At 40.8% G+C, this 288,358-nt stretch overlaps 3 protein-coding genes and 1 long non-coding RNA gene across 7 annotated transcripts; 3 read left to right on the forward strand and 1 right to left on the reverse strand.

Moving 5' to 3' along the window:
- The first annotated feature begins 380 nt into the window (after positions 1-380).
- FOXN2 (forkhead box N2) lies at positions 381-47,617 on the forward strand. Of its 3 annotated transcripts, XM_081941185.1 has the most exons (7): positions 381-594; positions 6,898-7,065; positions 14,849-15,399; positions 26,276-26,400; positions 36,234-36,298; positions 37,323-37,391; positions 40,038-47,617. In XM_081941185.1, exons 3-7 carry the CDS (start codon positions 14,863-14,865, stop codon positions 40,562-40,564), a joined length of 1,323 nt encoding a protein of 440 aa, XP_081797311.1. In that variant the 5' UTR covers positions 381-594; positions 6,898-7,065; positions 14,849-14,862; the 3' UTR covers positions 40,565-47,617. The 3 variants fall into 3 exon arrangements, with proteins under 3 accessions (XP_081797311.1, XP_081797310.1, XP_081797312.1); XM_081941184.1 differs by lacking the exon at positions 6,898-7,065; XM_081941186.1 differs by lacking the exons at positions 381-594; positions 6,898-7,065 and adding an exon at positions 1,603-1,629.
- Positions 47,618-51,972: 4,355 nt separating this feature from the next.
- On the reverse strand, positions 51,973-78,281 carry LOC309386135. Its single transcript, XR_014174352.1, has 2 exons — positions 77,662-78,281; positions 51,973-52,426 (listed from the first exon to the last, which is right to left on the reverse strand). It is a non-coding gene; the product is annotated as an uncharacterized lncRNA (long non-coding RNA).
- Positions 78,282-78,460: 179 nt separating this feature from the next.
- PPP1R21 (protein phosphatase 1 regulatory subunit 21) lies at positions 78,461-109,255 on the forward strand. 2 transcript variants are annotated; one of them, XM_081944285.1, is made up of 22 exons: positions 78,461-78,670; positions 79,865-79,933; positions 80,826-80,966; positions 81,137-81,238; positions 82,545-82,709; positions 83,150-83,208; positions 85,601-85,695; positions 85,976-86,028; positions 87,195-87,344; positions 88,383-88,484; positions 88,571-88,659; positions 90,142-90,278; positions 90,941-91,033; positions 91,511-91,638; positions 92,799-92,951; positions 94,191-94,283; positions 96,272-96,520; positions 97,433-97,468; positions 98,000-98,116; positions 105,383-105,481; positions 106,047-106,175; positions 107,733-109,255. In XM_081944285.1, exons 1-22 carry the CDS (start codon positions 78,611-78,613, stop codon positions 107,760-107,762), a joined length of 2,349 nt encoding a protein of 782 aa, XP_081800411.1. In that variant the 5' UTR covers positions 78,461-78,610; the 3' UTR covers positions 107,763-109,255. The 2 variants fall into 2 exon arrangements, with proteins under 2 accessions (XP_081800411.1, XP_081800412.1); XM_081944286.1 differs by lacking the exon at positions 78,461-78,670 and adding an exon at positions 79,013-79,089.
- A 6,040-nt stretch (positions 109,256-115,295) lies between these two features.
- LOC309387452 (stonin-1-like) lies at positions 115,296-176,968 on the forward strand. The gene is made up of 13 exons (XM_081943933.1): positions 115,296-115,700; positions 133,095-135,039; positions 136,150-136,352; positions 137,391-137,461; positions 157,788-158,049; positions 161,237-161,338; positions 163,064-163,181; positions 164,443-164,510; positions 167,683-167,779; positions 170,962-171,518; positions 172,131-172,418; positions 175,173-175,262; positions 176,719-176,968. The coding sequence occupies exons 2-13, from the start codon at positions 133,146-133,148 to the stop codon at positions 176,824-176,826; spliced, it is 3,858 nt and encodes a 1,285-aa protein (XP_081800059.1). The 5' UTR covers positions 115,296-115,700; positions 133,095-133,145; the 3' UTR covers positions 176,827-176,968.
- Positions 176,969-288,358: the final 111,390 nt, after the last annotated feature.

The following is a 288,358-nucleotide window of genomic DNA, read 5'->3' on the forward strand; positions in this document are numbered from 1 at the left end:
TTCCACCTCCTTCTCCAATAATATAGTCCATTCCAATAATAGATTAATTCCACTTTTATAATAGACAAACTTTAAGAATGTTCCCTGAATGAACTGATTCAAGGTCAAGGTGTGGAAGGAACTACTAACTAGAGGAATTCCATGCCTTTTTCTTCGGAGGACCGCGGGGTGCCAGTTGTATATGCATACTTATAGGAATTATCATTAACTAAACACTCTCTAAGCCGAGAAAAAATACCAGCCCGCCCTTTTCCTTTCGAATGGATTCGGCTCTTCGGTGACTGTCCCAGGAGAAGCGAGGAAAGGAGCCGGGCGGCCCATTTACAATAAAGGGAGGCGAAAGTTGGCGGTGAGCAAGGAAGGTTAGCATGCGGGAAGAGGAGAAGGAGGAGGAGTTAATGGCTCGGACGCCTTGTTGCTATGGGGAGACAGAGGGAGGAGGTGGCTCCGCCGCTGCTGTTGCTGCTTCGCAGGGCAGGGAAAGCCAGAGGCGGCGACGCTGCTGTTCTGTGACACATTTCCCATATTGCTGCTACTGCTGCCATATTGTGCCCCCATCCTCTCTCCCCCCCATGCGCCTGCTTCATGAGTACAGTGAGTTGGAATATTTCCTTTATTAACTATTTCTGGGAAAAGTGGGCGGGAATCAAATATAATTTCTTCCATTTCTCTCCCTCCCCCCAAAACCTGGGATTTTCTGTTCTTTCCGTTTATTTTTAACTTCCAAATCTTTAAATGCTAAGTTCCAGCTAGTCTCTCTCTCTCTCTCTTTCCTTTTCCCTCCCTTTAAAAAAAAAAATCCAGATGTGGGGCTAAGATGTATCTGAGGAAGACGCTGCCTGAGCTTTTCTTCCCTCGGTTGCACAATGTGAGCTGGGTAACGCGGAGGCTTAAATTGCGCCGCTGGCGTGCTTGCGTGTCTCCGCGCGCTCCGGCTAAAGATTTAATTCGGGCGAGGGGTGGAATCGAGCAAAGGCTGCAAATGGAGGAGGGGGGGAGGGAAAGGTGATCGGGTCGAGCGTATGTCGAAGATCAGGGTAAATTGGAGTTTGTACCTCCAGAGGCTCTTATTTGCTCATCTGGGAGGAAAAACATTTGCATGGCCAAGCCAGAGCTTTGTGGCCTCTTCGCTGGGGGGGGGGGGGGTAGGAGGAGGGGACGAAGAAGAAGGTTAAGAATTTCAGAGGAGCGACTTGAAGAAAGAGGGGTCGCTTTCCGCCAGCCGCGAAGTAGGGCTTCTTCCAGCCAGTTTTTGCAGAGGCCAGAGGTTGGGGGAAAAGAAAGACTTTGGGTTGATTGGCAGTTAGCATTTTGCATGGGGAGAGATCGGCTCTGTCCGACGGTTCAAATGGGACGCGGGGGAGAAGTGAAATTAAAGGCTTGTGAACAGCCTTAGAAAAGCTTCTTTTCTGGATGAAGGAGAACTGCTGGAGACGATTTGTGCCTGTTGATCGAAGAACGCGGAGACCAAAAGGGGGAATATCTTCCGATAGCCTCGAAATAACTGCTAATGTCTGGGCATTGATAGGACCTGCTGCGAGTTGTACTCCGGAGGCGTTGCGGCGTCTATTCGAGGGAAGAGTTTTACGGCTTTCGAGAGTAGGCGGGTGGTGTTGAGTTTCCGTGACGGTGAGGAAGGACTCGAGTCTTTCCCGTGATCAGGGAATTGGGCTTTAAGACTCTGGGGACTCCTTGGGGCTGCTCAGCTGTCGCAAATGCCTCCTTTCTTCCTTGCTCTCGTGGGAGACCCGCTACCATGTGGCTGCTGATCCTTCTCTCTACGGACGGTCGTAATAAAGAGGGGGGAAGATAAACGCTTGAGCGACCGCTTAAATGTTATAAGGCTCAAAACAACCAGGGTCCCTCTGACAAGCTTGTCAGTTTTCTTCCGTGTCAAATGATGCGGCTAAAATCTCTCCAGCAGATTGCAGAAAACTTAGCTCTTGGAAGTTACATTTCTTCCAGTTTAAAGTAGGCTCCCCCCCTTTCCCTTCCCCCTTGTCACCGGCTGCGATTTGTTTAGTTCCGCCAGTTTTGCTTCCCCCATTTTGGTTTGGGCTGTGACAGCCACGTGGCCGGCAAAGCCTTGCGCAGGGAGAGGCGGCCATGGGGTCACACGGGCGACTGTGGGAGCGTGTGGCTCTGTGTAAGCAGCTCAACACAAAGCCAGGCACACAGAGTAAAGCTCCTCCTCCTCCAGGGGAGCTTAAGAACAGGAACCCCCCTCCATGCAATCTCTGCAATATTGCATCAACCCCTCCTCCTCCCCCTGTACCGCTTTTCTTCGCTTCCGGCTGCTAAAAAATAATGCAAACTCTTTATTGATAAAACTGAACGGAAGTGCGGGAAACAAACTTGCACCCATTTCGTTTTGATTGGGCAAAAGGATAGCAATCTCCCCTTGAAAATCGTTAACTGCACAATTGCAAACATATCTGAAATGTTTATAAAATATATCCTCAGTTTTAAGCACACTTTTAAGCCCCATCTCTCTCAATATGAAACAGAGAACTTTAGTGAAACAATGGTCCACTATTGTTCTGAACATGAATGGAGAAAACAATCTACTGTAAGCCATCTGAAGCCATTTCTTGCAAATTGGGGGTTGTTGCATTGTTATCTAGAAGATGCTAGTATTTTCCCTCTTCCACTAAGATTTTATTTTGCAGATAAACGGCATGTATGTGTATCTACTCTTTTAAAATACATGTTATGTTAAAGTACATTATTCCTTTTAATTTATCAGCACAATTTATGTGTTGTTCACAACCCAAATAAGGTTCTAAGCAGTTTACCGTTTACTTACTTATGTTTATTTTATTTTTTTGCATTTGCGATGAAAACAATTGCAGCATTTTCTAGAGATCAGTTATTTAGAATTAGAAAATACAGTTGAGAATACTTAGTGACATATTTTAATGTGCCCCCTCTTAGTCATTGATTACCATATTAAACCATTAAGTTCAGTCTCTCATGTGTTGAAATACAGTAATCTCAAAAAGTTGTGCCTGAGAATTACAGCACTATATTTGCACAAGTACAAAGGGCATCAAATGGGAGAAGGCTGAAAAAGTCTACACCCTAAATGCACAGCACTAATTTTCTTTACTGGGTAGTGAGAAGCTGGGAATATGATTTGCCAGTATTGAAATATGGAATGTACTTCTAAAGCAATGTACTTGGTGCCACTGTTTAAAAGATAGGAAAAACTTCTTTCACTAACCTTTGAACACCTGTTCATAATGATAGGCTTAATTTTGGCTTTAATGGCATTTTGCTATGATGTTCACTATTATTACTGAAAGCCATATTAAACTTAGGAATAAACAACATTTGCCAATTCAGTTACTATAAGTTACTTACTTTTGCGAGAATACTGTTACTTACTAAGCTTTTGAAGCCTTCTCAACTTCCAGCATAGCTCACCAGAAGGAAAAAGGGTTATGTAATTCATAAATTCTCTATGTTCACTTACAGCCTTTCTGAAGGAACTGCAGTTGTGGTGGTTCAACAACATATAGAAAATCATAAGTTTCTGCATATGCTGTTGAGCATAGAATGTATATTGCTGTGCAAAGTTAATGTAGGCCAAAACACACACACACACACACACACTTTTTCACTAGAAAATTCAAATCTTCCAGGTGATATGGAGTAGATTTTATCAAGGTCTTTTGCTACACTGAAATGAAGACTAATGAAACCATTATCCTCTCCAAGTCTTGTATTTTAATGAGGTATGAGATGGATAGGTGGGGTAGGGCCAACACATACTTAGCCCCATATTCTCCAATCATAGTTTGCATGTCCTGTTTGAATCTTAGTGCTTCATCAGTGCTAATATGGAAAAAGTTCCCTGAAGATAAAAAGTTTTAAAATCACATGGACAAATGACTTAAGTAACAGTAATTGTGTAGATAATATCCAAAAAGCTTTTTGCGCAGTGCTGTATGTATCCATTCAAGTGTGTTCTATTGAATTCAGAGAAGCAATTAAGTATGCATAGGACTCCACATCCAAACTGTTTTGAATCGTAAAAATCTATATTCTTCAAAGGGAACAAAAATCCCTGTTGTAACTAGGGAAATGAACAATTGTGCAGCACAGGCAATGGTTTTTTAATAAGTACTAGAATTTGGAGCATGGAAAATGCCAGAAGAATAATCACGACCTTGTATTGGAGTTTTTCTTACCTTTATATATTACATTGTCCAATATTTCAACTCCATCTAGACCAGTGTTTCTCAACCTTGGCAACTTGAAGATGCCTGGACTTCAACTCCCAGAATTCCCCAGCCAGCTGGCTGGGGAATTCTGGGAGTTGAAGTCCGGACATCTTCAAGTTGCCAAGGTTGAGAAAAACTGATCTAGACCCAAATGGAATCTGGCATGTAGTTTCCTCATATTGTCTTGACATGTTTGATTCATATGAGCCTGCAATTCGGAACTACTTAGATTACTGTTCCTAGTACCTTGACAAGATCTTTTGCATTTTCACAGTCAGCTTGATCTTTCCCTAAAAGAGAGTGAATATTTTATTAGGCAAAATGACATTGTTTTCCTTCTAAACCTCAGGAAGAAAATGTGAATAAAGTTATGTAATATCAGAACTGTACATGGGGTTAAATAGCCTAGGCCCTACTATCTATTCTGCTTTCTCATTGTGGAATATAGGCAGAAATTATGTTTCATTCCATTTTGAAACTGAGGGAATCCAGCATCTGGTTGGCTATAGTACAGTAGGTAGTTGTAAACCAGTTTTAACTTATTCCATGTTATGTTGTAATATGAGATCTTGAATCAAAGTCCATGCCTGCTGCATAAAGTTAAATTAATTACCATGTGTAATTGTCCCTTTTTTTTTTGCTCTGAAACGAAATATGGCATAGTCCGCCTTCAGAGCTATTTGGCCTTGCTTGTAGGGCTTGTGGGACCTCAAAGAGTGGCAGTGATTTGCTCTGTAGCAAATTAAATGGACATAAGGCTTTTGGAATTGTTCTTATCTAGTTAGATAAGAGGTTGGAAAATGAGAAAAACTTGCTCACAGTCACTATTCTTGCTTTCCTCTTTGCATTTTAGGACTATTATAGTATAGGTGCACACTACAAAGTTCACTGTTTATTAGGTTTGATATTATACAGGGAGCTCCCATGGAAGTAGAAGTCATGGATTATAAAGGGGGGGGGGAATGTTTTCCTCTTTATGTGCAGAACTATAACCACACAGTGACCATGTAGTGACCATCACTGAGGATGAGGGATGATTTTCTAATTTGTCTGGCATGTTGCTGATCAAAACACCATACTAACTTTTTGCTATGGAGAAATATTTTTTCATTTGTTAAATTTATTTGCCGCCAATCTCACTTTAGGGCTACTATGTCTATAAGATCTCAGATACCAAAACCAGAATAATCAGCACCACAATATCAAAGCGTTGGAAGGGACTGTTGGCCATTGGATTCAGTCCTCTGACTTGTGGGCATTTTGAGACATAGGTTCTCTTATACATCTTTTGGACATCTTGCATCTACCGTGTTTCCCCAGAAATAAGACAGGATCTTATTTTGTTTTGACCCCTGAGATAAGGACTTGGCCTTATTTTTGAGATGATCTTATTATTTTTGAGGTGCAGGAGGAGGTAAGCGTGGTCACCTCACGGCTGCTGCTGTGTTGCAATATTTTCAGGGAGGGCTTATTTTCGGGGGAGGGCTTATTTTAGCGCATGTGCTCAAAAGCCCAATTGGGCTTATCATCAGGGAAGGTCTTATTTTCGGGGAACAGAGTATTTATTCTGTAAATCTTGTACATTTGCATCCCAGAAAAGATTCACCAAACCAACAATCATGTTAATTTATATATCATATTTGCATGCTGTCAATTCCCAACCTCTCTGGTTGGTTGCCTTTGTATTGTCTTCTGAAAAATGGGTGCATTGTGACAAAACAGCCATTTTGTGGGAGCATTTACAGCATAATCGTAAAATTACAGATATACATACCAATCCAAAAGCACTATCCCTGCTCTGTGCTCAGCCACTACTGAGATGGGATGGTTATAGGCATTCTTGGAACCCTAGAGTTTTTACAAATAGAGCTATGGCTTTGCAAATCAAGTTGTATGTGTATTTTGGTTCTTTGTGCTCATGCATTTGCCCTATCCATTCCAGTAGATGTGTATATATACAGCAAAGCCAAGCCATCACAAATTACTGCCTGCCTGGTTATACATTTTATCAAACAAATGATGCTATGTATGTTGGCAGAAGGCCACATTTATAGTCAGGCTCAATAGTTGTCCAAAAATAGAATATACTATTTTCTTCCAAGTTTTGCTAGAATCTGAGCCTGATATCCTGAAAAGTTACAGCTGGTGGGATGAATATAAATGTTCAGTTGCACATATACAAAAACAGACTTATGCTATTGAAAGATATTTAATTTAACATTTTAATTGGCAATGTAATTAGTTTGGCCCATGATTTATGTTAGTGTTTCAGGAACTAGAAATGTTTAGGTGTTGATTCACTTGAGCCTCTAAAATCAAGAATCTTTTTTTCCTTGTTATTTCCCCCTTGAAAATCACTTAATGAAAAAAATTCACATATTGTGCATACCAGTGGCTTATTGAAAAATTTGTTTAACTAATTCTTAGCTTAGTGGGACTACTTTTAAAGCCTAGCTGTTAATGTTGACATTGAAACATTTAATTCTGATGCAGCTTTTTCCAAATTTCTACTCAGAGCTCTCCCCTTATACTCCAGAGCAGGGGTCGCCAACCTTTCGGACCTCAGGGATCACTAAATTCGTAATTTTAGATCCCGCGGACCACTAATGATTTTTTTAAAAAGATAAATGCTATTTAGTGCAATATAAAAATACAAATCATCTTTCTGCAGGCTACCAAACTTTTCTCACGGACCACCAGTCATCCACGGACCACTGGTTGGTGACCTCTGCTGTAGAGTGTTATCTGCCCATTCTTGAATTGGCAGGAAAGAAAAACTGATTGCCACTTCAGCTCTGCCCACATCACTTGCCTCCAACATAATGCAAAGCAAAGCATTGTAAGTTTTATATAACTTGGAATTATCTTTACATGGTGTGGGGGGAAGAAGAAGGAAAACTTTATTTTAACACTGATGAAGTTAAGAAGAAATTAAGCCTATCTTACTCATAGTCTGGGCGTAAAAGGAAAGGAACAACATCAAGACACTATAAAAATAGGTATTATCAGGGCATGATTGTATCATCATTAGGTACAAATTGAGGAGAAGCGTTCAAAGTGAAAAACAGATATTCACATTGAAAACCTTGCTGTGCTCCATACAGATATATACAGATAGACTTCGACCACAATGGATCACAAAATTTCTGCTGTTAAGTGAGGCTATTGAAGTGAATGTTTGCCCCATTTTACGACCCTTCTTGTCGTGTTTGTTAAGTGAATCCCTTCTGTTAATTTAGGGACGGGTTCATTAAGTGAATTTACCTTCCCCATTGACTAGGCTTATAAAAGGTCGCAAAAGCTGATCACATGACCCCGAGACACTGCAATCCTCATCAATATAAATCAGTTGCCAAACCTCTGCATTTTCATCACATGACAACGGGGATACCGCAGTGGTCGTAAGTGTGAAAAATAGCCGTAAGTCATTTTTTTCATGCCATTGTAACTTCTAAAGGTTACTAAATGAACTGTTACAAGTTGAGGACTACCCGTAATCCTCCCCCCCCACCCTTTTCTTAAATCAAACTTCTGCTTTTTTCAATGTTGAGCATATGAAGGCATGGACTGTTTGAACCCAGGAGAAGCAATTGTGGAAAGTCCCAGTTAGCTGGATTCTTTGCTGACAGCATTATACTTCCACGGCTATTTTTCATAGCTGGTTTTGCAACAGGCCTTTCTTTTAATTGCTAAATAAGGTTTACAATAAAGGATGGGTACATATAAACATATATGAGCCATTTTTAAAAAATGGGCCAGCCACCTGATGCTTCTGGGAAAAAGGCTGACTGTTGACATGTCTCTTTAATAATGCAAATGGCTGAGTTAGAATTAAAGCTGAGTGCACATCCTGGATGTGCTTAAAATCTTAAGACTGATTTAACTATCAGAAGGTCTTGCCATCAGGCAACAGAGAAACAACAATAACTTGGATCTTTCGATGCTGAGCAATATTCCAGTATGCACAGTTTCATCTGGTCAACTGATGTGCTAGCTTGCCTAAACCTGTGACTGAGAGGTAGGTTTTTATCCCCAAGGAGAACATAATGTTTCAGTTGTCTTGGATACATAGTGGTGTAAGTAGGATTGTAATCAAGTACAGGCTCTCTGCAGTGCATTTTGGGATTTAAATCTGACCTCTGATCCCAGTAGCAGCTCCAGTAAGATGGGTGGTATATACTAGCACGTATGTGGTAAATTCTGAGAACAAAGGGAAAAAGAAATGGATATAATTCTTTGCCTTAGATACCTTGCATTTTTCTTGAATGCATCCCACTTTGTGCAAATGATTGTTCTTGCTCTTGATGGCTAAGCAAAATGAAACTTAAATTGCTTTTTTAGGTTTTTCTCTGTTCACATGCTGTGTTCCACTAGAACATTAAGGTATCAGAACGAAATAGGCATTGATTTCAAAGAAGCTGCATGTACTTTGAAAGTTGGAAGGTAACATACTCTAATGAGCTGTCAAGATGCTAAATATCAGGATAGATGCAGTCTCCATGATCAAGCTAACATTCTGCGTTTCAGGCTCAAATATACTTGACCCCGTATAACTCATTGTCAAACACACATACAGCAAGCAGAGATGCTGGCTGAATTCACATGTCAAGCTAAAACATCATGTGCTTGTTTGATTTTGGCTTAGTTTGTTGGATGAATCCAGTCATTCTAAATTATGATTTAGGTTATTGTAAAATTCTATCAATCAGTAAACCATAGCTGAAAGTGATATGTGACCTTCGCCATATTCTTTGTTTATGCTATAATGCTAAACAGTGTTCAAAGTTCCACGCTTGGTTTTTGGGTTTTGATTGCTCTGTATAGGAAAATCCTCGCTTCCTTATGGTGCTATTTCAACTGTCTCTGTTTATCACATGGAATCCTTCCCTTATTTTGTTAAACCAGTTCAGCCTGTAACAAAAACAAGTTTTATGTGATGTCACTTAATAATTACAGGTTTGGTAACAATCCTCCTCTTCCTTCCCTGCCTCCACTTGCACTCTTCTGCACACACACGCCCTAAAAGCATCGTAACATAATGCACTCTAGCATTACATGCCAAAGGTTTAAGTGTTGGTAATGAGGGCACAGTCCATTTGTTCAGAGGCTGATTGGAACGTGCAATGCTGAGCAAGCAGGAAGTTATGGAAGCTGAACATAACACTGTTTGGAATACAGCACACTTGCTAGCTTCAGCCTTCCCAGGCTGCCTGATGTTATTTATTTTATTTTATTTTATTTATACTTGTTATTTCTAAACTGCCCAACTCTCTGATGCCCCAACTATGGGCAAGGAGGTGAGAGGAAAGAAAAATTCCCACCCAAGACATAACAGAGGCAAAATATACAGTACTTTTTTGGGCAAAGCTTTGTAATTTGGATTAAAAAAAAATATATATAGAATGTCTGCTTAATGAAAATAATTAGGAATTCGATAATTTACCCATGGTACTAGTTCAGCTCAGCAATTCCAAAACTGTAATTGGCTTTTCAAGAAAAAAAAAGTTATAGTATCCCTCACATAATATCCCTCACAAACAAGGAGAGAGAGAGAGAGAGAAATACTCAGTTGCTTGGAGGCACTGAAAAGTATTTCCAGTTCAAGAACATTTGCTTGAACTGGAATAGCTAGACCTTCCCTATGTGATGCTCTCCCAATTGGATCTTCTAATTCTGCTCTGTGTGGTCATATTAGCTGGGAATTATGTGAAATGTCACATAATAGTTGGAGGATTCTTAATTGGAGAAAACTGGACTAGGCTGGACAGATATTCTGACCTGATCAAATGTCTTTTTGTGTTCTCTGATCAGATGGGCAGTGTATCCTAGCTCAGACTCTCCTAACCTTCCTCTAGCAATCTGTTTCTCTTTGTTTGGTTTGCTTGTTTTCTAATTTGGCATCATGAATAAACTTGTTGGGGATAACTTGGATTACTTTGAAACTAGGTTTGATATCATAGCATAGTACAAAGATGTGCCACTTTGATTTGGCAGGAGCTTTGAACTTCTGTGTGTTGGGCTGAAATTCTACAGAAGGGGAAAGGATATAGACCAAATAAGTGAGCAGGACACAACCTGCATTTTATTTTGTTTAGTTTTATATCTGTTGCACTATATTAATGTATCATATTAAAAGCTAAAATTGAAGATATTTTTGAGCAAGTTCTCAGACTTGTTCTTTTGGTCTTTCAACTTTTTGCATACCTGGCTCAAAAGTTAACACTGAATAGGTTTGCCAGTCCACTCACAGTATGGTCTACTGTTACTTGCTTAGTACAGACATCATGACTAATAAAGAAAGCTAAGGGCTTGAAAAACAGGAATGCACAATAACTATTGGGAAATTTGAAATCAAATACTTTATCATAAATCTGTTGTGTAGGTGGAAATCTTTCTGAAACGTATGTAAAATCAGTACTTTGTAAAATTATGTATAAAATAATACTGTAAAACAGCAACAGCTGGATTTATATTATATGGCAATTTTTAGGTATTTGAGAGAGTAAATAGAAGTTGTGAAAAGGAACGGTCTTTGGCTAAGATTATTCCTTCCAAGCTATTTGGAGGTAGGTGGCTTTATCAGCTCTGTGTGGCAAAGAATAACATTGCAGGTGGAGAGCAACACTGCTAGGTAGCTAGAATTAAAATCCCTTCATTATTGTGAATTGTGAGAAAATCAGCCCTCTATCAGCTCAGTACGTGGGAGAGAGACAGAGTGGTAAAAACGGCAACCTCCCAGAATGCTTTTTCTTCTGTGGATGTTCACATATGTAAAGCATGGTGTATTTTGCCACAAATCAGCTGCCAGTTAGGTTTGAAGAAATCACAGTGCCATTGCTATAGAAACCTGCACTTGATTAGATGTCATAACTCTGTTTGATTCACACTGATGTGCTCCAGGTTCCTACTGTGAAATGAAGACAGTATTTCTTTTATGTAGAGAAAGAATATAAATTCCACTGCTTTACAGCTTACCAAATGACTTTGATGCAGAATTCAATCAAGGTGGGTTACAGCAAACCAGCAAGCATAATGTTGCTGCTCTGTTGAAAGCTACAAGTTTAATACATTTGTGGTAAAGATTTAAAGGTGTTTTAATTTAGAGAAAAACTCAGTATTACAGAGTTTATCCTTCCCATTGGGAAATGTGTTCTTATATACAAAAAATAATTCCTTACATTCAAATGGAGGCCTCTTTGACTGGGTCCAAACAATACTGAGCTCGTTCAGCAAAAATCTTGATGCTTATTAGACCTTTTTGGTTCACAATTTAATGTCACTAAATGCATGGTGCATTAAATGTACTTATGATCCAACCATCTTTCTGGAAGGGCTTCTATTTTTTAAAGAGCTTGGTGCATCCAATAGTCAAGAATATATCTAACTCAGGATTGAACTGTGGAATCCTTGGTGATCTCTTGAATTTGGTTGTTTGCTTGTAGAAATTTCATTACTATGTAGGTAATATTTATGCAATTATCAGTGCAACAGGCACTAGTGATTGAATAATGACTATTTGAATAATGAAATGTGCAAGTAAATAACCAAGCTCAGAGAACAGCAAGGACTCCCAATATACACTTAGTGTATATTGGTTGTAGATGATGTTTCCTTTCACTCTTGGCAAGTCAGACAGCAAAGCATACCTAAACTGCAGACATCAAAGTGGTGAGCACTGAATGCAGTGAAATTGTGTAAACATGGTGTGTAAATTGTGACTAGCCATCGTCTCGGTTATGCAACATTTAGTTACTGATAGATCTACTACTTTTATTATTGTTTCTTGTTAGTTTAATATGCTTAAAGATTATAGGCATTATCTTTAAGTCCTTTATTTTGAAATAGAAGAAGATATACTGCCAAACCACAGTGCAGGTGTATAGTAGCAATATCATGTACCTTTAGTCCATTAGTATTTTCACGCGTAAGCCAGTTAACACTTTCCATGGCCAATTTTTTTTCCACTTCATACCCTGCACTTCAAGTATTTTTTTCTTCAGAATGTATTGTGATGGTACATTTCCATCAAGCCAACCTATAGTTCTTTAAATGACCCCCTGTTGTATTACAGATGATGTGGATCTGTCTTCACTCTTCAGTGCTCTACATGGAAGCATGTTGCCAGTGAAAGCTGAACATTAACTGAGATGAAAATGATAGGCCATCGCTGTATTTCTCTCAAAATCAGAGGAGTGCATAATAGGTTTTTGTCATGTCACCACCTGTGCCTTTTGGGAAATCGCAACTGACTCCAAAGGGTTAGCTTTGGAGATTCCCCCAGTTTTAATATTATTAGACTAATAGCTTGTAATTGTTGTAAGAATTATTAACAGATGGAAAGATAGGGGGAGTTTCCTTTGATCTGCAGCTATAAAAGGTTTAAGTAAACTAGCATCCTAAATACATTACGGAGTTTAATACATAAACTGTATACAGGTAGGTGTCAACTAATACTGATAATGAATCCATGGAGTGCTCATTATTTGAATTTGCACAACTCACAAATTTTTGCACAAAAATTTTAAGCATATTTTTATATGCTTATGAATGAAATATAACAGTAAAAAAATTTAAAAAAAACATATTTACATCTTAAATATATTTTGACAAAGTCACAGAGCAGTTATAGGAAACAAAATAACCCCCCCTTCTAAATAGAAGCCTAAATCTTCTAAAGCCTTATCTTCTAAAGATAAGCCTACACTGACAAAAACATCTTTAACATATAACGCGGGAAGTCAGAGCAACATTGTTACTAATACCACCTTTCAGTCATTTTTTGTGTGGTTTTAGCATTTTTATTGCTTTTGAATGGATTATAGTTGTCATAAATATTTTTAAAAAACACATCAAGCAAACAAAGGATATGCTGGAAGATAAACCAATATCTCTAGTATTCTGTTGTAGTTCTTCAAAATAAGTCTCATTTTTTCTGAGCTTTCTCCAACAGAATCTTCCTTTTCTCCATTTTGCTCAATCAATAATTAGCCTCTAAAACAGCGGCCCCCAAACTTTCTGGCCCTGTGGGTTGGGGAACTATTCAATGGAGCTTTGCATGCTCACCCACTGCTTGCGCGGCCCAGTTCCCATAGACCAGGGTTGGAGACTTCTGCACTGACGGGTCTGGGATAACTCGCTGTGGCTAATTCATCACATCCAACTCCTTGCGGGACAATTCAAACAATTTAATTGTTTCATTCAGTTACTTTTATTATTGGTGACCATGTTTTCGTTGAAATTACTGCAACCCTTGTATTTCTGGATTGACTTAATTTTTGTATTGTTGGCCAAGGTTCCGTGAAAATTAATTTAGCTTTTGTATTTGTTAAATTGTCTGACGGCAAGTTGTCTCACAGCAAGTTGGCCATGGCAAGTTGTGCCAGTCTGGCTTCTAAAAACTTCAATGACAATAGCAGATGTGCTAGCCTCAATTGTGGATTTGCTAGCCTTGCATTAACTGGATTCTGGTTGGCATTATACTGTAGGGTTTTTTTCCTATCTTGCCTAAGATAAAGTTTCTGGAAACTTAAAATGTTTTGTAAATATTGTTGACTAAATAAAAGAATTGCCTGTGTGGATTTTGGACTAGATTATGGATGTTTTAATGTTTTAATAATCCTGATCTACCTTACAAGTTCATACTAGTTGCTGAAGTAGTTAGCTTGTCTGCTTTGAATGTTCAAGCTGTTAGGATAGTAAATGTTATAATCATAATCACCAGAATAAGCATATTTTGCCATTGGAACTTCTGCTTTGAGGGTGCTATAATCTCTTGTTTTTCTTTTTGTAACATCCTCTGAGCACTGAGGAATGGAAAACTTTGTAGAGATATTTCCTTTGCTGTCTTTTCTAGAATGGCCAAGTGAAGAATCAATATTGGTCGTATTATCGCTTTGTTAGAAAGATTGGCGGCATATAAATTTAATAAATAAATAATATAAATATTTATGTGGTTGCATGGTGTTTCCAGAAGTACTGTAGAGAAGAAGCAACTGCACTCTTGTGAAAATGTGGGGTTATTTTTGCTATGAAATTTATTTTTTGAAAACCAAGAATCCTGACTATCACTTATGGATTCAAAACCAAATAAACCACTACTTCACCATTAATAAGACTACACATAGTCTTCATTTAGTAACCACAATTGGGATTGGCAACTCAGACATTAAACAAAGTGATCACGAAGTGAAACTGTGACGCGGTGTGCTCATGATCGTATTTAAACTTGGATGGTTATTGTTTTATTCTTATTTTTTTATGCTGTGGTTTTATTGTTTGTAAGCCACTAGAGTTGCTATGAGCAAGTAGGCAGCTATATACATTTTATAAATAAATAAATAAAATTTCGTTTGCTTTAAGACTTACAAAAGTTGTAAATGCAGGGTTTGTCATAAAGTTACCTTTTCATCATTGTTATAACTGCAAAAAATTGCTAAGCCAAACAATCAGTAAACAAGGAATGTCTATCACATTTTTGTCAGGTATTTTGTAAAAATATAGATGAAGATTTGTTAAAATAAAAAATCTAGATAATACTGAACTAGATGATCCAATGATCAAACTAAATATAGGGCCACTAACAACCCACCTTTTAATGCTTAGGGTTTTATTTTTATGTCTAGGCCTACAAGATTAAATGGGTCCAGTAACAGGAATGACTCCGGATAAGAAAGCTGAAACACCAGGAGTAGAGAAAGCTGCAGGTCTAAGGCATATCCAAAGAATGGGAAGCTTGCCGGAGGCAGGTGATGCTGCTCGACCAAAAGCCACAGCTGTGGATAGTGAAGTTGCGGACGATGAGCTCACCAACTTGAACTGGCTGCATGAGAACAGTAATCTTCTAACGAACTTTAGCCTGGGAAGTGAAGGTCTTCCAGTTGTTAGTCCTCTGTATGATATTGAGGGGGATAATGTGCCAACCTATCCATCCTCCTGCTATTCTAATCCGAAGAAGAAATCTGCTACATCTAAGCCCCCGTATTCTTTCAGCCTTCTTATATACATGGCAATTGAACATTCTCCTAATAAAAGCCTGCCAGTGAAAGAAATTTACAGCTGGATTCTGGAACGCTTCCCATACTTTGCTACGGCTCCCACTGGCTGGAAGAACTCCGTCCGGCATAATCTTTCTCTAAATAAGTGTTTCCGAAAGGTGGAGAGAAGCCATGGCAAGGTGAGATTAGAGCTGTTTACATGTGTCTTTTTAATTACTGTAAACCCATTTTCCTTATTGTGGAACCCTTGATTCAGATGTTTAGTAGAACATAAATAAATATGGAATGTTCGGGGTCTTCGTTACCTTATAATGGCTTTATTAAACCAGGTGCCTTCCAGATATGTTGGGACTTCAGATTATGTTGATTAGACAGCCTAATCGTTACAGTGTCGATGCATCAGAGAGACCTAGTTGAGGAAACTGTGCTCCTTATAAACATAAGGCTGTTACATTCTGTTTTGACAGCCTGACATCTTTTAATCATCACGTACAACTCATGTGGTTCAGAAGTTAGTGTGTTGGTCAGTTCTAAGGTGTAAAAGCTCAGTGGGTGAGTATATATTTACCGATGGTTTTCATACTGCCCCAATTTGAAAAATGGTATTTAGTAAAAGAACAACTTTAGAGCAATTTCTGTCTCTCAGTTCAGTCTACATCATAAGGTGATTGTTGGGGGAAGGGAATGGAAGGATGGAATGCTGTGTATTTTCCCTTGAGTTCCTGGTAAAATTCAAATGATAAATATGTGTACCCAGAAAAGTGGTGATAACAAATACCATTTGCATGCATTGAACAGTTGGAAATGAGTTTATGCCTTCCAGTTCCATTCTCGGCTTTACTATGAGATCCTTTCCCACTTCTATACCTAGGAAGCTGCCTTCTCCCAGGCAGCCATTGTTCCACCCAACTCAGCACTGTTAATGCTTAATGTTAGAAGTTGTCCAGGATTTGTTCTACAGGTTTTACCCAATCTATGACCTGAAACTGGTATGGCAGGGATTACTGATTCTCAGGCTAGACAGAACTGTTGTGTAAGCATTGATCAGGTGCCTCCAAGCCTCAGAATGGCCAGATTTCCACTGATTGAAAATCTCTAAGCAAAAGCCTTAAAATTTAAATCCTGGATCATATATTTACATAGACAGCTTGATATCTGCCATTAGCAGATCTTTTCCATATTTATAGTTTCTATCTTTGTGGCAAGATAGCAGATTGAACAGTGTTAACATTTATGATGTGATTGCTTACCGGTTTGCTCTTGGATCCAAGTCAAGATACTGGTGGCCAACTTTTAAGTTCTACGTGGCTTAGTTGCTGGTATCTGTAAGACTATCTTTCCTATCCTTACTCGACTGAACCCATACTGTAAACCGCCTGTGAAAATCTGTCACAAACATTCAGTGTGTTGTGATAAATGTTTTTGACTATTAAAGATTTAGAATAGAAAGGCAGAGCCATAATTGGACAGGCTGTTGCATTTATTTATTTATGATGGACATACATTTTGTATTGTTCAGATTAAAAGGAATAATTTTAAATATGCACCATCATTTTGGATGATTTGTTTTCCTTCTGATGTTAATATCATGAAGAAATATTGAAAGGTTGTCATCAATGTGAAGGCTGCAAACAACATAAAATCTAGTACGTTACCTATAATTTATAAAGTGATACTGCCTTTGTATTGAGGTAATGTGTTGATTGGCATTGCAGGTTCAAATCCAGCCTTAGCAAAGGAAATTCACAAGGTGACTAGGTTTGAGGAAGAAGCACCATGTATCTCACATTGAGCTCTAAAAAGAAAGGTATATGAATCCATACAGTTTTCTGGGCAACAGTAATTAGTTGTGGAGACTACCTGCATTAGGAACCAGCAAGTTTGGGGTGACATTGCTGAATATACCTTCCTTTGTAGTAAGCAGAATGGGATTCTGTCTCTTAGAATGAAAATTAAGGACAAGCCTGAATACTTCTGCTGCCCCTCTCCAGCTTGGATGCAGTCAAGAGCATTGAAGACATAAAGGCTGAGTTCACATAACATGCTAGATTTGTTCACACAATGGGCTATCCTATTGTTTGGTAATTCACAGTTTACTGTTTTGGGAATTCAGTCATTGCCTTAATACATTGTGGGAGCCAGCTCATCATGTTAAGTTGCTAGTTTAGCAGCAGTGTGTTGAATGAATCCAACTTCTGTTTTGTTTTGGTTATATCAAATGGACTATTTCCAAGTTTTCCAAACAGCTTTCTTCCTTCACACAACCCACTAAGCTAAAACCAACCACATCACAACAATGTGAGTTGTGAATCCAGGGTGTTCGTAGTACTTGAATTACATTACCAGCTCGGAATCAAAGTGTTTCACTTGTACAAAGCAAAGGTATAATTAACGAAAAAGTATTCTGGTGTTTAGTCATCTTTGGGGTTGAGGAATTGTACCCACCCTTCCACATTTGCAATTTGAGTGTTGGGAGGAAGGCTTAGGCATCTTTCATTCAGCATAATGGTGGTGAAATTAGCTAAGTCAAGCTTTGTGACAATAATTGCAAATTATTGATATCAATAAGCAGGGTATGGCAGGCCAGGGTGTGGCAGATTTCAGATAAGACTTAAAAATGTAGGGGTGGTGGTGTAGAAAACTGTTCCTGGGAATGTATAGCTAACCTCTTAAGGTCTGACAGTAAATGCTTAAAAATCATGCTGGGAAAATAATTTACAAGAAGATTTTATATTTTTTCTGAGAACAGGAAAGCAGTCATTGTTTTGCTTACTTCTTAATCCCCAAATTACAATAATAGGGCTGGAAATAAGCCAAGTATCCAATGACCGGTACAGTATAATATAAATGCTTACATTTCCAACAGTACTTCTTTGAGTAACATGCTAAGGTGGTTTTCCAAAAAGTAAGGAATGAAGCCAGTTGAAAAACAAAAATTGATTTTCTGTACCTTACACTTCAGTTTAATTAAAATAAAATCAAGTTAATAAGATTAATATCCAGTCATAAATGTAGTGTTTTCCCTAGTGTATTGAAAATGACAATTTAATAGTAACTTCTCAAATTCTCTTTAAACTATATCCAAGGAATTCAAGAGTTGCATGTAATATGGATCTTACACTGCACACATTTGAGCTAAACTCTAACAGTGTAGTTAAATCTATTTTTATTCTCTCATAACCTAATTTTTCTAATACTTTAGTTGATGAAGAAATTTCAAAAACTATTGAAAGCTTGCCCGCTTTTGAGATTTTTAAGTTAACTAGATGTGTTGGATTTGTTCTTATAACTATTTTGGTATATTTTACAACACTTGTAATAACTAATAAGAAATGTGGATTAATTTTGATAAAGAGGGATTTCTGAAGTGTATGCTAGGTGGCATCATTGGCTGAGCTACAAGAATCAAGCAGTATAGTGGGTTGCCATTACATGTTTTTGCTATTGCTTAACACTTCATTTAATGATTCATAAATTATATCTGACTAAACTAGGGACGACGTGTACATTTACAAAAATGTGCGTTCTTTAAACCAAAGCCCAAAACAAAGTATACTAAGCTGACAATCTCGAAACACACATTGTGATGTTATTTATGAACATATTTGTGGGAAATATGGAGAAATATTTATATATTGATGGAAGTGGCATGTAATCATGAAATTACAAAGGGAAAATTGTACAGTTTCATATTTTAGAAAAAGCAAGTACAGAAATACATTTAGGAGAAATGAAGATGCACAGAGATTGCAAATCAGAGCAGCAATCAGATCCCACACACTTGGTTGAAAAAAAATGAAGGATTGGAGCCCTGCAAAGTAGACCAGACTCTGAAACCAATACCACATGGACTTGGACTATTTTTATTGTCTATGGAGATTCTCAGTCATCCAGGTCATGGTTGTCCCAAAGGTACTTTTTCAAAAGGCATTGGACTTCTTCAAAACTGAAGAAGCTTCTTGGATGAGAAGATAACTGTCTTCAAGAGAAAACTAAGTCCAATTGCCTTTTGAAAAAGTCCCCTTGGGACTACTTTTATTGTAACATCTATAATGACAGGCCTCCAAATTTTCCTCCCTCGCTTTATCTTGTGAACTAGGAAAGAGTTTGCTTGATACATTCTCTCTTATTACTCAGTTACAGATTCAAGATCTTCTTATCTTGCTGTTGCTGTGCTAGTAACTCTTCCTCCTGTGCTTCAAGACCATTCCTTATGTCCTCTATAGACATTCAGTGGAAAGTCTGCAAGGCTTCAAAGTAGAGATGAGGTAGAGATGAAAATCTCCCGATTCTCTATGGGTTCAGCTGTAAGATTTAAAAGGGGCCCATACATAGCTAGAACATAAATATAACTGCATAGTCTTGGACAACTTTTATTATAGAGCTGAATTTACATTCTAGCAAACATGAGTTGAGTGCAACTCTGCTTTAGACTTCCAAACTGAATGTGTAGAAAATGGGGAGGGAAAAGATGGGATGTATGTGTAGATTTGTTCTTTGCCTAGTTAATAATTTTCGTGCATTCAGCTGAACAGAAATGAATATGAAGAATTTATTCAATTGTATCCATTGTAAACCAACCTGTCAGAATGAATGCCAGTGTATTTCTTCACACTTGGTTTTCCTTTGCTACCTATCCAGGTAACTTAAATTTTGCCAACTTTGAGATGTACCTTACAGAGTTTTCATGGTAGGAGGATGGTGGTTGTTCTAGAAAACCTGGAAATTGTATGTTGCGTTAGTTCTGTTGCCTAAAGTAGGAGAAATGGGTTATTTGAAAGTTACGCTGTTTGTGGCAGGAAGAGCTTAGTGTGTAAAGTACCAGCTCTTTAAGCAGCCTGGTTTGTGTTGCCATGGTAGCATTTCCTCTTGCTTGGCTGGCTTATGAGTGACTGGTAGCGCAAGGCAGAAGCTGTGCTGATCGGGTGTGCTGCTGGCTGGAGGTGGGAGATGTCATCTCTCTTCTCTGTCTTTTTAAACTCAGGTGTAAGGGTGGATCCCAAGTGCACATGTGTTTGTATGTTTTAATGTAACATAAACTCAAGAGCATCTGAGGGCACCTAGCTAGCTTTTTTAGTTATTCTGCAGAACTGGTTTTGTAGAAAATAAAGAGGAACTGCTTATGCAATGGAAACAAGATATGCAAGCCAAATTATATTGAATGTTGCTTTGTTACATTGCAAGTATCTCTCTCTGGTATGATGGTGGTAATAAGGCTTTTCATCTAATTTAATGTTGCAGCTTACATAGAGGCCAGTTTTCATGGAGAGGTTTAAAGTCACACACATTTGTCCCTATTAAGTTCTCGCAGATACGACCGTCGCCGCCTCAAAATATAAAAGTCCTTTTCCTTTATTACACCATCAGAATTGACTATTTAAATAAATAAGGAACTCAGGTGATAGAAAACCCATCCGGAATCAAATGGACTCTTTCCCCGGTAGAGTATGTCTCCACAATAAATTGTTTCATAATATTAAAATGTACATAAAATTGCCAATTGTTGTTTGCATTATTTGGCATAACAAACGTCTGGTAAACTGCTCACTTTTTAAATAGTTGGTTTACTGTGTTGGTATACTAAAGGTTAATTGTGAAGCTTTCTCTCTACTGGTACCCTTCCTATATGCTCAGATTAAAGTTTCCAGAATACTCAGCCAGTATGTTCTCAGAGTATTTTATTTCCTAATCCATTGAGACAAAAGAAACATAAATCCTGAACAAGAGTATGAGTAGTTCTTGGCTTATGAGAGCAATTGGGGCCAGAATTTCCATCACTGAGTGACATGGTTGTAAAGTGAAACTGCATAGTTTCATAACTGCAATCCCTGTAGTCCAGGGGTGTCCAAACTTGGGAACTTTAAGACTTGTGGACTTCAACTCCCAGAATTCCCCAGCCAGCAGCTGGCTGGGGAATTCTGGGAGTTGAAGTCCACAAGTCTTAAAGTTCCCAAGTTTGGACACCCCTGCTGTAGTCAGTGGTGGAATTCAACTGGTGTAACAACTGGTTTGCTCAGTGTGTGCTTTGCGCACACGCCAAACATGTGCTCTGTGTGCGCACAGTGTGCTTGAAAACAGCTCTAAAGCTTACCTTTTACTGCAACTCCAGTGAGTAAAACAGCTGAGGTGCGGCAATCTGCTCTGCCGCACCCTGGGCTTCAAACCAAGGAAATATAGGACAGACCTGCACACAGGCTGGTGGGTGGGGCCAACTGATCATCGGAACTACCAGTTCGCGTGAACCAGGCTGAACTGGCTGACTCCCATGGTTATTAGATGAGGCAGCTTCATGCCAGCTTCCAACAACCAAGTCACTGAGGAAGCTGGTGGGAAGTTGCTTAGCCTCGCAAAGTGACTTGCAAGCAGGCTGGCAGGCAGGTAAAATGGCTGTTGCCTGGTGAAAGAGTATGTGAAGTCACTTCCGGTTTGCTCGGAGGGTGGTTTTAAGCGTTCCGAAGGCTTCAGGGAGCGTCCGGAGGCTTCCCTGACGCCTTCGGAGCGCTTAAAACCACCCTCCGAGCAACCCGGAAGTCACTTCCGGTTTGCTCGGAGGGTGGTTTTAAGCGTTCTGAAGGCTTCAGGGAAGCCTCTGGACGGTCCCTGAAGCCTCCGGAGGGCCTCCAGGGGGGGCGGGGGAGGCTCTTTTCGCCCTCCCCAGGCTCCTATACAGCCTCTGGAGCCTGGGGAGGGCGAAAAAAGCATGGAAAAATGGGGAGGGGGTCGCGCGTTATGCACGCATGCGCACTGTGGGGGTCACACATTGCATTAAGGGTGCGGCACGCCTGCACACAACCCCCCTGTGCTCCCCCCACTTTTGGCACGCGAACCAAAAAAGGTTCGCCATCGCTGATATAGAGAGTGTTAGGAAAGATATTTTTGCAATGCTTGATCTCCCAAATGTACCACAGATGTTAAACTTCGCTGTATCGATGAAATGATTTTTTTGTAATATTTATCCAAATGTTAAAAGGGATCAGATCATTAAAAAAAGTTACTAACAGGAAGTATTCTGAACAAAGCAGGGTAGGGTCCACAATGCTTAGATAAATGAGATTTGCTAAACAAATATGCATCCCTTGGGGAATCTGTAATTGAGTACTATCACAGCCTTCTCTAAATTGAGAGGTTGTACATCAAATTTCTTAGTTTTTCTACTGAATTTCAGCAGTTCAATTTGGAAAAAACAGTCTGGGGCTATATATGATGTAGAAATGATGGTTGCCCATAGGAACTGGCATAGAAATTAGCACAGACTTCCTCTAAATGAATTCTTTTCATCCAGAAAAGACTTGCAATATTCCAAAAATGGTATGATGTTTGCAAATTTCTGCTAAAACTATGGACACATGAGCATAAATCACACATGGACATGCTAAATTCCAAATCATCCGGATAGAATCAAGTTGGAGATTTTTTTTTCTTGATAAACAATAGCTTAACTTTTGATTACTGAAATACATTCTATTTGGGATTGCTCTTGAAGACTGCCTGGAATTACAGATGATCCAGAGTTTAGTGTCATGAAGATCAGCCATGTTACACCTGTGTTGTGTGAGTTGCATTGGCTCCCAATATTATTCTGTGTGAAATTCAAGATGATGATTATTACAGTTAAAGCCCTATATGATATAAAACTGGGTTATTGGTATGATTGCCTCTCAGATTGGATAAAATGGGCATGCCTAATCCCTTCCGTTAAATGTTATCTTAGAAAACATGCCATTTCTATGGAAGCACCTGTCATATGGAACACACTTCCGCCAGAGGACCGGCAGCCCCCACTTAACCTTCTGAAAAATACTTAAGATCTGTCTTTTTCTCCAAACATTGGGCTAGGTTGAGATTGGGGAAATGAACTTATGGGTTACATGGGAAAGTTTAGTTGTGATGCCAAATCTTTTTGTTTTGATGTTTTAATATTGTAGATAGATTTTGTTTTATTTTGAGGTTATGAGACATACAGAGTTTGGTTCAAGAAGGGCAGCTATATAAATGTTTTAAATAAATTCAGTTTTGAGGATTCCCCCCCCCCCTCCATATGGTAAGTGATTTTTCCCCAATTTGTTAATTAAGATATTCAAAGGATTATCTCAGAAATAGTTGAACCTAGGACTTTGTGTGTGGAAATTTTATTATTTGAAAAATAACGTATTCTCTTATTTTATCCAAGAGGAATAAAATTATTCAAAAGAATAAATAATTCAAATCTACCCAACATACCACCCGTTCATGTCAAAAATATGACAAACCCAATGACTTGTAACAATATCCTGCATATTGTAACATATTGGGACCATTGAGGTTATTCTTACTTTTTCCGCGTCTTATGTATAGGACTTAAAATTAAAAGTGCATTAGGTTCAGTAATTGAAATGAGATTACTTACCACCCAGTGATCTCTTTGCATGCACTAGAACGTGGCTTTAAAATAGATAATGAGGTGCCCAGTGAGCCATCTTGATGCATCATTGTTTGAAGTTGAAGCAGGAAGAGCTTTGATTTCCCTGGATGAAGAATTGCTTGCAGTCCTATGAAAAAAGGAGGATAATAAGTATACATTTAAAAAATATAAAGTCCAATTATATAGCTGTACTCCAGTGGAATCCAATTCTTAAATGCTTTTGGCAGTATCTCTTGGCCAGATGTACCTCATTTGAGATATGTTGTTAAGAGTAACAAAAAGACAGCCCAGTTGATTCACCTTGAACACTTGGAAAGGAAGATTGGGAACCGATAGGAAAAGTCATAGCTATTTTGGAATAGTGCCTGTTTATTCATTGTCTGAAGAGAAAGAGATGGCTGAGGATGAATGCATGCATTATGTCCTAAACACCCTTTTACAAAAGGCCTCTCCAAATAAAAGCCAATTAGAAATACAAGCAGGGCTGCTATTAAGAAATTACTCTATTAATCCTATCTATTGATGTTTTCAACTTCAGTTTTAATGCTTCCAAGCAGGCATTTGAAGACAAAATATTAATATAACATGCACGCAAACCCAAATGAAAAAGACACTAAATAACCAAATTGCCTAGAACAAGATAAATATATTTAAACCAGCAGAAGGAAGTGGTTTGGCCCTGGGTATCAGAAATAGGATTCAAATCTGATTCAGCATTTATCAGCCTGCTGAATCTTTTGCCTGGTACAGTATATTTTCTTCCATTCCAGGATGTTAAAAGGGTAACACAAAATATGGATGGTCTGCAAAAACAAAACTAGATTGCTAGGGCCTGGGGTGAGATTGAGGGAAAGAGCACAGCTTGAAATCTACAGGAAGCATTCCTGATGAGGAAAGGAGTAGGTGCCAAAATCCAATTTTAGTCAATCATTTTATAATGCATTTTTGCGGAATTTATTCCAGACTTTGCCTCAATTTTTTGTCAGTTTTACTAATGCTTTACTAATTGATTTACTAATTACTAATTACTAATGTACTAATTGCTTTTGTTTTTATTTAAAAAATAGCTTTTTCAGAATACATATGGGCAGTCCTTGATTTACAGCAGTTCATTTAGTAACCGTTTGAAATTACAATGGCACTGAAAGAAGTGACTTATGACTGTTTTTCACACTTACGACCACCGCATCATCCCCATGATCATGTAATCAAAATTCAGATGCTTGGTAACTGACTCATATTTATGACGGTTGCAGTGTCCCAGGGTCATGTGATCACCTTGTGCAACCTTCTGTCATTGGGGGAAGCCAGATCCATTTAACAACTGCAATGATTCACTTAACAACCATGACAAGAAAAACTGTAAAATGGGGCAAAATTCACCTCACAACTGCCTCACTTAGCAGCAGAAATTTTGGGCTCAATTGAAGTCCTAAATTGAGGACTACTTGTATAAGGAACACTGTAGAGCAACCAGCTACAGAATTCTCCTTTCTTTAATAAAAGTGTATTTCTCATAGTTTGAGTAAGACTTATGAATGGTGGTTCTAAGAAAACAAAGGTAGTTTTCAAACTTTGTTGTCACAGCAGTTGTTAAATATGAAGTTTGATTTTTTAAAAATAAATGGTGTCAGTTGGTCTTTTTTATGAAAAGAAAGGGATATTTTAGAGGAACTATTTACTTCAATAAATCAATACAAGCAATTTGACATGTTTCAAATATCAAGTATTGAAAAGCAAATTGCTAAACCTGTCAATCAATCAGTCAGTCAGATGACCTTGCAGGAAGTATTGCCAAATCAAAAGGGGATGAAGTCCAGAACAAAGAGATAATATTAGTTTGGAAGCAGCTCGGACAGAAACCTGCCTAATTCACTGAAGATGGAGGAAGGGGAGGTGCAGCACAATCAAACTTTCAGAATTTCATTACTATAGCCAATCTAAATGAAATCAATTTTAGCCTTCATGTGGAGTTGAATTCCTGGTCTGGTCTGCCTAGTGGGGCTGACAATATGTTATCTTGGTCTCCAGAATGAAAAGCAGGACAAAAATCTGATACATAAGTAATGCTACATTTTTAATGTCTTATGAAAGTGTAGTTACAGGTTGGAGAAGCTTGGCACGCAAGATGCCCATTGTTTTTAAGAAAAGAAGGCTGTTTCTTTTTAAAGTTTGATAGTGGCAAAAAAAAAATATATCCAAACTTTGCCAAGTGGGTGAACATTAGATTTAAAAGGTTTTCACTGTATATTTGTCCATAAATATGATCCCAGTGCTGCCATGAGGAAAAGAAAAGCACTCGGTGAGGAAAGTTGCAAGCCCCTTCTTTTCCCATCCCATTTCTGAGGTCAGTCCTGGGGAGGCACAGGGCTGTAGGGATGGCAGTTCCCTCATGAGGTCTACCGCTGTTACCAGTGATGAATACAGTGCCAAAGTGATGGGATTGAAGTAACGGTGCTGTAATGATCCGTTGACCATGCTTATTCAGAGAGGTGTGCCTCCAGCTGTGTTTACATTCATCTTAAGGTCTTTAGACATAAAAATAGTGATACATTGTGTTTTATTCAAGCACCTGTGGGGTGTAACGCACTTTTAGATCTGATGTTCCTATTGAAACTGCCTGTAATCACTGCTAATGCCTGGTTGTTTCCTAGGTGAACGGAAAAGGTTCACTGTGGTGTGTGGATCCAGAATATAAACCAAACCTTGTACAGGCTCTGAAGAAGCAACCATTCCCCTCTGCGTTTGCATTTTATACCCCACCAGCATCACCACTAAGGTAGGATTTCTTTTTTCAAGCAATACAACTGTGGAATAAAAGGTTTTCCAGATGTTATTACTAAAGAAGACGGGGCAGTTTGTATTTTGACAATGCTGTGGTGGAAAGCTGTTTTTCTATATCCTTTTTTTTTCCTTTATGAAAGTTGGAGAACAGCTCGTATTCAATGGCAGATCCCATGTTTTGTAGGCAGAAACGCCTTCCATGTCCAGAGTCCCTGCATTCCCCAAATGCATTGAGTGTGCTCCCCCAGCCAAAAAAAATCAGCCATCCTCAGTCACAGAATACAGGAGACCAGCACTGAACAAGGCAGTTTTATTTTTTTCATCTTGATAGCCTGCCTCTTCTCATAGTTATTGGGATCGTGATACTAGGATTAAAAAAAAGGAATTTAATTGTTTGTGATATCTGAAAGATGTACAGGAGTACCTGTGTAAGCCAGGTAATGAAGCTTCTTGCTTAATATGTTGAGACCATTAATGGCCCAGGTTTGCATACTATGAACTAATTCCACGTTTCTCATATATTTTCTAGGTAGGCCTGTTTAGGAGTATAATTATTCAGAAAAAAATAATTCTTTGATAGAACGTTTGTGTTACATAGTTCATTTTGGAAGAGGTAATATCAGGAGTGAGATTTGGGGCATGACCCAAATCCCAATGCACCATCTGAGCCTGAAAGACCACAGACGGCCTTGTGGAGAAGAGGACAGAGCTACTTTTCCAGTGGAAGAGAGGGAGTGGTCACGTGTGGGTATTCTCAAAGCCTGATTGGTCCAAAGACTGAGAGTAAACTTCTTAAATACTCCTGCCTTCCTTTCCTGCCCAGTTTCCTCTCAATCTCTTGGTCCAGGCACTGTTGAGAATTGAGTTAGGTAGGAAATAATTTAAAATTACTTGCTTTTTATTCAATCTGGTTTTCGATTTGGCTAATTGAGCATTTTAAATTATAAACAATTCTAAACTTGCAGCTGTGGCCCAAGGGGCAGTTCTTCTGCCTCGGGGCGGTTGGGGAGGGCCCTGTGGGGCATCCATCCGTGGGCGCGGAGCCTTAGCCCGATCCCCGGGATCGCGGGGGTGCCAGCTCTCAGGCAGCTGCAGACGCGACGATCGCTCCTGGAGGCTAGGAGAGGCAGCATCAGCACCATGAGTTGCCGGAGAAGCCGCCGCTTGATTTGGGCGGCGGCTGCTCGCTTTGTATTTAATTTTTAGAGTGCGAAAGCGAGCGAGCTAAGGGGGGAGTGCACGCAGGACTGCCACGAGGCCCCAGCGCGCCGGGCCATCTCCGCTGCCGCAAGAGGCCAGGAGAGCCGGGACACACGATTTCGGCCTCCTTTGGACTCGCACGAGTCCCGGTGGCCATTTTGAATAGCACCACGTGCGCGCAGCTTCTATCGGTTTGCAGGGCCACTTGGGAGGCCTAGGCTGAGATGTGCGGCCTAGTCGACCGGCTCCAGTTCCAGCCCAGGCCCAGGTTACGAAAGGGCCTACAGTGGCCTATGTTCTTCTGCCTCCACATGTCGGGACACGTGAGTGGGGCTATGAAGGAGGGCTCGGAAATTCCCCAGGGCCAGGCAGAGGGCCCGGTGAGGGGGCAAGAAGTCCGGGGGCAGGGGTCTCGACCCGGGGATCCCCCAGTAAGGCCATTGGCGGCTCAGTGTCCCTCTAGAACCTCCACCAGAGAGGAGGACAGGAGGCATAGGGCCCTGGAAAATACTTTTGCCAGAGCCGAGAGGCAGGCCAGGTCTGCAGGGCCTGATTCTGCCAGCAGGTCACAATCTCCCATCAGGCCTCCGTCTGAGCAATCCTCGCCTCAGGGCTTCAGCTCTTCCTCCCCCTCTTATTTCTCCTGCCAGGTCCCACAGGTATTCCAGGCGGAGGGGGTTTCCCTCCCCTTCCCCTTTGGTCTCTCCAGGTTTGGCGAGGGGGGATCAGGTGGACCCTTTGGAAGGGACATCCAGGGGACATTATACCTCACACAGGTTGGAGCCCCAGGGTTCTGGCAACGCTTATAGGGATAGGGAGGATTTGGAACATCTCTCTGAAGGCATTAAAAGACTTATTTCTGCAGCCATTTCTAGGGGTATTGCCCAACAGGACAGGAGCTCACACTCAGCTAGGTCTCAGCATAGGGCATCATCTCCTTTCATGGTTAGCGAGACTTCTGCCATGGGGGAAGAGAATCTCCAGGATATGGGCTTCTCGGAAGATGAGGATGCAACCCAGCCCGATCCGTCTTTTTCCTCCAGCCATGTTCAAAGTTCTCCTGAACAAGGTGAGGAAGACCACCAAGGTGGGGACAGGGGATCCCACGGTTCCCCCACCTAGGGATCCAGATATGGCCATGTTTTCGAACACGGCCACATACTAGGAGATTCCAGACCCTCCCTTGTTCATGGAGGTCCTGACCAACCAGTGGTCCCGCCCCTCAAATTTTTCTAACCCTGGGAGTAATGACCGCCGCTTCTACAATGTGGAGCAAACTTTTGCTCAGGCCATTCAACTGCCCTCCATTGACACCCCGGTGGCTACTTTAGTCTCATCTTTCCCAGTGGTGTCCAGGGATGCGGCGGATAAGTTGAAGCCCGAAGATAAGCGGGCGGAGCTTACCTTGCAGAAGAATTTTAATGCCACGGCTTGGGCCATAAAGTCTGCAGCCGCGGCCTTGTATTTCAACCGCGCTACGGTCATGTGGCTAAGCCTACTCCAGGATCGGATCCCGATCCAGGACGAGTGATTACATCAAGACCTGGCAAAAATTATTGTGGCTTCCCAATTTTCCGCTGATGCTACTTTAGACACGGTGAAATTTGCGTCCAGCGCCTTGGCCACCTCTGTTACTTCCCTTCTGCATAGGGATAGTTCTGTGGGCCAGACTTCACCTCCGGTCTCTGCAGTGGGAGCTCATTCCGTTCCAGAGGGGACAGATGAGCAACTCACTCCGAACCCTACGCCTCCCCACAGGGGTCCAGGCTTCCCTCAGGTGGTGGACCTCACCGGCCATTCAGCAGGGCTGCTCCTTCTGGGAGCCGGACAGGGTGACCGTCACCACAGACGCGAGCTTGTTCGGTTGGGGGGCCCTGGTGGGCTCTCGCTTGGCTCAGGGCAGATGGACAAATGCGGATCTCCGGCACAATATCAATTGGTTGGAGCTGAAGGCTGCCGGCCTCGCTCTCCAGCACTTCCGGACCTCGGTGGTGGACCGGCACGTGCTTCTTCTGATGGACAATGTGGCCACCAAGGCTCATATCAATCGTCAGGGGGGGACTCACTCTCGAGCCCTCTGGCTAGAGGCTCTGAGACTGGGCGCCTGGGCGGAGAGGCACCTGTTGTCCTTGGTGTCGGAACACATCTCCGGCCTCTCCAACCACCAGTTGAACTGGTTGAGTCGGGTGACCCTGGCAACTCCATCCGACCATTTTCTGGAGGATCTGTCAGAGGTTCGGCACCCCCCTGGTAGACCTCTTCGCGTCTCCGGCGAATGTGCAACTGCTCTGATTCTTCACACATTTTCAGTCACGGATGGCAGAGGGCACAGATGCCCTCAGGAGCGGGTGGCCGGCGGGCCTGCTCTACGCGTTTCCTCCAATTCCCCTCATCCCAGGGACACTCAGGAAGGTGGTAGTGGAGAAGGCACTAGTCATAGTCGTGGCCCCTTTTTGGCCCAGGAGGCCTTAGTTCGCAGATCTTGTTCAGCTGTCGGTAGCCCCCCCCCCCATGGAGGATTCCGTGGGAGGAAGTGGTCTTACGCCAGGGGATCCTGGTTCACCCGGAGCCCCAGTGGCTTCCTCTGACGGCCTGGCTTTTGAATGGAGATTACTGAGGGCGGCCAATCTGTCCTCTGGAGTCATCCGTACCATCGAGGCTTCCAGGCGGCCTTCGACAAACCGGGTCTACAACTCAACCTGGGATACGTTCGTGAGGTGGTGCGCCCCACATCAGATTTCCCCAGCTAGGGCCACTATTCCCAATGTCTTAGACTTTTTGCAGAAAGGACTAGACGATGGTCTGTCACATAACACCTTGCGTCGTCAGGTGGCAGCTCTGTCTTCGATTCTGGGGGGTGTAGAGTCTTCCTCCCTTTCTCAAGTTCTCCTGATCAAGTGGTTTCTTAAGGGGGCGGCTAATCTCCGGCCTCCCCCTATCCATAAGTTCCATACGTGGGATCTGCCCCTGGTCCTCAGGGCCTTGACGTGGGCCCCATTCAAGCCTCTCCGATCGGTTCATCTAAGATTCTTGTCCCTTAAGGTGGTATTTCTAGTGGCAATTACCTCGCCCCGGCGTATCTCGGAGCTGGGCGCTCTGTCATCCAAGGATGATCTTTGCCATTTTCATCAGGATAGGGTGGTTCTTCGACTCGACCCTACCTTCCTCCCAAAGGTGAACACTCCCTTTCACAGGGCACAGGAAGTTGTCCTGCCCGATTTTTGTCCGGGGCCATCTAATGATAGGGAGAGGCTCTGGCACCGGTTGGATGTTCATCGGGCTTTGCGTATTTATCTCCGATAGACGTCGGAGATTCGTCAATCGGAGGCCTTGTTTGTCTCCTTTCAACCTAGGACTTTGGAAGCTAGGGTGTCCTCGGCTACCATTGGCCGTTGGCTATGGCAGGCCATCAGGGAGGCCTATGGGACGGCGGGGCGCCCCGTTCCGTCGGGAATAACGGCTCATTCTACTAGGAGTGCCGCGACCACGGCGGCATGGGCCACTAGGGCTCCTTTTGAAGACATTTGCCGGGCCGTCACTTGGGTGTCTCCGACCCCATACATCAGACATTATCGTCTGGACTTGTTCGCTTCGGCGGATGCTTCCTTTGGTCGGAGGTCCTACAGAGGGTGGTAGCAGATACTCCTCTTGGGCCATAGCTGGTGGTTGCGTTTTTGTTCCCTCCCTTGGGACTGGGCTTTGGTATGTCCCACATGTGACCACTCCCTCTCTTCCACTGGAAAAAGAACGTTGGTCTTACCTGAATGTGTCTTTTCTGGGGAAGAGAGGGAGTGGTCACGACCCGCCCTGTTTTTGGGTTATAGGGGCCAAGGGGAGGCCGGGTGGTTCCCGGGGTTTGTGTTGTGTTGTTTGTTTTTTTGTTCCAGTTCTGTTGTTCGCCTTCGAGAAAACTGGGCAGGAAAGGAAGGCAGGAGTATTTAAGAAGTTTACTCTCAGTCTTTGGACCAATCAGGCTTTGAGAATACCCACACGTGACCACTCCCTCTCTTCCCCAGAAAAGACATGTTCAGGTAAGACCAACGTTCTTTTTGCTCCTGGGTCTCTGCCCCATCTACCCCTGGGATGTACCAAGCATCTACAAGCACAAAGAGACTTTGCAGCTCCTCTCAAGGCCATGATGTCTTATAGTCTGGCAATACCCTGAGAGAGAAAAGCTCATTTTCACATGAAATTACAACTGAATGAAAGAATTAAAAGAAAATACATTTTAAAAATAGATACTAGTGCATAAGACCTTTTAAAGAAAAAAAATCTAAAAACTGACATTTCTAAGGAAGTATTAAGGATGAGATGATTTTTTTTGAAGCACAGGCCTGTGAAATTGAAATTCAGACTTATATTCATGCCTAGCAATAATTGGAAAAAAAAAGATGCATGAATTTTGTTTTCTGTTCTTAGGAGCATTGTACATTAAGGTAGGCACAAAAATAAAATCTCTAGTACATCACTTTTACCAGTTTTTTTACCAGTTGCAATGTATGGCTGTGAAAGTTGGACCATAAGAAAGGCTGACCACCAAAGAATTGAGGCCTTTGAACTATGGTGCTGGAGAAGACTTCTGCGAGTCCCTTGGGCTGCAAGGCGATCAAACTGGTCAGTCCTAGAGGAGATCAACCCTGACTGCTCTTTAGATGGCCAGATCCTGAAGATGAAACTCAAATACTTTGGCCACCTAATGAGAAGGAAGGACTCACTGGAGAAGAGCCTAATGCTGGGAAAAATTGAGGGCAAAAGAAGAAGGGGATGACAGAGAATGAGGTGGCTGAATGGAGTCACCAAAGCAGTAAGCGTGAGCTTAAATGGAATCCAGAGGATGGTAGAGGACAGAAAGGCCTGGAGGAACGTTGTCCATGGGGTCGCGATGGGTCAAACACGACTTCGCAACTAACAACAACAATATCACTTTGTTGTTTAGAGTTTTTTTCTGCTTTCCAACTTGAATATCACAATAAGCGCATGTTTATTACAATATTAGATTGCCATATCTTGCATTCTTTGTTTTGTGCCATATCTAGCCTTGAAAACAGGGCCCTCAGCCTTTAAATATAGAATGTTGCTTAAAAATTAATACCATACTTGATACTTTTATTTTGCTGTCAATGTAATTTTTAAGGTGGCTGCAAGAATATTGAAACACAGTAACAGACTTAGTATAGTAAAATATATGAAAGCAATAGATTAAAAAAAATAAGCTGGTATAAATAATTAGGGAGTGAAATGAGTAATTCAAAAAGCAGTTTAGAAAAACTTGCAGAAGACCATTTGCAAGAGTCGTAGGTCCATTAAAAGAATAGCAATAGTACTTAGACTTATATACTGCTTCACAGTGCTTTGCAGCCGTTTCTAAGCAGTTTACAAAGTCAACATATTGCCCCCAACAATTTGGGTCTTCATTTTACCAACCTCGGAAGGATGGAAGGCTGAGTCAGCCTTGAGCCTCTTAGAATCGAACTCCTTGAGTGAGCAACGAGTTAGCCTGGTCAGTATAGATTTGAAGGGCTCAGATGAACCCTGCCCTAACTTTCCAAAGATAAAAAAAGAGGTCTATGGAAAGTTGTCCATAACATAGGCTTTCTACAAAAAAATGTTTCAGTGATAATTGTCCACTAGCCATTAAATTCTGAAGAAGATATTTGAAGTGTTGTAAAACAGAGCTATTAAATTAAATTAAAGTACATAAGGGCCGAAGCTGGAGAGTTAACTTTTTACAAACCCATCACTTGGCTTGTTTCCTCATTGCTCAAGAGCAGGAGAGGGCAATTAATTTTTCCAAGGGGCCACATGAAAAACTGGGACTGTTGTGAAGAGTGGAACTAATACAGCTGTGATGTTGTGTAGGCCCGCAGACATATTCTTACAGTAAATTGAAAAAAAAAAAATCAGTTGTCTTCAAAATAAAAGCAATGCAGTTGTATTGCATACATGGCATACATTTACTTACATTTGATTTCTAATTTCCAATTGACCTTGTGTGGGCCAGGCAGGGACAACCAAAGGGCCGCATGTGGCCCATGGACCATAAAATGTCCAGGTTTGCTCTAGTCGTATCTACGTATTTAATTATTTAACTGTTTTATGTATGTATTTTATAACGCATTTTAGTGACTGTACACCGCCCCGATTCCCTTTCGGGAGAGGGGGCGGTCTATAAATACGAATAATAAAATAAAATAAATAATAAATAGTCTAGGGAGTATATTATACTATATTATAGTGCAGGTATACTCCCTTCTTAGTCTTCAGGAGCTGATGTCAACATAAATTAGCATGTAAATAACTTGTAGATGTAGGCCCAGGTTTCTTAGTGATATCACAATGTTTCTGGTGATACAGGTTTTTTTTACAATACAAGCGAATTGAATATCAAACCAAGAGCTTTCCCATTGATTAGATGTAAGTATGCTTTATAGATGAGAAATCCTTTGAAAATCACACCGGCATCTTAAAGTATGGCCTGTCCTGAGATAAGTGCATCACTGCAGGAAGGACAAGCTGTTCCTAGACCCTCTTCCCAAAATAGTCTTGATGAAGAGGAGGTAATCCTCGATTTACAACAGTTCATTTAGTAACCATTTGAAGTTACAACAGCACTGAGAAACATTATTTATAACTGTTTTTCACACTGCAGCATCCCCACGGTCATGTGATCAAAATTCAGATGCTTGGCAACTGACTTGGATTTATGATGGTTGCAGTGTCCTGGGGGGTCATGTGATCACCTTTTGTGACCTTCTGACAAGCAAAGTCAATGGGGAAGCCAGATTCACTTAACAACCCTGTTACTAACTCCACAGTTGCAGTGTTTCACTTAACAGCTGTTGCAGGAAAGGTTGTAAAATGCACAATCACTTAACTGTCTCAGAAACAGGAAATTTCAGCTCAATTGTAGTAGTAAATTGAGGGCACCCTGTAGTAGAAATTTATTTAGGAAAATTGTTTCGGAATACAATAATGTCCTCCCCCTTTAAATGTACGAAAAGATTTTTGGCAATTGATGCATATTTATGATGGTTGCAGTGTCCCGGGTCAAGTGATCACATTTTGCAACCTTCCGACATGCAAAATGAATGGGGAAACTAGATTCACTCAACAACTGTGTTACTAATTTAATACCTGCACTGATTCACTTAACAATTGTGGCAAGAAAACAGGGTAGATAAAAATCAATGTTTTTTAAAAAAAATGAATAAAAAAATTAATACAATAATATTTTACAGTATATTAATATATTATGTATAATATTCAATACAATACAATAGCAGAGTTGGAAGGGACCTTGGAGGTCTTCTAGTCCAACCCCCTGCCTAGGCAGGAAACTCTATACCGTTTCAGACAGATGGCTATCCAACATCTTCTTAAAGACTTCCAGTGTTGGGGCATTCACAACTTCTGGAGGCAAGTTGTTCCACTGGTTAATTGTTCTAACTGTCAGGAAGTTTCTCCTCAGTTCTAAGTTGCTTCTCTCCTTGATTAGTTTCCACCCATTGCTTCTTGTTCTTCCCTCAGGTGCCTTGGAAAATAGTTTGACTCCCTCTTCTTTGTGGCAACCCCTGAGATATTGGAACACTGCTATCATGTCTCCCCTAGTCCTTCTTTCTCTTAAGCTAGACATACCCAGTTCCTGCAACCGTTCTTCATATGTTTTAGTCTCCAGTCCCCTAATCACCTTTGTTGCTCTTCTCTGCACTCTTTCTAGAGTCTCCACATCTTTTTTACATCGTGGCGACCAGAATTGAATGCAGTATTCCAAGTGTGGCCTCACCAAGGCATTATAAAGTGGTATTAACACTTAACAATTAAATTGGATTTATTTTTTATTTTTATCAAATTTATTTTAATAAAATGCTTTTTGAGTAAAAGTCTATCTAAAGATAGTTTTCTATTTAAGATACATTCATAATTTAGTTTATTCAGCATGAAACGGAGCTTATTAAGTGTAGCATGAGGCTGTATATCAGGGGTGTCCAAATTTGGCAACTTTAATACTTGTGGATTTCAACTCCTAGAATTCCCCAGCCAGCAGAGCTTCAGAGCAGAGCTGGCTGGGGAATTCTTGGAGTTGAAGTCCACAAGTATTAAAGTTGCCAAGTTTGGACACCCCTGCTGTATATTCTCCAATATTGGGACGGTCAAAGGAGTCAACAGCAAGTCAGAGGAAGAGCTGCTGCAGGACAGAGATGACAGTTGCTGTTTAAAAATTATGATTTAAATCAAGTTGATTTAAATCAAGCCTTTTTACAAGTGATTTAAATCATGATTTAAATCAGATCCACCCTGCAAGAAAAGTTATAAAATGGAAGAAAACTCACTGAACAATTTTTGGCTCAATTGTGGTTGTAAGTGGAGGACAATCTGTACTCTCCTTTCAGCATTAGAAAACCTCATTTACTTCTGGACAACAGTTTCGAGCTTTGTGTCATACAGTAATGTGTGATGTGGAATAAAGCCTGAGACAAGATGCATCAAAAGGCTGGAGTTTGTTATGTACATTTAATTATGTGTATTGAAATCATAATAGCTAATGCATAAAAGAAAATATGATTGGCTCATGTTAATGTTGTTGTAGCATAGACACTGAATTTTGAGAATCTTTTTCCTCTCTTCCAGTGGTTCATCATCTCCTTGCTATTTAACCTCAGTTCGGAAACAGTGTCAGGGACGATCTATCAAAGGTAAGCATTTTTTTTTCCTGTTGCTCCTTTGCCTATCCTTTGTCAAAAAGTCGGAATCGGTCAGTCCTTCAAGGCAGGCAGATAGGACACAGATTCCATAAATCTGACTAGAACTGCACTTTATTGATATAAGGGAAATTTGATCACATGAGGAGAAGGAAGAATTTGAACTCAAAACATGTTCGTAATTGCAGAGCAAGATTTTGGTCACAGCATTTGTACAGATAGCAAATGGGAAAACTAAGAGGAAACTTTCGTTTGAAGTTTCAATAGTGGTTTGAACTACCTGGGTTGCTTTAGAAGTATGGCTAGTTTTTGCTGCCTTAGATCACTGTGTGAGAATAACATCCTGCAGTGAGAAGATGTCTGGACGCAGTTAAAAAAAACAATCAACAGATGGAAACCTTGATATGAAATCGGCCTTTGCAGTGAAAAAGCATGGGGAAAAAACTTATAACGGCCATTTTAAATGTTCTATATAGGGCCATGATGGTGAAGCTATGGCACATGTGCCACAGGTTGCACATGGAGCCCTCTCTGTGGACACGTGAACCATCGCCCCAGCTCAGCTCCAATTTGCATGCGTGCAGGCTTCCTGCTAACCAGCTGATTTTGGGGTCTCTGCCACGCATGCGCGGGGGTGGGGCGCATGCAGGAGGTGCATGCGCAGGGGAGGTGTCGTGTGCGCATGCACGGGGTCGGGAACGCGGGGGGAGTGTTGCGCGTGCATGGGTAGGGGCGTGCACAGGGGTGTGGAGGCGCATGCGCTTTCGACATGTGAGGACAAAAAGGTTAGCCAATTTTGATATAGGGATTTCTCATTTGACAGCAGATTAATTGCTGAGGTTTTGGTTATATTAATCATTTTTGAGCTCTAAGAGTCTTGTTCTTTGGATAGTTGTTTCCGATCGAAATTTCTAGGAATGAATTCCGACTGGTTATTCTGTGATAATCATACTGTTCCAGGTCAAACTTAATTGAGGTTAATTGACATGAGGTCCTTTTTTCTTTTTCTGATTTTTAGATTCAGATATCGATGCTGCTACTGCCATGATGCTCTTGAATACTTCCATTGAACAAGACATTTTAGATTGTAAGTAAGATAAATCTGTCTTCTTTTCAAAGAATATTGTTTTTTAAATTTTATTTTAATTATACATTTTTAAAACTATGTCTGAGCTTAAGCAAATGACAGTTTAATAGATAAAGCCATGTTTTAGAGTTGCTATGGGCCCGGAAAAGTTTAAAGATGAAAAGTTTCCCTCAAGTTTTCTTTAACTCCTAGTATAGACATATCCATGAAGCTTTCTTGGCAACTATATGGAAGTTTTTTCCAAAAACACATTGTCATGTTTTTTTCAACTTCTCAGATTAATTAGAGCACTAGTAATTTCGCCCATGTGTGACCCTGACATTGAAATCAACCAAAATCATTTGAAAAGGACAACTAAAACAATTCTGGGATTGTTTAAAGGAACAGGGTGGAAGTCATGTAGCATTTTCTAAACAAGGGAATGGAGAAAGATTTAAATCACCTTTTGTTACACCAGTTACAGCTTGGATGTTTTCCTGGTAGCGGAAGAAGTGTTTTCTTTCCCCTCCTTTCCTTCTTTCATAACTCAGAACTCAGGATCATCTACTGAAAGTAATAGGCAGGAGATTCCTGGAAACGGAAAGCCCTTCTCACATAGTTGTATTACTTTATGGAATTAGGAGCCACAAGGTATGCAAAGTCCATTACCTTTGATAATTTCAGAGGGGTGTTAGAAACATTCATGGAGAGCTGTTATGTTAACAGCATGCTTGTGGAGGTAGTAGGTCTCCAAGTTTCAGTTGAAGACACTATTGCCCTTATTGTTAGTAACCCCAAGGCACCGGGTTGCTCTCTGGGAATTGGGATGCTGGATTAGATGCCTCTGTTGCAGGTGTGGGCAACGTGGCCTATGGTATAATTTCATGTGCTCTTTAGTTTTATAGGTAGTCCTCAACTTACCATTGTTTAACAGTGGTTCAAAGTTACAACGGCCTTGGGGAAAAAATGAGTTACAATCTGTACTCACACTTATGGCTATTGCACCACCCTATGATCATATAAATGCAATTCAGGTGCTTGGCAACTGGCTCACGTTTACAAATGGTTGCACTTTCCTATGGCCATGGTTTGCAAAATGTTGCCAATTTCTGGCAATGAAACACCTATTGGGGAAACTGGTTTGCTTAATGACCACCATAAAAATTGTCATAAAGTCAGATCCAACTTGATGTATGACTGCAATGACTTAACGACAGAAATTCCAGTGTCTAGTTGTGGTTGTAAGTTGACAATTACCTATATTTAAGAATATCTGCAAGAGATTCATTTACATTGCCAATACATTGTACAGTATTTCCATGCAATCTATTAATTGGAAGAGTGATGTAAAATTTCTGTTGGGGCCTCCAGCAACTGAATCAGAGGAGGAGAAGGAGTCAGGTCAGCATCAAGGCTACCTGGGAGCTCCGAGGGGGAAGAGGAAATGGAGCTGGCAGAGAGAGAGAGAGACAGAGACAGAGAGACAGAGACAGAGAGAGACACAGAGAGAGACACAGAGAGAGAGAGACGGAGCCTGGGGTGTCTGTCAACCCTCAGATGGAGAGTCAACAGCCCCCAGGTCTGGAGGTGCCTGAGGAGGAAGAGGAGGAACAGCTAGGTCCAGTACCTGATGTGCAGAAAGCAGAGGAGAGGAGAGCAGTGGAAATCCATGGGCTGATCTTTGGGAAGGAAGAGCCACTGCTGCTAGCGAAGCCCCACCCTAGCTCTGGGGATAAAAGGCAGAGGGTGGAGATGAATAGTTGTGGCAGACAACTATTCATCTCCTGGCTGGATGGACTTGATAGCCTGCGGTAGGAGAGGAACTTTTTCCCAGGGCTGCTGGTGCTCTTAAAAAAGGAATCTTTGACTTAACTTCGGAGGGTTTATTGTGTTTGGGGAGCTAGGTTGGAACAATTTTAAGAGGAAAGGATTGAGATCCTTATCCACTTACAGTTAAAGCTTTGGTCTCAATCAGCACATTCCTCCCCAAATATTGTCCTGGATAAGCTGTTGCTAGCGAGAGAAATATGGTTGCCCAGCCCTTTGTTAGTTAGATCCACTGAGTCTGTTCTTTAAGATTACATGCATGTCTAGTAAATCACTTGCTTCCAGACTGAGCAGAATTATTAATACTATGATTAGGTTCAATTTTCAACTATAGTGGTAGTGGAACTTGTGAAAATTCATTGAGCACTGAGGAAGGGGATGGGGCAGTTGGGATGGTAAAGTATTCAGCCAGTGCCCTGGAAACCAGAAAAAAGAGGAGCAGAAAATGAAAGGGAGAAAGAAGAGGTTGTGTGTGATGAAGGAGAGAAGGAGATCAATCAAATAACACAGCAATATATTCCCTACCTGACGCTGTACATAAATTGAACTTCAATTTTCATAATCCTTCAGGCGGCAGAATTATTATACACGCTGTCTGGGGAAGTAGAAGTCCAACACCCTTGAATACTTTGTTGATTTACATAATGAAAAATATTCCAGAAATGAATTATCTTAAATTTCAGCTAAGAAATAAACACAAGGAAAGAAAAGATCTCATTCCTATTCTTGAGCTGGGTTTTAATTTAATCCCTTCCTGATGCTTTAAACGTGGAAACATGTTTATTGGACTCATTGTCTGCCTTGAGTTTTCAGAAGATTTTCCTTTTTTTTTTCCCTTAGGTGAAAAGCCACCATCCCTCAAGCTCTCCAAGAAAAGGAAATATGGTAGCACATTCCATAACCACACCCAGGAAGAGAGTGATCCAGCAGTCCCTAACATTGATCCCAAGGAGGACCACAATTACAGTGCCAGCAGTGTGGCTGCACAGCGTTGCGCATCGCTCTCTAGCATGTCTTCCCTGTCCTCTGTCGATGATGTATACAAATTTGTCTCAGAGGCCACCCGGACAGGGAGTGACGGCAGTGAAGGCTTTCAGAGTGAAGTGGACACAGATGACAACGAAGATGATGATGATTCGCTGGCAGACAGTGGTTACACCTCACAGCCATGTGTCAGTATCACAGATGAGGCCCAGCCTCATCAGAAGGTCCTGGAGGAACTCTGCCAAGAAATTGATGACGAACTCAAAGAGGCGGCTGGGTCACTTCTTCATCTTGCTGGGATCAGCACTTGTCTCGGCTCATTAATAAGTACTGCAAAGAGCCACGCCCAGAAGAGAAGGAAAAAAAATGACAACACAGTTTGAAGATAATTGATCTATCTATATCTATATACATGTTTTATTTTTTAGGCTGGCAATATTCCTCCTTTTACCCTTTGCAAGGGAGATCAAAGCCATAAAAGGACTTTTTGTTTGTTCTTAATTTTTGCAGATTATAATTTTGCCATTGATACAATTTTGATTTTATTTTTTATTTTAATTATAAGAGCAATTAATGTGTGCGTTGAAGGGCCAATGGAAATTGTGTGAAACAGATGAGGAAGTCTCAATAATTGTAAGGAAATGGAATATTCATTGTTATCATTGGAATGATTGATTCACATGGATATCATTGGCTGGGTCATTTTGTGCTGAAGATGTGACATGTAGGGTCTAATAGATAATTGGAGGAATGAATTGTCCTTTACACAAGGGATTGTTTAAAATGTATATTGTGGAGAAGGCAATCGCTTGCCATTTCCCAATATGCCTCTTCAGTTTCTAGGCCTACCAGATTTTTGTATGTTGTACTTTAGAATAAGAGGCTAGATGCAAAGAGTTTGATCACACTAAAGAAAAATCTCTGTCGTTCTAGTTCTGAGGATTATATACTATATATATTTCATTTATGCAAAATAGGCGTAAATTATATGATTCTTAGCCCTCAGAATGGTTGATAAAAATTAAGCAAACAACACATATATATGTCTAATTCCCAGTTGGTGCTCAGTATGTATGAATCTGGTAGTCCTAAAGGTGTAGAGGCCCATCTGAAATTGGGCAACTAAGCAGGTAATGTCCCCATTTTTCACTGCTTATGGGGTCCACAGTGTCTTCATTTTTTAAGCGTTACAGAATGCAGAGCAACACACATAAAGACATGTTTTTATAGCCTTCAACTTTAGCTTCCATTGTTAACTGATTTCCTCAACTTAAAGCCAAGGGTCTGTGATTACATGAATGGTATAAAACTGCCATGATAATCAGTTGCAGGTTGACTGGTGTTTGCAATTATAAAATTGATGGGTAAGGGGAGAGATACAACATGTGAATCTTCCTATTTTTGAGAGTGGGATCTTGAAGGGTAATTAGAATTTTCTTCCTATTTTTAACACAAGGTAAGGAGCTGGTTCTTTCTCTTGTGTTTGTGTTAATTGTAATTATTATATATTGGATCAATGGTGTATACATCTGTTTGCAAATCCGAGGCCCTTCTTTCTGTCTTGATATCTAAATTATGTGCAAAAGAGTAACTGCTCAATTGCAAATGACCATTGCACAGAGATCTTTGATTTTCTTTAGGTTAAGGTAGTTGATACTTGACTAGTTCTTCATAAGCTAAGAGTTGTTTGGGGGGCTCTAGCACATCACCTCGCAGACCATAATGGAATGATATTCCATATGCAACAGAAATAAGTGCACTGAAAAGTCACTGTTGGCTGAACAATTCTAGACTAATCTTCTCCCTTATTTTTTATGAGTAAAGCTTTTAAAAATTATAATGGGATGATCATGAGATATTCTTCTTTTTTGCAGCAGTATAGTTCAGCTGTGTATCACCTGTGTGAGAACAAGGGCTTTCAGTGTCAGCTTTCTAACAGACTACTTCCTAGCCTACCCTGCAGCTTTCAGTTTTGCTTTGATTTAACCCAGCATTTCTGGAAACAACAGAGGAAGCTTAGAGATAGATACTGTCCACTTCTGGCAGCCTCCATTTTTCTTGGAGATGGGATGGATTTTGTTTATGTTTTATATCTTATTATTTCAGCAATAATATAATCTCCCTTGTTGAACTCTTAGATAAGTCCAGATATAGCGTGACAGTTGCACAGAACATAATATATACAATGCGTGGGCCATGTAATATGAGAATTACCTGTTTCTGTGCACTGTACTGGGGAATTCAAAATCTGGAAATGTATCCAGATGTGGACTTCTAAAATTGTGGATTTCTGTCTCTCCTAGGCATTTATTCAGAAACAGTTGTGCATCTTCTCAATTCTGGGGGCCATAAGAGAAGACATTTGCATGTAGGATAGTTAGTCTGAAGTACAGGGCCAAACTATCATCCAGATATCTTTTTGTTGTTACCATCAGCCCTATTGATGAGTTTGGAGTCATGTGGCAAGCGTCTCTGGTTGGAACAAACAACACTGGAAAGAATGAGCTTAACTCAGAAAAATAGGAATCTCCAAGCTGGCACAGCCATCTTTGGCTGCAGTCTATTAATGCAATTCCATTACTTTTCAATGGTCACTTGTGGAAGAATTGTTTGCATGCTACAGGCTGGGGCCGTTGTGTCCTGTGCATGTTGCATAACGATCAAAGCATAACTTGTTTGGAGAGCAGCTTGACAAATGGCATTTCATCTGCACATTTTCCATGCTTTTGAGAATGAAGGGAAGAGAGTCCACTAGTGGCCCTTTAAGCAAATCTGCCTGTTACCTCTCTGCATTTTGCATTCTTGTGAGTTGTACATTACATTTCTACTGATGACATAGAGCTGCTTTGACAAAAGTGTCAAAGATGTAAATGTCTGGGACTTAACTTCACTGCCTTTTCTTGCATACTGTCTCTTTATATCTGCTAAAAACTCTTGTCACTGTAATTTTTGTTAAATGTTCTGTAGGAGTTCAATGCCTTAGCCAGGTTCCAGTGAGCCTAACTGGACTGATTATAACAACTCCAGAACTAAAAGGAGCGACACCCTCTCCCCCCCCCCCCCTTGAGGTTTATTGTAGGCTTGTGTAGGGTTTTAGATTCAAAGGCAAAATGGTCCTTTGGAGCTTAAGGGGAGAATCACATAGCACCTATCTACAATCCCTTAAATCACATTTATCATTTCCTGAGATTTCCCAGCCACAAATACCAGGCAGGTATCTTGAGCTAGCAAAAAAAGCAGAGAGATGTAGTGTTCGCACCCCATATGCTCCAATGTGCTTTTTTGCCTTAGAATGCAAAGCACCGCACAGCCCTACTTTGTTGAATGCTGCTACTGTTACAGCTTCCCTTAATTTGGCAACATCCCGCTGTAGTGTAACTGTCAGTCACAGAATTCCCAGGCACCATGAACAATGGGAATTTTGAGATTTGCAGTCCCAGCACACCCAGGACAGTGCTATTAGAATAATATCAGCAGAGATTCTCCTGGTGTAGGGCTTATGTTTGTGAAAATTATGTAGCTTTTAGTATTTCAGAATATTTTTTTTTGTTAAAATGATAGCAACCTATAAGTGAGTCAACCTTGTAAATCACATTGTTATTTTATAGACAAACAAAAATCTAATGCATGGATGTTTGCACGCTCACCTGTTTGTAGACAACTTTCTTTGATGTCAAGTTTAAACACAAATGGTGCTCATTCTGTATATTGCCTGCTTCAGCTCTTCAATCCAGAAAGTCTCATGGATTGGTGAAAAACTGCCTGCTTGCCAGAATCACTTTTGAAATACCTGCTGATTAGGTTTTGCTAAGGAAGGAGTAATGTAGGGGTCTACTTCCAAGTCTGATAGATCTTGTACAACCTCCTGGTTTTTTTTTAAATTTCATTAATCAATATTGCAAGTTCCACCCAGCATGGTGATTGAGAATTGATTGGAAAAAGACTTACGGATTAAAAGTTCCTTTCAATATATTGTTTTTATTTGCTGTCAAATAATATTTGCCCCTCTTTGAATAGGGTCTTCCATTTGTATGACTACTATAAAAAATAACTCACAGTGTTACTAGGTTTTACATTTGTAAAATAGAGCATGTGGAAGCCTAGAATGCCCTGCAAACATGCCAAGTCAGGGTTATTTAAGCTCTTTGTATGCTTGAGAGGTATGGTACTTTCTTCCAAAAGATACCTACGTTAAATAAAAGAAGCAGTCAATAAATAGAAAATAAAATACTGTATAATTGTGCAGTGATCAGGTTGTTACTGGGCAGAATTGAGTCACAAAAATCTCACCTTAGAAATCACGGAAGGGTTGAAGACTTTTACATCAATTCATAGAAAGCAAAATTATCATCTGACCTTTTGAATGGTTCTAATCATATATCCTTCCTATGAAATAGGGTTTTCTATGTGGTAACATGTGGATAAGTGAAGAATATTGTACTATATACATGATCCAGAGAGCACCTACAGCATGGGGATTTAATATAAAATCACCACTCACAAATTTATAAGCAAGCCTGTATATTAAGTGCCGAGGCACATTTTAAGTCCTGTATGTTGTGCAGAGATGTCCCATTTAACATTTGTCCAAAATGTGTGTTTAATAACTTGCGTGATGTGAAATTTGTTTCCATAGCAATGCAGGTAATATGGTTATAAAGAAATGTGTTTCTTTGGGTCTTATCTCTTGAAAGTTGAGAAAAGTTGACTTCAATTCTCAATACATATTGGCCAGATTTTCATGCTTGAGGCTACTTTCCCTAAGAGCTCCTTTGCTCAGGTTTGTCGTCTTACATTTGACCTGTTAAAAGTCTTGTTTGCAGTCTCTTTTCTCCAGACAAAAGTTGATGTGTGCACAGTTGTTATTCAGTGTCCTCCCATTGCGAAAAAGTCTAGTGCAGTGTTTCTCAAACTTGGCGACTTTAAGTCCTGTGGACTTCAACTCCCAGAATTCCCCAGCCAGCTATGCTGGCTGGGGGATTCTGGGAGTTGAAGTCCACAGGACTTAAAGTCGCCAAGTTTGAGAAACACTGGTCTAGTGTCACCTCTATGATAGAAAAATGTATAGTGATCATTAACATTGGTAGCACTTTCCCTATTGGTCTTCAAGTCCAAAGGCAGAGCAATAAAAGCATTTGGTGAGAACAGATGCTTCCAGATTTAAAGAGCTACGATTGTAGATGCTTGCAATCTTAGTTACCTTACATAGCATGACTTTGGGAAGTCCTCTGATTGTACAATTTCTGCCTATAAGTGGGAAGCGATATATATGCAGGTAGCAAATAGCATATTGGAGAGAGGTTTAGGTTTTTCCTCCTTATATGCTTGTTTACTATATGCATGGTGCTTTTTGAGTTGCAAAAATATGACATCTTGCCCCACCTCCTCCCATTTTGAAGAGATCCCAAGCAGGGATTTACACATGTACTTTCTCTGGAATGGGTAGAACAACATGTTGTAATGTGTTAGATTTAATTCATCTCTAAATTCATTGTGGAAATTTCATGAAGAAGGGAACTGCCATATCCCAAGTTCTTGTGGATATGGGGAAAAGCTGCATTATTATTATTATTATTATTATTTTGCCTTTACTAGCCGTATTCACAAAATATATGTGTCTTCCTACGGCCAAAATCCACGCTGAACTTACTGTTCTAATTTTCAAAGAGAAATAAGTGTTTTCATATCTTCGCAGGGAAGTTCTCATTTTCTTTGCTTAAGGTTACCTAGCTCTGGTATGTCTAAAACACATCCAGATGGTGCTAGGATATTTGATTAGTAAATTGGGATGCTTTTATTACAATTATGCATCTCTCTCCATTCTAAAATGTGTGCGCTCTAGGGTCAGCCCAGAACAAATGGGAATGGTCAGGGTTCTGATCAGCAAGGTTAGAGATCTATTATTGTGAAGTAGCTGTGATGTGGATGGAGCATGTATCTGCACCCTCTGGATGTTCAATAGAGAAGAGCAATAGAGTTACCTAAGTTTGGCTTCATGAGAGAATAATTCTTGCACATAGAAAACTAGGAACCTAGAATCCTTCCTGATGCATTAGCTTCTAAAAACAAGGAACCAACGTTGGGAATTTGGGACGGCTACAGATATATTAATGGCTTTGTACATTTCAGAAGAAAGGGAAATAGGATAATTTAGCACCATTGCATGCGTCTCAGGATGTGCTAGATTAGCTGTGCTGGTCCTACAAACTTGTAGCAGTCCTTGTCAGCATAGCTATATCTCTTGGGAGGAAACAAAAGGCTAAGGATGGTTGCAATGATTTAATAGTGTGGAACTGATATGTGTGACATATGCTTGCTGCACAGAGAACATCTCTAGGCCAGCCAGTCTGTGCCCTATTAACGTATGGAATCATTTGCTCTTGGTCAGGCTGCATTGATGCATTCTATAATGTTGCCTACTACTTGTGAGGAAGCGTATGCAGATTGTGGCCCTTGGCCAGTGATTGTGTACATCATAGTCAAGGAGAAGTAGATATGATGGACATGCTTTGTTTTAGATGCAATGTGTAATCTTACCTTTAATTTCTTTTTTTTTAAAAACGGTAAATTCCTTTCAGAAAATTAGTTTAGCTTCAGGGGAAAAAGAGGTGATAGTGGAATATTATCTGATCCTCTTCAGCTCCTAAAAATTAGCCTGGAGGGCTTTCTGCGGGAGACCCACCTGTTCTTGAGGTAGAAGCTGATGTCAGTATTGTGCAAATTTTCTCCATTTCATATTCTGGAGCTAAATTATAGCTTCCGTGAGAAGTGCAGGCAGCCTTCCTTAGAAAAGCCCAACTTTGAATTGGAACAGTTTGCAGCTTCTTTATTTGGCTAAAGCAAATACGACAGTAAAAGCAAAGCACACCCTGCAATGCTAATGAAGGGGTAGTCAAAATATTTATTGAAAAAAAGGAATAGAGTATTTTTAAAAAATCTTGTACCTGCCATTTATTTGAAAAAGCACATTCTCCACAGTTTAACTGCCAGTGCCAAGAAAAGATTTGTTTTTAGAAGTGTATTTTTTTTCAGACTTAAAGTGTATAATTTAAAAGTATTACATTGCCATCTTGTAGTGATAGATCTTTTACAATTGCCAATTCACTGTAACTATTATTTATTAAAAATGGAAATTGTAAGAATGCTTTCAGATCAAAGTAAGCAAAATTCTTTTTTTTTAAAAAAAACATCTACATTAGCTGTTTCTCCCCACTACCTGCCCCTGCAACTTCTTGGATTGACTGAGACTAACTCTGCCAGTAGATTAACCCCTTTCTAACCTGAAATTCCTTGAGCCCCATTTAGTAGTTGACCTGGTTTAAAAATGTTTTTGTATGCTAACCTCTATTAATTAAAATGTTGATGGAGTTTATTTTTACCAAAGAGATGCAATTCATTATGATAAAGTATTTCAAAATAAACTTTGTTTTATAACACCTTGTAGTAATGGATTTCTTTTCCTTTTGGATAATAGAGCAAAACTTATAATTTATATTTTCCATAGAAAGGGAACACCATTTGGTCTGTTGATTAAGGTACTAGGCTAGGAACCAGGAGACTGTGAACTCCTTGTGGGGGGACCGAGCTGGGTGACTTTGGGCCAGTCATTCTCTCTCTCCTAAGAAAAAGCCAATGGCAAACCACTTCTGAAATCTTGCCAAGAAAATGGCAGGAACTTTTCAAAGCAGTTGCCAGGAGTCAACAATGACTCAAAGCCAGCCTCCCACAACCCATTATCAAAAATTTAGGATGGGTGAAGTGGACTGGACTTTCCAAATTTTGCATATTAGCCACCGTGTGACACCCATATGGGAGGTAAATCTTGGTTGCATGCTTCTTGACCCTTTTCTTTGTCATTTGCTGTTCTTGAAGTTACTAAAAAGCCACTATTCACTTGCATGCAGGCACAAAAAGTTATGGTTTTAATTTCATGCGTATAGGAAATGTGTTTGCCTCTAAAACTTGTTTCAATAATATAAAAGGCAGTTTAGAGGTGACAGATGCTGGAAGAACATCTGGTGATTTCTTGATGGTTTCAATTGTCATTCAAGGGATCACTTCACTTTTTCTTGCAATATGCTGAAATTCCATTCCATTAGAGTCAAAGTTTTGTGCTGCTTCTTGCTTTTGTTACTCGTGGAGGAACACAGGATTGTCAGAAGAAGTAAAATGATGAAACCTTGGAAAGTTAGATTAATACTAAAAGCCTTCAGTGTTTTATTACATTTGTTGACATGGTTAATTCAGCTGGCTGTTTCAGATTACGGTATGCAGTCACAGGAAGCAGTGAGCAATGATTAGAGTATTGGTCTAGAACTGGGAAATAAGTTCAATTCAACCCACCTTGCAAAGTGATTTGGGGTCAGTAATTTACACTTAGCTTATCCTATTGTACAAGTTTGCTGCTAAGATAATTAGAATGGGTGGACTAAGATCTATATTTAGCACTTCAAATTTCTGAAGGAAAGATGAGTAAGATAAATACATGTTTAAAGGCAATGATGGTCACCCAAAGTTTTTAGTAATGCAGTGGTAATGTCCCTGTTCTTAAGCCATATGCTTTCCTAGTTCCTTTCCTTTGAGATCTTTATAAATGGAGATATTGGTGATCAACACTGCAACATCCACACAAAAGGAAAGTGCCAAGCTATAACTTGTGATGGACACTAGAGAAATCCAGAGTTAAGCAGCCTCATTGCACGTTGCCAAATCCACAATTTAAAAAGTAGTTGGGAATTTGCAAACTTCGGTCATCTCTGAATGCTGGAGAAGGCTTTAACATCCATTCCAATTACTTGACTACATGAACATTTTATGAAAATTAAGTTGTATACACTAGCTTCTCACCATCAACTTGCCACCAATGTCTGTTAATTTAAGTGAAGTCGCATTCACTTAAGAAAGAAGAGAAGATAGTTTATAGGTAGGTTCATGGATATCCTAAACAATATGGAAGCTTGTAGAAGAGCCTTCCTCAATCTGGTGCCTTGCAGTTTTGTTGTACTTTAGCTCCCATAATTCAGCAGCATTTTTCTGTAGGAAATAAAAGTTAATCACATCTGGAAAATTCCAGACTGGAAAAAAGATGTTTTAGAAGTTGCGGGGGGGGGGGATTTATATTCTGCAAGAGGAGTCTGTCTATGTTTCACATAATTTTAATCCATAATCATGAGAGACACAACTTGGTTTAAGGAGTAAAAGTATGGCTTTGTCTACATATACATTGCCCCCTTTAGCATACATTTGTACAGGATTTGTATCATTCAAAAATGTCCTGAAAGGTGGAAACAAATTGGATGTCTGAAAAACATTCTTTCACTATGTGTACTTCTCTTATGTAACCAATAATAGTTGTGTCACAATTATTCACTCACCTTTCTTTTTACAGATTCTCTTGCTAAGATTAGCTAAACTAAAGAAGGCTCTCAAGGATGGAATGATAACCTTTATAGAAATTTTGCTTTATGAATCCAGAAGCTTTTCTTCAACCCTGAGGCAACTGTAGTCCAAAACTTCAAGAGAACATTGCATTACGGAAAGCTATTTAAAACAAAAAGATTTCTTATTGAATGAGTTTGAAAGTCATTGCATTCAGAGATGCCTTTGGAACAATTTGTATCTCTTGTCAGATAGTGTGATGTCATCTCTACCCAATCATAACCTGCTTTGTATGAGCAGAAGGTTGACTCTCCAGGGAAGTATCCAGTGAATGACAGTAGCATCCCATGCAGTGGTTGCTAGGAAACCAAGCCAGCTTTCTTTCAGCAAGACCTAATTTTAAAGATTTAACTCTAGAAGAACCAGGATTCATTTCACCTAGAGTACGATAGATAGATAGATAGATAGATAGATAGATAGATAGATAGATAGATAGATAGATAGATAGATAGATAGATAGATGATAGATAGATAGATAGATGATAGATAGATAGATAGATAGATAGATAGATAGATAGATAGATAGATAGATAGATAGATAGATAGATAGATAGAATTTAGATACATGGGTTGGGAGGAAGAATATTAGAAATACTACTAAGAAATGCTAGCAATTAAGCTGATGAAAAGGCAAATGTAAGAGATGGCTGCATAGACCCACTCCATCTTATGTATCCTTGCATACAAAATTCTTTGCCTTCTAAAGCAGCTGGGCACTCTCTAGATGTATTGAGACTGAAATACACAGAATTTTCAACTAGTGATGATGATTCATAGTGGTTTGACATTAAGTACGGTTACTGCCAGAGGATATTGGAATAAGTTCTCAGGAAATTTGCTTCTGGCTCAATGTGAAGCTATCTGCCACTAATGTTTGTTAATGAAACTAATTTTCTTGGTTTCTTCCATTTTGTAATCAACATAACAAGATCATAACACTTTTAATTCTTTTTCCCCTTTGTTTCCTAGACAAACAGCATATTATTTTCCTCTTTCATTTCTTTTAAGTTGTGCTCTTTAGCTATCATATTACAAGTTGCCACCTTCTATCTGACATGGTCAGATGTACCCATAGATATTAACCTTGCTGCCCATCCTGATGCTGGTGAATCAAAGCTTTCAATTAATGTTTTTTAATAATCCAAAAAAGGTGCAAGCTAAATTAAGAGCTTTGGTTGTACGCGTGATACATGCAGCATTCATAACTAATAGTAAAGACAGTATCAATCAGTTTCGATAATCTGATATAAGTACAACCAAAGCCCAGCATGCTCTGAGCATTTTATTCCAAGCATGCACATGATATTCTATGCAACATAGAATCTAGAGCGTTTCAGGCAAGTCAACATGCTGTTATTCACTTAACCATTTTGGATGAGCATGCAGTAAACAGACATTCTTGAGATGATCAGAAATAATTAAGTAGGGTTAAAATCATTTCTATTTTATAGACTCTTATGTGTACTACTAAATGATGCATTCACAGAATTATAATGTTGACAGTTGATGGCAAATTGTGGAAAAATGTATTTAGTAACATTAATTTGTATGTAGAATGCCCTGCATTGAGATGGGAACATTTTCTACCTTGTATTAGATTTTATTGATTGATTGAATTTATATAGCTGTCCGTCTCAGATATCAGCAAGGCATCTCTTTCTAAAATAATATTTTACTTCCTAATGTTTATTAAAATTATTGTTGGTTCTTTGTATTACAGTTTTTGGTATTTCTTCAATTTTCTTCTTCTTATCAATTATGTCTGATTCTCAGATTCCCTGGACAAGTCTCTGCAGTTTCCATGGCAAGGTTTTTCAAAAGTGGTTTGCCATTGTCTCTTTCCTAGGGCTGAGAGAAAGTGACCGGCTCAAGATCACCCAGCTGGTTTCATGCCCAAGGCAGGATTAGAACTCAGTCTCTTGGTTTCTGGCCTGACATTTTAGCTACTACACCAAACTGATTCTCTGTTGCCAAAAGCCTAATACACATTTCTTAAATTCAATAATCTTTGTGTCTCTTTCATTTTCTCTTCTCCCACCTAAAGTATTCTGCCTCATTTTATAAAATAACAATAGACAGGTCAGAAGAGCTCTAAAAAGTATTGCCTCATTAGATAGATTTGTGAGAATTTCAACAGGGAAAGCACATATTTCTGTGATCCAGTCCTACAGTTGCTATGATAAGAGAAACAAAGCAGCAATTCAGAGCCTGGTGTCATCAGCATCCAGAGGTCTGATTCCAGCTTTGGCTGATGGCCTCTGATGATTCATAATGACTCTTTCTCCAAAAATGGTTGTACCCAACCCCAGCCTGATAAAGACTGCCACTTGTGAAATTCTTATAAACCTATAAGAACAGTAGAAAGAAACGTTTTTTATTGATGCATAAGTTGTACAGTTTGCACATGGTGTAGGATTTTAGCTCAGATGGCAGGCCGGTCCTATCCATAAATAATCTGGACCATGCAGGATTTTATAGGTAATAACCAACACCTTGAATTGCACCAGGTAGCAAACCAGCAGCCAGTGTTGCTCACTGAACAGCAGTATAATGTGGGCCATTCTACGGGATCCAAAGATTGTCTGTGCCACCGCACTCTGCACCAGTTGTAGCTTCTGAATGCTCTTCAAGGGTAGCCCCATGTATAATGCATTGCAGTAGTCCAGACATGAGATGATCCAGGCTTGAATGACTTGAGCACAGGTCCTCCTGATCCAGGAGAGCCTGCAACTTGTGCACAAAATGAGGTTGTGCAAAGGCTCTTCTAGCCATGACTGCCATCTGTTCGTTGAGCAGGAGTTGCAAGTCTAGGAAAACATAAAAACACAGATGCAAAAAAAGGAGTTAAATCATACATTTGGGATAGTTTGGAGTTTTGTTTATTTAATATTTTTCAAACCACTTCTCAGAGGTGGTATTCAGCCAGTTCTCTCCGGTTCGGGTGAACCGGTAGGGATGGCTGCAGGAGGCTCTGCCCACCTACCCTGACGTAATGCACGAGCACTGCACATGCACACAAGGCGGTGTGCATGCGCAGACACGGCGTGTGCGAGCAAAGCGATCTTGAGTGCGTGCTCACATTTGCAAACCGCTAGGGAAGGTAAGTGAATCCCTCCCACGGCTGCCACTTCTGCTTTACAAACTGGTTCAGCCCACTAACCAACCAACTCAATTTTATTTCACGTGAAAGTATTTCAATACAGGCTCTCTTTGCACATTTGGGCAGAGTGAGCGAAGAGATCTTAACATGCTGTAACTGAATGTAAGCAGTGTTTGAAACAAAACTTGTGTGTTAATAATCGAACAAGCTAATCTTTCTATGTTGTAAAAAAATTAATAAGCTTGCATCAGTATACAAAGCCGAGTCCAAGTTGCCTACTAGATTGCCTCCTCTGTAATCTGTCTTCTGTTTCCAGATTTTTTTCCCAAGGCTCTTCTTACAGGTTCTTCCTGACCCAATATGATGCATCTAATATCAACAGTTATTTCTGTGGCTTCCACGATAAGGGCCAATGGTGTGGAACAATCTATTGTATTACTGAATTTCACTCCTGTCCTGAAATTGTTTGTAGACTGTTATAAAATGTCTTGTTGTTTCAGCTCGCAAGACAAAGAAAAGGGAAGTGAAAGAGGAAGTGATAACTTCCTAGCTTCCTTTGCCATGGCTGAGAAGACTGCTAAAATGATTTTCACAATATAGATCAACCATCATGCGCTGCAGGCACAAACTGGAAGCCTAGTGACTGAGAGAGATTAGGGTTTTTATGTTGCGATAAAATGACCAATATACTTACTATCCATTGATATCAAGGAGATATACATACTTTCCTTTGAAGAGGGCAAAACAGAAAACTCTGCAGATATTCAAAGTAAATAAACACCCAAGATATTGGTTTACTTTATATATAAATTCTGATTCTGAGGAAGGTAATTGTCCCTTGAAGTAAATTGTCCCTTGAAGTATTTATTTGTTTGAATACCTATTTGTTTGAAACCTGCTTTTCAATCTGCAATTCTGATCCAATTGAACAGAGAAGTTCAGATGTGAATTCTGTAATTTTTTTCACTTTAGGAAAAAATATTCTGGGTGTTTGATTCTTCTTTTGTTTGATTCCATGGTTAAAAATGGCCTGTCTATATTTTTCTACATAATTACTTCTGTTCCTAATATAAATTTTCCTTCTTTTTGGTCATTCATTTTTAATTCAGAAACCTTCAAGTCTAAATCAACTGTGGCATTTAAATAAAGAAATATGAGTGAATTTAAAAGTAGTAGTAGTTGAATGACTTTAAAAGGAAGAATTTCAGATATAATATGAACTAAAACATACAAAAGAAAATTGTTTTTGTGAGTAATGCAATGATGAATGTCCAGGATTTTCACATTCCACCTGTTACTGTCTCACGTCTTCTAAACTTTTATTTATGCCCGAAAAACTGGAAAAAATGTTTTCACCTTTTATTTACCTCTATTTCTCATTAATTCAGGATGAGTTATCATTCTCTCTCCTGAATATCTGGAACATGTTGATTTTGTCTCTTCATAAAATATTCTGATTTTTATTCTATTCAATTAAATACGTATATTTAGGTTTCTGTAGAAAATAATATATTCTGGAAAACAATATGGCTGAATGTGGATAAACTGTGGCATGGCAGAGACACAGGGCAGAAGTTTAGCCCCATCTGGCACTGGACGTAACAATAATACTTTGTCCTTTTTTTCATAAGAAACGATATCATAACTCTCTGATAACACTGGGCAGCAAAGATTTTGCTTCCTAAACACTTTTGGGTATCTTACAGATTTTTGGCTGTAATCATGAAAGTAATCAGTAGTTTAAACTATCATTTACTCTTTGATAGAAATCTGTTTTTGTAATTTCATTTTATACAGGTAATCCTCGATTTATGGGTCACAATTAAGCCCAACATTTTCACTGCTAAGCCAGACAGTGGTTAAGTGAATGTTGCCTCATTTTTTAACCTTTCTTGTCACGTTTGAAATGAATCACTACTGTTTTTAAATTAGTAACATAGTTGTTAAGTGGATCTGGCTTCCCCATTGATTTTGCTTGTCAGAAGAATGCATATGACCACATGACCCCCTGGGATACTGTAACCCAGGGGTGTCCAAACTTGGGAACTTTAAGACTTGTGGACTGGGGAAGTCCCCATGCTGGCTGGGGAATTCTGGGAGTTGACGTCCACAAGTCTTAAAGTTCCCAAGTTTGGACACCCCTGCTGTAACCATCATAAATACATGTCAATTGCCAAGTATACAAATTCTGGTCACGTGATCACAGGATGCTGCAACGGTTGTAAGCGTGAAAAATGATCGTAAGTCACTTTATTCCAGTGCCACAGCAACTTGAAACAATCATCAAACGAATGGTTACAAGTTGAGGGCTACACACACACACACACACACACACACACACACACACACAAAGTTTACCAGTTTTTGCCTGTGTTGTGCTTTATGTAGTTCATGCATGTCCAGCCATGCACTCCGGACCCAACGTTTATAGAACTGGATGGTACTTGGAAAGGCTACAAAGCAGTTTGCATGCACAGATGCTACTCATTTCATTAATATCAGTTTCCATGTATTTTGATGCTAGTGTTTCAAAATTTGTCTATGTACAGTACATGTAATTTACACAACAAGTTAAGTCAAGTATCGACTTTCTATAGGATGATTAATGACAGCAGAAATGTCTCACCAATATTGGAACAGCCGTGATACATTCTGCTACATTTGTGAAGAGTTACCAAAGTTTGTTTAAGAAAGCCCAAAACATACTTTTATAACAAGAAGACTTATGTTTTGCTTTTTGTTCTGTTTATATTTTAAAATTATATGAAGCCTTAAGCAAAAAAATCCAGTATTTCTCTCCTATTCAAATAAATCAGAAATTACAAACCAAATGTAGTAGAAAAGCTCCCCCTAGTGTATCAAAAATAAACAACAAAATTATATTATGCATCCAAAAGGATACAATAAATCTTAACTACTTTTAATCAGGAAGATTTAAATATGCAGCAGCAGTTTAACCCCACTCCTCATGCATTTCCGGAAAGCCCTCAAAATGTATTTTTTTCAATTTCAATCTTTTCAATCTTGGGGATGCCCTGGTAATAGGCAGCCATGTAGCCATGTTGGCTACATTTTATGCAATATTTTCCTCCTTGTGATATTGTTTTACCTTTTTTATTTTTTAAAATTGCTATAAACTGGTTTTGATATATATATATATCAGGATTAAGAAAAAGTTTAGCACTTGCCCCTCATTTAACTCCCAATAGCAAATCATGGTTTGTGCTTGACTAATATTTGCTATCTTGTCATTTTCCCATAATCCTCTTCTTAGACATTTTCAACATGCATCCAAGAATTGGATGTGCTATCATATCTACTACTAGCAAGCTTTTAAAAACTTTTGAAGAACTAACTAACATATTGTATTAAAATGCTTAAGCATTCTTGAGCTATAACTTACTTCCTAAACTCTTAACTCCAATGCTATTCTGCACCCAGGAGCTAGATTGCAACATAACGTATACTACTTTATTAATAGACTTTGCTTGATAAGGAACATTTGCTAGGACAATTAATCTAAACTTTTTAAAATATTCAATTTTAAAACTTCAGGAAAATCTGTCTCTGGAAACCTGGAAATGAAAAATGTTTTATTTATGTTTTAATCAAAGGAGATAAGTGATAATACAAACATGTTGTTAAATAGATTAATAACAATTCAATGAAAGGCTGACATATATATGAATTGAATAATTTAGAATATTTTGTTTTAAAATGAAGGATAAGGATAATAATGAATCTATGTATATTTGATAGATGATTGGTGATATTATGCATGACTCTAAGTAGTGATGTATATTATAAAGATATCTTGTTGTTTATAAATAGCTTAATAAGGAAGTAATGAAAGATTGGTATATGTATGAAGTGAGTACTTAGAATACTCTGTTTAAAAATGAAGGAATAACATTTTTGCTTGAATGTACAAGGACAACAATGAACATAGGCATACTTGATGGATGATTGGCGGGATTATGCATAATCGAAAGTAGTGATGTATAAACATAAACAGTTGGTAAATTCTTTTACATTGTAAAAATAATCGGAATGAGATAAGTGATTACATAAAAGTATAGTTATTAAATAGACAATTAAGAATGCAAGGGAATTAGGTTCACTGAAAAGAAATAGTAACCGTAATTGAACATATGATGTACAATAAAAGTGAGGTACTTAAGTTATATTAGATGGAAACTTTATGATTGTATACGTAATTGAAAATATGGATGCACAAACGCTTGTAACCAAACAACATGCTGTATGTAATGGATGAGAATTTTTTATGTTAAAAAAAAAAATTTTAAAAAGAAAATCTGTCTCAGAATTTTGGGAGGCCAAGCAAACAATTCATGCCTGAATTATGTAAGTCTGAACTAATTAATATTTTTATAATGGATAAATACATATATCATGTTGAGTCTTAATGTTCTGACATTATTTAGATACATATAACCATCTAGTGATTATTTTATTTTGAACGCATCTTTATGGGATTTAAATTTACATTAATGTTTTTGAGTTCTTTAGCACAAAATTCCTGTTTCCAGTTAACCAATAGAACATCTCACTATATATATTAAATAAATGTATTACAAAATCACAACACTGAAGGCAAAGGTTTCATGGATTGTAATGTAAGGAGGTGAAAGGTTTTTCTGAATACCATCTGAGAAACTGTGACTGTTAGGCAATAATTTCAGTGACCACCCTTTAGAAGCAGCATTCAATTTTAAGTATCACTAAATTACAGTGTATTTGTGAGCTATAGCACAGCATATTTCTATGCTTGTGAAATACAATAATTATGTAGTACTTACGGGCTTCCATATTTCTACATGAAATAATTCTCCCTAATGAATCAATCTAGGATTGGGATTATTGATGTGTTAGATTTTAGAATCACTGAAGATAAATTGAAAAACGAAAACTTAATTCACTATCAAGCATTTATAGTTCACCAGAACTTTAGATGCTTTAATCCTATATATTACTGTTTGAAATAAACTGTTATTTATGTTACTGTATTTCATGGGCAGACTGTAATTTTCTGCCTTTTAATACTATCTATAAACATTATCTATATAATGTTTGATCAAGTTTTTATATTAATTTCCTACTTCGTATATAAGATGTAGCAAGTTATAGACATGTCTTCCATTTGTCACAATCTTATATTCTCCCTACTATTTTTTTCCTTATCACAAAAAAATTCATCTATAAGGGAACCACACAGTATTTTTAACAATAGTTTCTATATGGAACGTGAGCGAACAAGTGCTTTCTGAATATTTAAAATTAGTATGCTTATATGCTGACTTAAAAATAAGGAAAATTATAGCAGTATTGATTTGGACTGTGCAATGCTCTGAATGTGCCAAGAACAGGAACAGGTACTTGCCTACAACTTATTTAAATCACTAGGAGTCAAATTTGATTTGAACATTTTGTCTTTTATATTCTGCCTAATAATTCTTTAACATCTTCTCAGACAGATGTTATGAAGAAGGAAGGCAAGAAGAAAATAATAACCAACGCATTCTTACTGTATCACATTTTTCATCAGACTGCAATTTTGTATTGCATAACATTTCCTAGCAATTCATTTTAGAATTTTGAATTTCTGATTAAAAATAGTTTACAAATGGATCTAAAAACATTCCCTGGGTTTATTTTTTTATAGATATTACCAATTCCATATGAACTCCAGAGGGTTTGTCTAATAGTTACATAGATTTGCGCTTTAGTCTGGCAAGATTCCTGTCTATAGGCAAGCAACAACAAACTGCTCTGGAGTCACTACTTGTGTCACTCTTGGTTTCTTTCACCAGACATTAATCGTTTGGGTATGTGTTATCTGGATCCCAGCAAGTTGTTGGTCTTCTCTTACAGGAGGACCTATTCCCTGTTCAGAGTTATTACTGGGTTGGCAGAATGCCAAATGGTTTCAGGACAAACAACACTTTCACCCTGAAGGTTTTAAAAGACATCTTGCCGCTTCACATCTAGGCATCATGTCAAGACTAATACTATATGCCTAGTTTGCTAATAGATAACAGTGGGCCACCACTTAAGAGAATTTTTAAATAAAATTAATTATTGTGTTAAATTTGGTATATGACACCAGAGAAATTATCAAAAATGTAAAACGTATTTCAAAACCGAGTTGGAAATGTGAAACGCTTGAGGGAAATTTTTTTCCAATAAATATTTTATTTTGTTCACAAAGGTAAAATAGAAACTCCAGAAAATAGCGCGCAAAAATGCAAGAACATAGCAAAATAAAACAAGACATTAAAAAGTGCTTAAAAAAACATACACAGGGTTTGCTGCCCCTTGTTGAATACTCAAAGATAATTAATTCCAAGTAGCTGGCCTGGCTCAACCATAGTTTTATCATATCGCTCCTGACGGGTTTTTTTAACTGTGTATTTTGTATTGTAATTGAGGGGATTTTAAATCGAAATTTTAATGCTATTTTATTCATTTGTTTACCTCCTCCATGCACATGCATATGTATATGTTTATGTATTGTTTATATTTGTATTTTTATGTGTTTTAATTGTACGCCGCCCCGAGTCCTTCTGGAGAGGGTGCGGCTAATCAAATAAAATTTGATTTGATTTGATAAATATATTTCAAGGATAACAGTTCCACGTCCCCTTGCAAAACAGGCCCATAATGAACTTTTACAGTTGTTTATCCAATCAATTTGACCTAGCATCAATCTACTATATATAAAAAAATAGTTAACAGGAAAAACAACAAACTTCAAAGCCCTCGCTTAACAATCTATTATTGTAATTAACACATAGAGATAATTTAGAGATTATTGTAATTAACTCAAAGATAATTAATTCAGAGATAATAATTGCGGTGGTTTATGGTAGATCAGAAGTCAATAGCTTCTGATCTACCATAAACTGCTACAATCGTTATCTCTGATCAAATATCCTCGATTGATTCTTAATGATAAAACTTTTCCTTAAAAAAATTATTGGGATCTTTTCCAACAATTGCATCTCATCCCCTAAACTCATAAATCTGTTGTAAATATTTCTCCAGCGTTTGTTGTTCAAATAATTTTCCTACAAGTTGAAATGTAGCATCTCTTGATAATTGTTTTTTGATTCAATATAATAAGTCCATTCTCCATCAATCTTAAGAAAGTCCAATCACTCATCAATTCTATCATCTCCAAATCTTTTGAATCTATGTCCCTTTCAGTCTGTTCCAATAAGCCTGCAATTCTCAAACCAAGATCCCCCTCCTTCAAATTTGCCAGCTACAAATTGGATTCCAATCCATCCAATTGTAAGCCTGATTTAGCTATTGTTACTTGTATCTGAATGCCATTTTTGGGTTCATTTAAAATCATTTTTAATTTAAACATTTTATCTCCATTTTCAATTTAAATTTGTAAGTTGAAAAACATTTTTTCAAAGGCTCCCCAAAGGGCTTTAACATTAAGCTGATCAGGCTCTTGCCTTAATTTTATCTCTTTTTATAGACATTGTAAGGAATATATGATGTATATTTGGAATCCTTAATTTATTGTTATTTGCATTTTTAATATAGTCCAAACCGCTCTTGTAGCTGAGCTTTCACAACAAAACATAAATAGTTGCTGTCAAGAACTGGAGTAGATATACTAATTAAGTATGGCAGAACAGAAAAAATTGAGATAATGTTTCCCACAATAGAAAATGAATAGTAAAAGGGGGAAGTTCCCATTAGAGATTAAAAGAGGTAAGACCAGAGCTTTTAAAAACTATTAGAATACAAAATCCTTGTAGCAAAAATCCAGTGTAAATGTAAATCAAATCAGGTCACTTTCACTACACAGGGGAGAGTCCCACTGACTTCCATATGGCGAAAACGAAAGTGATTCATAATTCCAAAATAGAGCAGTAAAAAGATGCAAAAAATACACAGATTAAAATCCAGCAAGGATAGGTATGTAACCTTCACATAACAGATCATCCTATCTATTCCTTGGATTCAAAAAGCTGAAATGAACCCTGGTAAAAAACCACACCAATCAGTCTTCTGAACCCACCCACATGATGACCAGCCAGAACAAATCTGAGCAATTTTAGCTGCAAAATTTCAAGAGTCCTGCACAAAAATCCTATTGCTTTTTGCCTCCCAAAGAGAGGGTGAAACTCCTAAAATGCCGATGGGGCATTCTGCTGATGCAATAATTGTGATGGAGAAGATATAATTACATGATCACATAGCATATTATTATTTCTGATGGCAAAGCTTTGTAATTATGGTTGAAGTTTCTGAGGAAATCGTTGAACAATCTTTTTTCCCCCTGCAGATTTTGATACAATATTCCTTTGATTCCTATTTAATATCTATATCAGCCCTACTCATACACTTGAACCCCATCAAGCAGCCATTTGTGACCCACTGGTGTTTTTAAAGAAATCAATAAATTCCACTGCAGACACAGTCCTTAAAAATGAGCTGCCAAGCATCTCTAACACCTCCAAGTCTCACCACCATTGCCTGCTCCAGTGCTGCTGACACTTGTTAGCAGCCAAACAGCTGATTGGCCACCAAAGGTCAGCAATGATTTTAAATTATCAACGTGGTCCTTTCCCCTTTACAAACCATGCAGACCTGAACTATATGAAACTTATGGGCAAGGACATTCCTTAGCATTGGGTAAAATGTCATCATCAATATGCTGATACGTAGCTTTGTATTTCCATCCCTGGCTGCATTAGTTCTTCTGGACAGGGGAATAACTGGTTATAGTTCAACCTTGGGAAGACCAAGTGGCTTTGGGTTTAACTCTACATGGGATAGCACTGTACTAGAGCAAGTTGGTGTACAATCTGGGGTCCTCTTAAACTCACTGCTGAAAGAGCAGTTCACAGCTGCAGCATAGATTCATCTTGTGCATCGGTTGTGTTAATCTTGGACCCAGCCATAGTCATTTCTCAGTTGGCTTACTGCAACATGCTCTACACGTAGCTGCCCTTGAAGAGCACTCAAGAGACTTCAGCTGGTGCAGAAAGCAGCAGCACCATAATATCATTTTGGGTGCTCCAAAGTGTGCTGACGCAACACCACTGCTGTGCACAAGTTGCACTGGCTTCCTATATATTTTCTGCTTCAACCTACTATACTAGTTATTACTCTCACATCCTTACATGGGACACCAATTTACTTGTGAGACCATTGTTCTGCCTCGGGCGTTGTGGACTTGCTCGGGGCATGCAGTTAATTCCATGCTTAGGAATCTCTTTCAGATCAAGTTTATTATCAGGCATTCTTAATAGCAAAACTTACAGTTCAGTGTTAAGATACTCCTGACTTTCCATAATCTGTCCCATCACGTGGTGTAAAAAGATGATGATTTTACTCCCATGCTGAGCGGAGATACACACTACTATTCCGGTTCACAAAGGCATTCAAATTGACCGGCTATATACTTTACACACGGGCAAAATGTCCCAGTGGCCAATCAGAAACATAGATGTGATCACACATTATGGAACTACATTTCCCATAAGGCAGTCTCTGCCTACATTTCCCATGAGGTAGTTTCTTAAAGGAGACAGTTCTTAATTCCTACACTATATACTGCTGGGGCAGCACAACCATCAAACAGTTTGGTCAGTTTTTGCCTATTTTACCAGATTTTTTGATTTGGGGGAGGGGGAGGCATGCTCCAAGATCCCTCTTTCAAATATTGCCATCTTGAAGGGAGAAGTATATATCTATATCTTTCCTGTCAAAGCAACTTCCCTATGGAACTGCCTCTGCCCCCGAGATTCGGGTGGTGCCAATCTTCTTGAAGGCTACTAAAACCTGGAATCCCCTCTCCCCCAGGCATTAGAGCTAGGATGTCAGCAGAGCCGCAATATACATTGCCATGCAATGCTTCCGTTTCCTTTCCCTGCATTGCTTTAATCTAATTAGTTACGTTCATTACCCAGATTTATACATTTTAAAACGAGTGGCTTTTAACCATTTTTAATTTTTTTCTGTTAAGTCCTCGAAGCTATGATGCCATTGACTATCATTGCCGGCCCCTGATTGGTTGAGATGCGAGCAGCCAGCTGGCGGGAGAATGCAGCCATTCTATTGGTTCAGCGTCTGACAGCTCTAGTATAAAAAGGGCTGTCAGCTGTCAAATGCTGCTGTTTTCTTGGTCGAGATTTGCCTTACATTTTGCCGTGTTATCCTGTTAATAAAGGTTGTGTTAGCTTCAATCTGCCTTGCCTCAGTTCCTGTCTGACTCGTTCTCCCTACAGAACACTGGAGACAAGGATGGGATCAGGACTGAGGTAAAGGAAAAGCGAAGTCACTAATAAGAGCTGCCTCAAGTCACAGGCGATGAGAAGTCGCTCCACAGCTAATTCCTCAAGTTCCGTCCTTCTAAGGATGGCTAATCTACCGGCATTCACGGCATTCAGCCCGGCCACTGAAACATGGGACACCTATCTTGAGCAGTTCGAGTGCTTCCTGGAGGCAAACGACTTCACCGGTTTGTCCAGTGGCCGTAAAAGAGGATATTTTCTCAGTGCATGTGGCCACGAGATGTTTGGAACAGCCAGGGCTTTAGCAGCCCCTCAATCCGTCCATTCGATGCCTTGAAAGACTTTTGGAGAAACTTAAAAATCATTACTCTCCAACTCCCTCGCGCATAGCCAGGCAGAGGACCCAGAGAGAAGGGGAATCTGTGAGTGATTACATGGCTTCCCTCAGAACAGCGGCCTGCACTGTGACTTTCCTGTGCTGGATGATGCCCTGTTAGAACAGCTGGTCTGTGGTATCAAAGACCTCAGACTTCAGCGACACTTGCTAGCATGAAAAGAGCTGAGCCTTCAGGCAGCTGTGGATGAAGCCACGGCATATGAAATGTCAGACAAATCCACTGCAGCAATTCAGCGATTTCTGCCACCGGCCACCCATGCCAGCAGGGGCCATGCTGTCCACCAAGAAGAAGACGATGAAGAAGCCTTCTCGTACGAAGAAGAAGAGATTAGCCGCCTCAAACTGGCACCAGGAAAAAAAAGACTCAGGCTGTTTTCTTACCTCAGGCGGGTTGCCTGAGTTGTGGCGGGAACCATACAAGGTCAGTCTGCAGGTTCAAAGCCGCAATATGCCGCCGGTGTGACAGGAAAGGACATTTAGCCAAGGTCTGCAGAGCAGCCATGCCAATCGCTGACCCACCTCCGGAGCACGCCTTGTCTAGACAATTCGTAAAAAGATTTCCCAAACACCGCAAAGACTGCTTTGCCATTGCAGGTGACCAGCAGCACCCTGATTGGGCTATCAGCCATGCGTCCCTGACTAAGCCTACCTGTTCTGACCCCCCCTTCGTCCACACCAAAACACTCTGAGCCAAAGATACTTTACAAGATTTATTGACAGACAGACAGGTCCTTGGCAGTAAACCAACACAGATAAGACTTAATAACAACCCGGCACTGATAAGCATTAGCAGCAATCCAGCCTGCCTACAGTCACAAGACTGTACTCCCACATTAGTTCATGCGTTGACTTCTGCAAAAGGGCGTGTGCACAAGCAGTCCCTTTATAGTCTGAAGAGGAGTCTAATTACCATCAGCCGAGTGCAATTACCTCCTGTAACTGCGCAACTGTTCCTGACACCTATTAGCTCTACGGTGACGAGCATCCAACAACAACTCACTGCTGACATCCAACTCACTGTCCCTTGTCTCCTCCCCACTGCTCCAAGGCATGACATCAGGAGCACACTCCCTTTGGCTTTCACCACTGCTCCATGCCTCAGGCGCCTCCTGGTGGCTAACCAGCCTCTCTGATCCCTGCTCAGAGTTGGAACCCTGTCCAGAGTCCTCCACATCCTCCAGAGCCAACTCATAGGGACCCTCGCTGTCGGAGTCTGGTGGCAGTTCCAACAGCTCCTGCTGGGCCACAACACCTACCCATAAGATATACCTGACTGTGCGCATAGAGGGAGAGCCCTGCAAGATGGAGGTGGACACTGGCTCTTCCAAATCCCTGGTCTCTTGCGCTACTATCAAAGAGATAGTGCCCAGCCTGACCAAGCTCAACTCAGGCAATGCCCACTTCGCCTCAAAGACTATCAAGGACTGCCAATGCCCATTGTGGGTTGCGGCACATTCACCATAGCCAGCAATAACTTCCAGAGGCCTCTTCCCCTCATCATTATAGATGGCCATCTGCCCAGCCTCCTGGGGCCTGACTGGTTCTCCGCATTGGTGCTCAACGTCTCTGGCATCCACTCCGTTGTTCCAGATTCCTTCGCTGTGCTGGCCAGCGAGTTTGCGGACGTATTTGACAACAAGCTGGGTAAATATAATGGGACTCCCATTTCTTTTAACTTGGACCCCCAGGTGGCGCCAATATGTCTAAAACCCAGGAGAGTGCCTTTTGCTCTTCGGCCCAAAGTAGATTTTGAGCTAGATAAATTAATAGCACAAGGAGTGCTCGAAGCAGTAGACCACTCCCCCTGGGAGACCCCCATAGTAATACCTATTAAGCAGGATGATAGTATTAGAATTTGCGGGGATTTTAAATGCACGATTAATAAAGGGTTGCAAGCCAACCCTTACCCAGTGCCAGTGGTTCAACATCTGCTCCATTCCTTGGGCCAGGGAAACATTTTTGCCAAGTTAGACTTGGCACAAGCGTACCAGCAGCTCCTGGTGGACGAAGCCACTGCCATGGCTCAAACCATCGTAACGCACCGGGGAGCTTTCAAATGTAAACATTTGCAATTTGGGGTCAGTGTAGCCCCGGGTATTTACCAAAGCCTAATGGAGCAGATGCTCCAGGGACTGCCAGGGGTGGTACCCTATTTCAACGACGTGCTTATATCCACTTTGGATCAAGCTGAGCTCGTCGATAAATTAAGAGCAGTCCTGACCCATTTCCTCCAAGCGGGGCTGAAACTCAAACAAGAAAAGTGTAGGATAGGGGTCCCCAGTGTAGAATTTTTGGAGTATCTAGTTGATTCCAAAGGCATCCACCCTACTCCGTCCAAGGTAGAGGCAATTAAGAAAGCCCCCACACCCTCTTCTAAGGCTGAACTGCCTTTCTGGGGTTACTTAATTTTTACTCCATTTTTTTACCCCATAAGGCATCTTTGCAGAGCCTCTTCATAGGCTCCTGGACTCCAAGACGCCCTGGCATTGGGGGTCTAAGGAAGCCCAAGTCTTTAGGGCAGTTAAGGATGTCCTTACATCCAAATCTTTATTAGTGCAATATAGTAAAAGGAGGAGGAGCTTCCTGGAGGATGGCGGTCAGCCTCTGAGCTCCGGGCTCTTTTTGACCGGGCTGGGTTGCTGCTGGTCCTCTAAACGAACTGGAGGACCACGAACCTACCCAATGACCACCCTGGCTTATCTCAGGACCCTAGTGGTCCCCCAGGGTGGCCGGTCGGCACAGGAGAGGGGAAGAAAGAAAAGTGGCGTTTTGGAAAACTTGTAGTGAACCGGGAAATGGCGGTCAGCGGGCGCGCGTGCCGGCTTACTCCGAGAGACTGCAGGCGTCGACGGCTGTTGGAGCTGGCATTTTGGCGGTTATGAACTATTCAAGATCTGTTTGCGGGCGTTCTTGTAAGCCACGACAGCTATGACAGCCTGAGGTGAGAGCAGCGACGCCCTGAGCGGCTAGCGACGGGGTGCGATGGCGTCCCACACGAGGAAAAGCGGAGGGAGACAATGGAGGCGGTGGCGGCCCAGAAGATTATCGGGGGCTCTAAACATCAGTTCCCCGACCCGTTGGACCCGCTGGGAGCCCCGAGCCTACCAGAAGCCCAGTGGAGGTTGTGCGAGGTTTAAGCTGGGCTTGAAACATCGGAGATCACCGGAGTCGTTGGAGGACGCCGGAGGCCGGCGGAAGGTGTGGAGTGAAGAACAGAGGCCGTCTGAAACGGCGCGGAAGCGACGGAGGCGATGCTGGGGCTTGGGAAGGTTTGCGGGGAGCCGTCCTCCCCCCGCCCATTTTGCATAGATTTGGAGATCGGTTTAACCCCTTACCACCTGGGGCTTGGAAGGACTGCAGGGAGCTGTTGCCACCACCCCCTTCCCATTTTGCATAGAATTTGAGATCGGTTTAACCCCTTACCACCTGGGGCTTGGAAGGACTGCAGGGAGCTGTTGAACCCCCCCCTGCCCGCTATGGATCATCCGCTAACCTCTCTCGAATTTTTAAGAACTGCCTAACCCCCTACTATTAAGAACTGTAGATTATAGGCTCTACTTATTTTTTAGCCACCTCCACCTATTTCTTTAGTCACCTCTCTCATCTTGTAATCTTGGTTGCCGCTCTGTCATGATTTTTTAAACGGGTAGATTCATTTAACACTTCTAGCACTCAGAATCGATCTTTAGCCCGGTGTATTTATTTTCATGTATTCGAGGTTCGACCTTATTTTACTGCGGGAGTCCCCCCTCTCGCAGGCATGGCCCTCCGCCCTTACAAGGGCCCACCTCGAGGACGGATGCATTAATCCAGAGAGGTGGAGGAAGAGGAGGTTCAGGGGGTTTTTGTTTAAATGTTTGTTAAGTGTTTTAGGGGGATCCAGGGTGGGGGGAGGGGGCAGCCAGACCAGGAATGGGGGCAGGGCCAGGCGAACAGGTGGGACTAGGGGGGAAGAGAGCGGCGTGGGGGAGGGGAATGAGAACGTCGTTCCGTTAGAGGGTTCCTACATTCCAACGGTCGTAGGAAGGGGTGGATGCGAGGACAGAAGAAGATCTTGTAGTCGGTTGGGAGACCGTGGGCGCTGGATACGCCCGGTCGTTTGTACCAACCCTCGCATTCTAGGTGGTCAGGGTTTACAGAACCAGGGCATGAGGCTGATGTTGTGTAACGCAAGGTCCGTGGTTAATAAGGCCCCCCTCATTTACGATCTGGTTTCTGAGAGGGAGCCGGACCTTGCAGGGATCACGGAAATCTGGTTGGGCCACGAGGGGGGCTTACCCCTCGTGGAAATGTGCCCACCAGGATACCGTGTATTCCATCAGCCTCGTGCCGGTGGTAAGAGTGGCGGGGTAGCGGTAATTATATGGGAAGGCCTGGCATTGAGAGAATTCACCGTACCTCAGATATCTGGGTGTGAGACTCTAGGTGTGAGATGGGGCCCAGGGAGTCAGTCGGGCCTGCTGATTGCATACTTGGCTCCTCGCTATGCATCAGCGGCCCTGCCAGAGCTCCTCGAGATCTCTCAGCGGCTTTCGATACCATCGACCATGGTATCTTATTGCGCCGGCTGGAGGGGATGGGGATGGGGGGCAACGTGTTGCGGTGGTTCTCCTCCTTCCTCTCCGGTCGGACGCAATGTGTGTTGACGGGGGAGCAGAGGTCGACCCTGAGGCCGCTCACGTGTGGGGTGCCACAGGGGTCGGTCCTCTCACCTCTCCTGTTTCAACACATACATGAAACCGCTGGGCGAGATCATTCGAGGATTTGGGGTTGAGTGCCATCTGTATGCAGATGACACTCAGTTATACATCTCTACCCCGAACCACCCCAACGAAGCCGTCGAGGTGATGTCCCGGTGTCTGGAAGCCGTGCAGATCTGGATGGGGTACAACAGACTCAGGCTCAACCCTTCCAAGACGGAGTGGCTGTGGCTACCGGCGCCCCGCTTTAGCCAGTTTGCTCCATCTCTGGCCATCGGGGGGGAACAACTACCCCCGGTGGATAGGGCACGCAATTTGGGCGTCCTCCTAGACTCCCGGCTGTCGCTGGATGATCATGTGACGGCCGTGGCTGGGAGGGCGTTCCACCAGGTGCGCATGGTGCGCCAATTGCGCCCCTTACTTGAGCGGGACGCCCTTCGCACAGTCACTCAGGCCCTGGTGACTTCCCGTCTTGATTACTGTAATGCTCTCTACATGGGGCTCCCCTTGAGATGCACCCGAAGGCTCGAGTTGGTTCAGAATGCAGCCGCGTGGACAATCTTGGGGAGTACCAGGTACTCCCATGTAACACCACTTCTGCGCGAGCTGCACTGGCTACCTGTGGCTTTTCGAGTGCGTTTCAAGGTGTTGATTTTCATCTTCAAAGCGCTTCATGGCTCGGGACCTAGTTATTTGCGAGATCGCATTCTACCCCATACATCCCTATGACCAATCCGCTCACACAGGGAGGGTCTCCTCCAGGTACCCTCCGCTAGACAATGCGGGCGGGCGGTGCCCAGGAGTAGGGCCTTTTCTGTGATGGGCCCAACCCTCTGGAACGAACTCCCCTTTGACATTAGAACTACTGTTGATCTCCGCTCCTTCTGTAAGAAACTCAAGACCCACCTGTTCCGGCTAGCAGGCCTAGCCTAATCAGAATCTTAAGTACAATCTATTACTGCCCTTCCTGGATGGCTTTTTAATATTGTAAATTTTGGGGTTTTAATTTGGTTTTAGACTGTTTTTAACTTGAAATGAGTTTGGGTATGTCACAGACCGTATGTTTATGTCGGTTGTCTAATGTATTGTTGTTTTTGCTTTGTTGTTTTATTTGTACTGTCTGTACACCACCCCGAGTCCCTGTGGGGAGAGTGGGGCGGTATATAAATTTAATAAAACTCAAAACTCAAACTCAAACTCATAGTGATCGCCTCCCATTAACTTTGGCGTGTGATGCATCGCCTTATGGCACTGGGGCCGTTCTGAGTCACATCCTACCTAATGGCTCAGAAGCCCCAATTGCCTATTATTCGCGCACGCTCTCAGCAGCTGAAAGAAATTACAGTCAGCTGGATAAGCAGGCCCTAGCTGCTGTAGCAGGGGTAAAGTGGTTTCATGATTACGTTTATGATCATTTTTTTCACTTAGTGACCAACCATAAACCCCTCTTGGCGGAGGATTGCCAGACTCCTCAGATTTTGTCTCCAAGAATGTCCAGATGGACAGTCTTTTTAGTGGTGTATACTTATCAGCTACAATATAGGCCAGGAAAAAACTTGGGGCACGCTGATGCCCTCAGTCACTGCCCTCTGCCAGCGCCTATTTTGGACCCTGCTCCTACAGTTTCGGTCCTCTTAATTGAAGAGTTGGCCATGCCAGTATCCCCCTGGGATATTGCCAGGCTCTCTGCCACAGACCACATTTTGGCCCAAGTTTTGGACTGGGTGCACAGGGGGTGGCCACAGGGGCCAGTAGATCCTGAGTTTCACCCCTATTATATATGGCAGCATGAGTTGTCTGTCCTTAACGGGTGCCTGTTACGGGTGGTAGCTCCCCCAAAGCTTAAGTTGCCAATTTTAAGTTCCCTGCACACTGCTCACCCGGGCACTGTGCTCATGAAGGCTTTGGGCTGAAGCTATGTGTGGTGGCCCAAGATTGACCAGGAAATAGAAAACTGGGTAGCCACCTGCCAGCAGTGCCAGGAATCTAGACTGGCTCCCCCTTCTGTGCCCATCAGGGAATGGGACATGCCCTGGGTTCCATGGGCACGAGTCCATTTGGATTTCACCGGCCCGTTCTTAGGGCAGAACTTCTTTTTTTTTTAAACAAAGTTTTATTGATTTTTTGGTGTTTTACAAAAGGAAAAGGTATGGGGAAAGTTACAAATTGTGGCAGCCGCAAACTGTGGTAGGTATACCCCCCCTCCAGACTCATGGTATACATTTGCATCGCATTCAAATATTACATAATAACATATAGTCAGTGTGGTAAATTCATTAATAATTTCAGTCAATTTATGTCATTTGGATTTTCTTACTTATTTGTGTGATCTGAGCTTTCTTGATGTCGCCCCATCTCCCCCCGTTGGCAGTGCTCCGGCCCCTCCCGTGTCTTGTACGTCTACTGGGATATCTTCTGGTTTTTCTAGGAGTAATTTATTTTTTTCCATAAAGGCTTGCGCCTCTATGGGTGTATTAATTCTGACTCTTGTCTCCTCCCAGAATATTAACATACCTTCAGGCAGCAACCAACGAAACCACACCCCCTTCTGGTATAATTTATTCGCCAATTGCGAATAATATTTTCTTTTCTCCCTCACTTTCTTGGGGATCTGTTTCAGTATGGTTATCTCCTTATCTTTGTATGTCAGGGCTTGTCCCCTTTGTGTATTCAGAATTTCATCTCTTGTGCTTTTCCTAAGAAATTTAATGTGTACCTCCCTGGGGACATTGTGTGTACTAGCATATGCGGAGTTCACTCTATACACCAGGTCTATTTCCCACACCATCTGTTGTTTTTCTTTCTGAATATACTCAGCCAAGATAGTTGTCATGATGTCCCTTATGTTTTCATCATCTGTCTCCATCACATTTTGAAACCTAAGATAAAAAGACATTCTCTCAAACTCTATTTTCATTTGTTGGGTGTCAAGCTCTTTGTTTCCCTTCTGCATGCCCTCTACCCCCACCTCATCTCAGCCGCCCCCCGCTCCAAGAGATCCAGTCTCTGTGAGTTCTTATTAATTTTTTCCTGGTTCCCTCTAATTTCTTCTTTCATCTCCTTCAGTTGTTTCTTTATTTCCTCTTGTCCCTGTAGAATTTGCTGAAACATTTGATGAAACTCCAAGTCCATAGTTTTAGCTTGTTTAAAGGCTGTCAGTGTTGATTGTGTGCTCGGACTTGAGGTTGCAGATGTCGGGGCAGAGGCAGCAAAGCCAGCCTTTCCAGGAGGTGGTCTTTTAGATGTCATTGTTAGTAATAAAGGGTCCAGTCAGTATAGAGAGGAATCAGTCAGAGTGGTAGAGCAGCCAAGGGAGTCCGGGGGGTAGAGAGACCAGGCACAAGGGAACTCTCTAATCACCCTGGCAGGGAACAGACGTTTTTCACTCCAGAGAGTTCAAAAACAAACAATCCACAAGAGAGTTATCCAAATAACACGGAGACAAAGACGGGAAGCCTGAAGGTAAGAGGTGGAGTCAAGTTCACCTTTCATGAAGACAACGGAAGTGTGCCATCTTGCCCTGCCAACTTCGGGTACTGAGGCAACAAATAAAATTTTCAAAATTCAAAGTTCCCAAGGCTTCCAGATCACATTGTCTTAAAACCTAAAGGTTTAAATCTGAAGATCCATTTAGTTGGAGTGTGACCTCTTTGGTTTGGCTCTCCCCCTCCTCCTTCCCTTGGGGCTACGAGCACGTTTGTTTCTAGCCACTTGTCCAAGGGGGGGGGAAATCCCCCTCCCCTCCAGCCGCACTTCTCCAAGTTAGTCAAAAGTTCCAATTAACACAACTGACAAGTTTTAGAGTTGGTGATAGGTATGAAGGGAGTCTACACCTCACCGCACTGCCGCCGCATCCTTCAGCTTTCTTTTTTTTTCTGGACAGCCTCACAACGAAGACGCTTCAGCGCGCCTCCCCTTCGCGCTCCTCGGTGCCTGGAGCGAAGTGAGAGCCCCCCGATGGCCACCGCCGATGCAGGGGTCCTCCTGCCGTGCCGCTCCTCCAGCAGAACGCCTCTCCGTTGAGTTTGAGTCTGTTGTCCCCCATCCAGACCCGAACGGCTTCCAAGCACCGGGACATCATTTCGACGGCCTCGTTGGGGTGGTTTGGGGTGGAAATGTACAGCTGTGTATCATCAGCGTACAGGTGGTACCCAACCCCAAAACCACGGATGATCTCACCTAGCGGCTTCACATAAGTGTTGAATAGGAGGGGCGAGAGGACCGACCCCTGCGGCACCCCACAAGTGAGCGACCTCAGGGTCGACCTCTGCTCCCCTGCCAACACACATTGCGTCCGGTCGGAGAGGTAGGAGCAGAACCACCGTAAAACGATGCCCCCTACTCCCATCCCCTCCAGCCGGTGCAATAGGATACCATGGTCGATGGTATCAAAAGCCGCTGATAGGTCTAATAGGACCAGGATAGAGGAACAACCCCTATCTCTGGCCCGCCAGAGATCATCTACCAACGCGACCAAGGCCGTCTCCGTGCTGTGACCAGGCCGGAAACTGGACTGACGCAGGTCTAGATAATCGGCTTCCTCAAGGTGACGTGGGAACTGTTGTGCCACCACATTCTCTACAACCTTCGCTAAGAAGGGAAGGTTGGAGACGGGACGATAATTAGCTAGCTCCACCGGGTCCAGGGAAGGCTTCTTGAGTAAGGGCCTCACCACCGCCTCTTTCAAGGCGGCCGGTAAGGACCCCTCGCCCAATGAAGCGTTCACTAGACCCAGGAGCCAGCCTCGTGTAACCTTCCAGGATGCCAGTACAAGCCAGGAGGGACAAGGGTCCAATAAACATGTAGTGGCTCGCAGCCGCCCACGTAACCTGTCTAAATCCTTGGGGGCAACAGAGTCAAACTCCTCCCAGCATGGTCCCGGCACCCTTCCAGATGTTTTTAGGCCAGCATGGCATACGACACGCCCTGACAGCCCCGTTCCACCCAGCCGGAAATGGCCTGGCAGAACGAACTGTCCGGTCGGGTAAGGAGGCATTGGGCCACCTGGGGTCGGGGAATTGGCATGACAAACTGTCCCAATACCTCCTGGCATAGCATACAACTCCATGCCCAATCATTAAAGCAAAGTCCCGCAGAACGGCTTATGGGTCGTCACAGGCAACTCCACACGGGCTTTTAATGTGGGAGACCCAGTCTACGCCCAAAACTATGGGGCCAAACCAAGGTGGCTTCCTGGACAAATCACACAACTAACTGGACCCTACTCTTATAAGGTCCAGCTGAGTGACGGGTGAATGCGGCGCCGACACATCAACCAGCTCAGACAGCGAGCCATCAGCGCAGCAGACCAACACCTGGTGCAGGCCCAATCCTGCCCCGGGGAACTAATATCAACAGAGGCTGCTCCAGCGCAGACAGAGCCGCCCGCAACACCCCCCCAGTGATGCGTTCTCTTTTTTTAAAAAAATATTTTTTTTATTTTAATTGAACAAAAACATAAAAAATAATCCTTCAATACATCTTGTAGAAAGCGTGTCGATTGGTTACAAATAACTTTCATGCATTTCTTCCATAGTCATTATTTGTAGTTCATAATAGATTATACACTTTAAATCAAAAATCTTTATATATCTTACCATCAATATATCACAATTCTCATTTGACTACGATTATTTGAACGTGCTTCTGCTTGAACTTATTCATACTTAAAATCACAACCACATAATGGCACTTGTTAGCTATTTCAAAAATTGCCCAATAACATTATGCTTTTATGACATATTCTGAGTAAAAATCAATTAATAAAGTTTCTAAGCTTCCTCCCCGCTGTTTAGAATATTATATCCAGGTTGCTTTTACCAATACCAGAGCATGTATATATTATTAAACAATATCCATTAACATTTCCTTGTTGTTATTATAATTAGCTAAAAGTCATTTACTATTTATATCCCAACTCCTCACATCAACCCCCCCCCCCAAAAAAACATTACACCTTTATGACAAAATCTACCGTATTTTTCGCCCTATAAGACGCACTTTTTTACTCCCAAAAAGAGGGTGAAAATCTGGGTGCGTCTTATAGGCCAAATGTAGCCACCTGGGCAATGGTGGGTTTCTGCGGTTGGTCAATGAACACGGAAGCTCTGCCCCTGTCACTCACTCGCAAGTCCTTGGTGTTTTTTTGCATCGGGGCTTGCTGCAAGAGAGGGAGCAAAGACCTTTTCTCTCTCTCCAACGTTCTTTCTTTCTCTTTCTATCTTTGTCTCTCTCTCTCCCTTCCTTCATTTCTCTCTTACTCTTTCTTTCTCACTCTCTCCCCCCCTCCTCTCACACACACATACGTACCTTCCAGTTGGCAAAGAAGCCTCGTTTTCCATGCCGCCCGTGGCAGTTCACTTGCTGCAACTCGGACAATGGGGAGGTGGGAATAGCGCTGTCCGGGTTGCAGCAAGAAGACGGATCGGCTGCGGGAGTCCGGCAGAGCAGCGTGCGGAGCCGCGCGGAGCCCCGGGGAGACGGGCTCTGCGCGCTGCTCTGCCGGTCTGCCGATCATCTGCTGACCCCTAAAGAAGAAGGATCGGCTGCGGGAATCCAGCAGAGCAGCGTGCGGAGCCGCGCAGAGCCCCGGGGAGACGGGCTCTGCACGCTGCTCTGCCGGTCTGCCGATCATCTGCTGACCCCTAAAGAAGAAGGATCGGCTGCGGGAATCCAGCAGAGCAGCGTGCGGAGCCGCGCAGAGCCCCGGGGAGACGGGCTCTGCGCGCTGCTCTGCCGGTCTGCCGATCATCCGCTGACCCCTAAAGAAGAAGGATCGGCTGCGGGAATCCGGCAGAGCAGCGTGCGGAGCCGCGCGGAGCCCCGGGGAGACGGGCTCTGCGCGCTGCTCTGCCAGTCTGCCGATCATCCGCTGACCCCTAAAGAAGAAGGATCAGCTGCGGGAATCCGGCAGAGCAGCGTGCGGAGCCGCGCAGAACCCCGGGGAGACGGGCTCTATGCGCTGCTCTGCCAGACTCCCGCAGCCGATCCTTCTTCTTTAGGGGTCAGCGGATGATCGCCAGACCGGCAGAGCAGCGGGCAGAGCCCGTCTCCCCGGGGCTCCGTGCGGTTCCGCACGCTGCTCTGCCGGACTCCCGCAGCCGATCCTTCTTCTTGCTGCAACCCGGACAGCGCTACACCCACCTCCCCATTGTCCGAGTTGCAGCAAGTGAAGTGCCACGGGCGGCATGGAAAACGAGGCTTCTTTGCCAGCCTCCCAGCTGGCAAAACAGAAATTTTTGCCAACTGGAAGGTACGTATGTGTGTGTGAGAGGAGGGGGAGAGAGTGAGAAAGAAAGAGTAAGAGAGAAAGGAAGGAAGGGAGAGAGAGAGACAAAGATAGAAAGAGAAAGAAAGAACGTTGGAGAGAGAGAGAGACACAAGAAAGGAAGGAAGGAAAGGAAGGAAAGAAAGAGGGAGAGAGAGACACAAGAAAGAAAGGAAGAAGGAAGGAAGGAAGAAAAAGAAAGAAAGAAAGAAAGAAAGAAAGAAAGAAAGAAAGAAAGAAAAAGGAAGAGAACTTATGATCACAATTGAGCCCAAAGTTTTGGTTGCTAAGCAAGAGCATTGTTAAATGAGTTTCATTCATGAGTTTTTACAATCTCCTTTCCAGCAGCATTCACTCAAACCAGATGCATATGAGGGGGTTAGAGACCACCAGATGAAATATGGGGGTTAGAGAGCACCAGATGAGATATGAGGGGTTATGAGACCACTAGATGAAATATGGCTGGATAAGAGAGCACCAGATGAAATATAAGTGGGGAGGGGAAATGAAGAACATATTGGTAATATTGACAGTTCTTTCATTTCTGGATTTCTTGCTGTTTCTTGCTCTGACTGTTAATGAGAGTAAAGATAGTTCTTAATATGTTACATGGTTGACATAAAATTGTTCTTAAACTGCTGTTAACTTTATACAGTTGATATAAAATATTTTACTATAGTATTTGGTTCATAATCTTTTTTGTCTAGATTTTCCTCCTTTAAAATTGGGTGCGTCTTGTATTCCGGAGCGTCCTATAGGGCGAAAAATACGGTAAAAAGAAGTTTGTTGGTAAAATTTATAGGACTTTTTCCCAGGTCACAATTTGCAATCTATGTCCAGATTTCTTTCACTAGTTTAACAGTACATAGTATATCATTAAGTTGTATCCATTATCATTCCATTATTGTTAATTATAGATATTTAATTGTTAACAAATAAACATATAATAACAATCTAAAAATTACTAAATTCCTACTTATTGCTCAACCGATTAACTAATATTTTATTAACAACTTTAATTGTCAACCTGTATCTATCCAATAACAAAAGAGTCTTATCTCTCTTGCCAATTGTGGTGTCAGTCTTCTTTTTATCTCCTTTATAAGGTTTTTATAGATTTCTCTCCCCACTTTGTTGCTTGAAGGATCTCTCAGGTAGTCTCGTTGCCCTCCAATTATTTTTAAAGTTAGCTTGTTTTTGGTAATCAATCGTGCTTTTGAAAGAGTTTCTCTTCTTAAACCATCATCGTTACCTTTTTTTCCTCTTCTGTATCTTGAAATCTGGGGTAGAGCTCCAATTCGTCGAAATTCCTCTTCCATGTTCCCTTCATTCCACTTTCACCCACATTTGCTCCATTAATAAATTCATCTATTGTCTTGTCTTTATCTTCTATATCTTCATTCTCCCCTTTAATTTTTGGGGCTCCAACCCCTTCATCTTTTGATGTGAGGAATACTAGTTTTTCCAACTTCTTCTCAATTCTCCAGTATCCTTCCAATAAATTTTGAATTCCAGCCAAAATGTTTTGAAATTTTAAGGTTTCCTCCTCTGAATATTGATCCATGTTTCCAAAAAAGAAGAAAGAAAAGGAAAAAAAACTAATAGCCACTGCCCCTCTAGTCTTCCAAGCCTCTTTTATTTTTAAATTTTAGGTTGATTTAAGCACAAGGGTTTTTTTTTTTTGGTGCTCTTCAAAAGAGAAGGGTTTTATTTTATTTTGTTTTTTTCCCCTTTCTCTCCCCTGCCAAAATAGTTCTCACAGGCACCTGTAAAAACAATTCATGCCCTTGGCTCTTTATCAGTTTGTATAAACAATTTACAAATCCTTCAGCTACAAAGTTGATGAAAACAAAGAGAGAGAGAAAAAAGAGATACATTGTTTCAAAAACTCCAGCTTCTGACTTCCGAGTGGCTATGTTGCTACTTTGCACTTTCACTATCTCAGGCTTAAATGAAATAACGTTCTTTAATAAAAATTTAATAACAAGTAATAGGAAGAATTGTTAAAAACAAAAAGGAAGGTTTTAGTCCAAAAATCAAAAAATAAAGTAACAAGGAGCAGAAGAAAAAAAAAAGGTTGATCCATTCACTTTAAGAGGAGAAACAAACAACGTTACGAGCACTTCAATCTGCAAAATATGGTTACAAAGAAAAAAAGCTTTCCAATGCAATCCAGTATTAATTAATTTCGCAGATTAATTCTTGCTTGAGGATCTAATTTGGTTTTTTTTAAAAAAAGGTTTCTTTAGGCAGTCTTTCCCAAAATAGAAAAAAATATGTTCTTGTCACCAGGCTTACCTGAGAATCCGGTCAGTCCCGCGGCAGTCAAGTTTCCTGCCGACTCAGCTGCGCAGTCTCCTGATGTTCCACAGGACTCTCCACCAGCGGCTCCTCCTTTGGCCACCGCCCCTGAATTAAGGCGATCTGGGCGGAGCTGACACCGGCCGGCGTATTTGTCTGACTACGCATGTGCTAAATGGGAGGAGAGGGGTGTTAAGTCCTCGAGGCTACGACGCCATTGATTATCATTGCTGGCCCCTGATTGGTTGAGCAGCCAGCTGGCAGGAGAATGCAGCCATTCTATTGGTTCAGCGTCTGACAGCTCTAGTATAAAAAGGGCTGCCAGCTGTCAAATGCTGCTGTTTGGGGGGAGTGGGTGGAGGTTTGCCTTACATTTTGCTGTGTTATACTGTTAATAAAGGTTGTGTGCCTTCCCTCAGTTCCTATCTGTCGTCCTCCCTACAGAACATTTTCTAAGTAATGTGTCCATCTATATTAATTAAAGCTCCTGGGCATAATCCGTTTTTTGTTGTTTGGGGAAAAATAAAACGGTGGCTACGACAAAAATGCTAAACTGAAGTGCAAGGAACCGCCGCGAAACTGCCCAAAACAGAAAAAAAAAAAACAGGAAAACCCCCACTCCTTTTACCGCCATTGTAACGAGCAGCTAGCCCGCATTCCCACATTTCACGCCCCCCTTCCCCGCCTTCCGTCCGTCGCGCCGTTTTCCTTGCCAGAGAAAGCGGGGCGGGGCCACGCTCAGTCCCCGCCCCTTCGAGCTAAGTCAGATCGGTTCCTGAGCGAAGAGCTGCTCAAGATGGTGGACAGCCGAGCTGCGCTAGGCGGGGTCGAGATGGGCGATGCTTGACGTTCGCTCCGCCCACACCCGGAAGTACGTCTGCCACAATGGTTGGAGCAGGCGAAGGGGCGCTTTCCGGATAGCGGCTTCTCGTACACAGGGGCAGTCATGGCGGCAGCTACCGAGCTGCAAGGGAAGTACCAGAAACTAGCGCAGGAATATTCCAAGGTACTGGCACGTGCTAACTTCTCTAAGTACCGAGACCCTGAAAAGTGCCGGCTCGCCTCCAGTGGTTTCAGCCCCCCATAATGTGTCCCTTCCTATCGTTTCTAGGTATCAAGAAAGACTTGGTGCCATTCTCCTTCTGTTTGAAATGTTGAGCCGGCATATCTTTTGTCTCCTCTGTCTCTTGTTTCAATGGAGAAAGGAAACGCAGCTCTTTACCCGATTCGTTTGCATGCATTCAACGCCCTGATGTTTAAATCAATTGAGGGAGCAACTGGTGTGAAAGATTCTAGCCTGAGGATTTCCTTTTATCTGATTCAGCCTTCCTGTCCTCCGCTCCATCATCCCACCTTCATTCCCGTTTAGGGAAGGCTGGGATTGTATAAATAACCTGTTCACATGATAGGAATTGGGAAAGAAAGGTTTGAAGAGCGTTAATACTGTATTGTAAAAAAGAGTCAACAACTAGCTTGGGTTAAAATGACAAATGTAGCATTTTATTGAGGGCACAACACTGATATAAAATGTTAATATGTGATTTTTTAAAATTAGGATTTTTATCCAGTCTCTTATATTGTGACTTCACTTGGTGTAGTGATTAAGGTACTGGACCAGAGGTTGGTGAAACTGTAAGTTCTGGTCCTCTCTGGAAAACTGGTTGGTGATTCTGTGCCAGTCTCTCTCAGCCCAACCTACCTCATATGGTGATTTTTTTTCGGGGGGGGGGGAATAGAAGGTAAGAGCTTTATACTTTAACCACCTTAAGTTGTAAAAAAATAAAGGTGAGCTATAAATGTAATAAATAATATTAAAAGAATGCACATGCTCATTGATTAAGCATTGCACTTTGGGTTATATTTCAAGAACTCTGGTTGGAATCCTTTTACTTCAACACTGCTTGTTTACTGAGACCTTCTTTGGACCAATGCTGTTCAATTATATAGATAATTTTCAAATATTTTTTAGCTATAGGTATACAGGTTTATGGGCCCAAATTATGTTTGTGCAGAAGTGCTGTTTCACCTTGGCTGTGAAACATATTGTTAATTGAAGTTTCCAAAGCTTAAATTTGTTTTGGAATATTTCTTTCTTTCTTGGGTATCTGTATTTTGCTAAAAGTGCTTAATATTTTCCTAAAGGATATCAAAGACCACATTGCTTCATAACTGAGTTAATAATTTCTCTCTGTGTTTGCAGCTTCGAGCTCAAAATCAAGTATTGAAAAAGGGTGTAATGGATGAGCAGGCAAACTCAGCAGCTCTAAAGGTATAGCTTAAAAATACTGAATAATAATTTAATTAAAAATAACATTTCTCAATAGGGCTGTCATTGTCTACTAGTCTATTATGATTCTGAGTTAGCTGATGTGTAATGTGTGAAATATTCTTTCATCTTAAAAATAAATAGTATCACAGAGCGTTTTAGTTTAATCTTTGTGAAATCTGTCACCACTTCTTTTGTTAAGACCTCTTGACTGCTTGTGGCAGAATTGGGTTTATAGTGAAAGCTAATCCATGTGGGAGAATTGCTAACTGTCATTCACTTTGGGATGGACAAAAATCATATTTTGATTTTTTGAAGGTCTATCACAGAATTGACAACAGTCAAAACAATCTTCTCTTAAATTTCCATATGGAAGCATCATTTTCATTTGTTGATCTTAAGCTTGTTTTGAATTGATACATGGAACCTATTGAAAGTCTGTTTTTTAAAACTCCCACCAAAGTATCAATAGTAAAAGTGTCAGTGTAGTGTAGTATTAGCCTTAAACAAGAAGTCCCAGATTCACATCCATATTTGATGGAAAAGTTTACAGAATAACCTTTGGCCAGTCAAGATCTTTTATTCCAATCTGCCTCATAGAATTATTGTTATGGAGACATTAGACAGATACACCCATATAATTTACATTGAGCTTTTAAAAAAGAAAAGCAACATGTCAATGCAATAAATATATTTTATATCTATCAAATAAACATTATTTTGATACTTTACTTCCATACAGAAATGATGAATACATCACTTAACTAGCTTTAGTAATCTTAGATAAAACACCATGATTCTCTATGGTGTTTTGAAGACATTGGATATGACAAGGAATTGTTAAAATCAATCCATGCTAGAACTCAGTGTGATGAAACATTTTATCTTAATACAGGAACAAATGAAAATGAAAGACCAATCACTCAGGAAGCTACAACAGGAAATGGATAGTTTGACTTTTCGAAATCAGCAGTTGGCCAAGAGGGTAGAGCTCCTTCAAGAAGAACTTGCATTAAATAAAGGCAAGAAGAACAAGGTAGGTAGTAAGCAGGTTTTCTAGCATATTCCATAAATGTAGTAATGTAAATAGTTAAGAATTCTCCCATATTAGAATTCTTAGCTAACTAATTATTTTATTGTAAAAATCCATGGAAATAATGATATGAAAAGTGCCTTCAGCAAACAAGCATATTTTGTTTTGATTAGAAAAGTGGTGACTCTGTATCTCAGTTGAGTCAAGAACAGAAAAACGTCTTTGGTGAAGATCTTCAAAAAAAGATAGAAGAAAATGAGAGGTTACATATTCAGGTAGGTAGCTCTGTTTAATGCACCATCCAAACATTACATTCTTGACAGAAATTAGTAAGGAAAGAGTGGGGCACTGTTGAGTAAAAAAGTTGTATCCCTTCCCAGTCACTCTCACTTGGTCTGAGTAATGTTATTGCAAGTTTATCTTCTTGTTGATTTTAATAAGCTGACAGAAATATTTTTTCCAGGCCCAACAAATACATCTGGGGGTCATCTTTCTGAAATAAATGGATTTGAATGAAAAAAAAAGGATCTCAATTGAGTTACATGTCAGCAAGATGGGCTGTGTATAAATTAAATAAATAAAAACTTTAACTCATAAGCTGGACAAATGGTCTTGAAAGCTTGATTAGGCTTGTGAGTTAAGTGTTTCTCCATTCTTAAAATAAAGCAGCTAGAACATGAAAGTGAATACAACATCAGGACAGCTTAGGCAAAAATGATTCAATTCTACAACCATGCTGTGAAATGAGTTGGCTTGTGTCAGTACAGTGATTTTCACTTAACAACCATTTGCTCAGCAACCTATTCTAGTTATGAAGGCGCTGAATGAATGGTACTTATGACCAGTCCTTGATGTTTCAATCGTTTCAGTGTCCCTGCAGTCATGAGATTGTGATTTGGGTGCCTGGCAAAATGGCTTGCAGTTATGATGGTCATAGTCACATGATCACAATCTGTAACTAGCTTACAATTCCAATATTACAGCATCTAATGGGTACATGATCATCATTAGCAGCAACCTTCACTGTTGGCTTCTGACAAGCAAAATCAATGGGAATACCGACAGGAGGCTGCAGATGGTGCCCACATGCCATTGGGCTTAATAATGTTGCAGTATTTGTTTAACAACGCCAACCAGAAGTGCCAGAACTGCTGTTTCTAAGCAGCATGGTCACATGATGTTGCACTTTACAACCGTGTTACTTAGCAATGGAAGTTCTGGACCCAGTTGTTCTGGTTAACTGAGAACTACCTGTATAAGTAGCAGGGCATCTTAGAAACACATGCCGGTAATTTATGAGATAAATAGGCAAATTACCATTTCTCTTAACATGTTTTGGAATTATGCCTAGTAAGAACAATTGTGGTTTCATTTCAGATTTGATTTCTAAATTTCTCTGAATGATGCTGCATATTTCTTTCCAATACTTTAAAGAGTTTAAAAAAATATGTACCATATATACTAAACTATTCCTTCTGTTTCATGGCATTTCCAACATTTATTATTATGCAATTTGCCTATCTTGGCAGCTATTGATGGAGTTTAATATGTGTGATAACTTTTCTGCCCTTCTCATTTCAGTTCTTTGAGGCAGATGAGCAACATAAGCGCTTAGAAGATGAGCTGAGAAGCAGACTTGAATTTTTAGAGATGGAGACTGCACAGCATCAAGCTGTGGTGGATGGCCTTACTAGGAAGTATATGGATACAATAGAAAAGCTGCAAAATGATAAAGCCAAGTTAGAAGTAAGTTTAAAGCTGTAACTTCCCTGTTGTAGAACTCTGCTCTTTTGATTCAATTAGTGGCAGTTTTAGAATTGTATGTTTTAAATTTAAGATGAGACTAGAATGAACCTTGTATCCTTGCATACAGCTTTGGCGACAGAAAGGGCATCCGGCCATTAAACACTCTGCTTGCTCCATTCATTTGCCCAGACTCCACCACGCAAAGGATTATAGGGTGGTTAAAAGATGATGATGATCCTTGCATACAGCTTTTTTGTTCCTTCTTTTTCTCATTCTATAACATTTTCAGTTGTATAGTTTCCTAAAAATATATATTTGTTGATAGTTTAGATTTTTTTTAGTATACAGTGCTCTTTAATGCTAATTTCTGATCTTGGAATAGAATTGATTGTGCAAATATATACTGCTAGTTCTGATCTTTCTTCTGCCTTTTCTTTTAGATCAAATCTCAAAGCCTAGAGAAGGAAGCCAAGGACTGCAGAGGTCGAACAGAAGAGTGGTATGCTTTTGATATTAAGATTAAATACTATTAATGTCTACTTAGAGAAAGTTGTTTTTAATTAAATGAGTACTTTTTATTATCACCTTCATCATCAAGCACCAGCATTAAACTTAAATGCATACCTAATTACATATAGGGGTTAGTTTTAAAACTTTGTATATATACCTTTTACTGTTACTACCTTTTAGTCCTGTAAGATTTTTGGGGTGGGTGATCATTGACTTCATGAAGCACATCAAAAATCTACTGCCAAATCAGAGTATGTAAAAATAATATACTAGCATATGAGCTAGTGATAGATAAAATCCTGCTTTTTGCTTTCAGGTGAGTGCTCAAGTTACTGTTGAATCTTTTTTGTCATTGTAATTTAGATCAGGCTGTAATATTTAAAAACAAAACAAAACAAACCGTTAAATTGGTCAAAAGTCACTCCGATTTAAGGTCTTGCATTATTTTTACAGTAATATACAGTGACTGAAAAGTACTGCTGTAATGTACTTGAATATATAATTGCTAGGGAGATGCGAATATTTGTATTGTGGAACTGTACTGTTGCACTGCAAGTATTGTTGCACTGCTAATACAGGTAATCCTCAACTTATAACCACAGTTGAGCCCAAAATTTAGGTTGCTAAGTGAGAGAGTTAAATGAGTTTTGCCCCATATTGCAATCTTTCTGGCCACAGTCGTTAAGTGAATCACTGCAGTTAAGTTGGTAACACCATTATTAAATGAAACTGGTTTCCCCATTGACTTTGCTTGTCAGAAGACTGCAAAAGGTGATCACATGACCATGGGACACTAACCATCATAACTATGAGTCAGTTGCTAAGCATCTGATCATGAGACCAAGGAGATGTTACAGTGGTTGAAAGTGTGACAAACGATCATAAGTCACTTTTTTCAGGGCTGTTGTAACTTTGAACAGTCATTAAATGAACTGTTGTAAATCGAGGATGACCTGTATCGATAATGTCATACTACCATATTTTTTTGGAGAATAAGACGCGCCTTTTTTCCTCAATAAAGAGGCTGAAAATCTGGGTGCGTCTTATACACTGAATACAGGGGTTTTTTGCCTCCTGAAATCCCGCCCCTTCACCAAAATGCATAGTTTATAGGAGGCTTTCAAAGAGCTCCTGGGGGCTGGGGAAGGCAGAAATGAGCAAAAAAATGGGCCATTTTTTGCTCAAATTTGCCCCCCAGCCGTAGGAGCACTCTATAAGCTTCCTAATGCCCTTTTTTGATGAAAAACGGGCCGTCTTTTGCTCATTGTTGCCCCCCCCCGGAACATTCTACAAGCCGCCTAAGGGCTATTCATGCCCTTTTTAAAAAAAAAAACCCAGGCCCATTTTCGTGAAAAATGGGCCATTTTTGGGAGGTTTGCAGAATGCAAAAAATATTTTTTTTTAAAAAAATTCCCCCTTCAAAACCTTGGTGCGTCTTATACTCCGGAAAATACGGTACGTTATGACCTAGGCGGTCAAAGCAAGGCAGACCTCTAGAAAGTCCTTTATTGCTCTCAGTAAGTGTTCTAACAAACAGTCCTCGAATGGCCGGTAAGGCTCTTCCCCACGCGACCTGAAAGGCAGTCCCCCTCAGTCCCCCAAACAACAGTCCGTATATTACAAAGAAAGTCCATAGAGTAGAAGCACTCTTACAGGGCAAGGTCCAGGGTTCCAAGTCCAGACCACCCGGCTAAGCTAGTCTACAAGGCAAAGTCAAGGCACACTACAAATGGCAGTCCTCAGGACAAAGTCAAGGCACAGGGCAAAAGGCAGTTCTCAAGGCAAAGCAAAGGACAAAAAGCAATCCTAGAACAAAGGCGAGGACAAGACAAAAGGCAGAAGGCAGAAGGCAGTTCTCAAGGAAAATCAGAACAGTGGGGCAGGGGGAGTCTAAGCCAAAACAATCAATTGGCAAAGACTAACTCCCCATGGCTTCCCCTCAAGTCAATCCACTCCAGGTGTTCCCTGTGGGGCAGTCTTCTCCTGAGTAGCCTTCATCAGGGGGGATCTGCTACCTATCAGCACCACTGCCTGGCAGCAGTCGATTCTCTCCGTCTGGTCAACTACCTTTCCCAATGCCAGAGGTGCCTGGGACAGCATGATCCTCAGCCCCTGGTTTCTCCAAACATGCCATGGGAAATGTGCCATCCCTGTTGGCCAGTCTTGGTTCCAACTCCCCCTCTTCCTCCTCCTCCAAACTGGGCTCCATGGGGCCATGACGTACTAATAGCATAGTACTAATTAGAACTATGTTAATAAAACGTTTTGTTTTCTTAATGAATTGTAATATTGGGAGTATACTTTTTTTGTTTTGTTTATCAACCTTTTAAGAAAATGAACAAAGAATAAAACGTTGATGTTGTTCTATTTTTGTCTCCTAGCCAGCAGCAGCTACAGCATCTTCATAGAGACCTGGGTAGCAGATTGGATGAGTCTTTACAAATTATAAGTGAAAAAGTACCTTTCAATGATACAAGTAGGTATTGAATTGAATTGATTGCATTTGCAGTTGAATAAAGGGGAAAAAATCGTAGAAAATTGAAAAGCTGAGATTGTTTCCTTATTCCAATTTAATAAATGCTTAATTACACATATTTATATATTTATTTTACTTTCAGTTTTAAATGTGGTTACTGGTACAGGTTGTAAAGATACTATCCACTCTTGAATGATTTATGAACTAACAATTTTTTTTAAAAAAAAGGTGGTCAGAGGAAATATACTTGATCTAATACTGTGAATTGATTATTTTGTAGGATCTAGCCAGTATAATGCTCTGAATGTGCCATTACATAATCGACGCAGGCAAGTGAGTAATACAATTAAGGATGCTTAAATTAAGAAATGTGCATTTCTTTGGCATTTGTGAATCACTGCCTATGTGATGTAGATTCTCCATTAAGTATGTTTAAATGATTTCAGATTCTGAGTAATATCTAGTACAGTAGAAATGTTTTTTTTAAAAGAAGAGAGACCGGAAACTCTGCTTGATTCCTTTTAAATGAGAAGTGAAGTGAAGCAAGACAGCTGCAGGGCAGGAGGACTTAATGCCAGAATTTGTTTCCCCATTTTGAACTGCAGTTTATGGGATTGATCTATTTTCATGAAAAGATAGAAAGTTCTTGAGCTGAACTCAATTTCTGGTGAGCACATTGATATGTCTATTTGCATTACTCTTGTCTGTTATGTTTTTTCAACTTTCCAGTCTACCCTACATCTCTGGGTTTTTCTCATGATCTCTTAACAAAGTATTAATCAAGTCCATGCTACTTATATTTTCGAGATCAAGGTTAGCTAGATGCTGTATTTAACTGAAGAATAAATAAATACTGTATCTTGCAGATACGATATTGAGTGTAGTGTTGTAGGACTATCATCTCAAATCAATGGCAAAGTTCTTGTGTCATCTCCCATTCCACCTCATTTGGGAACAACTCCAGTGAAATCTTATGTAACACAATCTACTCTAACATGGAAAGTATCTTCAGAAGAGATGCTAGGGAAGGGTGGAAGAGCAAAGTTACTTATACCGTGTTTCCCGAAAAATAAGACAGGGTCTTATTTTCTTTTGATCCCCGAAATAAACATTTGGCCTTATTTTCGGGGAAGTCTTATTATTTTTTAGGTGCAGGAGGCAGCGGGTGTGGTCACCTGATGACTGCTGCTGCGTTGCAATATTTTGGGAGAGGGCTTATTTTAGGGGGAGGGCTTATTTTAGCGCATGTGCTCAAAAGCCCGATTAAACTTGTTATCCGGGGAGGTCTTGTTTTCGGAGAAACAGAGTATGATCTACTTTTTGTTTGTGTGCCTCTTACATTTAACTCTATGTCTAATTTGACATTCCAATTTTCAATGCTGCTGAGCTTTTGCATATCTGGTCTTTTAAATATTATCCTGGCATTTCTATTTTTCAGTTGGGAGCACTGTTGATAAAAGCTCTTATAAAGTTGTATCTTGGTTTTCTATATTTTACAGTTGAAACTTCGTGATCTTGCTGGTCAAGCTCTGACCTTTATCCAGGATTTAGTGACAGCTCTCCTTAATTTCCACACCTACACTGAGCAGCGAATTCAGATTTTCCCCATTGATTCGGCCACAGATACTATTTCACCATTAAATCAGAAGGTAAGATTATTAGGGGAATTTTATACCATTAAATATAATGAACAGATAATAACATGCTATTTCTAAGCTTTCTATAGCTTGACAAGCACAGTAGAACTATATTTTGGTATAGGATTTTTTTGATTTAGGGCTTCTGTTTTTTGAATTTTATTTCTGAGTTTTCCCTGCACTTGTAGTTTTAAATATGCATACTCTGTTATTATTTTGTTTTAAATTTACTGCAACAGGCCCTTGACACAGTTTATTGGCCTTTTGAGTTAAAAATAAATATAACCCTGGGAAGTATTTGCCCTAAAATAATCAATTTGGTGGGTGATAACTGAGGATACTGTTGCTGATGGAATGCTAAAAGATGCTCACTTAAGGATGTGACTACCCAGAAAGTGACTAGAGGTCCAGAAAAGGACATTTATTAATATTCCAGATGTTGTTGTTTTTACTTTCTTACTGAATCATTTGGAGCTTGCTTCATTTAGAAAAGTGTTATTTAAAAGGGAACTTAATAAAAATTTATAAAAAGGGAAAGAAAAGTGCCTTCCGAATACCCTTCGACTAGAAACAATGTTGAATTTGATGAAACAGTGATCAAACTATGCAAAGCTTTTTTTTCTGTATCAGGAAAGGGTATTGTGTGTAGAGCAAGTTGTTTATTTGTGGTTAGGAATTATTGAAACTGTGTAATTGATGAAAAATTAAACTCTGTCCTTCAGTAGTTTGACGAAATTCATCTGTGAACCATTAAACCATTTGGCCACAATGAGTCTCTGAAATATTTAAAGGACTGTAATTATTTTCTTTCAACATAAGTCTTTTCTAAAATATCTCTGTTGTATAAATAACTTCAATTTTTAAATTGCTTCTGAGCAGGTTAGCTGTTCACATACCTTTAAAAGTTCGTTTTCTTCTCCTTTCTCCCTGTTCCAAGTGGCAGTACAAAATCAACTGCAAAATCTTTCTCAGTGATGTACCTTAACCCTTGAAGGTTAATATAACTAAGATGTTGCAATAGTGCCAGCTAATAGATCTCATTGCATTCAGTTCTCACAGTACCTTCATGAAAATGCATCCTACATTCGCCCACTGGAGGAAGGAATTCTGCGCTTGTTTGAGAGCATCACAGAAGACACCATCACAGTGCTGGTAATATTGTTATTTTGTTGCTATACCTGCTTGTTTAAAGCTTCTTGGTACTAAATATCTAAAACTTCTTTTTTTTTCCTTGCAAGGAAACAACTACGGAATTAAAAACTTTTTCTGACTACTTAACATCTTATGTCTACTTTCTCAGGAAGATTCTTCCTTATCAGTTGAAAAGGTACTATCAGAATTTTTTCCCCCCCAAAGCAATTTAGATAAAACAGATACATAGAAAACAAGCCCCTTTTCAGATCTTTTTTCCACCAGTTCGGGAGAAGGGCAAGAGGAAACAAGCAAACTTGATTGCGCTTCCTCTTTACAGTGATGTCAATGGTCATAAGGAAGATTAAGAAGGAAATGTGATGCTTGAATACCCATCAAAATCTAATGTGTCAGAGCATGCCCCGTCAAAGTTGCTTTATAATGTCAAATTGGATTTTAAAAAAAGAAATGCATTAACTTGTTTTCTCCAGATGTAATGGTATCTCTACTGGTTGGGAATTCTGATAGTCATAGTTCCATTTGGAGACTGTCAGGTTGGTGAAGGCTGCAATAATGAGCAATTGGGAGCCATCGTGCACCCTAATGCACTCTTGCTTTCTTTGGACTGGTGCATTTCAGATGCATTGACATCAATGATTTGGATTTATAGGAGATGACCAGGCTGAACCCAAAATGTCACAAGTCCCTGTGCACTTGCAAGAGATCTAAGTGCAGCCCACCTTGAATTCTTTTCTTAACTCCTGCACATTGTACAGTTGCTATTTAAAAAAAGAAAGAAGGCAAATTCCATGTTTGGAATTCGTAAGAAACAGTTATGTTTAGCCATTACCTTTGATTACTATTCTTTTGCAATCTGTGATGGAACTATCTTTTTAGTATTGTGTACAGTTGCTACCACCACATCTTGAAAACAATATTATTGAACTAAAAATCTGTACAGAGGAGGCACCAAAATTATTAGGAGGAGGCTGGAGTACGAAGAAAGACTATAAAAACTCTTTATCTTAAATGAAAGTGGGAAAGGGGAGACAAGAAAGATAGAATTGTATAAAATCATTCATGGCTTAGACAATGTAGCATTTTTAGTTATTAATTGAACCTAAAACAGAAAGATTCAGGGCTCAAGTAGGTAATACATTTTCACATCACACATAATTAAATCATTTATTTATAATTAATCATGATTAGTCATAGATTTAATGATAAATTAACTGGAAGAGGAAGGCGTATTAGATATCTTTGCCACCTTGAGTTATTTATGAAAATAATAATGGGATTAAATTATTTTTAAATATCGAATCGAAATTGCTGCTTAGACTTCTGATAATGGCAGACAATATGAGTGGCTTTGAATGAAGGCTGAAAAAGTTGATGGAGGATCAAGCTTTCAATGACTACTGATTTTGAAGATTGTTTACTCAGGAGAAGCATGCTTAGTTGGAAAGTGATAGTGGAAAGGAGTTATTACTCTTTCAGGCTTTATGCTGTCCAGATCTATGCAATTGTCACCGTGTAATGCAGAATGCAGGACTAGATTGGTTTTATAGCCTGACCCAGCAGGCTCTTCTTATGTTCTTTTTTTTCTACTTTTTTTTAAAAAGTATCAAAGCACCATCATAATACTCACTCTCAAAAACATAAATTCATATGTTCCTAGTTTGGAAGAAGAGTGTGAATCTTCTCTTTGCACAGCTGCATTAAGAGCCATGAATATGAACCTGCAAAATGATATGAAGAAGCTGACGGCAATCTTTGAGAAGCTGCATACATACATTAGTCTTCTAGCCTTACCCAGTAAGTGTGGGCTTTGGGCAACAACAATTCAGGATTCAGTGTGATGTATGAAATGTGACTTCTTCAAGAAAGAAGACAGATTCTGAATTCATTCTCTTAATTGACCGAAAGAAGTTGGCCTATACAACATTTGTATCTTACACTGTAATAACTCACGTAATAGATGGAAAATAATTGAAATCAATCCCATGAAATGATTTGAATTATTTAAAGTAAGATTGATCTAAAACTTCGCTAATTTGGATTCTCACTCAGATGGGTGATTCTAATTTTGTTTAAATTGCTAATCTGCATGGTAGTGATTTAATTGTGTGCTGACAATTATTAGACAATTAAAAAACTGCAATTCATTTGAATATTTTATAATATAATTCCACATATTTTTCAGATGGTTTTTCTGTGCCATCTTAATTCTGCTTAAAAGAAGAAATTTAAACTTGGTACAAATGTAATAAATAAGCAGAAAAAACCTATAATTGGATGTTGCTGCCTTTTGGGCTCATTGATTACACAGTTTAACCAAGTTAGGTCTGTGGTTTATTTCAAAAGAGATGTTTGATTTGTTTACTCAATACTATTCTGTGTTTCTCTTCCCATTTCATGCTTTTTTAAATATTGTATTTGTCACCAAATTTCAATATATTGCTGTTTATACAATCTAGGCACAAAAGCAGATCACCTGGTTCGAACGAACTTCAACTCTGTGTTTACATGCATTGCTTCAGCTCTTAATGGATTTCATGAAGTTATGAAAGGTGAGACCATTTGAACTTGCTATGTAGTTCACCTTGATTCAAGAACTTGAGGGAAGCAATTACATTAGAAGCTTTTTTTCTGGCAAGAAAGCCTGTTTAAAAAAACAAAACAAAATTGATTACTGAGCAGCAACATATGGGAACTACTGGTCTCCATAATGGTGAGCAGGAAGTAAGATGTATTTTCTTATAAAAATACTCTTGGGTAGAAAAAAGTAAAAGAAATAGCAAGATTTTCAAATTGGATTAGAATGAGAGGTTCAAAGGAAAGGAGGCCTCATGTGATGTAACAGTTAAGATTGAGAGTTTGAAGATTTCCATTTCACTTTCAATCATGAGTGTTGACGGGATTTTTGTGGGAATACAATGAAGGAAAATCTCCATGTGAACTCTATTGAGATGGAATATAAATCTTATAGGTAACGGTGCTGTGACTTATGTGCATAACCGATACATACTAATTTCTTTTGATTTTAGACATTTCCAAGCACTTTAGTCAAAAAGCTACCTTGGAACATGAGCTCCCTATAGCCACTCAGAAACTCATCACTACCAATGATTGTATCTTATCCTCTCTGGTGGCATTAACTAATGTAACAAGCAAGGTAAAGTTTGTTTTCAACTCAAGCAGTGACTTATTTGGAGAGCCAGTGGTGGTGAAAGCTTCAGTTTAGACCTAGAGTTGTAGTCTCACCTTAGGCCCAAAAACGGCTGGGTGACCATGGGCCAGTCACTTCCTCTGAACTCTAAGAAGCAGGTAATGTTAACCCACTTCCAAAATCTCGCCAAGAAAACTGCAGTAACTTCACCTGTAGTGTAACCAGGAGTTGGCACTAACTTGAAGGCACCAAGGGAAAAAAACAAGTTAAAAAAGAGGTGTATCCATCATCTTGGAGATATATTTAGAACACAATATTGTATTGTGACTAGGGCTAATTTTTTGAGAAATACTATTCATGTAGTAAATCCTTAAAAAAAAGCCAGGTAGAATATAAGTTCAATATATCTAGACTGGAACTTCTACACATTTACCTAACCCTAACCCCCCTATTGTTATTACTAGTTTTGTTTTTTTAATTAAATGGGATGCTGATGTTGCAAAATGTCAACCTCTAACATATTTCACAATAGGGACAAGTTGGCTCAGTGGCTAAGATGCTGAGCTTGTCGATCAGAAAGGTCAGCAGTTTGGCGGTTTGAATCCCTAGCACCGCGTAACAGAGTGAGCTCCCATTACTTGTTTCTGCCAACTTAGCACTTCAAAAGCATGTAAAAATGCAAGTAGAAAAATAGGGACCACCTTTGGTGGGAAGGTAACAGCGTTCTGTGCGCCCTCGCTATTTAGTCATGCCGGTCCCATGACCACAAAGATGTCTTCAGACAGTGCTGGCTCTTCAACTTTGAAACGGAGATGAGCACCACCCCCTAGAGTCGGGAATGACTAGCACATATGTGCGAGGAGAACCTTTACCGTTAACATATTTCACAGAAAGTTCAAGGCCCTATAGAGTTTAAAGATAAAAAATGATTGGTAGGTAACCCAGTGCTGTTTTTGTGTGTCCATGCAACGTTATCTTAAAGGAGACAATGGCCATCTCATCTATTGGCCTTCTGGGATTTGGATGTTTTGTGACTGGTCACCATCATCTTTTTTGAATTGACAAGCTATCATCTGATTATTTATTTCACTTAGATTAAACTGTGGTTTAATTTTGTATCCAAAGCAGACCAGTATATATCATCCTTTTTTTTTTGGTATGTCTAGATTGCTTCATTCTTCTGCAATAATTTAAATAGTTTCACTCTATCATTGAGTTATGGACCTAAAGGAGGAATGGCATTTATCAACCCCCTCTCAGCTGAGTGCATGCTTCAGTATAAGAAGAAAGCAGCTGCCTACATAAAACTTCTGAAGAAGGTTTGTGCTTGTTCACATACAATAGATACACCAACAGCAACTTGGATTCCTTGGGTGGGCTCAAAAAGTCCTTTCATGTGGGACTGAAATATTTTCCTCTTATGAAGAGGTTCTTTGTTAGAGATGGAACCATTTTTGTTACACAGTGGTGTATTAGCTAGTTTGAAGCCGCTTCAGAGATTGCAGAGGCTGAAAATTGATGGATGAGCGTGAGAGTTGTAATAGGCTTCCTGCTGTTAGCCTGTGAGGGAAACTGAAAGGAATTCAGGATTATGCTTAAATTTATAATTGGTAAATTTATATCTGTTATTAGAGTATAAAATGCTGGATACTTAAACAGATATTCAATTTTTTTATTTAAAAAGTTTTTTTTAAAAAATGTCTTTGTTCATAGTCTACTATTTCAGCTGAAAAGATTCTCAGCTGCTTAAAACAAGACTGTCCCGCCCCATGGGTTTACAATATGAAGATCATGATAAAAAGGATAAGGAAAACAGAAATAACATATCACAGGGGAGATTGATGGAAAGAGAAATTTTCACACATGCAAAATATATAAGCACCAGGAAGGATTCAGACCCCTAATCATGTATCTCCTCAGCCTGTTAGTTTGAATTGGTTATAGTACATTCACAGAGAAGATAAAATGGGTTGATTAAAAATATTTCTACTTGAATTCTCATGTGTTTTTGTCTTATGAAGTGCTACAAGGGACATGAAGTCTCACTTGCTATAAATACTAATTTAATGAACGGTGTTTTTATGTTTTGCGTTTAGCTGGATGGAGAAAACTGGCAAAAGTAACACTCTCATTTGTGTTTGTTAGTAGCAAGGAGCTGGAAAAAAAACATTTCTCATCTGTGACTTTTATCACCTTGGCCAGCTGTCATTGCATGTTTTCCCCCATACAACCATAATCTCCCCCCTGCTCCCAACATTTCCTGCAGTCTTTGCTATCTTTGTACCGTGTGTAGTTTAATACAATTTCTTTCAGAATAACACCCCTGATTTAATTCATTGCGCTGAGGTGCGATTTTATATAGAGGAGAAGCACAAGGAAGGTTTGCCATTTTTGCCAAGTTCCCCTGTGGGATGCTAAGAATAATAGCACAGACCTCTGCCCTAGAGGATGGGAAACCATCTGGAATGTCTTTTTTGTTAACTAGGGGAAAGAATGATGAAAACACAAGATATTCTTGCCTAGCCTGGTTCACTAAAATGTATTTTTTTTAATTCCAGACTTGTCCTGATTCAGTGCCTTATGAAGAGGCTTTGGCCAATCGCAGGATTCTTCTGAGTTCCACCGAGAGCAGAGAAGGCCTCGCACAGCAGGTACTTGTGATCTGATATGCAGCCCCTTCAAAATACAGTATATGCACCCATATTTGGGAATTGCACTGGGGAGACATCTTCATTTATCACATGTGCTATTAGATATCTAAATGCAGACATCCATAATAAAGGGAGAGTGAAACTTGGTTTCTGAACTTTTCCTGCAGTATAAATTCAATCCAAATGCAGAATAGCAAACAGGTTGTTTTATAACCTTTTCCTCCCCAAACTAGTTTTCTCTGCAAAAGCCCAGTAACACTGTTTTATAATACTTAGACCTGCACTTTGCTTATCTGCTGTTGTACATTACCCTATCTGTATAAAATGTAAGAGAGAGAGAGACTTCAAGAAAGGCCTTAAAAACATAGCTATGCCATTGAAGCTGATATAAACCATCAGAATCGCCCAAACCACAAGATCGGCAGCAAATAAATTGGATGGAAGAATAGATTAGATAGATTAGATAGATAGATAGATAGATAGATAGATGATAGATAGATGATAGATAGATGATAGATAGATAGATAGATAGATAGATGATAGATAGATAGATAGATAGATAGATAGATAGATAGATAGATAGATGATAGATAGATAGATAGATACATAGATGTGAATATAGACTGATTCTCCTTCTCTGCCATCCCCCTATGCCCAGAGCAGTGGTGGGTTCCGGGCGGTATGATCCAGTATGGCCGTACCGGTAGTAGCTGGGAGAAGCGGCCATTATACCGGTACGGTGGCTCGTTTGGCCCACCCACCTGCCCACGTTCCATGGCTGTTTACAATGTGACCAACCCACTGTGCATGCGCACATAGCGTGTGGCGCCCGTGCAACCTCTGCCGAGCATCGGTGTCACAGGGTGGTGGCGTGCGCATGTGTGCACAGTGCACATGCCCGTCTAGGACACCTGGCCCCGTGCGCAACATACCAGCTGTGGAACCCACCACTGGCCCAGAGCTCAGCAAATGGAAATACGGTACTTCAATGAAAAAAATTTGTTTTTACTGTTTGTATTTGATTTATCTAATACCTTATTTGGGGTATTTGGGTAGCTGAAATCAGGCCGTAGTATGAATGTGTACTAGTAGATCATAGCACTATTATGTATATGAGGTACATAAATTGCCTGTTAAATTCGTTTCAAAGTAAAAGTGTTGGGTTCACTTGTAAACAGCAGTTAAAAGACTTAACATTATTTATGAAATCCTGCTCTAGTTTTCAAGTATAATTCAGTTTGCAGTAATCAGAAGGATTGATTTAAAAAAGGAAATTAGTAAACAGATGGGAATGTACAGTCCAAAATGTACTTCCTGTTGCGGCTTTTGGAGAATAACTTCACACTCTCTTTTTCCCAGCTGCAAAACATTATCTAGAGTGAACAATCCATTAACCAAAACTTGTTAGAGTTGGGGAAAGAGATCACGCTAATGTACTTGTATCTTAATTAAATCATACTGTTCAAGGTTTTTAAAACAAATAATGTCTTTTTGGTTGTGATTTATAAAATGTTATCTAATCAGCTATTACAAGCATCTGTTTCTTCTGCCGTTGAATTGCTGTGGCTTGCGTACACAGCTGTGCAACTTGTTACTATCTTATGCTTACATTTTAAAATTAAGGGAACATTACAGCTTCATAAAAATCTGGCTGTCTTGTCAATGACTGGCTATGATTTATCTAAAATGTTTTCTATACCCTTCCCTTTTAAGGAGGGAATAGAAAGGCACACACTACTTGGAATCAAAGCCTTGTTCTTTAATCTTGAGGTTATGATTGCTAGCTACTTCTCAGTGCATACCACTTGGAAATGCACAGACCACCTGACAGCACATTGTTGGTATCTTCTGTTCCTCCAACCTCCTCTTGCAATTTACAGTTCCATGTGAATTATTTTTCAAACTGTCCACTGCAGATCCCCACCACCACCACCGTAGCTCAAATAGGCATCAGTTTGCTTCATGGTGATAATTTTCCTTATTCCCAGGTCCAGCAGAGTTTGGAAAAAATTGCAAAATTGGAACAAGAAAAAGAGCATTGGATGCTGGAGGCCCAGTTGGCTAAAATTAAGCTAGAGAAAGAGAATAAAAAAGTATCTGAAAAGGCCAGAACTTCTATAGGCAACCAGCTGATTGAAGCAACCACAGAAAATTCCTTTGTGTTAAATGCAGTGGAACAAGAGAAGGATGATCATGCAGAAAAAACACTGAGAGAGCCAGTTCAAAGTACAAGTTTGGTAAGTGTATTACATGCCACTGAGGTGGTGAAATATCATATTTTTTTCATGGATGTTTATCATGAAACAATGGATTTATTAATTAGCACTTTGGGGAAATTAGCATTTGGATGCCACAATGATATTTTAAAGAGGATCAGTCAAAAGTCCAGGGGGAGAATTGGATTGGCAGTGGAAAATGTTTGGCAACTGAAATGGAATAGGTAGCAAGATTGTTGAAGATGGTTGTTTTTAGTAAAGAGCAGTTCCTGAATTAGATTAGGCATGTTTGTACTTCTGAAGAGTTTGGGTGCACAATCTGAAGAATGTTGAAGACCAGAAGAGAAGGAAGAGCACAATGGGACAATAGCTAACAAATGTAAATATCCCAGTGGGTAGTATGGTAGTGTGCCAATATTTTTCTGATAGAAGTACAATGCTCTATCATCAGTTTGGATTTTGTTACTGCTAATCCATTTTTACCGTAAGCAAATTTTATGCGGCTTAAAATCTCTGTGATAAATAACAGGAGATTATTTAATTGTATATATTAGACACTTGGTAACCTGATGCTTTATGTCAATTAGTGCTTCAGAGTTTCTTTTTTTTTAGCATTTGTTGGTGATAATACATTTGCAATTCTGATGTAATGTTTTTAACGCACAGTATTAAGGAAAACAATTCATGTATCTTGGGTTGTAATGTTTTATAACCTCATTGAGCCCCATTGATTCTAGTGGGACGGAATTAGGCATATTGTATAACCAATATATCCTTTGAAATGGATGAAAGCACAGTTGCACTTTTAAAATTTAGAACATATTCTAGTTAAGATTCTACTGAAGTAAGAAAAAGTAAATTCTACTGTATATAAATGATTTTAAAACAATAAATTACTACTTTGAATTAACCTTGTCCTGATTTCTTTTAAAGATTGGAATGTTAACAGTGAAAACTGGAGATGAAGAGGTACAGCATTAATATTTATGTTATATTTAGAATATCAAATAATGCAAATTATTTGAGCCATTATGATTATGAAAACAGTTCAATATAGTTGAATGGCAGTTATTTTTGTTGCTCTAGTTTTATTAATACTATTTCTGCAACCATTTCTTTTAGCTTCTATTGTTATTTAACTTTAAAGATACGATAAATTAAATTCCATATTTTAACTATGTGCAATGTGAAGAAATGTTTTGTTTTCCTTTCACCAGTCAGTTAATTTGAGGCTCTGCTTTCTGTATATTGCATATTTTATAAATCTCAGTGAGTGCTCTTCTCATTCAATCTTGCCTTTTTTAGCCCAGAAAAACATTCCTCATAAATGAGCTGTTGCCATCGCTTCATAATTTCGTTTGGACTTTTTCAACTCCACAATTTGTTTGTTTGAATTATGGTTTTCACGGGCACCTAATGCAATGGAAGACATGTTTGATTTGTGATGTTTTTCATACTTGAACAAACATTTACATTTTTTTCCACATATTTGCTTGGAAGATTCCAGAAGCTGATACCAGGGAAGATTTGATAAAGAACCACTATATGGCAAGAATAATAGAGCTTACATCTCAGCTGCAGCTTGCTGATAGCAAGTCTGTACATTTTCATGCGGAGGTAAATGAGCAATAAGTTGCTTACTCTGAAAATCAGACTTTAGTGTTATAATAAATGTTCTGTTTCTTATAGAGGTCTTTTCATTGGCTAATTCCTTGCCATTTATTTCTGGTAAGAAGGAGAATAAGATGTGATTGTGCTATAATTTGCTTTAGCTATAAAGAAATATTAGAACAAGGATGACAAGTAAAAGATTACCTAGAAAAGATGGATTTTCAGGACATAAAAAAGGAAGTTGCTATAAGGGCGTTCCAACTATAAACAGCAGCAAAAACAAGTAAAAGAAAATGTTTTAGATGTTTGAAAGAATGGAGCTGTAGAGTCATATAAAGAAATGTATTGGGCTATGAAGTTCTTACAAGGTGAAAACACGATGGGGTCCTTGGTGCTCTCTGAGCTTTGGGGTTTTCTTCAGGGTGTTTCATTAGCAAACTAGCTAACATCATCAGTGTTAGAAGGGAGTGGGATTATACCAATGGCTTGCCCTGTCAGCATTGGTGAGAGTGTTCTTTCTTTGTAGTTCCTTGATTAGCTGTTGCTTACCATGCTTCTTTCTATGCTGATAATTCCTAGATTGGGGTTTGTTTACTTGATTTTGGTCTAGTGTTAATCTTGGTGTTAATATGAGTGATGTGGTGGCCAAGTGGTGAAGACACTCCCTTCCTACTCGGAGGATTCAGAATTCAATCCTAAGTAGCAGCAGATATTTCTCTCCTAGGGCAGAAAGAAAATAAGAAGTTTTCATCATGTCTTCTGATTGCTAGTTGGTCTTCACTCTGCTAGTCTTCTGCCTGTTGGCTATTATATAGTGGCTATTATACTCCTTAAACTGAATGTTGTAGATGACTCCCATTTTGAAGTCAGGAAGCTTATGCAATTAGGAATAGCTAGAAAACCAGTAACGGGGATAAAGGAAAGGTTTTGCATTGTCAAAATGATGAGGCAGATGAGTACCGTATTTTTCGCCCTATAAGACGCTCCAGAATATAGGACGCAGCCAATTTTAAAGGAGGAAAATCTAGAAAAAAAAAGATTCTGAACCAAATACTGTAGTAAAATATTTTATATCAACTGTATAAAGTTAACAGCAGTTTAAGAACAATTTTATGTCAACCATGTAACATATTAAGAACTATCTTTACTCTCATTAACAGTTAGTAAAGTCAGTAAACAGTGAATCTAGTGGTCTCATACCCCCTCATATCTCATCTGGTGCTCTCTAACCCAATATTTCATCTGGTGGTCTCTAACCCCCTCATATGCATCTGGTTTGAGTGAATGCTGCTGGAAAGGAGATTGTAAAAAGGAGATCGTTCCTCTTCCCTTCCTCCCCCACCCCCCCACCCCCAATCTCTCCGGATTCTCAGGAAGCAAAGCCTTTGAATCAAGCTTGATCGTGTCCCTTTCTAGGTTTTTAATTTCCCAATCCAGCGTTCTGAGAAAAGCTTTTGTAAAAAGGAGATCGTTCCTCTTCCCTTCCCTTCCTCCCCCACCCCCCCACCCCCAATCTCTCCGGATTCTCAGGAAGCAAAGCCTTTGAATCAAGCTTGATCGTGTCCCTTTCTAGGTTTTTAACTTCCCAATCCAGCGTTCTGAGAAAAGCTTTTGTAAAAAGGAGATCGTTCCTCTTCCCTTGCCTTCCTCCCCCCACCTACAATCTCTCTGGATTCTCAGGAGCCTTAAAGCAGCGCCTCCTTAAACCAAAGCCTCTGAGTAACTGGGAAAGAAAGGCGTGCTTTTTGGGCGGCAGTTTTCGGCAGGTTCCAAGCGCGGCTTTCTTTCCCAGTTACTCAGAGGCTTTGGTATACTCGGAGCTCACCCTCCTCCTCCTGCAAGCGTAAGGTGCCTCAGAGATTCAGGGGGGGGGAGCTCAGGGGAGACAATGGCCATAACAACTTCACTCCCCAGCAATGTGAGGAGCCGCTGCCCCCGCCTAAGCCCTCCCAGCCGAGCGGGAGCTCTGAAAGCGAAACCTCTCTCCTTTCCAGCCATCACGATCTCTGCAACGCCCGCTTTGCCTGCCCCATTTTTAGATGACCCAGGTGGCTACATTCGGCTTACAAGACGCACTCAGATTTTTACCCTCTTTTTTGGAGTAAAAAAGTGCGTCTTATAGGGCGAAAAATACGGTAATTGCCGTGTTTCCCCGAAAATAAGACAGGGTCTTATTTTCTTTTGCCCCACGAAATATGGTCTTGGGCTTATTATAGGGGGAGGGCTTATTGTTTTGAGGTTGCCGGGCAGCTGCTCACTTGCAAGCAGGCTCCCGAAGAGCCAGGCACAGCCTCAGGGGCGAAATAGCCATGAGGTGACCACACGTACGAGCAGCCGCCCGGCAAACCCCCTCTCCAGATGGGCAGAGCACCATTCACTGACCTAGGGGGTATCCCTAAGACCCCAAGCCACGTGGCGCTCGGCCCACTCCCCAGCTCCCACTGCTTGGCACATTAGGGATATCCCTTAGGTCAGTGCATGGAACTCTGCCCGGCCAGGTTGCTGCCACCACCGCGCTCCGAGCATAACTTCTTCTCCAGCTTCCAAACTCCAAAACTTGGCTGCCGAGTCATCCAGCAGCGGCTGCTCTAGGAGTGTGCTCTATGGTTGTGGGCCGGCTGCCGGACAGAGAGTCTTCTGGACAGAGTCTTCCAGCAGCCAGCCCACAACCATAGAGCGCACTCCTAGAGCGGCTGCTGCAGGAAGACTCGGCAGCCGAATTTTGGAGTTTGGAAGCCAGAGAAGAAGTTATGCTTGGAGCGTGGCGGTGGCGCTCTGCAGGGAGAGCTGGGCCAGGGCATGGTGAGGCTGGAAGGCATGCTTGCTGAGGGCGGAACAGGCGCTCGCGCAACCCCCCTCTCCAGCTGGGCAGAACTCCATGCATTGACTTAGGGGGTATCCCTAATGTGCCAAGCCGTGGGAGCTGGGGGGCGGGCAGAGCACCATGTGGCTTGGTGCCTTAGGGATACCCCTAGGTCAGTGAATGGCCCTTTGTCTGGCTGGAGAGGGGGTTTGCCGGGTGGCTGCTCGTGAGCGTGGTCACCTCATGGCTGCTTCTCCCCTGAGGCTGTGCCCGGCTCTTCGGGAGGCCGCTCGCAAGGGAGCAGCCATCTGGCAACTCCCCCCTCCGGTCAGGCAGAAAGTCACTCCCCAACCTAGCGGTATCCTGAAGGCGCCAAGCAACGTGAGTGCCTTCCCCCCGGCTCCTGCGGCTTGGCGCCTTCTGGATACCGCTAGGTCGGTGAGCAGTGCTCTGCCTGGCCGGTTGGGGGGGTTGTCAAGGGGACTTATTTTCGGGGGTGGGCTTATATTTTTTCCCATGCGAAAAATGTGGCAAAGTGTTAGTTTCAGGACAGGTCGTATTTTCGGGGAAACACAATATTATTGAAGTGAAGTATGCATGTGAATGTTATGAAGCTAAAACACGTACAAGAAGTACAAGTTGGGGAGAAAATAGCAGATGAGAAATAATCCAGGCCTGGTTATAAAATGGTCCAGAGGATGGAACTGAGGCTCTAAGTTTTTAGTTTCTGTTTTATGGTTTTGTACTTTTAATATTGTGGTGAGATGCCCAGAGCTGTGTTCTAACATGGGTGGACATACAAATCTTATAAATAAATAAATACAAAAATAATAAAATGGGCAGTGAGAAAAGGTTGAATGTTGTAATGATGTAAAGGAAGAAACGGTGTGATACATTGTTTTTGAAAATAGGAAATAGAAAGAGGGCTGTGTCTGAATGCAGAACAGAAAGAGCTGGTGAGGGTAAAGGATAATACTGAACATATGGATAATAAAAAGTGGCAAGATCAAAGAAGTATTTGTGTGATTGATCAAGGTAACAGTGGTAGTTGATATCTAAAGAGAGAAAACAAAAAAGTGTAAAGGTGGATTCACTTTTGGCTTTAGAGGCAAATTCTTCAACAGAATAGAAAGCAGGGTATCAAAACACTTGTCATTTTTAGGGTTGAATGGGATGAACCGGCATTGTTTACACAGACTGATGGTACAGGAAAAGAGCAAAGAATGAACTTAACATGAATGAAGTTGCACAGCTCCTCCTCCTATTCCAACGCAGTGTTCAGCTGTATGAGGAAACGACTGAAAAACAACCCAAAATTAGGGCAGGAAGCCAAGAGTTTATTGAGAAAAAGCAGCAAATGTGCCAAGAGCTGATAATAAGGAAAAACTAAAGGTTCCAAAAGAAAAAAAAAAACCTTTTTGAAGAAAATCAGTTGTTTGATAGGCTAAGGTTACAGAAGGAAAAGGAGGTACAACATAAGATATTCAGCAAATTGGTGATAGAAAGAATTGCAGAGTTTTTGCTTTAAAAAAGTTGATTTACAACTGTTTGTTTAATAACTGTTCAAAGTTACAAGGACACTGAACAGTGATTTATGACCATTTAACTTACAACTGTTGTAGCATCCCCATGGTCATGTTATAAAAATTTGGGTGCTTGGCAACTGATTCATGTTTTTATTTTTATAAAGATTTTTTTTAATTTTTGAATAAACACAAACAGACAAAACACACACACAAAACCATCTTCCATTACAAATTGTAGAAAGTGTGTCGATTGGTTACAAAAACTTCTGTGCATCCCTTTCACATTCATCACCTACAATTCATATCAAATCATATATTTTAAATCAAATATATTTATATATATTACTATCATCATACCTCAACCTTCATTTGACTATAATTGCTTTTACGTCCTTTTATATAAAATATTCCAGATTTAAAGCAAAACCACATAATGGCATTCCATTATCTCTTCCCAATATCATCCAGTAACATTACATCTTTATAACATGTTCTAAATAAAAATCGGTTATATTTAATAGCAGAGTTTCTAAACCTCCTTTCGTAGTCACCATTTGCAATTTATATCAAATTTCCTCTTATCAAACCAATACATATATTTGCATTATTATCATTATCAATCGATTATTTAACTGTATCCATTATCACTTCATTTTATACATAATGCATTTTATACAAATTTAACTAAATTTGACTTAATTTTTTATTATAAGCTTTCATTACATCAACCTGTGTCTTTCCAGTAATAGTGCAGTCTTATGTCTCTTGCTATTTGTGGCATTAGTATTCTGGTTATTTCCTTAGTAAGTTTTGTATGGACTTCTCTTGGCAACTTATTGCTTATTGCATATCTTGTATAAGCTCGAAACCTCCCATCTGCTTCTTCGATCAGCTTATCTTTGGTTACTAGTGCTTCTGAAAAAATTTCTCTCCTTAGTTCCATCAATTCTTCTCTCTTTTCTTCTTCTATACTTGAAATCTGGGGTAGAACTCCAGTCCATCTATCTCCCCTTTCCATATTCCACTCTTTCAATTTCCAACCACGCTCAGTTCACTGTCAGTCTCAACAATTTTCTTGTCTCTTTGTTTATTTTTCCTTCAGTTTTTAGAACTCTGACCTCCACTTTCTTCATTTGATGAACATCCTCAATTTTTCCATCAAATTTTACTGTTGTACGATCTATGTTCTCCAATCTCTTCTCAATTTTCTCTGTAACTTCTAATAATTTTTGAATTTCAAACATAATCTTTTGCAATGTTAAGGTTTCTTTTTCATGTTGCGCCATTCTTCCAACTTGTAAACACTGCCACTCTGGCATTCAAAGCTTTTTATTAAATTTAAAGCAAGTTCATTTATAATCTTTCAAGACAAGGCTTTGTTTTCACTCCACCTGCCAATAAAGCTCCCGAAGAGCACCTGTATAAACAACCCATGCTCTTCTCACTATCACTCTCTGTAAACAAGCTGAGGAACCTTGAAATGCAAAGTCAAATGATCAAAGAGAAAAAAAAGAAAAGACAATATTTCCAAGCCTCCAGCCTCCAAGTGGCTCCAAGTTACTTCCTTTCCTCTGTTATTATAGCCCTCTTTGTATTCCTTTTTTATCTTCTTTATATTCCAGGCTTAAAGAAAACAAAATTCTTAAATGGAGCAAAAAAACCCATGCAAGCCAGCATTATAAAAATAAGGAAATAGATTTTAATCCATAAGTATAAAAAAAAAAGAATATAAAAAATAGAAGAAGAAAAACTAATTCATTCAATTTAAAGAATAGGAAATATTTGCAAAACTTCCATCCGTAAAAGATTTTTTTTAAAAAAAGATAACACACTGTCTAGTGTAGCTTAATTTCGCCGCTTGTTCTCTTCTGTTTTCAAATTTAATTAGCTTTTATTTTTTGAGGTAGTCTCTTTTATAATAATAAGATTTCCTCACCAGATGGACACACTTTCTCTTTCCATTTTCCTTCCATTCCGGAGTTGTCCCAACTTCAGCAGCTTCAATGGCTGCGCTTCTGTCGCCGGCAAAAAGAGATTCTCTTGGATCAATCAGAGACTTTGCGGTGTCCCTGAGATCAGCAGGACGTACTCTTCCCTGTTTCCTCTTCGGGATGGTTTAGGTCCAAAAGGACCATCCAGCAGCAAAAGTATCGACTGCGATCTTGGAGTTCCAAGATGCACGTCATGTCGTTGCGACATCAGCTCCTCCTTCCAACTGATTCATGTTTATGATGGCTGCAGTGTCCCAGGGTCATGTGATTCCCTTCTGACAAACAAAGTGAAAGGGCAAAACAGATTTACTTAACAATCATGTTACTAACTTAACAACTGCAATGATTTACTTAACCACCGTGGCAAGAAAGGTCATAAAATGGGCAAAATTTATTTAATCAATGTCTTGATTAGCAACAGAAATTTTGGGGTCAATTGTCATAAATTGAGGACTGCCAGCATAGATCAAAACTTTTTGTTATTGAATTATAACAAAAAAAGAGAGACAAAAGGTAACCTAAAGTAGTGGACTTGGGTGGGGGCAGAAGCGGAGGTAGGTTCCTACTGGTTCGGACTGGTTTGGCCGAATAGGTAGTAACTTGGCCTTCCACATCCCCGAACCGGTTCTCTTTACTTTTCTAGTACTGTGCATGCGCGCACAGCACGTTCCTGAGCGAACCAGCAGTAGCAGCAGCCGGAACCCACCCTTGGGCAGAAGAGTATTGGGCTGTATCCAAAGCTAGAAATTGAGGAAGGCGGTTAAGGAAAAATGACAGGAGGCAATAGGATCAGATGCAATATCAACATGAACATTAACATAATTGTGGGGAAACGGAGGAAGAATAAGAGGCATTATTAGGAGATCAAGTAGTCAGCATTTCTGGGGCATATGTACTATGCTCTAGCTACAGTTGTTGGAAACTTAACTTATTGTGGTTTTTTTTTTAATAGTGCCGAGCACTTGTAAAACGGCTTACTCTAGCAGAGAACGCAAAAGAATCATCATTGGAAAAAATGAAATCAACAAGACTTAACATCAGCAAGTTACAGGCAAGTTTTTTTTTAAAAAAAACTTTGATAATGATGTAACCCATTTTTTTAAAAAAGTTTTGCAGTTTTAATCATGGTTTTAAGAATTGTCCAATTGGTGAAAGTTTAATTATTTTATCATAATTTTTAATAGCTGCCCAGCTCCAATGGACAATCCAGTTCTGTGGGTTGGATTTTTTAAAAATCTGCTTGTCCGCACTGAATTTCTCATCACTGGGTATGTGTGTGTTGCAGGGTAAATTGATGATGTTAGAGTCTCTTTTCCAAGCCTGTTGTTATGTGTTGTTCAGATAAAAATATTCTTTGAGTTCCAGTTGTAAAGTGGTTGGTCTTCAGTGCCGTTTGCCATCTCTCTAGTAGTAAGCGTAATTCCAATGTAATTCTTTAAAACAGGAATTGATCAACATCTTAAAGGAAATGCAAAATCACAATAAGCGTTAGAATATGAAGCTGGTTTTTTTCTCTGTGTGTCCCCTGTTTTATAGGCTACTTACTGATTGCAGCAATATATCATTGTTTTGTAATGTTGGACAGAACCTAAAGCTGTCCTTCTCTGGATTTTTAGGATGAACTGACAACAACCAAGAGAAGCTATGAAGATCAGTTAAGCATGATGAGTGATCACCTTTGCAGTATGAATGAAACCTTAACCAAACAACGGGAAGAGATAGATACATTAAAACTGGCTAACAAAGTAAGTAATCTCAATGCCATGAGTGATATTTGGTTTCTTGTGCAATTTATTGGAATGTTGTATTGTTCTGTGCATTTCTGGATATTTACCTTAATGATCTGTGGAAATGCCTTAGGCCTCATAAGGAAGATACACAGATGAGTACGCTATAGATTCTGTGAATTATGCAAAATTAATTTGAGAGTTTTGATTTGGCAATAAAGATTGTCTGTGGTTTAATGTTTAATTATGTCCAAGGTGCAAGTTTCATTCAGAAAAATATATTCTACATTAAGTATTTAGATGTGATCAGGAAAGAGATACCATTTTTGGAATAAAGGGTAACAGGATGGATAGCGCAAAACAAACCACTAAGTTAAGATGAGATGAAGAAAAATTTAAAGATACATGTTTTGAGAAGACGAATAAGTGAAGAAATTGATTTATACCTAGCAGTAGCAAGTGCAAAGCACTGAAATAAGAGAAATAGAGAAAGGGACTATTTTGAATGAGTGACAAAGACTTTATTGAGCTTTAAAATTGTGAGTCATAGGACAGATGATTTTAGGCTCACTCCTTGACCTCTCCATTTAGAAGGAATTCTGATAACAAAGTCTCTATCTTAAACCTTGAACTGTTGACAATCAATGCCATTTTTCGGGGCTGAAATGAATCAATTGTCTGCTCAGGCATGGAGATATTGTGAGTTAATTTGATGAGACATGAATGAGAAAACATGCATGCAGTTCTGTTATAGAAAGGCTAATTATAACCCTTCAGGTCTGAATAAAATCTCTGCCTTCTAATTTTAAAATTACTGGTTACTTACTACTTTTATTAATAGAATGCTTCCTGACAATTTACATAGCATTAGACCAGTTTGAGTCTTACATTAAGATTCATATGAATTCAAACTCAGTATGACATGAAATCAAGCCAGCAACCATACAATGATTTGTTAGAAATCAGTACTGTGAAATTCTTGAAGAAAGTAATCAATTAAGCCCCCAAATCATAATGTTATTTCTCACTAAAGAGACTTCCCTTTCTTCTAAGTAGCCAGAGTGTCTTGTGAGCAAAGCTTCATTTCTGAAATGTATTAAATAATAGCCTTCATATTTATTTACATGTTTGTTTATGATATGTTTTTGTGGTAAACAATTTTTTAAATAAAATTGCAAACATTTATTAAAGTGACTTAAAAAATCATCATTTGACTAGCTGGAAGATGCACTAGCAAATTTGTTGTATGAATCCAATCTAGCTGGCATATCAGTTGTCTTCTCAGCAGTCTTCTTCATGTATGGAATCTAGTACTTCCTTGCTGCTTTCCCAAGTTCCAAAATCTGGCTTGTAACTAAAACTTCAAACCTGTGACTTTTGTAAGTGGTGAATTTTTCCCCTAAAGGCAGTTTCTTGGTAAAATTAATTTAAAAAATTATTTAAAAACTTGAAAAGAAGCCATGCATAATTGTTGCCATCTAAAAAATTGAGCTGGAAGTACAGAATCCAATGCAGTTATACAGCAGCATTCTGTCATTTTTAAAATTATCATCTCTTGTTTTTTCTTTGATCTAGGGAAATTCCAAGAAGAACAAAAGCCGATAGTATTGGTTGGCTAGCTATTTTTACAATTATGCTGCTGCAAGGAAAACATCGATGCTGGGACTGGATTTCAGTTGGTCAAATCACCTGTTGTCTGGATATGGCTGTAATTCAGCTTAGGCTCTGATGTTGTGCATAAAATTGAAACCACACTGGCTTTGTTAGCCAGCGAAATCTAAACTGAACTTGGTGTGGTCAGAAACACGGGCTGGAAAATGAATATTGTACAGATAGCATGCATAGAACTTAACCATAATTTTTTATCATACACTTCAGATAAGTTTTAATTTCCATCTCCAAAGTTGTGTACTCAGTTGTGTATGTTTTGATGCATACTAGATGAACATATTGGGCATCAATGCAGTAGTTGTCTTTTCCTTCAGTCCTGCTCATCCATTCTTGTCTACAAGAAATAACCAACAAAACCAGATACATCAAGACTTTTTTGGCATTGTCCAACTGTACAATTAGTGTAGTATGTCTTCTAATAACTTTAGATTTTCTAAGAGAGGCAGCCTCAAAATGCTTATACTGAAACATTCAATACAATGTGACTAATACAAATTCCTATTAATTGTAATGAACAACTGAACATGTACAATAGTTGTCTTTTGAAATGAAGGAGAGAAAGAGGGCCAGAGAAGAAATTAATGTAAAATTGTCATGGACCTTTCTCTTATTTTTGTTTGTCTTACTTATTTTTCACACAAAAGTGATCACTAAGAAATCGCCCTCGCAGCTGGAATAAGATGCAGAGAGGAAAAACACTGAAAAGGACATCAGATAAACGCTGGTATACAAGATAAGATATAATAAGTTACTGAATTAGTAAAGCTGTGTACAGAAGGACTGCTGTGGAATTTGATGAACCAAGAATACACCCTAAGAGGTGCAATGCAGAGATTTGGGGATTTGTTTGCATCTCTGCCTATGTTTTTACATCATAGTTTGTTATTTTCTCTATCCTGTTCAAGTCCTCTTGAGAATGCTGGCTTGAATCTTGAGATCCACACTACTACTTTATAGAGATATTTGTTTTCAAATTCTAGCACACTTCTAAAAGTCTTAACTGGCCCTATTAGAGGCTGAATCAATCCTTGGTTGATTGCTGCATGGAATTTGAAATTGCCATCTAAATATACTGATATTTCCATTCACTTTTCTTTTGCAAGGGTTCCCTCAAACCAGGAATTCACAGAATTATTCACTACTGTATTAATTCTACTAACCTATAAGAGATAGCTGTTGTACCATCAGGTTACTCCACTGTATTAACTACGTCAATGTGCTTTTTGAATGTAGAATAAATACACTGCCAGTTAAATATTTCCTTTAGAGGTTTTTTGGAGGGTGGTAGTGGTCCACAATTTCACAATCGATGTAATATTGAACAACACTGTCTTGAGTAAGTTTATATCTCATGTTTTATGTTTTTTTAACAATATATCTGTACTACAGTGTCTGGAACAAATATTAAAAATCTTGACTAATGGAAACACGGAAGGATTTTATGCATTGAAGAAAATAATGCTTTTTCCGCCAAAAACAAATGTTAAACTGATAATTGTAAAAAGGGAATTACCCCAAACTGTCTAGAAAATTCATAATATTTATTTAGTTTGAAATAAGAACTAAGAGAGAATATATTTTAAAATGACTGGCTGATTTGACCTTGGCTATTTTCATATTATGTTGCTGATTCCTGAAATCCTTTTGTTATCTCTTTCTCAGCCTTTAAGACAGTAAGGCAGCTGTTAAAGGGGGCTGGGTAAAAAGAAAACATCTGGTAGAGGAAGATTAATGAAAAGCTCGTGTATATAGAGAAAAATGCATGCAATTTTATAGTATGCTGATTTATATTTGCAGGAGTTTTTTAATACAATGAACCACATGCACTGTGGTTTTGAAGGGCAAAAGGACACATTGCAGCAATTTCTGAATTGGCTCTTTCCCTACTTACCTTTTTAATATCTTTTGTCCTACATTAAGGCATACAATTTCCACATCTGCAATTTGGGAACTATTTTATTTATTGCCAGCTGACATGTTTTATTTCTTGTTCATTTCTATATAGGAATTGAACATGGGAAGCTTTGGTTTAGAATTGTAGTCAAATGGTTTAGTACAATACAGTGGAAGAATTCATGAAATATGTAAAGTCTGAAACACTGTACTACATACCTCCAAAGGTATTTGGGGGGGCATGTCTGTTGCTACTTCGTTGATTTCTTTCTTGATTTTTGCCTTTCTGAATTCATTTAGAATGATATAAAATAGGTTAGATAAAACTAGCATAACAACCCCATAATGAAATTTATATTAAACTCACAAAGCAGTAATATTGTTAGCCCTTTTCATGTTGTAGCATATATTTGCTTAATCCTTTCTTATGCATATTTATGCAGGGAGACCATTCTCTTATTTGCTCATGTCATAGAAAAAGTAGAATTTTTTTTTAGCTGGGATGCACTTTTATGCCTAGTTTTGTGGCTAAACACAAACATAGCCGTATTAGTGCAAGTGATCTTTCATCTGCTTCAGTTAGTTTCTGGGGGCATTATTGGTCAAGAGGGTACAGACACAGTGATAAGAGCTCAGTTAACCTCCCAACTGGCCAATTATTTATTCATCATGGTCAGCCATAGTTTGTTTTATCCCTCATTTATTTTCTACAATAACTGGGTCACAGTTCTTATGAGGTCGCAAGTCAAGTTTGTGGACCACAAGCACCCTTTAAAAGTTTCTGGAATAGCAACTTTATTTTTTTTAAGATTTGAGGGAGAAAATTTGAGGGGAGGCTAAGAGAATACATGAAAATGTATTTATTTATTTGATTTTTATCCCACCTTAATATATAATACCTAGTCCTCCTGTTTTCTCCACAACAACAATCCTATGAAGTGGGTTGGAATGAGTGAAAGTGACTGGCCGAAAGTCACCCAGCATATTTTCATGCATAATGTGGTACTAGAACTCACTCTCCTAGTTTCTAGTCCATATCTTAATCATCACACCACACTGGCTCTTCAAGGATATGTTTTGCTCTTCAAAAGTAAAAGCCCTTGAATGCTTTTGAAACAAAATGGTTGCCTACTGTACTGCTTGGCAATAGATAGCATATCTGAAAGTGGAGGACATTGTCTTCAGTCATTTTTCATCCAGATCACTTCCTGGTCAACCTATGGCTTAGTGAGACATGTGAATTCTCCAAATGATGGGGCCAATTAGCAAAGTCTGCCTGAGATGCCTAATGGATCTGGTTGGTTGCTTGAGGATTTTCCAATCAGTTTGGCAGAAAGTCCTCCATATGCTTTGTTCAACTTTGGAATTTAGAGATGACAAAGGCATCAACTGATCTCATTGCCTGTTGATTGTATCAAATTTCTGAATTTACCAATGAATCCAGAGAGATCAAGTAGTAGAAGTGATGCTTGAAGTCGCAGTGATATAAAACAAGGGATTAGAATATGAATTGAGTATAGATGTCAATCCAGATTTAGTGTGGCGAAGTTCTGTTACTTGTCTGGGCTTATTTCAGTGACAAAATTGTGTTGTTTAAGATGACTCTGTTAATGAAGGACAGAAGGAAAAACCTTCCTGCAGCAAACACAGCATATCTGTTGTGTATTTTGTCAATAAAAGTTACATTCAGTCAGGTCTAGACTGCTCATGAGCATAATTCTATGAAGAGATTTGGAGAAGGTCTTGCATGGCTATCTGTGATTTGTTTGGTCTTGTGAATTCTCAAGAAGTGGTAAGATCCTTTGCATCAAGAACTCTGCCACCTGAGGGCTAGATCCATGCCCCACCTGGTTCCTTTGAGCAACTATATGTCTGCATTTGGATTCAACAGATGACTAATGCTTCTTTGGGGGAGAAGGGATGGTATCTGCCATCTTAGGGGAGGTAGTGGTATACCTGCTCCTGAAGAAGTATATTTGGGGGAGAAATCGTTGAAGACAAAGTGGGGTGACAATTGCAGGGAAAATGTGTAATAGAGCAGATGTTCCAGTATTGGTTCAGATTAGATATATAACCAAAATAACATTACTGTAATCATTACAGTGGATATTCTTTCCTGGGACCTAAATGGAGGGAGTGAGGCCCTCCACATCCTATTTGCTGTCAGCAGCAGTCAGTATGACTGATTCTAGTATCCTTAAGCACTTTGAGAGGAGGAGTACTGTTTTATACTGTGCTCCTTCCTGAGCACAGTATAAAACTGTTCATAGTTTGGGACAGACAAACAGGTGAAGAGTCCCATCAGTCCCTTCTCTGTGGGATGCCACGGGTCTTGCTTATTTTTCCCATACATTTAATATTTGTATGAAACACTATTGGAGCCATTTAACATTCATTCACATAATATCAGTGTACCGTCTAGATCCAACTGTTACCGTAGCACAGTCCAATAAACCTAGCACTGTATCAAATCCTGAAATTACTTAAGCCACTATTAATGCACTTAAAGCTATTGTGCTATTAAGAATTAAGATAAAAAATTAAGTTCACTGGAGCAGCACCCATATTCTCCATGTATTTATTCAGGAAGAAAATATGAACCTTACATATTTTAAAGTGCACAATGCTTATTTCATAATGCTGAATCTCTTGTTAATCTGAGTGTCCTGCAACTGCTCAAAAGTGTCTGCTTTTCTTATCTGGACAAAGAAGCAGAAGCTGAGAATTCCTATGATTTAGTGGAAATCCATTTTGCTTCTATTTCAGTTTGGAATTTGAGATTGCAAATGAGAACGGAAGTGCCACTGTGTCTGGATATGAAAGGAATTCTTGATCACTAGTATAGAGATTCAGTTAAATTATTTTTGCAACATTTAAGGACTAGCTTAATTAGCCAAAATATGTTGACATTTGACAAGCTAGTGGAGTATTCTCAAACTGTTGGGATAAGAACACAATTAAAAAAATATTTTTGTAATTTGTTACTGTATTGGGATGAAAAAAACTAAAAATTGAAAATGACTAAATGTTAATGATAATTTTCTAGGACTTTGGTTAGCAGATAATTGTTTTTTTAATAATCTGTTGCCCTAATTTAATATTAGACAATACTTCAGTAAACTGGTTTTCCTTAATAGAGAGATTGGAGAAAAGATTACTTTTTGTTGAAATATGGTCTATCAATTATTTAAATGGATTTAAAGAATATACTGTTAAGTTCAGTTAACCAAAATGTAAGTGTTATATGTGCAATAGCAGTCTCAATTGTTTTACATGGTGGGCAGAGCTATTATATTCCACACATAATTAGGGTAGAAATACATAAATTCAGGAGAACCCCAGATTTTAGAGACACAAAAAGAAATAGTAGTGCCTAAAATTCCCAAGAACAAACCAATTAAACTCTAAATGTGATCAATGGTCTCAAAATCCTGGCTAATAGGCTATGATAATCATCATTAGAAGGTAGCAAAAAGTTTCTCTTAACTGCAATATAGCACTCAATTGATTTGTGCAGCAGATGCTGCCACTGTATAGGTGTCAGAGTTCAGATTAGGTGTCTGGTGTGTGAGAGATGCATTCAACTGTGAAGTGCATCCACATAATTTTTCAAAACAATGACTGATCTATCAACCAGTCAGCAAATTGGGGTGAGAGGAAAGAGTCTCTTTTGGCTGTCATTTACTGGTGATCCAGATTTTACAACCCAGATGCCACCACTAGATAAGTCTAATGAATTGCTAAGAGGTCTAAAAAACAATGTCAATAATTCTTGTGCCAAATCAAAGCATGCAAATTAAAGCATTCCCCATAGCTCTGTCAACCAAAAGGATAGAAGAGGAAAAATGTGCCTGCATATTTAAGTCACATCTGCACTGATTACATCCAGTGGTAGAATGACCTTTTCAGAAGAGCATCCCACAGGAGAGGGATTGAGGAAGGCTAAAATTGTACTTTCAGTTATACGCATGTAACTGAACAAGCTGGACACAATTTTCAGGGCTTAGATTCTTCTAGGTTAACCAGGTTTGAAAAGGAGAAAAAGATAAGGAAAGAAAAAAGTGCCTATGGAAACTGAGTTCCTAGTTTGCCTAAAGGGTAAACATTGCAAAACAGGCACTGAATACAGGGATGAAAGGAAGCAGTTCCTTAGCAGCTCTCTTGGGTCAATTGTGATCAAGCAGATCTCCACCTACCTCCATTTTACCTCTTTCTCCATGCATCATAGATTGGCTTGCATTTTTCAATGAAAATACTCACTTCATGCCAGAACACCTTGGATTGGATTGGCTTCAGCCTGGCTCAGCCTGGTGGGATGGGAGTGTTAACAGTGAGATGGAAAATCCATTATGAGGGAACGGTGTGTGTATCCCCTTTCTGAAATAAGGAAAGTTGGAAGCTGAAGAGGCTATTAAATGGAAGAAAAAACTCCTGTAAACTTGATCTCCTTGTAAGAAGCTAAATTGTTAAGACTTATAACCGGCCATCACTCTGATCTGTCAATTAACCTTTGAAGTTTAACAGAAGATATCTTTATCAAGGAAAGTTTACTGTAAACCAGTGCTTCTCAAATAGTGGGGCGGGCCCCCCAGGGGGGGTGCGAGGCTCCGTAAAGGGGGGCTCAGCTCAAATTATTTTATATATTTTTGTTTTGCAGGTTAAAGTTTTTTTAATATTGTGTTCCTTTAAATCCTGTGCTCCTTTAAATCTTTTCTGCTACAGTTAATAAAGCTATTCTTTGTTGTAAATTGATCCACATTTCTTTCTTTTTTTATTCTCTTATACGTTAATAAGGATACAGTGTTATGCAGAGGTGTACTTATAACAATTTTATAGACAAATGATACTATTTACAGTCGCGCGGGGGGGGGGGCACGAAATGTTTTCTTCTTCCTAGGGGGGGCATGACAGAAAATAATTGAGAAGCACTGCTGTAAACTAAGAAAAAATGGGAGAAAACACGTGTTTGTGTATGTCAGTCAGATAGACAATGTTGCTACTTTGTTTCGTCCCCCCCCCCCCCAACTTTGTTTTACTGTTGTGGTATTCCCTAGCAATTTTTTTCAGTATGGAGGCTTTGTAAGAGTTGTGTGCATATAGTTTTTTAAAAATAAATTCTGGTTCTTTTAAAGGACACAACATAGTTAGAACCTCAATGAGTTTTCAAGGTGGCTAGTGCAGCAGACTAAATTAGTTGTCTAACTGTTTATCAGTTTCAATAAATAATTTGGACTGCACTCTTATGCCTGCCTATTCATCTGGAAATAAAGGTCATTTGAGTTAAATGGGGCTTTCTGGACATTAAAATTTTGATAAGGGAAGAGAAGGGGCTGGTGTTTGGATTTAAGAATGCGTCTTTCCCTGCACAGTCGACGAGCCCATTTGATGAAAAACAAGGCTGAACGTTCTCCCTTGAGTGCTACCTTTCTACACGAACAGGCCGCATCCCCCTCTCCTATTTCGAGCAATCCTGAACGCCCTGCTGTATGATTTGGTCCAGGGAGATTTGTTTGCCTGCTTATCCCAAGGCTTGTTATGCTTTCCACGCGGCTGAAAGTTATAGCGCCTGCGCAGGGAATGGAGACCCAAACACGCCAGGCGGGGTTTAGCTGGTACCCTCCTCTTCGCCCAGGCTGGCCTCCCTCCACGTCGATTAAAGATGCCCCGCGGGAGTTAGCGGGACGCGCTCGGCTCGCCTTTGCCGGGGAGCAGCGAGGCTCGCTCGCCCGCTAGTTGCGAAACGCGGAGCGGGAGGCGAAGGCAGGTTTGCCGGAGAGTAGGTCGGCGGCCGCGGGACCCCTTGTGGTGCCCGAGGGTTGCCGGAGCTTGGGACCGGGCCAGCTGGCGAGGAAGTGGAGGCGGCAGCCTCTGATTTCTCCCTCCCCTTCCTTTTCCTTCGCCTCTTCGCCGGCAGAAACTCTCCCAATTTCCCGTCCGGCATCCAATTTGCGGACCTCAGAGCGTTCAACAGTGAGGCCGGTAAGAAGTGGGCGCAGGACGCCCCGTTTGTGCGTCTGTCTATATGGGCGAGCTGATATAAAAAGAGAAAGGGGCAACTAACTAGGCAAACTCGCGGCCGGGGTTAATGTCTCTCCTTCAAAGTGGGAGGGGGGCAGTTTTGTTGAAAATTAGGGAAAACCTTGTTTTGACCCCAGGACCTTGTTTTTCCCCTTTTCATCATCTGTATCGTGCGTTAACATCCCCGGAGTTCGCTAGCCTTGGGAAACAGGCTTTGGTGGCCTCTTGATGAAAGCCACGTTCGTGCTGAAGGACCGCGGGACCAGCTCAGCAAAGCCCGTTTAAAAGAGTACGCGGGGACAGGACTGAAGCCCTCCCGGCTAACTTCGTAGAAACCGCTCTGCTGCTACAAAGTAGCCTTTTCTCTCTGGGCTTGGTCGCATCGAATTCCTTTGAAAAAATGCCTGTTAACTTTCCAGCATGCTTGCAAGGGAATTCTGGGAGTTGAAGTCCGCACATCTTAAAGCTGCGAAGTTTGAAAATACTGACTTAAATCCTTCTTGATTCAGGATGTACATCTTATTCTCTCTGTTAACCAGAATGGTCATATTTGTAACGGGGGGGGGGATGGGGGATAAATGCAGCTTTAACTAAATAATTATTTCTCTGTAAATGACCAGTTTGTTGACTTCTTGCGTTTCTAACTTCTTGTTCCTGAACATTCTTATTTTCAGTTAAATCTAGAACAGCTGGCATTACTAGTTCTTATTATTCACCAACTCTGCTATGGCCCTAATATTGGCAGAATTTCATCCTAAGAGCTAAAAGATAATACTGTTAACTGAAGCAGTTTGCGCAATCTGATTTCCTTTGTGTGTTTTGAAGAACAGTTCGATAAGACTGACATTCTGGTCAGTTGGGGTTTGAAACTTGTTGTCCAGAACATCTGGAGACCTCTTTCTGCCTTCTGGATTTTTGTTTCTATGCTTCAGTCCAGAAAGATAAAATTGCTGTAGTCCAAAAGTAATATTTATCGATGTCACTGTAACATGAAAAATTATACCCCGATCCCACTTATTAAAAATGGAAAATTCTGAAAAAGTTTCAGTGGCACTAACATAAAATAACTGCCATAAAGGCATGGCTTTCACAAAATGGCTGCCATGGGAATGTAGCTATTCACAAAAAGGAACTGGACCAGTCTATAATTTATAAAGTCCTGTAAAATCCATTCAGCATTCCTGGTCTTTATATTTTGTTCTTTCAATAGAGAAATGCTTGTACATCAAATACTGCATGTTTACAATGAGTGTCTTTTGTTTTCTATTTTTTTTGTTTGTTTAAAAAGATGCTACTTTGAAGAATTTAAACAGAATTTGATCTGGTGCCTAGGAATTTTTTAAAATATTAGTAAAATGTATTTCTAATCCAAGAATGTCTTCAAAAATCAAATTGTTTTCTCTTTCTTTGAGATTTGCTTAGGATCTGTTCACTGAGTCACATTTCTGTTATAGGTAACTGTAGCTACTTACTCCATTTGCAGAATATACCATTTTGAAAAGGCTAAAAAAAAAAAAAACCCAATATCCTTCTGTGACAAACAGCTTTAAAAATATTTCTGATTCCTAACCTCATCAACTACCATAGAAACACCCAGATGTCATCCCTGCAGAGAATTACTGAATCAGTGCTATATGGTGATAATATCCAGTTATATATCTATACCCTGGGCTGGGAAGTTGATATTGTTGCAGTGTGGACCCTGGAAGTTGTGAAGGTGTGGATGGGGAAGGATTGACTCTGGCTCAACCCTGGCAAGATGTAATAGCCTGTTTTTGACTTTCCATGGCCTCCTGATTTGTCATTTTATACTCCGGATGGGAGAAATGATACTGGACTGAGGGGTTGGACAATTTGGGAGATCTCCTATACACATGACTACTCGTCAAGGAGCAGGTGGCAACCATGGCTAGCGTAGTCTTTGCATAGATTCATCTTGTCTGCCAATTGTCCCCTTTTCTGGACCAGGAGGTCTTGCTCATGGTCACTCATGCCTTGGCCACTTGGCTGACTGCTGTAGCTTGCTGCCCATGGGGCTGCCCTTGAAGACCACCTTGAAGTTAGCAACTGGTTTGGAGTTGCAGCGTTGTTGGTTATCATCTTTAAAGCTCTATGTGGCATGGTGCCAGGTTATTTGAAAAACTCCCTGAGGGTATCTGCTTGTTTCACCAGTTCAAATAGAGTAGTCGTGTTCCAGGTCCCATTCAATTTTTGCCATTTAGTGGGACCCATGAAGCATGCTTTTTCCATGGCAACCTTTGCTCTGTGGCATTCTTCCCCTTATGATCTGCCGGCCACTCACATACTTGACCTTCTAGAAAGCAATAAAGTCCTGGTTCTTCCCCCAACTACAAAAACAGGATGAGTTGGAGTCCGAAGATGCTGGGGCTGGCTGTATTGATGGGAATTGGTTGTGATGCCAGGTTTCTATTCTTATTGTTTTCTGCTTTTATCTTTTGTTTGATGCTTGTGCGTGTGCATGTATAGTTTCTAAGAAAGTTGTCTTTTAAATAAAATAAATATATATTCCGTTAGGTATGGATAGATTCACAGGTCGACAGGATATTTGAAATACTGATGGAATGGGAAAACCTCATTCTCAGTTTATCTCTTAACTTTACATTTGTATTTTTGATCTAGAATCAGGGGTGGGGAACTATGCTGGCTTAGGAATTCTGGAAGCTGAAATCCACAAGTCATAAAGGGGCCATAGTTCCCCACCTCTAGTCTAGATGAAAGGGGAATAATCTGGGCAATTAAAAATTAAACATGCATTAGGTTGCAAAGAGCTGACTACTGGTAATTCATAAGAAACAATTATTTTGTGGGGAGGGGAAAGGGGACCCAATAATACAGTAGTAGAAAACAACATAAAATCTATTGGGAAATAAAATTTTGCAAAAATATATTTACAGCCTGCCTCAAATGTAAGAGGTACAATCTGTTCCCTCCAATAGTTAGAAATATGGTACTGTACATTCCATTTATCAAACATAATTCTTTTGAAGAATTCTGGGCTGGTGGAACAAGGTAAGAAATTTGAAGGAGTAGTTTTTGTTGCAACATTACCATGAATAATCATCTAGTGAAGCAAAGGCAGATCCAATTAGAGTAAATCAATTCAATTTAATTGAAATCTTGCACTGTTCTTGATTACATTATGAATTGAATGAGGTCCTAGATTTATTTATTCTAAATGTTATTTTTATAAATTGTAGTATGCAAACTTTTAGACTTAGTTTTATTCTGTCTCATAGACAATGGTAACACGGTGTTGGGCTGGGCTGGTGAAGAAACAATTTTGTGGCTACACAAAGCCAATTTCTGATGATCAAGTTACAAATCTTGGGCCTAAATTTTCAACTGGCATAAATAACCAAACCACAATGTAGTTGATGCCATTGCAAAGTTTTGCAGGAACACAGCGGCTATGAAAAATACTGCAGAAAAGAGACGTTCTGGAAATTTCATGTTCTTCAAATGTCTTAATGATAGGCTTGATTGCTTAAATATTAGTTAATTCTTGATACAATAATAATGGAGAATGTTTGTTTTGCTGATGAGAGGACAAAGGCTTGGGTTAAAGGTTGTTTTATTTTGTTTTTGCCAATTGCTGAAATTGAAAGTGTCAGCATTTTCTATTGTCAGACATGATTTCTTGTGGTTAAAACAGTCAGAAGGGATGGAAAAAATGACTGTATTTTGCTTGCTGTTCAGCATTCCTACTCAGTTGCCAATTTCCTTGTTTTTAAATCAGCTTTATTATTAGGTACTGCTTGGAGTTTTGAACTGAGTACTGATATTTATTTCTGCTTTTCAGTGTTTGTGGTAGCCTTTCCGCAAAGGTTTATGGTAGCTTTGCTATCTGACAAATACATGATGTTTTTTTAACCCACCATGCCTTGAAGTGGTACTTGGCAAAACATCGGGATGGCTGGCAACTTATATTTTCTTCCCAGTACTTATTATGCAAGAATCTGGGCAAAAACCACAAAAGAGCCTAGAAAAGCAAATTCATGTAACTTTTGCCAATATAAACTGTAAGACATTTAATATCTAAGAAAGAGTTTTAGGCTACCCTTGAGATTCATTAACAACAATAATAAAATGAAATATAAACTATTGTGAAGGTAGAAGTTTTATAATACAATATATAATACAATAGTTGGAAGGGACCTTGGAGGTCTTCTAGTCCAACCCCCTGCCTAGGCAGGAAACCCTATACCGTTTCAGACAAATGGCTATCCAACATCTTCTTAAAGACTTCCAGTGTTGGGGCATTCACAACTTCTGGAGGCAAGCTGTTCCACTGATTAATTGTTCTAACTGTCAGGAAATTTCTCCTCAGTTCTAAGTTGCTTCTCTCCTTGATTAGTTTCCACCCATTGCTTCTTGTTCTACCCTCAGGTGCCTTGGAGAATAGTTTGACTCCCTCTTCTTTGTGGCAACCCCTGAGATATTGGAACACTGCTATCATGTCTCCCCTAGTCCTTCTTTCTCTTAAGCTAAACATACCCAGTTCCTGCAACCATTTGATAGGTTGGACTGTTTTATCCCTTTATGTAAAGACAGATGCAAAACATGAATTAAATAGTTCTGCTTTCTCCCTGTTCCTCATCACCTTCTTGCCACTTTCTCCTAGCAATGGACCAATTGTTTCCTTAACTTTTTTTTCTTGTTTTTAACATGATGGAAGAAGCTTTTTTTGTTAATTTTTACTTTTGTGGCAAGCCTTAGAGAAATTTTAGAGAAATAGGTATAGGAAATATCTTTTAAATTGTAATTTTGAAAAAGGGAAGTGTCCAGTTTCTGAATAAGATTAGATGGTAAATGCAGGCAGAGTTTCTTTAAATGTCTATGGAGATTCTCAGTTATCCATGTCATGGTTGTCCCAAATGACTGGACTTTCTGGTTTTTCTTTGAAGATGTTTCATTTCTCATCCAAGAAGCTTCTTCAGCTTCTTGGCAGGCACAGTTAGTTTGTCCTTGTCAGAAGCTCAATGTCACATGATTGCAGGATACTGTAAATGGCCATAAATATGATTGTGTTGCCAAGCACCTGAAGTTTAAACACGTGACTGTAGGGGTGAGTGACCATTAGAACTTTAAATCTGTGTTGGAAGTAGCCCCAAGGTAAGTCCATAACTTCAAACAGTTGCTAAGTGACCAGTCATAAATTGATGACTATCTGTATATAGCTCTCACAAGTTGTGGATGAGGCAAGAACTAGGCAGATATATTTTCATAAATAATCCTCAAGAATGTTTATAGATTATGATGATGATGCTATCTGTTCAGTTGTATCTGATTATCAGTGATTTTATGGACCAACTCTTTCCACATTTTCTGAATTTGTACAGGTGTTTAAAGTTGTTTTCTGCAGTAACTTGTGTTGGCTTTGATGATATCTAATCACCATGTTTTTTGATAGTCTTACTTACTTTTACTGCTGACCATTGTGAGCATAACTGCCTTTTCCAGTGACTTTCAGCATATGACATGGCCAAAATAAGAAAGGCGGGATTTTGTGATTCTGGCTTCCAGCAATGTCTGGTTTTATATGCTCCAGTACTTGGTTGTTTGTCATTTTTGCTGTTCAAGGAATGCATAGGGATCTTCTTCAACACCATAACTCAAACAAATCAATATTTCTCTTGTCCAGTTTTTTCATAGTCCTGCTTTTGCAACCATAGAGACTAATGGAGAATACAATAGTGTGGACTAATCTCCATTTAGTTGCCAGGCTCATGTCCTTGATTTTTGCCACTAAATCTATGCTTATTGCTGTGTGACCCAGCATGATTCAATGATTTATTTCTGGACTGCATTCATTGCTTTGATCAATGTGTGATCCTAGGAAATGAATTGGCACATTTGATCTCTTCCATCATTAATTTTTATTTTGACATTTCCATTCCTTGGAGTGGTCATGAATTTGATCTTCTTGATGTTCAAAAAGAGGCAAGTTTTCTTGCTTTTTTTAAAATAATCAGATGTTTCAGACCAAATTTGTTTTCTGAGAAGAAAGTTGTGTCATCAGCATGTCAACTATGTCAATCCAATTTTTGATTCTTCAGTTTTGTCTTGATCACAGAATATAGGTTGAAGAAGAAATATATATACATATATGAGCCGAAGGACAGAAAGAGGGAGGAGTTAGCTCCCTCCCATATTTGGGCATACCAGGGGTTGTAACACAAATACATACACACACACACACACACACACACACATGTTGTATTTGTGCTGATAAATAAATAAAGGGAGACTAGTATAGATCCATTTCAAGCTATTTAGCTCTCATCAGCTAGCCATACCCTTACTGGGATTCGAACCTGGGCTGTATTACATATTAGGCAGGAGTCTTAGCCACTAAGCCACAGGATCTCCTCCTTTTATCAGCTGAGCCAGGGAAATAGGTATGCATTTGTGTTACAACCCCTGGTATGCCCAAATATGGGAGGAAGCTCACTACTCCCTCTTTCTGTCCTTCGGCTCATCACAGAAAACCATCCAGGCAGAAAACCATATTTTTATTTTTAATGTTGCCTTTTTATATTTGTGTTGTATTTGTGCTGATAAATAAATAAAGAGAGACTAGTATAGATCTATTTCAAGCTATTTAGCTCTCATCAGCTAGCCATACCCTTACTGGGATTCGAACCTGGGCTGTATTACATATTACATATTTGGGCATACCAGGGGTTGTAACACAAATACATACATACATACATACATACATACATACATACATACACACACACACACACACACACACACACACACACACACACAAACAAACAAACACACAGTATCCGGGTCTTTTCCCGTGTAAGATTGAGATTGTCTTGGCAACGTTTCGGCAAGGTTTCACTCGCCATCTTCAGCCTGGTGTTTTCGGCTTAATGTGTGATCAGCCGAAAACACCAGCCTGAGGATGGCGAGTGAGACCTTGCCGAAACGTTGCCAAGACAATCTGAATCTTACACAGGAAAAGACCAGAATACAACAAGACCAGCGTGTGTATGTGTGTATGTGTGTGTGTAAAATGCAACCTTGCCGTACTCCTTTATCTTGAGCCAGTCAGGGTCACCATATGGTGTTTACACAGTGGCTTCCTGATTTTTGCACTGCGCCTGCATCAGCCTGACCAGATGTGTTGGCACTCTCAGCTCTTCTAATGCTCTCCACAGCTTGTCATGATTGACAAAATCGAAGGCTGTCTTGTAGCCAATAGACAGCAATAGATGTAGATATTCTTTTAACATGTATATTTACTGTCTAACTATTTTAATATGACTGTACACCGCCCCGAGTCTCTTTTGAGAGAGGGGCGGTCTAGAAATCCAATAAAGTTAAGTTAAGTTAAGTTAATATTCTTGAGATTTTTTTCCATGATCTAGTGTAGATTTGCAATATGATCACAAGTGCTACAATCTCTTCTGAAGCCAGCTTGAACATGTTTATAAAATGTTTCCTTATATTTTTATGCTGTATTACACTAATGTAATTATTATATAATTATATATAATCACACACATACATAATTATACAAATATAATTAAAATAATATAGTATACAGTATTAAAGAAAATGTTTTTGGAAAGGAGGATAAAGCCTAAGGCAAGTTCTCTGGATTTATGGACCCTGTCTTTTTCCCAGTTCAGTGTTTGAATTAGGCATCAAAAAACCTGCAAGCTATTTGCTAGTATTGTGCAATTTAAGCAGTTATGCAGCTATACAGGTAGTCCTCAACTTACAACAGTTCATTTAATGACTGTTCAAAATTACAACAGCACTGAAAAAGTGACTTATGTCCATTTTCACACTTGTGACTGATGCAGGTCATGTAATTTACATTTGGGGGCTTGACAACTGATAAAGATATATATGACGGTTGCAGCATCCCAGAGTCCTTTTGCGCCCTTTTGACAAGCAGAGTCAATGTGGAAACCACTTAACAACTGTGTTATAAGTTTAAGAACTGCAGTGATTCATTTAACAAATGTGATGAGAAAAGTTGTAAAATGGAACAAACCCACTTAACAAATTTCTTACTTAACAACATAAATTTTGGGATCAATTGTGGTCATAAGTTGAGGACTAGCTGTATTTATTTTGTCTAATACGTTCTATATTTCTTACTATCGACTAAATTCTATATCTCTTGGTGGCTATTTGTATTTAATTTCTTTTTGTATATGTTTTAATTGCTTTTATAATTGTTGGCTGCCCAAAGTCACTGTTTTGAAATGTGTTGCTATATAACATGAATAAAGAAATAAAAATAAACATCATAAATAGAGGGAGAAATTGTAAACTGAGGCCCCTGCTCAAGAAGCCTTCCCTGGACCCATTGGACCTAGTCAATTATCGTCCAGTCTCCAACCTTCCTTTTTTAGCGAAGGTTGTAGAGAGTGTGGTAGCACAACAGTTCCCACGTCACCTGGAGGAGAATGATTATCTAGACCCGCGCCAGTCCGGCTTCCGACCCGGGCACAGCACGGAGACGGCCTTGGTCGCATTGGTTGATGATCTCTGGAGGGCCAGAGATAGGGGCTGTTCCTCTATCCTGGTCCTATTAGATCTCTCGGCGGCGTTCGATACCATCGACCATGGTATCCTGTTGCACCGGCTAGAGGGGCTGGGAGTCAGGGGCACCGTTCTACGGTGGTTTGGCTCCTACCTCTCTGACTGGACGCAACGTGTGTTGGCAGGGGAGCAGAGATCGACCCGGAGGCCACTCACATGTGGGGTGCCTCAGGGGTCGGTGCTCTCGCCTCTCCTGTTCAACACCTACATGAAACCGCTGGGCGAGATCATCCGTGGTTTTGGGGTGGGATATCATCTGTATGCTGATGATACTCAGCTATACATCTCCACCCCGAACCACCCCAATGAGGCCGTCGAAATGATGTCCCGGTGTTTGGAGGCCGTACGGGTCTGGATGGATGACAACCGACTAAAACTCAACCCTTCCAAGATGGAGTGGCTGTGGCTTCCGGCCTCCCGGTTCAACCAGTTGCTTCCATCTCTGGCCATTGGGGGCGTGCAACTGGCCCCCATGGAACAGGTGCGCAATTTGGGCGTCCTCCTAGATGCCCGGCTGTCCATGGATGACCATGTAACAGCCGTGGCAAGGGGGGCGTTCCATCAGGTTCGCCTGATGCGCCAATTGCGCCCCTTATTGGACCGGGATGCCCTACGCACAGTCACCCATGCGCTAGTGACGTCTCGCCTGGACTACTGCAATGCTCTCTACATGGGGCTTCCCTTGAGATGCACTCGGAGACTGCAGTTGGTCCAGAACGCGGCCGCGCGGGTGATTATGGGGAGGACTAGGTACTCCCCTGTAACACCTCTCCTGCGCGAGCTGCACTGGCTTCCTGTAGTCTTCCGAGTGCGTTTCAAGGTTTTGATCATGATCTTTAAAGCGCTTCATGGCACAGGACCTAGTTACATGCAGGATCGCATCCTGGCCCATACATCCCTACGACCAATCCGCTCACACAGAGAGGGACTTCTTCGGGTGCCGTCCGCCAAACAGTGTCGGGGGGCGACACCCAGGAGCAGAGCCTTCTCTGTGATGGGCCCAGCCCTATGGAATGACCTCCCACGTGACATCAGGACTACTTCCGATCTCCGCTCCTTCCGTGTACAGTTGAAGACCCACCTCTTTCAATTATCTGGCCTGGCTCAACCGTAAATTTTTCTTACTCCTCCTGACAGTTCTTTTAAATTTTTTAAATTTTAAATTGCGTTTTTACAATTGGGGTATTTTAATGGTGACTTTTAATTGTCCAATGTGATGTAATTTGTTACCTCCTCCGTGCATGTATGTCCTGTATATATGTATGTTTATGTGTTTGTATACATGTTTTATGTTTTATATACTCCATTGTATGCCGCCCCGAGTCCTGTCTGGAAAGGGAGCGGCTAATAAATTTAAATTTATTATTATTATTTATTATTAACTTTTGTTGGGTTTTGAAATTCTTCTCCTTAAACTATTAACTTGGTTTTTAATATATGCAAACTTTATTTTAAATATCTCAGACATTATTCATTTAGCTGCAGTACCATCATTAAACTAGTATTGTTAAAACTAAGGTTGGGTCCTCGTTTGTATTTAAACAACACTGGAGTAATATGGCTACATCTTTTTTCCTAACTTAAATTGTATATTATATCTCCATGTTATACTTGTCCAAAACATAACATTATGCATGTATAATACTTACATACTGTACAAATTTTCAAGAAAATTACTTTAAATTAGGGATTTATTAACTTTATAGGCTGGCCAATCTCCAGCAACTCTGGGTAGTTTATGGATTGAATTAGTCAGTTGAAAAAGTTAAATCACATCTGCCAATACCTTAGACATTTTGGATCTCAGGATCTCTGTGACTGTTTTCAGCTAATTATGTATTCAATTTCTACAAACATATTTAAAAATGGTGGAGAGAAAATTCTGTAACACATTTTGTTTGGTTTCTGTGGTCCTGAATTTTTTTACCTATTTCTAGTCTTCAGAAGGATTTATAAATATATCTGTTGTTATAAAAATAACAAATCATGTGTATGGATAGATTTTTTTAAAAGTTAAAAACACTGTTATTTGTAATCAAGACACTCTAATGATGGTAATAAGATACTTGAGGATAACAACATTTATAAAGTGAGAAAAAATGGAAATATGTGTAATGTTTGGGAAATTGAGTCAAAAGAGATCCCTGGTTATGTTTCTACTTTAAGAAATGTTTTTATCCTTTTAATTTTTTTATGAAAAATATGGCATTAGTTCTCTTTATAAATAGTTATGGTAAGGAAAAATAATAAAAATACTTTGTCTGTCTGCCATTGCATAGTGCAGTCAGAAATTGAACTTCAGTAATATTTGGAATGTAAATCAGACTAACAGGAAATTCCAAGCTGACTGGCATTTCATTCTTACTTAATACATGCATATAAAGGTCTAATCCTTTTTCAGATCATAACATAAAAGAATTCTGTTCCTCTGAATCTTGAGCATTTGGAACAAAGCAAACTATTGCTAAAAAAATACTCTTAACAGATTTGCATGTACAATTGGCTAACTTCAATCCTCAGTACAGGTAAAGGTTCCCTTCACACATATGTGCTAGTCATTCCCGACTCTAGGGGGCAGTGCTCATTTCCGTTTCAAAGTCAAAGAGCCAGCGCTGTTTGAAGACATCTCCGTGGTCAGAAACTGGGACAAGTAATGGGAGCTCACTCTGTTATGCGGCGCTAGGGATTTGAACCGCCGAATTGCCGACCTTTCTGATCAACAAGCTCAGTGTCTTAGCCATTGAGCCACCGTGTCCCTTTCAATCCCCAGTGCTATATTGCTAATTGGAAGATAGGTAATACAGTTTAGATAGCCACTGTACAGATAGTCCTTAACTTATGACTACAATTGAGCCCAAAATGTATGTTGCTGAAATATTTATTAAGTGACTTTTACCACATTTTACAATTTTTCTTACCATGTTTGTTAAGTGAATCATTGCAGTTGTTAAGTTAATAATATGATTAAGTGAACATGGATTTTCCCATTGACTTTGCTTGTCAGAAGGTTGCAAAAGGTGACCACATGATCCCAGGTTCATCCCAAGTATGAACCAAGCAGCCGAACCTGAGGATATTGCAACAGTTGTAAGTATGAAAAATGGTCAAAGTAACTCTTTGTAGTATGACTGTTCAAATGGTCACTAAATGAATGGTTGTAAGTTGAGGACTACCTATAGTAGATAAAAATTGTGAAATAGTGATATAATAAACTTTTGTGATCACTTTTTGCAACCTTCTGACAAGCAAAGTCAATAAAAAAGCCAGATTCACTCAAGTGGGCTCAACTGTGGTCATACATCGAGGACTACTAGTACTGGGACATAAATATTTACTTTAAGATTTTGGGAAGTATCAGTCTTATTTCCAACTTTTTATCTCAGTAACATTGGTTCTCTTCATATATTAAAAGTATATCTCATGGCCTTTTTATGCATTTTAAATTAAAGAATGAGTGGCTAGTTTGAAATGACTATCAACACTGTTTTGTTGTCTGTAGAACTACCAACAATTCATAGGAAGATGTCCTAACATTTAGTCATAAAAGAAAATATGCTATGAAGCTGACATAGATTTAAAAGCAATCAGCAGTGCATGAAGTGATTCTACAAGTCTCAACATTAAATTGTGAGGATGTATCTGGTATGTTCCAGAGGAAACCAAATGAAATATGACTGCATGTGAACAATAACTATGAAGTGCAGACCACCTGGATCAAGATTTTGTGGACTTAACACCACCAAAACTCATTCTCATATTGCTACATTTATCTTAAATTAAGAAAACATTAACCAACATACAATACAATACAATACAATACAATACAATAATACAATACAATACAATACAATACAATACAATAGTAGAGTTGGAAGGGACCTTGAAGGTCTTCTAGTCCAACCCCCTGCCTAGGCAGGAAACCCTATACCGTTTCAGACAGATGGCTATCCAACATCTTCTTAAAGACTTCCAGTGTTGGGGCATTCACAACTTCTGGAGGCAAGCTGTTCCACTGATGAATTGCTCTCACTGTCAGGAAGTTTCTCCTCAGTTCTGAGTTGCTTCTCTCCTTGATTAGTTTCCACCCATTGCTTCTTGTTCTACCCTCAGGTGCCTTGGAGAATAGTTTGACTCCCTCTTCTTTGTGGCAACCCCTGAGATATTGGACTGCTATCATGTCTCCCCTAGTCCTTCTTTCTCTTAAGCTAGACATACCTAGTTCCTGCAACCGTTCTTCATATGTTTTAGTCTCCAGTCCCCTAATCATCTTTGTTGCTCTTCTCTGCACTCTTTCTAGAGTCTCCACATCTTTTTTACATCGTGGCGACCAGAACTGAATGCAGTATTCAAAGTGTGGCCTTACCAAGGCATTATAAAGTGGTATTAACACTTCACGTGATCTTGATTCTATCCCTCTGTTGATGTAGCCTAGAATGCTAGGTAAACCTATTTTATCACTTATCATGCTGTGTAATCAGTATTCTGTATATAATAAAATTTAGTATCATAACTATTTGAAAGAATAGGACTACTTCCGGAGTACGTGCATTTTTGCTTTTGTAGAGAATTTATTTTCTACCTACCTGGTTTGCTCAGATATGCTCTGCTAAATTTCCAAACCACTAGATTATTTTTTGAAAAGGAAAGAGAATCCATTCTCTTAGCAGATTCCACTCTTCTGATGGATGGATTATATTGGGCACTATTGATAACTGAGCTTCCCTGATAGTAGTTGAGAGGGTCCATGACAATTTGCTGTGGCCAACTCCTGGCTAACTCACTACAGTTAACTCACCATAGCCAACTTGTCGAACAATTTACTGTGGGACAACTTGCCATGACCAACACGCCATGGGACAACTCTCTGCGGGATAAGAGTTACACTAATATCGAGACTTCCGGTTCCGGCGGCTGACGGCGACGGGCAACTCGTTTGCTCGCTCCGGCTCCCCGGTGGGCTTCCCCACTCCTTGGGGGGCACAGGACGCCCCGAAGAGGCGTCCTGCCGGAGGAGCGGCATCGCGAGGGATCCCTGCATCGGCGGCGGCTGGTGGGGAGCCCCCCGCCTCGCTCTAGGCACCGGGGAGCAGTATCGGAGGGCGCGTAAAGCGTCTTCGCAACAGGCTGATCGGAGAATGAAAAAGCAGAAGGAAGCAGCGGCGGTGTGGTGAGGTGCTACCCCCCTTCACTCCCTTTCTTGATTTGAAGAACTTTTCAGCACTTCAAAACTTTTACTTTCGGCTAACTTTGGAGGCGCGGCTGGAGGGAGGGGGATTTTCCCCCCCTCGGACAAGTAGCTTGGAACAATTCTGCTCTCAGCCCCAGGGGAAGGAGGAGGGGGGAGAGCCAACCAATGATGCCACACCCTTGCTTAAAGTGACTTTCATTGAACCTAGCTCCATAATTTACTGATGATCTGAGGACTTTGGGAACTTTGAAAACTTTGTTATGCCTCTGAGCCCGAAGCTGGCAGGGCAAGATGGCACACTTCCGTTGTCTTTATGAACTGTGAAACCTGACTCCACCTTTAAAAATTCAGACTTCCGGTCTTTGTCCCCGTGCTACCCAGAAGAATCTCTTGTGGATTGTTATTCTTTGAACTCTCTGGGGTGGAAAATTTTACTCTATTGCCAGGCTGACTAGAGAAATTCTCTTCTGCTTGGACCTTCTGCCTCCTGGACTCATCTGGCTGCTCTGCTGCTCCAGCTGTCCATTCTCTACACTGACTGAACTCTTTATTCTATAAACTATGTCTCCTAAAAGACCACCTCCTGGAAAGCCTGGCTTTGCTACCTCTGCCCCGACATCAGCAACATCCAGTCCTGCTACACAATCAAAGATTACAGACCTGATGCAACCTAAAAGTACAGAGATGGATTTGCAACAAATGCTCCAGCAACTCTTACAGGGACAAGAGGAAATTAAGAAACAATTAGCGGAAATGAAAGAAGAAATTAAAGAGAACCAAGCCCAAATTTATAAGAACTCACAGAGACTGGACCTTGTGGAGGGTGGGGTGGCGGAGGTGAGGGGGGGTAGAGGCGGTGCAGAAGGGAAACAAAGAACTTGATACCCAACAAATGAAAACAGAATTTGAGAGAATGTCCTTTTATCTTAGATTTCAAAATGTGATGGAAGCAGATGATGAAAACATAAGGGACATCATGATAAACATCTTGGCTGACTATATACACAAAGAAAAACAACAGATGGAATGGGAGATAAATCTGGTTTATAGAGTGAATTCAGCCTATGCCAGAACACACAATGTACCCAGGGAGGTACATATTAAATTTCTTAGAAAAAGCACAAGAGACGAAATACTGGGTGTACAAAGGGGGCAAGCCCTGACATACCATGATAGGGAAATAACTATCTTGAAGCAGATCCCCAAGAAAATTAGGGAAAAAAGGAAAAATTATTCGCAATTAGCGAATAAATTATACCAGAAGGGGGTGTGGTTTAGATGGTTGATGCCTGAAGGTATGTTGATATTCTGGGAGGAGACAAGAATTAGAATTAACACACCCATAGAGGCACAGGCCTTTATGGAAAAAAACAAAATACACCTAGAAAAAACAGAAGATCCTACAACGGATATGCAGGACACGGGAGGGGCCGGAGCTCTGCCAGCGGGGGGAGAAGGGGCAATACCAAGAAAGCTCAGATCACAAAAATGAATAAGAAAATCTCATTGATATAAATTGACCGAAAGTAGTAATGGAATTAACATGTGGATCATATATTACTATGTACTAAATTGATTGAAAGTACTAATAGAACTAAAATGCTGATTATATATGACTATGTATTAATGATTTATACTCAGATGTATACTATGAGTTTGGAGGGAGGGAGCGTCTACCACACTTTGCAACTGCCAAAATTTGTACACCTTTCCACTACCCTTTTCCTTGTAAATTTAAAAAAAAAAACCAATAAAACTTTGTTTTAAAAAAAAAAAGAGTTACACTAATATCAAAGAAATGGTGGAATAGTATAGTTAAAGAAAGGATGCAAAAGGAGGGACAGTATGACAAAAATTAACATGTTTATTTATTTTAAATAATTACATTGAATTGTTAAATTGTCCTGCAAGTTGGCCCATGGTGAGTTGGCCATGGCCATGGTTATCCCATTCCGGTTGAGGATGTATTTTCAATCTGTTTCTCAGAGGACCTTTTGTCATTGAGGAGCTTTGTGAAACCCAAGAGATTACAAGATAGAGATGTACATAATATTTTGGTCTCAAAGAAGCTGTTTTGAAAAATAAGAGTTATGAAGACGGAATAAAATAAATTGCCATTTTAAAACAAGAAACACTTATCTGGTTTGAGCAGTAGTGTTTCCAAAATCCTGAATGGATTGTTGTTTATGATTGAACTGCTTTCGAGCATGTTCCTCTTGCTATTAGATTAGACTACTTAGAGAAATATGGGAATAACATGAAAAGAAAAGAAACAGTTAAGCACATTAAAGTATGCCTTATATTTGTGATGAAATCATCCTCTCAAATATACTTTTGCTTTGCTAATGGCTGAAATAAAATGAAAATTCAGATTACCAATTTCATAGTAAAGAAAGCAAAATATTTTATTACAATGTACATAAAGAAGAAACTTATTTACAGCAAACCAGCAAACAAACAAATAAGCATGTACTGTAATTAAAAATAGCAGGAAACTGGTATACTGCTATGTTTAATAGAATATTCAACCATTTAAAAGTAAGATTACACTTACATGTGCATAATTATAGTGAATTTTTAAAGTAATGGTATGCAGAGGAGTAGGACTCAAATATTCACAATAAACATGAGTATGAGTTATCCGGCATCCTTTTCTATTCTATTTATAACCTGTTTCAAATATTCAGTAATATTTTCACTACTTATTTGTTATATAATCCATGTCTATAAGCAACTTTAATAAGTGGGAAATAACATATCTTCAATCCTTTGAATAATTGGGCCATACATTGTTGAAAGACTTTTCTTTTAGCAGTAAGAAGACCTGGAAGAAGCCAATTCTGTTGTCTAACTCTCAGTTTTCATGTTTTTTTAAAAAAGTACCTTAAATCAAATTAATCGATATTCTTATTTTTCCCAGAACATAACAACTTTAGGATAATTGAAAAATGCAACTTTTAATGTAGCACTATTCATCTCCAAAACCATTATGATTTACTGATTCTTTTTCTATACAAATGCAATAGGATAAGTGTGATTCTGTTGTTCCTTTTGAATAAGCCATAATTAAAAATCTATTGAAAATACTGATTTAACATTTTTAAATGTTTAAAAATACTGATGTTTAAGGGAATTTAGACAAAATGGGAATCTCCAGTTCCTTTATCCATCCAGTCTTTATCCCAAAGGTGCTTTTTTTCCCCAAGAGGCAACTGGACTTTCTGGTTTTTCTTTGAAGACCTTTTGCTTTTCATCCAAGAAGCTTCTTGGATGTGAAGCAAAATGTCTTAAAAGGAAAACCAGAAAGACCAGTTGCCTCTTGAAAAAAAGCACCTTTGGGACAACAATGTCTTGGATGACTGAGAATCCCCTTAGACATCCAATCTTTAGCAATTGCACATCAAATGTATTTATTGATAACAGGTATTTTTAAACACAAAATATGTTTTTTGTCTAATGGCATTAAGAGTTCACTTCTAATAATTCATGTCTCTGAAACTGAAATTACACTGATTGAAATAAATATATCAATACATGTATTTTTCTTACTTGCTTTTTTTCCTTCTTTTTAACAGATGAATTACAAATGAAACTTTGTCTCAGCTTTTCCAGATTTCTGCAGCAAGATGTTTACTGCAAATACCACAAACTGGGTTACTTTTGAAGATGAATCCCAGTCTCCTCAGAGAGCAAGAGAAAATGATAATGTTTGCAGACCAAATGGACTTAAACTCACACTGCCTAAAATGCAAGATTTTTCAAACCAATTGTCCTCCATCACCTGTAATTCTCTCTCATCTCCTATAAGTGACTACTACTATAGCCCTGATCCTCCCAGTAATTCTCCACTCTGTACACCCACCAGAGACTATCCTATCAGTCCTTGCTTTCCCAAATCAGGAACTCATTTTCTTAGTCCTATTCCAGAATTGTCATCCAACGTTGATCATCTCCCACTGATTGAACCACCTTCTCAAAAATTGATTGGAATATCTCAGCCTGTGCAGAGTTCAGAATTTTCTATTCTGAAACCAATACATGGTGCACAAATTATGCATCCGGAAAACCCAAAGAAATTGGAAAATTCCTTAGTTTCACAAGCCTTTTTTCAGAGTGTTTCAAGTGAGTCTGCTTTCTCCAATCCATTTTGGTCAGAAGATTCATCTACTGTGTCTTTGTCCAGCTTACATGGACATGGAAAAGAGTCAGATTTTGAAAGAGATTTTTCTTTTAAAGGGAAGAAAAGCTGGCCAGATCAGAAAAGCTTAAACCAGGGTTCATTCAATTATATATGTGAGAGGCTTGAACACTTGAAAACAGAAACTTCAAACACTGAAAGAGCTTTGAGACCAGTTCCATGTATGTGCACTACAGATGGCCTTTCTTCATTTATTCCAAGCAGTCTCTTTATCAGCCAGAGAAAGGATGGCTGGCCTTTCATGCTGAGGATTCCTGAAAAGAAAAATATGATGTCATCAAGGCAGTGGGGTCCTATTTACCTTAGAGTTTTACCAGGAGGAATCCTAGAAATGTATTATGAAAAAGGTCTTGAAAAGCCTTTCAAAGTATTCCATCTGCAACCATTTTGCAGGCTTTCAGAACCAAAGTTAGAGAACTGCAACATCTCTGGGAAAATCCATACCGTGAAAATTGAATATGTGACATATACAGAGAAAAAGAAGTACCCTAAAACTGAAGTCGTTCATGAAGCAGAAATCGAACAGATGCTGAAATTAGGAACAACTGATTACAGTGACTTCACCGACTTCCTAATGATAGTTGAGGAAGAGTTAATGAAGCTTCCTGCTATTTCAAAACCAAAGAGACATTATGAAGAACAAGAAATGATCTTGGAAATAGTGGATAATTTTTGGGGGACAATTAGTAAAGCAGAAGACAGGTTAACTGAAACAGCTGTCATAACTCATATTTATTCATTAAACTTTTTGAATGGTAATTCTGAGTGCTTTATGACACTAAATGACTTGGAGCTTCAAAAGAGGGATGAACATTATTTTGAGTCAGACAATAAGGAAAAATGGATCAAAATTAACGACTATCACTTTCATCAATGTGTGAAGAAACAAGAATTTGAGCAATCAAGAATAATTAAATTTACACCATCAGATGGCTGTAGAGTAGAACTAATGCGTTATAGGACACAATATAATGGATCAGGTCTTCCATTTTCTGTGAAAGCCTTGTTAGTCGTTCAAGGAGCTTATGTCGAATTGCAAGCTTTCATAAACATGTCTTCAGCATATTCATACCCTACAAAACACTGTGAGAATGTAATGGTTCACTTTCCTGTTCCCTCGCAATGGAACAAAACTCTTTGGACTATGAACCTCCAAAGACAGAGATCCCTGAAAGCAAAAATGAACAGAAGAACTTGCCTTGGCTCTTTAAATGAACTTGAATCTGACTCCATTATTCATGTCTCAGTTGGAACAGCCAAGTATGAAAGTGCCTATAGAGCTATTGTGTGGAAAATTGACAGACTACCAGATAAAAACTCAAGTAAATGATTTTTATATAATTAGTTTATATAAATGCTGAAAGAGAATTGAATTGAATTATTTCAGTAGTTCATTAATATGACAGAAATAAGATATTAGTGGCAGAATGAATGGTCAAGTAAATAAAATAGATGATATAAGACCATGCCTATTTCATTCTGGTTAGCATTTTTCCATTACTATTAGTGAGTATGACAATATATAGCAGGTGCCATTTTAGTGTAAATAGGGCTATGTTTTGAATGTACTGCTTGATTAATCTCAAATTCTGAATTATTCTATTCACTTATGCAAAATGTAAAGCTTGCCAAATCACAACCTTGTACATTTTATAAAAGCTATGTTGATTGACAAACTTGTTTTATACATTTCTTCTTAAAGGCCCTAGAGTTACGTTGCAATGTGTCCTTTGGGGAAATCTTTTATTGTATTTATATTTTAAGAGTTGGATCCAAGCACACTTCTCCCCATAGTGGTTACAAGTATATTTTTTAAATACAATGGCTAAAATATGCATTAGCCTTGAAAAACAAAAATATGGATAGAATACAATAACAGATTCCTCTAGAAACTGTTCTCTCCTGTTGAGGTAGCTATATAAATTTGAAATCTTATCAGATGATAGCTGCATTTACTATACGTCTTCAAATATATGCAAAAGAATGAAGAGTTTTAGGTTTAGCTTAATGTAAGATGGAAAGAGGTAAATCTGTATCTTGAAGTGGAAATGCAGCAAAGATATTTTCCAAGTGATATTTTGAACTATTTTTGAACAGAGAGTATATTGAATATACTGTATTGCCAGAATTAATACTTTGCTATCAAATATTTGGTATGATGGGCTCTTCTTTTATGATTGCCCAACAAACTTGAATTCTATCTGCTAGTGTTATATTATGCTTTGGTTAAAAAATGGTACAGATCAAAATTTAAGACTGGAGCAAATATTCCAGAGGACTCCCATTTAATTGTTGTTTCCTGCCAAACTACTTAACTATCCCATAGAATTGCATTACCCAGTCCTTCCAAAAATCTTAATGGCTTGATAGTTCTTTCAGCCAGCTGTTTTTGTAGAGCATTGCTATAATATTTTCCCCTCTTTCTTTCCAAGATCCAGATCATCTGCACAGTTTGTCTTTCAAACTAGAACTTGGCTCAGATCAAGACATCCCTTCTGATTGGTGCCCTTTTGCTGTGGTGCAGTTTGTTGTGTTGAATGCATGTGCCTCAGGAACTGAAGTGAAATCATGGGGAATTGATAGGGATGTACAGCCTCAGAAACATGTGATTCAGAAAGCATGTTATAATTGTCAGGTAATGTCTTTCTGTTCCTGCTTAATCAAATGCCAACCCACAATTACCACAATCATATTTAAATGTATTTCATTGTATGTCTTTTGCTAGGCATGCATCTGATAATGTAACTACTATCCTGTGAAACCTTATCCAGCACCCACAAAATGCTTGTGTTTAGATAACATATAAAATGTTTAGTTGTCAGTGCACCCTGTTGTATCAACTGCCTTGATTCTCCAGTTGCACAAACCTTTCCAGTGGTTGTCTCTGTCTTACAACTTCCCATATTACCTACCAGAGCAACTGGCTTATCACATGACCTGCCGACAACTTTTTATTATGCCAGCCAGAAAAAATAAACGTGAAACTAGTCATGATTTAAGACTTGCCTCTCTGCTTACTGAGGGTCATGACTGAGACAAGGCAATATGTATTAAGTTAGTGGTAACCATTGTAGATTCATATAGAATGGCAGGAAACAGCCAGTTGGCCTGATTATGCACATAGACTAATATAAGCTTTGCTTTATGCAGGCCTTTAGTTTTTAAATTATAGCAAGCAAAGATGTCTATTCTTCTGAACAAGCCTCAAAATCCTTGTTCTCTTTCTATTATGGTACAAAAGATTGCATCAGTGAGCTTATTCAACTATTTTTATTTTTCTGTAATTTTTGATTTAATAATATTGTTCTGTGATTGCTTTCAAAATTCATTACATTTTTATCCTAAATATTTACCGTAAGCAGGGTTTATTTATAATATAGGCAATCTATTGATCGGGTAAAACAGGTGAAGTGGACCATGCACATTTCTGCTGGTGTTATATTGGTTGGATAGTATTATTTTTATTTTACTGCTATTTATATTTTTAATGAGATGGGATGGTCTTAAGTCAGTATCACAGCAACAAGCTTTCTTGCATTCTGTATATTTATTTCCCGTGTTCTCTTAATATTCCATTTACATTTTATTTCAAGAAAAATGTTGTTATTAGATAGGAATGCCACTAATAATATAAGCATTTCTTAATCTCATTTCTTTTGCTTTCATACTACAGGTTGAAATTGAGAAGAAATGGATTAGACTTGAGGGAGAAGATCCCAATAAGGGTGGAGGTTGTGACATACAGTAGAAGAGAGAAGTAATCTGGATTTTGAGGTTGTGAGAAATATTTTAATGTAAGCAGGAAAATTTAAATGCAGTAAAGCAATGGATTTCAGTACATAATTTTCAAATTGTCATGTAAAAAGTTTAGGTACATAATTGTCAATTTGCTTTCTAAACATTTAATATATTAACTATAACATTATAAAGGTAAATACTATAAGTTGGTTCTGTTTCAGAGTTTGTGGGGAAACAAACTGAACACAGTTATAATTTGCAACTCCTTAAGGCAGACTTTATGTTTTCCTGAGGTAATACAACTATTCACTGCAAATGCCATGTAATTGCTGGGACTGCAGTAAATTCTATTTGTACTTTTATATAATCCTAAACAACCTTCTGTCTTTCAACCCAAAGGACATACTATGTTGAAAACAGACATATTTTATATAACTTCAAAGTCAGTTGATCACAAATCTTTTTTCTGTTAGCATCCAAATGTTTCAACTTTTGATTTTGTCTAGAATTATAAGACCTAGATAAAATCTGTCTGTATAATCCTGTTTATTCTTCCAACTTTCATTAAAAAAAAGTAGGCCCAGCTATATTAATTGTGGATTCAGTGGTGAGCTTAGAGTTTTTAATGTAAATTGAACCTTTTACATTGTAAGTACTTCAATATGTTCTTTTGCTACCTAAAAGTACATGTGGGGGAAATGTTTTACTAGAATGTAACATAGATGTTTTTCAGGGTAGTGCTGTTGGAAAAAATAGAGAGCTAATCGTTGCTTCCTTCCAAAGTTGTTAATATAGGGGAAGCACTGCAATAATTTGAACTGTCCCTTCCTTTGGGTTATTGGTGAAAATGGTTTTGCTTTATAATATTTTGCCATTGGTTAAAAATTATTTTGAATCTCCAACAAGAACGTATGTTAGATTGTAAAAAAAAAGTCTTCCTTTGTTCTTCATAAAAGCTGAAGAACAAGGTCTCTCATACGAACATATGAAAAGCAAAATGTTATTTTGTACTGCCAGGTGAGCTAGAGTTTACTTAAGAAGTGTGGAGTGGATTGCACCTGACTCTAAGGGAAAACAGCTATACCTAATATGATCAGCTTACCCTTTGGGCTATTTTGAATGTATCTTTAAAATTTATTATTTAGATATACTTGACATTTGGGAAAAGGACTCATCACTGTTTTCAATCTTGAGGTATATATACTGAATATTTGGGAAGCTAAGAAGTGTCAGTTTTAATTTATATTGCTTGCATTCTGATTAATTTTAACTGCTCCCACATGTTATTTTTGTTCATGTAACTCTTTTTGGAATAAAACTGTAACAGCACATTTCATTTCACATAACATGCTTGTTCTTGCTGCAGATGCTAAATATGGGGAATATTATTTAAAATTAAATTAAGTTCAATTAATCTGGGAAACCATATCTTATATTGTATTTCCAGTTCAACATGTCATGGAATTTAATATTAAGATGCTTACCGTAATAAATAAGATTCAAATTTTACAAGACTCAAAAAGAGGAGGTGGATTTGAATTATCAAGTGAGCTATTCATTGTCGATAACAGAATAGATAAAATCCCTAAACAGCAGAATATCAATTGTTGTAGGAACTGATTTAGTCAATAGGTTTCATAGATATTCATGGTGTGAAGAAACAAGAAAAGTACGTGAAGGAGCATATGGTAAGGCAAAATTTATTAAAACCATGGAATCATCTAAAAACAAGGATATGTCTGATAATTTCACCATTAGCATTATTGTTAGATTTTTTTACTTCAAAGAATAAGTACAGTAAGAAGGATTTAATAACATATGCTAATATGTTGTACTCAGACTTGGAAAACAGACTAAAGCCACAGTAAGAACTGTTCTGTAAAGGTAAGCATTCACCATGGTTGATGGTTGGAAGAAAAAAAACTGATCTCAAGAAAGGATGGACTTTGAGAAAAAGGGCAGAATTTAGAATACTTTAACATAATCAAGACAATCTATTAGGGCACATATTCTTATTGAAATATGGAGACAAAACAAATTAAAAATTGTATGATAAAGTGGATGCAAACTTCAAAGAAGTAATCACACTAGAATAATGGGCTTATGGCCAAAAAAAATCAATAACATTTACTTTAAGCTATGATTTGGAGGAAAATTGGCATGGTGTACAACAAAGAAGGAACATTTTATCTATGCATTTAGTCATGCTAATTCAAAAGTATTGGAAGGAAATGCACCAAAATATTCAGGGTGTGTGTGTGTGTGTGTGCGTACATGCACAGTTTTCTGTAGGAACAATCCATTTATGCCAGTATGGGTTTTTTTGCTGTGGAAGGAATAATACTTTTAAAATGTATATATTATTTATGTGATAAACTACATAAAATTAGTATGTACGCAGTGTAAATATACATAGAGTATTTCTGACACTGAATAGGAGTGGATAGAGCAGAGAAATGTCTTTTAGGTCTAAAACTTGTTCCATTTAGATTTTTTGGTGAAAGAGAATTATGTTGTATTTTTTAAAGTAAGAACACACTGTTAATCACAAAAGCAACGCTTTTATGTAAATGAGTATGCACAGATATAATTCTGTTTTCCCACAGTGTAGAAAAGTATTCTTGGGATTGTCCTTCCCATCTATTCTGATAAAAGCATTAATTGTACCTAATACACTTATTGAAGGAGGAAGCCTTTTGTTCCTCTTCTGCCTAACCGTGGTGGCCATACTAAGAGCAACTCTACTATCTAGTACTTTATGTAGATATCAAGATGAGGAGACCAGAATGAAAGGAATTTAGTCTATCTTGATTCTTGGATGCCTCAGAAGGGTCTGTGAAACTTGTACAATATAAGCCCCAAGGAGAAGGTCCTTCCATATGGGCGCTCCCCTCCATTTCTGAGGGAGTAATTACTGCAGAATCAATGGATTACACCAAAGGAACATGTAATTCATACATTGATCTTGTTTCCACATATTATTTCAGGGAACTGAGCCATTAGTGAAGACAGGGCCTTATTTGGGCAGTCAGTCATCACATCAAATTTTGCAGTTGAATTACATGAATAAGGCTACCTGGGCTTGATTCCAGCTCTTTGCAGCTCTCTGTAAGAGGGGAAGTTTCCTCAATCATGGATTCTCCCTGTTGCCTTCACTTCTTTGCTCCCTTCACTGTCACTGGCTGTCTATCATTGATAAAAACACAAGGGCTGAAAAAACAATCTTGGTTGATGATCATTCAAATAAGAGAGCAAGGCTCAAGGAGAACCCTTTCTACATTGATTTCTTTGCTGAAGGTCTCTTTAGCAGTCCCCAGGCTGCTCTGAGATCTCATTGTCACCTTGATCCTCAGCGAAGGATAAAAGAAAACTTAGTCAGTGAGATTGGCTCTCCCCCAACCATCTTATACTTGCACAGTATATAGAAACTTCTGGCTGAAATAATATTGATTCCAGATTTAAAGGTGCAGTACATTTGAGGTCATTCAACAAGACAAGTTATTCTATGATACACTATTTGAGGAAACATAAGTGGAAACCAAAGATAAGGAAAAGGCCTTATCAGTTGTCCTGGGATTTCAAATGCTTCAAGAACTTCTTCTCATGTATCTGTTCAGCTGTTAAACCTGTTCCCAGATCTCAAGGGAACAAAATCATTTTGGGATGAATCAACCAAGACATCAGCCTCAGGCCAAATCTTTCCATAGCTTTTTCCACCAAGGAGGTAAAAATATTAAACGATTCTAAATTATTCATGTGGGAGATGACTTACACTGTAGATACCCATCAGATTCTGGAGTCAAATAATGCATGTGTTCTCAGAGGTGCATAGATTATGTTCAAATTCCTCATTATTTTGTATCAACTCTCAGGCCTTGCTGCTCACAGAAGAATGGTTTGATGTTGAAAGGCATATCAACATTTGAGCTATAGATCTGATGCGGTTTGATACTTACTGAATATTCTTTATAGTTAAAAGAGGAATTACTGGAGAACTGTTCTACACGTGAAAAGGTAAAACTAGTATATACTACTGCAAGTTCTGTAGGGAATTAGTCATGCATCAACTTCCCTGAATGGGTGAGAATATCTGCGTATTCCACAACTAATTACCATAGGAAATTACTCAATTTATTGTATGATGGCTCACTTCCAACACAGTCCTCCCTTTCAATCTTCCAGCTTCTTCAGGAAACCTAATGAGTTCCTCCTGAGCCTAATGGTGAGAAAGAATGGTCTCTGATATCATTGGTCTACAAATTTTGGGAAATTATCGACCTCCGAGATAAAATGTGTTAATTTTACATATTTCGATTAGATGAATTAGAAAACAGGTGACAAAGGTGCTGGTTGGCTAAAGTTTTCGAGATATTTCAAGATTTTTATACACAGGCAAGTATATTTGCCTGCAACGGAGGGAGGTGTCTAATGGTCATGATGCCTTGTAACTTCTGAACAAAGTACAGTAGAACAATGAAAATGGTACCACATAGAAGTATATAATTTTTTTCTTTTTATCTCCCCAGGGATGATCCTGCTGCAGTTCACAAGAGAAAAGCCAAAAAGTGTAGTTTAGATACCGCATAAAGCTGAATCTTGTTTAATCTGATTTTAAGCTTGTCAGTTTTTCATGCAAAAACTGACTTTATAATGATTGGTGTGGCACCATTCTCGTTGCTATATCACATTTTGCAAAAAAAAAAAAAAAAAGCATAATCACACATCCCCCCTCGTAATTTTGAATTATTTTGGCCTGAAGCTGTATCTTCCAAATTTCAAACATTTTCTTCTCTGGAGACTTCTACCAATATTCAAGGAAGGCAAACCAAAGTGGTATTCTTATATTCTAGAGACAACAGATGGAAGGAATGTCAGGATCTGGAAAGCAGATTGCAATAACAAGATGACTCAGAGCCTCTTATCTTTCTGGGAGTTCAAATCCAGTGCATATTTTGCAGGACAGTGATTGGTCAAGAGGATCTTCCAACGTTCCTTCTTAACTTGGAGGGACTTGTTCAGCTGAAAGAGAGCTGCTGGGCTGCTGTCTACCAATGCAATAAGGATAGAGAAGGAATTGCACTTTATTACTCTTCTTTCCTTAAGGTTAATCCTAGTATATGCTTTTATATATGCTTGATCGGCTTCACACTTTGCCTTCTGACAATGATGTCCTAGGCATCTTGTGTCACTTCATCTTGAGATCCATGTACACAGAAAGTCTGTCCAGGTGCAATTTAGTTCAACACCGCCACCACTTCCTCATTCCAAGCAGCAAAGAAACATCCCAAGAGGTATCTGCTGAAAGCTTCAGGAAAAACCCTAAGATTCCTCTGAAACTTCATAGGGTCCATAAAGTGCCTGGGCCAAGTCATTCTACTAGGCCCCAACTTGCTTTGGTGAGGGGCAACTGCTAAGAACTTGAGGGCCAGCAGGGAGTGGTCCATTTATGGCATGGGACTGATGTTAACATCCCCCCAAATCAGATCATAATGCCACTGCCCCAAGACAAACACCAGTTCCAATGTGTGATCCTGGTGAGTAGGGCCATGGATGAGTTGAACCAGGTTTTTGGCTCCCATGATGGTCATGACCTGTGTAGTTTCAGATCCTTGTTACAAAGGTAGCAAGTTGAAATCCCCCAGAATTATAAACCTGGAGAATACCATCTCCATCTTAGACACAGAATCCAGGAGCACAGGCAGGGATGGGATTACTCAATAGGAAGGAAAGTAAGTGAGCAGCAATCCCTAATGATCCTTATGGCCCAACCTTACAAAGATGGTTTGATATTCTGTAATGTCTGGGGCAGACCTGGAGGTCACCAGAGACTCATGAATAATAACACACACACACACACACACACCTGCCTGGTGTTGCAGGTGATGCAACAATTAAAACCTGGGAGAGCACATTTTACAGAGGGGATATTCCTTTTTAGTGCCTGATCAAGTCTTGGTAATACAAGCCAGGTAGGCCTCATTTGGGTTTCTTTTCAGCTTGCTACTTCTGAGAAAGTGGATACGGTGCTCTCTAGAATGTCATTAACGTATGGATCCTTGTGTCTCCTGGTTTCTTTGAGCCACTTGGAGGGATAATAGTTCTCTGGAACTGGAAGGTTATGAAAAACTTATAGGAAGTATCAATGCCAGCAGCTCTAAAAGGCATTCGTTTACCTTTTTGAAAGGTCTTCTCTGAATGTGAGAAAATTTCCAGCTCATCTCCATCCTTCCTTTTTGTAGAAAAGGTTGTTGAGACTGTGGTTCAGAACCAACTACAGAGTGTCCTCAAAGAGGTGGATTATTTGGACCTGTATCAAGGTGGACAGAGGCAAAGCAGCCCCCTCCGGGCTCTGGAGGCCAGAAATGGGCCTGCTTCTGGACTTCCGGGGAGGCCCATTTTTCACCTTCCCAGAGCCTTTGCGTGGGCCCTGAAGTTACCTGGCATGATGAACAGGCTACATGGAGACTCCTGGGAGGGCGGGGTGGGGTGGGCGAGGCCAGTCAGCCTTGCAGCAACCAGTTCGGTAAACCGGATGCAAAATTAACATCCAGTTCGCCTGAACCGGTGCGAACCGTCTGAATCCCACCCCTACTTTTCCTGAATTATTCAGCACTGATAAGAAGTTGAAGTCTCGGTTTTCATCCTTTTCACTTATTCTTTACATTGCCTTCTGGTGTATTAGAAAGTAAATTTGCTCCTTGGATGCATTACTGTTGTTATGTTATACTTAGAATTTTTTGGGGGTGATTTTACATACTTCATGTAATTCTAATTTAACTTCTTTAAACCTTTTATATTTAAGGTAGTCTTTGGGTTACAACAGCAATTTGGACTGGAATTTATGTCACTATAAATTCTATAAACACTATAAACACTATAAATGAGGTGATCATAAAGCATGATATCATGCAACCGCCTCACTTAGTGAGGACAATTCCAGCAGTCCTAGTTGCTGTCCTTAAGCAAGGACCATGTGGGTTATTAAACAAGGACTTCATTCAACTTTTGATCGGCTTCACCACTGACTTGGCTTGTGAGAAGCCAGCAAGGAACATGAGGATGCTGTGATTGGTGAAACTCCAAGGACCAATTATAAGTACAATTCATTTAGCACTGTTATAATTTTGAATGGTTGCTGAACAACTGGCTTGCAAGAAGCAAAATTAATGGAGAATGTGGAAGTAAAATTGCAAGTTGCAATCATGATGTTTCATTTAATATTATGGTGACTCACTTAACAACCAACTGGAAAGTGACATAGTAAGTTCATCATAGGCATGTGATTTTCTGCTTAGTGACTGGGGCTTAGCAATGGAGTTACTGGTGCTAATTGTTGCTAAACAAGGAATACCTAAATGTATTGACAATTAAATAATGTGATGATTGGGGAACATATTATATTCATAGCAGAAAGACAGTATATAAACATTTCAAATAGCTGGTAAATAGATTATCTGTTGTCTCCCATAGATTTTAATATCCGGTTTTCAAAAATGAAACTCTATCATTTGGAGCTCAGGAGCAAAATAAACCAAGTCTTATATTTACATTTTGAATCACATGAGGAATTATCAGCAATTTTCCTCCTCCTCTAATTCTTTATTGAGACATGGTTTTCATCTGGCAGAAGTTGGCTTTCCTGCAGTGTGTTTATCAAAACCTAATCTGCCATTATTTGTTGATACCATGATTGTGGAATGCATATTATGTGCTGATTGACAGACCTGGCACAAGAAATGCCTATTGACATCTGCAACTGTAAGATTGCATGTTTACATTCAATCCTGCATAAAGACTATAATTTTTCTATTCTGGTTTCTTGCTGCATTGCATACTGTGTCATTCTGACAGGATTCAGCATGCAAAAACTAAAGAATATGAGAAGAAAATTTAAATTAATTGATACAAATGAAGTCAAGCTAGGGCAACCTTCCCTCTTGAGAACTGAATGATCACCAGTCAATGCTGGAGAAACATGCCCAAAGCTTGGACATCTCACATGTATAATGGTAATCACTGAGTTGATTGCTGCTGATTGAACTAGCTAGTGGAACTTAATACCCAGTTTGCTAAAATCTAGATTGAATTGCCATTAACTTTTTTCCCCCTAAATCCAAAAGTGGTGTTCCCTTTCTATTTCTCCAGTTTTCAATCACAGTATTGGCAGTCCTTGACTTACGACCACAATTAAGCCCAAAATTTATGTTGCTAAGCGAGACATTTGTTAAGTGAGTTTTGCCCCATTTTATGACTCAGTGGTTAAGTGAATCACTGTGGTTGATAAGTTAGTAATCTGGTCATTAAGTGAATCTGGCTTTCCCATTGGCTTTGCTTGTCAGAAGGTCGCAAAAGGTGATCACATGACCTTGGGACACAGTAAGAGTCATAAATATGAACCAGCTGCCAAGTATCTGAATTTTGATCACATGATCATGGACATACCGCAAAGGCCGTAATTCTGAAAAATGGTTATGTCATTTTTTTCAGTGCTGTTGTAACTTTGAACCGTCACTGAATGAACTGCTGTAAGTTGAGGACTACCTGTACATGCAGGTTTTACATATATCAAGTAAATGTAGGTGGTATGTAGACCTATCCATTTTTTTTTGCAATCCTCACAGCCCCAGATTGTACCTCAGAAATTTGGCTGCAAATGATATTTATTCTGCTGTTGTTATGGAAATACTTATTTCTGTGAAATAAGAGGCCGTGCTTCAATACCAAATACCAAGTTGAAAATGTTGGACCTACTCTTTCAGCTGATGTCACCCCATCACCAGCAGACTCTCCTCTGATCAATGGAACAAACAAAATAGCCTTAGGAATATTCCCGGGGAGTCAGATTCAAGTTCATTCTCAGTCACAGAAACCTACTGGAGATATATGAGAGATGATTTACTACCTTTGCTTATAATGCTACCCAACTCAAACAATGTGTCTGTGGATGAGACACAACAAAAATGGCCCCCCAAAATTATACTCATAATCTTTACAAAAATAACCCAATATATAAAATGTAAAATGATAAACATTATAAACAACTAAAAGAAGACTCCACTCAATTGGACCCAAACATCTGGGGGGAAATGCTATGTCATAATAGGAACACAAGTGTGTTTCTAATTGGCTATTTAAGTCTTGGCATTAAAGTACAACTTGGCAACAGTAAAAATTGTGACTAGTCAGGGAGTCCATTGCCTTAGATCAGTGTTTTTCAAACATAGCATGTGTGGATTTCAATTCCCAGATTCCCCAGGGAGAGACTTTAATTTAGTCCTTTCAACCTTCTGAGAGTTAAAGTCCACACATCTTAAAGTTGCCTAGTTTGAAAAAAAAAACTGCTGCAGTTTGTAAAGTAGTTATACTGTATGAGTGATATGCAATCTTTTTGTGGTTTGAGGCTACATTTAAACATTGTTGGAAGCAGGCCACAACTGGAGGGACAACAGGCTGAGATCATACCATGTTTCCCCTTGATTTAAGTGTTTAGATATTATTTTAGGGCTGTGCAAATTACTCAGAATGAATTGTTTTGAATTTGCAACATAAGGCATGGCTTTTTTTTAATAATCAACTGCTTCGTTTAACTTTATAGCAGTACTTCTTTAAACCAGACGATGGCATCAGCTATCTATCAGAATAGCATTTTTTAAATGGATCACAGCTCTCAAAACCAGCAATATTTATCTTTTTAAAAATAAAAGCTGACATTAAATATAAATCATCTTTAGCTCTCAAGCACAGTGTAAACAAGAAATAATTAAAAATGAACAGCCCCTGGATATGACCAATGGGGAAAGCTTCTCACTCTGAATCCCATTCTTACTTTCAACCTTTTAACTTCAGCCTCAGACAGTAGTTAAGTAAGGAACAATTTATTCTTGCATATAATTAACTGTTAACCAAACTAATAAGAAACAGCCTGCTCTCTTGCTTATACTGTCTCTCAGTGCTGTGTGTCTAGTCAAAAATAAACCCCCTTAAGTTTAATAAAGTTTATCCGCAAGTAAATAACACCAGATTGCAAACTAAATATTTGACTTAAAACCATATTGAACAGAGGCAACATGTTGTTTGGCTTTCTGAAGATTGGTCTACTTGATCCAGTGTGGAATTTGCATAATAACCTGAACCATAAGCTAACAACAAGGGTTGGGTCTACATGAAACCTAGGTTAAAAATGGCTTTTTTGTGGTTTAGTATGTTGTGCAAATATAGTTCTATTTGCTGGTCTCTAAAGATTGAACAAAGAATTAACAATTTGTATGTTCATTGCAAAGAGATTGCTAGAATTTAGAACTTGAAACTTAAAAGGATTTATCCCTATGGTGGGAGAGATCCTTGCAAGATATTCTCACTTCAGAGCTCTGGTCTCAACAATGAGATAGCAGCTTCCTGATAGCATTTTTTTTTCCTGTGCAGTCTATCATTAAATTATTTTAACCAGATACCTGAATTGACCTTGTAGGAAGTTAGCACCCACCCATCTACTAGAAAAATGAAATACTTTAGGAAATATTAAAAGGGCAGACTATTTCCCCTAAAAGGGGAGGCAGAAAGTCAGCTTCCCCCACCTTTGTCAATTGGCTATTAAGTCTTGGGCCAATCTATTCTACATAACAAAGATCTATCTCCTTCAGGCAGAGCCATAATAGGAATCCCAAAGCCATTTCATTACATCATCGCCCAGCAAGAGTCAACCAAGCCTGGGATTCAGGACAGCCTACAGAGTTGCCCCTGCATGGCCCCATGGGAGTCTGACAACCAATCAGAATACAAGCTCAAATTCAAAAGCCCAGAGAGGGCATAAAACTGAATATCTCTTCCTTTTTTCTTCTTCGCCCAAGATCTTGAAGCATGTGACCCTGCCCACCATTAACACCATCTTTCCAAGCAGCCATCATGTTTCTAGTGTCTCTTCCCCACTTGGAACTGAACCCAGATGGACATTTCTTCCAACAACCCAATATCTGTATTTGCATGGTAAGTTAACCCATAAACTAGTCAAATGGACTGGATTAGTATATGCTACATCACTCCTTTGAATTACAATTACAAAATCTACTACCAAAAGCAAACCTACCCGTTGTGGCCCATCAGCGGCCAGCTGAGCTGTTGGTGGACTCTGATAGCAATGACCATTATGGGACTGCTCAGGAGGATGAAGAAGACTCTGGAGGGTGTTTGGAGTCAGAGCAGGGACTAGAGAGGCCTGTTGGCCACCAGGTGGCATCTGTGTCAGGGAGCAGTGAGGAGGAACAGAGGGAGGTTGTCCCTGATATGTGTGTGCGTAGAGCTAAGAGAAGGGAGCAGCTGTGGAGAAGACGTCATAGAAGGAAATAGGGACAGGTGGCTATTGTTGTGGCCCCTCCCAAAAAGCTTATAGGTGGAGCGACGGGAGGAGAATCTTTGCAGGAAACAACAGTCCACTTTACTAGCTGTTGAGAAAGCATTCCGTAAGTCTAATCTTGGTTTCTTGAAGATAGCGTTCTAGGCTCCTAGCCAAGGGGTGGCTTTATCTCCGTCATTAGTTGTGGCAGACAGCCAAGCCTGTGTCTGCATATTCATTAGAATCACGGGACAGAACACTACCCAGATTAGTATATTGTAGAAATAAGCCAGTTATAACTTCCGTGGCTCTGTATATTGGAAGAATCTCTTTTTTCATATTTAACAAATGCAAGCTTGGCAAATAACTGTCTTATTATTATTAAACAAGGTTGCCCCCAAAATATCATCTGGAAACTTGAACTCTAGGCTCTCCTAATATGGTAGTTTCTGATCTTTTATTTAACCAGGTACCTGCTATATTGAAGGAACCTCTAAGCTGAAGACAGTTGGAGTTTGTCAATCAAAAAAAGCAGGGGAAGAATCTGAAAAATGCCATAGAAGGCATATTTGCTCAACATGTTTGCACAGTTTCGTGCTCTGTTGTTGAACTTAGAAGTTATGCTTGAGATGGATGCTTTTCATGCAGCATGCAAAAAAAATAAATAAGACAAGAATATTCCCTTGAGGTCCTAAGTATTATACTTTACAGTGTTCATAATAGTAGCTGGTAAATCTTTTAGTTAGTACGTTTTGTGATCAAATCCTTGCTACCAGATTTATACTAAATTATATAGTATTGTTTCATTGTGGCTTAAAATATTAGATGAAACTGTCCATTGTATTTTGTAAATGTTGTAAATTTATGGTGAATTGTGTGAAATCAACCACTATAATTAATTCAATATACCATGATTAAACAAACCCGCAGCTTGGTCCAATGTGTATTCTCAGCTATGAAGATCAATAGCAACAGCACTTAGACTTATATACTGCTTTGCAGTGCTTTACAGTATCCTCCAATTACTTTACAGAGTTGGCATATTACCCCCAACAATCTGGGTCCACATTTTACTAACTCGGAAGGATGGAAGGCTGAGTCAACCTTGAGCCAGTTAAGATCGATCTCCCGGCGGTGAGCAAAGTCAACCTGCAATACTTCCTTCTAACCACAGTGGCACTGTGGCTCATGGTTATGGCTACTGATGTAAAGTAACCCGCTTTACCAGAATTAACCAGCAGCACCACCCAATTTGATTCTGGACAGTATCATTTAGAAAATGTGATTACAATGCAGAACTGCTTGACAGGAAGACAGTCCCACTCGTTCAATTTGTTGCACTGTTCTTATTACTGTTGCCTCAGGGTACAGGGCAGCTATGTAATTACATGATTTATTTTTTAAAACAAATAAAAACCTATTTTTCAGATTCAGTTAGCTGAAATCAACAATTAAATTGAGGCTTCTGCTTTGCACAGAAAATATACATCATTCTCTTTGGCTGGCAGATGGCAGCATTGCACCTCCAATTATGAGGAAATGGCAGATGTGGCAGGAAACACCTATGCCAAGTAAAGAAATGACTGCCTTAAAAAAAAAGACACTTGATTGCTTCTTGCTAATGAGCCCTGACAATGCAGGAGTATTGTGCGGGCATATTTCACTTCTTAACAGGAAAACAGGAGTTTTGCTGCTGATAAAGGTCGATAAATCGAACATCTGTTCCTCTCATTAGTCCAACATGATGATTTTGAGAATCTCACAACCAGTCAGGGTCTACACGAAGGGTGATGGATTAAGAGTCTTCTTGCTTATGCCCCCCCCCCCCCCAAAATATCTTGAAAAGAGAGAGCTTATGAAGGTTTAAGCAGTGTTTCTCAACCTTGGCCACTTGAAGATGTCCGGACTTCAACTCCCAGAATTCCCCAGCCATCACTGGCTGGGGAATTCTGGGAGTTGAAGTCCGGACATCTTCAAGTGGCCAAGGTTGAGAAACACCGGTTTAAGGAAACCTAAAATGTTGCACAATTTTACAGAATGTGTGGGGGAACTTATAAAGAATTCCACAAAGAGTCCACAGTTAAACAGCTTAGCGGTTCACAAGGTGCTGACTGATTCTTGGGGGGGGGGGGACCCAGAAAGCTGATGTTATGTTCTGACCCTTGAGTATAAAATGCTTCCAGAGTGAGTAACAAGACATTTAAAAACCCATGCAGTTGGTCAGTTCAAAACGAGACTGAATAATAGATGGGTAATAGTGAGTTAACTAATACCCACAAAATAAGAGAGAACTAAACACAGTAGCTTAAAAAGTCTAAAAAAAATTACAGAAGTTAAAAGAAATTTGAGGTTTAGATAACAGAGAAGAATGAAGCCAGCAAACAAGCAACAACAAAAAGCAAACAAACCCAGGTCAATTGCAGGAAACCTGACTATTATTAAAGTAGCTGAAGCTGCTCCTTGCAATCTGTTTGATCCATGTATTTCACATGGTATTTGTCATTGGCTAGGAATCAAGGTTGCTGAAGTGCAATGTATCTGGAGGGTGATGTGTTAAATAGCTACACAAGCTGTTTCAAGGCAACTCTCAAATGAGTGTGGCATCCAAATTCTTGCAATCACCATCTGCTTTCACAAAATTAGATTAGTTATTACATTTATATTGTGCCTTTCCTTTGAGGGGGGGTGTCTTGCAGTGCTTTCTCCAAGTTTATCACCATACCAATGTAGTCCTCTGAAGTTTGTTAAGTAAGTAAGCTCTCCGTTAGGAGAGCAAGTGTGCAGAGAAGCGTAATGAGAGTGGTATGGAAGAACACGCACAAACCAGCATACAGGGACACTGAATACTATAAAATATAGTAGTTTACTATGTGGAAATAGAGAGTTATTCAGAGTCCAATTTACAGTCTAAATCATACACGGTTCAGTCAGTCAGTTATCAGATAGTCAGTTTAACACACAAAAGAGCTAACAGTAGCAAGACTCAGTAACTCACGAGCAGTATCAAACAGTATCCACGATCAGCATCTAACAAACAGAGAGCTAACAGTCATTCTGGCTCCCTCTTATGGCTGCTTGAGGTAACAGCAACCAATTACATCTCTCTAGCATTTAAAGTAACACATACATTTGTTACAATCATGGCTTATACACATTGCCAAGCCAAGACTAGGGTTACATCCCTAACAAAGTTAATCTTGGGGTGAGAGATGCAGGTAGTCCTCGACTTATGACTAAGATTGAGGCCAAAATTTATGTTGCTAAGTGAGAAATTTGTTGAGTTTTGCCCCATTTTATGACCTTTCCTGTCATATTTGTTAAGTGAATCCTGCAGTTGTTAAATTAGTAACATTGTTGTTACAGTATTTTTTGGAGTATAAGACGCACCAAGGTTTTGAACAGGCAAATTAAAAAAAAAAGTAGGTAGGTAGATAGAGGGATAGAGAGGGAGAGAAAGAGAGGGAAATACAGTAGGTAGGTAAGAAAAGAGAGAGAGTAGTTAGGTAAGTAGTTAGGTAGATAAAGGGTTAGAGAGAGAGAGAGAAATAGAGATAGATAGAGAGATAGATACAGTAGGGAGGTAGGGAGGGAGAGAGTATAGGTAGGTAGGTAGGTAGGTAGGTAGAGGGATAGAGAGAGAGAAATACAGTAGATAGGTAGGGAGAGAGAGAGTAGGTAGGTTGGTAGATAGAGGGATATAGAGAGAGAAATAGAGAGAGAGAGGGGGAGAGAAATACAGTAGATAGGGAGAGAGAGAGAGTACTTAGGTAGGTAGGTAAAGGGATAGAGAAAGAGAGAGATATACAGTAGATAAATAGGGAGAGTGAGTGAGTAGGTAGGTAGGTAGGTAGGTAGAGGGAGAGAGAGAGAGAAAAGAGAGAAATACAGTAGATAGGTAGGGAGAGAGAGTAGGTAGGTAGGTAGATGTTTATCCATGTGCTGGAGAAGGAAATTGCTGACATCTGCAGCACCTAAGCCTTTGTTTCTGCTGGCACAGCAGTTGATCAATGTAATTCTCATCAATCAGTTAAAGAACTTTCCAAAAGGAAAAAAAAAGTTTTTGCATTCTGCAAATCTCCCTAAAACGGCTCGTTTTTCGCAAAAACAGGCCCATTTTTCACGAAAACAGGCCTGTTTCTCTCCCCCCAAAGGGCAGGAATAGCCTTGGGGGGGCTTGCAGAGTATTCCTGGGGGTGTGTCAAAAACGAGCAAAAACCAGCCCATTTTTTGCAAAAAGGGCCCAGTTTTTGTAAAAAAAAATTGCATGCATAGCCTTATGGAGGCTTATAGAGTGCTGCTGGGGGCTGGGGGGGGGAATGGCCCATTTTATTCTCATTTCTGCCCTCCCCAGCCCCCAGGAGGTCTCTGAAAGCCTCCATAAGGGTATGCACAAACATTTTGGTGAAGGGGGCGGGGCTTCGGGAGGCAAAAAATGCTGTATTCGATGTACAAGATGCACCCAGATTTTCAGCCTCTTTTTTGAGGAAAAAAGGTGCGTCTTATACTCCGAAAAATACGGTAAGTGAATCTGGCTTCCCCATTGACTTTGCTTGTCAGAAGGTCACAAAACGTGTTCATATGACCCTAGGACACTGCAACCGTCACAAATATGAACCAGTTGTCAAACATCTGAATGTAAATCACATGGCCACGGGGTTGCTGCAATGGCCATAAGTGTGAAAAATGGTAATAACAGCATTGTTTTCAGTGCTGTTGTAACTTCAAATGGTCACTAAACAAACTGTTGTAAGTTGAGGACTACCTGTAGTGACTCGCCCAATGTTACCAAATGAACTTTCATGGCTGAGAACAGAAGTGAATCTCCTCAATTTTTATCAAGTATATTTATAAAGTATTGCGTTATAAAGCCTTAGTAGGGCCATAATCTTGGAATACTGCAGCCAGTTTTGGTCACCACAATACAAAAAAAATGTTGAGACTTTGGAAAAAGTGCTAAGAAGAGCAACTAAAATGATCAAAGGCCTGGAGACTAAAACACATGAAGAACGGGTTGCAGGATTTGGGTTTGGCTAGTCTAGAGGAAAAAAATGACTGGGGGAAACATGATAGCAGTATTTGAGAGGCTGCCGCAATGAGGAGGGGTTCAATTTATTTTCCAAAGCACCAGAGGGCAGAACAAGAAACATGGATGGAAACTATGGTAATCAAGAAGAGGAACAATCTGGAATTAAGAAGAAGCTTCCTAACAGCGAGGACAATTAACCAGTGGAACGATTTGCTTTCAGATGTTGTGGGTACTTCATCACTGGAAGTTTTAAAGAAGAGACTGGACAGTCACTTGTCTGAAATGTTAGAAGGCTCTCCTGCTTGAGCAGGGGCTGGAGTAGCAGACTTCCAAGTCTTTTCCAGCTCTATTCTGATTCTGATTCAATACTTTTAACTATTATCCATGTTGAATCTATAGGATTCATCATGGTGTTGTTGACCCACATTTTCCAAATACTATCAGTAAAAATAGAGCACCGAGCTTCCCCTAGTTTCCTCCTCCATAAGAACTCTTATTATTTCAATTCTTGCAACCTCCACTGGCTGACCTTGGACCAGTCACTGACTCTCAACCCTACCCAGTGGCTGAAAACCTTGCTAAGTAAATTATAAGATTGGTTTAGTTTATTCAGAGCAATTTTCAGTTTTATTTTTGAAATCAGGGTGTTATTTCTGTTGCATTCACACCCACAATCCTTATTAAAAACATTTTTGACTAATCTGTTCAATCAGATATTCATAGAGTGGCTTATAGTTTAGAACATGTACAAGCACACATAAGATAATTCCTTAGAGTTTAGTCTAAGAAGAAAGGGAAAAAAGAAAGCAGAGGAAGAAAATACATTCTGGTAGAAGTTCTGTATACACTACACAAGACTTATAGACACTGGGGTAGAGTAGAAGAGGCGGCCAAAGGAACTGGTCTTTCAAAAGAGCAGGTGGGTTTGACCTGCTTCAATCCCATATCTCCCTCTCTAGTAGCCAGGTGAGAACCCAGAGTGACTTTGGATTGCTTCACCTGGGCTGTGATGAAACAATGCTTCTGTTCATGCTTTGAAAATGACTGCAGGTCAGTCAAAAACTTGCACCGGGAAACATAATGTGTAACTGGAATTTAGTATCATGAGAAGTGTTAAAAGTGTTTTAGCATACTTTAAAACAGGATCTGATACGTTCACAGAAAAAAAAAGTATGATTCATTAAAGTACTTCACTGTTGATCTTCAGGACGTCTCCTATGCCAGTGATGGCGAAACCTTTTCGCCTTGGGTGCCAAAAGCATGCGTGCATGCCCACACCCATAATTTAATGTTCCCGCGCCCTGTTACCCCTGCGCATACACATGTGAACCACCCCCACTGCTCCATTCATGCGCACACGGCTTTCTTGGAGCCTGGGGAGGGTGAAAACGGCCTCCCTCGTCCCCCCAAAGGCCCTCTGGAGGTTGAAAACGACCTCCCAGAGCCTCTGCGTGAGCCCTGTACTTACCTGGCATTGCGTGGAGACTCTTGGGAAGGATAGAGCAGTATGAGCGGGCCAGTAAAAAATCAGCTGGCCAGCGGGCGCATGTGCACTGGGGCCAAGCTAAGGCAATGGCTTGCATACATGCTGATATGGCTCCACATGCCATGGGTTCACCATCACGGTCCCATGCTATTTCACTTACAAAAAATACAGCAAAAGGGGTTGCAACTCACCCAGCAGCCACAGTGCATTGAAAGCTACTTTGAATGCTACTTTAAAGAGCCGAGGTGGAGCAGTGCTTAGAGCGCACTACAGCAGGCTGCTTCAGCTGACTGCTAGCTGCAGTTCAAATCTCACCGGCTCATGGTTGACTCAGCCTTCCATCCTTCCAAGGTGGGTAAATTGAGGACCTAGATTGTTGGAGGCAATATGCTGACTATGTAAACCGCTTAGAGAGGGCTCTAAAAGCACTATGAAGCAGTATATAACTCTAAGTTATATAGGGGAGACATGATAGCAGTGTTCCAATATCTCAGGGGTTGCCACAAAGAAGAGGGAGTCAAACTATTTTCCAAGGCACCTGAGGGTAGAACAAGAAGCAATGGGTGGAAACTAATCAAGGAAAGAAGCAACTTAGAACTGAGGAGAAATTTCATGACAGTTAGAACAATTAATCAGTGGAACAGCTTGCCTCCAGAAGTTGTGAATGCCCCACCACTGGAAGTCTTTAAGAAGATGTTGGATAGCTATTTGCCTGAAACGGTATAGCGTTTCCTGCCTAGGCAGGGGGTTGGACTAGAAGGCCTCCAAGGTCCCTTCCAACTCTACTATTGTATTATTGTATTATTGTAAGTGCTATTGCTGTTTCTATTGCTTGGCATATCCAGGCAGGACAGGGAACAACTTCTAGCAATCAATCCTTGTTGCCCTTAACCATGGTACAAATGTCTGGGCAAGCTTCTTTTTTAAAGCATTGCTATCTAAGAGAGATTATCTTTGACTATTGTGGCTTTAAGTGTTTTCCCCCTTATTCCAACACAGCTTTTGCTGTGGATAAAGTTTGGTGCACTTCATTGACCATTCTGTGCAGCATGTGATTCTCTATGAATCAGTGCCTGTTGGCCACTTTAAGCCAGTTGACACACATCTTTCCCTGTGGCCCCTAGCCTTTCAGGGGTGGGCTGATTCCTTTATTGCCACAGCTGCAAGCCAATTGATTTGGAAGTTTGGTTTTGAAAGAGGAACCAACCTAGGTACTAGGCAGCCTCCCCCATTATCAGTCAGGTGAAAGAGGGAGATCCACTGCTCTTCATTTTCCCAACTCTCTAATCCCAGGGGTTGGGATGGGAGCAGGGGGAAGAGCCTTTTGTTAGCCACTAGCTATCCCAAGTGCAGGAAAATTGAGTTGTGATATGGCTAAATCAGTGAACAGGCTTTATCCCTTTAAATGTCCCCTTAGGGGGCCCATGTGCTGTGATTGGGGAGTGGTCTTCCCTCCAGTTGATATTGAGAGGGGCAAAAAGCAGTAAGCACACCCTCCCTTTTTTCTTTATATGCCTGGCATATTGGAAATCCAGGTTGAGGCTGCTCAGATCAGAAATGGGAGCAACAAAATTAGTGCTGTTTTAGTTTCTATTATCTCAAGAAAAGCTGTAACTCTCCAGAAGAGTTACAAAATCTCCACAACTTACAGAAATTTCCTCCCCAAATTTCTTCTAATTTATGCCTTACAGGAAGAGGCAACAGGTGAGGTTCCAGCTGCTGCTGAACTCCCAAGATTCAACATCCCAACCTTTTTGTAGTAAGGAATGCTGGGAATTGTGGTTTAACAAAACTGTGGGTGTTGACAACTCCAAAACAATTAGGACTAGCATACATAGGCTGCCAAAATCCATACAACACAGGGTGGCAATAAAGAGGGATGAAGAATGAATGCAAAAGATTCAATTCAGATTCCCAGCCTCCCAGGAAAACCCCCACAAGCATGTGACTTACTCTTGTCCGACTGTATTGACACAATGACACCTTGAATCATGAATGATCCACATCAACTGGGTTTCCGCAACAAGCTAGCCTAAAAAGTGGTTGTTGGTAAGGTGAAGCTTTCCCAATGGAGGTAAAGGTGCACCTGTGTTCCTCTTCAGGTACACGTTTTAAAACGTTGTTTTTAAAAAAACGTACTGCTCTCCAAATTGACCTAAAAGCAACATTTCATACACTATTGAGAAGGGAGATAACTATGGCGCTTTATACCTAGGACAGGAGTCCCAAAAATTATCTCGGGCAGTAATTCCTCCTCGACAGTCGTCTGTCGGGTCAATGAACCCAGAATATGTTCGAAGACGATGCAGCCACTCATTTCCCCAGCCAGCCATGAAGTCCACAAGTCTTCCCAAGTTTGGACACCCCTGGCATAAAGGAGGGAGTTAATTTGATACTACCAACCTGTTCCAGAGCCTTTCCCTCGTCGCCCCCTTTTTCTCGAAAGTACTCAATGTTTGTCTATTGTTATTTCACTGGATTCTCACGTCAGGAATCCTCCTTTCGGGCTCTTGCTGAACCCCGCTTTACTTTTCTGCTTCGCTAACTGGCGAAAACGCCAGATTTCGGCGAGGCGTGGCTGTTGCCTGGGGAACCGCCAGGGGGCGCGCGAGGACGAGCGTTGGGAGCCCCGGCGGCCGCTTAAGCGCGCCATGGAGCCACCGGCGGAGACCGGAGGCGCCGCAAGAGAAAGAGAAAGGGAGAGGGAGAGGGAGAGGAGAGAGCGAGAAGCGATGGCTCACGGCAACCCTGTGGTGAGGGTGAAAGAAGTGTGGGGGTGGAGGGGGGGGGAATTGAAAGAAGGAAAACAAAAAAAGTGGATTGAAAGCCTGCCCAGGTTGAGCCGACCCCCCTCCCCAGGGTAGGAAGGTCTGCTCAGTGCAGGAGGAGGCTACGTTGATTCGTCTCCTGGCTATTGAATACAGTAAACCTATTTTCTGGAGATACATAATAGAGATGGGTTTGTAGGCTAACCTATCACAACTAAGATTAATACTAAACGGAGCATACTAGCAAATGTATTTGCTATCCTTTACATGGCCTCAGTAAGTGAGTGGGGGAAAAACCCATCTTGCTGAAGAGGAAGGACTAAATCCCTGAACAGGTTAAGTCAAACATGATGATGCTACACAAAGCTGGTTTGAGAAGGCTGTGAAACTGGATAGATAGGCTATAAGCAACAGTATTTCAGACTTGGGCAGTTGGCCTCTAGATTCTTATTCACAGGGTAAGATAATGGGATGCCTAGGTGACTATAAGTAGTAGTGGCTGCCTGTGAAGATGCCTTGAGTAGGATAAAGAGCTGGATTAGGTCTTGATTCATCAAGGGCTCCTGCTCTGAGTAATCTGACCACCATGTAATGGTGCTACAGGTGGCCTGCATCTCCTTCCATTCAGAAGTAAATCAGTCCCACCCATCACTTGGAAGTAGTTTGGGGATAAGTGTAGAATGAGTTTCGAAACAATATCCTTGGAAAAATGTAACTTGGTAATCCTTTTAGAATTGGTCTGAAGAGTAGCTATCTTCTTAATTGACTAGGTTAGATAGTAATTCTTTAGTTGACAAGAAATGTGTCTGAAAGTCAAATGAGGAATAATATTTAATGTAATATACTTTGTGTTTTGAGCATCAAAGAATGTCACGCTACATTATTTCACTAATTATAACAAAGTATGTTGAGCCATAATGATTTACCTTAGAACACCTCACAATTTAGTGCTGAATTCAAATTTGAAATTTCTGGCTGGTACTTCTGACCTTCAGATTATCACAGTTCCCATATAACATGAAGCAGGTATTTGAAATGTTTTGGTTTTTTTGATTCAGTAAATCTAGAGTTTAGACACATACCTGCTGTTCACAAAAATGCTCATTGTTTCTTTAAAAGGTCATCTGCTTCAAATTACTTGTTTGAGGTTGTGTGTGTATAATTTAGTGCCTGCCTTGTATTTCTATTCACCCAGATAATAAATGATAAAAAAACACAGAAGAAATCTAGTTGGAAAGCTTTAGTTAACAGAAGGACTGCTTTATGGGTGAATACTTAAAAGAATCAAACTAAGCCCATGCTTAAATTAATTTGCTATCTCTCACAATGACTCTGATCTAAATTGAATATAGTTTTGATCTGAATGCAAAACATAATCAGTCCAAATTTGCACTGCATTTCAGAACAGATTTGAAAAACTGCAATACTGTTAACATTATAAAATGCCAGTATTTATTTATTGTGGCATTAGTATGTAATTCATCCCATTCAGAAATAGTGCAGAGAAGAGCGACAAAGAGGATTAGGGGACTGGAGGCTAAAACATGAAGAACAGTTGCTAGATTTGGATATGTCTAGTTTAATGAAAAGAAGGACCAGAGGTGACATGATAGCAGTGTTCCAATATCTCAGGGGTTGTCACAAAGAGGAGGGAGTCAAGCTATTCTCCAAAGCTCCTGAGGGTAGAACAATAAACAATGGGTGGAAACTAATCAAGGAGAGAAGCAACTTAGAACTAAGTAGAATTTTCCTGATGGTTAGAACAATTAATTAGTAGAACAACTTGCCTCCAGAAGTTGTGAATGCTCCAACATTGGAAGTTTTTAAGAAGAGATTAGATAATCATTTGTCTGAAGTGGTGTTGGGTTTCCTGCCTAAGCAGGGGGTTGGACTAGAAGACCTCCAAGGTCCCTTCCAACTCTGTTATTCTATTCTCTTCTCACACAACAAGGAGCTTTGAGAATTATTGGCAAGAACTCCTTGCCTGCACCTCAGATGCCAGTTTTGATAAGGAGATCATCTTTAAAAGGAAGGGGATTGTTGCTCATTCCCTTATTTTGGATAATGCAATTACATTAAAAAAATTTTTTTTTGAGAAAGGAAAAATACATGATTTTTTTCACTTAATATTTTAAGGAGGGTGTGGCTTTTGTTGACAGGATGAAAAACATATTGTACACTAAGGCCAGGTGGAATATTTAAAACTCCAGCCTGTGCATGATTCAGCTTGCTCCCTCTTTTTCTGAGTGAGTTGCCCTAGCAAGCCAGCATTTGCACTCATATCTTTTGAGGACAACCCCATGAGTGTTAACTGTTCTGTTTTCTCTATTATCATCACAACTGGGGATGGAACAGGGAGGAAATCTGGGACCTGGGTTTTAAAACTCCTTTATGGAACTTCTCTTTAGATGGCTATGTGTATTCTTTGGGACTAGGCATCATTGTGTTGTATGAATATACTCCTAAAACTATTCTCTTTTTGGGATAATTGTGCAGTCTGCAGAAAAGGAGTAACAAATACTAAGCCAAAAAGAATTAAAGGCCCAAGATTAAAAAAAAGAAGCATGCTAAAACAATTTATTTTCATTTAGACCTGTTATGTCAAACTCGATTTCATTGAGGGCCTCATCAGAGTTGTGTTTGACCTCGGGGGACCAGGGTGGGTGTGGCCAAGAAGAGCGTAGCTGGCTCAATGTCACTACTGTCGGGTGCTTCTGCCATTGAAAACAGATCCTTGAGCTCCGTTTTTGGCTGCCACGGCCTCCTGCAACCCTTTGCCGGTGAAAACTGAGCTCGGGAGGGCTGCACAGTAATTCTGTTTTCACTGGCAGAGGGTTTGCAGGAGGTCGTGGCAGCCAAAAACTGAGCTCGGGAGCCTGTTTTCACTGGCAGAAGCACCACGGACTGGTCCTTCGCTGTTTCCAGGCGTTTCTGGGCCTTGAGTTTGACACCCCTAATTTAGACCATTGTGCTGGTCACTGAATTTTTGTATTCAATCTCCATTCAGCACCCATTTATTTTTGACCCATTTATTCTTAACAAAAGACAACATTCTGAGATTCTTTGTTTGTGCACAAAATCCTTATTTCTTAGATGTATTATCTCAATGGAATATAGGACCCAGAAGCAGCTCCCCTCTTACATCTCTTTCTCCAATTTATGTGTTGTGCAGCCTAAATTCTACAAGTCGGTCATTGATGATGTGATTGAAGGAGTACGAGATGTTTTTCTGGAAGAAGGTGTAGATGAACAAATTCTGAAGGAGCTCAAGCGGGTTTGTTGATAACTCCATTTCTCCTGCCTATCTTATCTTTTTTATCATTTCTAGTTGGTAATAAGTAAATCATATACCTGTTCTTGGTAGATGTGCCCAGTTCTTCAATTGCCACCATTTTTGTCCACGTTGAACATTTGAAAATACTACTGTCTGTCATGGGATTCTAAGATGAGACATATTTTTTATTATAATGGAATGATGAAAACACTTCTCCAACAATATACATTTGGGGTTATAAGATTCATAACCATCAAATAGATTCTGGGTTGAATGAATATTTTCCCCCTATATCTCAGTTGTCATGTAAGTTCTTTTAGCTGTTGAAATTCGACTGAAATTACTCGGAGAAAGTAGTTGAATTGGTTAGTGCCCATATTTCCTTGAAAAGTACAGGACTGTTGCCAACAAAGTTTCTTTCCTCCAGAGAGAAACCAAAGGAGAATAAACATTTTATAGTATGTTCCTAACAATTATTGACAAATATATCAGGAGAGCATAGTGGAGGTTATATGGGTTTGGATGGGGAGAAACCATCTCTGGCTCAACCTGATCAAGACTGAGTGGTTGTGGGTGTTTGAGTTGCCCAGATCTTGGATATTCCATTTCTGACCTTGGATGGGATGCCACTTCCCTTTTAGAGTTGGGATGCAGTCTGAAGGTCTTCCTGGACCTCCCAGCTTCTGCTTGAAGAACAGTTGTCAGCTGTGGCCAGGAAGGCCTTTGTACAACACACCTTTCCTAAATTGGATGCCCTTCATTCAAACCTTAATGCTGTGACTACTGCAATATGCTCTACATGGGGCTGCTCTTGAAGGCCACCCAGCCCCAGGCCACTCTTGAAGCTTCCACTGATCCAGAATGCAGTGGCATGAGTAGTAATGTGCATACCTTGGTATGCCCCCATAGAGGTAATCCTCACTTAATGACTGCCCTGTTTAACATACTTTCAAAGTTACTACAGTGAGAAAAAATAGCTTTGTGATCAATTCTCACATTTAAGAATGTTTCGGCATCCCATATCGACATGAAAACTGTCTGAACACGTCACAACTAGCTTCCAACAAGCAAAGCCATTGGAAAAGCTGGCAATAACATTGCAAGTCGTGGTCACATGATACCTTATTTAACTACTGAATGGGAATGAGATTGTAAGAGCAATGCAGTCATGTGATTTTCTGTTTCGCGCCTGCAGTATTTAGTGATGGTGTTGTTGTTCTTGATTGTGGACACTAAGCGAAGTTGAGTGTGATTCAAGGTCTGCTTGTTACCTTTAAAACCCTACATGGTGTATACTGTGGTTACTTGAGCAACTGCCTGCTTCCCATAATATCTATAAGGTTTCCCCCTTAGAGACATTTTGCATGAAACAGAAAAAATGAACTTATGATTTACGGATTTGATGATTAGAAAGAGATAAAAAAGAGGTGTTTTTTTGTAATCATAGAATAAGATGTAATTTTGTATAGTATTTATAGTTGTAATTGCTGTGAAGAAAAGCAGAAGCTACCTCTATTTCTTTTTCATCCTCTCACACTTCTTGCTTTTCCGCTGTTTTCTTTTTTCCTTTATTTCTTTTCTTTATATTGGTTATTGTTAAATTTTATCTCATTTTTAACATTTTTTAATATAAATTATATGAAAAAAGAAGAAAATGCACAGCACTTTGGTTGATCTTTTTTTTCATTTCTGTCTCTATGTTTTAAATTTTTTTCTTTTTTGCAGCGCTGGGAAACGAAAGTGATGCAGTCTAAAGCAACCGAAGGTTTCTTCCACCACAATCATGTTCTGTCCCAGTTCACCCTGCATCTTCCGTCCAGCTTCCAAGCCCTGCAGACAATAGGTTGATGACTGATTTCTTTCAGCAAAGTCTCTCTTAGAGAGGAATCATTGCTCAGTATGAAAGCATGGACATCAATTCAGCTCCAGCATCTTCTGCTGTGGGATGAGTAGGAAACGATAGAGAATAATTTGCCTTTTTCAGACATACAGAACACAAAGTTCAACATCATTCGGTGTCTCTTAAGGGGAAATTATAGGAATCAAACTCATTGCTAATTGCTAACATTATGATGGAGAATTTTGGGGTTTTTTTTTTCCAGAGCTACTTTTGCCTTTAAAAAAAATGTTTTGAGCTTGGAGGGCTGCAGGAAATGTGCCATTCCTGATGGGGATGGGGATGACCATTTTGGGCTTTCTATGTTTGGAGTCTTAATATTTTATTTTAAAAATGGGCATTAAGATAAGTAGAACATAATATTTGGAAAGTTATTTCTTTTAAAGAAAAATGAAAAAAAAGAAAGAAGAAAAGCAAATTTGCCACTGAATTTCAATGCAGTGATTTTGGATACCGGAGGTGGTACTGGAGGCCACATTTGGTCTGCAGAATATGGCCAGCTGATATATTGTGTAATAGAAATGTTCTTGTAGATATAAAAATATAGCCAGAACCTAATGGTGAAATAATTCAGTGAAAGTGTTTCCTTTTTCAAATCTAGTGTTACTTGTAATGGCTCTTATTTGCACATCAGACTAAGCCTAAATTTTGAAGTCTTCCTTCCTTGCTATTTGTTTACTCCTGCTGACTCCTCCTGCCTGTGGAATAGACTAAACAAATCATAAATACTATCATGATATGGGAAACCAGGGAATCTGGCTCATTCTCCTTCTAAGCTATAGTAACTTTTTATAACAAAGCATAGTTACAATGAGTGATCTCAATCTAATGCTGGTCAAGTGTGACAAATAAATGAAACTTTTCTGGGCTTATTCTCTTTTAACAATAAGTACAAATTCTAATGTCAGCCTGTCTCGTTTATAATGCATGCACCAAGGGTATATAAAATGTGCATTTTACACATGCAAGAGAAGCACTTTCTTATATGGGCAACCTCTAAATGTGTGTAATTCTGTTCTCAGAATTATCAGTAGTGGGCATTCATTTGAGATGGGGAACAATTTAAATTTGGTTAATAGATAAATATTGCTGGGAAATGATAAGGCTACAAATTTACATCAGAGGTACTTGAAGTTGAAAAGACAATTCAAGAAAAATGCAATTGTTTAATGATATTTAATCTTTTATTTAAATAATATCCCTTTAGGTGTTACTGCAGGCAGACGAATGCGTCAGTTCACTAACTCTACAACACCAGCAGTAGCAGCTGAACTAGTATGTAACTTTGTTATTTCCATAAAATTTTAACATTTCAGAAAAGGTGAAAATGTCAATTCAGCCATGGGTGGAAACACAGGTCTCTGTGCTGGAAAATACCTTCTGCCAAAATTGGGCCAAGCCCCAGGTAAAAAGTATGGTGCACCCCAGGAGACTGGAGGCAGCTGTGGGAGACCTGATGCAGGCAAAGCTCTGGGAGACCTGATGCAGCACCCCACACATGAGTTGTGGGGTGCTGAGGACAAATCTCTTCACCTCAGGGAGGATTTGCAGCATCAAAGTGGAGAGTCTTGCCCTCAGCACCCCCCCAAATTCTATGCGGTGCCTGCAGGGCCTTCCAGAACCTTCCCCACTATCCTGAGACATCCTGCTCTCCTTACCTGGGAGATTGTCCACTTAAACAGCTACAAGATCACTCAACAACCACAACCGAGAGTGCTGGGATTGCAGTTGTTGAGTGAATTGGTCACATGACATCTTGGATAACCACTGCTTTGCTCAACAACAAAGTCTGGTCCCAATTGTGGTCATAAGTTGAGAATTACCTGCCTAGCTTTAATATATTCCATATTCTCGATTGATTCACATAGTCAAAGGCCTAGCTGAAGTCAATAAAGCAGAGTTAAATCTCATTTTGGTATTTTCCTGCTCTGTTATTAATTGGTCATTATTTGATTTTGTTTTCCTCTGCCTTTCATTTCACATTCATTTGGTATTACTCTTTTTATGCATGACTATGTTTTTCATCATAAAATTTTAAGTGAAATGTTGCTTGCATAAGAATAATTTGTAATTATGCAGTATCTTGCATTTCTCATGGGTAAAGAGTTATACACCGATCATCAACCTGTAGATCAAACTTTGTTGCTCAACTGTATGTTTGTTGACATAAAACAGTTTGCACTTTAATACACTCCTGTGGAGGGTTAGCAGAATTATTTATCTGCGAAGAAAAAAGATGGTCGAAACTGTGAGAAAATATGGATGGATTACAAAATAGACTCTCCATAAAACATCATGAGTGTGGTGAAGCACTTGAACCCCCCCCCCCCCACACACACCAAGAAAGAGAGAGAGAGGGAGAGAGAGAGAGAACTGAAGCTATATGACTATTTTCATTAATGAAAGAACTGCAAGGGTGTATATAAGTGCACACATTTGCAGGAAGGATTGTATTTCAAAAACATTCAAGGGAACTTCCATTTAAATATTTAGGTCTTCTACCCCCCTCACTGGAAGTCTTTGGGTAAAGGCTACAGAGCCTTGGGTCTGCTCTAGATTTTAAGACTGCAATTGGATGGTGCCTCCAGTTCCATAATTCAATAAAACAGTGCATCTAGATCAGTATTGGCAAACCTTTTCGGTACCAAGTGCCAAAATGGGAATGTGCGTGAACCTTTTTGGCACTGAGTGGTGAAATGGGAGCATGCGCGTGCACCAGAAACCAGAAAAGCAGATGATCTTCCTGTTTCCGGTGCGTGCATGCACCTCTTTCGATTTCTGCCATGAATGCACGCATGAAGACCAGCTGTCTGGGGTGAATGTGCTGGATCCACCTGGTCTTTTGAGGGTCCTTGTGCCCCCCTGCCCAACCGTGTGCCTGCCCTCCTGCCCCCCTGCCTGCCCCCTTGCCTACCTGCCCCCTGTCCGCCCCCTTGGCCCCCATTGAAGTTGTGGGACATCCCCACCTATGACCTGCTTCTGCAGCCCTGGACAGGGAGAGGAATGCTGTCTCCCTCCACTGGAAAGCCAGAGCCCCTTCCTGGCCTTGGAGGTAAGAGGTGAAGTTCCCGGTGGTTGGGTTGGGGGGCTAGCAGGCGGGAGAATTTTGTGCCAACTCTGGCCGGGATCAAGCACTCCCCCCCCAGCCCACCACTGAGAACAAGACAGCACAGCCCCCACTTCCTGGTTGCTTCTTGGCCAGCATGCCTCTTGCCCCTGAGCAGCGTCTCCATGCTGTGCTCTCCTCCGACCCTCCTAGGGCAGCTCACCTCCCTGATAGTGGCACCTCCTTTTCCTCCTGGCTGCTCAAGCATCTTGGCCAGGAATGGGAGCATGAGAACCACTACCGCCCTCTCGCAGTAGGTGGGGCGGGTGGCTGCCCAGCCAGCAAACTCTGCCCTGTGCACCTGAGCTAGTCAGGCGCTCTGGACCACAGATATGTGTAAGTGCCACGGGCTGGAGGGCCGGGGCTGCACAAGAAGCCTGCTTGGGTGGGGAGGGAGGGAAACCCCAGCCTGCCCATCCTGGCTGGCAGCTCTGCTCCCCTTGCTCTTCTGTGTTCCGGCACGCTAGCCACCTGGTCTTTGCATGTGCACGTGCACCAGAAACTGGAAGATTATCTTTCTCATGTGTGCATGCACACCGGGTGGCTTCTCTTTTGATTTCTGGTGCTCCCGCATGCATAAAGATCAGGTGGCCAGAACCCGGAAGAGCGAGGCGATGGCTCACGTGTCCGAAGAGATGGCTTTGCATGCTACATCCGGCATGTGTGCCATAAATTTGCTGTCATGGAACTAGATTAATTCAAGAAGAGACTGGGCAGCCATTTGTCCAGAATAGAATAGAGTCCCCTGCTTGAGCAGGCGATTGGACTGGAAGACCTGCAAGGTCCCTTCCAACCTTATTATTCTATGTTTCTAAGATTCTTTGTTGGCTGAATAGAATCAATTCAATTTCCCTAAATTTCATTTTCCAGTCAGCTCCTCTAAAATGATTGAAACATGTTCAAGCAACTGTGCTCAAGGAAAAAAAATCTCCTTAATGGAGATAGAATTCTTAAATGATTGGGTGGTTTTTTTTTTGAAGATCTCTAAAGGAAAAGAAAAAAAAAGTGTTTTTCACAGAGACATAGCCAGAGTGTAGAAATGCAGAATTAAAATATTGTTTGGCATTTCATATCAGAAGAGCCTCCTCTTGCAGGATTAAACCTCCTGGGTGGTTGTAGGAAAAGGTCTCCAAAAGATGTAGGAAGCCTATATAACACCAAAGAACTGAACATGATTTCCTGCCACATGAGATAAAAGCTTTGATGCCCGATTTCCTATTTTTTTTGGAAAATAAACTTGCGTAATTTATGTTAATGAAACATTACATGGGCTACTCTGAGGTAGGATACTACAACTTTGGATATTGAATGATTTTTCCTGATAAGCTTTCTTTTATCTAGGAGTCTTCCCAGTCTAGTGGGACCGTCCTTTCTCTGCCTTCTGGCCTTAGCTATCCTATCCAAATACCCCCTGGTGTGACTCTTCAGACAACCTCTGGTAAGAGTTAATGGTATAGCCTTCATCAGTGTTTCTCTGCCTCAGGATTTTTTAAGATGGGTGCACTTCATGCTGGTTGGGGGAATTCTGGGTGTTTGAAGTCAACCCATTTTAAAGTTCTTGGCCGTGAGCATAATTTATGCAGTGAGTATAATAACAATAACAATAACAGCAACTTACCAAGGGAATGCAACAGGGAAATAGTGACGTGTTAATGTTAATAATTGAAACTTCTGCAAACTTAATGCCTAATTATTTGTTCTGGTTCCCTCTTAATGAATTTTATAATTCAAGTGCTTGTTCTAAGAAATTCTCCCACCTTATGAAAATCTTCAGCTTTCCCGATTCTTTGAAGAGAGGGAAAACTGCAGTGTGGACAAGTGTATGTATAGGGGAAAAATAATAACAATAATGATTTGATAGACTAATGCTGATGCTGATATTTTAATTAAAGAAGCTTGCATGCTGGAAAGCAACTTTATCCTAGCCAGTGCGAGTTTCCTACAGCTTCCTTCAAAAGCACAACATGAAGCAATAGATAAGAGGGGAAGGGCATTCTGGCTTAGTAGAAATGTAGTTTGGATACTTTAGAGCAGGGATGTCAAACTCCCGGCCTGCAGGCCGGATGAGTCTCTAGCCACGCCCACGCTTGGTTTAGCAAAGGGGAAAAAGTCATGATACATCACGTCATGACGCCGTTATGACGGGAGTTTGACCTCCCTGCTTTAGAGAGCATTTAAGGCAATGGAAAATCATATAGGGGAGCTTTCCCTAACATGGGCCCCTCTGGCTATTGTAAGGTACCTTTTCAGTGCTACGTTGAAGTGCTAGCTGTCCAGCTAACCACTCTTAAGACAGCAAGGCTGGAATGAAATTTGCTCTCCTTATTCTTCTATTGCTTCTTTCCCCTTCTTTGACTTCCTTCCAAGATACTGGGGAACAAAGCCTAAAATCAATAAAGGAGAATATTTGTAGCTCAGGGTTGAAATGAAGGATCCTTGGTACTCTCGGAGCTTGCTTGTTTTCTTGCAGGCGTTTCATTACCCTAAATAGGTAACATCATCAGTGCTAGTAAGGAGTGCTGTTTGCTGTCAGTTAATATTCTGGTGTCTTGCCTATGGATGGGAGCGGTGTTAGAGATTCTTTGGTTGGGCTGTTTACTGATGGCTCTTTGGCAGTTTCTTGATTGGGGTATTGCTTACTTGACTGTTGGTCTGAAATTAACCTTGGAGTTAATCTATGCTGATTGCTGATCACTGGTGAAGAGATGGAGCCTTTTTCTCTTTTGGGCTGGATGAAGCCTGAAACATTTTTTGTGGCAGTGTAAGAATAAGGAGGACGCAAATACTTTAATATCAAGAGAACCGAACATGAATTAAAATATTTTCACGTATTGGCTGAAGATGGGATGAAGGCAGTGTCATATTTGTGCTGTACTTATGTGCAACTTTCCTCATTTGCCCATAAATTTAGAGTTCATGGTCATGCAGATTCTGAATTTCAGCTCATTTATAGGGGGCTAACGGGGGAAGACTAATGTAAGAAACAAGAAAGGGAATATTTGTTGAAGAGGGAATGTATAATCTTTCACTTATCCACAGATAGATAGAAGGAGCATTCTTCTTCTCTTTCTCCTTCCTCTGTAGCCAAATTAAGAAATAATGTTTGTGGGTACGTACCCAGGGAGGTACACATTAAATTTCTCAGAAAAAGTACAAGAGATGAAATTCTGAGTGCACAAAGGGGGCAAGCTTTGAAATACCAAGACAGGGAAATAACCATCCTGAAACAGATCCCCAAGAAAGTGAGGGAGAAAAGAAAAAGCTATTCGCAATTAGCGAAGAAACTATACCAGAAAGGGGTGTGGTTCAGATGGCTGATGCCTGAAGGTATGCTAATTTTCTGGGAGGACACAAGAGTTAGAATTAATACACCCATAGAGGCGCAGGCCTTTATGGAAAAAAATAAAGCACTCCTAGAAAAACCAGATGATCCTACAACAGACATGCAGGACACGGGAGGGGCCGGAGCTCTGGCGGCGGGGGGAGATGGGGCAATACCGAGAAAACTCAGATCACAAAAATGAATAAGAAAATCTGCTTGACATAAATTGGTCGAAATTATTAATTGAACTCATATGCTGACTATATATTACTATTTAATAATGAATTTTGTGTAAATGTATATTATGAGTATGGAGGGAGGGGGCACCTACCGCACATCGCAACTGCCAAAATTTGTAACCATTCCACTACCCTTTTCCCTGTTATTTTTCAAAAAAACCAATAAAACTTTGTTAAAAAAAAAAAGAAATAATGTTTGTGGGCAGGTAATAGTGTGTAACGGTATTAGCCTGAATTGGTCCACTGCAGGATGAAAGCTTCTTCCCTGATGTAGGACTGACTGAACAAGTGCCTGGGCCAAAATTATGCATTTGGCTACTATGCTGGCATGCACTCTCTCTCTCTGTATATGAAATACTGTGATACTGTGATGAGCAGCCTTCAAATGCAAAGAGACTGGTCTGTGTACAGTCGTGTTGCAATAGGAAAATAATCTCTGGGATGGGCAACGCAGAAGGCGCAATATGCATTTTTAGGAGCATGAGCTTTGTTCCAAATTTGCCTTCACAACACAAAAAAATCCATTTTAATTTCAATGGAGGAGTGGGGGCAAACTATTAGTTTGGAGGTGCGCTTTTCTCCATCTCCCTAGAACCATCCCTGCTTGTATATCAATTTCTGCTTCTTTACAGAGCTGAATTAACTGTTGGTCGATAGTGGTTGGAGGGAGGTAGCAGTCTGAGCAGCAAAAGAGTTGCATGTTTGTTCAGTCATTCTCGCTTGCAGGCTGGGTGGCCACGTACAGTAAATGGAATAAAATAAATAAACACTAGACATTCTGGTTGGCTGCCTGATAATTTCATTAGGCCAGGTGATTTCATTAGGGCTGTGCAGCGTTTCAGGTTCCATTCTTGAAAGGTGCTGGAGTGCACTCTTTCTGAAGGAGCCCTGTCTTTTCCTGAATTTGAGCAGCTGGCACATTGTTCTGGAAAAAGATGTGCTATTTAAAAAAGCTGGTGTGTTTTCACCCCTGCATGCTTTGAACGACCTTTATGGACTAAATCTAAAAATGTTGCATAGTCCTAATATCCACAATTTCTGCTTTTTTTCTTCCTGTAGGGCACTTGTATAAAGTCAACATGCCTGTGGTTGTCACTCAAGCTACTGGTGGAGGAACTGCCATTCAGACTCCACTTCAACAAATATTCCAGCAAGTTGGGAAGCAATCCTTGGTGCCTCAGCCAGCCCCAGTCAATATTACACAGGCAAATATGTCTTCTCTTCAAGAAACCAGCAATGGCAGCTTGCTGACCTCAAAACCGCCTGTGCCCCAGCACTTAAAGATGGGGGATAAAGACTTGCTTGGGGCTACTGCTGCCACACTAGAAGCCACCAGAAGTCAGGGGGAAATTGCAGTAGGGACCCTGGTAAGCCTGCAACCCTCAAGTTCTTTACAGGCTCCCCAGATAGCCGTTCCTGTTGCAAAGCCATCTGGAGTAGACAACCTCAGGTCCAGAGAAGCAAGAGAAGGCGTATCTTCTGGTGGGGGACAATTGTCTGTGAATGTTGAACAGCCTCCGGAACCTGATGATATAATTGAGCTGATAATTATGGGCAATGACTTGGATGACTCTGCCCTTCTCTCTGATGAAACCAGCATCTCTTTTGTTGAAGAGGTAACTCTGCTGCTTTTTATTTTTTTTTAAAGGATTCTTAATATAACATCTTGAAGAGAGTGTGTAGATATAATTTTAAGAATGTATTTAGCAATAGCATTTAGATTTATATACCATTTCATAGTGCTTTACAGCTCTCTCTAAGCGGTTTTACAGAATCAGCACATTGCCCCCAACAATCCGGGTCCTCATTTTACCCACCTTGGAAGGATGGAAGGCTGAGTCAACCTTGAGCCTGGTGAGATTCGATCTGCCAAACTGCTGGCAGCCGGTGATCAGCAGAAGTAACCTGCAGTACTGCACTAACCTCTCTGCCACCGCGGCTCATTTATACACAGCTTGAATAGAAATGTGGAATGAGCTTCATCACAAGAGTTGCTTTGCAGAGTGAGATGGGCGGCATATAAATTTAGTAAATGAATAATAATAATCAAATCATCCATCCATCATCATCTAAAACAATAGCAAAACACCTATTGATTTTACCAAAGTTGAACAGTCTTGATATTTTTAATGTGTTGTGGGGGCAGGAAGTACTGTATAGTTTTAAAAAGATGTTATCTCTTGACTGCATACTTCTCCATAGCCTTTCAGATCCCCGCTTCCTTTTAGTTAGATACCAGTGTGCAAATGGAATCAGATCTGCTGGCCCAGAAAACTATTTCCAATGACCTTGAAGAAATCATTCAGCTAGATGGGACAAGTGATCTCTCACCCAAAGCAGAAGTAGAAAGTCCAAGAGATGGAGAAGATGAGGAGCTTGTGGGTATAATTGATGCTGAAGATTTAAAAGTCCTGGATGAGGAAGAAGAGGAGGAAGGTGAAAATAGCACTTCAGACAATCAGTCTCTCAACAGTACCAGCGATGCTGATGAATCCTCAGTTGATATTGTTGAGGAGGTAAAACTTAAATGTTTAGAATGACTGGCTTTCACTTTTGCAGTATAGTCTTAATTTGCATTAAGAAAACAGAATTAGAGTGGACAGCTATCCAGTTCTTCCATTGATGGATTACTAAGTCCTTACCTCTGCTATAAAGACCTCTAATGAAGGTGTTCTTTTCCACTAATGAATAGGGCATCATTCTTAATGTTAAGTGTAGATCTCCTTTCTTGTAATCTAAACTTATTAGTTAAACAAGAACGGGCAACCTGGAGCCCTCCAATATTTTTGACTATAATTTCCATGGTCCCTTGATTGACCATATTTGTTGGGCCTCAATGGGTGTTGGAGTCCAGCACTAGAGTGTTGCCTTTTCTCTGTAGCAATAGAGCACTAGTTTGCCATGTCATCTGTGTGAAGCTCTTCATTACTATTTGAATGTGGCTATCGGGTCACATTATAAAACATCCATTCTGTAGATTAAATTCATATAATTCCTTCAAGGTTCCCTCGAAGGACTTGAGGAGAACCCAGATCTCCCCATTCAAATCTAATGCTCACAATTGGATACCTGTGTCATCAGTGATGTGCGGTGAGGTTTATGGCTGGTGAGGCACTGACCCAGTGGTGGGTTTCAAATTTGTTTAGACTTGTGGACTTCAACTCCCAGAATTCCACAGCCAGGCATGCTCAGTTCTGATTTAAAGAGTCAGCATTTGTTTTTCTCCTTTGCGAAAGAAGATTCCTTTTTTCTTTTTCTTTTTCTTCTCCCTTCCCCTCCTTCCTCCCTCTCTCCCTCTCTCCCCCCTCTCTCAAGTACACACACACACACACACACACAAAGTTGGATTGGACTACACACACTTTCCCCCAGCCCCAGAAGGATCCAGCCCAGCTTCACTGATTACAGGTTTGAAAAGGCAACGTGGCTCTGCCTGCAATCAAACTACACTTTGAAGTTTGAATTCCTTCCCCTCCCTCTGACCCACATGTACCTTTTCCAGCTCTTTCAGAGAGAATTTAAACTCTGCTCTTGCCTCGGGTCCTCTGAAGAAACCCCGCCCAAACGAGCGCCCTCTACTGTGAGGCAGGAGAACTGTGTGCCTCACCTACGTCAGGAATTTTTAGGCTTTTAACCCTTGCTTAACTCTGCTCGAGTGATCATAAAATGCCTAAAGTCAGACTAGATGAGGCATGCAGTTCTCCTGCCTCATACTAGAGAGCGTTTTTTTAGAGGTTTTTTTAAACAGTTAAGCAGAGTCATCCACGGTGAGGCAACAACTAGCTCAGCCTGACCTCAGCTCTCACCTTTTTCCTTTTACATTTTTTTTCTTTTCATAATGACAGTGGTGAGGCTGTGCCTCCCCTGCCTCCCCTGACTGCACGTCACTGCGTGTCATGCAGGTAGTGTACAGACAGTCCTGGACTTACAACAATTTGTTTAGTAACTACTCAAAGTTACAACAGCACTGAAAAAGTGACATGACAATTTTTCATACTTATGACCATTGGAGTATCCCCATAGTCATGTGATTAAAATCAGGTGTTTGGCAACTTACTCTTATTTATGATGGTTACAATGTCCCATGGTCATGTGGTCACCTTTTGTGATGATCTGGCAAGCAAAGTCAGTGAGGAAGCCAGATTTACTTAACAACCGTGCTACTACTAACATAACAACTGCAGCAATTCCCTCAACAACTATGGCAAGTAAAGTCATAAAATGGGGCAAAACTAAGTGAGACATTAATTTTGGGCAACATAAATTTTGGCCTCATGTGTGGTCATAAGTTGACTACCAGTGTTACAATAATGGGAAATCTACATGTATTGTTTATACATCATCTAGCTTGAGGGGGATTATAAATTTGTAGTGTTCATCTCTGGGCAAGACACTAACTCATTGTATGCTCTCTTTTAGTTAGATTTGCAACTTCTTGGAAATAACTTGTATCTTATTGCTTCTGGCAACTGTGTGTGCACAACATAGATTAATTTGATTCCTGCAAATCCCAAAGCTGTTCCCTGTCCTGGTTCCACAGAAACAATTTTGCATTTTGTTTTTTAAAATATTGAGTATTGGTGCTGAAAAATATTTAATTGGAAAAATGTACAAAAGCCTGGTTAATAAAAACGAAGTGTACAGAATTTACCTTCCAGAAGGCAGAAAGGGGAGTGGAGAAGTAATTGAGACAGGACACACACCTTTTGAAAGATGAAAGTGAGGAAAGCTGAACTGTATTAGCAGAAAAAATAATCTGAAGTCATTTATTGCTAAACCCTCAGAATATTGTTTTTTTTAATAGAAAGAAAGCAGACAGCTGTTCTTTTGGGGAAGCATACTTGTCTGAGAGCTCTGTTTAATATCTGTGAAGTTGAAAGAAAAGATATAATGTTCAGTAAGGTGCATGCTGCAACATAGCTGCTATAGGTATAGTACTGATGCAGGGCAATTTCCTGAATTTTTACTTGAAAAAAGCACAACAGAGCCTTTGAGGAAGTGATGTGTTCTGTTTGGCGCCAGGTACATTTGTAGAGTCTGGCAACCATTTGTGATGCTGTCTGAGCTGTACCCTGCTTTGCAGATCCTGCATCAGGTACCAAAGTAGACAAGATAATTCTGTGAATTTGTTTGATCCTTGTTGTAGAGGCAACTATTCCTGTACTGCAGTGTACTACAATAACAGTTAGGTGCAGCCTATTTTAATAAAATAGTTAAATGTTAGTCAAAACTTTTTAGGTTAAACTTCTGGGGCGTTCGTTTCTTTGCAGGATCCTTTAAATTCCGGTGATGATGTTAGTGAGCAAGACACACCTGATGTTTTTGACACTGATAATATAATTGTATGCCAATATGACAAGGTACGTTTAAGTATTTTTCTTTTTAAATGACCTCTGAGACTTCAAGTCAGCCTTCCTTAAAACATCAAATATGTCAGGAGTTCTTATTTCCTGGTGTTGGAAAATTTGAGACGATAACAGATATTTTTACCTAGTTCCATAGTGCCAGATTGGGGCAGGCCCCTAATACATTTATATTTTAGGCCTGTAGTTAAAAATAGATTTTGTAGGCCTGTAGTTAAAAATAGATACAATATATGTATACAAGAACTGACATAGAAGTACCCAAATAACATGCTTGCTTAATTCTGTGTTAATATGAATCCTCTCTTATATTTATATAGTTGAATAGCATGCTTATTAATCCCCATGCCCATGAACTAGTGAAAGATTACAGCAAAAAATGTGACAACAAGCCTATGGTGAATGATGACCTTTTCAGTTGTATGTTGTCTTTTTATGGAATTGTGCAGCTGAAATCTCTCAGATGCTTGCTGAGGTTTCAGAAAGCCATGCAAATAGAATGAAAACTGAGTAGAACCATATGGTTAAAGGTTGCCATTCTTTAAAAGAATTGGACCTTTTGATTCATTAAGAAATCTAGTCATCTTAAGTGTGAATTTTCCTCATAATGCTAGATAAGTGGTTATCATGGGCATGTACTTTTAGACACACTACATTTTTGATAATAGGAGGCTGGGGAGATAAGGAAAGAATTAGATAAATGGAAAACAGATCTTGGCATAACAGAGATGAACAGGTGTTTGAACAGGTGTCGGTGCTTCATTTCTCTCTGCTTCAGAGCTGGCATGGCCTATTTCCAAAAGCTTGCTTAGGACAATTCTGATTAAGTGAGAGAGGAAAAGAGTAACTCATAAAGGCCCAAGTGATGTTCAAACAAATCTATGCACACCACCGAGGTGAACTGATGTAACACTTTTCTCAGTTGCCCAGGAGATCTTGAGAATAGTAGCTTGATGGCTGTGAGAAAGGCAGAAAGCATCTTTAATGTGATTTCTCAGCACTTTTTCAAGGTCCTGTCATGAAAATCATGCAAGTGCTGTCCCTTACATTATGAGAGAGAGAGAGAGAGAGCAGCAAATTGAGAGGAACAGTAAAATTTGCCACCCAGTGAAAAAGTATGAGGGTTTTCTCATCCCCATAAACATAAATGAGCATAATCAGGGGCCAAAATGGAGGACATATTAATAGAGTATCCCAGAAGGTATCATCACTGGAATTGTAACAGGAGTTTTCTTTCTGCAGTGTTTTTCTTGTTTCTTAATTACTGTAAGGTTTGCATTGATGACTTACCCCCCACCCTTGGTTTTGGTTCTAATATTGGACTGGTACATCAAGTAACTTTCTCATCGCTTATAAAGTAAAGCGTCTTTTCTGTTAGTGGACTTTCTAATCGCCAGGATGCAAATGTTTTCAAAGCCATGACTGAGGGAGCTGATATTTTGTCTTTCATTAGGTTCAGCGAAGTAAGAACAGATGGAAATTCTACTTGAAAGATGGTGTGATGTGCTTTGGGGGAAAGGACTACATTTTCTCCAAAGCCATTGGAGATGCAGAGTGGTGAAAGTTTCAGAAATATTTGCAGTATTTTTAAAAACTGCTTTGTAAAATCCAGTAAGGAAATATTGAAATTTTTGTGTTCTGAAAAAAATTCACATGAACAAAGTATGTGACTCTATAAAAAAATCCAGTGTTGAAAATTACTGTGTTTATTGATCAAGCTCCATTGAATTTGTACCAATCAGTAAATTATGCATGTATGTATGTATGTATGTATGTATGTATGTATGTGTATGTATGTATATATGTATGTATATATATCCCTCCCTCCCCGCCTCTCTTGCACACAAATTTCCCCTTATTCCTTCCTCCAAGCATAAGTCACTCAGGTTGGTTTATAGCAATTGAAATCAATATAAAAAACTGAAAACATTTTGATGACAAAAAATGGAAAACATATCTAGTAAATCATAGTGGGCAAAGACAAGAAATAGCAACTTTGACATTATCTCTGGAGACATCATCTCTGGAGGGGTGGCACATAAAAACACAAGAATACCCCTGCTGCCAAGGCCTGTCTGAGGCAAGTATTTTGTTTCTCACAGTGGCTCACCAGAGACTTTTGGAGTGCTTATAAAAAGCAATAGAAGTGTGCTGATAACTATTTAACTATTAGCTCTTCCAGCTCCATTGCTGCTGCTAGCCACCAAGCTAACGATAGTGTGCTGCGTATCTCAGCATTGAGTTCAACTGGCTTGCAAAATTTCCAAAAATATTAGTCGGCACTCACAGGCTGGTGTGAACCAGCTTCATATACCACTGCAGACATGTATCTTTTGCGCCCATGAGTTTTGGAGTCCAACAAGACTGAGCTTGGACTTCTGGTTCCGGCTGCTGATCGCGACGGGCAGGCTCTGCTCGCCCCTCGCTCTTCTGGTGGGCCCCTCACTGCTTGGGGGGCACAGGACGCCCCGTAGAGGTTCCTGCCAAAGGGGCGGCGTAGCGGGGAATCCCCTGAGTTGGCGGCGGCCAGGCCCCCCCCCGCTTCGCCCTAGGCACTGGGAGGCATGATGGGGAGGCGCTGCCGCGTCTTCGTGAGGAGGCAGCTGGAAGAACACACTATCTGAAGGACGCGGTTGCTGTGTGGTGAGGTGGAAACTTCCCTCCGTTCCCTTGCTTGTTTAAAAAAAAAAGAGAAACTGCCAGCTGTTTTTAGAGCTGTTTTCAACTCGTCTCGGAGAAGCGTGACTGGAGGGAGGGGGATTCCCCCCCCCTCGGACAGGCGGCTATAAACGATTCTGCTCTCGGCCCTAGAGGAGGAGGAAGGGAGAGAGCCATGCAATGATTTCATGCTCATAACGAAGGCGGATTTTGGATTGTAATTCTACAAATGAGGTGATGATCTGAAAACTTTGGGAACTTTGAAAACTTTTTGTTATGCCCTTCAACTCCAAAGCTGGTGGGGCAAGATGGCATGCTTCCGTTGTCTTTATAAGCAAGACTGAGCTTGGTCTCCATAGTCATCTTTCATTATTTATCCTTTCATTTTTTTAAAAAAAATGTGATTTATAGTTGAGGGTGGAACAGAAGATTGGTCACATTTATAATTATAGGCAAAATATATTTTGCTATTTCACCCCCCCCAAGAAATGAAATGTATATGTATATGTATATGTATATGTATACGTATAGGCATACGCATATGCATATGCATATGCATGTATTTGTGTTACAACCCCTGGTATGCCCAAATATGGGAGGGAGCTCACTACTCTGGCCTAGCTGATAAGGAAGAGAGCCTGTGGCTTAGTGGCAATTACATCAGCCTAATATGCAATGCAGCCCTGGTTCGATTCCCAGTAAGGGTATGGCTAGCTGATGAGACCTAAATAGGTTGAAATAGATCTATACTAGTCTCCCTTTATTTATTTATCAGCACAAATACAAGCTCCCTCCCATATTTGGGCATACCAGGGGTTGTAACACAAATACATACCTATTTCCCTGGCCTAGCTGATAAGGAAGAGAGCCTGTGGCTTAGTGGCAATTACATCGGCCTAATATGCAATACAGCCCTGGTTCGATTCCCAGTAAGGGTATGGCTAGCTGATGAGACCTAAATAGGTTGAAATAGATCTATACTAGTTTCCCTTTATTTATTTATCAGCACAAATACAACACACACACACACACATACACACACACATGTGCGTGTGCATGTGTGCGTGTGTGTGTTGTATTTGTGCTGATAAATAAATAAATGGAGACTAGTATAGATCTATTTCAAGCTATTTAGCTCTCATCAGCTAGCCATACCCTAATATGTAATACAGTCCAGGTTCTAATCCCAGTAAGGGTATGGCTAGCTGATGAGAGCTAAATAGCTTGAAATAGATCTATGCTAGTCTCCCTTTATTTATTTATCAGCACAAATACAACACAAACATAGCAAAGGCAACATTAAAAATAAAAATATGGTTTTCTGCCTGGATGGTGTTCTGTAATGAGCCGGAGGACAGAAAGGGGGAGTAGTGAGCTCCCTCCCATATTTGGGCATACCAGGGGTTGTAACACACATATACATACATACATACATACGTACATACATACATACGTACATACATACATACGTACATACATACGTGTGTGTGTGTGTGTATGTGTGTATGTATATATGGCTATCTAAAAGTCCATTTTTCATGCTTCTTCCCTCATAAGCAGCATGAACAATCTATTTTCAGAAGGAATAGACCCTGAACTAAAATGATTATCTGCTTAATTGCTGGGAGGTAGTTCTATGACCATCAATAATACCCATCCCCATTTAGAGTAAAGTCATAACCCCCATCTGAAGATTGTTAAATTGGTAGCTGTTACCAGTTTTTGTGTAAACACATTTCTTAGTTGGTAAGAAGTACAGGGAGCAAAGCTTAAAAGACCAGTTGTCATAGTAAGCTATCAGTGTAGGAGGTAATTGTGGATGCAGCACAGAATAAATACAATTCCCTTTGAAAAAAATACTGTTTTTTTTAAAAAAAGGGAGATCAAATGATAGGTCTGTGTGGGCAAATTAGTAGCATTTTTAGTGTAGCTATAAATCTGGATTGTTTGGTGCAAAGGTAAAATGCTTACTTCATATTCAAAAATATTGGGGACCACTACTTCCCATATTCCTAATTCCTACTTCCTAATTGAACAATTAGATCCAAAGACCAGATGGGATATCTCAGCAAATAGTAACTCCTAGTTGACCTTGTCTGGGCTTGGAAGTTAAGCAAGATTAGATCTGGTTACAACTAAGATGGGAGCCCAATCGGGAACAGTTGATATCTAAGTGAGTGTTTCTCGACCGTAGCAACTTTAAAATGTATAGAGTTCAGCTCCATACAAGAAAAGATCTCAGTCTTTCCCTCCCTCTTGACCTATTGACTCTTCCTCCATATATTAGTTTTGCAATTCAGTCATTTATTTACTCTTTCTATATAAACAAGCCATGCCAATGTATTCCTTTCATGCCTTGCACTCACTTTTGTATCCATGTTTCTTCAACTTTTAACAGGCGTGGACCTCAAATTCCAGTATTCCCCAGCCAGCTGCCAAGGTTGAGAAACACTGTTGTAGAAAATCCAGTAAATTTGCTAGTAGGGAAATACAAGAAAGAGAGGCACGTAGGGGCATCTGGAGAATATGGTAAAAATAAAAAGGCAGAGATTGTGACAAAAATGATGAGATCGAGGCTCTGCCTGGAGGGGAGAGAACATGCACCATAAAGCTGCACCATTCAGAGCAGGAGTGCTAACATTTCTATGACTTTTAAATAGTCTAATTCAGGTGCAGCTGCTTAGCAGTGAATAAAAGAGGATGATAACACCAAGAATTGGTCTCTACCACAGAGTGATTGAAACCAAATGATGTCTGCTGAGATACAGAATTCATAAGTCTACATTCAATTTCAGTGCTTGGCATCCCTAGGTAGGGCTGGAAAGGCCCTGTCTAAAACTATGTAAGGTTTCTAGCAGTCCATGATCACATATTAGCATAATTGTGACTCCATTGCAAAACCATTGTTAAGAAAACATAGTTTGATGCAATGGTTGAATCCAAGGAGGGGGTACCTATTCTGAACTGGGATGCACCAGTGATCTAAGTAGAAAAAGCTTTTCTTAGAATTTTGAAAGCAGAACTTCTGATCTTTTGCTATAGAACTTTTATATTCTGAAATTGCAGCACAAACATGTTTTATGTTGGAGAGATGCAAAGCATTCAAATGTATCATCATTCTGCTACTGCAGCAGGTTGTCACAAACCAAAGTCAGATCTTATTGGCAGTTTTTTAACTGTGGCATTAAAACTTTTTAAGTTCCCAGTTAAGAAATCAATGGAAGCATAATTAACTCTGATTTACGTTTTAAAGGCATTTGTATTCTTGCATTAAGGACATGTTCCATTATGTTATCTACAGAAGTGTCGATTCATTCTCCAGCAAATCCATGCAAAGTGTCTTGCTAATTTCCCCTTTTCTATAGTTATAAACAGAGAGCATATTGGTGCAATGCATCATTGTGGATTTGAAAGAAATTGCTAATTTCTTCCACAAGCATGTTTGCAGGCTTGCAGACCAACTGAACTGAAAAATTCCTAATCAAAACTGAAAGTGTAATAACACTGTAATGAGATTATACATGTATTTCACAAAGAAAGCTTGAGGCTAGGCAACAAGAAGGATGTGTTAGAAATACAATTCACATTTGGTTTTTAAATGACAAACTGAGATCTATATTTTTATTAGAATTTCTGTAAAGAAATAGATATCTCGTTACATATTCCTCCAGCTGGCAAATTCTGGAACAGCTCTACCATGTATTAGTTTCCTTAGATGAGACATGAACAGAAATGAGCTTATCTTTGTTGTTTGTGGATACATAATGGAACCCACAGCAAACTATTACCAGTAGAAAGCTCCAAGTATAGGGGTCTAGCTATAGCAAAAGACCACAAGTTCTGCTCTATTTTCCCTGCCTTTACTCCCAGTTTTCCATATCTCCTTCCAAGAATATCAGCTATAATTCCACAGTCAGTATATCATGTCCTCATTGAGTGTCCTGGTGCTTTTTTTCATTCATTCATTCATTCATTCATTCATTCATTCATTCATTCATTCATTCATGCGTGTATTTGTATGTGTTTATATGAGAATGAAAGAGCCAATATGTAGTGGTCAAGGTGCTCATTTGAGCCAGTTTCTAGTCTTCCCTTAGGCATGAAAGCTGGCTGGGCCAATCACTTTATCTCAGCCCCAAGAGTCCCAATATCAACCACAGTACCAGCCAATCCACAATGAGCCATTATGTATTATAACTTTATAATATTATACTTATAAATTATGAATATATCTTCAGTGAAGGGGCTTTATCATTTTACAGTATTTGCAAATTTTGGAGTTTCATTCTTATACATGGGGGCTGCTTTGCAGTTCATTGGAAAGCACCAATTTAAGTAGCAGTTTGAAGAATAGATTGAAAAGGGCACAAGAAACACTATCAAACTTTATTAACTATTAAGCTGTGATCATACTATGCCACGATATATTGAAAAAGCCAGAAACAAGTCAAGGTCCATCCTGCATATGATGACAAAACATTCCTAGGTTTTATCAATTCCTAGTTTGTTCTCTTTTTACCTGCCCTTGCTTGCAACTTAACGGGTTTGAGTAGAAATTCAAACCACAGTAGAAGCTTGTTATGAGCAGGGCACCTAGGCAGATGCATGCTTCAATAAAGACATTTATTGCTCTGCTATCCCATGACAAATGCCCTGAAACAGCCACTAAAGTTCCACCCCAAACTTTCCCAAAGGCAGCCACCCACAGTCAGTGCAACATAGTCCCACAATCAAAAATAAGAGCCAATTCACAAGGCAGGGAGAAAGTCCATAGTCCAAAAGTAAGGTGCAAGCCTGCAAGGCATGGTCCAGAAGTCTAACAAGGTTCAGGACCCACAAGGCAAGGTTCAGAGTCCACAGGGTAGAAACACAATCCAAAGCAGAGGTTTTTTTTCCAAGGCTGGTAAGTGTGTGGCAAGGCAAAACAATTGTTCCCAATAAAGACACCTCATCCTTGCCTCTGATTAAATAAACTCAAGCCAGGTGTTCCTTGTGAGGAGGGGTGGGTCAGCAGTCTCACAGACCTCCTTTGAACTCAGGCAGAAAACCATATTTACAATACAATACAATACAATAGTAGAGTTGGAAGGGACCCTGGAGGTCTTCTAGTCCAACCCCCAACTTCACAACTTCTGGAGGCAAGCTGTACCACTGTTTAATTGTTCTAACTGTCAGGAAGTTTCTCCTCAGTTCTAAGTTGCTTATCTCCTTGATTAGTTTCCACCCATTGCTTATTGTTCTGTCCTCAGGTGCCTTGGAGAATAGCTTGACTCCCTCTTCTTTATGGCAACCCCTGAGATATTGGAACACTGCTATCATGTCTCCCCTAGTCCTTCTTTCTCTTAAGCTAAACATATCCAGTTCCTGCAACCGTTCTTCATATGTTTTAGTCTCCAGTCCCCTAATCATCTTTGTTGCTCTTCTCTGCACTCTTTCTAGAATCTCCACATCTTTTTTACATCGTGGCGACCAGAACTGAATGCAGCATTCCAAGTGTGGCCTTACCAAGGCATTATAAAGTGGTATTAACACTTCACGTGATCTTGATTCTATCCCTCTGTTGATGCAGCCTAGAACTGTGTTGGCTTTTTTGGCAGCTGCTGCACACTGCTGGCTCATATTTAAATGATTGTCCACTAGAATATTTTTTATTTCTAATGTTGCCTTTTTATATTTGTGTTGTATTTGTGCTGATAGTCTCCCTTTATTTATTTATCAGCACAAATACAACACACACACACACACATATATACTTGATTTTTAAAAATTGTTTTAATTAAACAAAAATACAAAAGCATTCTTCATTACATCTTGTAGAAAGCATGTCAATTGGTTACAAATGAATTTTGTGCGTTATTATTCATCCTTCATATTTTTAATTTACATTTTAAAATTGAAGATCTTTATGTATTTTACCATCAATATACCATCATTCTCATTTAGCTGTAATTATTTAAATATGCTTTTATCTAGAATCATTTGCACTTGAAGACACAACCATCTACTGGCATTCATTAGCTATTCCTATAAATCTCCAATAATTACCCTTTTATAGCATATTCCCTTTTTTCCCCAACTCACTATCTAAGGCTTATATCTAATTGCTTTTACCAATGCCAAGACATATAAAAATCATTAAACATTATCCATCAACATTTTCTTATTATTATAGTTATCTAGAAAACAAAAAAGATTTTTTTTGACATTTATATCACATCTCCTCCCCACCGACCCAAGAAAAATTACATCTTTATAATAAAGTCTAACCAAAAGTTTGTTAGTAGAGTTTATAAGTGCCCAAGAAAAAATGCATCTTTATAATAAAATCTAAACAAAAGTTTGTTAGTAGAGTTTATAAGTGCCCAAGAAAAAATTCATCTTTATAATAAAATCTAAACAAAAATATATTAGTGGAATTGATAAATCTTTTCCCCAGGTCGCAATTTTCCATATATTTTATTGGAGAAGAGAATGATCTTTAGTATAGCTTCATTTTAACAAAGATTCCTGCCTCTTCTTTCTATTCTCTAGTTTTCTTTTCCTTTCTGTGTTTAGTTTGTCTTGTCTTTTATTTTTTATTTTTTAAAAAATCAATAAAATTATTTAAAAAAGATTACTCCTGTTTTATGTATAGAAACACACACATACCCAATATAGATATAGGGCTTCCTGATGGCATCCTGACAGCATCTAAGTTTTCTGTTTTTCACTGTCGCCAAATGCTGTCCAATGGTTCTCAGGATAATAGACCTTTTAAATTGCTTGTGCAGCATCTAAATTAAAAACCTGAGCCAAAAGAGAGAAAGGGGAATTGTGATCAATGTAGGGTAAGTATAAAACTCATCATTCTTCATGTGTCTGAAGTATAATCATTTAGAGATTTCTTTCAATAATATAATATAATGAGAGAAAGACAAGGAAATAAAAATTGCAGGAATTTCCCTAGGGATAACACCTCAGTTCTAACAACTTCTCAAAACCAAAAAGTGTTTGTTTATTGTTTCCAGCCTGCAAAATGGCAGGTAGTATTTTCTTTTAATAAATAGAAATACTTAAGTTGAAGTTTGTTCAAGATTTCCAATTGGCCTAAAAAAGTAACCAGATTTGGGGGATGCTCAATCCTCCATAAATCATAGGTTTTCAAACCTCAGCCAAGAATGCAGTGGTCATGGAGGATGCAATGTGTTCCTGGACTTTCCAAAGGGTGGGGCAGAGATTCCTCTCTCTTGCTGCATGAGAATTTGATATGCAGTTGAAGCTTTTCATGCAGCACAGCTTTTATTTTATTTTTTTAGGAAACTGCCCTAAAATCCCCCCCCCCCTTTTTAGGGAACTGTCTAGTCAGAGCAATGGTTGATCTAGATCAGTATGATTTTTCTCCAGCATTTAGATGACAACTTGGAGATCTTATGGACTGAAGTTGGGAATTTTTTGGATGCAAAGCAAGAGCTTAATTGGCAAACTACTTTTCTCCCATCAAACAACTCTTAAGCTGTGTTCACACCTTGGGTGAAGGTATGGATTAATTTACCACGTTTACTGAATTTAGCCACAATTGGCTAAGTTCCCAAAACATGTAAGGCCAAAAACGAAAGGATTTTATGAGTTAACATAACGTACAAACATGCTGGCTCTTTAATTTCTTACTGATAATTTTAAGAGTAAAACTTTCACATAATTTTGCTTTACAAGCCACCTTGGGAAAATCGCTACAGAAGCAAAGAAAGAAATGCTTGGAATAGTAAGGGATCAATTCTGTTGAGGCTTTGGGATAAGGTGCTGGGTGTTTCTGTGACTTTAGAAACCCCAATTATGAGCAACTTGTTAATGAACGTGAATGCATTCATTGGCTTGCTTCAGACTTAACCTCTCCATGAAGCAGTATCTTCTGCAGTTTCAGGTAGCATTGGGAACAATTCTAACTTGACTTTCAATTTTGCATTTGGTGACGGAGCTTAAATGGATGTTTCTATCATTGCTGGTCGGTGGGTTCCTGTTCTTACACTAACATTCATTCTATGAGATCTGACATATGCCTCTTTCCACTTTGTGCTATTTTAATTTAGAAGTATAAGAGTTTTCTTTTACCCTTGTGGATGACACCCCATAGACCTAGTGGTTAAGATACACGGGTCATATGACCAAGTCTATTTGTACTTGCAGTGCAGGCAAGAACATCTGGAGTTAATTTTGACATGTCATTCCTTCCAGTTTACTTCCAGTCTTAATTATCAGTTAATCCAAATAAAATATGTATGGATTTTACCAAACATGCACTCTGTAGATAAAATTATAGATATAACTATCCATATGAAGGCATTCTTATTTATCTTTTTCCATGATCTTTTAATTGTCTATATTCATTTTTACAAAGTACTTACATCTCTGTGTTTCTTTTTCTTCTGGAATGGTGACAGATAAGTGGAAAATGAAACTTTCCAATGTGTTTTTTGAGTCATGTTCTGTTCATCAAAAGAAATAATATCTTTTCCTTTTTCTGACAGACACATCCCTTATTATTTTTCAACTGATCACAAACATTTCCATGTCACAATCATGTGTAATTGAGGGATGGGAAGCTGTAGCCCAGATATGACATTTTTAATCAAGTTGTATGGCCCATGAACTGGATTGGTGATTGTAGATTTTTGGGTAATGCCATACAGACAACCTTTTGACACTCAGCCAGAGTTTTTCTCTCCTGACTTGAGGCGTTCTCTTGGAGTGTATTTTTAACTTTAACTTTTAACTTTTATTTAATTTATAAACCCTGCCCTCTCCCAGAAGGGACTCGGGGCGGTGTACAGTCATATTAAAACACAATATAAATACATAAATATAAATAAATATAGATGGAGGAGGTAACATATAAACTGTACAATAATAGTTAAAATTAAAATTGGAGATACATTAAAAACTACCCCTAAAAAAGCTACCCCATAATAAAATGTTTGCCAGGAGGTTAAAAATGGGACTATAAATGGGCCAAGCCAGCTAATTGGAACAGGTGGGTCTTGAGTTTCTGTCGGAAGGAGCGGAGGTCGGTAGTGGTTCTAATATCGGGGGGGAGGTCATTCCAGAGGGTTGGGCCCATCACAGAGAAGGCTCTACTCCTGGGCGCCGCCCGTTGGCATTGCTTAGTGGACGGCACCCGGAGGAGTCCCTCCCTGTGGGAGCGAATTGGTCGCAGGGATGTATGAGGTAAGATGCGATCCCGCAGGTAACTAGGTCCTGTGCCATGGAGCGCTTTAAAGATGGTAATCAACACCTTGAAACGCACCCGAAAAACCACAGGCAGCCAGTGCAGCTCGCGCAGGAGAGGTGTTATGTGGGAGTACCTGGTACTCCCCATGATAGCCCGCGCGGCCGCATTCTGAACTAGCTGTAGTCTTCGGGTGCATCTCAAGGGGAGCCCCATGTAGAGACATTTTATGTCTTTTATCTGCAAGTTCTTGTATTTGTAACAAGGGAACTAAATGCCATGCTTCAAAAAGCATATTTTTCTTCTGCATTGTTAAATAGTATAGTTTTAATAAAGTGATAGGCATTGGTTTATTATTGTTTGTATTAATGTTCAATAAAAGTAGGTACACTCACAACAATTTGCTGCATGGCAACCTCCCTACTTGAGCTACTGGAGCCTGGAGGCCATCTCAGGGGTGGCATTGGAATTCCTCAGATTTGTGGTCCTGAGGAACTTCAATCTGCCATCCCTGGGTTTGGCCTTGTAAGTGGCCCATGGACCTATTCCAAATCATCTCTAGCCCAACTGAGAACAGGGATCACATGCCATATATGCTCTTCTTGTCAGAGCAATGGCAATGTGCTCTGGTGTGGATCTGTCATTATCGGGAGGATAATGACAGATGGTGACAGGGGGTGTCATTGACAGGGGGTGTCATAATGACAGGGGGTGTCATTGTCAGATCACACTCTGTGTCCTTGAGATTCTTTTATGCTGCCCTCCTTTGCAGGGAAGCCAGGCCAATTTGAGCAGTGGTGACTAATGGACCCAAATATCTTCCAGAGGGAGCTGTGGAATATCTTGCAGGCTTTGCTGAATGGTCCTGGTAAAGCTCTGCTTACGTCCTGGAATTGAAGGGTAGTAGAAACATTCGACAGGATTGCACCTATGTGGTGTCTCTTGACCCATGCACCCTGTGGTTTGTGGAGGAGCTGCGGGTTCTGAAAATGGCTAAAGGACACCAGAACACCACTGGAGGAAAACAAGGGATGAACAAAGAGCTGCTATTAACACCTACCTTGGCAGTAAGTGGAAAGTAAGAGCAGCAAAATAACATTATTTCTCTATCCTTATTGCATTTGCAAAGTGTCGCCTGGTGGCCCTGTTCAGGATTACTTGGTCCTTTCTGGGACAGGAGGGCTTGGGTAATCATCTTTAGGACTCTGCAGAGGAATTTAGGGAACACCTGATGATGAAGTAGCCCAGATTCATTCCCAGTTGCCTGGGGAAAGGTTTTACCTGGTTATCTTGAAACATTTGCCCCTGTTGGACCTGATCAAGTGGTCAGGGACCTCAGTACTGTCAATGCAGCCATCTATCAATTAGATCCTTGTCCCTCCTGGCTGATGAAAGCCTGTAGGATGGTGACTGCCAGGAGGGTTAAGGCACAGGTAAATTCTTCATTGCAGGAGAGGACATTTCAAGTACATTTCAAGGAAGCCCTGGTTCACCCCTCTCCACAAAATTATTTATTGATCCCACCTGCTTGTCTAGTCTCTCACATTCCCTTTCTTTCTAAATAATTTTCCAGAATCTGAAGCTAATGTGGATAATTGTTCAAATTTAATTCCTATGGTCTGCCATTTACAAAGTCATCCGGTTTACTAGAGGACAGAGGTGAAGAGACTGGATCTTCTTCTTCCATTCTTATAAATTGGAAGGAAAATCATTCCATTAGGTACCCTTTGCAAACCAGGAAGATTGTTAGTATGTCTCCTAAGATTTCTAGGAGTTTTCAGCATGGCTCTCCTGTTGATGGACACTATCCACAGAAGGATACTTCAGCATCTGATCTGCCCTCAACCACTTTTTGGCACGAGGGGATAGAATCAGAGGTGCTATTCAGCAGGTTCTGACCAGTTCTGTAGAACCAGTAGGAGAAATTTTTAGTAGTTTGGAGAACCAGTAAATACCACCTCTGACTGGCCCCACCCCCATCTATTCTCTGCCTCCTGAGTCCCAGCTGATCGGGAGGGTTTTTGAAGTAATCTTCCCCTGGAGTGGGGAGGGAATGGAGATTTTATTCTTCCCCTGGAGTGGGGTGGGAATGGAGATTTTACAGTACCCTTCCCTTGCCACACCCACGAAGTCACCTCCACCAAGCCACACCATGCCCACCAAGCCATGCCCACAGAACCGGTAATAAAGTTTTTTGAATCCCACCACTGGATAGAAGGACTCTGTAAATAGCTTTTTTGCCCCCCTCCCCCCACTTGCTAGCCAATCAGTGCTAAGGATGCTGCAGAGCAGGAAGAGCCCATTGCTATAGAGGTAAATATTCTGGGAAAAACCTAAAGACATCAATCCTGGAATGTCTCCCTTCTCCTCCAATAGTTGGACTCCAAACAGTCAGACAATACATCTCCCACTAAGCAGTTTTGAAAATACCTGAAAATCAAGAGAAATAGCAATGTGTTCGTTCTTAGTTGTATATGTATTACATATTTTAGGTTATTTGTAGTGAAATATAACTCTATGCTGCTCTAATCACTGGCATCCTGAGGTCCTTAATACAAGGTGCTCCCAGGTTTTTCAGAAAGGTATTTGCTGATAAGACAATTTTCTGGATTTTCCTCTCCCTCTCCTCTCAAAGTGACCATTTAAATTATATTGTAGGACAAAAACCCCCTTTCTTCTTTTATGATTATGAACTTAAACTTGTAATGGCTCAAGAAAAATAATGTGAGCCATTTATTCTGGTTGGTTCTAGCCAATGTCCTAAGACCGATATTTTTCTTTGTAGCTTCATGTGCACAAATCTGTTGCTTTCATTTGCTAACAATATAAAACATGCATCCTTCTGTGTCCCTGTGGTGAAATTTCAAATTGTAAAAATATTGGATGAATAATATTTTTGTAGGCACTTAAATGTGCTATATGTCTTCAGTGGTAAAAGGTTGAGTTTTTCAGTGTCTTCTTGGTCTACATCATAGGTTACTCTGCTATATTTAAAATCATTTGGACCGATGTTAGTTTTCTTGTTTTCTTTGGTATATGATACTGTACCTATGGTGCAGGATACTGAAGTCAGCTGCAAGAGCCTCTGTGCATACTTCTGTATAAAATTCTTCTCTTCCAAATAATTAAAGCAAAGTAGAGGTCACAAGGCCCTAAATGAAATAATGGAAATATTTCCAGCAAAAAGAGCATGCCAAGCATCCATACAATTGGTTTCACTGTCAAACTGCCCTTACCATTGAGACAGCTACAACATATTTCTACTGTAATTTCCAAAAAAAGCTTTAAAGCTTTGTTTTCCAAACTCCAGCTTGAATACTTTGTGGATTATCAAGCTGAATCTAGATCAACAGCCTCCTAGAGCAGGGGTGCCCAATCCCCAGGCCGCAGACTGGTACTGGTCTGCAGGCTATTGGGAACCAGGCTGTGCAAGTGACAGGTGAGTGTACAAAAGCTTTATTTGTACATGCATGGGATTAAGTTGCACACATGAAATCATGCCCTCCTCTCTCTCCCCTGCTGCTCCATCTGGCCGCAGAGCCAAAAAGGTTGGGGGTTGCTGTCCCAAAGCACTTCAGCAGAGATTCCTGAACCTACCTGTGAGCTGTGTTTAATTTGGCGGGTCATAAATTGCCCAGGGTAGTCTTAACAAAAGGACCACATTAAACTTTTACAATACTTCGGAGTTTCACACATTACATTCTCTTGCCCCCTCCCCCCTTTAAAAATCATCCACTCTATTTTAATATGTTCAGAAATTAACTTTTTTCTGACCTTGCAATGATTGTGAACTGTAATGCTTTCTCTGTGTTCTGCTTGGTATATTTCTCTCCTCCCCTCTTTCTCCCATTACTGCTGTGCTAATCTGATGGATGTCCTATATAATTCCATTTAGCATGTTCTTTCGGGCTTGATTCTATTTTTCCTTTGAAATCCTAGGCATTTTAGTCAGTATGAAAGTGCTGTTATCTGTAGGACAACGATATGCCCTACCAAGTGTCCTTTGTTATAAGTAGAAAGTTTCTCCCAAATGGCATATCTTGGTAGATGCAGAGGTGTCATACCTTCTGTGTTTTCCTGAAAATAAGACAGGGTCTTATTTTCTTTTGACCCCCATAATACGGGCTTGGCCTTATCGGGGGAAGGAGTTTTATTATTTTCTGGCAGGTGGCAGGTGAGGCAAGGCAAGAAGCGAGACACACATCTTATCTTTCCAGCTCCGTCGCGTTCCTCGCTGTTGTGTCCAGGGAAACACGTTGTAAGAAAACCCTTCTCGTGAGTTCAAACTCCTGAAACTTGCGAGAAGGTTTTTTTTACAACGTGTTTCCCTGGACACAATAGTGAGGAACACGACAGAGCTGCCAGTGTCCAGTAAGATGCGCATCTCGTGCTGGGGTGGAATTTGGGGGTTGGCAGGTGAAGCAGGGGATGGGGCAAGGCGGGCCGCGAGACACATGTCTTACTGGACACTGACAGCTCCACCTCATCTCTCAGCTGGTCTGTGCAGGGAAACATCTGCGCATGCGTTTTAGTAGGTGTTTTGTTGTGGTGGTGTAATTTTGGGGGAGGGGTATTTTAGCCCATGCCCTGAAAAGCCCGATTGGGCTTAGTATCAGGACATGTCGTATTTTTGGAAAAACACAGTTGTTCCATTTGGAAGCTCTTGTAGAAAAATCCTCCTGCCCAACTTTAGCCAATTATTTTGAGCAGGGACAGTGGTATAACTAACATATGTAAGTTCTTGGAGGTGGACGGAGAGATGCCACTCAGCTAGTCACTAATTCTAAGCATGGCAAACCAACATATCTTCCTATTCCTTCTTTCAAACAAGATCTTGGATTTTTATCCCCAAATCCTATCATAACCACACTATCAAACAAGGACTATTATTTTGAAATAAGCAATTCCAAAGAACTAAAAATGGGTTTGCTTACTACTCTATGAACCCATACATTGAGTAAAGGCTATTTATACCTTGGTGGTGTATTGTTCTTATGTGGTGCTATCACTTATTTCAAAAATTGATTCTTTAAACCCATTTTTCTTATATGAAAAATAAGCCTTTGCTGATTTCCTTCCACTGTGCTGTTAGCAGCTTACTTCAAGATGTGAGTAAAGACTTTATAAACTTCTTCTCCATGCAAAAGGTAGCAAGGTTCTGACATTATTTATGCCTCACTTATTCAATACTGTGCAAAAGGCAATGGACTAACTGGTCTTTCACTGTTGGTAACCAGCAACAAGGCTATTAGAATGAGCATCAAAGCATTAAAATTGTAAACATCCTGTGGTGATGAGATAGTGAAGATGGTGAAAAAGTCTGCTTCTCAAAAAGAAGAATTGACTGAGTTCTGTTTCTATTTGGAAACCGCTTCTGGACATTTTGCTCAAAACTGAAACTTTGATTTTAGATTTTGATAATTAGGATGATTTTATTATTAGGGAAATGGCCTGGAATGTTTTCAAATGTAAAGCAAACAGGTGAGATTGTTATTTTTTTGATATCTTACTGCACTGAAAAAAAGTCAGAAGTTAGCATTTTTTTTGTTTCTCTTTTCTTTTTTCCTTTCAGTTCTCTACCTTATTTTGTATTTTTAGTAAAATGTATAATCTATTAAAAAAAACATTGTGTGATCCAATTTGGTGAGATATTCTGTAGCCACTGAGCAAATAAGATTTAACCTCATTTCAGCTGCATTCCTTGGCACGCAGATTTATTCAGATTTAATTATTCAATTTATTGATTAAATTTATATACTGTTCATCTTGTTATCCAGAGCGACTCCGGATGCCAATTCCACAGAAGTTAAAGTAACTCACTTCCAAATAGTATGTATTAATCCTTTGGCAGTGAAATATGAATTACTTCAGCCATTTAAAAAGCTAAAGAAACTCCTTGAAACACAATTTCTGATATTGCCAGGATATGTGGAATTAGTTGCTGTTCTTGCTTGTCATCTACATGTATTTATTTATTTTATTTTCTTCATAATTAAAAAAAAAAGGATGGATATGGAAGACTACTCTTTCAAAATTATTTTTGGACACATTTAAGGCCAATATTGAATTGAATGCAGAACTATCATTCTGAGTGAATAGGATTTTAATAAAGCTCTTGGGCTCTCTACATGGGGCTCCCCTTGAGAAGCACCCGAAGACTACAGCTAGTTCAGAATGCGGCCGCGCGGGCTATCATGGGGAGTACCAGGTACTCCCACATAACACCTCTCCTGCGCGAGCTTCACTGGCTACCTGTGTTTTTTCGGGTGCGTTTCAAGGTGTTGATTACCATCTTTAAAGCGCTCCATGGCATAGGACCTAGTTACCTGCGGGATCGCATCCTACCTCATACATCCCTGCGACCAATTCGCTCTCACAGGGAGGGACTCCTCCGGGTGCCGTCCACTAAGCAATGCCAACGGGCGGCGCCCAGGAGTAGAGCCTTCTCTGTGATGGGCTCAACCCTCTGGAATGACCTCCCCCTCGATATCAGAACCACTACTGACCTCCGCTCCTTCCGACAAAAACTCAAGACCCACCTGTTCCAATTAGCTGGCCTGGCCCATTTATAGTCCCATTTTTAAATCTCCTGGCAAACATTTTATTCTGGGGTAGTTTTTAGGGGTAGTTTTTAATGCATTTCTAATTTTAATTTTAACTACTATTGTACAGTTTATATGCTACCTCCTCCATCTATATTTATATTTATGTATACTTAACTATATCTGTATGTATTTATATTGTGTTTTTAATATGACTGTACACCGCCCCGAGTCCCTTCTGGGAGAGGGCGCGGTTTATAAATTAAATAAAAGTTAAAGTTAAAGTTAAAGATGGGGTTCTCAATGATGAAAGAGACTAGGTGTGAAGCCCAACAAAGCTGTGGCAACTAAAGGCAGAAGGGAGAACAGAACCAGAATAACAGAGTTGGAGGTCTTCTAGTCTAAACCCCTGCTCAGACAGGAAGCCCTGTACCATTTCGCTGACTCCATCGCTGGCCATAGGGGGCGAACAGTTGTCCCCTGTGGAGCGGGCGCGCAATTTGGGTGTCCTCCTTGATGCCCGGCTGTCAATGGAGGACCATGTGACAGCCGTGGCAAGGGGGGCATTCCACCAGGTTCGCCTGGTGCGCCAATTGCGCCCCCTACTGGACCGGAGTGCCCTGCGCACGGTCACTCATGCGCTGGTGACATCTCGCCTGGACTACTGCAATGCTCTCTACATGGGGCTTCCCTTGGGACGCATCCGGAGACTGCAGCTGGTTCAGAACGCAGCCGCGCGGGTTATTATGGGAAGCACTCGTTACTCCCACGTAACACCTCTCCTGCGCGAGCTGCACTGGCTACCTGTAGCCTTTCGGGTGCGTTTCAAGGTATTGATTACCATCTTTAAAGCGCTCCATGGCAGAGGACCTAGTTATCTGCAGGATCGCATCCTACCACACACGTCCCTGCGACCTATCCGCTCACACAGGGAGGGGCTCCTCCTGGTGCCGTCTGCCAGGCAATGCCAGCGGGCGACACCTAGGAGTAGATCCTTCTCTGTGATGGGCCCAACCCTCTGGAACGACCTCCCCCCAGACATTCGAACCACCACCGACCTCCGCTCCTTCCGGCAAAAGTTAAAGACTCACCTATTTCAATCAGCTGGCCTGGCACCGTCTTAGTTTTACCTCCCGGGATTTATTTATTTTAATTGGGTTTTAAGGGTTTATAGGCTTTTAACGTATTATATTTATTATTCGATTACAGTCTCATAACCTCCTTCACCAGTATTAATTTAATTGTTTATGTATGTATTTTAGAATGTATTTTAGTGACTGTACACCGCCCCGAGTCCTTTCCGGGAGAGGGGGCGGTCTATAAGTGTGAATAATAAATAAATAAATAAATAAATTTCAAACAAATGGTTAATGGAAAAAGGAAAGGAAGGCCACACAGCTGTTTCTTCCCAAATCTTAGTCCTATAAATCTTCCCTCATTTCTTAATTTACCCAAATCCTCTGATTCCTGCTTTGTTGACAGGAGTTCTACCATCCAGGAAGTGATAGCTGATTTAGGAGTAGGAGAAAAAAGAGAGAAGATGATAGCCACAGAAGCCCTGGCAACTTTCCACACAATTGCTATGTTTTTCTGCACCACTTTTCTAGAGCAAGTACTAGTGGGCCCTAGATGTCAGTTGTAAAAATCCAGATGACCATTGGATACAAGAGCAAAGAGATGCAATTTTTTAAAAATTCTGCTGCCATTTACTAGTATCTACATTTTGCACCTTGGAGATGGGAGATTTGCTTCACAAGATCAGTTCTTGAGGGATCAGGAGTTTTGAGGGTAAGGGGCAAGGAATGGTTGGTAAGGGAGAATACCATGAAGACTGCTGTCTTTATGGACCTTAACCTGGATACTTCTTTTTTCTTCACTATATATCACTGGGTGAGATGTGCAATAGCAGAATAAACCAGCTAGTTTCATTGTGGTGAATGGCTGTTAGATTTACCAAGCCGGTGGCATAATCAAGTCTGTTGCTCCAGAGAAAGGATACCTCTTACTAGTTAATTATTACTTGCCTGCCTTATGAAGGTGAGGATCACATAGAAGGATCTACTATCAGTGATTATATAATTAGGAAAGATCTTGATAAGCAAGGATGTGGTAATATTTAAAATATTTAAAATAAGGCATCTGTTTATTGTAACTAACCACAAAAGAAGATTCTGTTATTATAACTTTACAATAAAGATAGTATTATTATTCTTGGTTTTGGTTTGCTGATCTAGACTCCCTTGATGGCTGATAATCATTGATCATTAAAGATAAAGGTTCTCCTTGCACATATGTGCTAGTTGTTCCAGACTCTAGGGGGCAGTGTTCATCTTTGTTTCAAAGCCGAAGAACCAGCGCTGTCCGAAGATGTCTCTATGGTCATGTGGCTGGCATGACTAAATGTTGAAGGCACATGGAACACTGTTACCTTCCCACCAAAGTGGTCCCTATTTTTTTACTTGCATTTTTACATGGTTTTGACTGCTAGGTTGGCAGAAACTGGGACAAGTAATGGGAGCTTACTCCATTATGTGGCGCTAGGGATTCAAACTGCCGACCTTCTGATAGACAAACTCAGCATCTTAGCCACTGAGCCACCACGTCGCCAGCCAATCATTGATTTACTTTTGACAAAAAAGGTGGCTTATACCTAATACATTTTAAAATGTTCATAACCTAGATGTTTTCATTTCATTCCATTGTACCTCAAGATGTCTAATACCATACTGTGCAATAGCTGCTGGCAATGTGCTATTCTGCCTTTAATTAAAAGCTTCCTTCTTTAGGCGTTCAATTAAACTGTATTCTAGTTTCTCTTCCACACTATATGACAATAGTAATAAATTGCCCCTTAATCAGGCAGCTACTATTTCTCACCAGTATCAGGAAGACTTTAATTGGGTTTTATCTCATTGTTGTTTTTCTTTTCAAAGCAGCAAATAGTGCTGTTCTTCAAGAAAAAAAAATCTAATTAGAGCCAGTAATTAATGCTTCTTCATGTAGGAAACAAGAATTGTCTAATTAAGGGGTACTCCATCAGGAATGCCATTCTGTATTGAATGGGCAGGCAAAAACTACAAGAGTTAAAGTTACAGACAACATTTGCTGACCATGATATCCTTTTGAGAGAACATATGCCGAAAAGGATTGGAATTATCAGCAAATATAGTATTCTGTCTAGTGCAGTAACAAAACAATGTGTACATTCTGATGTGAGTTGATTGTACAAAAGTAGCATCTTAGCAATTTTAAAGTATCTAAAACCAGACTCAACCTTGGGAAGTAGAGTGAAATAGAACATTAGGGCTTTTCATTAGCAATGAAGAAGTGGGGATAACAGGCTAATGGAACAGGGAATCTTAATACTTTTTTCAGATTTTGGTGGGCAATTATATGTACTGTATTGTACTATGTACTATACAGTTATGTACTGTACAAGGTCAATTCTACTTGAGAAACAAAATAAAATAAAATAAATGCAGACACTAATGTATTACTTTTAAGGAGGAAATTATTAACTGCATGATTTGACACAGCAATCATATTAAGTATATTTAACATGTAAATCAAATACACATGTTTAGAATATTTCCTGGCAAGGCGTTCAATGGTCAAGCACAGCCATTAACTCATAAAAGTTTGCACCCTGGCCCCAGCTGAGAAATAGCTGCTTTTCCACACAATGAGTTTTCCAATCTTCTGCCAACGTTTTACACCCTATCATGGCCTTCATCTCTAAACTGATTGTTATAGAGAATGGCTGGAGAGCAATGAACACAAGTGGATGCACAAGAAGTTCTGGACCTTCTTACCACCATCTTTTGGTCCAGCCTCCTTCCTGCACAGGTGCAAGGTGTAAGTTATGAGTTGCTGCCACGAATGATGTTCTGGAGGAAGCAAATGCATTGACCAAGTTGCTCTCTTTACACCAGATTATAAGAGAGATGAGATTATCAGAGGCTATAGCAGCAGCCAATTTCCTGTTGGGAGGAAAAGAAAAGCATTAGTCATGTGATTTAAAAATCAATTTTATGAAAAATAAGAAAAAGGAAAAAGTAGAAATACAGTTAACTATAATTGGACCAAGTAAAGCTTTAGAATTGGTAAAAAAGCAGTGGTGTCTGTGGGAGGGCAACATAAAAGAGACCAAAGTGTATTATTTGGTTGCATTCATCACATAAAACATGAATAAAATGACAAGTTTTGATCAAATGACTGTAGCCATGATCTTCTTTTTGATAGCTGCCTCCATTTCCCCAGTATGTTTCTGTACATGTCAAGACATGTTCTCCAGTGTTTCAGAATGTTGTACATGAAAGAACAGTTTCAAGTTACAGGAAAACAGATTCCAAATGAATGCTGGGAAATTATCAGTGTTTCTCAAACTTGGCTATATGTGTGGACTTCAATTCCCAAAATTTTCCAGTCACCATAACTGGCTGAGGAATTCTGGGAGCTGAAGTCCACAGCTCTTCAAACTGCCAAAATTGAGAAATGCTGTAATACTGGAACCATTTACTGTATAAGTGCTGGGCTTCCTTCTTTTGGGTGTGTCATGTATTGGTTATGCAGCCATTAATCATGGCTTTTTAAATTTTTCATTCCTGTATTCAGAAAGAGCAACAAAGATTAGGGGACTGGAGGCTAAAACATATGAATAATGGTTGCAGTAATTGGGTATGTCCAGTTTATTGAAAAGAAGGACTAGTGGTGACATGACAGCAGTGTTCCAATATCTAAGGTGTTACCACAAAGAAAAGGGAGGGGTTAATCTATTCTGCAAAGCACCTGAAGGCAGGACACGAAGCAATGGATGGAAACTGATCGAGGAGAGAAGCAACCTAGAACTAAGGAGAAATTTTCTGACAGAACAATGAATCTATGGAACAACTTGCCTCCAGAAGTTGTAGGTGCCCCAACACTAGAGTCTTTTAAAGAAGAAATGGGACAACCATTTGTCTGAAATGATACAGAGTTTCCTGCTTGAACAGTGGGTTGGAGTAGAAGACCCCCATGGTCCCTTTCAACCCTGTCATTCTGTTACTCTGACTAAATGTTCTCCACCACCCCCAGTTTTGATTGTATGAAGCACCTTATTGAAAGCATAATTACTATATGGCCTCCCAATTCTATGGGTGTGATCATGATTGGGTTTTTCTTTCTTTCTTTGAGACAAGGCTTTTAGCTGAGGTGAATTGGCCTTGTTCCAGTGCTTCATGAAGTGTAGCAGATTGCCTCTGCCACACAAAGTTGAACATCATGATGGAGCCTATCACTACTGGTATATGAAGCACAGCATCAAGGTAAAGATTCATACAATCTTATTAAGCACATCATTAACAGAATAAACTTTATTAAGGATAAATGTCCATAGTTTCTGCAAAGAGAATCCTGCCTCACAATACCTTTATAATTCTTTGAGTGAATCGATCCACAAAACCTACATCCTACTGGAAAGTATATATTTCAAAATCCTATCACTGACATCTCCATCTGCTTTTTCTTCAATAAGCTAGAGTTGTGATATCCTCCTCTCAATGGTCATTAGAACAAATTATTTTGCACTTATAGTTAAGAATAGTGCATCCCATATTCCCAGGGATCCCAAAGGAGCTGGTTCATAAATAGGATTCCCTGTGGTAAGCTTTTTGTAGATAAAAGCAGTAAATTTTTCTAAATGTATTTTTTTGTAGGACTGTTGAATAGATGAGTTTTCACCTCAGGGGGAGGTAATATCATTTTGGCCTGCTACTGTTGCAGTCTTTTTTCTTCCTCCTATTGCCATTCTGAGCTTTTCCTCAGTCACAAGTTCCTGGCAAAAGTGGTGACAAAAGGATAGAGCAGGTTTGGAGGAGTGTGAAAAAAGATGGTCAGTATATGTGTAGGAGAGACAAAAAGTAAGATTTATATAATGGATGAAGAATGCAGCATCCTTCATGACTTCATCTCTGTTGACATTTATTTTGGGGAAGGTGTCTTGATAGTAAGTGAACATAACACCAATTACTTACTTTGCCCTGCTTCAAACAACATACCTGTTGAATAAAGATGTCTATGGAGATTCTCAGTCATCCAGGTCATGGTTGTCCCAAAGGTGCTTTTTCAAGAGGCAACTGGACTTTCTGGTTTTTCTTGGAAGACGTTTTGCTTCTCAACTAAGACACTTAGAGTTGAAGAAGCTTCTCAGATGAGAAGTGAGACATCTTCCAAGAAAAAACAGAAAGTCCAGTTGCCTCTTGAAAAAGCACCTTTGGGACAGTGTTGAATGAAACGTAGCATTTTGGCAAGTCAAACTGGGTCCATTTGATTACATTAAATTAAAATCTTGTATAGGTCTGTTTTGGGAGAAGGGGAGGGGAAGACCATTGAGATCAGGAAGGGTAACATCAAAGCAGATTTCATTATTGCCTTCTCTTTTTTGGAGAAGTTAACTAGTGGCTATCAGTGTTGCTTCTTCCAGATTATAGTGAAGCAGAAAGAAGTTGCCTCATTGTATAGCCTTAATTGGCATGACTATTGCAATTATTGCAATTTGGTTCATGGGATCAGTGCGTTATCGGGAGTTGCCTTGGTTGGAGAATTATAATGGAAATCAATGAGTTTATACTGAGCGAAAAATTACTTTGAGAACAAAAGTAAGCTCATGATTATGGTATTATGCTAAGTCTGCCTTCTTAAGATATTCTCACTACATAGCCAATATGCTTGTTAGCAACTTTTCTTTGGTTTTGTAGTAAAGTATAGAACAGGGGTGTCAAACTGGCAGCCTGCAGGGTGGATGTGTCATGCGCAGGCCATGCCCACCCCAGCTCTGTTAATCGGAAAAGCATCACGAAACATCATGTGATGGTAATGTGACATGGCGAGTTTGATACCTGTGGGACAGAGGTGGGTTGCTACCATTTCGCACCAATCCAGGTGAACCGGTAGTGGCAATTGCAACTGAGTCGCTGAACTGGTAGGGATGGCAGACTTGCCACTCCCCCAAACCAGTTCCCCGGTCGTTGCGCCATGTATTTTTAACATTTGCAATGTTCTGCGCATGTACAGACCTATTTGCAGGCAACTGCACATATGAGCAGAGTGCACACAAATGGCATGCACACAAAAACTGGCAGCAATGCCAGCAGAAACCCACTCCTGCCACAGTATAGAATAATCATATCTATATTGTATTGTCCTTGATTAGCATCTCCATATATACCCCCAAACCAGTGACGTGCGGTGAGGTTTATGACTGGTGAGGCACTGACACAGTGCTGAGTTTCAAATATTTTTAGACTTGTGGACTTCAACTCCCAGAATTCCACAGCCAGGCATGCTCAGTTCCAATTTAAAGCAACAGCATTTGTTTTTCTCCTTTGCTCCTTCTTTCTTTTTCTTTTTCTTCTCCTTCCCCTCCTTCCTCCCTCTCTCCCTTCCTCCCCCTCTTTCAAACACACACACACACACACACACACACACACACACACACACAGAGAAGTTGGATTGGACTATCTCTCCTACCCCTTCCCTCTTCACTCACTCTCAAACAAATCCACACACAGACAAAAATTGGATTGGATATCTTTTCCAGTGGCTTGAAAGCAGCTCCTCTGCCACCCCCCCACCCCATTCCCCTGCTGCCTTTCCCAAACACCTCCACCATTGCAAATGCAGCCTGCTGTCTGGGTGGGAAATGCCTGGAATACAATAAAGCCCACCCACCACTTCCTGCTGGCAGGCTGGAGTGAGAGGAGAGGCAGAGAAGCCGAAGGGGAGTCGAGCCGAGCCTTCCAAAAGAAAGAGACTGGGGGGAAGTGTGTGTACTACAGCATGGCTCTTTGCCTGGCTTCCTGCCTCCTCCTGTGGTCTCCTCAGTGCTCGCTTGTGCTCTCCCTCCCCAAGTGTAGTTTGATTGCAGGTGGAGCCACGTTGCCTTTTCAAACTTGTAATCAGTGAAGCTGGGCTAGATTTTTATATAGTTTTATCCAGCTAGTGTGTGTGTGAGAGAGAAATGAATGGGGGCCTGGGGAGGAAGTCACTACACTTGGGGAGGGAGAGCACCAGTGAGGTTAAGCAGAGTCATCCACGGTGAGGCAGCAACTAGCTCAGCTTTTTCCTTTTACTTTTTTTTTCATGATGAGAGTGGTGAGGCTGTGCCTCACTTGCCTCACCTGACTGCACGTCACTGCCCCAAACCATATTCAGTATAAATATGTGTATAAACATCCAGACTTAATACCACTAGTTTATGACACCGTAGCTTGACTATTAAATGCTAGCAAATGGTTTCCTGAGGAAGATTTAAGTTGGGAGGACAGCTCCCATAAAAAGGAACAAGAATTCATTACATTTTGCCGATGGAACAGATAAAAAAATCCATATCTTCGAACAGTTGTCCAGGTAACCCTGAAACCTTCCCAGTGCAATGCACTTGTGTTCTGAGGCTTTATTCAAATGGTCTGTATGAGTTATAAATCAATTATTTCCTGTATTACAACAGAGGACAAAAGAGAACCAAAAGGAGTTTTTATGGCTCACCGCCCTATATCCACTGAGAATGCCATAACATTTGTAAGGTACTATATTGGGATTGTCTGGCATACGTAATTTATTTGAGGAACTACTTTGCCCAATGGCCACCTAATGAGAAGGAAGGACTCACTGGAGAAGAGCCTAATGACAGAGAATGAGGTGGCTGGATGGAGTCACTGAAGCAGTAGGCGTGAGCTTAGATGGACTCCAGAGGGTGGTAGAGGACAGGAAGGCCTGGAGGAACATTGTCCAAGAACACTTCACCCAAATATATCTGCCCATCCCATCAGATCCCGTCTGGTAGGCATACTTCAAATCCTACCTGTCAGGGACTAACACTGGGTGGGCTGAGTAGAAGGGCATTTTCTACCATGGTGGGCTTCTTTAGAGAACATCCTCTCTCCTGAAGTGAAGTCACCTCCATCCTTCCTTATTTTCTGGAAATCCCTCAAGATCTGGCTTTATCATCAGGCCTGAGAATGTCAGGGGACTGGTGAAATCTTAAGGTGGATTCTTGCAGATCTGATCTCTTGTGTGCTTTTAATGCTTTCTAAAAACTTTTTAATACTGTATGACTGTTTTTGACATGTTTTATATTTTTTTCCATAAACTACTCAGAGTGACGTCTTGTGAGATATTAAACAAAAAGACAAACAAATAACTATTCTACTTTCATTTTGTTTTTATGGCATTTGTCAGTGTTGGGGCTTTTAGGCCGAGCTAAATTCCTACAACAGGAGAGGCAAAATTACTTAAAAGAAACTAAAATAATAGAGAGAGTTCAACTCTGGCATGATTTTTCCTCTTTTTTTTCTACCCCGCATGTGACCCCCCCGCACATGCCCATGTGGCCCCCTGCATGCACCCCACCTCTGCACATGTATGCATCCCCTCATGCCCCCTTTCCCCTGCACATGTGCACTCCCCCCACATGTGCCCCCCCCATGCACGGCAGGGACCTGACAACCAGCTGGCTGGTGGGTGGTGAGTGTGCATGCATGGTAGAGCTAAACTGTAGCTGAAAAGCTCGAATGCTCACAGAATGGGCGCTGCATGCCACCTGTAGCATGTGTGCCATATGTTTGCCATCATGGGTATAGAGCTATGAAAAGTTAGATAATGTCTATTTTTTTAGGGCTTTATAAGCCCTTTATAATTTCAGGAACTGTAATCCTCAACATTATGAAGGTACTGAATTAGACACACAAGGATAATTTACCAGTTACAAAAAGGTAAATTGCATTCTAATGTGATTACCCCACTAGAATACATGAAGGGCAAACCTGAAATTAGAGTTTCTTGTGGCTTTAGCTCATTGTACTTAAGACTGGCTATGCAGGAAAAAAGCACCAAGTTCATCAATTCAGCTGGCTAGGCTTGCAGCCTCAGCCAGACCTGACATCTATGAAATGATGGACTTTCCTGTGCTTTTTCCTGGGATATTTCCAGACTGAAGAAGGCCTCAAATATCTTACAAGGGGTCTCTGCAGAATATGGTTAAGAGTCAAGGTGACCACTGCAACAATGTGATTAGAAAGCCCATTTTTTTATGCACATCACACCTCGAAAATAGGTTGAGGTTTGATGATACAATTACAGCTTTTATCTTGACTTTTTTATCCATCTCACAGGTAGAATTCTGATCTTGCCTATTACATAGAGTTGAGTTAGGGGAGTGACCTAAATGGAACATTAGGTTTACACACACACACACACACACACACACACACACACACCAACACAGTCTACATATCTAAGTAGTAATTATTTAAAAATATGCTAAGCTTAGATGTTGTAGCAAAATCTAGTGAAATGCTGATATATTATTCCTGCATATAGTCACATTTTATAAAATTTATTTCCCTTACTCATATGACTTTTAGTTTAAAAGCAATTTAAAACAGAAGTCATAGCTGAAATGAGGGTGTCATGTTGTCCTTTAGTTTTCCTTTTGCATATTTCTTTAAAATAAATCACAATTGGAACATCCAGCAACAAGGACATGCTTTCTATCCAGAATATTGTCTCCAAGTCAATTTACCTTGCATGATATTCATTGTGTACTTAAACACAGGTGCTTAACGTGGCTAGTGTTTGTTTGGTAAAGAAGCAAGACCGGAGACTGATTTAGAATTTCTTCACGGTTCAGATTTTATGCAGGTCTGAAGTGCTATTTACAGTACAGTACATACTTTAGCCTTTTTGGTTCCCAATGATGGTCAGGAAGTGCTACTTAATAGAAAGCCAGAAGAGAGCTCAGGGGCACCCAGGTGAGTAGATGGTATTGTGTTCTTGTAGTGCAAGTTCTGTACCATTTGTAGTGTGCAATGATGTCCCATATGCATATATAAAGGGTGTAGCTTATATCGTAATGCTCATTTGGTCATTGGACGAACCTGCTGAATTCTGTGAAAGCCTGTGATAGGCTCTACTCTGAATTGAGAATCTATCCATATTAGGACCCACAGTTGTTTTCAAATTAAAATACATCCTCATCCTCATTGTTGTTGTTTTGTTGTTGTGATCCATTCAGATGAATTAGAAATATCTGAAATAATAAAGCGAAACAGGTAGTCCACAACTTCCAACAGTTCATTTAGTGACAACAATTACAACAGCACTGAAAAAAATGACTTTGGCCATTTTTCACACTTACAACCATTGCAGCATCCCCATGGTCTCATGGTCAACATTCAGATTCTTGGGAACAGATTCATATTTATGACCATTGCAGTGTCCTAGGATCACGTGATCATCCTCTTCACCCTTCTGACAAGCAAATGTTATTGGGGAAGCCATATTCACTAACAACCTTGTTACTAACTTAACAACTGCAGTGATTCAATGAACATCTTGGCAAGAAAGGTCATAAAATGGAGCAAAACTGACTTAACTGTCTCACTTAAGAACAGAACTTTTGGGCTCAATTGTGGTCATAAGTTGAGGACTACCTGTAAGTAGCCACGTGCAATTCAATCTTGAAATCTTAGAGAGTTGTTGCTGGTTACAATAGGACAAATACTAAGAGAAGTGAATGCTCTGTTGGCATTTGAGTAACATATTTTCAATTTATATTCTCAATAGGTCTCATTGTAATGTTGTTAGCTTATTTTTTTTAAATATCTATTGAGGTATATCTCATAACATTTTTCTGCTACTAATGTTAATCAACAATGGGGAGAAAGTAAATTAATGACTTAGTCTCATTAAATAAAAAAACAGGTAATGTGCTGAAAGCAGTTAATGAACCATGGGTAATATAATTATTTTCTGAAAGCTGAAGCAGAATAAACTAATTATTTACTTGAGACTAAATAATCAGTCTTCTCTTCAATGTGGCAAGAAAGGTCATAAAATGGGGCAAAACTCAACAAATTTCTCACTTAGCAACATACATTTTGGGTGGACCCGAGTCTCAGGCTCAGCCAGAAAAACTGCTTCCGCAATGCTTCCCGCCAACAGCCAACCATGGAAAGACATTTTAACTGCCTCTTCCAAATGGAATCCCACCATTTGCTTCTTGTCTGTAAGTGGCTTTCTAGACCTTACAACATGTAGAATTCACAATTGTGTACTTTCTAGCTTGGTTCTTTTAACCATTACCATAAACCTGCTTTCAGTTTTAGTAGAGAATATATTAAAATGAGTAGGCTTTAGAGGACATCTGTTTATTTTGTCCTAAAAACTTTCCAATGAACAAGAAGCTGATGTAAGAACTAAATTTGGAGAATCAGAAAATAGGGAGGGGAGTGAAATAAAGATCCACATTGTCCACAAATGTGTTTAACTTACATTGCAAATATAGAAACAATAGGATTGGAAGAAATGAAAGCTGGAATTAAAACTGGAAATCAAATAGTAGCAATCTAAAATATGTAGACAATACCACTTTTTTTTAACCCAAACCAAAGGAGACTTAGAAGTAGTCATTATAAAAGAACAAATAGATGTGAAAATCCAGGCTAATGTTAAATATTAAGAAAATAAGATCAAGATAATGTCAACATACATGCTTAGTGAACTTATAGTTTACGGCAAAGAATTGAAACAGTTATATATAGCTTGTTTCCTTGGAGTCCAAAATAGATAAAGAGGGATGATGTGATGGATAAGTAAAGAAAAGATGAATCATACAGAAGAAGGCAATGACAAACTTAAAAAGATTATGAAAGAGAACATTTCACTGATAACAGTAATCTGAATATAATAAAAACATTTTTTTTGCAAGGTTAATTGATGAATACAATTTTTGGACACTTAGACAAAGCAAAAGAAAGATACTTTAAAATTATGATTTTGGATGTGGTTATCAAGAGTGTGATAGACCATGAGAGAAATTGAGAACTCTATCTTGGACCACATAAAGACTGACTGATCACTTTATGATATGATCAACAAGCAGAAACTCATCTTGGACAAATGATGTAGATTGACAAATGACTAAAAATATACAAAATATAGAAACATAGAAAATACCGGGTGAAAATGAGGAAAATAGAACATATTGAAGACCATGGATGATGGATGGATGGATGAATTCTAAGCTATTACTGAAATGACCTTGGAAGAGCCATCAAGACAGGTCAAGATAAGCATTTGTTCATATTGTCAATAGGATTTGAACCTAACTAATTATGAGATTTCCAGAAAGTCCATCTAATAAATGTGCAGGAATTTGTTCATGGTAAGCATTTATTACTGACAGTGATTTGTAAATCTCAATGTTTAAATATCATCTCACTCATGAACCCTAACTCAGTTAGCCAGAATAATATATCTCATTCCCCAATTTCCTGGATAATCCCAATAAAATTGCCTCACACTTTATCTTTTTCTGTGATTAACATGAATAAGACACTGTAGAAGCAAAAAAAAAAAAATGAGGGGAAGAAGAGGGATTTCTGCTTCGAATACCCTAATAATAGAGGCAGTAATACAATTTTATTTTTAATATTTCAAATAGAATGTCAAATAAATGAATATGAAAAGTCCAAAGTAACATTATCCTCGAGCAGAATCCATTTCCCAGTGGCAGAAATGTAGCCTTTTAAAGTCAGTCCAATATCAAATTAGTTGTTTTTAGCCAATATTAAGGGTGGTGGGAAAAATAAAATAATATAAATGTCTACATTTCTTCTGGCTATGAAACCAATGTGGCTTAAAGAAAAGTCAATGTAAAAAAACCTCCTCAATACACATATCTGTTGTAGTTCAAAAGTCTCTTGTCTTCGGTTCTTAGAACTCTAATATTTTTTGGCAAACCATGAATATTCATTGGACTCCTCTAACTAGTAAAAACTCTGCAAAACTTCTTGACAGCAAGTTCAATTGTTTTACTGAGTCTCTAATAGATTGCTTTTCCAAATATATTTTAGAAGAAAATAAGAGGTAACCTGCTGAGTCTCAGCCAATGCCATTCTAGAGCCCATATCAAGCGAAAGAAGGAGTGTGTGTGTGTGTGTGTATTGTACATATGTGTATGAAAATTATGGCCTGGAGCTGGGTTAAAAAAAAGTGAGGTCTAGGAGTTGCAATTTCATTGGTCTTCAGTATTCTAGTTGGTTTTACCTCCTGCCTAATAATCAAGAAGTGTTGTCTCTAAAAATAATTTTAAAAACATTATGTCAATCTTTGTCCATTTTTTTCCTCAAGGGAAAGATGACAAGCATTGTATGTAAACTTCCCCTTCTGATCTGTGTTGTGTTTCCATCTGTACAATGGCAGTGAATAAATAGGGAGACCAAAATGACATATTAAGTTCCGAATAAGCCTGCATTTGGTTTAATGAATTATAGTTAAGTTTTACATAGAAAAAGGTTTAACTTCAAGGTGACTCCTGGCTAGATACAAAATAATTGGCAAAATATGCTTCAGCAAGCAACATTTGAATTCATACCACCTGCAGCAGGGGTGGGATTAATAATAATTAATAATAATTTATTAGATTTCTAGACCGCCCCCTCTCCCCGGAGGGACTCGGGGCGGTATACAGGAATAAATTTAAAAACCATACAAACAATCATATACATAGCTAAAAATCAAATTAAACAACCCCTGTACGAATTTATAAAAATTAAAAACAGACCATAAAACCAATCATGAAAATTTAGAAATAAAACTGAGGTGGGAAAGGTGGAATTAGGCCAAGCCGGCTAGCTGGAAGAGGTGGGTTTTAAGTTTCTGACGGAAGGAGCGGAGATCCGTAGCCATTCTAATGTCGGGGGGAAGGTCATTCCAGAGGGTCGGGCCCGCCACAGAGAAGGCCCTTCCCCTAGGCATCGCCCGCTGGCACAGCCTAGTGAACGGCACCCGGAGGAGTCCCTCTCTGTGTGAGCGAATCAGCTGAAGGGATGTATGGGGCAGGATACGATCCCGCAAATAACTAGGTCCTGTGCCATGGAGCGCCTTAAAGATGATGGTCAACACCTTGAAATGCACCCGAAAAGCCACAGGCAGCCAGTGTAGCCCGCGCAGGAGAGGTGTTACGTGGGAGTAGCTAAAGACTCCCGAAACTGCCCGCGCGGCCGCATTCTGAACCAGCTGCAGCCTTCAGGTGCATCTCAAGGGGAGCCCCATGTAGAGAGCGTTGCAGTAGTCTAGCTGGGACGTCACAAGCGCATGAGTGACTGTGCGAAGGGCGCCCCGGTCCAATAGAGGACGCAATTGGCGCACCAGGCAGACCTGGTGGAATGCCCCCCTGGCCACGGCTGTCACATGGTCATCCATGGACAGCCGGGTATCCAGAAGGACGCCCAAATTGTGTACCCGATCCACGGGGGCCAGACGTTCGCCCCCAATGGCCAGTGATGGAGTAAGCTGGTTGAACTGGGGCGCCGGTAGCCACAGCCACTCAGTCTTGGATGGGTTGAGCTTGAGTCTGTTACTTCCCATCCAGATCCGTACGGCTTCAAGACACCGGGACATCACTTCGATAGTATCGTTGGGGTGGTTTGGAGTAGAGATGTACAGCTGGGTGTCATCCGCATACAGATGGCAATCTACCCCAAACCCACGAATGATCTCGGCCAGCGGCTTCATATATGCATTGAACAGGAGAGGCGAGAGGACCGACCCTTGTGGCACCCCACAAGACAGCGGCCTTGAGGTCGACCTCTGCCCCCCTGCCAATACAAATTGCACTTGGCCAGAGAGGTAGGAGGAGAACCACCGCAAGACAGTGCCCCTCACCCCCAACCCCTCCAATCGATGCAGTAGGATACCATGGTTGATGGTATCGAAAGCCGCCAAGAGGTCTAATAGGACCAGGATGGAGGAGCAACCCCCATCCTTTGCCCTCCAGAGATCATCCACCAACGCGACCAAGGCCGTCTTTGTGCTGTGACCGGGCCGGAAGCCGGACTGGCGCGGGTCTAGATAATCATCTTCCTCCAGGTGGCGCGGGAACTGCTGAGCCACCACACTCTCAACAACCTTCGCCAGAAAGCAAAGGTTGGAGACGGGACGGTAGTTGGCTAACAAAGCTGGGTCCAGGGAAGGTTTCTTGAGGAGGGGCCTCACCACCGCCTCTTTCAGGGTGGCTGGCAGGAACCCTTCACTCAAAGAAGCGTTGACTAACTCCTGGAGCCAGCCTCGTGTGACCTCCCAGGATGCCAGTACAAGCCAGGAGGGACACGGGTCCAATAAACATGTGGTGGCTCGCAGTTGCCTACGCAACCTGTCCATATCTTTGAAAGTAATAGAGTCAAACTCCTCCCAGAATGGGACCTCGCGACCCGCCTCCGACGTCCCTTCCAGACCACTAGTAGGGACCAACTCGCTTCGAATCTGAGCGATTTTGTCCTGCAGATACTCCCCAAATTCCTCTGCTCTGCCCTGCAGAGGAGCTTCCCGCGGCCTCTGTTGGAGGAGGGAGCGGGTCACCCCAAACAGGGCGGCAGGGCGGTTTTCTGCGGATGCAATAAGAGTGGCACAATACTGACGCTTGGCCACTCTTAACGCCACAAGGTAAGTCCGTAAATGGGCTCTCACCTGAGTTCGGTCAGATTCAGAGTGTGATGATCTCCATCTGCTCTCTAGGCATCTCTTGTGGCGCTTCATCACCCTCAGCTCCTCGGTGAACCAAGGGGCCTGGGGGGTTGGCTGCCGCAAGAGAGGCCGCAAAGGCGCCACCCGGTCCATGGCCCCAGCGGCCGCACTATTCCATGCAGCCACTAGGTCCTCCCACCGGGTGTGGGTCAGGGCTACAGGAAATGGCCCGAGCTCCGTCTGGAACCTGTCAGGTTCCATCAGGCGCCTGGGGCGGAACCATCTTGGGCAATCTGGTTCCGCCTCCCCACGGTGGGGAGTAGCGGCTGGAAAGTCGAGCCGGAGCAGTGAGTGATCAGACCATGACAGGGGGGTGATAGCTAAATCCCCTACTCCCAGATCACTCCTCCATTGGCCAGAGACAAAAATAAGATCCAGTGTGTGTCCTCCCTCATGTGTGGGGTAAAAATGTCAAGATAGCATTTGCTATTGCACAACTGAGTCTGCTTTCTTATTTACATGTGTTGCATACTGATGCCCTTGTGTGAGTTTATTTTAGCTTTCATCTAACTGCTTACTCTCCAGTATGTGTTGGTGTTAATTCATGAGAGATTTTTGACCAGAATGCTCTAAATAGATCATGATTCATCTTCCAATCCTTGTCTACTACAAGCTGTCTTCACTTTGGTTCACTTTGGAATTTTGGCTATGCTCCAGCACAAAGACAGGTCAGATTAAGAGAAAGTCAAACTTCACATTTTGATAAAAAGTTAATATTTTCACTGTCTCTGGAAAAACTGTCAAATCTGAATGTAGTTATCCCCTGGTATTTGTAGTTTTAAACATTGTATGGTCCAGGTCTTTGGAAGAAATTGTATATAAATAAACCTACGTATGTTAGAGGAAGTGATATGGTTCCTATTCTTTCTATATGACCAAATCATCTCAATGTACTTATATTATATTGGCTGCTCACTTTTGTACTCAGTCCATATTCCTTCAGCACCCAATCACTCTCGACTCATTCTCTTCCTGTTTTATTGCACATACTTCTTAAGTAACTCATTCCTTTAACTTATTCACTTTTATGTTTTTTCTAATATACCCAGTTCTTACTTTCATACCACGGATGCAGAAACACACTCTCATACACAGCCATTTTTCCTTTTTTTGAGGGACATTAATTCCTTGGAAGAGACCACACATACTGCCCACTTTTTAAATAAGCATTTGCACGTCTTAAAATTTCTCGCTTTCCATGAAGGCACACAAATTGAAGCTCTAATTATTTGCCATTTATCTATAACTTTCATTCACTCTATTTCCTCCTCCAATACAATTATCGTGGGCTTTGATACATTAATTTTCACACCCATCTCCTTGTTGCATTGTATAATTTACATTATGTTCTCTGGAAATAATTTTGGTCTTAATCAGAAGGTGACATTGCTTATATAGAAAACTACCTACATTCATGTCCTCAAACATTATGCCTCTAACCTCCCCCAAATCAGTCTTTATAGATTCACTCATATGCATATTAAACAATCAAAGAGACATCACACATCCTCAATTTAATTCCCTGACCTGCATAGGTAGTCCTCATTTAATGATCAAATTGAGCCCAGAATTTTGACTATATGTTGTTGCGATTGTTAAGTGGGTCACCACTTGACCTGACTAGTTTTTACAACATTTTTATAACAGTCATAAAGTGTGGTTGTTAAGTGAATCCAATTTATTGTAGGCATTTTTGCCGAAAACTACAAGGAACTGCAAATTGTGATCACATGACTGTGGAATGCAGCAACTGATCTTAAACGACAGTCAATTGCCAAGCACCTGAGATGCAATTATATGACTGCAAGCGTGTGTGTGTGTGTGTGTGTGTGTGTGTGTGTGTACAGGTCATAAGCAGTGGTGGGATTCAAATTTTTTTTACTACCGGTTCTGTGGGCATGGCTTTGTGGGTGTGGCAGGGGAAGGATACTGCAAATTCCCCATTCCCTGCCCACTCTCAAAATTTCCGCTACTGGTTCCCCAGAACCTGTCAGAACTGGCTGAATACCACCTCTGGTCATAAGTAACTATTTGGGGGCTGGTGGTCTATCATAAATTTGAATGGTCATTAAGTGATCAGTTGTTAAGCGAGGACTGCCTGTATTGAACTATTTGCTATTCATAGAAAATGGCCCATAATCCAAGCCTATTATCTGGATGGCTCTCAATCTAGGAGAATAAAAAAAAATGCAAATAAATAGAACTCAAGGTACAAAGGTCAAGGCCCAACGTATCACTTTATCAGTTAACAACTTTCTTCAATATTATATAGTAAATATTCACTGACAAGTGTATTTTATTACACACTTCCTCTAACCCAGGGGTGTCCAAACTTGGGAACTTTAAGACGTGTGGACTTCAACTCCCAGAATTCCCCAGCCAGCCATGCTGGCTGGGGAATTCTGGGAGTTGAAGTCCACACGTCTTAAAGTTCCCAAGTTTGGACACCCCTGCTCTAACCCAATGAATCTACAACAAACTTCCTTTCTCTCAATGACCTGCTGAAGAGTAAACATCTGCTCTATACACCCTGCACTGCATTTCCAAAATTTCCCAATTTAACCTCCTGAACCCTTTTAGTCCGAATTCTGCCAAGTACCTTTATAGTCACACCAAAGAAACCATCCCACAGCAGTGTTTGCATTAACCTGTGTTACCTCTTCCTTTGTATAACAGAACAACAACAACAATTTTCCACTTATCAAGTCAGATGTCATCTTCACATAGATGTTCACCATGTTGCACAGTAACTTCATAACCATATTTATATTTTAACATTATTCAGCTGTACTGTTTACACCTTCCACTTTTCTATTTTCAATATCCCGTCAGAATTATCTTTCTTTCTTGGATGCTAATTTTTCTAGCATTCATTTCTATTTTATTTCCAAGAGAGAACACTTTCATTTCCATGCAAACTATTAATATGTCTTTCAGGATTATCTCGCTTCAGTTATTGTACATCCAAAACCATATCATCATTTTTTATTGTTGGACTCTCCTTGCTTAGCCCTTTTCACACGCTCGATTAAAAAAAAAATCTTCAAAATTGGTCTGAATTTTTTAATTTTACATCTATTGTCTTGCTTTTTAGCTATGGCAGCAATCCCAAATCAGCAGATATTGACAGATATAAGAAAAGCCATGTTAAAGTGCATTTTAGTATGCTAGAAGCTAATTAGATATTTCGGAGAAAGCTTTCAGAGGAACCTTGTTAGAAAGTATAGTCAAATGCAGTAAAGAAACATAGATTCCGTGAAGGGATAAATAGCTTGACTTTGTATGATTACCAGAAAAAAGAGCAAGTTTGTGCCAATTTATATAGTTAAGGGCAAGACTGAACATATCTGAAAACTGTTCGTCTTTAATGAAATTTGGAATAAGATAATGTAAAATCTGCAGGAAGATGATGATTATAAATGTTATCTATATACATATATGGCAAGAACAAACATTCTTGAGGAGGAAGAAAACCATTGAGCAAGAAATAACACTAAAGGGATATATGGCTAAAGGATCTGACCCTGAATAGGTTGAGAGTTATAGAGCCTGAATGTAAAACCAATTATGCTCAAGTAGAAATTCTTAGAGCAGGGGTCTGCAACCTAACACTCAAAGAGCCATTTGGACCTGTTTCCCACACAAAACCTGAGTGGGTGTGGCCAACTCAACATCACTCGACATCACTGGGTAGTCACATGACACCCCCCCCCCCAGCCATGCCTACCCAGGTTTTGGGGCTCCCGGTGTTTTCTGTGGGAAATGGGTATCTCTCTGTATTTGTCTCTCTCTCTGTCTCTTTCTCCTTTTCTCTCTCTGTCTCTTTCTCTCTCACTCTCCCCCCTCTCTCATCTCTCTGTCTGTCTTTGTCTCTGTCTCTCTCTCTTATCTCAGGTCAGGCGAGGAGTGGCTGGAAGGGGAGGCCGAGGGGCGGGGCCAGCCAGTGATGGGTTCAGCTGACAGGGAGCCACAGCAGGGGGATGAGAGAGACACATGCAGCCCCAGAGCCATGGGTTGCTGACACCTGTCTTAGAGGATAACAACTATGCTATGTGAATGTGGAGAGACAGAGCCCGGCCCATCTGCTGGTATGCCAACTACTACCAAAATCATGTACCAATAATGATTTATCTTTAGCCAATGACAAAGCTAAGAAGATGGCTTCATTCTGGCAGTTTAAAGTTTGATCTAGACATGGAAGAAAAAGAAAATATACATGATATCGGTAGTTGATAAAAATGCTTGCTTGGTTGTGAAGTTTGTCTTCATCTGTGAGAGAACATTCTGTGATCATAGTACAATAAAGCAACTTCAAGGCACTCTTTTGCTAATGGATTGAGGTTAACTGGGATTAACCAAAATTTCTCCTATATCATATTCTCTGCAACTTCTTCTCGGTCTACTGTACATGTTACTAAATAAACTTCATCCTCATTTTTTGTAGCAATCATTTTCTTATGTGCATTTTCCTCTCAAGCACAGTTTCCTTTATTTCATTATACCACAAAGCATCTCTTTTCATAGTTCCCATTAGTATAATTTCAAGTAACTTCTATGGCATTCAATAATATAATTTTGGAACTTTTGTTGCAAGTACTTTTCAAGTCCTCTTTCCTTACATCCACTTTCCATTGACACTATTGAGAATTTATTCCATTTTCTAATAGTTTTTCAAACAGGACTTACCGTGTACCCCCCTTCTTCCATTCATTCTGTCTTCATTCCAGTTTTCTTCACTGTTTTTATTTTATTCCATATCTACTTTCTCCCCAGATCCATTCTTGACAGTATGAAAAGATGATGCAATTTTATATTTAAGATCCCATGACATTTATCCTGTTATTATTTGCCAGTAATAAACAAAACTTAATAAACTTTTATAAAATGTCCACATCTGGTATTTAATATTTATGATAAATGTAAAATGCATTCCAACCAACAATTTAAATTGTATTACATACACATAATTAGCAATACAGTGAATTCTAATTTTAGCATATAAGGAAAATTGAGCTCTAAGAAAGATTACATTATACAGTGAGGCATAAGCACTCCTGTCACTGCCATGTGCTAGTTAAGTAATGATTGTAGAAAGTTTGAGAATCTTACATTTTTGTTCTTGTTTCCTTGAGTTTTTATTGCCGATGACTATAGTAATAGACTCAAACTGTGTAGACAGACAAAGTGTGAGGCAGAGAAACAGGACACATAGGGCTAGGAAGTGAAGAATGGAAGAATAACACAGCAAACACTTGGGAGGTTTTTACTGATAATATTAAGGACTGAACATACTTCAGAAACAAAAAGTTTATACTATATAAGTTTTATAACCAACCAAGAGGCTAGGAACTGGTCAAGATGATCAAGAATGCACTAATAGTCAACCTATATTCTGTATTTCCTAAGATGACTAAATGACTTGGGTCTCCTAATCAGGTACAAAGGTCTTAAACAAACTGGGTGTCTTTCTTAATTACAGCTAGATCATTCAACAGCCTTTCCTACAAGGACAGTCTTTTCAATTTTGAAAGCCACTGCAGACCATGGTAATGTCAAAAGGTTTATTTCTATTTCAGCTATGGTCTATTTGAAACCATTCTTGTCCATTCTCTATTTTTTTCTATCTCGCCAACCTCTGATTCTGGACTTCAAATCTTTCAAAGAGAAACGTTTGCTTGATATCTTTTCAGCCCCCCCTTTAAAAAACTGCTTAAAAGGTTTTCTTTTTCCTTGCAGGCAAGTGTGTGTGTGTGTGTGTGTGTGTGTGTGTGTGTGTGCGTGTGTGTGTAAGCAATTTATTTTAGGTAAAGGGATTTTTGTTACTGCTGGACTTGTGACATCCTGAGGTATCTTTCTTCTTGTTCTCAGCACCTTGAGGTCAGTAGCTAGGAAAGGGGTCTCAAAGGGACATTGTCATAATGTCATATTTTGAGAAACAAACTGAGAATGAGAAACAGAGGACTGTCTCACACTGGTAAACCTCCCAAAGGTTCTTTTTCAAGAGGCAACTGGACTTTCTACTTTTTCCTTTGAAGATGTTTCACTTCTTATCCAAGAAGCTTCTTCATCTCTGAGCGTCTCGGTTGAGAATCGAAACGTCTTCAAAGAAGAACAAGAAAGTCCCATTGCCTCTAGAAAAACACAATTGGGACAACCATGACCTGGATGACTGGGACTGGCAGCAGATTATGTCTGTCTGTCTGTCTGTCATGCTGGAGCATACATTATTGGACCTCTCTATGTATTTTAAATACATGCTTGGTATTAAGATCTATGCTGCACATTGCCATAGTTTGTTGGTAGTTTGGTGACCTGACTCAACTAAAAAGTACTGACAGATATTATATATTAATTGATCTGTGATGATCCATTTACATAGTCCTCAAGCTGAACAGCTGAGCAAAACAACTTCAAGGAATTCAGGACTTCATGTGGACTGAACTGAATTTTTCTGCTGACCATTTGCCTTTCATAAGATATTACCAGGGCAACAGTTTAATGGAAAATCAATTAGCATGCATTTAGGAAATCCTGTAGATACTGAACATGAGAGTGGGATAAGTATAGGGAAGCCATGGCAGAAAAGTGATAAAAACATTTCAGTTAGGTTAGAATTGGCGGTGTAGGACATAAGAAAACATATTCAAGTAATTTGGGATGGAGTGGAATGGGGGTGAAAGGAAGAATGCATTATGACTTGCTTTTACGTCACATAATGGGGCAAAATTCAATTTAGAGCAATTGAAATAGGCATGCAAATGGCTAGACATTAGTGATTAGTAAGCGTGATTATTTGGAATGAAGTAAGGGAATATTACCAAGTGTTATTTTCTTGGAATTGAAGATAAAAGTGGAGCAGACCTGTAATTATCACTGTCTTACTTGAGGAAATGAGCAGAAAAGTGCTAGATCATTTTGACCTACAAGAAGAAAAGTTATTTAAGCACTTTTTAAAGAGACTCAGTCAGGGGCCTTATCCTTGCTCCTTTTAACTTTTCCTAGTCCTGCAGCAGATGAGGCTCATGACCCCACATTCTGTGATCAAAAACAAGGCTTACTATATTTTCCATTGTAGGAGAGACATCTCATCTTTATGCTAATCATTCTCCACTGGAAACTATGATAATGATCAAAAACAGAGTTATGAAATTTGTTTAGAATAGCAAACAGGCATAAGCAGGAAAAAGAGGTTGGGGGACTGATGAGCAGAAGGAGAAAATATGGCAGAGTTGAAAAAGATTGTGGGTTGATTTAGTCAGTGAGGGGCAACCTATAGCTCAAACTGCAAATAGCCTACTACTCCAATTTCTCCTTCTTAGGTTTCTCCAGATTTCAGCACTCAGTGATTTTTAGTAGTGGTAGTTTTTCCTCTTTTTTACTCAAAGAAATAAGCCTTTGCTGTTGGAATTAACCCTCTGATAACAGCCCTTCTCTCAATCTCAACCAAAATTCTCAGCCATCCTATTGACATGTATGAGGTATAAATGTAAAAACAGACACAGCTACAGAAGCTGTGGTGTCACCTAGCATCTTACATTTTCTGATTTTCCTCCTAACATAGGTCTTACAATATCCACAGTTTGTAAAGGGGATAATGACAGATTTGTCCAGCTCTTATTGGTTACTTTCAGTTGCTACAGGCATGGCCTTTCGCTCTGACTTGGGGTGCCTTCTCTTCGTTGCCATCTGGCCATTATAGCTTTGGCAGTAGGCGAGTTCAGACGCTGAAGATGCCAGCAAGCATATTCATCATCACACATCAGACAATTGGTGGATTCCAAGTCTAGCAAACCTGCGCTCTGGATTTGGACTTGTTTTCCAAAGAATCTCACCCAGTGGTGGAATTCATTTTTTTTTTACTACTGGTTCTGTGGGCATGGTGTGGCTTGGTGGGTGTGGCTTAGTGGGCATGGCAGGGGAAGGATACTATAAAATATCTATTCCCTCCCCACTCCAGGGGAAGTTACTGCAAAATCTTCATTTCCTCCAGATCAGCTGGGACTCAGGAGGCAGAGAATAGATGGTGGGGAGGGGAGGACAGTCAGAAGTAGTATTTACCGGTTCTCTGGAGTACTCAAAATTTTCACTACCGGTTCTCCAGAACTGGTCAGAACCTGCTGAATACCACCTCTGATCTCACCCTTAGAGTCTGTGTGCTAGAGCTGAAAATGCTTGACGACTTCTAAACTCATTTCTTTAGGTTGGGGAAGAGAAAAGAAATTAGTGGAGGGATTGGAGGATTTTAGTGAGAGGAAGTCAGGCATTTACATTAAAAAAAAAACCAATATAATTATTCCAACCAGTATCTGTTTAGGACTTAAGGCAATTTTGTTTTTCAATAATGAATCTTGCCTAAAACATGGCAGTGACATTATGCCTTTGCAAGGGCAATTTATTCCCCACAGTAATTTTGACTTCATTTGTTTTACATGGAGAGATATTTTAATCATCCTTTTGCTGCTTATTGATGATGGTTTCTCTGCAATATGATGATGATATTAGTTTAAAATTATCCCCAGCGAATTTGAAACAATAACACAGGGAAATGAGCAGGCACTAAAACAAATCAAGAAAAGTATTTGATTTAATAAACACTATTTCATAATTCCTTGAATATATATAAAATATTTGTACTATTAACCATGGCAAAACTGAACACATAGAAACTATAACCTATGACTTAATGGACATTAATCAGGGATGGAATTTCTCCACTAAATCCAATAAAACAATAAAACAAACTTGGAATATAAAATAATTGTATCAGGAATAGGAGATTAGGATATTTTGGGGATTAAAAAACAACATGGTAGAATGCAAGTCACCTGACCCTGTTTCGGAGGGTGAGATGGATATGTAGAAATGAACTGGAACAAGAAGTATAAACACTGTTGGAACGAGGAAGAATTCTGATTTCTTGAGATTTCTTAATCCTATAGGAGAAGTGAAGAAGTTCATTTGTTACTAAAACCCTTTAACTCTGGGATGAAAAATCATTTACTGACCATGAACCACAATTCACATTCTGTGAGGGAAGGTTGCTACAATGTGTTATAGCAAAGGTGCAAAGTGGGTAGGGCTGGGTGGCACATACACGGGACAATTTGGGTGGACATTTAAGTGCATTCATTCATTTTGAAATGATTTTATGCTTGTTTTACAGTTTACATGAACATTTCTTTCTTGGTTCAGAATGGCAGGAAACTATCACTATTCGGTAACTATGCTGAGTGTGCTACCAAGGCCTGTAAAAAAAAAAAAGACCATGGAAGCTATGAGAAAGCAAACATTCTTTGGTTAAAATATATATTTCCTGAAACGTATTGAGAACTGCATTCTAGTAATAAGCTGGATCATAAAACAAATTCAATTAAGACCAAAGTGGGCAGAATTAACAAATTGGGTTGAACTTGTACGTTTGAGCTGTGTGTCTTTGTGTCAGGCCTGTAGTTATGTTTCTTTTAGAATCTTTGACCTGCCACACTTTCTTATAATTTTCTATGTGTTTCATTAGTGTAGTAGTTGGGAGGGGGGAATAGAAAGGAGTAGATTTGTGGAATGTTTTGTTGTCATTCTTTTATAGAAGCTCAAGGTCATCTTTTGTCTCCGCACCTCGACACCTGACCGGAAGCAGAGGGGTGTAGATGCCAGCGTGGAAGATGATGATTGGAACATGTGATGGATTTGTGGGTGTGGGGATAGATCATGAACTTTCAACTGGGTGGAATTCCAGGAAGAACATTAGAGTTGGAATTCCATAGACGAGCTAACTTGCCTGTATGATTAAATTGGAACTTTAAGGATGATTCTGTCTTGGTCTCTGATTGATTTCATACATGGTATTTAGAACGCTGACATTATTCCAACTCTCCCAGCGTTCTAAATACCATGTATGAAATCAATCAGAGACCAAGGCAGAATCATCCTTAAAGTTCCAATTTAATCATACAGGCAAGTTAGCAGGTCTATGGAATTCCAACTCTAATGTTCTTCCTGGAATTCCACCCAGTTGAAAGTTCATGATCTATCCCCACACCCACAAATCCATTACATGCTCCAATCATCATCTTCCACGCTGGCATCTACACCCCTCTGCTTCCGGTCAGGTGTCGAGGTGCGGAGACAAAAGATGACCTTGAGCTTCTATAAAAGAATGCCACTTTGTTTATTTAGTTAAAGATGGCAGGGCTGGGATCTGAAACTTAGAAGCTAATCAGGGTTTTATATCTGTGTTATGGATTTCTCCTGTTCATCAGAGCTGAAGATGTCACTTCTGAATAGAGTCCAAAATGTGATGTTTTGTGTCAGCCAATTTTATTAATTTTCTTCTCTTCCTCCTGATTGTTTGAGAGCAGATACAATCAAGTGAAGTTCTGCAGCTGAGTAGTAATCATTCTGCGGTATTTGCATAACCTTCTGAAAATTATCCTAAGAGTATGAATGTAGCCAGTAGTAAGATTATGTATTTGTTAGAAAAATTATAATGTTCAAATGGAAACAGTACATCTGAATCTGCCATAATGTTAGAAGAGGCACGGGGTTTAATTTTGTTGCTTTTCCTTTCCCTACATTTAACTGCAGTTAATTTTAAAATTGGGTTGCTGTCCTCCTCCTTTTCGCCTCCATGTATTGCTTGCTCTTATTTTGCACAAAAATGATTACGCATACCACTAATACCTTATTATTTCATTTGGTTCACTGATTGGATTAAACTTACAATCTTTATCAGTTAAACAGGAGCATTTTAAAAAGTGTCTTACTAAAAATGAAATGAATGGGAAATTAAGCAGATGTGATTTTTAGATCAAGCTGACTTCAAAACATTGCCTAAGATAAGAACTTCAGAAAAAAAATTAGACACTTTTATTTATTTCACATGCCACTACTTTGTATACATAAATATATTCACTGGTTAAAAGAGGTTTCCCATATGAACATTCACCAATCCTTATGGGAAATATATAGTCCAGCCATAACAAAACAGAAGTATACAGTCTGAACAAGATGGCAAAATATGACCTAGTTTATGTATTTTGAGATGAAGGTAAAAGCAGCTGGTTAGGGCCCTTAGTATGTCTCCATGTAGATACAGTCTTACGTATCCTCAGGAAATTCTTTTACCAAATACTGTTATGGTGCTATGGGAATATGAGCTATTCCATTGTCTCAACCATTGGCTAAGATAATGGAATGGCTCATATTCCATACATTCAATATCAGCTGGAATATCAGGTTTCATGACTCTGTATTCAGGGTTATGCCACTAGGACTCCCAGCTGTATAAAAGATACCACACATTTTCTAAGATGACTGAACTCCATTGGCAAATGCTCCATCAACACAATTTTAACTTTTATGGATGTTGAGATATTATATACCAGCATCCTCTCATAACACATGACTTCAAATCATCAAGAACATCATTGGTGTCAACACAACATACTAATGTGACTTTGTATCTTCACCTTATGTCTACAACTGAGCTCCAAATTTTCACTGCTAAGCAAGATAGTTAAGTGAGATTTGCCCCATTTTACAACCTTTCTTGTCACAGTTGTTCAGTGACTCACTACAGTTGTTAAGTGAGTAAATGGTTGTTAAGTGAATCTGGCTTCCCCATTGACTTTGCTTGTCAGAAGGTCACAAAAAGTGACCCCAGGATGCTGCAACCACCATAAATACATGCCAGTTGCCAAACATCCAAATTTTGATCATGTCACCATGGAGATGCTATAATGGTCACAAGTGTGAAAAAACAGTCATAAGACAGTTTTTCAGTGCTGTTGTAACTTTGAAGAGTCACTAAATTAAAATGATTGTAAGTTGAGGACTACCTCCCATTACTTCACCTTTGGCAACAAATAATATTTATTTATTTACAGGATTTATATCATTGCCTATCTTATATAATTACTCTAGGTCAGGAATGGCAAACTTGCGATCCATGGCTGGATGCGTCATGTGCTGGCCACGCCCACACCCGGTTTAGCAAAGGGGGAAAAGGTTGTGATATGTCATGTGACGACATGCTGTCATGAGTTTGACACCCCCACTCTAGGTGATTCACAACAATGCATAAAACCATAGCTACAAACCAAATTACATCTTGCTTCTAATCAGTGCCATCAACATGGGTATATGAATGGCTCCAGTGCATGCTGACAACTTGGTTGGCTTAGAACGATGCTTTCATTAATGACACTTTTATTATCTGGAGCCAGGAAAAAAGATCTTATCAAATTCCATCAAGATTGCAATAACTTTAATCCCTCCTCAGCCTCAGCCATGGCCTTCCTAAAGAATAAATCCACTTCTATTGATGTCAGGGTAAAACCGTACAACATAGAAACTAAATAAAACTATACAATTGAACACATAGGAAATCTATACATAGACTTTTAAGCATGTAATCTTTAGATTTGAAACTTGAAAAAATGATGACAGCCTTGTAAAATAGTTCAAACAGAAAGCATGCCCAGATGAACTACTGCACATCACATTATTGTAATGTTTCATTAATGGAATCTTGCAAGTCTAAAAGTACATTTGCCTCCCATGGTCTTTACAGCCTAGAAACTAGGGAGAGTCTCTTCTGGAATTTTTGGTACACTCACATTCCTCTGTTGCCTCTTATCTAACTCTTCCCACTGTCTCCCATGGTCATTCCCATATGCCATCACTATTAAATATATTCTGTATAGTCAGGCTCCATGCTAGAACCACATTTATTCTGACCCACTCAAAAGAGATGCTTTCTGATGGAATTAAACTAGGCATGTAGAGATAACTATTCACCCAACAAGATCAATAGATAAATTAATAGTCAAATCAATATGGTCAATTCCATTTCCAGGGAAGACCTGAAAGGAGGAGGAGCTTCCGGAGGGAATGGAGGACTGCCTCTGAGCTCTGCTTAATGCGGAGGGCTCTTTGACGGGCGGGATGCTGCCGACCCTCATTTCCAGCTCGAGGGTCGGGATTTCTGGCGCCGAACATACTGGCCCCTGCCCGGCTCCAGGCTGGCCCGTCAGGTCAGTCGGGCAGCCGGGCAGGAGGAGGATAGTGCACCGGTTGGCGCGGCATGGTGGCTGGCGTTTTTGAGCCGGCATGGCGGCTGGCGTTTTTGAGCCGAGCGGCGGAGCGGCGGAGCGCCGGCGGAGCGCCGACGCGGTAAAGGCCTGAGCGGAGGGGGCGGAGGAGGCTGGAGGAGGTTGGAGGATGGCGGCGGTGGTCGGTTTGACTGAAAGTATTCAGAGAGATGGTGGCGACCCAGGAGAGCCGAGCGTCCCGAATTGCGATCCAGGGGACGCTGAGCTCCAAACTGGCCGGCGACTGTGAGTCTAGACCGGCGAGAGGGCCGCGGGAAGGAGAGTGAGGCCCGAGGGAGGCCCGAGAGACCGGAGGCGCCGGAGGGAAGAAGGGAAGGAGAGTGAGGCCTGAGGCGCCGGAGGAAGTGGAAAGTGGAAAGATCGGCAGAAGGGCTGCATGGAGGCCGCAGGGAGGCCGATGCAGCCCCCCTGGGCCCAATAACAACGACTGTGGGTGGCCAAATGGACGGAGGACTATTTACAATAAAGGCAGGCCATGGAACGGAGGCGCTGGAACATCTGAGGCCCATGCAGAAGGTCTGACCCTGTACTTTGCTGTGCTCACTACTACCCCCCCCTCATTCACCATCTACTTATTATGGGCTACCCGCCCTACCGCCCATTACGAACTACCCCTTAGCTGCAGCCTTTTATTCACCAGCTGGCTATTTTATTTCCATCAGCCCATCATTTCCATCTAGATGTGGACTATCTCCAGCTGCCTATCCCCTTGCCAGGACTATCCCCTTGCCAGGATTATCCCCTTAGTGGGAATTGCGGCTGCTAACGCATATTAACATCAACAGCTCCCACTTGATGAACTTGGCCCTGTCCAATATGTTATATACGAGGCTAGACCTGCTACAGCTACGAGAGTCCCCCCTCTCGCAGTTATGGCCTCCTGCCCTTTCAAGGGCCCACCTTGAGGACGGGTTTATTAACCCAGAGAGGTGGAGGAAGCGCACACTGAGGGGTTTTTTAATTAATTGTCTTTTAAAAATTGTAAGGGGTTCCAGGGATGGGGGGGGGACCAGGTCAGGAGTGATGGTAGAGCCAGGCATCTAGGTGTGGTCGAAAGAGGAGGGAGCGGAGTGGGGGAGGAGAGGGAAGATAGCATTCCTGTGCAGGGCTCTTTGATACCAACGGTCGTGGGGAGGGGCAGGTGCGAGGACAGATCAAGAGCGCGTAGTCGGTTGGGAGACCGGGGTTTTTGGTCATACCCGGTCATTTGTACCAACCCCTGCATACTAGGTGGTCAGGATCTACAGACCCAAGGCCTGAGACTGTTGTTATGCAATGCGAGGTCCGTTGTCAATAAGGCCCCCCTCATCCACGATCTAATTTTGGAGGGGGAGCCGGACCTCGCAGGAATAACTGAGACCTGGTTGGGCCACGAGGGAGGCCTACCCCTCGTGGAAATGTGCCCACCAGGTTATCGAGCATTTCACCAGCCTCGGGCCCAGGGAAGGGGCGGTGGGGTAGCAGTGATTATCCGGGAAGACTTGGAGCCGAGAGAGTTCACTGTGCCGCAGACATCCGGGTGTGAGTCCCTTGTTGTGAGATGGGGCCCAGGGAGGCAGGTGGGCCTGCTGATAGTATACCTGGCTCCTCGCTATACATCAGCGGCCCTGCCTGAACTCCTCGAGCTGATCTCATCGGTGGCGGTTGAGACCCCCAAACTTTTAGTGATGGGGGATTTTAACCTGCCGTCGATGGGAGAAGCGTCTGAGGGGGTTCGGGAGTTCATGGCTTCCATGACAGCCATGGACCTGACCCAATTAATTCAGGGCCCTACTCACGAGGGAGGCCACACGCTGGACCTTGTCTTTGTCTCTGGCCAGTGGACGAGTGATCTGGGAATAGGGGATTCAACTATTATTCCCCTGTCATGGTCAGATCACTCACTTCTCCAACTTGACTTCCCTGGTGCTACCCCCCGCTGCGGGGAGGCGGAACCGGAAGGTATTAGATGGTTCCGCCCCAAGCGCCTGATGGAACCAGATAAGTTCCAGACGGAGCTTGGGCCACCTCCTGTAGACCTGACCCGCCCCCGGGTGGAGGACCTGGTAGACGCATGGAATAGTGTGACTGCCGGGGCCCTAGACCGAGTGGCGCCTTTGCGGCCTCTCCTGCGGCGACGAACCACCCTGGTCCCTTGGTTCACCGAGGAGCTAAGGATGATGAAACGCCACAAGAGACGCCTAGAGAGTCGTTGGAGATCCTCCCGTTCCGAATTTGACCGAGCACAGGCACGAGCCTATTTGAGGACGTACCTTGTGGCATTAAGAGCGGCCAAACGTCAACATTGTGCCGCTCTTATTGCGTCTGCAGATAACCGCCCTGCCGCCCTGTTTCGGGTGACACGCTCCCTCTTGTTTGAGAGGCCGCGGGAAGCCCCTTTACAGGGCAGAGCAGAGGAGTTTGGGAAATATCTACAGGACAAAGTCGCTCAAATCCGGATGGGATGGGCCCCTTTCAGTGGTCCAGTGGAGGCGCCCGAGGCGAGTCTTGAGGGACCATTCTGGGAGGAGTTTGACTCAGTTGCCATCGAGGATTTGGACAGGTTGCGTGGACGTCTGCGACCTACCACATGTTTATTGGACCCGTGTCCCTCCTGGCTTGTACTGGCATCCTGGGAGGTTACGCGCGACTGGCTCCTGGGCCTAGTGAACGCTTCGTTGGGCGAGGGGTTTTTGCCGGCCGCCTTGAAAGAGGCGGTTGTGAGGCCCCTGCTCAAGAAGCCTTCCCTGGACCCAACGGAGCTAGTCAATTATCGTCCAGTCTCCAACCTTCCCTGTTTGGCGAAGGTTGTAGAGAGTGTGGTGGCACAACAGTTTCCACGTCACCTGGAGGAGAATGATTATCTAGACCTGCGCCAGTCCGGCTTCCGACCCGGGCACAGCACGGAGACGGCCTTGGTCGCGTTGGTTGATGATCTCTGGAGGGCCAGAGATAGGGGTTGTTCCTCTATCCTGGTCCTATTAGATCTCTTGGCGGCGTTCGATACCATCGACCATGGTATCCTGTTGCACCGGCTAGAGGGGCTGGGAGTCAGGGGCACCGTTTTACGGTGGTTTGGCTCCTACCTCTCTGGCCGGACGCAACGTGTGTTGGCAGGGGAGCAGAGATCGACCCTGAGCCCCCTCACATGTGGGGTGCCACAGGGATCGGTGCTCTCGCCTCTCCTGTTCAACACATACATGAAACCGCTGGGCGAGATCATCCGTGGTTTTGGGGTGGGATATCATCTGTATGCTGATGATACTCAGCTATACATTTCCACCCCGAACCACCCCAACGAGGCCGTTGAAATGATGTCCCGGTGTTTGGAGGCCGTACGGGTCTGGATGGATGGCAACCGACTAAAACTCAACCCCTCCAAGACGGAGTGGCTGTGGCTTCCGGCCCCCCGGTTCAACCAGTTGCTTCCATCTCTGGCCATTGGGGGCGAGCAACTGGCCCCCGTGGAATGGGTGCGCAATTTGGGCGTCCTCCTGGATGCCCGGCTGTCCATGGATGACCATGTAACAGCCGTGTCAAGGGGGGCGTTCCATCAGGTTCGCCTGATGCGCCAATTGCCCCCCTTATTGGACCGGGATGCCCTACGCACAGTCACCCATGCGCTGGTGACGTCTCGCCTGGACTACTGCAATGCTCTCTACATGGGGCTTCCCTTGAGATGCACTCGGAGACTGCAGTTGGTCCAGAATGCGGCCGCGCGGGTGATTATGGGGAGGACTAGATACTCCCCTGTAACACCTCTCCTGCGCGAGCTGCACAGGCTTCCTGTAGTCTACCGAGTGCGTTTCAAGGTTTTGATTATGATCTTTAAAGCGCTACATGGCACAGGACCTAGTTACATGCGGGATCGCATCCTGCCCCATACATCCCTATGACCAATCCGCTCACACAGAGAGGGACTTCTTCGGGTGCCGTCCACTAAACAGTGTCAGGGGGCGACACCCAGGAGCAGAGCCTTCTCTGTGATGGGCCCAGCCCTGTGGAATGACCTCCCCCGTGACATCAGGATTACTTCCGATCTCCGCTCCTTCCGTGTACAGCTGAAGACCCACCTCTTTCAATTATCTGGCCTGGCTCAACCGTAATTTTTTCTTATTCCTCCTGACAGTCCTTTTGAATTTTAAATTGTGGTATTATTAATGGGGTATTTTAATGACTGATTTTTAACATTCATGTGATGTAATTTGTTACCTCCTCCGTGCATGTATGTCTTTGTATATGTGTGTATTTGGATGTTTATGTGTTTGCACATATGTTTTATGTTTTATATGTTTTATTGTACGCCGCCCCGAGTCCTGTGTGGAGAGGGAGTGGCTAATAAATTCAAATTTATTATTATTATTATTAAGTTCAAAAAAGGAACAGCAGAATTCTGTTGATTACATCTACAATTTACAACTCAGGCCACTCAAGTGCATTTTAAATGAGCCACAATCTGGACAACTGAATTACACTTCACTTTCTCAGGTGTGGGATGGCAGGCCCATCCATGACAACCATCCTACCTGAGACAGATTTTGATTAAATAAATAAAAACAACACCAAGCCTATGATGCTAACACAGGAATCTGACCCTATCACTTAGGTGTCTACTTAGCCCCAGAGTACCACATAGTGTATTCTTCCTCTAATGTGATAATTGCTGCCATTCTCTAACAGCAATACCCGGCTAGATTCTATATAGGACAAATGGAATGGCCTTTGGGTAAAAGAATTAATGGACACAATTTTGACATCAGAACTCAAAACAAGAACAAAATAATATTAGAACATTTTTAACCTCCCAGCTGTCTTAGAACAAAGAAACTTTACTTGCACCACTGAATGAAAGATTGGCGAAGACACATACATCAATTTCAGAAGGTCTCAACACATGCAATTTTTTAAATACAATACAGCGCTAATTGATAAAGTACTTGTAATTTGTCTTACTTGTAGCCTGCATCTGTGTAACCACTCCTTCTTCTCCTTTCCCCTTGTCTCCACCCAAATAAAGCCTATATCACTTTAGTCATTTCATAAATCTGAGGGGCTGAATTGTAGTTCACAAACACTATGCGTTTTAATAAAATTTGTTAATGTGAAAAGGCACTACCAGAATCCTTCTGATCACGAGAAAATTACAATTGCTTTTTACAAAAGAATTTTTTTTGAAAAGGGTTAATAACATCCTAGAAACTGTTATTTAACATGTTAGAAATAAAATCAACTTTCTCAACAGTTACACTCTCCTGGTATTTCCTCCCCTTTGGCAAACAATTTTCTACATGACTATAATATTTCATTTTTTAAATTACCATTCTGAAATCATTACCTTTTCTTACAGTTGCAGCCAGATATTCACATATTAGTTGCTCTTAATATCTTATTTCTATGTGTATTTCCAAGAGGACTAGCCCCCTTCTAAACAACATTTAATCTTTAAAATAGGAAAGTCATCTTAGATTCTTTTAGAACACACTAAAAGGTCTGTGCAAGCTTTTTTTAAAATCTTAAATCTTCTTCTTTCCTGAGGAAGAGAACAATAATTCTCAGAATACTTCTTTCAATGCACAGTAAGGAGACACACGCCTTTATTTGAAAGTGACAACTGATGCGGTTAACAATCACAATTATTTTAAAAAGCAAATCAATTGTCAAACCTAATTATTACATTCCCTCAATAATAATATTGAAAAGCTATCCTAAAGTAATGGACACCTTTAATATTGCTGTATTATCTGGAAGAATTTAAGGAAAACAGTCTAGGTAGAATTTAACTCTTTTTTATATTTAACTAGCTGATAACCCAGCATTGCCTGGGTATTTATTTATAGGGGGGAAGTGTCCAGACCAAACCTAATTTCCAATGTTGGATTTTCCCTCTTACCAGAGGGAGCTCCCTTGTGGAGTACTGTGAAGCCATTACCATAGCAACTCCACTGTGCTGTACAGTAGAAGCCATTTTACAGCAGTACAGTAGAAGCCATTTTAAGGCACAACAGGCTGTATCTTAACAGAACGCACACCCCGAAGAATGCTACGGGTGTCTTACCCCCACAGTATTTTTTCTCCCAGAGAGTAAGTTATCTGTGTACCAAGTTTGGTTGAAATTGCTCGAGGCGTTCCAGAGTTATGCTGGAACACACACACACACACACACACACACACACACACACACACACACACTTTATATAGTTTCTCAAACTGATAATCTGTTTGTGGATACTGCTGAATAAAAACAACAACAACAGAAACAATAACAACTGGCTGACTGTGTGATGATCAATAATAATAATACCAAAAATATCATTGGTATTAACTGCTCTTCTTGCTCCTTAGATAATATTTTCCTAACATTTTATTACTTTGATTGCCTAACATACACTTAACAATTTTCACTGGTGTTACAAAGAGTGACATGTTACACGAGAAGACGTGACCATGCAGAAAGGTTTCTCTCCTTCTTCCAACCCTGATGATCTTTATGTGGTCTTTCCTTGGAGACTAGAAGGGTGGAAGAGGATTTGGTGGGCAATGGGAGAGGCACATTTGTCTTCTTCCATTTTGTCAATAGAAACTAAATTTTGTTAATGGGACCATACAGCTAGACTCCACTCTACTTATATGTTTTGCTTCTTGTATCTTCAATCTCCCATAACTTTCAGAATGTCTTTTCTTTCCCTATGCTTCTTTGATTGAATTATTTAATAAATCAGCATTTTAATTATACATTATCTTTTTTCTTTGTCTCTTCTCCAGAGTTTTTTCTCAGTAAGATGCTTCTTATAAAAGCCTTTTGTACAGATGAAAGGTCACCAGATCGCTTAGTCCAGGATGTGCAGATTAGTGTCAGTCTGATTTATTCTACTCTCCATTTTGCAAGGCAGATTTCTGCTCCATTAAATTTATATTTGGATTTTTAATAAAATAACCTGTCATTAGTTCTTTGGTCATTTTAAGGCAGGGAAGGGTTTGCCTACTATTGAAATCTCACCCTGTTTCCCTGAAAATAAGACCTCCCAGATAATAAGCCCAATCGGGCTTTTGAGCGCATGTGCTAAAATAAGCCCTCCCCCCAAAATAAGCCCTCCCAAAAAATATTGCAACACAGCAGCAGCCGTGAGGTAACCACACCCATTGCCTCCTGCAACTCAAAAATAATAAGATCTCCCCAAAAGTAAGGCCAAGTGTTTATTTCGGGGATCAAAAGAAAATAAGACCCTGTCTTATTTTGGGGAAAACATGGTAGTATTTGCTTTTTATAACAGAAAGTCCACACTTTTCTTAGAGTTGTTTCCCCTGAATTCCTGGTATGATATTGTGACATTTGTACCATTGTGGAGTCACTTGGGGAAAAGAATCTGCTACCCCAATAGCTGTAGTTGAGAAGGAAGAGGAAGACCAAGAAAGTTGTGATTGGGGGCAATTGAGGAGTTCCTCAAAAAGGAACAGATGAGAAATTTGAAAAATAAAAGAGGAGATTCAAAGCAGAATTTGGACAATGTGGAAGCATAGATGGTTTAAGATGGGTATAACTACATTTAGTGACATTTTCATAGCTTTGAGGGAAAAGGAATAGGAAGATGGGCACTAAAAGGGAATAGTATGATTGGTATATGGTTAACCTGCTAGACTTTGACCAACTAAGACTTCATTTTGAAGAAAAATATGATTTTACCTTCAGAAATTTGAACTGTCAGACCAATTTATATAATTTGCATTATATTTAGTGATATGAAAATAAAGTTTAATTCTGCTTTAAACATGAATTGTGAGAATAAGAAAAGAAAGCGCTGTAGTGTATGTAGCTGGGCAATAACATCACAGTCATTGGTGATCTTGGTTGGGGAGATAAAATTTATTGTACAACAAATTTGGGATGGAGAAAATCTGATAATCACTCTTTGAAAATGATGATCTATTCAATTATTAATGACTTCTCAATTTCACATTTCTGATGGTTAATTCTTTCCAGATAATCCTACAAAATGCATATTTAGGCTGATACACTTTATATATCCAAAAAGGTATACCATAAATTGAGCCTGTTTTATAAAATATTTACCAGTTATATTATGAATTGTCCTGAATATTTTAAAATATATCTTTATTTAAGAAGGCAACCTTAAAAAAAACTACTAAGATTGTATTTTCTGTTTAAGAATATCCAAATCACTATTTCCCTTTTTAAAGAATAAATAACTGAAGACAATAAAACATCTGCTCCCTATTTTCTCAGTTATTTAGAATATTTATGTCTCTTATTAAGAAAAGTCTGACTCCTAACATTTAATGAAAAAATCTTAAATTGCTTAATCTCCATAAATGATCCAAAAATGCAGAAGAAAAAAGTGAATACACACTTAAAACTAGGGATTCACATACACACATACACATAAACACATGCAGAGGGAGAGAGGGAGGGAGGGAGGGAGGGAGGGAGGGAGGAGAGAGAGAGAGAGAGAGAGAGAGAGAGAGAGAGAGAGAGAGAGAGAGAGAGAGAGAGAGAGATTTCTATGTTGCTGTACGCAGCACTTCTTCATATGTTGAGGTTCCTATTTCTCTGCCATAATAAAACTATTTACAGTCAATTTACAGGCATATCTTGAAGATACTGTAGGTTCGGTTCCAGACCACTGCAAAAAAGCGAACATTGCAATAAAGTAACCCATAAGAATTTTTTGGTTTCCCACTCCATATAAAACTTATGTTTACATTATGCTGTAGTCTATTAAATGTGCAATAGCATTATGTCTAAAACCTCCAACGTACATACTTTAATTAAAAAAAATACTTTATTGCTAAAAAATGCTAATCATCATTTTGGCCTTCAGCAAGTCATAATATTTCTGTTGGTGGATGGTCTTATAAGAAAAATGCAATATCTGCAAATGCAATAAAGCGAAACACAATAAAATGAGATGTGACTATATGTAACCTTGCGTCTGCCTAGAAATGGAGGAAGAAAATGAAAGACAGAATGAGAGAGAAAAGATTTTAAGCTGTGTCTGGCCCAAAGCCTTTATACAAGCATGGCTTACAACTGGAACACCAAAGGACAATTTAATGCTTTCTCATTTAAAAGTTGAAGTCAAGATGAAGGCAGCACTGTAGTAAACAGTTGTGGATTCGAGGTTGCCAAGAGTTGCCAGTACTAAGATTAGAGCCCTATCAGTAGCCTGTAAGAGAACTAGGAACAGTATACAGGGAGCTGGGGGAAAACATTGAATGCAAAATTCAGGAGTATTTGCGTATTCATGTTCATGTTGAAAAAATTAAAAGTAATACAAAGAAGAAGTTAATTAACATCTGAATCTATTAATGAAATAGAATTTGTAAACGTTTGGGAGTAATGGAAGGAGGGACATTGATGGGAATGGTCAAAATCCCCAAATTGATGGTTTACATCAGGGGTCTCCAAAGTTGGCCACTTTTAAGATTTGTGGACTTCAACTCCCAGAATTCCCCAGCCAGCTATGGGAGTTAAAATCCACAAGCCTTAAAGTGGCCAACTTTGGAGACTCCTGAAGTACATGAATAAAATAATGTGAGTTATTCTTGGATGGTAGACATCCATGAGCTAATGAGAGCCTTTTGAGAGCCCTCAGCCTTAATACATTTTAAGCAATTTCTTTCTGTGAGTGAAAAAAATATTTTGGAGGGATTATTTTAAGCTTAGAAAGAAGAGTGCTTTTTATTCTCCTTTCTGGGTTCAAGAGAGAGGGAAGAAGGGGAAGAAGGGGGAACTTGTCAAATTTGCAGATTACGTGAAACTGGGTGGACTTTGGAAGATAGACTGAAGGTTCAGAATGATCTTGACAGACTTGAGCACTGAGCCTTACCCAACAAGATGCAGTTCAGTGATGAGAAAAGTCAGGTCCTGCACTTAGGCAAGAAAAACCAAGAGCCAAGTGGCACAGTGGTAAGAGGGCAGTACTGCAGGCTACTTCAGCTGGCTGCCAGCTGCAGTTGAGCAGCTCAAATCTCATCAGACTTCCAGCCTTCCGAGGTGGGTAAAATGAGGACCTAGATTGTTGGGGGCAATATGCTGACTCTGTAAACTGCTTAGAGAGGGCTGTAAAGCACTATGAAGTGGTATATAAATCTATGTGCTATTCAGGGGTGGGTTCCGGCAGGTACTACTGCCGGTTTGCTCGTGTGTGTACCATGCGTGTGCGCATGCGCAATGCAATTAAAATTATTTTGCGCATGTGCAGAACTGAAAAACAAGATGGCGGTGGCAACGGCGCTGCCCGGGGAACTGATTCAGGGGTGTGGCAGGCCTGGGTCACTGCCGGTTCCAGTGACCCAGGCCACCAAACCACTACTAGTTCGGCTGAACCAGTCCGAACCAGTAGGAGCCCACCACTGGTGCTATTGCTAAATGCACTAGTGATTCCTGGCTCAACAGCAATAACTGTGAGAGGGATATAGGTATCCTAGTGGACCAACACTATGAGTCAGGACTATGCTGCAGCTGCTAAAAAAACCCCAATTCAGTCCCAGGCTGTATCAATAGAGGGATAGCATCAACATTATGCGAAGTGGTAGTACCATTCGATACTATACTAGTGAGGCTCACTTGGAATAGTGTGTCCAGTTCCGGTCAATAAAATACAAAAAAGATGCTGAGGCCCTAGACAATGGGCAGAGAAGAGCAATAAAGATGATAAAGGGTCTGGAGGCTAAACTATATGGTGAATGTTTAATGGAACTATCTATGTTTAGCCTAATGAAGAGAAAGATTAGGTGTGATATGATAGCTACCTTCCAGTGCTTGAGGCACTGCCAAAGAGAATGGTGATTTATTCTGTGAAGCATCTGAAAGCAGGACCAGAAGTAATGGGTGGAAGTTTACTAAAGAGAGATCCCACCAGGAACTAAGGAGAAATTTACTGACCATGAGAACAATTAACCAAATGAACAGCTTGCCTCATGGAGTTCTGGGTGCACCATCATTGGAGATTTTCAAGAAAAGATTAGACAGTCATTTATCCAGGATGAAATAAGGTCTCCATCCTTGGGTGAGGTGTTGCACTATAAGACTTCTAAGGTCCCTGCCAATCCTATAATTATAAGGAGGAGATGCTTCAATAGGCAGCTTCATTGCAACTGAAGTTGGTGTAATTTCAGTCTGCTTGAGATTGGATTTGGTAGGAATCCAATACTTTTTCAAAATATCGAGTGGCGATAGTGGAACAAAAGGATCACAGACTTTTGAACAACAGATCATTCTCATGTTCAAGATTTTTATTTTTATATTATTATTATTATTATTATTATTATTATTATTATTATTATTATTATTATTATTATTATTATTATTATTATTATTATTCGATTGTATCACAGTGGCCAGTTGTTTCGCTGGATTTGGCATTGATTACTAGTCGGGCCCCACCCAGGGGCCTAGGACGTCGTAACGTATTTTTGTAATATACGTGCAGATCCAAGCAGTGCAGCTTTTTGCATTTGACTGATGGTGATTTTGTCAAGTTTTAACTGTTTTAAATGTAATTCCAGTGCTTTTGGAATAGCACCCAGTGTGCCGACTACCACTGAATTACCACTGCTGGTTTGTGCCATAATCGTTGAATTTCAATTTTTAAGTCCTGGTATTTCGCTACTTTTTCATGTTCCTTTTCCTCGACCCTGCTATCACCTGGTATTGCGATGTCTATGATTGTAACCTTATTTTTCTCAACCAGTGTGATGTCTGGTGTGTTATGCACTAGTATTTTGTCTGTTTGTATACGAAAATCCCACAGGATCTTGACCATCTGATTTTCAGTGACTTTTTCAGGCTTATGTTCCCACCAGTTTGTTGTTGTTTTAATATTATAATTTTTGCACAAATTCCAGTGGATCATTTGTGCTACTGAATTGATGATGATGATGATGATGATGATGATGATGATGATGATCTCTTCTCGATTCCATTGCAACATCATATTATAGCGACCAAAGAGTACATTTACATACACTAGAGAGAGAAAGAGCTAGAGAGGGAGGGTAAGAGTAACTCTAATCTCTCCTTCCCTGTTGGCTGAAATAGTGAGCATTCAATCAGCTTACAACATTACTTCTTTACTTCTACAGTCTTGGCCCTCAGGCAACATTTGCAATTTTACAAGTGTTAACAAGGAAGAATGGAAGCAGTAAAAGGAGGCTTAGTAAAGATGCTGACAAAAGCTCATACATGTCTCATTCTGTTTTCCTAAGTTGCTACAAAATCTCTCCTTGCCAACTGCAGGCTATCCATAATATCTATTATTTATCTAATTTACCTCCTACTTTATTTTGCATAGGAGCTCAATGCATCATATATAGTACTTCTTCGTAGCATATTCCTGCAGCTGCAGGGTCCCTTTTTGGATCAGAACGCCACTTTGCATGATCAACTGCATCTCCAGGGTGCATGCCTGCGGCTTGCATATCTTTGTTGATGGTGTCTTGCCATCTCTGTTTTGGATGCTCGTTGGACATTAATTTCTAGTTGGTGGTCAGTCTTAGCAACGGCAAAGGTGCTGCTCTCTGGACATGTCCATACCAGGGGAACAGCTGTATACCATATTGTATATAGTACTCCCTCCTCCTATTTTCTCTACCACGAGGTAAGTTGTGGTAAAGGAGTGATGGGACCAAATCACTCTGTGAGGTCCTGTGGCTGTGGGTGCGCTAGAAATAAGCTACGTACTTTAATCACTAAACCACATTTTATATGTTGATAAAATAATAAAATATTGTATATGACAGCTTCCATAACTATCCAATCCAGCAAAGTTATTTTTATTTACATTTAGCCTTATCTATCCCTGTGGTAATAGAGGGATAGTATCAAGGCCATGTAAAGAGTTAGTACCATTTTATATTGCTTTGGTAGGACCACACTTGGAATACTGCATCCAGTTTTTGTCATCACAATATAAAAAATGTTGAGACTTTAGAAAGGGTGCAGAGAAGAGCAACGAAAATCATTGGGGAGTGGAGGCTAAAACATATGATGAACAGTTGCAGGAATTGGGTATATCTCAGCGATTGCGAATGTTTTTTGGCTCGCGTGCCATAAGTGAGGGGAGTGCAGGGGGGTTGTGTGTGGGTGTGCCGCACCCATAATAAATGCGCGACCTCCCAGTGCGCATGCGCACACTACAGGCGCTCCCCCCATTTTTACATGCTTTTTTCGCCCTCCCCAGGCTCCAGAGGCTTTATAGGAGCCTGGGGAGGGCAAAAACAGCCTCCCCCGCGCCCCCCGGACGCCCTCCAGAGGCGTCAGGGAAGCCTCTGGATGGTCCCTGAAGCCTTCAGAGCGCTCAAAACGACCCTCCGAGCAAACCGGAAGTGACTTCCGGTTTGCTCGTAGGGTCATTTTGAGCGCTCCGAAGGCATCAGGGAAGCTCATGAAGCCTCCGGAGAGCCTCCGGGGGGGGGGGCAGGGGGGCTCTTTTTGCCCTTCCCAGTCTCCTATAAAGCCTCTGGAGCCTGGGGAGGGCGAAAAATGGCTTTAAAAAAGGGTGAACAACTGGCCAGCGCGCACATGCGCACTGGCCAGCTGACAGGGCAGCGCCTCGTATGCCCTGACAAATGGCTCCGCGTGCCACCTGTGGCATGCATGCCATAGGTTCGCCATCACTTGTATATCTAGTCTAATGAAGAGAAGAACAAGGAGCAGTGGTGGGTTTCGGATTCTGTTGCAACCGGTACAGTGCAACGAGGCCCGGCGTCCACACATGCACACACACATGCTCAGCGCACGCATGCATGCTTACCTCCATAACGCCTCCACAATGCTCCAGCTGCTTGGTGGAGCATCGCGCAGGTGCCATATGCTCCATGTGAGTGTGCGGAAGTGCCAAAAAGCTGAAATACAGGTAAGGAGCTTGGGCGGGGGGGGGGGGCTCCGGAGCACCGTACCGGAATGGTACCTGGTGCTCCCAGCAGGCACTGGTACACCCATACCGGGGCCTACCACCTGCAGCCCACCACTGACTAGGAGTGACAATATTTGAGGGGTTGACACAGAGAAGAGGAGGTCAGCCTACTCTCCAAAGCATTTGAGGGCAGAACAAAAAGCTAAGGATTCAAATTACAATAATCAAGGAGAAATCGAACCTAGAACTAAGGAGAAATTTCCTGACAGTGAGAACAATTAACCAATTGTTTGCCTCCAGAAATTGTGGGTGCTCCATCACGGGAAGTTTTTAAGAAGAGATTTGACATCTATTTGTCTGAAATGACATAGGGTCTTCTGCTTGAGGAGGGAATTTGACTAGAAGACCTGCAAGGTCTCTTCCAACTGTGTTGTTCTGTATCTTTTCATATTTAGAAGATACATAACATCTAACAGAATAAGAGTAACATAATGCAGAATGCTGAAGATGGCAGAGTCTGGCATACACAGTTTTTGAGAGACTGCATCTAGTATAATTCTGTAATACCTGATGGCAAGCTTGAATTACACTAGAAGTATGTTCACTGCCTTGCCCACCCATTGATATTTGAGTTAGGTCTTTGTTTTTACAAAACAGTGTTTTAGTATTTACAAAACAGATTTTATATAACATTATTTCTGTCATATAAAACCCCGTGTCTTTTCATTGACCTTATTGTTAACCCTTTTTTCTTTCCTGGCATATAAAAAGTGCCATTTGAACAAGTAGGAAAGTTAATGATATGCATTTCTACCTTAAGACTGAAAATGTATACTATTCAGCTAAAGACTGGGATTGTTTAAAATGATCTTCCTAAACAAATGTGGCCCCATTCCCTTTTCCAAGTAAGCCAAGGAAACCAGCTAGTGCAGGGGTGGTGAACACGCGGCTCGCAAGCTGCATGCGGCTCCCGGCCAAAATAAATGAGGCTCTTTGCCTCTTATCATTATTTAGTATACTGTGGCTCGGATCGCACGCTCCCTTTCGGAAGCTGGGGAGGTCCTTTGCAGGCAGCTAGAACGGGACGCCTGCAAAGGACTTCCCCAGACTTGCTTTGAGGAGCACGGGGCGACTGAGGCTAGTTGTGAAGCCCCAAAGCCCCCACCGCCACCGGAAGAACTGCTACCACCTCCTCCTCCTCTAACAGGCAGCACTGCCGGATTTGCCGCCCGGCGCTGCGGCTGAGATGAAGCCGCCAAAGCTCCAGCCGGCATCTCCGCGCGTGGCAGCGGCGCCTCCCCTCTGCTTGGAGCAGCTGAGCTCAGCGCTGGGTTACCCCTGCCTGCCCCCTCCTCCTCCTCCGCCGTGCTTTTGAAGAGCCATGAGGCTGCGGGAGACAGTAGGAAGGCGGGGGGGGGGAGCAGGGAAAAAAAAGCCTCATGGCTCCTCAAAAGCACGGAGGAGGGGGAGGGGGCAGAGGTAACCCAGCGCTGAGCTCAGGAGCAAATCTGGTGATTCTGTTGGAGGAGGAGGAGGAGGAGGTAGCAGCAGTTATTCTGGTGGCAACTCGTACTCGGCGGCATCTTCAGCAGAAGCCCTGCCCACAATGAAGAACGCAAAGATGGAGCAGATCCACGCAGATGACGTCGCTGCAACATGACTGGAGGAGGAATTCTGGGAGTTGAAGTCCACAAGTGTTAAAGCTGTCAGGTTTGAAGACCCCTGGGGTTTTTTTTCCCTAAAGGGTTAGGGGTGCAAGGGTCTTGTAACTTGACAGCTTTAAGAGTTGCGTGCTTCAAATGCCAGAGTTTCTGAGCCAACATTTTGGTTGCTAAGCAGGAGCGTTGTTAAGTGATACTGATATTATATAACACTTTGAATTAAGCGGGTACCTTGAAGAAACATAACTTTGAGTTTCAAATAATACTGATTTCGTTGTTGTCTTAGGTGACATCTGTGAAAAAAATTCGGGTGCTCAGGCATGAAAATGTGCCGCTCAAACACTATACTTTTCTGCTCACATCGAAAAAAAATTAGAGGGAACATTGCTTCCGGGTCTGTTTTGTGCAGGTCACTGCGTGGTGTGGCTCTCTGACTCTCACAGTTTAAAATTTTGGCTCTTTTTGTCGAACTTGTTCGCCACCCCTGAGCTAGTGGAAAGCAAACAAGATTAGAAAATGCAGCTAAATAAATAAAAAGGGGCTGCTATTAAGAGCCATTTCCTAAGGCTTGAGAGAGACAAATGGCGAAATAATTTTATTTGTTCAGTGGTTTTTCTTTCTTTCCCAGACCATTGGCAAGCCAGGAGATCTCACATGGTTCTAAGCAGTAATAACTGTAAGGCCAACAGTAGCTTGATGAGCTTCTTATTGCTGAACAGCTCGCCTTTACATTATGTCTGAGACCTGGTCTAGGGACATAGACTGAGGCACCAGATTTGTGTTCTTATGGTAGACATTAGGAAATTGCTTTGAAGAAGGCAGTCATTCTTTCTACATCAGGCTAGGCTGAAGGGCTCTCGGTTTAGTAACAATAATGGATAGGCTAGAATAACAGGGTTGGAAAGACCTTGGAGGTCTTCTAGTTTAACCCCCTGCTTAGGCAGGAAACCCTACACCACTTCAGACAAATGGTTATCCAACATCTTCTTAAAAACATCCATCGTTGGAGCATTCACAACTTCTGGAGGCAAGTTGTTCCACTGATTATTTGTTCTACCTGCCAGGAAATTTCTATGTTGCTTCTCTCCTTGGTTAGTTTCCACCCATTGCTTCTTGTCCTACCCTCAGGTGCTTTGGAGAATAGCTTGACTCCCTCTTCTTTGTGGCAGCCCCTGAGATATTGGAACACTGTTATCATAATCATCATCCCTAGTCCTTCTTTTCATTAAACTAGGCATACCCAGTTCCTGCCTCCGTGCATTGAGATGCATATTCTTGAACACAACCAGAGTTTGGAGAAGAGATTTTTGAAATTTCTCTTGCTAGCTAGAATGAGCTAACATTTGGACTATGGAAATTCCTGTCACAAAGGTTGACAATGGTTCTCACCCTGGGTGGCTTTAAAGGGGGATTGGGCAAGATCATGGGAGATACTTCAGTCAATTACTTTCGTAGAAGCACTGAAATAAATTCAAGACTTGACAGAAGGAAGGTCTAACAATCTTTCTATCTCTAGTGCCCCATATCTCTGCTCCTGATATGTTTTCCCCGCATCAAATTTATGTTACAAATGTGTAAAATATGAAGAGTAATTTTATCATACCTGGTAAACTTCCCCAAAAGCCCAGAAAATGTAGGGTTTAAATACATTCAGAAATACAAAGAATTTGAAACACTAATATTCAATTGAAACCACAGCTTTTCTTTTGGGGGGCTAATGGACAAATAACTAGAAAAGCCTTATGGATGATTGTTTTTGTATATGGTTATAACAGTGAGATTATTATATGCACAAAGAAGGAAAGAAGGAAATACCTATAATGGAGGATTAGTTGATTAAGATGACAGAACTAGCATAGATAGTAAAACAGACTGTTTGTTTAGAGAAAAGTCAGTAATTACATTTTTTTTAGTGACTGGAAGCCTTTTATGAATTTTTTTTGCTGAAAAGGGACAAAAATGTACTTGTGATTTATGAGTCTAATGATTAAAAAGGTAGATTATGGAAAGAAGAGAGATATGAAATATCTTAGAGATAGAGGATAAGATTCAAATGCATTTGTAACTGCTGTAAAGATGACCCAAATGCATTTCTTTATATTTCCTTCCCTTCCCTCCCTCCCTCCTTCCCTTCCTTTTTTTCTTTCATTTCTTTATTCTTTTCTCACCACTTTCCTTTTTCTTTTCCATATTTACCTATTTCCTTTTCCTTTTAGAATAGAATAACAGAGTTGGAAGGGACTTGGAGGTCTTCTAGTCCAACCCCCTGCTTAGGCAGAAAACCCTACACCACTTCAGACTTCAAATGTTTTTATTCTATAAAATATTTTTAAGACACCAGGCTACAAATCAGGAGTTCTAGTCCTGCATTAGGGATGAAAACCTTGGGTCAGCCACTCTCTCTCAGCCCAACCCACCTCGCAGGGCTGTTGTAGTGAAATAAGAAGGAGGAGTATCAGGTTTGTTCATTGCCCTGAGTTATTTATAAAAAAAATGAAGGCAGGAGACAAAAACCCCCCCAATAACAGCAAAAAAGAAAGAGAATTTTATGATTGAATGGAAGTATCTTGGTTTTATTCAATGTAAATAAAACCGTATAAACAAAATGGGAAGATGTGTCAAGAAAAACAAAAGAGAATAAATATATGATAAGGCACTAAATCCAAATCAAAGGAATAATGTATAATAAAATAGATATTTATGCTAAATGGGATTGAAGAAAGCAGTAGGTGGGCTTAGATCCTTTTTTCCAATATTCTTCCCTTCTTGTCAGTTCTCCATTAATCTAGCGTTCTCTGTCTGACATCTGATTTAAATGTGCCTGTATCTCAACCTCATTCAGTAGGCTAGAAGAATTTTTTCCCTTGCTAGTTTTTGCTAGCAATCCAAACAGATCTGTGTGCAGATGGCTTTTGAAATTAGACTGGGAGAGGGCTAACAACATTAAGGCAAGGGCTGAATGACCCCCTGGGCCATAGGCTGTCCACTTCAGTATCCAAAGGGCATGCTTTTATAGATGGAAGAAGACAGGAGACATGAGGATGAATTGGGACCTCTGAAATGTGAAGATGGCTCTAGGAATTTATATGGAATATTGATTTACTTATTTATTTATTGCATTTATTTCCCACCACAATCATTTTAACCATTGGCATCTTCCATGATAGATGAATGAATATGCAGAAAACTAAAATACAGTGACTACAGAACTAGGGTAGCAAAGATGAATGGCTCAGCAAAGCTCTGAAAAGATGAGAGCTGCCGACATCAGCAAAAGTGAACATCAATTTCGCAATTACTTAACTTGGAATGTTGGCTGTGGCCTGAAAGCCATGAATGCTTTCTTTAAAGCTCTCCAAAAATTGCCACTGAATTACATTTTCCACTATGACAAAAGGGCAAAATCACTCCATGCATGGGGTGTAATTATATATATTTTAATATTTAATGAGTCCACTATAATTTTAATTATGTTAAATGTAAATTAAACCAAAATTAGCACTTGTGTTGGCTCTGCTAACTTCTATATGTTATTTATGCATTTATTTATATAGGCATTTATGTATGTATGTATGTATGTATGTATGTATGTATGTATGTATGTATGTATGTATGTATGTATTAAATGTAGGTGTTGCCTATCTCACTATCCAAAGCAACTCTGGGCAGCTTACAATACAATAAACCACAAATATAAAAAACAATTAAAATTACAAAAGTTAAAAAGACATCTGTCTATCTGTCTATCAGTCCATCCATCTATCCATTCATCATTTTGGAGTTTTGGAGTCAATACAATAATACAATACAATAGCAGAGTTGGAAGGGACCTTGGAGGTCTTCTAGTCCAACCCCCTGCCTAGGCAGGAAACCCTATACCGTTTCAGACAAATGGCTATCCAACATCTTCTTAAAGACTTCCAGTGTTGGGGCATTCACAACTTCTGGAGGCAAGCTGTTCCACTGATTAATTGTTCTAACTGTCAGGAAGTTTCTCCTTAGTTCTAAGTTGCTTCTCTCCTTGATTAGTTTCCACCCATTGCTTCTTGTTCTACCCTCAGGTGCCTTGGGAAATAGTTTGACTCCCTCTTCTTTGTGGCAACCCCTGAGATATTGGAACACTGCTTGAATCCTTGGATCCACAGTCCTTGGATCTCAAAGCAATAGAGCATTTTGCAATGCTAGTTTTGCAACTCCCGAATCTGAGAGATAGTTCATTACATTAAGATATAATAATGGACAACCTCAAAAAGGCACTGATTCAGTCTCTCCTTAAAAGTAATGCCTTTAATTCCACAATCTGGGATAACTCTTGTCTTCATATTCTTGAACACTTTCTTTTCAGGGCAGGTTGTGGAAAGTCAGTTACAGAGAAGTCTGGGATAATAAGATTACCTAGAATCTGACAGTCTGATTTCAGTCTTGGGTGGTAGAAAAAAATGCAGTGGTTTCTGTTTTGGATGACTGTGGCAGGAGTTGGATCCACGAGTGTATATATACGGTATTTACCTGCTAGCTCATTCAGTGGCCTTTTTGATTCTGTTAACTCTGCTATTCTTCTGGGTCACCTTTAAGGGTCAAAACTGGAGTAATCAGTTTGATGACAGTTGCCCTTTTTCCTGTTTATGACTATGGACTTCTCCATTCGTTTGAATGTAACTACTGCATGAATTTTAAGAGGAAATTAATATGCCAAAGATAACCACCTGTATATCTCTATCCCAGGCAGAATTAAAGAGGCAGTGAAAGTGCTAATCCAGGTTCTGGAACCTGTAGCTGTTTGGACTGGGATGGGGAGAAATAGCTCATTTTCCACTCAAGCAAGACAGGGTGGACGTTAAGTCTTCTAACTGCAGGGCTGCATCACCTTTGACTCTTGACAACATTGTACTAGCTCTAAAAGAAGAAGTATGCAACCTGGGAGATTTTCTTGGGCATGTTGAGGAATCGACCTGGGAGGAGTTTGACTTGGTTGCCATCGAGGATTTGGACAGAATGCGTGGACGACTGCGACCCACCACATGTTTATTGGACCCGTGCCCCTCCTGGCTTGTACTGGCATCCTGGGAGGTTACACGAGACTGGCTCCTGGACCTAGTGAACGCCTCGCTGAGCGAGGGGGCTCTCCCGGCCTCCTTGAAAGAGGCGGTGGTGAGACCCTTGCTCAAGAAGCCTTCCCTGGATCCTTTGGAGCTGGCCAATTATCGTCCTGTCTCCAACCTTCCCTTTTTGGCGAAGGTTGTAGAGAGTGTGGTGGCCTACCAGTTTCCACAGCATCTGGAGGAAAATGATTATCTAGACCCGCGCCAGTCCGGCTTCCGCCCCGGTCACAGCACGGAGACGGCCTTGGTCGCGTTGGTGGATGATCTCTGGAGGGCCAGAGACAGAGGTTGTTCCTCTATCCTGGTCCTATTAGACCTCTCGGCGGCTTTTGATACCATCGACCATGGTATCCTGCTGCGCCAGCTGGAGGGGTTGGGGGTCCGGGGCACCGTTTTGCGGTGGTTCGGCTCCGACCTTTCTGGCCGGACGCAGCGTGTGTTGGCAGGGGAGGAGAGGTCGACCCTACGCCCCCTTACTTGTGGGGTGCCACAGGGGTCGGTCCTCTCGCCACTCCTGTTCAACACATATATGAAGCCGCTGGGTGAGATCATCCGTGGTTTCGGGGTGGGATACCATCTGTACGCTGATGATACTCAGCTGTACTTTTCCACCCCGAACCACCCCAACGAGGCCATTGAAGTGATGTCCCGGTGTGTGGAAGCCGTACGGATCTGGATGGATGACAACCGACTCAAACTCAACCCCTCCAAGACGGAGTGGCTGTGGGTACCGGCTCCCCGGTTCAGCCAATTAATTCCATCATTGGCCATTGGGGGCATTCAACTTGCCCCCGTGGAGCGGGCGCGCAATTTGGGCGTCCTCCTGGATGCCCAGCTGTCCATGGATGACCATGTGACAGCCGTGGCAAGGGGGGCATTCCACCAGGTTCGCCAGGTGCGCCAATTGCGCCCCCTACTGGACCGGGACGCCTTACGCACAGTCACTCATGCGCTGGTGACGTCTCGCTTGGACTACTGTAACGCTCTCTACATGGGGCTTCCCTTGAAATGCACCCGGAGGCTACAGTTGGTCCAGAACGCAGCCGCGCGGGTAATTATGGGGAGTACTAGGTACTCCCATGTGACACCATTCCTGCGCGAGCTGCACTGGCTTCCTGTGGTCTATCGGGTGCGTTTCAAGGTTTTGATAACAATCTTTAAAGCGCTCCATGGCTTAGGACCTAGTTACTTGCGGGATCGTATTCTGCCCCATACATCCCTGCGACCAATCCGCTCGCACAGAGAGGGCCTCCTCCAGGTGCCGTCCACCAGACAGTGTCGAGGGGCGGCGCCTAGGAGTAGAGCCTTCTCTGTGGCGGGCCCAGCCCTGTGGAATGACCTCCCCCCGGATATTAGGAATACCTCTGACCTCCGCTCCTTTCGTGTAAAGCTCAAGACCCACCTTTTTTCAAGTTGCTGGCCTGGCTCAACTTTGATCCAACTATATCGCTCCTGACGGGTTTTTTATTTGGGGTATTTTAATTATATTCAATTTATTTAGGGGTTTTTAAACATTGTGTTTTTACTTGTTTTTATCTATCAGTTCACCTCCTCCTTGTATATGTCGTATATATGTCTTGGTATATGTTTTGTTATATGTATGTTGATATATTTATTTCCTATGTTTTGTTGTACGCCGCCCCGAGTCCTTCGGGAGAGGGTGCGGCTAAGAAATAAATATTTATTATTATTATTATTATGCTGCTCCTGCTAAAGGCATCATCAGAAAGAGATTCTGAGTACAATTCTCCCTCTTCCTCCCTCTCCCTCCCACCTCTTAAGTACTACTGTAATTTATTTTACCGTAAATTACTGAGGCTCTTGATGATGCATCAGAAAATTCAGCTGGTGGAGAATGCAACTGCCCTCTGATAATAGGTCAGACCTATTACCATCATCTACTGATATTACCGCGGCAACAGTAGCTATCAGTAGTTTACAAGTACAGATGAAGATGCTGCATAGAACTATAAAACCTGACTTAGAGTGGGATTTGGGTAGCTTGGAGATTGCCGGTTGAAGATACAATCTGCCTACTTAATATGCACAAATGAAGAGGGCCTGTTGAGGATGAAACACCATCTGTTGTATTTAGTACATTGATTGATCATGTTCTAAATATTGCTGTATTGTTATGTATTATTACTATGCATATTGCTTTTCATCTCTCAGAGTCGACTGCAATTAAAGGGGTCCAGAAGGTTCATTAATAAATAAATACATTTTAAAAATGTCCCGATACATGCATTTTTGCAAGCACTTTCTTTTTATATGCTGCCTTTAATGCTTATTTTACAAATATGTGCCATTTTATGCATAGCTTTTCCTAGTCTATATTTCAATTCCATTTTCATCACAAAGTTCTGAGAATGGGAAATATCAAGAGATACCTAGATTACATTTTGCATATAAATGTAGAAAAAATGAATTTGCTAAGTTGTTATCCACAGGTGAACCCAACAAAATGGTTTTCCATCTCTTTCATTGGGTTATATCCTTTGCACATTGTTTCTCATTCATATTATTATCTATTCATTGTTAGATTTATCTAGTTATAGCATTTGGCTGTGAAAGCTGGATACTGAGGAAAAGCAAGAGAAAGATAGACATGTTTGAATTATCATTTTGGGGATACTTACTGTATTAATAGTATCATGGGTTGGGAGGTGGGGGGAAGCAGTCAGTCCTAGAACAAATAAAAGCAGTCAACTACCTTGAGGCCACAATCAGAAAGATATTACATATTTGGGCTTGTAATGGAAGTGGCTGATGGGCTAGGAAAAATTATTATGCATGGCAAAACTAAAGAAAGCAGAACAAGGAAAGGCATCGCATTAGGTAGATAGATGAGAGCAAAGAGATTGCTGGAATATCCTTGGAAGAGCCATGAATTATTTCGGGAGCCAGATGAAAACGGCACTCATTTGTCCACATAAGCACCAGAAGTTGACTTGGACTCAATGAAACCTCATTAACTGATGGATTTTGATTTTGTCTTCTATGAGCTTAAGGCAGCATCTGTAATATTCCCTCTTCCAATGTTATCTTCATAACAACAGCTTTGAGTGGTATATTTAGCTCAGAGACAGTGGGAGGTCCAAAATCAGTGAGGCATTATTACTGTGGACTTGAAACAGCTCCCCCTTAGTTAAACAACTTAAACACCACTGTATCATGATTTACAATACATCAAATATACGGATACAGTATAGATGATCTTCACCCATTTTATTTACTTAAAAGTGCACATAGTGCTTTACAGAGTGAGAGGACATATTTCTGCCTCGCAGTCTAAATTTGCTGATAATGAACAACAAAGAACAGAAGAATTAGGAAGCAACATTGCAAAGATTACAAGGGAGAAACTAGAACATGTTTGGCATTTTCTTGGGTAACTTTGCCAGTGTGTTTATTTGTCCCTGTTGTTTACACTGTACTGGATTTACACGCTTCTTTTATATTAGACGATTTACAATAGTGGCGGATATCTGTAGCTCAGGAGTAGGATGAGGGTGAAGGTCCATTCTCCGAATTTATGATTTGGTTTCTGAATGTTTCGTTACCAGGCTAGGTAACATCTTCAGTGGAGTTTAGGGGATGTCAGTGTCAATGTCAGGGTCAGTTAGATGATTGTGGCTGGTTTTGTGGGGTATATGTCATTGTTTTCATTTGTCTTTCACATCAATTTCATCTCATTTATCACTCACCATTTATTTATTTTCAATTATACATTGAATCTGTGTGATGATTTAGATTGGGATTAATGACCAATATTTTGTGGGTCATCTATGAGACCTTGATCATGCATAAGCCCTTAATTAGGGACAAACAAAAGGCAAATCTATAGGGTATAATTTCCTCAGAGCCTGATACAGGAAGAGAGTTTGAGCACAAGAAAGCCATTTGGTGGTGCTGATGTTACAAAATAGGAGACTGTTGCTGCCTTTGCTCGCTGCCTTTGCAGACTGTGGACGGATGATATGACAACAAAAAGCATAAATTATAGCACTTGCCAACTGGTAAACAAGAACATTGTTGTGAATCAGTTGTTTCAGATCTTTCTGCTAAACTCCATGTATCTACCGCAGAACTGCTCAGTCTTGGATGGACATGAATCCTATAAATCTTGAAGGGAGGTTCTTGCTAACTGAAGTTAAGTTTCAAAAGATTTGATGGAGAGATTCTTGGAAGACGATGTGGGTGATTGTACCTTAAAGAAAAAGATCAGGACTGGTATCTGAAGGTATTCCCATGGCAGTGCCCCACAGAAGACAAGAACCAAAGCAGAGGAATCCTGCAGGAACCAGAATCCCAGTTATGGAGACAGCATTCAGTACTGTCTTTCTTGTAGCTTGTGGGTCAGCTACTTGTGAGAATGGAGACACTAGATTCCAGCATAATTTGCTCTCAATGTATGGCAAATGCCTTTTTTGAGAATAAACTTGTATGTTGAGCCAAAGCCAGTGCATAAATGAAATATAAACCACAAGGAAGACAATGAAAGGAAATGGAGGCAGCCTGGAGAATTGGTGAGGTAAAAATGAGAAGCTGAGAAACATGGAATCTAATAGGCCCCTCTTCTGTATATCTGCGATTGTATTTGTATTTATTAGTTTGTCAAACATGTACAAGATAGCAGGTATAAATATAAACATGGATATGAATGAAAGAAATGAATACAAATAGATGGGGACAGTAGAATAGGGACAGTAGGCACGCTGGTGCTTTTATGCACACCCCCTTTATGAACCTCTTAGGAATGGGGTAAGGTCCACAGTAGACAGTTTAAGGTTGAAGCTGTGACGGTTAGAGGATGTAACAATGGAGTCAGGTAGAGTAGTAGAGCGGTAGAGCAGCTGGGCAGTCATGGTGGCAATAGTTTGGCCACTGAATGATTGGCCATGTGAGAGAGGGCCACCACCTTGACTGTTCCAAGACTATGGATATATTTTTGACCCTTACTTTCTCAGAATTTAGAAAAAATTGTAAAGACTTTTCTCTTTTACAAAACTTCTAAGGTTTAAAGTTGTCTTTGTGCTTCCTTTAATGTTAATTTTTATCTGGGTTTAAATTATTCAGTTTTTGTTTTAAACATTTTAAGTCACCCAATACTTTTCAGAATAGAAAGGTGGCATATAAATCAAATCAAATCAAATCAAATCAAAGATAGGTGTTTGCAAGATCCACTGTTTTGTCAAAAACTTTAACTTTAACTTTAACTTTTATTTGATTTCTAAACCGCACCCTCTCCCAGAAGGGACTCGGGGCGGTGTACAGTCATATTAAAAACAATAAATATACATAATATAAATATAAAATAGATATAGGTGTGGCTGGAGGAGGTAACATACAATTTACTGTACAATAATAGTTAGAGTTAGATTTAAAATTTAAAAATTTAAAAATACATTAAAAAACTACCCCTAAAAACTATCCCGGGATAAAATGTTTGCCAGGAGGTATAAATGGGACTATAAGTGGGCCAGGCCAGGTAATTGGAACAGGTGGGTCTTAAGTTTCTGTCGGAAGGAGCGGAGGTCGGTAGTAGTTCTGATATTGGGGGGGGGGAGGTCATTCCAGAGGGTTGGGCCCATCACAGAGAAGGCTCTGCTTCTGGGTGCCGCCCGTTGGCATTGCTTAGTGGACGGCACCTGGAGGAGTCCCTCCCTGTGAGAGCGAATTGGTCGCAGGGATGTATGCGGTAGGATGCGATCCCGCAGGTAACTAGGTCCTATGCCATGGAGCGCTTTGAAGATGGTGATCAACACCTTGAAACGCACCTGAAAAACCACAGGCAGCCAGTGCAGCTCGCGCAGGAGAGGTGTTATGTGGGAGTACCTAGTACTCCCCATGATAGCCCGCGCGGCCGCATTCTGAACTAGCTGTAGTCTTCGGGTGCATCTCAAGGGGAGCCCCATGTAGAGAGCATTGCAGTAGTCCAGACGGGACGTCACCAGCGCATGAGTGACTGTGCGTAAGGCGTCCCGGTCCAATAGGGGGCGCAATTGGTGCACCAGGCGAACCTGGTGGAACGCCCCCCTTGCCACAGCTGCCACATGGTCATCCATCGACAGCCGGGCATCTAGGAGGATGCCCAAATTGAGTGCCCGTTCCACAGGGGGCAGTTGCTCGCCCCCTATGGCCAGCGATGGAGTCCACTGGTTGAACCGAGGCGCCGGTAACCACAGCCACTCTGTCTTGGAGGGGTTGAGCCTGAGTCTGTTGTCCCCCATCCAGACCCGAATGGCTTCCAAACACCGGGACATCATTTCGACAGCCTCGTTGGGGTGGTTTGGGGTGGAAATCTACAGCTGTGTGTCATCAGCGTACAGGTGGTATCTGACCCCAAAACCACGGATGATCTCACCCAGCGGCTTCACATATGTGTTGAACAGAAGGGGCGAGAGGACTGACCCCTGCGGCACCCCACAAGTGAGCGAACTCAGGGTCGACCTCTGCTCCCCTGCCAACACACATTGCATCCGGTCGGAGAGGTAGGAGCCGAACCACCATAAAACAGTGCCCCTTACTCCCATCCCTTCCAGCCGGCGCAATAGGATACCATGGTCGATGGTATCAAAAGCCGCTGATAGATCTAATAGGACCAGGATAGAGGAGCAACCCCTATCTCTGGCCCTCCAGAGATCATCAACCAACGCGACCAAGGCCGTCTCCGTGCTGTGACCGGGTCGGAAACCGGACTGGCGCGGGTCTAGATAATCGGTTTTCTCCAGGTGCCGTGGGAACTGCTGTGCCACCACACTCTCTACAACCTTCGCTAAGAAGGGAAGGTTGGAGACAGGACGATAATTAGCTAGTTCCGTGGGGTCCAGGGAAGGCTTCTTGAGTAAGGGCCTCACCACCGCCTCTTTCAAGGCGGCCGGTAAGGACCCCTCGCCCAGTGAAGTGTTCACTAGACCCAGGAGCCAGCCTCGTGTAACCTCCCAGGATGCCAGTACAAGCCAGGAGGGGCATGGGTCCAATAAACATGTAGTGGCTCGCAGCCGCCCACGTAACCTGTCCAAATCCTCGGGGGCAACAGAGTCAAACTCCTCCCAGTGTGGTCCCTCAAGACTTGCTTCTGACGTCTCCTCTGGTCCACTGAAGGGGGCCCATCCACTCCGGATCTGAGCGATTTTGTCCTGCAGATATTCCCCAAACTCCTCTGCTCTGCCCTGTAAAGGGGCTTCCCATGGCCTCTGTGATAAGAGGGAGCGGGTCACCCGAAACAGGGCGGCAGGGCGGTTATCAGCGGACACAATAAGAGTGGCACAATGTCTATGTTTGGCTGCTCTTAGTGCCACAAGGTAGGTCCGTAAGTAGGCTCTTACCTGTGTTCGGTCAGATTCGGAGCGCGAGGACCTCCACCTGCTCTCTAGGCGTCTCTTGTGGCATTTTATCACCCTTAGGTCCTCGGTAAACCAAGTAGCCAGGGTGGTTCATTGCCGCAGGAGTGGCCGCAAAGGTGCAACCCGGTCCAAGGCTCCAGCAGCCGCCCTATTCCAGGCGGCCACTAGGTCCTCCGTCCGGGAGTGGGTCAGGGCTACAGGAAGTGGCCCAAGCTCCATCTGGAACCTATCCGGTTCCATCAGGCGCCTGAGGCGGAACCATCTTGGACAGTCTGGTTCCGCCTCCCCGCGGCGGGGGGTAGTGCCAGGGAAGTTGAGCCGAAGAGATGAGTGATCTGACCATGACAGGGGAGTAACAACCAAATCCCCTATTCCCAGATCACTCGTCCACTGCCCAGATACAAAAACAAGGTCCAGCGTGTGGCCGCCCTCGTGTGTGGGGCCCTGAATTAATTGGGTCAGGTCCATGGCTGTCATGGAAGCCATGAACTCCTGAGCCACCTCAGACGCTTCCCCCGTCGACGGCAGGTTGAAGTCCCCCATAACCAAGAGTTTGGGGGTCTCAACTGCCATCTCTGAGATCAGCTCGAGGAGCTCGGGCAGGGCTGCTGATGCATAGCGAGGAGCCAAGTATACAATCAGCAAGCCCCACTGCCTCCCTGGGCCCCATTTCACACCAAGAGACTCACACCCGGATATCTGTGGCACAGTGAACTCCCTCGGTTCCAGACTCTCCCGTATAACTACCGCCACCCCACCACCCTTACCCAGGGCCCGGGGGTGATGGAATGCACGGAAGCCCGGTGGGCACATTTCCACGAGGGGTAAACCACCCTCGTGGCCCAACCAGGTCTCCGTTATCCCTGCAAGGTCCAGCTCCCCCTCCGAGATCAACTCATTGATGAGGGGGGCCTTGTTGACAATGGACCTTGCATTGCAAAGCATCAGCCTCAGGCCCCGGCTCTGTAGGTCCTGGCCACCTAGACTGCGGGGGTTGGTACAAGCGACCGGGCGTGTCCAACAGCCCCGGTCTCCCAAACGACTACGAGATCTTCTTCTATCCTCGCACCCACCCCTCCCCACGACCGTTGTAATAAAGCAACCCTCTATTGGAGTGTCATTCTCCTTCCCCCCTACTCCGCTCACTTCCCTTCTGACCTCACCTGTTCGCCTGGCACTGGTCCCCCTCCTGGCCTGATTAGCCCACCCACCCACCCTGGAGCTCCCTAAAAAAGATAAAAAACACTTCGTTAAAAACCCCCTAAGTCTGCGCTTCCTCCACCTCTCTGGGTTAACAAACCCGTCATCAAGGTGGGCCCTTGAGAGGGCAAAGGGCCATGCCTGCAAGAGGGGGGACTCCTGCAGTAGGAGCAAGTCTGACCTCGAATACATGGTGATAAAGCTATAACAGGGTCAGGGTGCTGTTGATGTTAAAAAGTCAATAAGCCAGGATTCCATGTGGGGGGAAAGCAATGTCCACGGTCGCATCTAGGTGGAAGAAATAGTATGCTGGTCAGGTGGTCGGATGGTAGATGGATGATGGATGGAGGCCAGGAGGCGGTCCATGGTGGGCGGTAAAGGGCAGATAGTCTGTGATGAGTAATTGATGATAAGTAAAATGGCAGGGTAAGAGGGAAAGAGATGGTAGGGGTAATCTGGCAGGTGCACGCCAATGGTCAGCTGGGTACAGTTATAAGTAGCAGGATGTCAGATGTCAGGTGGGCAGATGATAGCAGGTGGTAAGCGAGGGGAGCCTGGGCATAAGCCATGGCAGGCAGCTGGCAAGAGGCCGATGGATCCTCTGCTTGCCAGGTAATGAGTCTCCTGTCTGTCTCCAGGGCAAGCCCTGCCCTGCCCCTGGTGCCACAGGTCTCCCCCCTTCTGCCAGTCTCCAGCACAGACTTCCAGCATCTAGTCCCGGCCGTAGCCTGCCTCCCCATGCTTCAGCGAACCTCAGCCGCTGCTCCTGGCCCGAGCGCCGTTCCGGCTGACTTACGGCCATCTCGCAGGCCTTCCATCGGCCTCCGGCGTCTCGAGCCTCCCTCAGCCCCCGCTCCGCCCTCTGATGGCTCATGAAGCTGCACCTTTTTCGTGGATGCAAAAATTATGTTGCACTTATGATAGAGGTAGCAATTGTACCAGTTGCTTTTATCATTTGCTACCTTTCAGTCTTCCATGTCTATGTCTGATAAATCTCTTTTCTTCTTCTTCTTCTTCTTCTTCTTCTTCTTCTTCTTCTTCTTCTTCTTCTTCTTCTTCTTCTTCTTCTTCTTCTTCTTCTCCTTCTCCTCCTCCTCCTCCTCCTCCTCCTCCTCCTCCTCCTCCTCCTCCTCCTCCTCCTCCTCCTTCTCCTCCTCCTCCTCCTCTTCTCTCTATAAAAAAGGCTGTATGTATGTATGATCCAGCATAACTCTGGAGCAGTGACGTGCAATCAAGTGAGGCAAGTGAGGCACAGCCTCACCGCTCTCATCATGAAAGAAAAAAAAATGTAAAAGGAAAAAGCTGAGCTAGTTGCTGCCTCACCGTGGATGACTCTGCTTAACTGTTAAAAAATCCTCTAAAAAGTGCCCTCTACTAGGAGGCAGGAGAACTGCACGCCTCCTCTAGTCTGACTTTAGGCGTTTTATGATCACTGGAGCAGCGTTAACCAAGGGTTAAAAGCCTAAAAATTCCTGATGTAGTTGAGGCAGCAGTTCTCCTGCCTAATAGTAGAGGGTACTCGTTTGGGCGGGTCTTCTTCAGAGGACCCGAGGCAAGAGCAGAGTTGAAATCCTGTGTTACAACCCCTGGTATGCCCAAATATATATATGAGCCTAAGGACAGAAAGGGGGAGTAGTGAGCTCCCTCCCATATTTGGGCATACCAGGGGTTGTAACACACATACATACATACATACACACACACACACACACACACACACACACATAGTGTGTGTGTGTGTGTGTGTGTGTGTGTGTGTGAGAGAGAGAGAGAGAGAGATATGCCTGGCCCATTAAGGAGAGTGAGTGTGGTGTCCTAGAGTGGCAATTGTTTGTGATATCATGGGAGGGAGAAGGGAGAGCCTGGGCTGTTAAGGAGAGCGAGTGCAACATCCTAGCGTGGCAATTGTTTGTGATGTCAGTTCCTTCACAGCTTTCTTTGAAAACCAACCATGACGTTCACCCTCTAGTGGACCAATGGGGAATGCCTGATGGATTCAGGGCAAAGGGCCAGGATTGTAGACAGGGCGGGAAAGAGGAGCACATGGGAGGGAGAAGGGAGAGGGCAGGGATGATGAGCATGGGAGTAGGGGGAAGAAAGCTGCCTCTCAATGGCTCCCTGTCAGACAAACACTTTGACATCTATAAATACCCAGGGCAATGCCGGGTTATTGGCTAGTACTAAATAAAGTTCATGGGTGACCAAGGATTTAAATGAAAATCCCTCTAATCAGTCCAAAGTTTTAATCAGTACTGTACTTCTTTCCCATTATGGGGAAGGGAAATGTAGGAATAATATAATCTGATTATGTTTTACTAGACAACATGTGTCACTTTGTGTAAGCTGATTTTTGTGTGTGTTTTTAACTTCTTCAGCTGTTTTACCAAAACTCCTCCAAAGTATGGAGTGATCTGATGCTGCCTGTATAATTTTGACAAAATACTGGATCTTGCAGACTACCATTAGGAAGATGTTTGCAGCATTTATTGATTTGATTTGATTTATGTCTCACAATTCTGACAAGGACTCAAGTGACTAACAATTTAAAACAACAACAAAAGCAGAATATTATAAAATTACAAAGCAGATTAAGATCTGTCAGTTCTCCCAGGTAGACCAGATAGGAAACACAACTAGATGAGCTAATTCTACTTTATTGCAAAGCCACATTAAGAGAACCTTCAAATGTGAAGATACTTCCCACTCCCACTTTTGATCATCTGCCCAATAAGGATGCTCCTCCTACATTTCTTTCTCTGATCATTAAGCAATTGTGGGCTCCTGCGTCTCTTGTCTGATTGTTTCCTAGACAGTGTCTTTTCCCTTATTCCCCAAGGTCACACATACCATTATTAGATATTTATTTTTGCTCATTTGGATGTATTCACTCAGTTTATCCTAAAGAAATTGAAGGAGTTCAGCTTTTAATTTTCTTTCTCTGGTGGGTTGCTGATGATGAAATGATTCATTAAACTCACATGCAACACCTGGTGAGGGTTAACTGCAAGGCACAGTACGACCTTGTTGTCTTTTTCTTTGGGAGAAAAGAGGCAGGTTGGGAGGGGCAGTAGGATTTTTTTTAAAGGAAAGGATTAAAGCATCTGTTCAGCACACAACAGAAGCATTTTCTAAAAATAATGAAATGGAATTATGTGAAATAATTAAAATCAGCTTTGTTGCTAATAGCTAGCTTATTAGCACACAGCCACTAAAAGCCTATTGTATGATGGGATGAAGCAATTGAAAAAAAATGTCCATCTCAAATTCAGTTCAAGTCTGGCATTTTGAATGGAGAATCTTAAAAGGATGTTTCTACACAATATGGTTTTATTTGAATTATGTTCACCAAACTGAGAAAATAAAATTTCATTGGTTTTATTTCATGCTGTTTCATTTATAAAATAGGATATTTTTGTAACTTCTAAAATAGGCTGAAATTGGTACTCATTTTACAAATGCTTCATGAGAAGACCATGTCCTTGAAGTACTACTACTTTGTTCAATTTATGTCCTGTTTTTCCATCCATAAAGAATTCAAAGCATATATTGGCTAGTGTCTATCAAGTCATTATCTTGTTGAGGTTTAGAACCTGAGATGGTATTCAGCCGGTTTGGACCTGTTCACCTGAACTGATAGCGGAAATAATGGGTAGGCAATATTATGCCCGCCTACCCACCCTGGCTCTATGCTGTCCTATTTAGGCACATTTTTGAGGCCGGGCACATGTGTGAGTAAAGCACATGCGCGGAAGGCCGGGTGCATGTGCAGAAGGCTGGGTGCATGCTGGAAGACCAGGCACATGCAGGGAAGGGGTGAAACACGTGGGCGTGCGCAAGGTGAACCAGTGGTAACAAAACGTGAAACCCACCACTGTTTACAAGTAGTGTGAAGTAATGAAGGGGTTAAGGTGTTGGATTAGGATTTGGGAAACTGACTGATTAACTTTGGACCAGTTACTTTCTCTCATCTTAGCCTACCTCATAGAGTTATGGAGTAAAATGAAAGGCAATCCTCATCTAAGTCATACTGAGATCCTGCAAAAAAGGTAAGAAGGAAGTAGCATCAAATAGAGCCATAGTATTACCCAGGACGTTTAGAGGCATGGAAATTTGGCCTTCTATGGATTGTGGTATTCTTTAAATTGTATGTGTAGCATAGTCCAGAAATTAGAGTTTAATCTGTAGCCTTGAAAAAAAAATTGAAATAGGATGACTCTTGGGAACTGGTACAGATGCAGCAAATGCATTTGAGGATGGAATATAACTCTTAAGAAGCCCCTCCAAAATTATTACTATTATGGCCTTTTATGAGAGGAGACATGATAGCAGTCTTCCAATAGTTGAGAAGCTGCCACAGAAGGGAAGGGTCAAGCTATTTTCCAAGGCACCTGGAGGCCAGACATGGAATAATGGATAGAAACTGATCAAGGAGAGATTCAATCTGGAAATAAGGAGAAATTTTCTGACAACAAGACCAATCAACCAATGGAACAGCTTGCCTTCAGAAGTTGTGGGAGCTTCATCACTGGAAGCTTTCAAGAACAGAGTGGACTGTTCTTGACAGCTGTGTCAGAAATGGTGTAGGGGGGTTGACTAGATGACATACAAGGGCCTTCCAACTCTCTTAATCTGTTAAAACCAATTGACGTAAATGCCCATTGCAATGTATCTATAACTCAAGATGGCAAACATACCCAATACTTCTGTTTCCAAAGCAACAACCCTATGAGGTGGGCTGGGTTGAGGGAGTGACTGACCCAAAGTCAACTAACCACCTTTCACGCCTAAAAGAGACCTTGAACTCACAGTCACCTGGTTTTAGGTCAGCACCTTAGATTCTGCAGCAAACTGATCACACTTCTCATTTATTTCCTCCAGGTGGCAATATTGAATTATTTATTTAAAATGTCTTAATTCCATCCACATGAGACCAATATAAGTAATAAATAAGTTAAACTTCTCCTGTATTAGAGAAATAATTTCATGCTCCCCAGGATAAGTAAGTCCCCCCCTCCCACACATTTTGCATCCATCTACATCCAATCCATCTCTTCTGCCTCTGTCTTCTCTGTTTTTTCTGTGATTGGTTCTTAATAATCTGCTGCTGAAAGGGAAAATAGCTATTATCGAAGGACCCTAATGAAGTAGTAAGAAAGGAATTTGGCAAGGAGGAACAGACCAGAATTCTATGAGAATTATATGAGAGATTGATCAATAGTTATTGAAAGTAATTGGTCACAGTTGTTAAACTAAAAAATGATGCCGCTTATTAATGGATATAATAGGACATTACTTTTTGACCCTAGTATATTGCATATTAGATAGCTTTATTTATGAAGTAAAGGAAACAAGCACAAAACCTATGATGTTTTCTATTCATGTAGATTCCTTTTATATATTAGTAGGACCAAAATAGAGTTCTAATGAGATTCAGTGGCAAATTATGCAAAAAGCCAAAAGGGAGCAAATACTCTTTAAGAGAACTATGTGTGGCTTGCAGCCTCTTGATGTTGCATCTATTTCACAAATGTTCAAAGCATATCTTGAAGATAAATTTTACAGTAGTCTTTTTTACCAGCTAACTGCCAAAAGCTGCTGACACTATAAAACCATCTCTAAAAGAAAAAGAAAAAAGAAATAAAATAGAAGTTCACTTATCTGGGAATGAATGTATGGCTACTAAATGCATCTTAGTATTTATTTCACATCATAACTACAAGTATGATACATGTAGTCCCCAGAACTCAAAGTTCTGCTATAGTTCTGCAAACTTCTTTTTTAATATTAAAGGTGCATTATATATTCCCACACTACTACATTCAGCCTAAGGTTACAATAATTATTATTTGGCACCCAGTGAGGTCCATATTCTTTTTTTTGGCTCCTTAGAAACAAGTTCTGACCAGTTCCCTTGGGGCATATTCACAATTCCATATAATGTTTTTGATATGATCCCATCCCAGAAGGCTGGCATCAACAAGAGTAGGCTGAATCTAGTGTTTGGATCACATTTTTACATACTGGACTAAACTGCATTCCTCCCAGCAGATCTAACCTCTCATATCTTTTCTGACAGTTTTGTTTCATTTTGTGCCAAAATGCAACTTTTGGTTTTTTTAAAAAAAAAATCTAGTGCTTATTCTAGATTAGTAGAGCCAATAAATATGTGTGATAAGGACACTGATAGTCAGTAAGGTCTGATGTCCCTCCCTAAAGACATATTTCTAAATAGCCCTCACACTCTTGTCAGATCTGCCAGATATTTAAATCAAAGTACGTTCCTTAAACTCAGGAGGGGCCTAGCCTTGGTATGGCTCAATGTGACTTCATCAGTGGTTTTAGAGGAGAAACCTAATCTTTAGTAACTCATGAATAAATTTCGTATGAAACCAAACTCATTAGAGCTAACCAAGCTAATGAGACCCAGCTCATTAGATACCATAGTAATCTTCTCAAGTGAAGTAAATCATCTTGCTTAGAGACTAATTGACAAAAGACCCTGAACATTAAGGCAGGTGTTCCCAATCCCTGGTCTATGGATCGACACCAGTCCATGGCATGCCAGAAACTGGGCTGCACAAACAAGTGAAGCCACATCTTCAGGGGGCAGGCAGCATGCAAAACCCCGTCCCCCTCAAGTCCGCAGAAAAACCTCTCTCCACGGAACTGGTCCCTGGTGCCCCAAATGCTGGGGGCCACTGCCTTAAGGGAACACCTTCAAGTGGGCCCTTTGGGAGGGTTATATGTTGGCTCTTGAACCTGACAGAAGACACAAGAAGATATTGTTGAAGTCTCCTAGTTATTACTTCCTCCAACAGCACCCTTGATTCTGGCTTTGGACATACCATCTCCAACCAAATATGGTTGATTCTAATTTGGGGCAGCTGATTAAGCAGAGTAAACAGCAATGTTATGCCATGGTTTGCTTCCCTATGGAACCTGTCTTCATTGTATGCTTTATCTGCCTTTGCTGGTAACCTGCTTTGGAAGAGACAGATCTGCTACTTCTAAACAAAAATACTACCCTGAGAGGTATTTTAAATTATTCTTTGATTGCAAACTTGATCTCAGCACCACAGGCAAATGTGCCCACTCTGAAGTCACATAATTCCTGAAGTGTGCAAAACCACCACTTCACACATATTCTGTTTGCCTTATTACTGCTAATGGAACTTGAAACCGTGTACCCAGAGGCAGGAAACACACACAAAGTCCCTGTTAATTTAACTCACAGTGACATTACCTTCAAACACCCAGCATTGTTTTATTAATGGCTACTGCATTTCTTTCTAGTAAGGAGGGGCAAACCCTTTTAGAAAGTAATATATTTAGTTGCAATGATTAAAATGATAAAGATCTGGATATATGCCATTTTTGTCTCTAATGTCCTATCTCTGGTTCTCCCTTTTTCCTGCTTTCTCTCACCAACTGCCATGTCCTACTGCTACAGGAAGAAAATGTATACAAATACAGAACATTACATTTAATTACTGACATTAAGCAGAAATCTTTGAGTAATGCTGGAAGAAAAGTCTCAATGGACATGGATCTGAGAAAAAAAAAGTTGGGCTCTAATTAGCAAAGATGTTGAATTATATTTATTTATGATATTTTTAATATAGTTAAGAAAAAGTAGTGCATACTCAGAAAGAATTTAACCCTTACCTAGCTGGAAATTTCTCCTGAAACTTGAGTCCATCTTCTTTGTTTTCTAATGGATTCCAGACTGATGTTTGGGAGATAACATGAGCAGGGAAACAGGGTGCTGGAAAAGTACCCACTGGGTAAATGTCTATGGAGATTCTTAGTCATCCAGGTCATGGTTGTCTCAAAGGTGCTTTTTCAAGAGGCAACTGGACTTGTTTTTCTTTGAAGACATTTCACTTCTTATCTGAGAAGCTTCTCCAGCTCTAATTGGATGGTGGGGAATGGAAGGATTAATACTCCTTGCAGACAGCTGGTCATTTGTATTCTTTTAGAGAGTCATTGAGGAAACTTCCACAAAAGCTTAAATACCAGGTTCTGGCAGGGGCTCCAAAGGCAGGGTTTTACATTTGGGGTAGTTGACAGATTAATAACAGAACCTACCCCCCCCCTTTTCATCCTACTCACTCCTTCTCCCTTTTTTAGTTAGGGCTTGAGCATCTGGATTCTTATAGTATTTTATTTATAGTGTCTATATGTTTGTATAGTTTTATCTTTTAATATTATAAGCCACCCAGATTTATCCGTGGTAAGATGGGTGGCCAATAAACTTAATAAACAGTTAAATAAAAAGTCAACGGGGAAGTTGCCAGGAGGTCACAAATGATGACCACATGATAGTGACCATGTGGGATTTGCTTAATAGGGGTAACCAGAAGTGCTGTAATTGCTGTCACAAGTTAGTACAAACAATTGCATGACATGATGCTTTATGACCACATCACTTCTTTGCCAGTTCCAATTACCATTGTTAAGGGAGGACTACCTGTAAATAGCTAGGAATAGGAAGGAGATGAGCAGTGGCAAATGGAAGTGGAACAAAGGAAGGAAAGTTCTTGAGAACAGAAATTCCTAAAGCTAAGAAAATGGGTTTGTATTTCATCTGGAGAACTGGAACTAAGAATACTATTCTCGTGATCATGCTTGGATAATATCCTGCATGGTTGTTTTTTAAACATGACTTGGCAAATAATAAGGCTTCTTTTTTTTTTTTAAACAAAATTTTATTGGTTTTTTAAAAAAATAAACAAGGAAAGGGGTAGTGGAATAAGTTACAAATTTTGGCAGTTACAATATGCAGGAGGTGGTCCCTCTCCCCGTACTCATACATTTCATTTATTAATACATTAGATTATTACAAATCGATGATATTTTGTCAGCATATAAACTTTTATCTTCAAATAATTTCAATCACTTTACATCAAACAGATTTTCTTGTTCATTTTTGTGATCTGAGTTTTCTCGATGTTGCCCCTTCTCCCCCCGCCAGCAGAGCTCCGGCCCCTCCCGTGTCTTGTGTATCTGGTGTAATATCATCCGGCTTATCTAGGAGGGCTCTATTTTTTTCCATAAAGGCCTGAGCCTCTATGGTTGTATTAATTCTGACTCTTGTGTCCTCCCAGAAAATTAACATACCTTCAGGCATCAGCCATCTGAACCACACCCTTTCTGGTATAATTTCTTCGCTAATAGCAAATAGTTTTTTCTTCTCTCTCTCACACTTCCGTCGTCTTCATAGACACTGAAACGCGACTCCACCCATAGAAGCTTCAGGCATCTTGTCTTTGTCTCCGTGGCACTCAGACAAATCTCTTGTTACATTGGACTCTGGGCTTGGAACAAAGGACTTTATTACTTTATCAGCTTGCCTCCAGAAGTTGTGAATGCCCCAACACTGGAAGTCTTTAAGAAGATGTTGGATAGCTATTTGTCTGAAACGGTATAGGGTTTCCTGCCTAGGCAGAGGGTTGGACTAGAAGACCTCCAAGGTCCCTTCTAACTCTACTATTGTATTGTATTATCGCCAGGAGCTGAATATAGAAAAGGTTCCTATCTGCTTGGACTCTCTGCCTCGTAACCTCCTTGGCGGTTTTCCTCCCTAATTGTTTCCTCTCTGTATTGACATTGTTATCTCTTTGCTCACTATAATGCCACCCAAAAGACCACCCCCAGGGAAGCCGGGCTTTGCCGTCTCCGCCCCGACATCCTCAGCGTCCAGCCCCAGCGGACAACAGACTTTAACCTCCCTGCTTCAACCCAAGCCTTCTGAGGTGGACTTTCAGCAGATGTTCCAACAAATTTTAAAGGGACAGGAGGATTTAAAAAATCAATTCAAGGAGATGAATGAGCAGCTTAGAGAGAACCAAGACCGGGCGATTAATAATTCACAGAGACTGGATCTTTTGGAGGAGGAGACGGCTGAGATGAGGGGGGAAGTGGGTGTGTGTGTGCAGAAAGGGAACCAAGAGCTAGAGAACCACCAGATAAAAATGGAATTTGAAAGAATGTCCTTTTTCCTTAGGTTTCAAAATGTGATTGAGGCAGATGATGAAGATTTAAGGGACATTATGACAAACCTTTTGGCTGAATACATTAAAAAAGACAAACAACAGATGGGGTGGGACATGGACCTGGTTTATAGAGTAAACTCAGCATACGCTAGAACACATAATGTTCCAAGGGAGGTACACATTAAATTCCTTAGAAAGACTACAAGAGATGAGATTCTGAGTGCACAAAGGGGGCAAGCACTAAAATACCAGGATAGAGAAATAGCCATTCTGAAACAGATCCCTAAGAAAGTGAGAGAGAGAAGAATAATAAGGCTTCTTAAAGGCAAATATCATTGGAATTGGTGCTTGAAAGTCTTTATATCTGCCATATTTGGAAAGGATGTTTTGGCCTAATGACTGCTTTACCTTAATTTCTAGATCTGAACCTTTTGGTATAACAATTCCTATACAAGTGAAGATGAGCCTCACAAAATAAGACATTTTTCTGAGGCTGATTTCTGCATACATTCAGAATACAGCTTCTTATCAACCGAGGTTTAATGGAAGTGTAGGGTCCTAAGAATTATTTTACTGTATCTTTTTTCTTATAATCATTATATGTTTGGGTTTGTGTATGTGCTGTGTGTAGGTGGGCTTGTTGCTTCATTTAGACGGAAGTAAGTGAGATAATTAAATATAATGCAAATGTGGTGGAAATTCAATAATCACATATTTCTATCATAAATGTGTAATTAAGTAATTATCACTACCAATTAGCTGTTACTAAATAAGAATGGCCTCATAAAAGCCTAATTAAATGAAAAAGTGTCCATGGCATGCCACAGGATGTTACTCATTTTAAAAAGTTTATTATCTCACCTTATGTTATTCCTCCAGACAACTCATCATATTTTTTAAAGGAAAAACTAAAGTGCAAGTGTTGTTCTTGCAAAATTCCTGATACATAAAGAAGACATGGCAAGCTGCTCTTTACCTGATATTGTCATTCTCTTTGTAGATTTAGAAATAACAAACGTATCTTTCTTTCTTTCTTTCTTTCTTTCTTTCTTTCTTTCTTTCTTTCTTTCTTTCGTTCTTTCTTTCTTTCTTTCTTTCTTTCGTTCGTTCGTTCTTTCTTTCTTTCTTTCTTTCTTTCTTTCTTTCTTTCTTTCTTTCTTTCGTTCGTTCTTTCTTTCTTTCTTTCTTTCTTTCTTTCGTTCTTTCTTTCTTTCTTTCTTTCTTTCTTTCTTTCTTTCTTTCGTTCTTTCTTTCTTTCTTTCTTTCGTTCTTTCTTTCTTTCTTTCTTTCTTTCTTTCTTTCTTTCTTTCTTTCTTTCTTTCCTTGTCAAGCTATATTCATGGGTCCTGTTGAACAACAATTCTTGCTGCTGAAACAGTTAATTAAATGTTGCCCTTGTGAAGGCAGCATTTGACAAAAGACAATAGGACCGATCTCTGCCCCAAAAGGCTCACAATCTGGAAAGTGACATGAAGAGGGCAGCACAGGAAATCAAAATGAGACAGAAAAAAGTTAAAAAGAAACATACAGTACATAGTTATCATAATGATACCGTTTTAGCTTTAGTTAGAATAAAATCAAAGAATGGCAGCTATGCCTTCTGGAATATCTCTTTGCCCTCTCCTTACCTGCCAGTGCAGAAGTGTTTTAAATTTATATTTGGGAGATGAAGTTAGAATGCTGCCCAGGATAAAAAAGCTTGAGGGGAGAAGGAATTTCAGCAAGAAAGATGGTAAGAGAGGGATTCTCCTTTGGAACAAGTACTTGTCTGTTCCAGGCTTCCTTATGATAGAAAAAGAAATGCTGGACTGAAAATGTCATCCTTTTTCCTTAATCCTACTGCATACAGTCTGATTTTCCTGCTTTTCCCACTTTCCTTTCAAACAGAGTGAATGGACATGAAAATCTTCTCACTCATTTTATCTTCAAAACAAATATATTTGAGTTAATTTATACTGCAATTTGAGGACATCATCAACGTCCTCAGTGGTGGACATTGGGGTGGTGAGCTTCACATTGGCGAGCTTTTAAGACCAAGGAAAGTAAAATAATAATTTAAAAAAATCTGCCACGTTATAAATCAGCAGCATTCTATTAACTAAGTCAGGGATCTCCAACCTTGGCAACTTTCAGATTTGTGGACTTCAATTCCCAGAATTCCTCAGGAAGCACTGGCTGAAGAATTCTGGGAGTTGAAGTCCACAAGTCTGAAAATTGCCAAAGTTGGAGACCCCCAAACTAAACCATTGTGGTACAGCATTTATGGTAAAAAATGTTAGAAACTAAGATAAAAGTTGACTCAGTTGAAAGGATGTGCTTGCCTCTGTGAAGTCGCACTGAACTGTTGGGATTGGTCTGCAACACTTCATTTCAGATGAGATAATATGGAAAAGGATACTTTGAAAGTTGGGCAGAAACATGTGCTTTGAAGTACATTTGATGGCAAATGGGAGATTAATAGAAGACAATGTCCTCAGTCCTCAACTTACAACCATTCACTTAGTGATGTTTGAAAGCTAAGACCGCCTTGGGAACAAGTGACTTACAACCTGTACTCTCACTTATGACCATTGTTTGCATGACCACAATTCAGGTGCATGGCAACAGGCTTGTACAGTCATGATTTCCAGCAATGAAGGATAAAAAACCTTCACATTGGCAAAGCTGGATTTACTTACAACCACATCATTCACTTAACAATTGGGTCATTTGCTTAATGACCATGGTGATACACTCAGCAACTGCTGTAAAGGTTGTCATAGAATTGGGTCTGATTGCAACGAATGACGGATGATGAATTAGGATTGCAATGAATTATGATGGAAATTCTGATTTCAATTGTGGACATAAGCTGAGGATTGCGTGTATCGCCAACCTGTTCTGGTATATATATATATGTATTTGGAATATTTATATCTAGTCCTTTTTCCCTCTTTCATATCTAAATAAAAGAGGGGGAATCTGCTTTTATGAAGCTGTTAAAGCTGTCATTATATATATGTTATTATGATGGATTGATTTAATTCTGTTACCTGCCTAGAGTTGCTGTTTGCAAGATGGGCAAACATATAAATCGACATAAATATAAAAAAGGATGCAGACAAAATTGATTAGGGAACAGGTTTTAATATCAAAGTTAGGATAAATGTGTGAAAAATCCCATTAAAGCTCAAACAAAAATTATAGCTTCAAAAAAAACAAAAACCCAACAGTATTATCATTAAAAGGAGTAGGAAGAGAACAGATATTTGAAGGACATTTTTCAATCTACATGAAAAAAAAGATAAATTTCCAGGAAATTGGCACAGAGTTTATCCATGGTTGAGTTTGCTGTAATAAAGTCAGTGAAGGAACAAGCTGGGATGATTTACAAGATGTAAGTGTCTGTAAAATTTACAAACTGGTGGTATAAAATGTCATCTTTTATGATGCATTCTGCTCAGCCAGCATACATAAAGGGTACTGTGATAGGAAATTGAAAGAAATGTCTGCCCTTTGATTTTCTTTCTTGAAAACATGGCACAGAGGTTTTGCTTGAAAGGCTATAGAGACCGAGGATTCTATCTGGTTTTAGGCACTGGTTTCAAAATCAACAGGCAATTTACTTTGTGACTGGATTGCAAATACTGGGCTGGGATGGTTACACTTGTGACTGATTTGTGTTTCTTGGGAAAGTGATGGTGAGTCCAAAGACCCTACTTCTAATTACAGTTGCCTGTGGACTGGGCAATATTTTGCAAATATTGACCATTCCACCATTGTTTACTTTCAGTGAAAGTCCATTGGGGTAATTACTTTGAGCGTGTTGGGGTTATGACAGAGTGACCCATTGACAACCCACACAGTGGAGGCATCCCATTGTTGAGCATTGGTTATAGGTTGACACCAGGGGTGAAATCAACTTACTTTCGCTACCAGTTCGAAAATGTGAGCTTGCATGCGCAGGACCTTCCGCACATGCACAGAGAATCAAAAACAGAATGTGATGACGTCTGGGTGGGCGGGCAGAGCCTCCCGCCACTGCCACTACTGGTTCGCCCGAACCAGATAGAACTGGCTGAATTGTACCACTGGTTGACACCATCTATATCAGTGGTTCTCAACCTTCCTAACGTCATGACCCTTTAAAATACAGTTCCTCATGTTGTGGTGACCCCAACCATAAAATTGGTGCCTTGGTTCCTAAGACCATAGAAAATATGTGTTTTCCGATGGTCTTAGGTGACCCCTGTGAAAGGGTCGTTCGACCCCCAAAGGGGTCCCGACCCACAGGTTGTGGCCAGGAATACTGCTTGGATATGTCCAGGAAATCCCAAGGAATTGAGCTTAAATTGAATCATGCCAGACTAATCTTATTGCATTCTTTGACAAAGTGACAAAATTAATGAACCAGAGGAATGCCGTCGATATAATTTACTTGGACTTCAGTAAGGCATTTGATAAGGTAGACCATAACCTACTACTAGATAAAGTAGAAGAATGTGGGTTGGACAGTATCACCACCAGATGGATTCGTAACTGGCTGACCAACTGCACTCAATGTGTAGTCCTCAATGGAATTGCACCTACATGGAGGGGGGGGTATGCAGTGGAGTACCCCAGGGCTCTGTTTTGGGCCCAGTACTTTTCAACATCTTCATCAATGATTTGGATGAGGGAATAAATGGGGAACTCATCAAATTTGCAGATGACACCAAACTGGCAGGAATAGCCAACACTCCAGAAGATAGGCTAAAGATACAGAAGGATCTTGACAAACTTGAACATTGGGCACTATCTAACAAAATGAAATTCAATGGTGAAAAGAGTAAGGTTCTACATTTAGGCATCAAAATCGAAATGCACAGGTACAGTATAGGTGGTACCCTGCTCAACAGTAGTAACTGTGAAAGGGATCTTGGAGTCCTAGTGGACAACCATTTAAATATGAGTCAGCAGTGTGCAGCAGCTGCCAAAAAAGCCAACACAGTTCTAGGCTGCATCAACAGAGGGATAGAATCAAGATCAGGTGAAGTGTTAATACCACTTTATAATGCCTTGGTAAGGCCACACTTCGAATACTGCATTCAGTTTTGCTCACCACGATGTAGAAAAGACTCTAGAAAGAGTGCAGAGAAGAGCAACAAAGATGATTAGGGGTCTCGAGGATAAAACATTTGAAGAACGGTTGCAGGAACTGGGTATGTCTAGTTTAATAGAAAGAAGGACTAGGGGAGACCTGATAGCAGTGTTCCAATATCTCAGGGGTTGCCACAAAGAAGAGACTGACTCAGTGCTTTTTTGAGGTTGTCCATTATCATCTCGTAATGTAATGAACTATCTCTCAGATTCAGGGGTTGCAAAACTAGCATTGCAAAATGCTCTATTTCTTTGAGATCCAAGGACTGTGGATCCAAGGATCCAAGCAGTGTTCCAATATCTCAGGGATTGCCACAAAGAAGAGGGAGTCAAACTATTCTCCAAGGCACCTGAGTGTAGAACAAGAGGCAATGGGTGGAAACTAATCAAGGAGAGAAGCCACTTAGAACTGAGGAGAAACTTCCTGACAGTTAGAACAATTAATCAGTGGAACAGCTTGCCTCCAGAAGTTGTGAATGCCCCAACACTGGAAGTCTTTAAGAAGATGTTGGATAGCCATTTGTTTGAAATGGTATAGGGTTTCCTGCCTAGACAGGGGGTTGGACTAGAAGACCTCCAAGGTCCCTTCCAACTCTACTATTGTATTGTATTGAATATTTTACCTTTATTTTCCTAAAATGTCTAATGATCTGGCTCTTCTGTGTTGTGTGGGGCTTACAGAGGAGCATGTAGCTATGGGGTTGGTTAATGTCCTAAATGCCCCCTGCCTTTTACTTAACTTTTAATGTTGAAGTTTAACTATTTTTGCCTCTTATCTAAATTTTATACACAGTTTTATATTTTAATATTTTATTTGTAAAATATTCTATCAACAGCAATAACAGCCAATAAGAATATAGAGAAAAAAAATGCCCTACATTTTTTCTATTTTTTCTAGGCTATGGAACTTGGCTAAAAACATCTCACACATGTGGAGCTCCTGATAAAGAGGCTAAACTTTAGTAATACCGTAGAATGTAGAATCCCATCTAGTTGTCATGGAATCCTTGTTGTTAGTACGAAGTCATGCTTGATCCATCAGACCGTATGCACAAAGTCCTCCAGGCCTTCCTGTCCTCTACCATCCCCTGGAGTCCATTTAAGGAATCCTAGAACTCTCAAAATAGTTTAACACCTCCCCTCCAGAACAAAAACAAAAAAAGAAAAAATCCTGAAAAAATCCAAACTGTAAATAAATGACTAAGCAAAACTAGCATACACACTTAAACAGACCTAAATTATATCTAATGCCAATTTTCAGATTTTTTTAAAAAAATATTAGAACATTTAGGGAAAAACTATCAAGATACTGAAATTATACCGAGGAATCTTATTCTCAGCCCTTGCCTCTCCTTCAGTACAATGATATTTGAGGAGTAGATTTCATTAAGGCAACTATTAAAATTTGGAATTCGTCATTCTTTTATATCATCACCTTTCTGCAACTGTTCAAGTGGAATTTACCAGAGTTGTTGTAGTGATTCTACATTAAGGTATAGTTTAATAAAACATCTTTAACCCTTAACTTTTTTCCAAGACTTTTATTCAGGCCTTTAAAAACTTAAATAAGATCCCTGTACTATCTTGAAAATATTAGAACGTAAATACAACCCTTTTCTGATTGTTTTCAAAGAAATTCAAATGCTATCTGTTAGATATTAACATATATTGTAGGAAGTCTCCTCTCTGGTCCGCTGCTACAGCGGGAAACAGGTATCGCTCTGATTGGTCGAGAGGTGTACCCGAGTCCTATAAAAGGGGAACCCTCCGGCCACAGAGTAAGCTGGATCACTACTACTACTAATAAAGAGCTGTTAAGTCACTTTGTGTCCGCAGTCTGTTCTCTCGTTGCCCAGATCTAACATTGGCGACGAAGGTGGGATCGAGAGACAGATAGGACGAAGAACGCTACTTCAGAATCTCCGGATTTGATCCAGCCTAGGAATTCGGCAGAAATTCCGGCAGCCATCTCAGGACACCGCAGCGCGGCAAATTCAAACAAGAGAAGATGGCGATGCACACTCCCCCCGCTCCATTCGACCCAGCGAACGACGAATGGGAAGCCTTCATGATTCGTTTCGAGTGTTTTCTCGAAGCGAACGAATACACGGGGATAACCGACGCCAGGAAGAAAAACATCTTCCTCGGCTACTGTGGAAAAGAAGTCTTCAACACGGCCAGAGACCTCACCCGCCTACTCCGATACAAGCGGTATCATGGACGGCGTTGCAACAGGCTCTACAGACTCACTACACGCCAAAACCTTCCCGCCACGTTTGCCGTCAGGAATTCAACACGCGGAACCAGAAGGCAGGAGAATCAATCAACCAATATGTTGCAGCCTTGCGTAAAGCAGCAACTCACTGGGATCTGGACGAGCATATCCTGGCACAATTTGTCTGTGGGTTAAGAGACATTTCACTACAAAAGAAGCTGTTGGCAAACCCAAATTTAACCCTACAGATAGCGCTAAACGAAGCAAGGGCATCCGAGTCAGTGGAGAAATCATCGGTAACCATACAACGCGGTTTCAGTGTAAGCCAGCCAGCACCCAGGCAAACCAGAGTTCACTACGAAGACTCAAACCCCGACTACGAGGATCCCGAGTTCGAGGACAGTCACCTGATGCGGAGCAGTCACATGAGGCCTGGGGGGAGACCCGGATTCCGTTTGCCACCCTGCGCAAGCTGCGGAGGGAATCACCCCCGGTCTACCTGTAGGTTCAGGAACGTTGTTTGTTCGCACTGCAACAAACTTGGGCACATCGCACGAGTGTGCCAGAGCGAAGTCCCTGCCTCATGGCAGCCGCCTATGTACCGCCAACAGAAGCCCAACCCAGGGGCTTGGCGAAATCAAAAAGGGCGCCCAGAGAGAAATCCACAAGTGTTTACCCAGAGAGAAAATCCCCAAAGAGCTGAGTGAGCGTATTCCCAGAGAGATTACACACAAAGAGCTGAGAGAGCGTTCTATCAAGACGCTCAACAAGAGTATTTTCAGGATACAGATGCTGAGATAGAGTTGACCCAGAGAGAGGAATTGCGAACGTATCTCACCACAATAAGTCAGGTCCGCACCAAGCGGCCTAAAAAGCTGAAAGTCACAGTCCTCTTGGAGGGCTCACCTTGCGAGCTGGAAGTTGACACAGGATCGTCCCTGACGATCATTTCATGGGCATCCATGAAACAGGCTATCCCTAGCCTCAAAAAGAGCCAACTACGTGTTCCAGACATCCTGCTTCGAGACTACCAGGGAAACTGAGTCCCCATCGTGGGCCAAGGCACGTTCCAGATCCGTTTCAAGGACATCATAACCCAGCTGCCCGTGACCATCGCCAGCGCACCGTTACAGAACCTTCTAGGACTAGATTGGTTTGAAGCCTTGGGATTAGAAGTCACCGGAATCAACGCCGTGGAGAACAGCAGCGCTGAGCAGATATTTAAGGAGTTCGAGGATGTGTTCAGCCCCGGTCTTGGTAAGTATGTGGGTAAACCAATCTCATTCAATTTAGACCCCAAAGTGGCGCCAATCCGACTTAAACCGAGACGAGTGCCTTTTGCACTCTGCCCAAAAATAGATAAGGAGATAGATAAGTTAGTGGAGCAAGGAATCCTTGAGCCGGTGGATCACGCGCGCTGGGAAACTCCCATTGTGACCCCAGTCAAGCCAGACGGGTCAGTCCGCATCTGCGCGGACTATAAATGCACAATTAATGTCGCGCTACAACAAAGCGCATATCCTGTGCCAGTTGTACAGCACTTATTGCACTCGTTGGGGCCAGGAAAGATATTTGCTAAATTAGACATGGCACAAGCTTACCAGCAGTTGCCCGTAGATAGCGCCACAGCGGAGGCCCAAACTATAGTGACGCATAGAGGAGCATTCAAATGCAACCGGCTACAATTCGGTGTGAGCATTGCTCCAGGTTTGTTCCAGAGCGTCATGGAACGACTTTTGCAAGGGATACCGGGAGTCGTCCCCTATTTCGACGACATCTTAGTGTCCGCTGCAAACGAGGAGCAATTAAATAAAAGAGTCAGAACTGTTTTCGCCAGAATCAGAGAGAAGGGTCTCCGCCCTAAAAAGGAAAAATGCCAAATTAACGTGCCTAGCGTAGAATTCCTGGGTTATAGAATCGATGGTCAGGGAATACACCCTACGTCAAAGAAAATTAAGGCGATCCAGGACGCCCCCACACCACGAAATCAGACCGAGTTGCAGGCCTTCCTCGGACTACTTAACTTCTACAGCGTTTTTCTGAGACAGAAGGCGACCGTTGCTGAGCCATTACATTGACTACTCCAGAGGAACGCACCATGGAGATGGGGACGATCCGAAGCAGCAGCTTTTGCCGCAGTAAAGCGCCTGCTCACCACTGACTCGCTGTTAGTCCAATACAGCCAGACACTACCGCTGGTATTGACCTGCGACGCATCACCCTTTGGAGTTGGCGCAGTCCTTAGCCACAGGATGCCGAACGGAAACGAAGCACCCATCGCCTTCTACTCCAGGACTCTTTCGTCGGCCGAGAGGAACTACAGCCAGATGGACAGGGAAGCGTTAGCTGCTGTAGCTGGAGTAAAACGTTTCCATGAATACCTCTACGGCCGCGATTTTGAACTGATTACAGATCACAAACCGCTGTTGGGACTTTTGGCGGGAAACCGCCCCACTCCAGTCTCCCTTTCTCCACGCATGACCAGGTGGACTGTTTTCCTGGCTGCGTACTCCTACAAGTTAATTCATCGACCGGGCTCCACTCTAGGACACGCAGATGCACTCAGCCGTTGCCCACTACCGGACCTTTTGCCAGACCCCACTCCCGAAGTACCGGTGTTGCTCATTGACTGTTTGGACTCAGGACCGGTTTCTTCCTGCGACGTTGCAAGGTTCTCCTCTAAAGACAATATAATAAAGCAAGTTCAAACTTGGGTTTGGAGGGGGTGGCCGAAGGGCAACGTGGGCCCGGAATTCAAAGTGTTTTGGTCGAAACGGGACGAACTCTCAGTGTTACAAGGTTGTTTATTGTGGGGGGATCGAGTTGTTATTCCTTATGCTTTATGTAGAAATGTGTTAGATGCATTACATGTTGGGCATCCGGGAATCGTTAGGATGAAGGCGTTAGCAAGAAGTTATGTTTGGTGGCCAAACATGGACAAAGAAATAGAGGAGTGGGTGGCCACTTGCGATCCATGCCAAGAATCGAGACCAGCACCCCCGGAAGCACCCGCCACAGAATGGGAAAAGCCTAAAGCACCCTGGCCGAGAATACACATCGACTTCGCAGGGCCAGTTCAAGGTCAGACGTTCCTTATAGTTGTGGATGCATACTCCAAATGGCTAGAAGTAGTCCTAATGACTTCAACCACGGCAGAGGCAGTCATTAAGGTTCTACGGTGACTTTTTGCCACTCATGGCCTGCCCGACCTCCTGGTCTCCGATAACGGGCCCCAGTTCACGGCCATGCAATTAGAAACATACTTAGCAGGTCAGGGAATTCGGCATGCCCTCGTCGCGCCATTCCATCCGGCATCAAACGAACAGGCGGAGAGAATGGTGCTATCCGCGAAAGAGGCCCTTGCTAGGATGGGTCCAGGTGATTGGCAAACACGCATTGACCATTACCTATTAATCCAACACATTACCCCCAGCGCAATGACGGGTAGGAGCCCCGCTGAGCTACTCATGGGCCGCCGTCTACGGTCTCACCTGGACCGTCTTCACCCAAATTACTCTGCCACAGCACCCCCAGACTCCACAAGCAAAATTCGGAGCTTTAGCATAGGGGATTCAGTATACGCCCACAACTATGCAGGGGGGACATTGTGGATGCCGGCAAGGGTCATTGGCATCACGGGTCCACGATCGTATCTGTTAGAACTGGAAGATGGGCGGAACTGGAAAAGGCACATCGATCAACTTCGGGGTCACCTAGCACACTCAGACCTACGAACCGAGAACGAGAGCTACCTACCAATGCAAGGTCAGCCACTCGAGAGCCCCAACACAGAGAACTACGACACCTGCGAGCCCAGGACAGAACAAGAGGCCGAGCGCGAAACGGAACAAACCCCAAGCAACGTAAGTGAGCAAACCCCTGAACGCCCAAGCAACGAAAGCCTGAAAACCCCCGAACTCGAAACAGAGAAAGCAACCGATCCTGCAACTACTTCTGACCAACCCGAACTGCGACGCTCCACCCGAGTAAGGCAAACGCCAACATACCTTAAGGACTACATAACTAACCGCAATGTTCCATCTAAGAGGGGAGGGGTGTTAGATATTAACATATATCGTAGGAAGTCTCCTCTCTGGTCCGCTGCTACAGCGGGAAGCAGGTATCGCTCTGATTGGTCGAGAGGTGTACCCGAGTCCTATAAAAGGGGAACCCTCCGGCCACAGAGTAAGCTGGATCACTACTACTACTAATAAAGAGCTGTTAAGTCACTTCGTGTCCGCAGTCTGTTCTCTCGTTGCCCAGATCTAACACTATCCAGACTTGGTTCCAGCTCATATTAATTGTATCATGGATTTACTGGCAGTGAAATATTTGAAACATGCTATATTTATGCTACTTTGGGAATATATAGTGAAATGTTGTGAAGTCAGAGAAATGACTATTTATCTGCTTCTGAGGCAGGCATTGGTTGGAATGGAGTTCCTTTTGTTCATTTATTTTGGGAAAAAAACAGCTAGTTGTAGCTACTCATAGAGTGGTCATGATGAGGTACATTGATTTGCTGATTCCATCTGTAACGCGAACAGTTCTAAGAATGATCGTTCAGCATTTCTGTTTGTGTCCATTTTACCCAATTTACTTTATTCCTAACTTGCTGTCCAATGAAAATAGCACAATAGGACATTGAAGTTTTTGAAAGGAAGTATTACTCTATAGAAATATTATTTTAAAGCTCTGGGCTTTTTTCAAGTACATTGATTTAAAGCTACTGGTGTCTCACTCATTGGGATCCATCACCATAATACAGAACAAATATTTACATACATAATCACTGGAATTCATTTTAAGAACCTGAGAAAGTATGCCAATTATTTCCAAAAAGACAAATTTCCTAATGATATGGCTTAATATAAAACAATATGAGATTTACTTCAAAGCCATTTAATTATTTTAAAAAGCTGCATTTTTTCCCTGGATAGATTTATTGTTTTCTAAATCTGATAGGCTGCTATTGGGCTAAAACTATTATGATTATAGTACTTTAAAAAGAACTTTATCCAAAACCTACAGATTTTAAACATTTTAATCCAAATGAAGGCAGGCTGTATGAAGAGTAGATGATGGCTTGAGCTGTGTTTCAGAAAGATCTTATGAAGTTTGTTGTAAAGGTAAAGGTAAAAGTTCCCCTCGCACATATGTTCTAGTCACTCCTGATTCTATGGGGTGGTGCTCATCTCTGTTCAAAAATGTGGCTGGCATGACTAAATGCTGAAGGTGCACAGAACGCTGTTACCTTCCCACCAAAGGTGGTCCCAATTCTTTCTTCTTGCATTTTTACACGCTTTCTAACTGCTAGGTTAGCAGAAGCTGGGACAAGTAATAGGAGCTCACTCCATTACACAGTGCTAGGGATTCGAACCGCCAAACTGCCAACCTTTCTGATCGACAAGCTCAGCGTCTTAGCCACTGAGCCACAATTTCCCATTAATGTGAGTGAGCTTAGGAATTTCCCTGCTTCTCCATTTCTTTTTCGGTGCTACCTTTCCTTTAGTAAGTTTGAAAGCTTGAGATATGTTGGACTGCAATTCCCATAATCAAGTCATCATGGTAGCTGATAGGAACTCTAAAATGCCAGTTTAAGAAGAGCTGTGATTGCAAAATAAGAATAGGATAGCAAAAATCCCAAATATTTTTTTCCAAAAAGTCAAGCTAACCCATATGATGCAGATAGTACTTTTTTTTTCTATCTGCAATTTTAAAATTTAATCCCTTAAATTGAATTTCAAACTAAAGAGCTGGTGTAGACTGCAACATTTGTGTAATAATAGATGATCTGAATGCCTGGTTTCTACTAACAATTTCATTTGAATTAATCTGCATTCTTTGCAATTTCCAGATAGCTTTTAAGGATTCTCCATGTAAAGCATATTTCAGTCAGCTAAATGGCATGTGGCCAGGATGTGAATCAGTGAGACAACAGCTTTCTCGTGATGAGACTGTAAGAACTATAACAAATGGTCAAAGTACTCATGGCTACAGATGCCAGCTGTGCATACATGTTAACTACTAAATTCAGGAGAATTCCCAAGGGTTCAATTATGTTTGAATGCAAATCCATCCAGACTCATTTGCATACTTCTGCCTATGGCAGGTGTTCTTTGTTGTGTCTGTATTATGTTTCAACATATTTTCTTAAAATTCTTTTCAGAACTATTCATGGGCATCTCTTCAAAATGCTTTTGGAGGATAAGAGTTAATCAATGGATTAGAGCATGAGATTTAACCCAAATGTTTGGATATTACTGTTACTGTTAGAGAAGTGAAATCTTCACACATCCCTAACCTTGACACATCACCAGTGCTGTGGAATGAAACAGAAAGCCTCCAGCAATATTTTCTGAATATTTCTTTTCAGGTAAGCATGAAACCACTAAAACAGAACTTCCAGGGAAGCAGTGGCAAACTGAAGTCAGCTCCATGAGAATAGAACTGAAGACCAAGAGAAATCAGTGGATGAATCAGTTTCCTGAACTCCTCTCCTGATTAAGAAGAGGACCTGGGATCACCCATAGTGCCTCATACAGATGCTCCCCATGATGAAGCTGCAAAATAGTGATCTTTGGTGCATTATAGAGCTCTGGAAACCAGGAGAGTCAGTTTTGTCCAAACCACAGTTCAGAACCTTTAAAAGGAGTTTGCTCACTTTCACTCTTGATCAGTTACCCTGGAAATGGCTTGTAAATTACTTTTTTCTGAAAACCTCCAGAAGGACATGTTTTTTTGTCTTTTTTTTAGCCTGGGTATTTTTTCTTCAATCCTCAGCAAAAGAAGTTTCATGTAAGTGTAAGAACTTAAAAGAAAATTTTTATTCACAAATATGCAGCAAAGGTGTGATTAGAACATTGCATTTGGAAAATTTTAAACGGACTAAGGGCCAGATTGACTGTAAATAAAATGTTGAAATAATACTAAGCATTTTTCCTGTTTTTTAAAAAAATGTATTAAAAGTAGATTTTGAATTTATGTGTAAAATATTTTCCTTGGAAAATGTTGTGGATTAGAAAAAGCATGATAAGAGGAGACCTTGAAGGCTGATTACTAGAAGCAAACATAAAGAAATAAAGATTACAATTAAAGGAGAAGATCCACTAATGCAGAATGGGGAACAATGTTTTAACTCTGGAAGAATTCAAGGATATTTGGCAACAATGTACTCAGAACTTTCTCTTAAGTTATATGTTACTTATAAAAATGGGTTCAAAAGAGGAGATAGAAGAGAGTACAACTGAGAACCAGGCTGCTTTGGATATGGATTTAAAATTGATATTTTAAATGATATTGACAAAGATGTTATTTAGGATTTACAAATGAAACCAGATGATTTTTCAGGGGCAGAAATCAGAAATGTGATTTGGACGTGTGGATTTCAACAAAGAGTGACTTGGACAACTTTTTTATTTTCAACTTGCAAAAGACATACACTATATTGCCAAAAGTATTCGCTCACCTGCCTTTACTCACATATGAACTTACTGTACGTGACATCTGTTAGATTCGGGCAACGAGAGAACAGACTCCGGACAACTAGTGACTTAACAGCTCTTTATTAGTGATAGTAGTGATCCAGCTTGGTGTGTGGTCTGAGGGTTCCCCTTTTATAGGGATCGGGTACGCCTCTCGACCAATCAGAACAGTCCCTGGTTCCCGCTCTAGCGGCGGACCTGAGTGGAGACTTAGAGCGATTTATGCTAATATCTAACACCCCTCCCCTCTTAGATGGAGTGTTCCTGTTAGTGACAAAGTCCTTTAAGTACGTCGGTTTCTGTCTTACATGGGTGGATCGTCGGAGTTCGGGCTGAGTTGGAGTGGGTGTGAGATCGGCTTGTTCTGCTAGTTCCGTTCCGCAGTTGGGGGGTGGAAGGCTTTCCTTACTCGGATGCTGTTCCGCTCCGTTGTTGATCTCCGGGTCCACTCTTGGCTCCGTGATGCTGTAGTCCTCTGCGTTTGGGATCTCCGGTTGTTGATGTTCCGATGGAATGTAGTCCTCGTTAGCAGATCGCAAGTTGGAGTGTGTGAGGCGACCCCGGAGTTGATCTATGTGCCTTTTCCAATTCCTGCCGTCCTCTAGTTCCAGCAAGTATGATCGCAGACCCGTGATACCAATTACCTTTGCCGGTATCCACAGTGTTCCCCCTGCATAGTTGTGGGCGTATACTGAATCCCCTATGCTAAATTTCCGAATTTTGCTTGTGGAGTCTGGGGGCAATGTGGCAGAGTAATTTGGGTGAAGTCGGTCCAGGTGAGACCGTAGACGGCGGCCCATGAGTAGTTCAGCGGGGCTCCTACCCGTCGTGGCGCTGGGGGTAATATGCTGGATTAGAAGGTAATGATCAATACGTGTTTGCCAATCACCTGGGCCCATCCTAGCGAGGGCCTCTTTTGCAGATCGCACCATTCTCTCCGCCTGTCCGTTCGAGGCCGGATGGAATGGCGCGACGAGGGCATGCCGAATCCCCTGACTTGCTAGATACGTTTCGAATTGCATGGCTGTGAATTGGGGCCCATTGTCGGACACCAGGAGGTCGGGCAGGCCGTGAGTGGCGAAAAGCCACCGTAGTACCTTAATGACTGCCTCTGCCGTGATTGAAGTCATTAGGACTACTTCTAACCATTTGGAGTATGCATCCACAACTATTAGAAACATTTGCCCTTGGACTGGTCCTGCGAAATCAATGTGTATTCGTGACCAGGGTGCTTTTGGTTTATCCCATTCTGTGGCGGGCGCTTCAGGGGGTGCTGGTCTAGACTCTTGGCACGGATCACAAGTGGCTACCCATTCCTCTATCTCTTTGTCCATGTTTGGCCACCAAACGTAACTCCTAGCTAACGCTTTCATCCTTACAATCCCCGGATGCCCAACATGTAATGCTTCTAAAACATTTCTTCGTAATGCATATGGAACAACAACTCGATCCCCCCACAATAAACAACCTTGTAAAACCGACAGTTCATCGCGTTTCGACCAAAACAGTTTGAATTCGGGTTCCACATTTCCCTTTGGCCACCCCCTCCATACCCAAGTCTGTACTTGTCTGATTACATTGTCCTTAGCAGAAAATCTAGCAACGTCCAAAGAAGAGACCGGTCCTGAGTCCAAACAGTCAATCAATAAAACCGGTACCTCGGGAGTGGGGTCTGTTAATAGTTCTGGGAGTGGGCAATGGCTGAGTGCGTCTGCGTGCCCTAGTGTGGATCCCGGTCGATGTATCAGTTTGTAGGAATATGCAGCCAGGAAAACAGTCCACCTGGTCATGCGTGGGGAGAGTGAGACCGGTGTGGGGCGGTTTCCCGCCAAGAGACCCAGCAGTGGTTTGTGGTCTGTAATGAGTTCGAAGTCGCGGCCGTAGAGATACTCGTGGAAACGTTTAACTCCAGCCACAGCGGCTAACGCTTCCCTGTCCATTTGGCTGTAGTTTCTCTCCGCCGATGATAAAGTCCTTGAATAGAATGCTATGGGTGCTTCGTTTCCATTTGGCATTCTGTGACTGAGAACTGCGCCGACGCCGAAAGGTGATGCATCGCAGGTCAATACCAGCGGTAGAGTTTGGCTGTATTGGATGAGTAGCGAGTTGGTCGTGAGCAGGCGAAAGCTGCTGCCTCGGGGCGTCCCCATGTCCATTTCACGTTCTTTGCGAGGAGTCGATGTAGCGGCTCAGCAACGGTGGCTTTCTGTCTTAGAAAAACACTGTAGAAGTTAAGAAGCCCGAGGAATGCCTGCAACTCGGTCTGATTTCGTGGTGTGGGGGCATCCTGGATCGCCTTGATTTTCTTCGATGTTGGGTGAATGCCCAATCCATCGATTCTATACCCCATGAATTTTACGCTAGGCACGTTAATTTGACATTTTTCTTTTTTAAGGCGGAGACCCTTTTCTCTGATTCTGGCCAAAACAGTTCTAACTCTTTTTAACAGTTGCTCCTCGTTTGCAGCTGACACCAAGATGTCGTCAAAATAAGGGACGACTCCTGGTATTCCCTGCAACAGCCGTTCCATGACGCTCTGGAACAGACCGGGAGCAATGCTTACGCCGAATTGTAACCGGTTGCATTTGAAAGCACCCCTGTGCGTCACTATAGTTTGGGCCTCCGCTGTGGCGCTATCCACAGGCAGCTGCTGATATGCTTGTGCCATGTCTAACTTCGCAAATATTTTCCCTGGCCCCAACGAGTGCAATAGATGTTGGACTACTGGCACAGGATATGCGCTTTGTTGTAGGGCGACATTAATTGTGCATTTATAGTCCGCGCAGATGCGGACTGACCCGTCTGGCTTGACTGGGGTCACAATGGGAGTTTCCCAGCGCGCGTGATCCACCGGTTCAAGGATCCCTTGTTCTACGAGCTTATCTATTTCCTTATCAATTTTGGGACGGAGCGCAAAAGGCACTCTCCTTGGTTTGAGTCGGATTGGCGCCACTTTGGGGTCTAGATTGAATGATATAGGTTTACCCACATACTTACCAAGACCAGGGCTGAACACATCTTCGAACTCCTTAAAAATCTGTTCAGCGCTGCTGTTCTCTACGGCGTTGATTCCGGTAACTTCTAGCCCCAGGGCTTCAAACCAATCCAGTCCCAGGAGGCTCTGTAATGGTGTGCTGGCGACGGTCACAGGCAGCTGGGCTACGATGTCCTTGAACTGCACCCAAAACGTGCCTTGACCCACGATGGGGACCCTGTTTCCCTGGTAGTCACGTAGCAGGATGTCTGGTGTTTGCAGTTGGCGCTTCTTTTTTTTTTTTTTAACAAAAATTTTTATTGGTTTTTCAACATTTATAGGGAAAAGGGTAAATGGACAGGTATACAAATTATGGCAGTTGCAAAGTGTGACAGGCGCCCCTCTCTCCATACTCATAGTATACATTTATATATAATGCATTGGTATATAATTGATTACAATCAGCATATTAGTTCTATTACTAAATTCAATCAGATTAGACATTACAGTATAAAATCCAGATATAATTCCATTATCACTTTCGGTCAGTTTATAATAATATGATTTTCTTGTTTATTTTTGTGATCTGAGTCTTCTTGCTATTGCCCCATCTCCCTCCACTGGCAGAGCTCTGGCCCGTCCCGTGTCCTGCGTGTCCGCTGTAGTGTCTCGTGTTTTTTCTAGGAGTGTTCTGTTTTTTTCCATAAAGGCCTGTGCCTCTATGGGTGAATTGATTCTAATTCTTGTCTCCTCCCAGAATATCAGCATACCTTCAGGCATCAACCATCTAAACCACACCCCTTTCTGGTATAATTTATTCACTAATTGCGAATAATTCTTCCTTTTTTCTCTAATCTTCTTAGGGATCTGCTTCAGAATGGTTATCTCCATATCATGGTATGTCAATGCTTGCCCCCTTTGTACACCCAGAATTTCATCTCTTGTGCTTTTTCTAAGAAGTTTAATGTGAACCTCCCTGGGTACATTGTGAGTTCTAGCATAATCTGAGTTCACTCTATAAACCAGGTCTATATCCCACCCCATCTGTTGTTTTTCTTTGTGTGTATAGTCAGCCAGGATGTTTATCATGATGTCCCTTATGTTTTCCCCATCTTCTTCTATAACATTTTGAAATCTAAGGTAATAGGACATTCTCTCAAATTCTATTTTCATCTGTTGGATGTCAAGATCTTTGTTCCCTTTCTGCACAGCTTCTACCCCCCCCTCACCTCCTCCACCCCCCCTTCCACAAGATTCAGTCTTTGTGAGTTCTTATATATTTGGGCTTGATTTTCTTTAATTTCATCTTTCATTTCCCTTAGCTGTTTCTTGATTTCCTCCTGGCCCTGTAAAATTTGTTGAAGCATTTGTTGAAAGTCCATCTCTGTAGTCTTAGTTGCATCAGTTCTGTTATCTTTGACTGTGTGGCTGGACTGGATGTTGCGGATGTTGGAGCAGAAGTGGCAAAACCAGGTTTTCCAGGAGGGGGTCTTTTGGGTGCCATCCTTTATAACGTTAGAAGTTCAGTCCAAATATGAAATAAACAGTTAGAAAAGAAGGGTAGCCAGGTGAATCCGGGAGCAGAAGAACCAGGCAGAAGAGAATCTCTCCAATAAGTCTGGCAATAGATAGAAAATTTCCCCTAGAAAGTTTAAAAAATACCAATCCACAAGAGATTCCTCTGGGAGACACGGAGACAAAGACCGGAAGCCTGAATTTTAAAGGTGGAGTCAGGTTTCACAGTTCATAAAGACAACGGAAGTGTGCCATCTTGCCCTGCCAGTTTTGGGCACAGAGGCATAACAAAGTTTTAAAAAGTTCCAAAAATCCTCAAATCACTGTAATATGTAGGATTAAATTGAAAAGAAAATCATCTCAGCCTGAGTGAGGCTTCATTCGTTGGCTCTACCCCCTCCTCCTTCCCCGGGGGCTGAGAGCAAGATTGTTCCTCGCCGCTTGTCCAAGGGGGGGGGAACCCCCCTCCCTCCAGCCGCACCTCCAAAATGCTCCGAAAGTTATTTTAAAGTTTTAAAAAGCTGAGTAATTCTTCATGCAGAATAAGGGATGAAGAGAGAAGCAACCTCACCGCACTGCAGCTGCTTCCTTCAATTGTTGCATTCTCCGGTCGGCTTATAGCGAGGCGCGAGGCGCAGGAACGCGAAGCGCCTTCCGAGCTTGCTCCCCGGTGCCTTGGGCGCGCGAGAGACCTCCCGCCGGCCGCCGCTGCAGGAGTCCTCCGCGATGCCGCCCCTCCGGCAGGACCCCTCTGTGGGGTGTCCTGTGCCCCCCAAGGAGTGGGGAAGCCCACCGGGGAGCCGGAGCGGGCAAAGAGCTGCCCGTCGCAGTTGGCGCTTCTTAAGGCTAGGGATTGCCTTTTTCATGGCGGACCATGAAATGATTGTCAGGGACGATCCCGTGTCAACTTCAAGCTCGCAAGGGGAGTCCTCCAGGAGGACAGTGATTTTCAGCTTTTTAGGCTGCTTGGTGCGGACCTGACCTATCGTTGTGAGATAGGTTCGCATTGGTTCTCTCTGGGTCAATTCACTTTCCGCATCGGTATCCTGGGAATACTCTCTCTCGGCTCTCTGGTAATACGCCCTTTCAGTTCTTTGTGTGTATTCTCTCTCGGCTAACTCCCTCGGTTCTCTCTCTGGGCGCCCTTTGTTTTTTCGCCAAGCCCCTGGGTTGGGCTTCTGTTGGCGGTACATGGGAGGCTGCCTTCGTGCGGCAGGGACTTCGCTCCGGCATACTCGTGCGATATGCTCCAGTTTGTCACAATGCGAGCAAACAACGTTTCTGAAACAACAGGTAGACTGGGGGTGGTTCCCTCCACAACTTGCACATGGTGGCAAATGGAATTCGGGTTTTCCCACCGGTCTTGTGTGACTACTCCGCATACGATGGCTGTCTTCGAACTCGCTGTCCTCGACCTCTTGATCGGTGTCCTCATAATGTACCCTGGCGTGCCTGGCTCCGGTCTGGATCGTGCTGTAACCACGTTGTATGGTCTCGGATGATCTGTCCGCTGATTCAGAAGCTCTTGCCTCATCGAGTGCTATCTGTAGGCTTAAATTGGGTTTGGCCAACAGCCGTTTCTGTAGGGAAATGTCTCTCAACCCGCATATGAGGCGATCCAGGATTTGCTCGTCCAGATCCCTGAATCCACAATGCGTGGCTGCTTTCTGTAGGGCTGCAACGTACTGGTTGATAGATTCTCCTGCCTTCTGGTTCCTCGTGTTGAATCCTTGGCGGCAAGGTTTTGGCGCGTAATGTGTTTGCAGCGCCTGTTGCAGCGCCGTCCATGATACCGCCTGAATGGGGGTTGGCTCTGAGAGGTCCCTGGCCGTCTCGAAAACCTCTCGACCGCAGAAGCTCAGGAATATACTCTTCTTCCGAGAGTCCGGTATTCCTGTGTACTCGTTTGCCTCGAGAAAACACTCGAACCTGAGCATGTAGGATTCCCAATGGTCAGCGATTGGGTCGAATGGAGCCGGAGGCATGTGCATCGCCATCTTGTCTGTGTTTGAATTTGCCGCGCTGAGATGGCTGCCGGAATTTCCGCCGAATTCCTAGGCTGGATCGAATCCTTGGATTCTGGAGGCAGCTTCTTCGTCCTATCTGTCTCTCGATCCCACCTTCGTCGCCAGTGTTAGATTCGGGCAATGAGAGAACAGACTCCGGACAACTAGTGACTTAACAGCTCTTTATTAGTGATAGTAGTGATCCAGCTTGGTGTGTGGTCTGAGGGTTCCCCTTTTATAGGGATCGGGTACGCCTCTCGACCAATCAGAACAGTCCCAGGTTCCCGCTCTAGCGGTGGACCTGAGTGGAGACTTACAGCGATATATGCTAATATCTAACAACATCCCATTCCTAATCCATAGGGTTCAATATGACCCTTTGCAGCTATAACAGATTCAACTCTTCTGGGAAGGCTGTCCACAAGGTTTAGGAGTATGTTTATGGGAATTTTTTACCATTCTTCCAGAAGCACATTTGTGAGGTCACACACTGATGTTGGACAGGTTTATGTGGCCTACCACTTCGTGGCTGAGTTGCTGTCATTCCCAAACACTTCTATGTTCTTATAATACAGCTGACAGTTGATTGTGGAATATTTAGGAGTGAGGAAATTTCATGACTGGATTTGTTGCAAAGGTGGCATCCTATCACAGTTCCACGCTGGAATTCACTGAGCTCCTGAGAAGGACCCATTCTTTCACAAATGTTTGTAAAAACAGTCTGCATGCCTAGGTACTTGATTTTATACACCTGTGGCTATGGAAGTGATTGGAACACCTGATTCCGATTATTTGGATGGGTGAGCGAATACTTTTGGCAATATAGTGTATGCTATATTTCTGAAGGAGTTCCTGAGAAAAGATACAGAGAGAATGAAAAAAAAAACAATTTTTGCTACACTACTTAAAAGGAATAAATATCAAGAGTTTCAAAATGAAAAAGATTTATAAAGTTGGTTTACTTAATCAGGTTAAAATGTTTGGAGCTTTTTTTTTTTTGTTAGATGAGTCTCAATGTTGAAGTCTGTCAAGATCCTTCTGTATCTTGAGCCTATCTTTTGGAGTGTTGGCTATTCCTGCCACTAGTGGGGGTTTTTTTGTTTCTTATTTTGTATTATTTATTTTTGTATTTTAAAACTTCAGTAAAAATATTATAAAGAAGGAAATGAAATCATATTATATGAAAAATACTATGCACCCTAAAGTTCTAGGAAGGTCAAAAGTGCTCAGAAGTGGCTTGTTAAACTGCTTGCAAATGGATCTCTAGTTTAAAAAAAACCTATCTGCAAAATTTATGAGCAAATCCTATATTTCATTCATTGAAATATTGAAGAGCTCTTTGTTATTGATATTATTTGTAATTCTTTTGTCCTGGAATCTTGTTATTAATGCTTACTGGTGTAATCCCTCATACATTTATTCTAACTTCCTTTTTTTGGTCCTTTTTTACAGTACAAAAAAGATCATTTTTTGTTAATATCTACCTTGCCTACCTTCAAATAAATGTGTGGTTTTTTGTTCAGAGTGATCTGGTCCACAGCTGAAACCCATAAAATAGAGCCACATTATCATTTTGGCAGAAATTGAGTAGGAAAAATTACAGTATCTAACCCATAAAAAATAGTTGACATTTGTTTGCTCAGCACTGACAGAAAAAAATAATAATTTGAAAATGTGTATACAATTTGAAAGTCAAATAGCATAAGAGAGAGATTGTGCTTTAGTTAACTACATTATTCTGTATTATTCTTTAGAAATTCATATGCCTACCATTTAACAAGTAGTTTGCTACAAATATGCTAGCTTCTGTAGTTCCGTGTTATCTTCAAGATCTCATTGCTGAATCCATGTAAAGCAAACAAGGGGAAAAAACCCATTATTTTCTACTTTACTTCCACTGGGTTGCTATGTGTGGCGTCTTTGTAGATGCTAGAGAAATAGGAATTTGGAAATGGAACTTCCAGTGGTATTTTCAAGGTTTTGATACCATTAACCATAGTGTACTTCTGGATTGGCTTTGGGAGTTGGGTGTTTGCAGAACTGTATTGTGCTTGTTTGCTTCCTTCCTATAGGTCGGATACCACTTGATGTCAATTAGAGTGAGAGGCTCTGCCATTGGCCTCCACTATATAAAGTGCTACAGAATTAGGTGTTTTCTTCACTCCTGTTAAACATCTAAATGAAATCCTGGGAGAGATCATCCATTATCTTCAGGTGAGATGTTATCAGTATGCTCTGATATATATATATATATATAATACTCAGTTGTATCTCTCTGCCTTAGCAAACTAAGTGCTGCTGTTGGTGTCCTGATCCTGCTGCTAGAGGCTGTGAGTTGTGGATGGGGAGTTGCTCCAGTCTTACACTCAATAATGAGTGGCTCTGAGTTTCCGATTCTGAGACTTTACCATCTCTGATACTGGATGGGGTTGCATTGTCCCAATCAGACTTGGTGCACAATCTGAAAGTCCTTCTGGATTCATGTCTTCTATTTGAGGAGCGGGTGGCAGTTGTGGCCAAGAGGATCTTTGCACAATGTTGTGTTGTGCTCCAGGTGCACATATTTCTGGGTCAAGAGGCTTTAACTTATAGTTATTGATGCCTTGTCGTCTCCTGAATGGACTAGTGTAATGTGCTCTACATAGAGCTGGCTTTGTAGTGTTTTAGTTGCTTCAGTTGATGCAAAATCCAGGGGTACTTTATGGGCAAATGTCTGTGGAGAGTCTCAATCATTCAGGTCATGGTTGTCTCAAAGATGCTTTTTCCCAAAAGGCAACTGGACCTTCTTCTTTTTCCATTTTTTTTCTTTGAAAACACTTTGTTTTTCATCCAAGAATCTTCTTCAGTTTTTAAAGTTGATGAAGCTTCTTGGATGAGTAGTGAAATATTTTCAAAGTAAAAAAACAAGAAATTCCAGTTGCTTTTTGGTATAAACACTTTTGGGAATGGTATGAGTGGTTATGGGTGTTCCTAGAGGGACATGTTAAATCTCTGCTCTGGGAGCTGCACTGATTGCTGGTTTGCTTCCAGGTGCAATTCAGGATCCATGAGACCAAGTTGTTTGAGGGATCACTTTCCCCAACCACTTCTACCCATGCCATCAAATCCAGCAAGGACAGACTTCTTGCGTGTTCCATCTGATTGGATCCAGGAGACATGTTTTGGGGGTTCCTGTCCTCTGGAACATCATCCCCCCCCGAAGTAAGATTAACCTCAACCCTTGTGGCCTTTGACAAAGGCCTCAAAGAGACCCCCATGTTGTTTGCAGCACATCTCACATCTTGACTAACCCTCTCACAATCTTGGTTTTACTTATGTTGCTTATTTGTTTTAATTGATTTTTATATTTTATATTTGATTTTATGGGATGTTTTTATTGTACACTTTCTAGAGTCACCTTGTGTGAGGTGAGGGGCCATATACATTTGATAAATTAAAAAAAACATAATAAATTTGATAAAATAATAAAAAAATCCTGAGGTACAAGTAAATTGCATAGGAGCTACCCGTGTGGGCAATATTTGGACATTTTCTTATTGTTCTGCTTCTTTTTAATAAAATATTTACTGTTCTAGCTTAATCTCTTGTTTCTGAATGAATATGGTACTACTGAACTCTAGTAATATTCCACCAACCCGAAACATTGGACAGAAATGGTCAGACAACCAACAGTTACACATTCAGTACCTTACAAAGAAGTGCCATTCCACTTTTCTAAACTGGTACAAAGATTAAATAAATGCTTTTGTAGAATTCTTGATGCTCTCTGAGCTTAGTTCTTTGATTCCAGAGGTTTTAGTGCCTACGTAAGTAAAATCAGTGATCAAGTGATGATTTTATCTAGTTGGATAATGAAACATCAGCTCAAACCTGAACTCCAGAAATTCTCTTCTGTTGAAGCTTCCACATTCCTCTTAATTCAGGAGCAAGAAGAGCGGTAGGAAACAACTGTCTGGAATCACAGTTGTTAACATGTAAACCGCGATTTCCAACCATAATGATTAGATTCACACAAACCATTAATCCAAACACCCAGACTATGGCTTAGTATGAATCAGAGTGTTTCTTGTTGCTTATTATACATGTATTGACTCATTTTAGCTTCTTTAGCTTGTGGAATCAATCAGCATCATTATATAGTTGTTGGAGACTAATTTCCATTGACAAAAAGCTTTGAAAAGTTCCAAGATTTCTAAGTTTTGATGCTCTCAGTGATGGACTCATAGTGGGAGAGAAAGTGACTCTATAGGAGAGGGAAGAAATTACAAAACTAAATCATGAACTTCTAGGCAGGGTTAATTTTAATTTTAGGGATATTAAATATTGGCTGCAAAAATCAAAGCAATCACTAGATGGCAGAAAAGAGATATTCATTTGTGGTCTGAAATTTTTACAGGGCAGATAGAGGTATCTGTGTTTAGTGTAAATTAATATATTGCAAATAATTTGCTGGATATATGTTTACTCTTTCTGCAAAGCTCACCCCTACTCACTGCTTTTATATAAACATATATTTGAAAAATGTGGACAGAGAAATATATAAAACA

This window comes from Natrix helvetica, assembly GCF_964273705.1.
Source record: "Natrix helvetica genome assembly, chromosome: 2".
In the NCBI taxonomy this organism is placed as follows: domain Eukaryota; kingdom Metazoa; phylum Chordata; class Lepidosauria; order Squamata; family Natricidae; genus Natrix; species Natrix helvetica.

Bases quoted from the DNA above. Each gene is read 5' to 3' on its own strand.
- LOC309387452 (XM_081943933.1), top strand. From the start codon at position 133,146: ATGTTTACTGCAAATACCACAAACTGGGTTACTTTTGAAGATGAATCC. The intron at 137,462-157,787 runs GTAGAAGAGAGA...TTCTCACGTCAG, and splicing joins GGTGGAGGTTGTGACATACA to GAATCCTCCTTTCGGGCTCT. The intron at 163,182-164,442 runs GTTGATGACTGA...ATATCCCTTTAG, and splicing joins CCAAGCCCTGCAGACAATAG to GTGTTACTGCAGGCAGACGA.
- FOXN2 (XM_081941185.1), top strand. From the start codon at position 14,863: ATGGGTCCAGTAACAGGAATGACTCCGGATAAGAAAGCTGAAACACCA. The intron at 15,400-26,275 runs GTGAGATTAGAG...GTTGTTTCCTAG, and splicing joins TGGAGAGAAGCCATGGCAAG to GTGAACGGAAAAGGTTCACT. The intron at 36,299-37,322 runs GTAAGCATTTTT...TCTGATTTTTAG, and splicing joins TCAGGGACGATCTATCAAAG to ATTCAGATATCGATGCTGCT.
- PPP1R21 (XM_081944285.1), top strand. From the start codon at position 78,611: ATGGCGGCAGCTACCGAGCTGCAAGGGAAGTACCAGAAACTAGCGCAG. The intron at 81,239-82,544 runs GTAGGTAGCTCT...TTCTCATTTCAG, and splicing joins ATGAGAGGTTACATATTCAG to TTCTTTGAGGCAGATGAGCA. The intron at 105,482-106,046 runs GCAAGTTTTTTT...CTGGATTTTTAG, and splicing joins TTAACATCAGCAAGTTACAG to GATGAACTGACAACAACCAA.